General features: G+C 42.3%; 14 protein-coding genes, 1 non-coding gene and 3 pseudogenes across 19 annotated transcripts; 8 read left to right on the forward strand and 10 right to left on the reverse strand.

Moving 5' to 3' along the window:
- Positions 1-863: 863 nt before the first annotated feature.
- LOC138414651 (olfactory receptor 1A1-like) lies at positions 864-1,793 on the reverse strand. The gene has a single exon (XM_069542386.1). It carries the CDS (start codon positions 1,791-1,793, stop codon positions 864-866), a length of 930 nt encoding a protein of 309 aa, XP_069398487.1.
- A 24,539-nt stretch (positions 1,794-26,332) lies between these two features.
- LOC138415506 (U6 spliceosomal RNA) lies at positions 26,333-26,439 on the forward strand. Its single transcript, XR_011247264.1, has one exon. It is a non-coding gene; the product is annotated as a U6 spliceosomal RNA (small nuclear RNA).
- A 2,478-nt stretch (positions 26,440-28,917) lies between these two features.
- Positions 28,918-29,877, forward strand: LOC138414652 (olfactory receptor 1P1-like). The gene has a single exon (XM_069542387.1). It carries the CDS (start codon positions 28,924-28,926, stop codon positions 29,875-29,877), a length of 954 nt encoding a protein of 317 aa, XP_069398488.1. The 5' UTR covers positions 28,918-28,923.
- A 19,293-nt stretch (positions 29,878-49,170) lies between these two features.
- Positions 49,171-49,302, forward strand: LOC138415621 (U4 spliceosomal RNA; annotated as a pseudogene).
- Positions 49,303-50,591: 1,289 nt separating this feature from the next.
- On the forward strand, positions 50,592-51,523 carry LOC138414653 (olfactory receptor 1D2-like; annotated as a pseudogene).
- Positions 51,524-58,567: 7,044 nt separating this feature from the next.
- LOC138447365 (olfactory receptor 3A2) lies at positions 58,568-164,722 on the reverse strand. 5 transcript variants are annotated; one of them, XR_011259810.1, is made up of 3 exons: positions 164,386-164,712; positions 105,019-105,158; positions 103,015-103,771 (listed from the first exon to the last, which is right to left on the reverse strand). XR_011259810.1 is itself a non-coding variant. In XM_069603127.1 (2 exons), the coding sequence occupies exon 2, from the start codon at positions 60,730-60,732 to the stop codon at positions 59,785-59,787; it is 948 nt and encodes a 315-aa protein (XP_069459228.1). In that variant the 5' UTR covers positions 60,733-60,738; positions 164,386-164,698; the 3' UTR covers positions 58,568-59,784. The 5 variants fall into 5 exon arrangements, 2 of the variants coding, with proteins under 2 accessions (XP_069459228.1, XP_069459227.1); XM_069603127.1 differs by lacking the exons at positions 103,015-103,771; positions 105,019-105,158 and adding an exon at positions 58,568-60,738 and having other exon boundaries at positions 164,386-164,698; XR_011259811.1 differs by lacking the exon at positions 105,019-105,158 and having other exon boundaries at positions 103,012-103,768.
- LOC138414822 (olfactory receptor 3A1) lies at positions 69,240-70,817 on the reverse strand. Its single transcript, XM_069542573.1, has one exon. The coding sequence runs from the start codon at positions 70,185-70,187 to the stop codon at positions 69,240-69,242; it is 948 nt and encodes a 315-aa protein (XP_069398674.1). The 5' UTR covers positions 70,188-70,817.
- LOC138414655 (olfactory receptor 3A1-like) lies at positions 78,455-79,402 on the reverse strand. The gene has a single exon (XM_069542388.1). It carries the CDS (start codon positions 79,400-79,402, stop codon positions 78,455-78,457), a length of 948 nt encoding a protein of 315 aa, XP_069398489.1.
- On the forward strand, positions 92,515-93,446 carry LOC138414656 (putative olfactory receptor 3A4). The gene is given in 2 exon segments (XM_069542389.1): positions 92,515-93,109; positions 93,112-93,446. Coding segments are annotated over 2 exon segments (930 nt in total).
- LOC138414657 (olfactory receptor 3A10) lies at positions 98,588-102,214 on the forward strand. The gene is made up of 2 exons (XM_069542390.1): positions 98,588-98,645; positions 100,708-102,214. Exon 2 carries the CDS (start codon positions 100,714-100,716, stop codon positions 101,659-101,661), a length of 948 nt encoding a protein of 315 aa, XP_069398491.1. The 5' UTR covers positions 98,588-98,645; positions 100,708-100,713; the 3' UTR covers positions 101,662-102,214.
- Positions 136,439-137,416, forward strand: LOC138414823 (olfactory receptor family 1 subfamily R member 1 pseudogene). The gene has a single exon (XM_069542574.1). It carries the CDS (start codon positions 136,439-136,441, stop codon positions 137,414-137,416), a length of 978 nt encoding a protein of 325 aa, XP_069398675.1.
- LOC138414915 (actin-related protein 3 pseudogene) lies at positions 153,190-157,397 on the forward strand (annotated as a pseudogene).
- Positions 158,046-158,990, reverse strand: LOC138414658 (olfactory receptor-like protein DTMT). Its single transcript, XM_069542392.1, has one exon. The coding sequence runs from the start codon at positions 158,988-158,990 to the stop codon at positions 158,046-158,048; it is 945 nt and encodes a 314-aa protein (XP_069398493.1).
- An 807-nt stretch (positions 164,723-165,529) lies between the features above and the next one.
- Positions 165,530-171,772, reverse strand: LOC138414659 (olfactory receptor 1E2-like). The gene is made up of 2 exons (XM_069542393.1): positions 171,452-171,772; positions 165,530-166,855 (listed from the first exon to the last, which is right to left on the reverse strand). The coding sequence occupies exon 2, from the start codon at positions 166,837-166,839 to the stop codon at positions 165,895-165,897; it is 945 nt and encodes a 314-aa protein (XP_069398494.1). The 5' UTR covers positions 166,840-166,855; positions 171,452-171,772; the 3' UTR covers positions 165,530-165,894.
- A 2,307-nt stretch (positions 171,773-174,079) lies between these two features.
- On the reverse strand, positions 174,080-175,015 carry LOC138414660 (olfactory receptor 1E2-like). Its single transcript, XM_069542394.1, has one exon. The coding sequence runs from the start codon at positions 175,013-175,015 to the stop codon at positions 174,080-174,082; it is 936 nt and encodes a 311-aa protein (XP_069398495.1).
- An 8,702-nt stretch (positions 175,016-183,717) lies between these two features.
- Positions 183,718-184,662, reverse strand: LOC138414661 (olfactory receptor 1E2-like). The gene has a single exon (XM_069542395.1). The coding sequence runs from the start codon at positions 184,660-184,662 to the stop codon at positions 183,718-183,720; it is 945 nt and encodes a 314-aa protein (XP_069398496.1).
- A 5,435-nt stretch (positions 184,663-190,097) lies between these two features.
- On the reverse strand, positions 190,098-191,042 carry LOC138414662 (olfactory receptor-like protein DTMT). The gene has a single exon (XM_069542396.1). The coding sequence runs from the start codon at positions 191,040-191,042 to the stop codon at positions 190,098-190,100; it is 945 nt and encodes a 314-aa protein (XP_069398497.1).
- Positions 191,043-196,547: 5,505 nt separating this feature from the next.
- Positions 196,548-197,492, reverse strand: LOC138414663 (olfactory receptor-like protein DTMT). The gene has a single exon (XM_069542397.1). The coding sequence runs from the start codon at positions 197,490-197,492 to the stop codon at positions 196,548-196,550; it is 945 nt and encodes a 314-aa protein (XP_069398498.1).
- Positions 197,493-206,244: the final 8,752 nt, after the last annotated feature.

A 206,244-nucleotide genomic window follows, 5' to 3' on the forward strand; every position in this document is an offset into this window, starting at 1 on the left:
TCTGCTTCCTGAATGGTCCCAAAATTACTTTATAATGTACCCAGTATAGGATAGATGGTAAATAATGTCAAATATATTCATGTCTAATCATTATCAGATTAAATTTATTCACTTACATTCACCCATTCTACCTTCACAAACAATTATTGATTGCAATGACCAACATTTGTAGAAATAGAGCAAAGTGTTGAGACAACTCTTGTCCTCAAGGTTTTCAATCAAAGTAGGGGTGATATAACCTAGTCATTCTCCAAACTGATGTTTAAATAATAACTTGTAGACTCCAAAGCATGAAATACTGCAGTACTTACCTTCTAATACAGAGACAAGGCAGACCTTTTCTATTTATATTATGTACACCTTAAACCATGATTGAGACATTCTCAAGGCTTCCTAGGTGGCTCAGTGGTAAAGAATTCACCTGCCAAGCAAGAGATGCAGATTCAATCTCTGGGTCAGGAAGATCCCCTAGAGAAGGAAATGGCAACTTACTCCAGTATGCTTGCCTGGGAAATCCCATGGACAGAGGAGCCTAGAGGGCTGTGGTCCATGGGGTCCCAAAAGAGTTAAACAGGACTTAGCAATTAAAACAACAACAACAGACACTCTCAACTTTACTCTGCCAGTCAGTAGCCTCATTGGAACAGGATCTAATAACCTTCCTGCCACTCTGCCAAAAGGAGCAATAACATGTATACATGGATAATAGGATGTCTCATCAAACCATTACCAGATTTCTGAGAAAGGAAATTTAATGTCTGTACAAAATAAGGTGGCTTCTTGGAGGGGGAGTATATTAAGGCTGACTTTTCAAGTATATTCGTAATTGGTTTAGTGCAGTCTCTAACATTATCTCACATTGGTTATGAGAAGATTCTCCTGCTGAAGAGTTTCCCCAGGGCAGCCTTCATGTCCCGATTCCTCAGACTGTAGATGAAAGGATTTAACATTGGAGCCACTGCGATGTACATCACAGTTATCACAGAGTCCTTTAGGCTGTAACTAGTCAGAGGGCGGAAGTACATGCCCATGACTGTCCCATAATACAGAGAAACAACTGTGAGGTGGGAACCACAGGTGGAGAAGGCTTTGAGCACACCTTTGGTGGATGGAACCTGTAAGACTGTGGAAAAGACCTGAACATAAGAGATGATGATGCATAGTAATGGCACAGAGAAAACAGCAGCCCCCAGGTACATCATCTTCACATTAAAGTGGGTGTCAGAACAGGACAGCTTGAGCAAAGAGGCAATGTCACAGTAGAAGTTGGCTACTTCCTGGTTTCCACAGAAGGACAGGCTAGCTGTGAGCAGAGTGTGCGGGAAGGCATTGGCATTTCCAATCACCCAGGACCCAATGACTAGCAGGACACAAGTCCATGGGCTCATAATTGTTGTGTAATGAAGTGGGCGGGTGATGGCCACAGCTCGATCATAGGCCATAGCAGCCAGGATGTAACTGTCTGTGTTACCCAGAGCTAACATGAAACACATCTGTGTTAGGCATCCTCCAAAGGAGATGGCTCTGGTGCCCAGGAGATGGTTGGCCAATGCCTTAGGGATAGTCACAGAGGAGAAGAAGATATCAACGAAGGAGAGGCTGGCAAGGAGAAAATACATGGGGTTGTGGAGGCGAACATCGCAGCGAATGGCCAAGATGATGAACAGGTTTCCAATCAGTGTGATGGGGTAAATGAACAGAAAGAGGATGAAGAAGACATCTTCCTCTTCCTGCTGACCGCTAACTCCCAGGAGGATGAAATCAAGGGTAGAGGACTGGTTGTCTTCTCTCATGGATCCTTCAGCAGGAAAGGGGAGAGGAATCCAGAATTAATAGTGAAATGCTGTGTATAATGTTCTTTTTAAACCACTACTTTTGACTCCTGTGGTTGCTGTGTTCAATACCTGGGCTTACCAAATCCAGGAATGGGCAGTGCATTGCAGGTAAAACATCCCTGTTGGTCCGTGGGGCTAGCTGACAATTAGCCGTGGACACTCATTCTAAGAAGTAAGTCATCTATGAAGTGCCCATCCTCCCCAGTCCCAGCACCATTCCCAAACACCTAGGGTTTAATTATTTAACAGGCAATTAAGTTCATACATATTTGATGTGCTAGAAACTTTGTTAGTTCCTGAGGCAGAAGCATAAATATGGGAAAAGCACAACTTATCCATTTTTATTCATATATGGCAAAGTCTGCTTCAAGGGCTTTAAAACTTCATGGAGAAGCCAGAACCCTACGCTAATCTTCTCACACATGAAAAGCAAAGGATAATATTTTGGAGTCTTTGAGAAAGCATTCCAGTGCAAAGGATACCTAGTACATGAAGAACCCTGAATGACTGGAAAGTGTTCCAGTGACTAAACTGAGAATGAGCCCCAGAGTCCAGGACATCACAACTGCGTACACTGGCATCAGAAAATTGAAGATCATAAAGACCATCTGGGTTAGGTCATAGCAAAGTGAAATCAGTGAATTTACTTCTTGGGCATCTCATTTTTAAAGTAAACATTCACATTTGATATGTTTCTTCTATATTCCAAACTCTTAATATATGTGATCATAATGTTTTTCTCTTTGACCTTCCTTATCTTTTTATTATTATTATTATCTCCTTTGGTGACTCATCCAATTTCATGGTGACTTTCAACTACTACTTAGCAGAAATGGATAGAAAGGACAAAGTAGATAGAATTCAGAGTTGTTTTCAAGGAAAATTCAAGAGAAACTCTAGATATACTAAAAGATTTAGGCAAGTTAGTTGCACAATAATCAATATTAAAATACTGATATTGTCTTATGTTTCTGTTGTTAGTCATTCAGTCATGTCCCATTCTTTGCAATCCCATGGACTGTAGCCTGCCAGGCTCCTCCATCCATGGGATTCTCCAGGCAAGAATAGTGGAGTGGGTTGCCATTTCCTTCTCCAGGGGAACTTCCCGACCCAGGGACTGCTAGTCGATTCCCTTAGCAGCACTTACCCGGCCACTTGTCCTATACATTCAAAATTATAATTTTTTAAAATTATTCCCATTCATGATAGCAAGAGAAATTTTAAGAAATAGAGAAATAATTCTTTAAAAAAGAGGAGGTCCCGACTGGCTGGGAAAAGCTACAAAACTTTACCAAACAACAAGAAACAAATAATTTAAAAAATAGGGAGATAAATATTATTAACAGAAGTTTCAATATTGTATAATTGAAATGTCAGTTTACCTCTAATTAGTTTATGAGTTCATCACAATCCCAATCAAGATACCATAGGTTTCTTTAAAAGATGATATTTACTAAACTGATCCAAAAATTCATGTAGTCTGAGAATAAAGAGCCAAGAGAACTAAGAGAGTTTGAGGAATGAGAATAAGGAGAAAGAAACTGACCTGTCAGTTATTAAAATGATTTACTCTGGTAATTCAGACAGTGGAGTGGAACTGGCATAGGAATAGACAAACAGATCTATGTAATATGTTCAGTTCAGTTCAGTCGCTCAGTCGTGTCTGACTCTGCGACCCCATGAATCGCAGCACGCCAGGCCTCCCTGTCCATCACCAACTCCTGGAGTTCACTCAGACTCATGTCCATCGAGTCAGTGACGCCATCCAGCCATCTCATCCTCTGTTGTCTCCTTCTCCTCCTGCCCCCAGTTCCTCTCCCAGCATCAGAGTCTTTTCCAATGAGTCAACTCTTCTCATGAGGTGGCCAAAGTCCTGGGGTTTCAGCTTTAGCATCAGTCCTTCCAAAGAAATTCCAGGGCTGATCTCCTTTAGAATGGAGTGGTTGGATCTCCTTGCAGTCCAAGGGACTCTCAAGAGTCTTCTCCAACACCACAGTTCAAAAGCATGAATTCTTCAGCACTCAGCCCTCTTCATAATACAACTCTCACATCCATACATGACCACAGGAAAAACCATAGCCTTGACTAGATGGACCTTAGTCAGCAAAGTAATGTCTCTGCTTTTGAATATGCTATCTAGGTTGCTCATAACTTTTCTTCCAAGGAGTAAGCGTCTTTTAATTTCATGGGTGCAATCACCATCTGCAGTGATTTTGGAGCCCAGAAAAATAAAGTCTGACACTGTTTCCACTGTTTCCCCATCTATATCCCATGAAGTGATGGGACCAGATGCCACGATCTTCATTTTCTGAATGCTGATGAGATGGCTGGATGGCATCACTGACTCGATGGACATGAGGGAATCAAGAGGCTTTTTAGGTCCTCTTCACTTTCTGCCATAAGGGTGGTATCATCTGCATATCTGAGGTTATTGATATTTCTCCCGGCAGTCTTTATTCTAGCTTGTGTTTCTTCCAGTCCAGCGTTTCTCATGATGTACTCTGCATAGAAATTAAATAAGCAGGGTGACAATATACAACCTTGACACACTCCTTTTCCTATTTGGAACCAGTCTGTTGTTTCATGTCCAGTTCTAACTGTTGCTTCCTGACCTGCATACAGATTTCTCAAGAGGCAGGTTAGGTGGTCTGGTATTCCCATCTCTTTCAGAATTTTCCACAGTTTATTGTGATCCACACCGTCAAAGGCTTTGGCACAGTAGAGAGTTAGAAACAGATCCAACACTTATTAGAAACTGATACTAAACATAGTTGGTTTAGTACTAGGCAGGGAAAGGATAGAATGTACATTTGGTAAAGAGTTCTGGGACAGTTGGATATCTATAACACATGTATGCCTGCTATATTTAAAATGGATAACCAACAAGGACTTACTGTATAGCACAGGGAACTCTGCAATGTTATGTAACAACCTAAATGGGAAAAGAATTTGAAAAAGAATAGATAAATATGTATATGTATAACTGAATCACTTTGCTGTACATCTGAAACTAACACAACATTGTCAGTCACCTATGAAAGTGCAAGTCACTCAGTTGTGTCCAACTCTTTTTTGACCCCGTGTAATAGTCCATGGAGTTCCCCAGGCCAGAATACTGGAGTGGATACCTATTCCCTTCTCCAGGGTATCTTCCAACCCAGGGGTTGAACCCAGGTCTCCTGCTTTTGCAGGAGGATTCTTTACCAGCTGAGCCACCAAGGAAGCCCAGAATCAAGTATACTATAACATAAAAAAGTTGTTTCCTGAAAAAAGAAAATACAGAAAAATGATTTTTAAAGGATGAGTTCAAAAAAGCAAAGTTCAGGAAATTTAGAGAGAGATTCTGTTTATGAAATCCGGCTTCCTCCACACTATTTCTCCTTGTGCTGGCTGGATGGAAATGTCCAAGAGGCTGGATGGGACGATGGAATCAATGGGACATGGGACATGGTGGAATGAGCCTGTGTCCCTTGGAGAACCATCATCCACCAAGGACACCCACTGAGACTGTTACATAAGGGGAAAACCTTTATACTGTTTAAACCATTGCATTTGTTATGTATTTGTTACCATAGTCTGGAATATCCCAAGTAATTCACTAGTTTTTACAAAAGGACTTCTAATCAATGACTGCTTCAATCTGTAATAAATTTATGCACCTATTCTGAATGTCTCTTATAGTACACATCAAGTTTATAGTACACACATAGGCACAGGGAATGCAGATAAAATTATCTTTCCCCTGAACAGGATGTGCCTTTTCATTTCTGCACCTAAGTGAATTTGATTTTCTCTCTTGAATGCCTTTCCCTATATTTACATGAAATCATAATATCTCACAGTTGAGAGGGTTAGTAAAACTGGAAGGTTCAGAGACCACAGTTAGCTTATATGGCGAAGAAGGGTAATGCTTAGAGTTGAGGCTCTTGGCAACATGGCAGACTTAGCCAATGTCAGCAGGTCCCATTCCAATGAAAATACATAGAAATTATAAATAAGCTTACTAAGTAATTAGTGGTGTTTGAGGTGGGCCATGGGCTTCCTTGATGGCTAAATAGTAAAGAATCTACCTGCAATGCAGGAGATGAAGGAGATTCAATTTCGGTCCCTGGGTCAGGAAGATCCCCAGGAAGAGGGCAGCCCATGCCAGTATTCTTGCCTGGAAAATCTCATGGACAGAAGAGCCTGGTGGGCTAGTCCATACAGTTGCAAAACGACAGAGCACACATGCACAATAAGTAATTAAGAATGCATACCCAAAGCTAAAAGAAAGAAATGGGGACATGTAGCCATGAGAAGCAGAACAAGAGTTGTAAGCAAAGCTGATGCTGCGATGAACCCTTGAGGTTTCAACCAGGAGTTAGGTCTGAAGGCTGGGATCTGGGGTGTTAATGATCCTTATACAAGATGTGGTCACACACTTGCATGAAGCAGGAAATTTGATTTGAGTCTCTGTGTAAAACACTTAAGGATTTTCCTGTTGATGAAAAGAGCACTAGGAAAAAACAATTGCCATATAAGACTTGGAAAGGAAAAAACAAAATGGATAAAATTCATTGAAAATGTGATTGCTTCCCAAGAAAATCCAAGAGTTTCTAGATGAACTAATGGGTTTCAGCCTATGTTTGTGATGTATCAATATTATAAAATCAATAATGACAGCCTACCCAAACTTTTGCCGTTCTCCTCAAACCCACCATGCTCCCTACATCATTACTCTCCCAGTAACACAGGTGTCAGGCTTCCCAGGTGGCTCAGTGGTGAAGAATCCGCCTGCCAGTGCAGGAGATGCAGGAGATGTGGGTTCGATCTCTGGGTCAGGAAGATCCCCTGGAGTAGGAAATGGCAACCCACTGCAATATTCTTGCCTGGGAAATCCCATGGACAGAGGCGGCTGGTGGTCTATAGTCCATAGAGTCACAAAAGTGTTGGGCATGACTGAGTGGCTAAACAACAATAAAACATAGGTGTCACATCCCTCTTCACTGAGAAACTTAAACCCTTAAGGAAATATTCCCTCAATATTTGCCCCAGAACATCATTTCCGTACACATACTTCCATTCTGTTCTTTCTCTTCAAAAACTTAGAAGAAAAGTGTAAGTGCATATTCACACCTTTATTCTCTTTGGCTTCTTTAGCTATATAACTCCACCAGTCTTTCAGCTGTGGTATTTTCTTCCTCCAGTTTCTACCTTTATACCAGCTCTTTCGCATTGACTGGTAAATATCATATCCTCTTTCGTCATTCAACAAACGTTCCACACTCCTACAACTCTTTCTACCTACTATCCCATTTTAAACCTATGTTCTTCTTTTTTCAGACAGGCTTCTTTATAGAGATGTCTGCCTACTGGATCCAAAAGTATATTTTAACCTGCTTGTGATTGTGTCTGTCTCTTTAAATCACTCACTGTCTACTTACCACCTAACAGATGAAGTCCAGGTTTAATTTCATGGAGAAAACTCAAGGACAAAGAATTCATACAATGGGAAAATACGTTAGGCAGAAATGGATTGCGTATCTCTTTTTCGACTGTTCTGGGTGATCATTGCAGTGCCTGGGCTCTAGAGTGCACAGACTTAGTCGCCCCATGGCATGCGGCATCTTAGTTCCCCAACCAGAGATTGAACCCCTGCATTGGAAGGTCGATTCTTAACCTCTGGACCACCAGGGAAGTTCTAGATTATGTATCTTTAATAGGGGCACAGGATATAGTGGGAAAATCAGTCTGGAAAGGAGGTTTAGATTCTTCATTGTCTGAGCCATCAGGATTCCAGGCAATTCAGTTCACCATTTTTCCACGTGATAAAATGACAATAATTCTACTTACTGTTGGGACCAGCCTAACAACCTGAGGGAGCAGTGCAGCAGAAGAATAAAGAAAAAGAAGACTCAGAAATAAAGTGAGGATCAGGGGGCTGATGCCATTCTCAGGCAAAAGCCCAGATCCCAATCCTCGAATGCCTTTTATTGTTAACTTTTACTTCCTTATTTGTGCTCTAGAGATACCTGTTCTTTACAATCTCAGGTCGGGGATAAAGATATACAATGCACAGTCCTCAATGTCAAACCTTCAGGCCTTTCATGACTCTGTTTAGCCCTTCAGCTAGTGAAGACCTTTCTCAGCAACTCCCTCAAGGCTCTGGTCATGAGAACAGTCACTGATGGTTTTCCATCAATCACATCAGTACTTCAACATCTTGTTTTCAAGATGTCTTTCTATGATGTACTTTTTACTGCTCCCAGCCCTTCGCCTGGGGGTGATGAGAAAGTCATTCTTATTTTTCAAAGAAGCCCCGGTAATTATAGTACAAGCCTGTGCATAGCATATTCCCTCCACTTACCTCTTGGAAGTTTAGCAAGAGTCAAAAGAGATAATGCATGCAGTGCAGTTGCTGGCTATCTATCCCTTGCTGTGTCTATCATAGAGTCCCTTGTCCAATATCTGCTGCTCCTACTGGGCAGTCAGCTCAGATGCTGCCAAAAAGGCTCCTGGTCCCGTGGCCTTCCCTTCTCTCTCATGAATGGGAAGCTTGCAGTAGCTGGTTTAGCACTGTTAGCATTCCTTCTGGGGGGCAGGCACACTGGAAAAAATGCTAGTCAGTCATAAGCCTAGAGATCAGTTTTTTAGCTCCCTGTCCCTGATGAAAAGGAGATAGGACTAGGGTGGTTTGGAAAGAAGAGACTCAGGTTTCCCAACCTTAGAGCAGAAAAGACAGATGAATCTGTCCTGAATGGAGCCTCCAGATGAAAACTCTGGCTTCATGGAAGCAGAGTGTGTTATAGCATAGAGAAAATCGTGACTTATTCACCACGTTATAAAGTCCCGAAACAGGACTCCTGTGGGTCCTCTTCAGGCCAAATGAAGTCAGACCATTGGTGAGATCTGTTGATGTACTCCTATAGCTATGCCCTGAGGGGATAGAGAGGCCCATAAGAGTAATTATTCTAGAGTTCTCCATGAAGGAAGGTTGAGCGAGATGGCTTCCCAGTGAGTGTGTCTCTAGCGTCCGAGCATTGGGCTGACCTATTCTATCCTATTCAGCTTAAACTTGGAGCTACCGCTTGGGAGCAACAAGGACTGTGATACAACTGAGCTCTTGGTTTTACTTCCAGCCTACACTGAAGCCTTTCTAGTGTGAAGTGTGGCAAAGAAGAATGATCCTATTTTCTTTCCTCTACCATTTGATTGGGGGGGGGGTGATTAGTCATGGTGGGAATTATACTTTATCTAGCATGCTGATGGTGGGTCTCCTACTTCTTCAGATTCTTAAACCTGGAAAGGGCCTGATGTTATCTAGTCCATTTCATGTATGTGTTATCTTTATAACAACCTTTGATTAATGGTTGTTATCCTGTGACCAAGTGTCTGTGGCAGAGAGAGCACTGAGTTTCTATAGGGGAGCATGGCGAAGACAGTGAGCTCTGGCTGGGTTTCATTCCTAGCTCTGCCTCTTACTGGAGCTTCCCAGGTGGTATTAGTGGTAAAGAACCCACCTGCCAATGCAGCAGACATAAGAGATGCAGATTTGATTCCTGAGTCAGGAAGATCCCCTGGAGAAGGAAATGGCAACCCACTCCAGTATTCTTACCTGAAAAATCTCATGGACAGAGGAGCCTGGCAGACTGCATTCCATAGATTCACAAAGATTCAGACAGGGCTGAAGTGACTGAACATGCAACATGCCTCTTCCTGGCTGTGACTGACTTTGGATAGTTATTTAATGTACTGACTCATTTCTATAACTGGAATAACAACGCAGCAGCAACAACAACTATATCCTCATAAAGTTGTTATAAGGATCAAATGGATTAATATCTGAAAAGTCTTTAATAAAACAAAGCCTAGCACAGAGTTGTTGTTTAGTCACTAAGTCTTGTCCATCACTTGCTACCCCATGGACTGTAGCCTGCCAGATTCCTCTGTCCATAGGATTTCCCAGACAAGAATACTGGAGTAGGTTGCCATTTCCTTCTCCAGGGGATCCTCCCAACCCAGGGTTCAAACCCACATCACTTGCATTGCAGGTGGATTCTTTATTGCTGAGCCAGCTGGAAAGCACATAGTTAGCAGTTAGTAAAGATTAACTGTTATTTTACTATTTATTTTTCTGCTTTCTTCATGTAATTGTATAACTCTCCAAAATCTTTCATTAGAGGCTGCACATGGTAGTCATTGGAAACTTTTTAAAATTACATTTTCTTGTAGACAAGGTTCAGGTTATGCTTCCTGTTGCTCTGTTGTTACTTGCTGTGGGTTCAGATCACATTTCAAGGTGCATACCATGACATCCCATGGTATACTTTCTTCTTAGGAATAACATTCTGCTCTTGGTGTCATTCTCAGAATCTCTTGTGATTTCAAACTTTATTTACTGGGGTACCCATTAGGGTCAAGGAACTATATTGGAATAATATAGTTATAGAATAATATATAAAAGGACTATGAAGGAAATAATGCTTTAACACTCAAATATTTGCAGATATTATCTGTGGGCAGTGATTACAGCTTCATTAACATATCAAGAATACCTGACCATTCCTTTCCTCCCAAAGAGAAATGAATCTCTGAAGAGAAAAAGAGGCTAAACTGAATTGTTTCTTGGGCAAATTCCAGGCTTGATTAAATCACTTCTCCTTTAAAGATGTCTTTTAAAAGTAGAAATGATATATGGGAGGTGGTCCTAAGGTGGCGGAGGAATAGTACGGGGAGACCATTTTCTCCCCCACAAATTTATAAAAAGAACATTTAAACGCTGAGTAAACTCCACAAAACAACTTCTGAATGCCAGCAGAGGACAGCAGGCACCCAGAAAAGCAGCCCATTGTCTTTGAAAAGAGGTAGGAAAAAATATAAAAGACCAAAAAAAAAAAAAGAGACAAAAGAGGAGCTCCATCCTGGGAAGGGAGTCTTAAAAACAGAGAAGTTTCCAAACACCAGGAAACACTCTCACTGCTGAGTCTGTGGCGAGCCTTGGAAGCACAGAGGGCAACATAACAGGGAGGAAAAATAAATAAATAATTTAAACCCACAGATTACGAGCCCAAAGGTAACTCCCCCAGCAAAGAAGCAGTGCAGATGCCTGCATCCACCACTAGCAAGCAGGGGCTGGGCAGGGAGGCGTGGGCTGCATTGCTTAGAGTAAGGATCAGGCCTGAAAGCCCAGAGGGTAATCAGAGCGAACTAACTTGGGCTAGCAAACCAGACTGTGGGATAGCTACCATGAAAAAGCTCTAACATAAGACACTGCCAAGACCACGCACAGAACAAAGGATGGAACAGAATTAGCTGGCTGCAGACCATCCCCCTCCAGTGATAGGCAGCCAGACCCGGAAGCGGGCAATCGCAGCCCCAGAGAGACATTATCTACCAAACTGCAAGCAGGCTTCTTTGCTAACTAAGACTTCTTGGGGTTCTGGACAGTCATCATCTGCCTGAGAAGGTGCGTCAGTTGTACATCCAGAAAACTGAGCAGCAGGGACAGGAGAGGCGATAAGTCGCAGTGACCACTCTCGCCAAACACCTCATCACCTGAGCTGCTTGGACCTGGGAAGGGATCAAAACGCAGGCCCAATGGAGTCTGTGCCTCTGAGGACTACCCCAGTGCCTGAACCTGAGCGCTTAGACCTGGGAGGTGCATGCAGCCCAGGGCCGGCCTTGGACGGTTCCCGGGGGAGCAACCTAGAGCCTGAGCTGTGTGGGCAGGGAGGGCACATGTGCTGTGAATGAGGGAAGGCCCAGTGTGGTTGAGACACTGCAAGCACACGCCAGTGTTATTTGTTTGCACCGTCCCTCCCTCCCCACAGTGCGACTGAACAAGTGAGCCTAAAAAAGGTGTCCACTAGCGCCCCCCCTTGTGTCAGGGCGGAAATCAGACACTGAAGAGACCAGCAAACAGAAGAAGCTAAAACAGAGGGAACCACCTTGGAAGTGACAGGTGCAACAGAGTAAAACCCTGTAGTTAGTACCAACTACATAGGAAGGGGCCTATAGATCTTGAGAAATATAAGCTGGACCAAGGAACTATCCAAAAATGAACTGACCCCACACTGCCCACAACAACACCAGAGAAAGTCCTAGATATATTTTTACTATTTTTATGATCATTTTTTTTCCTTTTTTTAAAACTTTTTTAAAATTTTAAGTCCTCTATTACTCCTTTAATTTTCATTATAACCTACTATTACTTTTCAAAAAAAGACCCTATTTTTTAAAGCAAACTTAATATACATATATATTTTAAAATAATTTTTGTGACTTTGTGTTTTTTTTTCTTCTTCTTTTCTTTAATATTGTATTTTTGAAAATCCAACCTCTACTCTAGATTTTTAATCTTTGCTCTTTGGTATTTGTTTTCAATTTTGTACCTTTAAAAACCCAGTCTTCAGTACCCATTTTTACTTGGGAGTGAGATTACTGGCTTGACTGCTCTCTCCTCCTTTGGACTCTCCTTTTTCTCCATCAGGTCGCCTCTGTCTCCTCCCTCCCCCTTCTCTTCTCTACACAACTCTGTGAATCTCTGTGTGTTCCAGATGGTGGAGAACACTTAGGGAACAGATCACCGGCTGGATCTGTCTCTCTCCTTTCCATTCCTCCCGTTTATCCTCCTGGCCACCTCTGTCTCCTTCCTCCCTCTTCTCTTCTCTGTATAACTCCATGAACATTTCTGAGTGGTCCAGACTGTGGAGCACACATAAGGAAGTGATTACTGGCTAGCTTGCTCTCTCTTCTTTTGATCCCACCTCATCTCATTTGGATCACCTCTAACTCCCTCCTCCCTCTTCTCTTCTCCATGTAACTCTGTGAACCTCTCTGGGTGTCCCTCACTGTGGAGAAACTTCTCATCTTTAACCTAGATGGTTTATCAACAGTGCTGTATAGAAGGAGAAGTCTTGAGACTACTGTAAAAATAAGACTGAAAACCAGAAGCAGGAGGCTTAAGTCCAAATCCTGAGAACCTCAGAGAACTCTTGACTCCAGGGAACATTCATCGATAGGAGCCGATCAAATGCCTCCATCCCTACACTGAAACCAAGCACCAGCCAAGGGCCAACAAGTTCCAGAGCAAGACATACCACGCAAATTCTCCAGCAACATGGGAACACAGCCCTGAGCTTCAATATACAGGCAGCTCAAAGTTACTCCAAAACCATGGACATCTCATAAGTTATTACTGGACACTTCATTGCACTCCAGAGAGAAGAAATCCAGCTCCACCCACCAGAACACCGACACAAGCTTCCCTAACCAAGAAACCTTGACAAGCCACCTGAACAACCCCACCCACACAACCCCACCCACAGTGAGGAAACTCCACAATAAAGAGAACTCCACAAACTGCCAGAATACAGAAAGGCCACCCCAAATGCAGCAATATAAACAAGATGAAGAGACAGAGGAATACCCAGCAGGTAAAGGAACAGGATAAATGCCCACCAAACCAAACCAAAGAGGAAGAGATAGGGAATCTATCTGATAAAGAATTCCAAATAATGATAGTGAAAATGATCCAAAATCTTGAAATAAAAATGGAATCACAGATAAATACCCTGGAGACAAGGATTGACAAGATGCAAGAAAGGTTTAACAAGGACCTAGAAGAAATAAAGAAGAGTTCAATATATGATGAATAATGCAATAAATGAGATCAAAAACACTCTGGAGGCAACAAATAGTAGAATAATGGAGGCAGAAGATAGGATTAGTGAAGTAGAAGATAGAATGGTAGAAATAAATGAATCAGAGAGGAAAAAAGAAAAACGAATAAAAAGAGATGAGGACAATCTCAGAGACCTCCAGGACAATATGAAACGCTCCAACATTCGAATTATAGGAGTTGCAGAAGAAGAAGACAAAAAGAAAGACCATGAGAGAATACTTGAGGAGATAACAGTTGAAAACTTCCCTAAAATGGGGAAGGAAATAATCACCCAAGTCCAAGAAACCCAGAGAGTCCCAAATAGGATAAACCCAAGGCGAAACACCTCAAGACACATATGAATCAAATTAACAAAGATCAAACACAAATAACAAATATTACAAGCAGCAAGGGAAAAACAACAAATAACACACAAGGGGATTCCCATAAGGATAACAGCTGATCTTTCAATAGAAACTCTTCAGGCCAGGAGGGAATGGCAAGACATACTTAAAGTGATGAAAGAAAATAACCTACAGCCCAGATTACTGTACCCAGCAAGGATCTCATTCAAATATGAAGGAGAAACCAAAAGCTTTACAGACAAGCAAAAGCTGAAAGAATTCAGCACCACCAAACCAGCTCTCCAACAAATGCGAAAGGATATTCTCTAGACAGGAAACACAAAAAGGGTGTATAAACCATGCCCCAAAACAATAAAGTAAATGGCAACGGGATCATACTTATCAATAATTACCTTAAGTGTAAATGGGTTGAATGCCCCAACCAAAAGGCAAAGATTGGCTGAATGGATACAAAAACAAGACCCCTATATATGTTGTCTACAAGAGACCCACCTCAAAACAAGGGACACATACAGACTGAAAGTGAAAGGCTGGAAAAAGATATTCCATGCAAATAGAGACCAAAAGAAAGCAGGAGTAGCAAAACTCATATCAGATAAAATAGACTTTAAAACAAAGGCTGTGAAAAGAGACCAAGAAAGACACTAAGTAATGATCAAAGGATCAATCCAAGAAGATATAACAATTATAAATATATATGCACCCCAAATAGGAGCACCACAGTATGTAAGACAAATGCTAACAAGTATGAAAGGGGAAATTAGCAATAACACAATAATAGTGGGAGACTTTAATACCCCACTCACACCTATGGATAGATCAACTAAACAGAAAATTAACAAAGAAACACAAACTTTAAATGATACAACAGACCAGTTAGACCTAGTTGATATCTATAGGACATTTCACCCCAAAACAATGAATTTCACCTTTTTCTCATGTGCTCATGGAACCTACTCCAGGGTAGATCACATCCTGGGCCATAAATCTAGCCTTGGTAAATTCAAACAAATTGAAATTATTCCAAGAATCTTTTTTGACCATAATGCAGTAAGATTAGATCACAATTACAGGAGAAAAACTATTAAAAATGCCAACATATAGAGGCTGAACAACACGCTTCTGAATAACCAACAAATCACAGAAGAAATCAAAAAAGAAATCAAAATATGCATAGAAACGAATGAAAAGGCAAACACAACAACCCCAAACCTGTGGGACACTGTAAAAGCAGTGCTAAGGGGAAAGTTCATAGCAATACAGGCATACCTCAAGAAACAAGAAAAAGTCAAGTAAATAACCTAATTCTACACCAAAGCAACTAGAAAAGGAAGAAATGGAGAACCCCAGGGTTAGTAGAAGGAAGAAAATATTAAAAATTAGGGCAGAAATAAATGCAAAAGAAACAAAAGAGACCATAGCAAAAATCAACAAAGCCAAAAGCTGGTTTTTTGAGAGGATAAAAAAATTGACAAACCATTAGCCAGACTCATCAAGAAACAAAGGGAGAAAAATCAAATCAATAAAATTAGAAATGAAAATGGAGAGATCACAACAGACAACACAGAAATACAAAGGATCATAAGAGACTACTATCAGCAGTTGTATGCCAATAAAATGGACAACGTGAAAGAAATGGACAAATTCTTAGAAAAGTACAACTTTGCAAAACCAAACCAGGAAGAAATAGAAAATCTTAACAGACCCATCACAAGCACGGAAATTGAAACTGTAATCAGAAATCTTCCAGCAATCAAAAGCCCAGGTCCAGATGGCTTCACAGCTGAATTATACCAAAAATTTAAAGAAGAGCTAACACCTATCCTACTCAAACTCTTCCAGAAAATTGCAGAGGAAGGTAAACTTCCAAACTCACTCTATGAGGCCACCATCACCCTAATACCAAAACCTGACAAAGATACCACACAAAAAGAAAACTACAGGTCAATATCACTGATGAACATAGATGCAAAAATCCTTAACAAAATTCTAGCAATCAGAATCCAACAACATGTTAAAAAGATCATACACCACGACCAAGTGGGCTTTATCCCAGGGATGCAAGGATTCTTCAATATCCACAAATCAATCAATGTAATTCACCACATTAACAAATTGAAAATAAAAGCCACATGATCATCTCAATAGATGCAGAGAAAGCCTTTGACAAAATTCAACATCCATTTATGATAAAAACTCTCCGGAAAGCAGGAATAGAAGGAACATACCTCAACATAATAAAAGCTATATATGACAAACCCACAGCAAACATTATTCTCAATGGTGAAAAATTGAAAGCATTTCCCCTAAAGTCAGGAACAAGACAAGGGTGACCACTTTCACCACTACTATTCAACATAGTTCTGGAAGTTTTAGCCACAGCAATCAGAGCAGAAAAAGAAATAAAAGGAATCCAAATTGGAAAAGAAGAATTAAAACTCTCACTGTTTGCAGATGACATGATCCTCTACATGGAAAACCCTAAAGACTCCACCAGAAAATTACTAGAGCTAATCAGTGAATATAGTAAAGCTGCAGGATATAAAATCAACACACAGAAATCCCTTGCATTGTTATACACTAATAATGAGAAAATAGAAAGAGAAATTAAGAAAACAATTCCATTCACCATTGCAACGAAAAGAATAAAATACTTAGGAATATATCTACCTAAAGAAACTAACGACCTATATATAGAAAATTATAAAACACTGGTGAAAGAAATTTAAGAAGACACTAATAGATAGAGAAATATACCATGCTTATGCATTGGAAGAATCAGTATAGTGAAAATGAGTATACTACCCAAAGCAATCTATATATTCAATGCAATCCCTATCAAGCTACCAGCAGTATTTTTCACAGAGCTAGAACAAATAATTTCACAATTTGTATGGAAATACAAAAAACCTCAAATAGCCAAAGCAATCTTGAGAAAGAAGAATGGAACTGGAGGAATCAACCTGCCTGACTTCAGGCTCTACTACAAAGCCACAGTCATCAAGACAGTATGGTACAGTCACAGAGACAGAAATATAGATCAATGGAACAAAATAGAAAGCCCAGAGATAAATCCACACACCTATGGACAAATTAACTTCGACAAAGGAGGCAAGAATATACAATGGATTAAAGACAATCTCTTTAACAAGTGGTGCCGGGAAAACTGGCCAACCACTTGTAAAAGAATGAAACTAGAACACTTTCTAACACCATACACAAAAATGAACTCAAAATGGGTTAAAGATCTAAATGTAAGATGAGAAACTATAAAAATCCTAGAGGAGAACATAGGCAAAACACTTTCTGACATACATCACAGCAGGATCCTCTATGACCCACCTCCCAGAATACTGGAAGTAAAAGTAAAAGTAAACAAATGGGACCTAATTAAAATTAAAAGCTTCTGCACAACAAAGGAAACTATAAGCAAGGTGAAAAGACAGCCTTCGGAATGGGAGAAAATAATAGCAAATGAACCGATGGACAAACAACTAATCTCAAAAATATACAAGCAACTTAAGCAGCTCAATTCCAGAAAAATAAATGACCCAATCAAAAAATGGGCCAAAGAACTAAATAGGCATTTCTCCACAGAAGACATACAGATGGCTAACAAACACATGAAAAGATGCTCAACATCACTCATTATCAGAGAAATGCAAATCAAAACCACAATGAGGTACCATTTCATGCCAGTCAGAATGGCTGCTATCCAAAGGTCTACAAGCAATAAATGCTGGAGAGGGTGTGGAGAAAAGGGAACCCTCTTACACTGCTGGTGGGAATGCAAACTAGACAGCCACTATGGAGAACAGTGTGGAGATTCCTTAAAAAACTGGAAATAGAACTGCCTTATGACCCAGCAATCCCGCTTTTGGGTATACACACCGAGGAAATAGGAATTGAAAGAGACTCATGTACCCCAATGTTCACTGCAGCACTGTTTATAATAGCCAGGACATGGAAGCAACCTAGATGTCCATCAGCAGATGAAAGGATAAGAAAGCCGTGGTACATATACACAAAGGAGTATTACTCAGCCATGAAAAAGAATACATTTGAATTTGTTCTAATGAGGTGGATGAAACTGGAGCCGATTATACAGAGTGAAGTAAGCCAGAAAGAAAAACACCAATACAGTATACTAACGCATATATATGGAATTTAGAAAGATGGTAACGATAACCCTGTATGCGAGACAGCAAAAGAGACACAGATGTATAAAACAGTCTTTTGGACTCTGTGGGAGAGGGAGAGGGTGGGAAGATTTGGGAGAATGGCATTGAAACATGTATAATGTCATATAAGAAATGAATCGCCAGTCTAGGTTCGATGTAGGATACAGCATGCTTGGGGCTGGTATACTTGGATGACCCAGAGGGATGGTTACAGGGAGGGAGGTGGGAGGGGGGTTCAGGATTGGGAACATGTGTACACCTGTGGTAGATTCATGTTGATGTATGGCAAAATCAATACAGTATTTTAAACTAATTAGCCTCCAATTAAAATAATTTAAGTGAAAAAAGATAACAGTAGAAATGACATATGAAATATATAAGAGAAAGGAAATATATAAGAGAAAGGAAGTAACACCTTACATGCTTGGAAGAAAAAACTATCCTTGCAAACAGTTTAAGAAAGTGAAGAGAATAATTTTTTATATAAATTATTTTTTCATGAACTTAAGATATTTTAAAAAGATAGAGCATAAGTCAGACAAAAATTTAGAAGACAATGAGACTGCTCTGCTGACAGCAGACAGAAATGAAAAAGACCCAAAACAGAGATTTTCACTGACATTTTAGGCAAAATTAACATCAGAAAAATAAATCTGTAAGAAAAGTAAGAGGGAAAAAAATCTTGTAAAAGAGAGCTCCTATAAGGCTATCAGAAGATTTCTCAGCAGAGATCTTGCAGATCAGCAGAAGTAGGATGATATATTCAAGGCCTGAATGAAAAAAACTGCAAACCAAGAATAATTTACTCAGAAAAGTTGTTCTTCAGAAACAAATGTGAGAGAAAGTCTTTTTCTAACCAACAGAAGCTGAGACATTCCATCATCTTCAGACTTGCTTTACAAGAAATGCTGAAAGGAGTGCTTCAACCTGAAATGAAAGGTCATGAATTAGTAACATGAAAACATATGAAAATATCCAACGCACTGGTAAAGATAAACCGCGAGTCAGATTCAGATTCTATAATGGAGTGGTGTGGTGACCATTTAACACTAGTTGGAAACAGTGTCAGACTTAATTTTGGGGGGCTCAAAAATCACTGCAGATCGTGATTGCAGCCATGAAATTAAAAGACGCTTACTCCTTGGAAGAAAAGTTATGACCAACGTAGATAGCATATTCAAAAGCAGAGACATTACTTTGCCGACTAAGGTCCGTCTAGTCAAGGCTTTGGTTTTCCCTGTGGTCATGTATGGATGTGAGAGTTGTATTATGAAGAAGGCTGAGCACCAAATAATTGATGCTTTTGAACTGTGGTGTTGGAGAAGACTCTTGAGAGTCCCTTGGACTGCAAGAAGATCCAATCAGTCCATTTAAAGACTCTGAAGCTGGGAGGGATTGGGGGCAGTAGGAGAAGGGGATGACAGAGGATGAGATGGCTGGATGGCATCACTGACTCAATGGACGTGAGTTTGAGTGATCTCTGGGAGTTGGTGATGGACAGGGAGGCCTGGCGTGCTGCAATTCATGGGGTCACAAAGAGTCAGACATGATTGAGCGACTGAACTGAACTAACTTTATAGGTGAGTGACCCACTAGCTTTATTCTGTGTTTGCCTTTAATGGTGAGATTCTTTCTTTCGTAATTTTCTTGTTTCTAGTTACAGCCTTTTCTTTGCAATTTAAAGCATCTCCTTTAACATTTCATGTAAGGCTTGTTTATTGGTACATAAATGAGCTCCTTTAATTTTGCTTCTCTGGGAAGTCTTTATCAACTCCGAAATTTAAATTTGCCAGGTAGAATATTCCACATTGTAAGTTTTTTCCTTTTAGTACTATACTAAGTCCCCTACATATGAGTGAGTTTCATTCCAAGAGTGCTTTTATATGTTCAGTTTGTTCTTAAGTCCAGCAAAGTTAGCCTAGGTACCCAACTAACACAATCCAATATATAGTTGGAGCCTCCTGCATGCATGCTAAGTCTCTTCAGTCATATCTGACTCTTCATGATCCCATGGACTGGAGCCTGACAGGCTCCTCTGTCCATGGGATTATCCAGGCAAGAATGCTGGAGTGGGTTGCCATGCTCTCCTCCAGGGGATCATCTCAACCCAGGGATCAAACTCACATCTCTTACAACTGCTTCGTTGGCAGATGAGTTCTTTACCATTAGTGCCACCTGGGAAGCTCACATAGTACTGTACTGTGAAAGGTTTCTAATACCTTTCACACAAATAATACATAAAAAACAAACATAAAAAATAAAACATTTTTAATCTTATGGTACCATACCTTGAAAAGTACAGTAGTACAGTATAACAGCTGGCATACAGGGGCTGGCATTAAGTGAGCAGGCAGGACGAGTTAGTGACTGGAAGAGGGAGAAGGGGTGGGAGATGAAAGCTAAAGGATATTCAGCAATAGCAGACGGAAGGCAAGCTGCATTTTCACTCACACCTGATGTTGATGACGCAGCTTCTGGTTCCTTGCTGGATTCAATTCTATCTGCTAACTTATGTGATTGGACATGAAAATGCTCATTCTCATGTTTGAAAGTTCGAAACGTAAAGGTTTGTATGTAGGGGACATACTGTATCATGCTAATCCCTTCTGGCCTATAAAGTTTCTGATGAAAAATCAGCTGATAGTCTTATGGGTGTTCCCTCGTACATAACTAGCTGTTTCTTACTGCATTGAAGACTCTCTATATCTTTAACTTCTGGCATTTCAGTTGTAATGTGCCATCATGTGGGTCTCTTTGGTCATCCTGTTTGGGACTTTCTGTGTTTCTTGGCCTTGGATGTCAATTTCCTTCACCAGGTGAGGGAAGTTTTACATTTATTTTTGGCTGTACTTGGTCTTTGTTGCTACATGCAGGCTTTCTCTCGTTGTGGTGAGCAGGAGCTACTCTCCAGTTGCAAGGCGAGGGCTCATTGTGGTGGCTTCTCTTGTGGTGGCGTGGGGCTCAAGAGCTTGCAGGATTCAGCAGTTGTGGCCCGGGGCCTTAGTTGCTCCGCAGCATGTGGAATCTTTCCAGACCAGGGATTGAACCTGTGTTCCCTGCGTTGGCAGGCAGATTCATATCCACTGGACCAGCAGGCAAGTTCCTAGGGAAGGTTTTAGTCAGCCCAAGAGACAGACAGTTAGTAACTTTTCTGAAAGGAAATCCCAGTGCTGCTGGACCACATCCTTCCCCCTTTTCAGCAATGCTCCTGAGGGGATGTAAAGGGCATGGGGCAATTACTAAGCTTCAAACTCTCACAGGACCCCTGAGAGGGCTCTCCCTGAGGCTACCTGGGAAATACATAAATAGCACAATTGCCCTTATAGCCCAGAGCTGGGAACCCTAGGGTTACTCTGGAGGTCCTGGTGTTAGTGAACAGAAACACTCCCATCTGCACCCTGCCCCAGAAGCAGGCAACCTGGACATGAGCCTGTTTTTACGTTCGTTGCTCCACATGGGAACAGCCTCTGAGTCCTCAAGCAGATTTTTCATGTTAATTTCCAATGACGTAGACCTTTGAAGAAGAAGCAGTAGGTCGTCCTTGATGAACATGGGCAGGAAGGTAAGCTCCACAGCTGGAGTGGAACACAAGCCCCAGTACAGCCCCCATGCACAACAGCAAACACTGCCCAAGCTGTCCTGGTGCAGTGAGGACTGTGAAGGTAGATAAAGCTTTCTCTCAATCTCTGAAATGTCAGGTCAAGAAGGGAGGAAAAGACCTAAGTATTTGTTAAGAAAAGCATAATGAAATCTTGACACTTGCATAGTTTGGGAGGAAGGATGATGTAAACCTAAAAGTCTTTTCACCAGAAGACGAGAGATTTCCCAGGCAGTTTATGGGAGCTGCCTAAAACGAGGGCACAGTCAATAGGTGATGGGGAAAACCAGGCAAAGTAGTTTCTCTGCAGGCTGGTATGCCCAGAAGGGCTCCACAGAGACAACAGGGTGGGGGGGGGGTGTATTATTTATTGATTTACTTATGGCTGTCCTGGGTCTTTGTTTTCCCGAGTTGCGGCGAACGGGGGCTACCCGCTAGTTGCGGTGCTCAGGCTTCTCACTGCAGGGGGTTCTCTGGTTGCAGAGTGCAGGCTCTGGGGCACGCAGGCTTCAGTAGTCACTGCACGTGTTCTTGTAGTTGGAGCTCCTGAGTTCTAGAGCACAAGCTCAGTAGTTGTGGTGCACAGGCTTAGTGCCTCTGCCATGCGTGTAATCTTCCTGGATCTGGGATAGAACCCATGCCTCCTACACTGGCAGGCAGATTCTTAACCACTGAGCTGCAACAGGGAAGCCTAGCAGGGGATTTTAGAACCAGCCCTCCTCTGCCCCCTGGACAGTGTGAAGGACAGTTTCTTTCATACACAGAAAAGTCCAAGGCGAATTTTCTAGGATGGCTGAGGATTTCATATTTTGTTAATAGCCCCTTCAGGGAAACTCAGAAAGCCAGGCACTCTGAAAAGGGGAGTCTGTGTTTTGACTGGGAAATTCCTTCCCTTGAGACTGATTCTTGGTATTGGGTGGCCCAAGCTTGGATGGGAATTGGGAATGTGCACCCTCGGTCAAGGCAAGGCTGAAGCTGGTCTATGTCAGTACAAGGTTCTGGACTCCTTGAATGTAGGGCCCATGGGTATAGCACCCATCCTTCCATCCACACAGGAATTCAGGGCAGCTGCCTCTTTGCTTCTCTTGTGTTTGTGGAACTCAGTTTTCTGAAGGTAAAATGGAGGCATTGAATTCTGCCTCCTCCAGTGTTCATGCCTTCATACACTCAGACATGGTCGATTTCTTGAACATTTCTTTGGTGCCTGGCATTATCTTATACACCGAGGAAGCACGTGGTGAACAGAACACACAGAGACCCTCAGTTCCCAAAGGTTTCATTCTGGTGTTGAAGCCTGGACTTAAAGAAGTAGATATTGTAAATTATCTAGGTGTTGGAAGAGGGGTGTGAAGGTTGACATCAGAACACCCAGCAAGATGCAGGGAGCTGGAGAAATCCTCCTAGGGATGTTTGTGCTGGAATCCCAGGGATGAGCAGGACCCGAAGCAGAAACAGGTGGGTGGGAAGTGGTGCTGGAGAGTGTTCCAGGCAGAAGGAAGGATAACTGAGAACATCCAGTGATGAGGATTGGGGGGAGGGTGATATTGAGAGGATCTTGTGTGTTTAAGAAGCTGATAAATATCGTATTTGGTGCTAACAGAGCAGGCAGTGTCAGATGGTAGTGTTGAATGGACAGGTCACAGGGAGATAATCAGGATCAAGCAGGCACCAATGGAGGGAACTCAGGGTACCCAGGATGGCATCTGTTGGCCATCAGTAGAAGAGCATCGGCATGAACAGCTAGTTGGCCAGTAGGATGCTATCCAAGCCCAACTGTCAGCTCTTCTGGCCTTTCTCTCTTCTAAAGTATGGTATACCAGTGGCAGTAGAAGTCACAAGAGTAAAGAGCAGATCCAGATTCTGCTAGTGATCAGAGTATGACCTTGGGGCACATCATTCAGCATCTTTGAACCTCAGTTTCGTCTTAGCAAAGGATGACAGCAGTGTCTGCTTCCAGTGGCCCTGGAAATTAGGATGTTCTTGGGTCAGGGCTTCAGCTCAGTTGCTTAGCCATGTCCAATGCTTTGTGACCCCATGGACTGCAGCACACCAGGCTTCCTGTCCATCACCAACTCCCGGAGTTGCTCAAACTCATGTCCATCGAGTTGGTGATGCCATCCAACCATCTCATCTTCTGTTGTCCCCTTCTCGTCCCCCCTTCAGTCTTTCCCAGCATCAGGGTTTCTTCCAATGAGTCAGTTCTTCACATCAGGTGCTCAAAGGATTGGGCTTCTGGTAGGATGCATTGAATGGAAGTTCTGTTCCTTTAACACTGTCCTCCCCCTGCCCCCCTTCTCTGGTATCCTTCCCTTCCTCTGCAGGGAGGCTCTGGCAGGAACCTGCTCTGCTGTTTGACTTTTAAAATTGCAGGATAATTGCTTTACAATGTTGTGTTAGTTTCTGCTGTACAACAACATGAATCAGCTATCTTGCTGTTTGACTTTATGGATGCTCTTTTCTTGGGAGGGTCTTGCTCTGAGCCTGTGGAGTTAGACATGCAGCCTGGCGTGCTGCGTCCTGCCCTGTCCAGGTGAGCCCCTCCCCTTTCTGGCCTCTCTAGACATCACTTACCTTCCTCCCCTCTCCCCGCTTCTGCGTGTTGCTCTTGGGAACACATTGCTGACGGACATGCTAGATTGTACTTTTGATGTCAGTTTATTTCTCCTTTCTTCCTTTTTGGGGGAAGGTAGGGAAAAAGCTCCCCTTGTTCTTTGCGTTACTTGCACTGCCTCCCTGTGGGAAGTTGAGGTTGTGCATCCGTCTGCTGTGTTTTTACTGATGAAGTTGAATGACTGTGATGTGCTCCAGTTCCAAGCAAAAACTTTGAGAATGGCTGTGCTGGGACTTCCCTGGTGGTTCAGTGGCTAGGAATCCATGCTCACAGTTCAGGGGGCCTGGGTCTGATCCCCGGTCAGGGAACCAGATTCCACATGCCACAACCGAAGATCCTACATGCCACAGCAAAGACCCAGTGCTGCCAAGTAACTACATATTAAAAAAAAAGAATCACTGTGCACTTCCATAAGCTCCCTTGCTCTTCCCTTTTTTTCTTTATGAATGGCATGTCCCAACGATGGGCTGCTTCTTTGGCCTGGATCTCCACATGGAGAAGATACATGAAGCAATGCTAGTTAACTTGCAGCTGACTTGTAACATGTGTGCAAGCTCAGCAGTGTCTGACTCTTTTGAGATCCCATGGACTGTAGCCCACCAGGCTCCTCTGTCAGTGGAATTTCCCAGCAAGAAGACTGGAGTGGGTTGCCATTTCCTACTCCAGGAGATCTTCCCAACCCAGGGGTTAAACCTGCATCTCCTGTGTCTCCTGCATTGGCAGGTGGATTCGTTACCACTGAGCCACACGGGAAACCCCAACATCCATCATAAGTGAGGAAATAACTCTTTGTTTTTGTAAGCCACTGAGATTTGAAGGCAGTTCCTATCGTGGTATTACCACGAGAAAAATGATTGCCATAGCATTTTTTTTTTCTTTCGGGAATGTTGCTGGCTTAGACGTTCCATCTCTACCAGGGTAATTTTTGGTACATTTCATTCTCCAAAGGAAAATGTGAGTTTACAATGGAGGAATCATTTCATTTAGAATTACACATTTGTTTGCATGGCCTCTTGCTAAATAGTGCAGTGACTTTAAATAATTTGCTTTTTCAGTTTATATCCCCCTTGTCATTTCTTGTTTGTGTTTTTTCTCCCTGCCTCTCATTTTTTCTTGAGTAAGTTAGAAAATGGCTTATCTTTATTAAGTGTTTTCAAAGAAGTTAAAAAGTTTAAGAGCTTTATTGATATGCAATTCAATATATAATGTAAATATATATAATGCAATTCACCCATTTGAAATATACATTTCAATGACTTTTTATGTTCATATCCACTGAACCATGCAGTAATAACTACAACCAATTTTATGTCTTCATCACCCCTGAAATGAAGCCATACATTCCTTAGCCACCCTGCTCCAACTCGCCCATCCCTCCCAGCCTTACGCAACCACTAATCTGCTTTCTGTCTCTACAGATTTGCCTGTTAGGATATTTCATATAAACTGAATCACACAATGCATTGTTCTGTGTCTGGCTCCTTGCACTTAGGGTAATGTTTCCAAGATCAATCCATGTTGTTAGCATGTATGAGTGATTCACTTCTTATTATTGACAAACACTGATTGATTGTATGGATATGCCACATTTTATTAATCCATTCTCCAGTTCATGATCCTTTTCAGTTTTGGTCTATTATGAAGAATGCTGCAATGAACATTTGTGTACATGTTTTTGTGTGGACATATGTTTTTCATTTCTCTTGGGTATATCCCTGAGAGTGATATTGCTGGGTCATATGAAAATTCTTTGTTTAGCCTTTTGAGAAACTTCCAGACTGTTTTCCCAAGGGACAGAACTATTTTACATTCCCATGAACAGTTTTTAAGGATCCCAATTTCTCCATATTTTTGACAACACTTGTTATCTGATTGATTCTAGTCATCCTAGAGGACCTGATGTGCTATCTTGTGATTTTGATGTGTATTACCTTGAAGCCCAATGGTATTGAACAGTTTTTGTATGCTTATTGCTCATTTGTATACCTTCTTAGAGAAATGTCTATTAAGATCCTTTACTCATTTTAAATTTGGGTTAATTTTCTTTCTATTATTGAACTGTAATTGTTCTTTTTATATTCTAGATAAAAGTCTCTGATCAGTGCTCGCTTTGGCAGCACATTTACTAAAATTGGAATCATACAGAGAAGATTATCATGACCCCTGTGCAAGGATGACACACAAATTTGTGAAGTGTTTCATATTTTTTAAAAAGGTATCTATCCAGTATGGCAAAATAAATGGAAAATTGGCATAGTATATCTTTAGAAAATGAAATATTATAAAGTATTTTATTTACTCACTTATTCTTTAATTCCTAGATGACATATTAAGCACCTGCTGTTTATTCATTAATCCAATAAATGTTTATTAAGCCCCCACACAAAAATCTCTGATCAGATATATGATTGGCAAGAATTGTCTCCCATTCTGTGATTGTCTTCTCACATTTGTAATGGTGGACAAATGCTTTAAAAATTGATGTATATTTACATATGGAAGGAAATATCCTAAAGGCAATCAGTCCTGAATATTCATTGGAAGGACTGATGCTGAAACTGAAACTCCAGTATTTTGGCCACCTGATTCGAAGAACTGACTCATTTGAAAAGACCCTGATGCTGGGAAAGATTGAAGGCAGGAGGAGAAGGGGATGACAGAGGATGAGATGGTTGGATGGCATCACCAACTCAATGGACATGAGTTTGAGTAAACTCCAGGAATTGGTGATGGACAGGGAGGCCTGGTGTGCTGCAGTCCATGGTGTCACAAAGAGTTGGACCCGACTGAGCGACTGACCTGAACTGAACTGAACATACGGAAGAGCCCCATGATTGTCCAGCTGAGCCTGTGAAAGGGGAAATAGATTTAATTTTGGAAGTATATTAAAAATGTCACTTAGTGAACACAGCTAAGATAAAATCTGCAACCTCGTCTTTTTCAGCAACAAAGGTGATGTTTTCCCTCCATCTGACTGACCGACTCCTTGTCTGACCTTCAGTTGGTTTCACACATGGGACAGGAACAGGGTTTTCATGTACTGGACCTGCTCAGGTACTGACATCACTTCCTCCTCAAGTAGCTTTGTGTGCGTGCTTAGTTGCTCAGTCATGTCTGACTCTTTGTGACCCCATGGACTGTAGCCCACCAGGCTTCTCTGTCCATGGGATTCTCCAGGCAAGAATGCTGGAGTGGGTTGTCATGCCCTCCTCCAGGAAATCTTCCTGACCCAGGGATTGAACCCAGGTCTCCTGCATTGCAAGCAGATTCTTTACTGGCTGAGCCTTCTGAACATACAGAATTAAGTTCTAAATCCTTTACTTTCCATTCCAGATATTTCCAAATTTGGCTCTTAGTTCCCTTTCCAGCTTTAACCTCAGCCTGCAATCCCTCCTCCACCTTATACTCAAATCTCCAGCTCCCTAGCCTGCTGACAAGATCTGCAAGTACATTTATAGCCCAGAAAGCCTTTCTTTTCTGCCTCAGTCTGCTTTGTAGTAGAGGGGTGTGTGTGTGTGTGTGTGTGTGAGTGTATGTGTGTGTGCACATCCATCCAGATTTTGAGATTTCAGAAACTAGGGATTATGATTTCTTCTTTGTTGTTATAATAACTTGAGTTATCTTACATATATTTACTAAATAGCTGTTTGATTATTAAATTGGTTTCTGGTGGAATAGATAATAGGGCTTCCCTGGTACTCGAGTAGTAAAGAACTCACCTGCCAATGCAAGAGATGTGGGTTTGATCCCTGGGTTGGGAAGATCTCCTGGAGGAAGAAATAGCAACCCACTCTAGAGGAAATGTCAACCCACTCCAGTGTTCTTGCCTGGAGAATCCCAGGGACAGGGGACCCTGGTGGGCTGCTGTCTATGGAGTCGCACAGAGTCTGACATGACTGAAGTGACTTAGCAGCAGCAGCAGCTAGTGTTCTTGTATGGAAAATTCTATGGATAGACTTAGCAGCAGCAGCAGCTAGTGTTCTTGTCTGGAAAATTCTATGGACAGAAGAGCCTTGCAGGATACAATCCATAGCATCACAAAGAGTTGGCCACAACTGGGCGACTGAACATGGACACACTAGAACAGAGAATAGATTGTGTCTTCAGAATGTTGACTTTTGGACATGATAGACCAGGCCAGGTGAAGTCTGCTGTCTGAGAGTGATTTGAAGGCAGCTGAATGGGAGGGTGGGGGAAAAACCTTGAATCAAAATTTTACAGAATTTTAAAATAGGCAGTTATGTCTCTCCCATTAAATTGAAATTTTTCTGAATTTAAGGATTATCATATTCTTATTTATCTAGCACTCTACCAGGTCCAGAGTTAGTACCTCATATGTGTGGAATGAATGAATGAATGAAGGGGTCTAGACTTTCCTGTGAATACAGCTGAAGAAGAAACTACAACTAAAGAAATTTGGGACAGAAAAGAATATAGAGAAATAAACCAAGAAATCTAGTTTAATTTCCTTAAACTGTTTCCTACACTTCCTAGAATATTGTATCTAGTAGATTTCAGTAAAAATGTTTAATGTACATAGTATGTGATCAATACAAGTAAATTAAGATCATTCTTGTTTTTTTCTTCTCTAGACCTAAGAGACTGGCACCCTTAGGGATCGTGTAGAGTGAAATATGCTTAGAGAAGGTTAGTGGGTCTCATCCAAAGTTCCTTTCTCTGACTTCTGGGCTCATGGCAGGAGGGAACCAGAGCAGCGTCTTTGAGTTCCTCCTCTGGGGACTCTCTGAGCAGCCAGAGCAGCAGCACAGGCTCTTCCTGGTATTCTTGTGGATGTACTTGGTCACGGTGGCTGGGAACCTCCTCATCATCCTGGCCATTGGCACTGACACGCGTCTTCACACACCCATGTACTTCTTCCTCGCCAACCTGTCTTGTGCAGACATCCTTTTCACCTCCACCACTGTCCCCAAGGCCCTGGTGAACATCCAGACCCAGAACAGGTCCATTTCTTATGTAGAATGCCTGACTCAGCTCTACTTTTTCTTGACATTTGGGGACATGGACATATTTCTCCTGACTACAATGGCCTATGACCGCTATGTGGCCATCTGCCACCCTCTCCACTACGCCATGGTCATGAGCCGCCGGTGTTGTTTCATCCTGGTTACTGCCTGCTGGACCCTTACAAATCTTGTTGCCATGACGCACACGTTCCTCATATTCCGACTTTCCTTCTGCTCTAAGAAGATCATTCCCGACTTCTTCTGTGATCTGGGACCCCTGATGAAGGTGTCTTGCTCTGACACTCAGGTCAATGAGCTTGTGCTCCTCTTCGTGGGGGGAGCAGTCATTTTAATCCCCTTCGGGCTCATTCTGGTCTCTTATATCCACATTGTTTCAGCCATCCTCAGGGTCCCCTCTGCCCAAGGAAGGTACAAGGCCTTCTCTACCTGTGGATCCCACCTTGCTGTTGTTGCCTTGTTCTTTGGGACTGTGATCAGGGCTTATCTGTTTCCCTCATCTTCTTCCTCCAATTCAATAGCAGAGGATACGGCAGCTGCCGTAATGTACACAGTGGTGACTCCTCTGCTAAACCCCTTCATTTACAGCCTGCGGAACAAGGACATGCAAGGGGCCCTGGGGAGACTTCTCAGGGGCAAAGTGTCCTTCTCCTGTGGTCAGTGACTTGACAGAGAAACTGCAGGTGTCCTTTGTCCCCTCAGTGAGGAACATCACAGAAATTTCTACCTCAAGTGTCTCATTTCTAAATCCCACATACATACCTTATTGCCACTCTCTTCCCTTGCCTCTCCACCATGAGTTTGATATTACTAAAGAAAATCAAGACTTTGCATCTTTCTTTACTCTGTTAAGAGTTGCTTTTTTTCACTTGTTTTGCTTATTTTTCACATGAGTGAATGTCTTTTGCAATGATCATAATTCTAAAAGTTTGCATAACCTCTTATAGTAATTTATCAAAAGTTGACCATTCACTTTGCTGTACAAACTAACACAGCATTGTAAAGCAGCTATACTCTAAGTAAAAGAAAAGTTGATCAGTGGAGTCATGGAAAGTGGTTCATAATCAAAATATTAGCAAGTCAATATTGGATGGCAAAGAGTTTACAACTTTCAGTGAACAAGTATATTTTTTCCTATAAGAAGAGGAAATTACATAAATAGTACATGAAGGTTATGAATCAAAAATCCTTGCAACCATTAAAGCAAAGCTCTCAGCAGTGCAGGAATTATCTGTTATTTTCAGTAAATAGGCTTATGAACAGTTTATAATGAGAAGATAAAGGAATCTTGCGTCCTCTCAAAGTTCTTTCTGTTGAAATGTGTGCCCTCTAGTCTCAGCCAAGACTGAATGAAAGACAGTTGGAACTTATGATTTTTATTTCTACAGCATAAAATTCACAAGTCCAGATGGAGACCAAGAGTGAATGCAGAGACATTGTCTAAAGTCAAGAACATGGAACAAATTCATCACAGTTTCAAAAGGAAAGTGAGTCCTGAGTGGTTCCCAGGAGACCTGGATTCTAACATAAGTACCTCCTTTTACTTTGTATAAGTCTAGTCTTCTCATCTGTGGAATGAAATTATTGATAGTTTCCTGCCTACTTAACCAGGATTTTGTAGGGAAAATGATAGTGGTTAGGCTATTATAAGAGAGAAGCTCTAAATAATTGTAGCTTTAAGAAAATTGAGCATTTATTTTTCTCTCCTGTACAAATAAACAGTCTCATAATAGGTTGACTACATAATCATCAAAGAGCCAGGCTGCCTCTCTCTTGGTTCTCTGCCAACCTTAAAAAATGGTTCCAGGGATATCCATGGTGGTCCAGTGGCTAAGACTCTGCACTCCCAATGCCGGGAGCCTAGGTTGGATCCCTGGTCAGGGAACCAGGTCCCACATGCCACATATAAAAGGTTCCACAAGTCGAAACTGAGACCCAGTGCAGCCAAATAAGTAAATTTTTTTTTTTAAAGAATGATTCCATATTATGATCCAAGGTGACTGTTAAACTTCTGCCAATAAGTCTTTATTTCATCCAATAGAAAAGAGGAAAGGTCATCTGGAGAACGCATACACCTCTTTCCTTTATATCTTATTGGCCAGAACTTGATCACTTGGCCTCAACTGCCTGCAGTTGAGCCTGGGAAATGTATTCATTATACTTGGTGCCCGTATGCCCTGCTAACATTATATTAGTATGGAAGAAGCAGAAACCTGTATCAGGGGAAAATCAGCTGCCTCTGCTACAATGGGGTGCCATGATGGCAGTTAAAAACCCTGCTAGCTCTGTGGGAGAAGGCAAGGGTGGGATGATTCAAGAGAATAGCATTGAAACATGTATCTTATCATATGTGAAACAGATCACCAGCCAGATTCGATGCATGAGACAGGGTGCTCAGGGCTGGTGCACTGGGATTACCCTGAGGCATGGATGGGATAGGGAGGGAGGTGGGAGGGGGATTCAGGATGGGGAACACATGTACACCCATGGCTGATTCATGTCAATGTATGGCAAAAACCACTACAATATTGTAAAGTAATTAGCCTCCAATTAAAATTAATTAATTAATTCCAAAAAAATCCCTGCTAGCATGAAGAGCTGATGAAAACAGGTGAGCACTCACTTGGTTACCCTCTAAATCTTTTAAGACTTTTGAAATACAAACGAAGATACTTTCTTCCTAGTGATCATAGAAGTTTTCCCATGGAGTGGCAGAAATGAGAATGGCTGCTAATTGTGTGGTGTCTGAGACATCCTTCTCTTATCAAGAAAGAACTACAGTTGAAAACAAATGACCTAAGGATCCAGAATAATAAGTTGGAGACAAAGCAATAAGAGGAATCCTAAAGAAACAAGGAAGAGAAAAAAAGATAGTGAAAGAAATCAATAAAATAAAGAATTGCAAAACTGTGTTCAACAAACTAAAAAGCTGTCACTGGAAAGATTGATAAATGGATTTTTAGCAAGACTGACCAAGAAAAAATAGGATAATACTGTGCACATTATTGCAATAAGTTACATAAAATAGGTCCATTCCCTGAAAGAAACAAACTACAAAAGCTTACTCAGATGAATGATATGGCCTGAACTTCAGTGCTATTAAAGAATTATGTAAATTTAAATTAAAAAAAAGAAATTGTGTTTGTAGTTAAAACATTCTAATGAAGAATATCCAGGCTCAGGTGCTTTTGTTGGAGAATTAAAATGTTTAAAGAATAAATAATACAAATTCTATTCCAACTTCTAGAAACAGAAAAGGAGAGGCCATTTTACAGCTAAATTAATAAGGCAAACATTACATTGAAACCAAAACCAGACAAAACTATTATTTTTTTAAAAAGAATACTGGAAATAAATATCTCATGATCACAAACACAAAAATCCTAAGCAAAATATTACAAAGTAGAACGTGGCAAATTTACAGTTTTACTTAAACTGACCAAGTAGAGTTTATCCTCAGAATGTAAGGCACATTGAAAATTAAAAATTCAGTAATTTAATTCACAACATTGTAAGCTTTAAGAAGAGAAAATCCCATAGAATTATCTCAATAGAGGCAGAAAAATCTTTGACAAAATTTGTCATTCATTCATGATAATAATTCTAGAAATAGGAGGGGATTTCCTGAACCCGATGAAGAGCATCTTTTAAAATCTAAAGTAATATATTTAATAGTGAAAGACCAAATGCTTTATCTCTAAGACTGGAAACAGACAACAATGTCATCAATCATAGTCTCTATCCAAAGTACTGGAAATTCTAGGCAGTGCAATAAGGCAAGAGACAAGAAGTCATACAATTGGAAAGGAAAAGTAAAGCAAATTTGTCTCTATTGGCAAATAATATGATTGTCCATGTAGAAAATCCCAGGGAAACTGTAAACAGCAGATCTTAAGACAGTTATTAAAATGCTGACACTTTGTTTAGTAGGCATAAACCTTAATCAGGATGGTGAGGAAAAAAGGGAAGAAAGGCAAGAAAAATGTGAAGAACTGTAGTGTGTGATCCATTAATGTACTGATTGTTGCTTCACAACAAGCTGCAAAGAGAAATAGTAAGTCAATCAACTTATAAGTGAGTTTGGCACAGAGAATTCATTTAGAGGGTTTTCAAGGGGAGACTGCACCTCAGAGTAATCCACAGAAGGGAGAAAGGAGTGGGAATTTTTCTGTCCAGAGCCCTCCTAGCTTCTGTTTTCCATTGAAATTTCACCTGCATGATGCTCTCTTCCTCAAAGTATAGAGCATGTCATTTGACCCCTCAGCACTTGAAGCTGGATTCTATGTCTGATTCTTGACATTTCATCCAAGTCTCTAAGTTGATCTTAAAATAGTTTGGCTGAACTCAGACTAGTTTGGCTTCATACAAAGCCTTTCAAAAAGTTGAGGGAAGAGCTTCCCGGCAGGAGGAAAGCAAAGGCAAAAGCTCTGAGATGACAGAATTCTGTGAATCTGAGAACGGAAAGAAAGCCAAGGTGGCAGATGTTTGGGGAGTCAAAGAAAGCAAATGACGCTGGTTGAGGTTGCCAATTACATCTAGGAGCAAGGCCAGATAAGCATCTAGGCTGTGTTTCATTTTGCTAATTTTAATAACACATTTTTGAAATGATTTAAGCCAGAAAGTGATCAGGTTTAACTTAAACATTAAGAGAAATACTCTGGTGAGTTAAGAAATGGTTAGAAAGGGACAAGAGAAGCAGGGGGTGTCCATAGAGCAAGGAGAAGGAATCATAACAGTACTGCTAATGCAAAAGTTAAGAAACCTAATGGGCTTTCCTGGTCCAGTGGTTGAGAATCCACCTGCCAATGCAGGGGACATGGGGTCAGTTCCTGGTCCTGGAAGATTCCAGGCAACTCAGCCCACAGGCCACAACTCCTGAGTCTGTGCTCTAGGCCTGTGCTCCACAACAAGAGGAGCCACCACAATGAGAAGCCTGTGCTCCACAACAAAGAGTAGCCACCACTCGCTGCAACTAGAGAAGGCCTGTGCACAGCAATGAAGACCCAGCACAGCCAAAAATAAATAAAGCTTTAGAAAAAGAGAGAGAGACAATGAGATCGACTGCAGAGTATTATTCATATATATAAACATTTGTTGTTGTTATTTTACTAAGTTGTGTCCGATTCTTTTGAGACCCCATGGACTGCAGCCCGCCAGGCTCCACTGCCCATGGGATTCTCCAGGCCAGAATACTGGAGTGGCTTTCCATTTCCTTCTCCAGGGGATCTTCCCGACCCAGGGATGAAACCCATGTCTCCTGTGTTGTCAGGCTGATTCTTTACCACTGAAACACCAGGAAAGCCCTGAATATAAATATACAGACATGCAACATACAAATGAATAAAACATGTATTCTTTGAGGATATATACACCCTTGAATGAGGATACATATGTGGGGGAAGAGTAAGGGAGTAGAAATTGGAAGTAATGAAAGACAGTAAAGCCAGAGAGATGCTTTCCAAGGCCTGGTGGGGATAATATTCATTAACTGAGGTATATGATTTACTCAACTGTGCACCCACAAAAACAAAAATGAAAACAACAGAGGCCACCCACTTCCCTACCCACTCTCCTCATGGTGACCCATGTCTGGGAGAGGAAAGAGCAGAGATGGGGCCCCACTTTGCTTCAGAGGGTAATGATAACTTGCTGCTCTAAGGGCTTCTGGGACCAGGTTCTCTGAGAGACCTTTGCAATAATCCAAAATTTTACTCACTAAGTGGGCTGAACGCAACTGCAGAGATCTTCCCTAGTAATTAATTCAGCATCTAAGTCAGGGAACATGAAGGCTAGAGGAAGCAGAACCTCCTGAGAGCCTCATTAGTTAGGAAACAGTTGGGAGTATCAAGGCAGTCTCATAACTGATTCTGCTGGGATGCGCCTGATGCAGTGTCTCAGCCTAATTTCTCATTTCCCGGGAGGGCTTCATGGAGCCAGGTCCTGTCTCTGGGCTCCAAGAGAATCCAGGCTGAGAGGTCTTGCTATTTCCCCTTCGCATAAGTTCATGTCTTGATCCCAGGAAAGTTAGATACTGAACTTCTACCATGTCTGATACAGCTCTGTGCCCTCAGCTACCAGGGCAGGGGTGAACACCCATTAGGTATCAATAAATGTCTATGGACTAACAGTGACTAACAGTGATTGACAGCAAGGACCTTGAGATTGTCCTTAATATTTTTTAAATTGCTCAGAGAAGCATGTGGCATATTCTGCAAATGCACTTGAAAAATTAATGTTCATAGAGTTCGGTAAGGTGACTCTTGTTTCTCTGTCTAGCCTCGAGAGACTTTTAAAGTCCTGGTGGTCAGAAAGTATGTTTTAGGATCTGTGTATGTCAGATTTATCCAAAGGTATGATGCTCTGAGGAGCTCCAATGGCACCTTCTCAGACACTGTCAAAGAAACTTCCCAATCCTAAATTTACTTACTGAGCAAGCTATTGGGGGCCATTGTTGTTGCTTTTGTTGTTGTTCATTTGTCTAGTCATGCCTGACTCTTTGCTACCCCATGGACTGCAGCACGCCAGTCATATCTTTTTGGCCTTTTATACAGTTCATGAGGTTCTCATGGCAAGTATACTAGAGTGGCTTACCATTCCCTCCTCCAGTGGATTACGTTTTGTCAGAACTCTCTGCTAAGACCCATCCATCTTGGGTAACCCTGCACAGCATGGCTCATAGCTTCACTGAGTTATGCACACTGCTTCACCAAGACAAGGCAGAGATCCATGAAGGGGTTTGGGGGCCATAGTAGTTTCTTAATGATTAATATCTGAGCTGAGAGCATGGAGAAAGCCAAATCTTGAAAAGTGAAATTGTTAATCGCTCAGTTATGTCCGCCTCTTTGCAACCCTGTGGTTTGTTGCTCTCTAGGCTCCTCTGTCCATGGAATTCTCCAGGCAAGAATACTTGAGTGGGTAGCCACTAATATGGCATCTGGGAATCATCTTAAGGGAATCTTCCTGACCCAGGGATTGAACCTGGATCTCCTGCCTTGCAGGCAGATTCTTTACCATCTGAGCCACCTGGGAAGCCAAACCTTACTGGAGCCTTAATCAAATAATCTCCCAATTGTTGTTACTGTTTATTTGCTAAGTCATGTCCATCTCTTTGAAACCCTATGGACTGCAGCACACCAGGCTTCCCTATCCTTCATTATCTCCTGGAATTTGCTCAAACTCATTTTAAGCTGGTGATCCCATCCAACCATTTCATCCTCTGTTGCCCTCTTTTTCTCCTCCCTTTAATCTTTCCCAGCATCGGGGTCTTTTCCAATGAGTCAGCTCTTCACATGAGGGGGTCAAAGGGTTGGAGCTTCAGCATCAGCCCTTCCAATAATATTCAGGGTTGATTTCCGTTAGGACTGACTGGTTTGATCTCCTTGCAGACCAAGGGACGCTCAAGAACCTCCTAGTAAGCAAACTTACTAATGTCTTCAAGGCATGTCTAGATGTGCTAAAGTCTTGTACTGGGCCCTGGGGACATTGAGAGGAGTGTGCGGTGCCAACCCAGGTGGAGCTCTAGAACTCAGTCCAGTGGGAAACAGGGAAATAGACAAAAATCACCCCCAATCTCTGTCACCCAGAGACACTTGCATGCAACATATTGGTATATTTACATCTAATATTTTTCTGTTTTCCTTCTTGTTGTCATTATAAGGAATTTTTCATGCCATAAACATGCTGCACAATATTCCACCTGTTATAGGTACTATCATATTTCCTAATTGATAGGCATTTAGGCTCTTTTGATTTGATTATTATTTTTTAAATTAAAAAATTTGTGATAACCACATGGCATAAAATTTACACTCTTGACCATTTATCTTTTTTTTAAATTTAATTTTTACTTTATTTTACTTTACAATACTGTATTGATTTTGCCATACATTGACACGGATCTGCCATGGGTGTATACAAGCTCCCAATCCTGAATCCCCCTCCCACCTACCACCCCATATCATCTCTCTGGATCATCCCCGTGCACCAGCCCCAAGCATCCTGTATCCTGTATCAAACATAGACTGGCGCTCCGTTTCTACATGATAGTACACATGTTTCAATGCCATTCTCCCAAATCATCCCACCCTCTCCCTCTCCCTCAGAGTCCAAAAGTCCGTTCTATACATCTGTGTCTCTTTTGCTGTCTCACATACAGGGTCATCATTACCATCTTTCTAAATTCCGTATATATGTGTCAGTATATTGTATTGGTGTTTTTCTTTCTGGCTTACTTCACTCTGTATAATTGGCTCCAGTTTCATCCATCTCATTAGAACTGATTCAAATGTATTCTTTTTCATGGCTGAGTAATACTCCATTGTGTATATGTACCACAGCTTTCTTATCCATTCATCTGCTGATGGACATCTAGGTTGTTTCCATGTCCTGGCTATTATAAACAGTGCTGTGATGAACACTGGGGTACATGTGTCTCTTTCAATTCTGGTTTCCTCAGTGTGTATGCCCAACAGTAGGATTGCCGGGTCATAAGGCAGTTCTATTTGCAATTTTTTAAGGAATCTCCACACTGTTCTCCATAATGGCTGTACTAGTTTGCATTCCCACCAACAGTGTAAGAGGGTTCCCTTTTCTCCACATCCTCTCCAGCATTTTTGCTTGCAGACTTTTGGATTGCAGCCATTCTGACTGGTGTGAAATGGTACCTCATTGTGGTCTTAATTTACATTTCTCTGATAATGAGTGATGTTGAGCATCTTTTCATGTGTTTGTTAGCCATCTGTATGTCTTCTTTGGAGAAATGTCTATTTAGTTCTTTGGCCCATTTTTTGATTGGGTAGTTTATTTTTCTGGAATTGAGCTGCATAAGTTGCTTGTATATTTTTGAGATTAGTTGTTTGTCAGTTGCTTCATTTGCTATTGTTTTCTCCTATTCAGAAGGCTGTCTTTTCACCTTACTTATAGTTTCCTTTGTTGTGCAGAAGCTTTTAATTTTAATTAGATCTCATTTGTTTATTTTTGCTTTTATTTCCAGTATTCTGGGAAGTGGATCATAGAGGATCCTGCTGTGATTTATGTCGGAGAGTGTTTTGCCTATATTCTTCTCTAGGAGTTTTATAGTTTCTGGTCTTACGTTTAGATCTTTAATCCATTTCGAGTTTATTTTTGTGTGTGGTGTTAGAAAGTGATCTAGTTTCATTCTTTTACAAGTGGTTGACCAGTTTTTCCAGCACCACTTGTTAAAGATATTGTCTTTACTCCATTGTATATTCTTGCCTCTTTGTCGAAGATAAGGTGTCCATAGGTGTGTGGATTTATCTCTGGGCTTTCTATTTTGTTCCATTGATCTATATTTCTGTCTTTGTGCCAGTACCATATTGTCTTGGTGATGGAATTTTTGTGTTTTAATTACTTTTTTTAATTGAAGGATATATAGTTCATGTACAATGTTCTGTAAGTTACAGGTGTATGACAGTGATTCACAATTTCTAAAGGTTATAGTCCATTTATAGTTACTATAGAATATTGGCTATATCCCCTAGACTGTATATGCTCCTTTTATTTTAAAAAATTATAAATAATATCATGACAAGTATATTTTTTAAAGCTGATACCATTTTGGATGGTTTATTAGGATGTAAATCTTTAGAAGCGGAATTATAGGATCAAATTATATGAACAGTAAGATTGTTTAATATCTTACTTTTAATTAATTATTTTTATTTTTGACTGCCTTGGGTCTTCGTGGCAACACGTTGGTTTCCTCTAGCTTCTGTGCGCTACCCTTCATTGCCGTGCTTGGGTTTCTCATTGTGGTGGCTTCTCTTGTTGCAGAGCACAGGCTCTAGGACATGTGGGCTCAGTAGTCGTGGAGTGTGGGCTTAGTCACCTCGAGGCATGTGGGATCTTCCCAGACCAGGGATCAAACCCGTGCCCCCTGCGTGGGCAGGTGAATTCTTAACCACTGGACCACCAGGGAAGTCCTAATATCTTATTTTTAAAATAATATTTATAAAATTAATAATGTATTGAATAAAATTAAGGCCTGATCTTAATAATTTGATACATACACCTACAGGGTTCTCTGTTACTATACAAACCTCTTGGATTTAGCAGAGCGTCAAAGACAGGGAGGGAAGTGGAAAAACTTTATAGTGAAAAAAAAAGGGGGATAGTTTCAGGTGTGCCCTAGACTGGAGGTTGGTGGCAGAGGAAAGATGAAGGAAAGGAGTAAGGTAGTTTTTTTCCTGTTTCCATATAGTGCTATCCAGAATCTCCCAATATTATGTTAAGCAGTGGTGGTGTGAGTAAGCCTTTTCTCAGTCCTGTTTTCAGAGAGAAGATGACAGAGAGGACTTCATATCCCATCTTAAATCTACAAAAATGTCCTTCCTGTTGTGACTGCAAATGGCCCTGGTTTTTCTCTCTGTTCTCTGGGCACTCTGAATTTCCTCTGCCAATTCTTCCTCTTACACTGGACTGCCATGTTGGTATTTCTGGTCTTCCTTTGACCTTGATTCTGTATCATCGTTCCTTCCTCTCTCCCTGTTCTGTAGATGATCTCCTCTGTCTCCACAGCTCTAGATATTTTATATGCCCTGATGTCTTCCAAATTTAAACCACTATCCACTATCTTTTATATATCCACATACCCTTTTGTCATTCATCTCCCCTGCTCATCTATCAGGGAAGGCAATGGCACCCCACTCCAGTACTCTTGCCTGGAAAATCCCATGGATGGAGGAGCCTGGTAGGCTGCAGTCCATGGGGTCTCGAAGAGTCAGACACGACTGAGCGACTTCACTTTCACTTTTCACTTTCATGCTTTGGAGAAGGAAATGGCAACCCACTCCAGTGTTCTTGCCTGGAGAATCCCAGGGACAGGGGACCCTGGTGGGCTGCTGTCTATGGGGTCGCACAGAGTCGGACACAACTGAAGCAACTTAGCAGCAGCAGCTCATCTATCAAGAGTTCAAACTCTTCCCCATATTAATCCATTGTTCACCCTTCCCCAAGTCAGAAATGGAGGGTCATCCTTTATTTTATTCTTTCTTGTATTTCCAGGATCCAGCCCACCGCTGAAGCGTCATGATTTCACCGCCAAAAGTAGCTAGATCATTTCTTTTTCTCTCTTTCCTGCTTCCATCCTAGCTCAGGTCGTGTTCCCCACATGCCTGGGCCACTACTTTGTTTGCGTCTCTTTCTGTCTGTCTTCAGCCCATTCTCCTCATGGCCACTAGAGAGATCCATTCAACCTAAATTAAATCATCCCACTCCACTTGCTTACAATACTCAAATGAACTCTCATTGAACTTATAATTTTAAGAAAAAACAGATTAAGCCAGACTTACTGGCTTCATCTGCACATACGTAGCTCCCAGCCTCAACTTGTGTCACTCACAGCATGAGTAACACCAGCACCGACTCTCTGTCAGTCCTTGAATATACACTTTTGTGCTGCGTCTTCTCTCTGGAAAGCTCTTTTTTCAACTCCCTGAGCAGCTGACACCCTCTTAGCCGTCTGGTCTCAGCTTACGTGTCTTTCAGAGAGACTCTGTGACCAACAAAACTAAGTATTGGATTGGCTGAAAAGTTCATTCAAGTTTTTTGTAAGATGGTGTGAAAAAACCGTAAATTTTTTTTTTTTTTTTTGCCAATCCAGTAGTTGCTTGCTCCTCCCTCATTATTCTTTATTTCAGATTATAGCTTCCTTGGGGCATGCATCAGTTTGTGATTATTTTCCTTATCTCTTTACTGATCTTCAGGCTCCATGAAAGAAGGCAATTATGTCCATTTTATTCATGGTGATTTCCCAGTATCTAGCTCAATGCCTGCGTCAATAAATAATACAACATAAATCAAGAAGAGAAGTAAGGAAGATAGACTCCCAAGCACAACAAGCATAAATGAGGTTGGTTTTCGTTGAGAGGCTTTGGGAGTCTGGGCTCTTCCCAGAAGGGGGTTTGGGTGGTAATGACCAAATGACCTCAGGTTGTAAGGACTTCAGCAGCAGGACAGAGGCCAACTATACAAACTGACTCCATGGGATGGCTGGGTGGTGGCGCTACGACAGCTGTGACCACATCATACTTTGACAAGTGGAAGGTGTGTTATTGTTAGATTTGAAAAGTAGGAGGTGGCAGGAGGAGGGTAGCTAGAGCAATTCCATAAATCAATCATGGCCCATCAGTGGAACCGGGAACATGCCTGAAATCATTCATATTCTCCTCCAGCAGCGTGTCTTTGGCATAACTCTACTCTAAATGATGACTCCAAACTGAGATGCTGTTTTGTAACTACCAACTGTGGTGCAGTGGTAAAGAATCCGCCTGCCAATGCAGGAGATGCTGGAGACACAGGTTCTATCCCTGGGTTGGGAAGATCCCCTGGAGAAAAAAATGGCAACCCATTCCAGTATTATTGCCTTGAAAATTCCATGAATAGAGGAGGGAGCCTGGCAGGTTGCAGAATATGGGGTCGCAAAGAGTCAGACACAACTAGGCACGTGTACATTTGAGACTGGAGACATTTTTCTTGAAATCTGTTTGAAGATAGCTCCCCATCAAAGTGGAGATGCAAAGACAGGACAAGGTGTTGTCTGGACAGAGATGTTAAAAATCCAGTTCCTCTATGGAGGGGGTATGGAGGCAATACATAGACTTGTTTGAATCTAAAAATCCTTTCAGTTCTGAGTCAGTGGTGCTGAGTTTGGTCATATAGGGGATAGACTGAGGGGTCTATGGTTTGTGAGATTCAAGCTCATCTTGTCACCTAAAATAGGGAGAGGGAAGGAGGGAGGAAGGAGTATATAGGGGAGGAGACAAAGTGAGATAAGAGAGGGAATAAGAGTCTGGCTTATTCCTTGTAAATGAGGCTCATTTCCCAAGACCCTGGCTCATTGGGAGAATTCCTCATGCTCATCTGAAGAAACTGTCTTGGGATTGCTTCCTTGGAGGCTCCCCCAAACTGACAAATAGACCTGACACAGCCTGACTTAGGCCCTTCCTTCCTGATGCGCAGGCATCAGCCCTGTTTCCCCAGCCTCATTGGAGCACCTACAGCCTTATATTCTGTCTCCTGTATTAGAGGACCAAAGTTTCAGGTACGAGTTCCCTTGCTTTTCACTTTACCCAGTTCCAGCCCCAAGTCCTACAGTTTTACTTAAGATCCTTTATGTCCCGACTGTGAGTTTTTGTAGCAGAAACATTGGCAGCACGACCCGTGAACTCCGAGACCAGCACAGAGCAGGGGATAAGGACGACCCCCTCATTCTCTCTCTCCCTCTCTTTCCCTCCCGGTTTAAAATCTTCTTCCTTTTCCACTTGCTGTCTCCTACAAGCATGGACACTTTGGAAAGTCTTCATATACACTAATCCCTTCATGTTTGTTGATATTTTATCACAAAGTCATGTCTGACTCTTTTGTGACCCTATGAACTGTAGCCTGTCAGGCTCCTCGGTCCAGGGGATTTCCCAAGCAAGAATACTAGTGTGAGTTGCCATTTCTTTCTCCAGGGGATCCTCCTGCCCCAGGGATCAAACATGTGTCTTCTGCATTAGCAGACAGATTCTTTACTGCTGGGCCACCTGGGAAGCCCTTAATCCCTTTATATTTAAAAGTAATTAACAATCCTTTCAATCTCAATGCTCTATAGTTTTCAACATTCTATCTCATGCTCTGTTGCATGTCATTCTTCAATCTGCAAGAAAGGGTTTATGAGTGAGGTGAAAAGGCTCAGAGACATTGTGTGCTCTCCTCTAGGTCACACAACACAAGCGGTACTAACAGCCAGGTTTTCAAAACTCAGTTTGGAGCCCTTTTCCAAATCACGTCTACATTCTTTCTGCTGAGTCACACTGCAGAGGGATTTGTGTGTTTAAGGTCATCTCAGTTCCGTTCAGTTCAGTTCAGTTCAGTTGCTCAGTCGTGTCCGACTCTTTGCGACCCCATGAATCGCAGCACGCCAGGCCTCCCTGTCCATCACCATCTCCTGGAGTTCACTCAGACTCACGTCCATCGAGTCGGTGATGCCATCCAGCCATCTCATCCTCTGTTGTCCCCTCTTCCTCCTGCCCCCAATCCCTCCCAGCATCACAGTCTTTTCCAATGAGTCAACTCTTCACATGAGGTGGCCAAAGTATTGGAGTTTCAGCTTTAGCATCATTCTTTCCAAAGAACACCCAGGGCTGATCTCCTTTAGAATGGACTGGTTGAATCTCCTTGCAGTCCAAGGGACTCTCAAGAGTCTTCTCCAACACCACAGTTCAAAAGCATCAGTTCTTCGATGCTCAGCTTTCTTCACAGTCATGTTCAACTCTTTGTGACCCCATGGACTGCAGCACTCCAGCCTTTCCTGTCCATCACCAACTCCCGGAGCTTGCTCAAACTCATGTCCATCCAGTTGGTGATGCCATCCAAACATCTTATCCTTGGTCGTCCCCTTCTCCTCCCACCTTTAATCTTTCCCAGCATCAGGGTCTTTTCAAATGAGTCAGTTCTTCTCATCAGGTGGCCGCAGTATTGGAGCTTCAGCTTCAACATCAGCCCTTCCAATGAATATTCAGGACTGATTTCCTTTAGGATGGACTGATTTCCTTTAGGATGGACTGATTTGATCTCCTTATAGTCCAAGGGACTCTCAAGAGTCTTCTCCAACACCACAGTTTAAAAGCATCAATTTTTGGCACTCAGCTTTCTTTACAGTCCAACTCTCACGTCCATACATAACTACTGGAAAAATAATATTTTTGACTGTACAGACTTTTGTCAGCAAAGTAATGTCTCTCCTTAGTATGCTGTCTAGGTTAGCCATAGCTTTTCTTTCAAGGAGTAAGCGTCTTTTAATTTCATGGCTGCCGTCACCATCTGCAGTGATTTTGGAGCCCAAACAAATAAAGTTTGTCATTTTCTGTTGTCTCCCCATCTATTTCCCATGAAGTGATGGGACCAGATGCCATGATCTTAGTTTTTTGAATATTGAGTTTTAAGCCAACTTTTTCACTCTTCCTCTTTCCCTTTCATCAAGAGGCTCTTCAGTTCCTCTTTGCTTCCATCTGGCCGCTGACTTTTACAGACTCAGAGCAGTTTTTTTCCAAAATGTGGAATTAAAATCACAGGGTGATTGCTGAAAAGAACTTGATTCTCAGAACAGATCTACTGAATCATCTCAAGAAAGGGCATGTGAACTTCCTTTATAATTTATGTTTTAAAAAATTTTTGGTCACACTGCGGAGGCATGTGGAATCTTAGTTCCCCAACCAGGGATCGAACCCACACCCTCTATATTAGAAGCACGAAGTCTTTAACCCCTGGACTGCCAGGGAAGTCCCTGAACCTGTTTTTTTTTTTGTTGTTGTTGTTTTGCTTTTTCTAAAAAATTAATTTATTTCAATTGGAGGATAATTACTTTACAACGTCGTGGTGCTTTTTGCCATACATCGACGTGAATCAGCGATGGGTACACATGGTGTCCCCACCCTGAAACCCCTCCCACCTCCCTCCCCACTCCATCCCTCTGGGTTGTCCCAGAGCACCAGCTTTCAGTGCCCTGCTTCATGCACTGAACTTGCCCTGGTCCTCTATTTCACATATAGTAATATACATGTTTCAATGCTATTCCCTCAACTCATCCCACCCTTATCTTCTCCCACAGAGTCCAAAGGTCTGTTATTTATCTCTGTGTCTCTTTTGCTGCCTTGCATATAGGATCATCATTAACATCTTTCTAAATTCCATATATATGCATTAATCTATTGTATTGGTGTTTCTCTTTCTGACTTACTTCACTCTGTATAATCGACTCCAGTTTCATTCACCTCATTAGAATTAACTCAAATGTGTTCCTTTTCTTCGCTGAGTAATATTCTGTTGTGTATACGTAACACAACTTCCTTATCCATTCGTCTGCCAATGGTCATCTAGGTTGCTTCCATGTCCTAGCTATTGTAAACAGTGCTGCAATGAACACTGAGGTACATGTGTCTCTTTCAATTCTGGTTTCTTTTGTTGAAAGCACTCATTTTCTTAGCTTCTTTCCCTGTTCTACCCTGCCTCTCTCACTTTCCTGCAGGTTTCTTTTGAGAGCACTTGCTCTCAAAAAGAGAATCCTAGGGTCAAACTCTGCTCCTGGGAGACCTATTTTCTTCCTTAGAGTGTGATTTAACTTTTACTTTGATTTCTTAAATACCTACAAATGGAAATACCTTCTAGAAGCCAAATTAGAGCCATGTTCAACTCTTTATAGCAAGATAACCTCATCAGAAGTCTGGTCAGCATATTAGAACCTGGAGGCATAGGGAATCAATGAGTTCTTTCTGATCCCTCCACTGTGAAGTTACCCATCAATCTCTCAACCAACTGCTTCATCCGTCAGTTATTCCCTTACTCAGTTACTGCAGTAAGGGTGGCAAGGAGGTTACTTTTCTTTTCTTTTGTTTTGTTTTTTTTTGTTTTTGTTTTTGTTTTTTTAAATGAGAATCGCAGGTGATTCTGATGCATGTCAAAGTGTGGGGGACACTTGCCTTGAGGACAAGAAAGTAGATGGGCCAGTGTCCTGCAGTGTCCTCTGGCTTTTCCCAGCCTGTTACCTACCTCCCACCCATTCTTCTGTCAGGAGAGCTCTGAGCGCCAGGACCCAGCTGGTTAGGGAAGGGGCTCAGCCAGTGCTGAGCGCTTGATTTATTTCCTTGTTTCTCTTCCTCATAACAGCAACACTGAGCAGGTATCGCTAGTGTCAAGTAGGGGTAAACTGCAGATTTTCTATTTTATTGTGTAAGAGCAAACTGAAATTTTAATTTATCAGTTGTTACAAACTTTCCAAATATAAATGAAAAAATTTAAACATCATTATTTATGATAGATTCAGAGTTTTCCACTGATTTAGTGGGTTATATACTTTAAAAAATAACTTTTTGAGATATAAACCAATACCCCTAAAATTCACCCATTTATTTACCATATGTAAAATAGATGGCAAGTGGGAATTTGCTGTGTGACACAGACAACTCAGCCTAGTGCTCTGTGACAACCTCGAGGGGTGAGATGGGGTGGGAGATGGGAGGGGAGTTCAAGAGGTGGAGGGGAATATATGTATGCCTGTGGCTGATTAATGTTGATGATGTATTTTTTAATTTTTTTATTGTGGTAAAACTCACATAGTATAAAACATACTATACTAATCATATTTAACTGTACAGTTCAGTGGCACTAAGTACATTCACATTGCTGTGCAACTCTCACTACCATTTATCTCCCGAATTTTTCACCTTCCTAACCTGAAACTCTGTCCCCTGTAAGCACTCACTTCCCAGTCCCAATCTCCACCTCCCCAACCCCCCAGCCCCTGGCATCTACCAGTGTACTTTCTGACACTATGAATTTGACTTTTCTAAGTGTCTCGTGTAAGTAGAATCAGTGTTTGTCTGCACTTAATGTATATTGGAAAGCATCAAATTCACCCATTTAAAGCACACAGTTGAATGGTTTTAATATATTTACAGAACTGTACAACTGTCATCACAATCTAACTTTAGAACATTTTCATCACTCCCCATACCCGTTCAGTCACTCCTATTTCTCCCTTGCTAGAAACCACAAGTCTCTTTCTGTTCCTGTGTACTTAGTCCCTTAGTCATGTCCTACTATCTGTCACCCCATGGACTGCAGACCACCAGGCTCCTCTGTTCATGAAATTTTCCAGGCAAGAATACTGGAGTGGGTTGCCATTTCCTAAGTATTCTGTAATTTTTAAGGAAAACCTCTAATGTTGAATGCTTATGTTGTTTCTACATTTTTACTCTTGTTAATAAGGCTCAGATGAACCTCTAAGATAGCACAGTTTTTTACATTTTGTCTGATTATATTCTTAAGATGAATTTCTAGAACTAGAATTTTCTTAATAAAAAGCATGTCCTTTCTGTTTATTTCCAAAGTTACAAAATGACAGAGTTGAGCATGTATTTTTCTCTTGTTTGGTATGCATGAAGAAATACTCAGTTATATGGAGAAAATATTTTTCAAGAACAACCCTGTGTGTGTGTGAATATGGATTTTTATAGCATATGTCTATGATCTTCAAGAGATATAAAATTAAATTTATAAAAAGTAGAAGACCAAGGACAAGCAGTCTGACATTTGCTTCAATGTTCAGCACTATTATAATAATTTCTAGCATAAAAATCATGTTGATGTACGGCAAAACCAATACAGTATTGTAAAGTAAAATAAAGTAAAATAAAAATAAATAAATAAACTGAATACAGGAGTTTAAAGGCCACTAAAAAAAAAAACAGAAGTTCTTGGCTCTCAAGTATCTTCAATAACTGTCAGTATAATTTCTGACTATTACCCTTGCTTTCCTGAGGCCTTCTTGGCTCTGCTTCCCAAGTTCTGTCTAGCTCCACTGGTCTGTTCACTCTGGCACCAGCACCACACTGCTTTTGTGTTTGACAGAAAAAATGTTCCCTTTCTAGCACTCTTCTCAACATTGTCCAAAATAATTTAAAAAATCTTTTTATTTATTTCTTTGGCTGCACTGGGACTTAGTTGTGGAATGTGGGATCTAGTTTCCTGAACAGGGATCCAACTGCATTGGGCACTCAGAGTCTTAGGTCCATCTCGGAGCTGGACCACCAGGGACGTCCCTCATGTTTATTTTTAGATGAAACTTCAAATAGTCATTGTTTCCAGGAAGTCCTGTTATGATTTTGACTTGGATAGGTTAAATAAATCTTAGATTAATTCAGGAGAATACACACATGTGCAATACTTCATCTTTATGTCTAGAAATTAGTGAGTTTACCCATTTATTATTTAAATAGAGAAATGGAGAATTGGAAAGTGAAAGTCGTGTCTGACTCTTTTTGACCCCATGAACTGCCCATAGAATTCTCCAGGCAAGAATGCTGGAGTGGGTTGCCATTCCCTTCTCCAGAGGGAGAATTGGAAGGTCTTGCTCAATTCTTGTTAACATTTTAAAGCTTAGATTATTTTGCTGATAATATTGTTCACATTGTATTTTCACCAGATATCTGTTTACCTATGAATGAATGAAATGAAGTCGCTCAGTTGTGTCCGACTCTTTGCGACCCCATAGACTGTAGCCTACAAGGTTCCTCTGTCCATGGGATTTTCCAGGCAATAGAACTGGAGTGGATTGCCATTTCCTTCTCCAGGGGATCATCCCAACCCAGGGCTCGAACCCAGGTCTCCTGCATTGTAGACAGACGCTTTACCATCTGAGCCACTGCTTAGCCATATATAATGTAATATATATATATAATATATTTACCTATATATAATATTTATTGTCTGTCCACTACATGCTAATACTTTGTGTTCAGCACTTTATTCCGTAATTTTACCCTTATCACAGCTCACTGTTTACAAGGGGAATGCTAGTGTGAAAGAGCTCAGGTAACTGGCCTGAGGTTTTACAGTGAGTGACAGAGCTCAGATAATGAGTTCCAGCATCTGAAATATTTGTCTCAAGTCTTAAGCACTGCACTCTAGGTGGACTTACTGGGCCCACTGTTAGTTTTGAGGTCTATTCATTCATCGCGTGATTGGCCACTTTACTGATGCTGATTTTTATATCCAATGACATTTCAGTTGATTGTCTTAGATTTCCCTAATACATCATCCTATCAATGAAAATGATAATTTTTCCTTCTCCTTTCCAATATTTTTACTCTCTCCTTTTGTCCAGTTGTATAATAATCGTTTCTTATAGTGCATAAGAAAGAAAGAAAGTGAAGTCACTCAGTAGTGTCCGCCTCTTTGTGACCCCATGAACTGTAGCCTACCAGGCTATTCTGTCTATGGGATTTTCCAGGCAAAAGTACTGGAGTGGGTTGCCATTTCCTTCTCCAGGGGATCTTCCCAACTGAGGGACTGAACCCAGGTCTCCTGCATTGCAGGCAGAGGCTTTACTGTCTGAGCCACTAGGGAAGTCCTTTTTATAGTGCATAACCTGTTTTAAATATTATTTAAAAATCTGTTCATCTTTGCACAGTGGCAATATCATTGCCAATGAGGTTTATTTGAGGTGCAATTATTGCTAACTAAACATCTACTCAGTATCATGATGTACTAATCTTTAAGCACTTCAAGAATATGGTAAGATGGTAGAATTTAAAATAAGACATAGACATTATTCCTGTAATATTGAGTATGGCAGATAAGAAGTATGGCGGACCATACGACCCAGCAATCCCATTGCTGGGCATACACACCGAGGAAACCAGAATTGAAAGAGACACATGTACCCCAATGTTCATCGCAGCACTGTTTACAATAGCTAGGACATGGAAGCAACCTAGATGTCCATCGGCAGATGAATGGAAAAGAAAGCTGTGGTACACATACACAATGGAATATTATTCAGCTATTAAAAAGAATGCATTTGAATCAGCTCTGATGAGGTGGATGAAACTGGAGCCTATTATACAGAGTGAAGTAAGTCAGAAAGAAAAACACCAATACACTATGTTAATGCCCATGTATATGGAATTTAGGAAGATGGTAACGATGACCCTATATATGAGATAGCAAGAGAGACACAGAGATACAGAACAGACTTTTGCACTCTGTGGGAGAGGTGAGGGTGGGATGATTTGAGAGAATAGCATTGAAACATGTATATTACCATATGTAAAACGAATCGCCAGTCCAGGTTTGATGCACAAGACAGGGCATGTAGAGCCGGTTTACTGGGATGACCCTGAGGGATGAAATGGGGAAGGAGGTGGGAGGGGGATTCAGGATGGGGAACACACGTACACCCATGGCTGATTTATGTCAATGTGTGGCAAAACCGCTACAATATTGTAAAGCAATTAGCCTCCAATTAAAGTAAATAAATTAATTTTTTTTAAAGTATGGCAGAGAAGAAGTCAGTCCTAAAGGAAATCAGTCCTGAATATTCACTGGAAGGACTGATGCTGAAGCTGAAGCTCCAATACTTTGGCCACCTGATGCGAAGAACCGACTCACTGAAAAAGACCCTGATGCTGGGAAAGATTGAAGGTGGGAGGAGAAGGGGACAACAGAGGATGAGATGGTTGGATGGCATCACCAACTGGATGGACATGAGTTTGAGTAAGCTCTGGGAGTTGGTGATGGACAGGGAAGCCTGGCGTGCTGCAGTCCATGGGCTCACAAAGAGTCAGACACGACTGAGTGACTGAACTGAACTGAACTGAGAAGTTGCTGAAATGACTAGAAGTTGCACATTGTCCATGTTATATGTTTATGCCTGTTATTACTTTGTTGATAATCTGTATTAAAATATTATAAAATTTAGTCCAAGATATTTTAATGCCAAGAGAATAGTTGATTTTGTGTATGTGAATGTCCTTGTTTAATAGAAGTAACTTAGTAAACAAACGTTTGTTGGTGCTGATGTTGCAGACAGTCGGAGAAATGCATGGAGGCAACCAGAGTGGAGTCTCAGAGTTCTTCCTCCTGGGGATCTCAGAGAATCCTGAGCAGCAGCGGGTCCTGTTTTGGATGTTCTTGCTTATGTACCTGGTCACAGTGGTGGGAAATGTGCTCATCATTCTGGCCATTGGCTCTGACTCCCGCCTGCACACTCCCATGTACTTCTTCCTGGCCAGCCTCTCCTTCACCAACCTCTTCTTCATCACCAACACAATCCTCAAGATGCTGGTAAACCTTCAGTCTCAGAACAAAGCCATCTCATACGGAGGGTGGTGACTCAACTCTATTTCCTGGTCTCCATGGTGACTCTGGACAACCTCATCCTGGCCACGATGGCATATGGCCGCTGTGTGGCCATCTGCCGCCCCCTCTGTTACATCATGGCCGTGAGCCCTTGGCTCTGCATTTTACTCCTCACCTTGGGTTGGGCACTCTCTGTCCTCTGTGGCCTCATCCACACCCTCCTCATGACCTCATCTGTGGGTCCTGGAAGATCCACTACATCTTCTGTGAGATGTATGTCCTACTGAGGCTTGCTGTTCTAACATTCACATCAGTCACACAGTGTTGATTGTCACAGGCTGCCTCATCTTCTTCACCCCTTTAGGGTTCATGATCATGTCCTATGTCCATATTGTCAGAGCCATCCTCCAGATACCTTCAGTGTCTGGGAAAGACAAAGCTTTCTCCACCCATGCCTCCCACTTGGCTGTGTCTCCCTCTTCTATGGGACACTTGGTATGGTATATCTGCAGCCCTTCAAAACCTACTCCATGAAGGACTCAGTAGCCCCAGTGATGTATGCTGTGGTGACCCCCATGATGAACACTTTCATCTACAGCCTGAGGATGAAGGCCATGCATGGGGCACTGGGAAGACTCCTCTTAGGGAAAGCCTTCCAGAGGTTGACATGAGGTAATCTGGGCACTGAAGTGGAGATTGCTTCAATTTGTGTACGAGGCGTTATCCTATGCAGGATACAGGAGTGATGAGGACACACTCATTGTTTAGTCACTAAGTCGTGTCTGACCCTTTTACGACCCCATGGACTGTAGCCTGCCATGCTCCTCTCTCCATGGGATTTGCCAGGCAAGAATACTACAGCGGGTTGCCATTTCCTTCTCCAGGGAATCTTCCCTACCCAGGGACTGAACCTGAGTTTCCTGCACTGGCAGGTGGATTCTTTATCACTGAGCCACCAGGAAGCCCCATGAGAGCATAGATCCAGCTCAAAATGAGCTCATACCTCTGTGATGAGGAAAAGACACCGAAGTGTAACCAGTGTCCCCAGAGACCTCATCAACCTTGGCAATAAATAAGGTCATTCTAACAGTAATACTAAAATTTTGCAGGATCAAAGTCTTCAACTTATCTGACCATAGGAACACAGCGCCACCATCCCAGTCTTTCATAATATACTCAGTTGTGGCCTGGAGAGGGGCCTCTCTCACACACTCTTGGTCCTGAGCTCTGACATGCTCTAGGGGACCTGCTGCCTGTGAGCCATTTGGAGACACCTGCATTACCCCCACTGCTGGTGCCCTGGGTGAGGCTACCCATTCCCTAGGCCCTGCGTTTCACTCCTCATCTTGTGTTGGGCTCTCTCTGTCCTCTATGGCCTCATCCACACCCTCCTCATCCACATCAGTGTTGCTCTCTCAGCCCTCAAAGCAATACTGACTGTGGCTTTCTCCTATTTTCCTTTTCCCTGTGGAGAGACCTCATCCCTGAACAGCCCACCCTATCCTATGCTGTGTCTGATCCTCACTCTATGGTCCCACCTCTCCTTGCAACCACTCTACCCTGCACTCAAAGCAAAATGTTCAGGCGTGATCAGCACATGCTCATGGACAGGATTGGTGGTGGAAGCAGAAGCGGGGGAGGTAATTGTGAGACCCTATCTCTACTTAGGTCCCACCAGCTTCATGTCAAGTGCAATGGATAGAAAAGAAGTTACTGATGAGAAGATGAGTCCCTGGGCTCTGGCAGTGTGAAAGAGGGAGCAGTCCTTTACAGATGAATCAGCAGAGCCAGCACTGACCTAGACTTTGAGAGACAGGGAGAGTTGAATTGACCTGAGGTTCAGTTCGCTCCACTGATAATGACTGAATGCCTATTAGTGGCTTAGACTGTTTTACAAACATGAATCAGGACCTCATTAAGGACCAAGGAGGGAGGCTACCTTATTTCTGTGTTTGAAGGCAGTGGTTATGCTCTGAGCAATGTGGGTTGGGGAGGAGGAGGAAGACACACCTGGCTTGTTAGTGATGGGGAATTCAGGGAGGGCTTCCTTGAGATGGTAAAAGCTGAGCCAAGAATTAAGGCATGCTGATGAGTCAAAAAGTGAGTAGAGTAAGGCAAGGTAAGATCACTGGGTGAATGGTATGGGGGAGTATTCATATTTGCAGTAGATAGCCAAGTTCTCACACCCTGTGACTGTAGCAGAGCCAGTCTGGAGGAAGAAAGACTCCTCTTCTTTCCTGGCAAGGACTCACCCAATGAAAAGCCATAGATCCTTTGTTGACCACAGCCCTCTTAACTTCCCTTTCCCTCTGTGAAAGTGCGAGGTCTTTTCTCTAGTTACAGCAAGTGAGAGCGACTCTTTGTTTCAGTGCCCGGGCTTCTCACTGTGGTGGCTTCACTTGTGGGCACAGGCTCTAGGGCATGTGGACTTCAGTAGTTGGGGCACATGGGCTCAGTAGTGGCAGTTCCTGGGCTTAGTTGCTCCACGGCATATGGGATCTTCCCGGACCAGGGATCAAACTAGTGTTTCCTGCATTGGCAGGCAGGTTCTTTAGCACTGAGCCACCAAGGAAGCCCCGCTCCTTGGTCGTGAGCTCCACCAAGTTTCCAGTCTTCTACCTGGATCCCAAATCCCCACAAAGTCACTTTGTCTGCATATGTGTGTGTGTGTGTGTGTGTGCGCTCACTCAACAAGTCCAACTGTTTGTAGCCCCATAGACTGTAACCCGCCAGGCTCTTCTGTCCATGGAATTCTCCAAGCAAGAATGCTACAGTGGGTTGACATTTCCTCCTCCAGGGGATCTTCCCGACCCAGGGATTGAATCCACATCTCTTGTGTCTCTTGCATTGGCAGGTGGATTTTTCACCACTAGTGCCACCTGGGAAGCCCACTTTTGTCTGCATAAAGTGAAGTGAAGTGAAAGTTGCTCAGCTGTGTCCAACTCTTTGCTACCCCATGGACTAAACAGTCTATGGAATTCTCTAAGAAAGAATACTAGAGTGGGTAGCCAATCCCATCTCCAGGGGATCTTCCCAACCCAGGGATTGAACACAGGTCTCCCGCATTGTTCAGTTCAGTTCAGTCACTCAGTCGTGTCCAACTCTTTTCGACCCCATGAATCGCAGCACTCCAGGCCTCCCTATCCATCACCAACTCCCGGAGTTCACTCAGACTCACATCCATCGAGTCAGTGATGCCATCCAGCCATCTCATCCTCGGTCGTCCCCTTCTTCTCCTGCCCCCAATCCCTCCCAGCATCAGAGTCTTTTCCAATGAGTCAACTCTTTCCATCAGGTGGCCAAAGTACTGGAGTTTCAGCTTTAGCATCATTCCTTCCAAAGAAATCCCAGGGTTGATCTCCTTCAGAATGGACTGGTTGGATCTCCTTGCAGTCCAAGGGACTCTCAAGAGTATTCTCCAACACCAGTTCAAAAGCATCAATTCTTCAGTGCTCAGCCTTCTTCACAGTCCAACTCTCACATCCATACATGACCAGTGGAAAAACCATAGCCTTGACTAGACAGACCTTAGTCGGCAAAGTAATGTCTCTGCTTTTGAATATGCTATCTAGGTTGGTCATAACTTTCCTTCCAAGGAGTAAACATCTTTTCATTTCATGGCTGCAGTCACCATCTGCAGTGATTTTGGAGCCAAAAAAAATAAAGTCTGACACTGTTTCCACTGTTTCCCCATCTATTTGTCACGAAGTGATGGGACCAGATGCCATGATCTTCGTTTTCTGAATGTTGAGCTTTAAGCCAACTTTTTCACTCTCCTCTTTTACTTTCATCAAGAGGCTCTTTAGCTCCTCTTCACTTCCTGCCATAAGGATGGTGTCATCTGCATATCTGAGGTGATTGATATTTCTCCCGTCAATCTTGATTCCAGCTTGTGTTTCTTCCAGTCCAGCGTTTCTCATGATGTACTCTGCATATAAGTTAAATAAGCAGGGTGACAATATACAGCCTTGACATACTCCTTTTCCTCTTTGGAGCCAGTCTGTTGTTCCATGTCCAGTTCTAACTGTTGATTCCTGGCCTGCATACAGATTTCTCAAGAGGCAGATCAGGTGGTCTGGTATTCCCATCTCTTTCAGAATTTTCCACAGTTTATTGTGATCCACACAGTCAAAGGGTTTGGCATAGTCAATAAATCAGAAGTAGATGTTTTTCTAGAACTCTCTTGCTTTTTCCATGATCCAGTGGATGTTGGCAATTTGATCTCTGGTTCCTCTGCCTTTCCTAAAACCAGCTTGAACATCAGGGAGTTCATAGTTCATGTATTGCTGAAGCCTGGCTTGGAGAATTTTGAGCATTACTTTACTAGCATGTGAGATGAGTGCAATTGTGCAGTAGTTTGAGCATTCTTTGACATTGCCTTTCTTTGGAATTGGAATGAAAACTGACTTTTCCAGTCCTGTGGCCACTGCTGAGTTTTCCAAATTTGTTGCCATATTGAGTGCAGCACTTTCACAGCATCATCTTTCAGAATTTGAAATAGCTCTACTGGAATTCCATCACCTCCACTAGCTTTGTTCATAGTGATGCTTTCTAAGGCCCACTTGACTTCACATTCCAAGATGTCTGGCTTTAGATGAGTGATCACACCATCGTGATTATCTGGGTCATGAAGATCTTTTTTATACAGTTCTTCTGTGTATTCTTGCCATCTCTTCTTAATATCTTCTGCTTCTGTTAGGTCCATACCATTTCTGTCCTTTATTGAGCCCATCTTTGCATGAAATGTTCCCATGGTATCTCTAATTTTCTTGAAGAGATATCTAGTCTTTCCCATTCTGTTTTTTTCCTCTATTTCTTTGCATTGATCACTGAAGAAGGCTTTCTTATCTCTTCTTGCTATTCTTTGGAACTCTGCATTCAGATGCTTCTATCTTTCCTTTTCTCCTTGGCTTTTCACTTTTCTTTTCACAGCTATTTGTAAGGCTTCCCCAGACAGCCATTTTGCTTTTTTGCATTTCTTTTTCATGGGGATGGTCTTAATCCCTGTCTCCTGTACAATGTCACGAACCTCATTCCATAGTTCATCAGGCACTCTATCTATCAGATCTAGGCCCTTAAATCTATTTCTCACTTCCACTGTATAGTCATAAGGGATTTGATTTAGGTCATACCTGAATGGTCTAGCGGTTTTCCCTGCTTTCTTCAATTTGAGTCTGAATTTGGTAATAAGGAGTTCATGATCTGAGCCACAGTCAGCTCCTGGTCTTGTTTTTGTTAACTGTGTAGAGTTTCTCCATCTTTGCTGCAGAGAATATAATCAATCTGATTTCGGTATTGACCATCTGGTGATGTCCATGTGTAGAGTCTGACAAGTGCATTTTCTTGGCAAAACTCTATTAGTCTTTGCCCTGCTTCATTCCGCATTCCAAGGCCCAATTTGCCTGTTACTCCAGGTGTTTCTTGACTTCCTACTTTTGCATTCCAGTCCCCTATAATGAAAAGGACATCTTTTGGGGTGTTAGTTCTAAAAGGTCTTGTAGGTCTTCATAGAACCATTCAACTTCAGCTTCTTTAGCATTACTGGTTGGGGCATAGACTTGGATTACTGTGATATTGAATGGTTTGCCTTGGAGTCGAACAGAGATCATTCTGTCGTTTTTGAGATTGCATCTAAGTACTGCATTTCGGACTCTTGTTGACCATGCTGGCTACTCCATTTCTTCTGAGGGACTCCTGCCCGCAGTAGTAGATATAATGGTCATCTGAATTAAATTCACCCATTCCAGTCCATTTTAGTTTGCTGATTCCTAGCATGTCGACGTTCACCCTTGCCATCTCCTGTTTGACCACTTCCAATTTGCCTTGATTCATGGACCTTACATTCCAGATTCCTATGCAATATTGCTCTTTACAGCACCGGACCTTGCTTCTATCACCTGTCACATCCACAGCTGGGTATTGTTTTTGCTTTGGCTCCATCCCTTCATTCTTCCTGGAGTTATTTCTCCACTGACCTCCAGTAGCATATTGGGCACCTACTGACTTGGGGAGTACCTCTTTCAGTATCCCACCATTTTGCCTTTTCATACTGTTCATGGGATTCTCAAGGCAAGAATACTGAAGTGGTTTGCCATTCCCTTCTCCAGTGGACCACATTCTGTCAGACCTCTCCACCATGACCCGCCCGTCTTGGGTTGCCCCGCGGGCATGGCTTGGTTTCATTGAGTTAGACAAGGCTGTGGTCCTAGTGTGATTAGACTGACTAGTTTTCTGTGAGTATGGTTTCAGTGTGTCTGCCCTCTAATGCCCTCTTGCAACACCTACCATCTTACTTGGGTTTCTCTTACCTTGGGCGTGGGGTATCTCTTCATGGCTGCTCCAGCAAAGCACAGCCGCTGCTCCTTACCTTGGATGAGGGGTGTCTCCTCCCGCTGCCCTTCCTGACTCTTTACCAGCCGAGCCACAAGGGAAGCCCAAGAATCCTGGAGTGGGTAGCCTCTCCCTTCTCCAGTGGATCTTCCTGACCCAGGAATTGAACCAGAGCTTCCTGCATTGCAGACGGACTTGTTACCAACTAAGCTATCAGGGAAGCAGTATGTTTGTCTGCATATGGCTGCTAAGTGGTTGTTGCTGTGGGCACACAAGCAGAGGACCTCCTATGTGCTTTCTTTCTCAATCTTTCTTTATGGTTCTTTTCTAGCTCTGAGGAAGGAAGGCACCACATTTTAAGATGCTCTAGGGTCAAGGAACTGAGGCAGCCTCCAACCTCAGGCCAGTGAGGTCCTGAGGCCCTCAGTCCCCTAACCTACAAGGAACTGAGTCCTGCCAGTGATCGTAGCCTTGCAAGAGGACTAGGTCAAGTATTTTTGATGAGATTTAGCATCCATATTGAGAGGTTCTGAAGTTTAAAATATATATGATTCTAAGGACAGTATGAAAAATAAGAATGTAAAATATCTCACTTATTTCATAATATTGATTATATGTTGAGATGATAATGTTTTAGATATACGAATAAAAGAAAATGAATCATTTAAATTAATTTCACTTGTTTACTTTAGCTTTAAAATGGTCCTTGCTACAAACTCAGGAACAGTCTTGTCCCCATGAGGCTTCTAAAAAATTTTAAATTATGTATATGGCTCAGATTAAGTTTCTATTGCGTGGCTCTGGATGATATCTTCTTCTCCAAAAATTATTTAATTTTGCATCTATTAGGCACTAAGATTAGATCACTTTTGTTCAATCTGGACCTGAGCTGATTCAAAGCTGAGTTTCATTGTTTGTGAAGGTTGGCCAGTTACCATTTCCTAATAAACAATCCAGCCCTCCAAAAGAGGGCTGCTGCTGCTGCTGCTAAGTCGCTTCAGTCGTGTCCAACTCTGTGCGACTCCATAGACGGCAGCCCACCAGGCTCCCCCGTCCATGGGATTCTCCAGGCAAGAATATTGGAGTGGGTTGCCATTTCCTTCTCCAATGCATGAAAGTGAAAAGTGAAAGTGAAGTCTCTCAGTCACGTCCGACTCTCAGTGACCCCATGGACTGCAGCCCACCAGGCTCCTCCATCCATGGGATTTTCCAGGCAAGAGTACTGGAGTGGGTCACCATTGCCTTCTCCGGAAAAGGGAGAAAAGCTGTCAAAATCCACTTCTTAAAGAAGAAATACAACTGGCCAGTTAATATGTGAAAAGATATCCAACTTCAGTTTTAACTGGAATTGAAAATCCAAATAAAAATACTGCCATTTCTCAACCTTCAGTTTGTAAAAATTAAAGGTATTTATTTATTTATAACAACTCTTTATGAAAGGGACGTGGTAAACAGACACTGTCATAACTTAGTGGATGTACAAATTAGTGCTAAGTGTCATGGGGTAGATAGAGTGGTGGAAGTGGTGGTGTAAAGTTCTCAAAATGTTTTCTGGGTTCATCCTCACAAAAAAGTTCACCTAGAAAATTATATCAAAGGTCATTTAATGTGAAGAACCCTGGAGAGATGATCGCGTCCCAGTTCTTTATGGAACAAGTCCAGCCATAGAGAAGCACTTTCTAAGGTCATAGAGTGGTGGTTACAGCCCACACTCATGGTTGTCATTCTCAAGAATTTTTCCCGTTGAGAGAAGCTCATTCTCTTTAACCCCAAAGTGTCTGGAGACCCAAGAGTATCAGGAAAGAGACCAATTTCATCTGTGTTCTTTAGACTGTCACCAGGTGCTGCACCCAGAGGCAAGGAGGCTGTTGATTTTGACGGCCCAGTGTGGTTATGGAGGATGAAGCCTCAGCACACACATCTTCCCACGCTCTTCTCCATCTGTCAGTCCTGCCCTCTGTCTTTCTAGGATCATCTCCTAGCCAGAGGAAGCAGAAGAGGAATACCTAAACTGCTTTCTATCATTACACCTTCATCAAAACTTAAACTTTTCTTTTCCTGGTTGGAGGGGTGGGGCCCAACAGTAACATCAAAGGTGCTAGTTATTCCATGGCCATATGCTAATAGGAAGTGATTCTATAGATGAATTCTTATCCCCCCTCCTATTCATTCTTCCTTTTCTCTACACCCATCCTTGACCTCATCAGCATTCCTTAGGCATCTAGTTTGATACCCTTAATTCTCTCATCCTTTCTCATCTCCCATCCTCTCATGTCCTTTTCCTAATTTCCATTTTTCCTGCTTATTTCTTTTGCTCACCATCCTGTCCCATCCCTCCACATATCCTCATTTTCATCTTCAGTCCTCCACTCCCAAGTCTTTCCTACTTCTCACTCTTATACCTTTTCTTCCTATCTTTATCTCAGCCTATCCTTCCAGTTTCTCAACTCCAAGAAGAGATTACAAAGAAGACAAGTCCCAGGCGTAGCCATGGACAGTTTTGGGAATGACAGAGTAGAGAAACTATTTTTCCAGGTTACTGCCCTCGTGGGAAATTTCCTTCAACTCAGAAAAGGCAGAAAAGGAGGGACCCTATCACCCCTCATGTCAGTGATTGCCTCCCTACAAGTACCCGCCACAGGACACCCCGAACATCAGAGTTTCTAAGACTGTAGATAAGTGGGTTCAGCATGGGATTGATAATTGTGTTGAAAACTCCAACTCCCTTATCCTTGTCTGAAGCCTCCTCTGAACCCAGGCGCATGTAGTTGAACATACCAGTCCCATAGAAGAGGCAGACCACAGTGAGGTGGGAGCCACACGTGGAGAAGGCTTTCTTCCTGCCCTCCGCTGAGCGGATTTGTAGAACTGCAGCAGCCACATGGATGTAGGAGATGATGATGAGAACCACAGGTGTTCCTGCCATTATGAAACTCATGCCAAAGAGCAGCAGCTGGTTGAGCTGGGTGCTGGAGCAGGAGAGCTGGAAGAGCTGCGGGAGGTCACAGTAGAAGTGGTTGACCTCGTTGGGACCACAGAAGTTAAGGGTGCTTAGGGCAATAGTGTGAATCAGTGCATTGGTGATGGCACAAGCCCAGGACACAACCACTAGTATCCTCTGGACTGTCTGGCTCATGCGAGTGCTGTAGGTGAGAGGTCGGCAGATGGCCAAGAATCGATCATAGGCCATGGCTGTCAACAGGAAGCAGTCCATCCCAGCCAGAAGGTGGAAGAAGAAGAGCTGGGAGAGGCAGGCTGCATAGGGAACTGTGCGCTTGTGGGACAGGGGACGACTCAACATGGCAGGAACAGTGACGGTGATGCACCCAATGTCCAGCACCGATAGATTCCCCAGGAAGAAGTACATGGGAGTGTGGAGTTTGGGTTCCACCAAGATGGCTGCCAGGATGCTGAGGTTCCCCCCAACAGTGACCATGTAGGCAAAGAGGAAGAGTACGAAGACCATAGGCTGTAGGTTTTCTGTTTCCACTAAGCCCAGTAAAATAAATTCAGTTACAGCTGTCCTGTTGGTTCTAGCTTCTGGCTGCATGAGTCTCTGTAAGGAAATGTCACAAGTATGGAAGTTTCAATCTACTTAATGTACTTTTTCAACATAAATATTTTAAACCACATATGTTCAGAGCCCCATGGTGAGTTCCTAGCTGTCCGAGTAATGTTTATCCCACTCCCCAGGGTCACTTACACCTCACTCACTGACTACCTTCATCCCTCCATGTTTTCACCCTACTCATGGCTGAGATGCCCCAAACCACCAGAACTTTGTCCCTCCCATCTTCTCCCAGTTGAAAAATGTTAGAATACTTGGGAAAATAAATTCAGATAAAAGCAAACTTCCTCTTTGAATACAGTGAGACTAAAATGTAAATCCCCCAATTTACTCTGAGGGATCAGCCCAAACCAACAAACAGATTTCAAAATAGAAAAATTAATGGTATTTGGAGAGAAATATCTAGAAAGCATTTGAAAACACAACCTAGGTTCCAAGACTCCTAGAAGTAATGATGATCAAGCTAACGTATGGCAAGAGTCAGAAAGAAGATACCCGTGACTGTGGCTATGAGGAACTCCAGCCCTTTCTCCAAGGTGGGGGACATAGTCTGAAGAATAAAATAAAAAAATCTTTATGTCAATAAATTGCTAGTATTATTTGCTAGTCTTGTTGCTAATTATTCCCTTACATGAGACTTGGAATAATGGCTTATTTTAAACTAATTTCTTTTCATAGTATCGTCTACTTGCTTCTGGAATCAAAATTTTAAGCATGACCTGCGGATTGGTTGCTACTAGATGTAGTTAGTTTTCTGCACAGCAAGTTGCATCTTCCACTTGCCCTTGTTTCAGGCATGGTAGACTGACCAGTAGCTCTAACGGCATGTGTGCAGGCTCTGTAGTGGCCAACTCTTTGTGACCTCTTGAACTGTACCCCGCCAGGCTCCTCTGTCCATGGGATTTCCCAAGTAAGAATACTGTACCTATTACGCACGTGCATAATAAAGAACCAGACTGAGCTAAGTCTTTCAGATCTTACAATAAATTCTTGATTTAAAAAAAATCCACGACTCTCTATTGCCCATGGAATAAGCAGAGCCAGGGCTTCACTGAGAGTAACATTGTTTCCCTGCATAGAATGCACTGGATCAGAGGCTGGGAAGTCAGAACAGCAGGGACAGGGTGATGAGAGCCTGAGCTTGGGTGAAAATTGGATATGGTGATCTCTAAGGTGCTGGATGGCATCACTGACTCGATGGATGTGAATCTGAGTGAACTCTGGGAGCTGGTGATGGACAGGGAGGCCTGGCACGCTGCGATTCATGGGGTCGCAAAGAGTCGGACATGACTTGAGCGACTGAACTGAACTGAAGATATCCTTAAAATTCTGAGATCACATGATTGGTGAGATATGAGGATCATCTTCAGGCCTGATCATCATTGATGAAATTGATAATTGATAAATACAGATAGGCAAATCCCTGGATGGAAAGTAGTTCTTTTCATATATTATATTAAGGAGCAATGACCTGCTCTCTGTTTTTGCTTTGGAGTCCATTTTGACCCAAACATTGATTGTAACCCTGTGGTTTTCTAACCTCCTTTCTCATGCTGTTTTCTGTACTGGTGATGACTTCCTTCCAACTCCACATGCCCAGGTATTTCAAGAGTTGACTCCAATGCTCACTTCTGAACGAATCCTCCCTGGAAACTTCTCCATCTCAAAAGGAGCTCTGTCTCTTCTAAACTTCCACTACACATTATTTTATTGAACTTATTACAGTTTCCCTTCTAGCTAAGTTATTTTCCTATAAAGTATATCTCCCCTACTTCTCTGTAAGCTAATTGAGGACAAAAATATTAATACATGTTTGACTCAGTTTTGCAGTAACAGTACTTAGCACAATACTTCCCTTATAGTATATGCTTAATATTTTTAAATAAAAGAATGGATCAGTCAAATGTTCATAGGATTTCAGAGAAAGAAAACATCAGTATGAGCTAGAGTTGTCATGGAAGAGTCTCTGGTTATATTGGACTCTGGGATAGAATTTTATGTGTGTGCATGCTTAGTTGCTCAATTGTATCCGATTCTTTGCAACCCCATGGACTGCAGCCCTCCAGGCTCCTTCTCCATGGGGTTCTCCAGGTAAGAATTTTATGGATTAGTATAGTTTAAGGAAGTAACAGGGGCAGGTGCATGTGCAAGGTTGTTGCAAGGACTACTGATTTCTTTGGTTTTGATGGGACAAACAGATAGAAATCTATGATGACATGTTCCTTGTCATGTAAACCACTCATAATAATAAGGCCCTTAGGAGAGGTATACCTTACAGACAAGCAAGTTATGGCCAGGGATAGAAGAGCAACAAAACAGCTGCTGACAACCCTCAGTTGGCTGGAGATGCAGGTTGTTTGAAATCAGTGAGATTCTGGGACGAACTCAGATCTTCCAGAGACATCTAGAGTGCCTGATGGTTATCATGCCCATCACTGAGGATTACCGCTCTCAGGGCTTCATAATGAGCCCCGGTTTCTCCCTACTAAGCCATGACTAACTCCTACTCTGGAATTCCACCCAACTCCTCCGAGATTCCAGTGATGAAACAGTTCAGCAAGGCCTCTGACTGGAGTCAAGTTTCTAACTACCTGATGGAGTGGGTCCTGGGCAGCAAACTGGACTCAGTGAATCCCCTTAATAAACTCCTAAGAGGGGTAGGTGTTAAGCAGGGGCTTCCATGGTAGCTCAGCTGGGAAAGAATCTGCCTGCAATGCAAGAGATCCCAATTGGATTCCTGGATTGGGAAGATCCCGTAGAGAAGGGATAGCCTACTTATTCCAGTATGCTTGGGCTTCCCTGGTGGCTCAGATAGTAAAGAATCTGCCTGCAATGCGAGAGACCTGGGTTTAATCCCTGGGTTGGGAAGACCCCCTGGAGGGGGGAACGGCAACCCACTCCAGTATTCTTGCCTGGAGACTCCCCATGGACAGAGGAGCCTGGCAGGCTATAGTCTATGGGGTCACAAAGAGCAGGACGAGCGACTAAGCACAGCACAAGCATTGCAGAGAGCAGGCTTCATCCAAAAGAAGGAGACATGGACAAAAGGGCCCAGAAAAGGAGCCAAGATCTTTGGGTTACAGTTCCAGATCTTCTAAAAAGGCTCCCTACTTCAGGGACATCAGTTGCACCAAGTATAAAATCAGTTTGAGCTGATGGCAGCAGAAGCTCCTTTCTGTTTTGTATGAGCAGAGGAAAAACCTGCTCTTACAAAGTGAGGACTCTTACAGAATGAGTACTCACCCTGGCACAGGCATAGACACCAGAGAGTATTTTCAGGAGAAGATGAGGAGCTCTGCAGACCTATCCACCCAGAAATCCAGGAAGGGGCTTTGTACAAGAAAATTAAAGAAATTATAGGACTGTCTTCTCAATGGTATCTCCCAGCGGCCTCAGAAATTAGCCCTCCCAGGAAAGCAGAGACAAATGGGGGAGGGAGACAAGTTGTTTCATAAACAACTCAAGCTTTTCATAAATATAGCAACAATGCCTCATACCTTCTCGTATTTAGACTTTCCTTGAGGAAAAAAAAAGTTATCTCTAGCCTTGGCTTTATGGCAGGTCATTAGGTTAAGTGATACATAGTCCACTAATGGTGGGGTTGCTGAGGTCTGCAGGACTTGTCCATATTCTCCAAGTCACCCAGGAAGTTAGAGGTGTAATTGAGACTAGATATGGGTTTCCTGAGAGAACAGTTTTCTTTCTCAGATGTCAGCCCCAAGCAGGGCCTATGAGCAGAGAGCAGCTAATTTCCAGACTTGCTGTGGACCTGGGGATGTGGAGGAAGCCCCAGCAGAGAGGAAGAGGGAGAAGCTTTCTTCAAATCCAGTTTCCTAATGAGTCCTCAAGAATGTGGAGCTTCCTCCCTCAGAGCCTCATTAGTGGGGCCTCTGGGACTGTGTCTTGGGGATCCTGTAATGATTCTGGAAGTGCTGGTAAAAGAGGTATGTTGAGGGACTTCCCTGGTAGTTCAGAGGTAAAGAATCTGCTCGCCAATGCAGGGGACATGGGTTCAGTCCCTGGTTGGGGAAGATCCCACATGGCGAGGAGCAACTGAGCCTGTGTGCTGCAACTACTGCACCTGTGCTCTAGAGCCCGGAAGCCACAACTACTGAGCCCATGCATTGCAGCTACTGAAGACTTCACACCCTAGAGCCGCTGCTCCATAAGATAAGCCAGAGCAAGGAGAAGCCCGCTTTGCAGTAAGAGAGCAGCTCCCATTCACCGCAACTAGAAAAAGCCTGTGCACAGTAATGAAGACCCAGCACAGTCAAAAATAAATAAATAAATTTATGTTTTTAAAGTTTGACTCACTTAAAAAAAAAAAAAAGACATATGTTGAGCTTGAAGGACTCCTGGTTAGGTCTCAGCATACTCTGAGAAAGGAAATACCATTCATGTCCAAAAAGAAATAACTTATTCATTAACAATAATTCCCATACCTGGCTGTGGTAGGGCCCCCAAAGATATGCAGGTACTAATCGCTGAAATCGACTTTAAATCATGTAAAAGGGACTTTGTAAATGTGATTGTTAAGGGTCTTCATCTGGGGAGATTATCATGGATTATCCAAGTGGGCCCTATGTGATGTGTAATCATAAGAGTCCTTTTAAGAGAGAGGTGGAGAGATATTTGACTACAGAAATGAAAAAGGCAATGTGGGGACTTCCCTGGCAGTCCAGTGGTTAAGATGCCGAGATTCCATTGCAGGGGGTGCAGGTTTGAATCCTGGTCAGGGAACTAAGAGCCCACATGCCACAGACCGTGGCCAAAAAAAGAAAAAGACAATGTGATGATAGGCATGGAGACTGGAGTGATGTGGCCACAAGCCAAGGAATGCCGGAAGCCACCTGAAACTGGAGAAGACATGGAATAGATTTCCCCTGGAGCCTCCCAAGAGAACTCTTCCTGCTGACATCGTGAAATTAACCCTGTAGGACTCATTTTTGACTTTTGGTCTCCAGGACCCTGAGAAGATACATTTCTGTTATTTTAAGTCACTAGATTTGTGGCACTTTGTTACAGCAGCAACAGGGAATGAATATACTGGCCAATATATCCTGGTAGGAACTGGAATTTCCTCCAGTTTATAGAAGAGCAGTGTGGGAGTGGATCATGAGGGCCCAAGGAGTGGGGTAGAGCATAAGGCTGAACAGGGAGAGTTCATTGACATGGGATCACTTGTCATGATTCAGGACTTAACATCCAGGCAAGGGTGCCTGAGGCTGCTTGTAATAGACTGCCAAGGTGTTGGTTACAGGGCCTCTTCAATGTCTGGCAGATGGGGATTTCCCTGATGGTCCAGTAGGTAAGGCTCCACGCACCCAGTGCAGGGGGGCTGGGTTTGGTCCTTGGTCAGGGAATGATCTCACATGCTTCATTTAAGTGTCTGCATGCCACGACTAAAGATCCTGAATGCCACTAAGATCTGGGGAAGCCAAATAAATAAATAACTAGCAAAAATAAATATTATTATTTTTTTTTTAAAAAAAGATCCATCAGACCAAGTTTGGCTGGACTACATCTGGGAAGGTGTCTTCCTCCAGGTCCCTGGGTTAGCGGAAGTGTTTCCAGCCTGTGGTTTCAAGGAGTAGAAGCTGGGTTATGGAGTCACTTCAAGATCTGCAGTCAGACAGAAGTCAGTGGGCCTGCCTCTGAGGGCACAGAAGACTGTGTTTTCTGATGGGTCCCTGGACAAGCAGGTGTGTTCTTGACCTATGCCTACAAGGTGCTGGGCCAAGTTACAAGACTGTGTCAGCATCTGCAGCTGGACCAAGATTGGACAGTGTGTCTTAGAGGCATGGATGGGCATCACCTGCCTTGTCCCTGGGTGAGCAGAACTGGCAGCTAAGAGGGCCTGGGAATGGACCATGGGCCAGTTCAGCATCCACAGCCAGGGCTGAGGTTGATGCCCTCATTATCTAGGGCACAAGTGGCCCTGACTAATGCTAGGTTTCTTGACAGATGTTGTTGGTGACAGAATCAAGGCCAAGAGGGGGCTGTAGCTGAATCCACAGGGCTGTTTCCAGGCCTGTATCCAGGACTCCTGTCTGCAAGTCTGCCAGCTGGGCACAGTCTCGTCTTCTCAAAATAGCCCTCTTTGGACTTGACTCCACTGGGATCTCATAATCTCTTACCTAGATCTCAAAGCTCCCACAAAGGCACTTTTTATCCTAATTATTGTTTCTAAGGGAGGAATATGAGTGAGGGAAACTCTTCTTCTTTTCTGCTATTATATATCTGTAACATCAGGCTTCCCTGGTGGCATAGTGGTAAAGAATCCGCCTGCCAGTGCAGGAGATGTGAGTTCAATCCTTGGGTCGATGACATCCCCTGGAAAAGCAAATGGCAACCCACTCCAGTATTCTGGCCTAGGAAATCCCATGGACAGAGGAGCCCAGACCAGGGATCAAACCTGTGTCTCCTGCAGTGGCAGGTGAATTCTTTACTTCTGAGACACCAGGGAAGCCCTGTTCCTTTTAAAGAATAGGGTTGTTGTGGGCATGATGTCAAAGAGAGATAATGACATCCTGTATTGTTTAAACCTTTACAACACAATATATTGGGTTGGTCAAAATGTTCATTTGAGTTTTTCCTTAACAGCATATGGAAGCAAACAAACTTTTTGGCCAACCCACTGTGATACATTTTTAAGTAGCAAAGAGATTCCCAGGTTGGAATAAAAAAGACAAGGCAAATTCCAAAGGAAAGGAAATCTCCCAATTGTTAAAGAAACCTTATGTTCCTGAGTGCTGGGAACCTGTGTCCTTGGTCATCCTTTATGATGCTGAACCAGCTGATGCGTTGGGGATGACGTCACACAAAATTATCCCTCAGAATTATCCCTTGATGTGACTTAAGATGAGTGTTCAGATGGGACAAGGCCAGAGGCACAGGAATTCCGGGGAGTAAACAACTAGCTCTGTTTTACGACTAGCTCTGTTATTTGCTATAGGTAGAAGAAGTGATGGTGGAATTTGTTGTGTTTCTTCAGGGTCAACAGTGAGACAGTCTTTCTGTTCATTCCAAATCAGAGAACATTAGAGGTGAAAGAATATGACCATTATCTTGGGCCTCTGTCAAGTTCAGGCCCAGGGAAAGTAAAGGACCCGATCAAAGTTAGGAACACTGCAGATGAGAGGAGCCTGTTGGGCTACAGTCCATGGGGTCACAGAGAGACAGACACGACTGAGCATACATGTGATACCTCTATCTTTGCTTCTCAAATCCTTTTGCTTGCAATTATGTTTCTCCCTGTTCCTCATTTTTCATCTTCATTTCCCACAAGCCCTCTGCCTCCATCCAATCTTGTTTTGCTTCCTTCCCTCCTGTCCTTTCAGTCCCTTCATCCCTAGAAAGTATCATGAGAAACCAATCCTGCAGGTGCAAGTCAAGGGGAAGTTTTAGGGAAATTAGTCAGAAAACACCAGTGGCACAGTAGAAATGCCAGGAATGGGCAATTAATCTAAAAGAGACCCTAGCAGACTTCTCTGGTGGTCCAGTGGTTAAGACTCCAAACTTCAAATGCAGGGGGTGTGGGTTCCATCCCTGGTCAGGGAATTAAGATCCCCCATGCCACGTGGTGTGGTCAGAAAATAAAAGGGGCTCTAGAAGGAAAATATAGCTAGATAATGACAGGACTAAAGGCTAGTAGCACATATCACCATGTGACTTGTATTTACAGAAACAGATTGTCTTAGCTAGGAGCTTTGGGGACTGAGAGGGAGAATTCAGAGGAGAATTTCATGTTGATTATTCTGTTTTTTTAAATATTTAAATAATATTTAGGGTATAATCTTTTCAAAAGATTTGAAACATGTGGATACATGAGGAAATTTCATTCTTGTATTTTGAGAGTGATCATATTTGTTAAAGTTTTGAAATTAAAAAAAAAATTTTAAGTTGTAAAAATCTTCACAGAGGTGTCATGCTTTCCCGAGTTACTCAAGAATACATGACCATACAGTTTCCCATCCGTTCCCTCCGTATCCTGTGGTATTGATATCTTGTGTGATGGGTGAGGAATGAGCTGCTTTTTTTGGCTTGTAGAAGCCTGATGGGCGAAATAGAGTCATCCTGATCTCTAGGCCTATGTTTTGTAAAAGGGTAACCATTCCTGAACTTGAAGAAGTCATATGACCACCTGGGAAGTTACTGGGATATTCTTGGTATAAGCAACGGAAGAGTCATTCCCTATGACACATGCACCTGAAGGCATTGAAGGCTTCCTGGGTTTCACTTCCACCCAGAAAAGGAGCGTACAGTGACTTAAGTTGTAATTTGTCAAGGAGACTGACCTGGCAGAATCTACCTGTCCATTGCCTATATTGGGTAGGGCTCCTATGCATATTATCCCCTACAAAAAAAAAAAAAATCCAAAAGCTCAGGGAGATAGAGAAGGTTCCAGACCATTTGTCCCAATTACTGCCCCCCAAAGAATTTTTCCTTTAGTCCAAAAAGAGAAAGGGAGAAATTGACACAAGACCTCATCACACCAGTGACCACCTCCCCTTGATCACCCGCCAGAGGGCACCCTGAACATCAGGGTTCCTGAGGCTGTAGATGATTGGATTCAGCATGGGGTTGGCTACAGTGTTAAAAATTCCAACAGCTTTATCCTTATCTGAAAGCTTGGCTGAACCTAGTCGCATGTAGTTAAAGATACCTGAACCATAGAATATGGCAACCACCGTGAGATGGGAGCCACACGTGGAGAAGGCTTTCTTCCTGCCCTCTGCTGAGCGAATTCGTAGAACCGCAGCTGCCACATGAATGTAGGAGGTGACAACAAGAGCCAGGGGGGTACCTGCCATTATGAAACCCACGCCAAAGAGCAGCAGCTCGTTGAGCTGGGTGCTGGAGCAGGAGAGCTGGAAGAGCTGCGGGAGGTCACAGTAGAAGTGGTTGATCACACTGGGACCACAGAAGTTGAGTGTGGATATGGCTACAGTGTGGGTCAATGCATTTGAGAAGGCACAAGCCCAGGACACAGCCACCAGTATCCTCTGGACTGTTGGGCTCATGCGGGTGCTGTAAGTGAGGGGTCGGCAGATGGCCAGGAATCGGTCATAGGCCATGGCTGTCAACAAGAAGCAGTCCACCCCAACCAGGAGGTGGAAGAAGAAAAGCTGTGAGAGGCAGACTGCATAGGGAACTGTGCGCTTGTGGGACAAGAGACGACCTAGCATCGAGGGAACGGTGACGGTGATGCACCCAATGTCCAGCACTGATAGGTTCCCCAGGAAGAAGTACATGGGGGTGTGGAGTTTGGGTTCCACCAAGATGGCTGCCAGGATGCTGAGATTGCCCCCGACAGTGACAAGGTAGGCAAGAAGGAAGAGTACAAAGACAGCTGGCCGCAGCCCTGGCGTCTCCACCAACCCCAGCAGGATGAATTCAGTAACAGCTGTTCCATTGGCCCCAGGTTTTGGCTGCATTAGTTTCTGCAAGGAAATATCCAAGAAGATAAGGAATAATTCCTCTCAATATATTCAAAAAGAAGAAATAGACTTCTTTCTATGTCCTGAGCCCTCTACTAAGTCCCCCCTTTCCGAGTAAGGACTTTCCCACCATCCAGTCCACACCACACTTGTTAACTCACTACATTTGCTACAACATTCTCAGCTACATGGGAATCCTTTCACCATGTAAACATATATCAAATGATCATGTTATACTTTGACAGTTTTACTTGTTGATTATACCTGTATTAGGTTTAAAAAAGTAGCATTTTATAAGCTTTAAAAAACTGAAAAGTCAAGAAATAGACCTAAAGTAATATAGGAATTTAGAATATAATAAAAGCAGCATCTTAAAGGAATGGGAACAAGTATTATTCAATAAGTGCTTATGAGGGAAATAATATAGCTATGTTGGAAAACTATAAGTCATAACTATATACTTCATATATTTTGCAAAAATAAATTCTAAATGGACAAAAGTTTTAAATGAAGTATTAAACCACAAAGTTATTGGGGAAATGGAGAATTTAATAGTAGTAGTGCAAGTATAACTCAAAATATAGACAAATTTTAATAATCAAAAGTAACATTTTAATTATTTTAAAATTCTGGCCAACTGGCTAAATGGACCCACTTCTTCCCAAAGCCCATTCTCTGCATGCTTCTAGATTAGGGTCGGCCACAGGGGAATTTGCATAATATCTGTAAGGCAGAAGTGAAAAGGAGAAAGGACGATTTGGCAACATCTTTCAAATTATAAATGTATTTTTCTTTTTACCTGACAATTCCATGTCTGGAAATTTACCCAACAGATATATGGTCACAGAAATGATGGTCACACAGAGATGATGTCTGTGTGAGCTTATTTGTGGCAGCATTGTTTGTAATAGCAAATAATTAGAAATAATCTCCATAGTGGCTGTACTAGTTTGCATTCCCACCAACAGTGTAGGAGGGTTCCCTTTTCTCCACACCCTCTCCAGCATTTATTGCTTGCAGATTTTTGGATCACAGACATTCTGACTGGTGTGAAGTGGTACCTCATTGTGGTTTTGATTTACATTTCTCTAATAATGAGTGATGTTGAGCATCTTTTCATGTGTTTGTTAGCCATCCGTATGTCTTCTTTGGAGAAATGTCTATTTAGTTCTTTGGCCCATTTTTTGATTGGGTCGTTTATTTTTCTGGAATTGAGCTGCATAAGTTGCTTGTATATTTTTGAGATTAGTTGTTTGTCAGTTGCTTCATTTGCTATTATTTTCTCCCATTCAGAAGGCTGTCTTTTCACCTTGCTTATATTTTCCTTTGTTGTGCAGAAGCTTTTAATTTTAATTAGATCCCATTTGTTTATTTTTGCTTTTATTTCCAGAATTCTGGGAGGTGGATCATAGAGGATTCTGCTGTGATTTATGTCTGAGAGTGTTTTGCCTATGTTCTCCTCTAGGAGTTTTATAGTGTCTGGTCTTACATTTAGATCTTTAATCCATTTTGAGTACAGCCACTATGGAGAACAGTGTGGAGATTCCTTAAAAAATTGCAAATAGAACTACCTTATGACCCAGCAATCCCACTGCTGGGCATACACACCGAGGAAACCAGAATTGAAAGAGACACATGTACCCCAATGTTCATCGCAGCACTGTTTATAATAGCCAGGACATGGAAACAACCTAGATGTCCATCAGCAGATGAATGGATAAGAAAGCTGTGGTACATATACACAATGGAGTATTACTCAGCCGTTAAAAAGAATTCATTTGAATCAGTTCTGATGAGATGGATGAAACTGGAGCCGATTATACAGAGTGAAGTAAGCCAGAAAGAAAAACACCAATACAGTATACTAACACATATATATGGAATTTAGGAAGATGGCAATGACGACCCTGTATGCAAGACAGGGAAAGAGACACAGATGTGTATAATGGACTTTTGGACTCAGAGGGAGAGGGAGAGGGTGGGATGATTTGGGAGAATGACATTCTAACATGTATACTATCATGTGAATTGAATCGCCAGTCTGTGTCTGACGCGGGATGCAGCATGCTTGGGGCTGGTGCATGGGGATGACCCAGAAAGATGTTATGGGGAGGGAGGTGGGAGGGGGGTTCGTGTTTGGGAATGCATGTAAGAATTAAAGATTTTAAAATTTAAAAAATAAAAAACTAAAATTAAAAAAAAAAGAAATAATCTATCTGTTCATTATTAAAGGGCTTACTAAGTTAATTATGGAATATTTTTCCAAAGGAATATTATGCAGCTGTAGGAAAGAGCTCTATCTGTGCAGATTTGAAAGATATCAAAGCAGTATTATTAAATGCAAAGCACAGCTTGTAGAATACATATACCATATACTATGCTTTGTTTGTTGTGCGGCAGAAAGCAACACAATATTTAAAGCAATTATCCTTCAAATAAAAATAAAAATTTAAAAAACCCCACAAGTCTGTGAATATGAATTGAACTGTATGCTTTAACTGAGCGAAGTGTGTGCTCAATCACTCAGTCGTGCCCGACTCTGCGGTCTCATGGACTGTAGCCTGCCAGGGTTCTCAGTTCATGGAATTTTCCAGGCAAGAATACTGGAGTAGGTTGCCATTTTCTTCTCCAGGGTATTTTCCCAACCCAAGGATTGAACTGACAGAATTCCCTTGGAAGCATTCTGTGCTAATGATTACAAGGAGACTTACCCCGGGCTACAACAGTGCATAGTTTTAAGTGCTTTGCGTGTGGTTAGCTCATTTATTCCTCACAACCTCCCTATGAAACAGACACCATTTTAATCTGCATTTTACAGAAGGAACATGAGTCACATATAGCAAGTGGCTGAAGGCAAGGTCTTAACTAGGATATGCTGACTTTTAACCTGTTCTTAAGATTTACACATACCATCAGGACACCTCAAGGATCATAAAGCCATGTCCTTCTCATTCAACTCTCTCTCAATGTATTTCTTTTTTTCTCTCTCTCTCAATGTATTTCTGACCCATTCTTATGACTCAAAGACTTACTCTCATACTCATGATAGCTGTGCCCTTGTAAATCCCAGTCTTGCCTTGTAGGCTGTAGTAGCTCAACTCCAAATCAGTGCCTTGGATGAATCATGGCCATGGTCAGAAGCTGCCACCTGATTTCCCTTTTTATTTTAAACCATGTCTTAAGACTGTAAACTCTGTGAGTTCCTAGATTCCCACCTTTGCTTATGCTATTTTCTCTGTATTGAATGTCTTTCTTCCAGTGTCATATGTTCAAAATCTTCATGACTCAGCTCAAATGCTGTCTTCCTCCAGAAACGCTGCCCTGATCTGTGCCCATTTTAAAGTGATACTTACATCTTCGACATTCCCGTTACACTTTAATTGTATTCTACGTGGCACTAAGCACTGTGCCTTCAGCACAGTCATTTAGTGATTTAATCATTTAGTAATTTAAGGATGAGATTCATTGCTGACTCAACCTTAGGAACTACATGCATAAACTCATTGTAATTGTGCATCATTTTGTAAATAAATGAATAGCCGCACTGGTTGACAGAGAGGTTTTCTGGCCAAAGGGGCCTCATTGTGGGCTAAGGTGGTGAGGAAAGGATTTGTGGACAAGTGTGAATTGTGCTAGACACGATTTGGAGGAAGTCGAGTCTAGCGAAAGGCACAGGATGACTGCTGTAGGGACAGGGTTGATTCCTCCATTTGTCTCGATAGGCATGCAGGGGTCGTGGCATCCATGCATTTACAGATAGCTCTTTGTATGAACTTCCCACACATTTTCTACAATCAGAAGAGGGACTTTTCAAAAGCAAGTAAGTCATGAGCCAGAATACTATGCTCTTCTAGTAGCTTCTGTCCAGCCCTCAATTAACGAGGAACGAAACTTTCAGTCTCCTAAATTCTGGTTGTTCACCAGACTAGCTGTCCAGGGCTTCAGTGGCTGATGAAATCACAGATGTAATCCATTAATGACGTGACCCTTCTAGATCACCATTCTTGGGGATCCGTATTAGTCCTGGGCTTCCCTCATTATGCTGTGACCACTCCCTGCTCTGAAATTCCGGTAGGTCCTTCATGCTATAGGGTTGGTCTCAGGGATCTGGTCAAGTTGCCCAGTAAGGATTGAGTTCTGGGCAGGGACTTGAACACTGAATAAAATCAGAAAACAAGCTTTATCTTAAAAAGAAGGAAGAATTGGTAATGGTGCCTGGAAATGAAACCTCAAGCTTTGGATCATAGTCCCAGCTTTTCCACTCACCTGATTTGTCATCCTGTGAAAGTCTCTTTATTTTTGCTTTTGAGACCTTGGTTCCTGCATCTGTAAAACCAGGAAGCTTGACTTAGTGACCACTGAAGTCCCTTCTCTGTTACATGGGAGCAGACGGAGGGTCATGTAAGAAGTCACTTTGCTGTGGCACAGAGGCCAGCGAGGTTTCATGGGAAGGGCTGTAAAAAGGGGATGAGAATCTGTACAAACTCAGTCCTCCGCTACTCTGGGGGAAAGAAAGGGGCCATATATACAGAAATGAGACAAAGAGAGGCTGAGGCCATCTCTGTCATGGGACTTCTCCACCATGGTGTTGTCCCCTTGAGACCTCAAAATTGGCCCAGGAAGGCGAAGGAGGCAATGTGGAGAGCTAAGGACAGGAACACAATACAAGCCCTAATAAATACTGCAGTGGCAAATCAGTGGTGCCTCATGACTCTGTTGACTTAGAATTTTTTCAAACATCTTCATCACCATCCCTCATATTAATTTATGGAGCTGGTTAGGGCAGCTGTCCTGGTAACTCTGTTTAACAGACGGGGACGTAGGGAGCTATCGGCTTTCCCAAAGTCATGAGGGAACTAGAGGCAGAGCCAGGATTGAATCTGGGGTCCCAGGTTGGAAGTTTTGCTTTCCCAGATGTCTGGTCCAAACAGAACCTTGGAGGTATAGACCAGCCAACTCCTGAACCCCTCAATGAGGAATAAACCCAAGAAAGAAGCCAAAGGCTCCTTTTCCAACTTCAAATTTGTAACAAATCTTCAGAAAGAAAATACATTCCCACCTGGGGCTTATTAACAAGGGACACACACTCTTGGGGATCCTATAATGATCCTGAGGGTGGTAGAAGCTGAGGATCCCCCTAGGAGGTTGCCCCCCACCATAATTTTATGGGCCAAGTCTTTCAAAAATGAGAGTCTACTGTTAGAGATGACAGAGATTGAAAGTTGGAGAGGCTGTGTAATGCAACCCCTGGATTCTCATGTCCTTCTCAATTACACCACAGCCCCTATGACAGCACACTCTCTGTAGGTGCCTGCTGGACTTTGTAAAGGAATAGACCTGCTCATCCAGTTATGAACAGCTACTGAACCCCATTGAACCCCAGTTTCCCTATTTGGAAAATGGGTAATATTCTCTCAAGGTTTCTGGGAAAATTAAATAAAGTAACACACATAAAGTTCTTATTAGGAGACCACTGATGATGTTAGTAGCATAATAACAACATTTAATACACTGTGTACATGACACTACACCATGAGCTTTATATACACGGAATCTCAACCAACTCTTACAACAATCCTATGAGATAACAATTGCAAAATTTTTTGTTCTGGTTCTGTGAAAAGTGCCATTGGTAATTTGATAGGGATTGCATTGAATCTGTAGACTGCCTTGGGTAGTACAGTCACTTTTACAATATCGCTTCTTCCAATCCAAGAACAACAAGTGCACCTTACCCCAGGGCCCCGGCTTCTCTCCCACTCTGAGTGTCAGCCCACCAGACCTGGCACCAAGAGGGATCCCCTCAGCTACAGCTTCCCCCTATGGGCAAAATGGAACCAGAGGATACTTGCAGCCTTTGCACCCAGGACCCCAGTAGGCTACTATGGTCACCTACAGGGCCCCCGCAGTTTTGGCTACCAAAGACCTCCACGGTTTTTGCCAACATTGACTTCAGTAGGACAAGCTACGCCAACTAATGTGCTTCTGCACAGCAAAGGAAGTAATTAATCAAAGGCAACCTACAGAATGGGAGAAAACGTTTGCAAACCCATATTTGGTGGCTTTCCAGATGGCTCTGTGGATAAAGAATCCATCTGCAATGCAGGAGACACAGAAGACGAGGGCTCGCTTCTTGGGTCAGAAAGATCCCCTGGAAACGGAAATGGCAACCCACTCCAGTATTATTGCCTGAAGAATTCCACGGACAGAGGAGCTTGGTGGGCTATAGTCCATGAGGGTGACAAAGAGTCAGACACAACTGAGCAACTAAGCCCATGTATCTGATAAAAGGTTAATACCCCAAATCTATAAAGATCACATACAACACAATACCAAGTAAAAGCAAAAAGTCCAATTTTGAAAATGGGCAACAGACCTCAATAGAAACATTTTTCCAGAGAAGACATCCAGATGATCAACAAGTACATGGAAAGGTGTTCAACATCACTAGTCATCAGGGAACTGCAAGCCAAAACCACAGTGGTATCACTTCATACCTGTTAGTATGGCTACTGTCAAAAAGAAGAAATAACAAATGTTGGTGAGGATGTGAAGAGAAGGGAGCCCTCACACACTGTTGGTGAGAATATAAATTGGTATAGCCATATGGAAAACAGTATGGAGTTTCCTCAAAAAATTAAAAGTAGAACTGCCATATGGTCTAGATCTAGGTCCATGGGATTCTCCAGGCAAGAATACTGGAGAGGGTTGCCATTTCCTTCTTCAGGGGGTCTTCCCCAGCCCACCTCCAGGAGTGGGTCACCATTCCCTTCTCCAGGAGATCTTCAGGGGATCTTCCCAACCTGCATCTACTGCATTGGCAGCCAGATTCTTTACCACTAGCACTACCTGGGAAGTCCTAATTAACCTTATTTAACCTTAATTACTTTTTAAAGACCTTATCACCAGATACAGTCACATTGGGAGTTTTAGGGCTTCAACAGATGAATTTTGGTGAGACATAATTCAGTCCACATCATGGATATTAAACATTTGAAAATATATTCAATTTAATGTGAACATCAAAGAGATGAATATTGAAACACTCATTGGTAATTTTCAACTTTTATATTGTGAAAAATTAGAAGCATTTATTTATAGCAGTGGACAAAGTTATGAGGATGAAGTGATTTCACTCACTATTGGAATAACAGAAGAGTGCAAATATTTTGTAGAAGAAGAGTGAAATACATAGAAAAAATCTAAAATTTTATTTTACTCAACTCAGGAATTTTATTAATTAGAACTTATGGAAATGTTAGAGGATAATAGAAACTCATCTCTAAAGAATAGTTTTTACATCATTGGTTGTAACTGCAGTAAATCTAGAAACAATCTAAACTGCATCAAAAGGAATATGGTTAAGCAAATTATGATTAGCTCATAAATTAACATTAGGCAATCATTAAAATAGATTAAGTAAGTTTTCAGATATTTAACATGTAGAAAAGTCTACCGTGTAAACATAAAACATGGCATATATGCCTCTACTGATATGAATATACATAACTATGTTTATGTTGATATAAAAATACATAAATATATTTATGAATGTATAAAAAAACTAAAAAGGTAAGTACCAAATTCTTAACAGTAGTTTCTTCTGGAAAACTGCATTATGAAGAGTGAGGACAGAGAGGATAAAGGTTCTGATTTTACACTCATAAAATTTTGTTTTTGTTTCTATAAACATGAGTTCTAAGAAAAAATTTAAATCAATGGATATTTCTATTTTAGAAAAATCGAAAGAAATGCCAAAGGAAATATAAATTCTCCACTGTTAAAAACCCTAGAATCTTGAAGTATAGGCAGGGTACTGGGAATCAGGGTCTCAAATTATACTGTACTAGGTCTGGATCCTTGTGTAAAAGCAGGTTGGGAATGCTGCTTTCAGAGCAAGCCTGACAGGAGGATGTGCTAATACTTGGCACCAGGCTGTGACTTTCCATATTCCAGTCTAGATAGAATCTCCGCTGGAGTATTTTGGGGAACCCCAGCAGGAAAAAACTAAAGGTTCTTCCTATAAGGTCATGAGCCTTCCAGAATATAGAACTACCTGGGTTCCATGTCCATCTGTAGTGTGAAGGGTAGCTAGGACCAAATGGCAACTAGTCAAGGGCTCTGGTCTACAGAACCTACACATCTATTATCAGCTCGAACCTCCTTGAGGAACAAGAAGCCTCATTTCCTAACAAAAGTCAACTTGCTCAAGATGTAGGAAGGACAAGGACATTTGCTATGGTTTCACCCTCTTGAGACATCCCTCATGCAAAGGCTCGCTTCCCCGTGAGCACCCTCCTTAGGGCCCCCTGCACATCAGGGTTCCGGAGGCTGTAGATGAGTGGGTTCAGCATGGGACTGATGATGGTGTTGAGGATGCCAACCCCCTTGTCCTTGTCGGAAGCCTCCACTGAGCCTAGCCGCATGTAGCTGAAGACGCCTGTGCCGTAGAAGATGCCCACCACAGTGAGGTGGGAGCCACATGTGGAGAAGGCTTTCTTCCTGCCCTCTGCTGAGTGGATCCGCAGGACTGCAGCTGCCACATGGATGTAGGAGGTGACAATGAGAATCACAGGTGCACCTGCCATGAGGACACCCAGACCAAAGAGCAGCAGCTCGTTGAGCTGGGTGCTGGAGCAGGAGAGCTGGAAGAGCTGCGGGAGGTCACAGTAGAAGTGGTTGATCACACTGGGACCACAGAAGTTGAGTGTGGATATGGCTACAGTGTGGGTCAATGCATTTGAGAAGGCACAAGCCCAGGACACAGCCACCAGTATCCTCTGGACTGTCAGGCTCATGCGGGTGCTGTAAGTGAGAGGTCGGCAAATGGCCAGGAATCGGTCATAGGCCATGGCTGTCAACAAGAAGCAGTCCACCCCAGCCAGGAGGTGGAAGAAGAAAAGCTGTGAGAGGCAGGCTGCATAGGGAACTGTGCGCTTGTGGGACAAGAGACGACCCAGCATCGAGGGAATGGTGACGGTGATGCACCCAATGTCCAGCACTGATAGGTTCCCCAGGAAGAAGTACATGGGGGTGTGGAGTTTGGGTTCCACCAAGATGGCTGCCAGGATGCTGAGGTTGCCCCCGACAGTGACAAGGTAGGCAAGAAGGAAGAGTACAAAGACAGCTGGCCGCAGCCCTGGCGTCTCCACCAACCCCAGCAGGATGAATTCAGTAACAGCTGTTCCATTGGCCCCAGATGCTGGCTCCATGGGTCCCTATAGGAAGATATTCCATAGGGGAAGGTATCAGTCTTTCCAAGTTAGTTGATCAGTAGAAATATATTGACTCGCTTTCAGATGTCAAGCCTCAGAGTAAATTCCCAAGTGTCCTAGTGGGTATTTTTTCTTTCAGGCCACACCTAACTCATTAACTTTCTCTGTCTTCATCTCAGTGTCCTTACCCAGTGTCCAGGTGAGTTATCTGCTGCCATAACTACATTGGACTTCCCCCCTTCCTCGTGAAAGATAAAAATCCCTTTCTTCCTTGGATTCCTAGAACCAAGGAAGGAGGCCCTCCCACCAACAACAACCCATATGAGAAGATTTGGGGAAAACAATGCTGAAGTAAAATTGAGAAGATAGTAAAATAGAAGGGGATAGAACTGATCGTGTTGTTGTTGTTTAGTTGCTAAGTCACATCTGACTCTTTTGCAACCCCATGGACTGTGGCCCGCCAGCCTCCTCTGTCTGTGGGATTTCCCAGGCAAGAATACTGGAGTGGGTTGACATTTCCTTCTCTAGAGGATTTTCCCAACCCAGGGACTGAACCGTCTTCCCTGGGGGGATCTCTACCACTGAGTCACCAGGGAAGCCAGAATTGACTATATTTATAAGGACTTTATAATTTATAATTGTCCTTATAAATATATTACAAAGAAATAAATATCTGGCCAACATCTAAGTGAGAAAAATATAAAGGCACACAAAATTAGGAGTTAAAAGGCCCCAAAATAAATAAAATAGAAAAACACACTTGTAGTTACTTGAAATGGAAATATATCACTTTATGTTATAGAGCATATCTATTGCAAATCTGAATCATTCATAATGGCAGAGTAGTAGTGACATTTGTATTAAAGTCAGGAGCAAGTAAAGCTATGGCCTTTGCTACTTCAAATATTTCTCATTCTAAAAGTTTTGGGCAAAGGAAAATAAAATGCTTAGGTAATAAAAACAAGAAAGAAAAGAGTAAGTTGAGAACAATAATATCGCCTCAATAGAAGAAAGAAAAAACTTGGAAACTTGTGGATTTATTAAGATATTAGCAAGTTAAATAAAAAATAATTATACACAAGTCAATAGATTCGTTACACACCAACAAAAGTCAGTCAGGGTTAGTTGCTCAGTCATGTTTGACTCCTTGTGACCCTATAGACTGCAGCCTGTCAGGCTCCTCTGTCCATGGAATTCTCCTGTCAAGAATACTGGGATGGGTTGCCATTCCCTTCTCCAGGGGATCTTCCTGACCCCAAGGATTGAACCCGGGTCTCCTGCACTGCAGGCAGATTCTTTACCACCTGAGCCAACAGAGAAGCCCACATGCCAACAATAGTCAGCTATAAAGCTCAAAAGTTTAATTGTAGGGTGAAATCTTACAAAATGAATCAGATTACTTTCATAATAATATATCTTTCAATGTTCTATTTATCTAAATTCCAGAGATCTTTGAAGGCCAGCAGTAGTAGCTCAGTAGTTCCTCCCATATTTCCACCAGGTTCAAGGTGCTCAAGTCCCTTATATAAAATGACTTAGCACAGTCAGCCCTCTGTGTCCATGGGTTCTGCATCCATGGATACTAAGAGCCAACTGTTTACAACTTTTTAAACTGTACCAAGGTAATCTTACCAGGAGGAAATTTTTAGTTAAAAGGGCCAGCTTCTCTTTGTCAAAGGAAAATATATAGCTATAATGCAACAGAAGCAGAAGAAGAGGTTAAGAAGAGGTGGCAAGAACACACAGGAGAACTATACAAAAAAGATCTTCATGACCCACGTAATCACGATGGTGTGATCATTTACCTAGAGCCAGACATCCTGGAATGTGACATCAAGTGGGCCTTAGGAAACATCATTGTGAACAAAGTTAGTGGATGTGATGGAATTCCAGGTGAGCTATTTGAAATCCTAAAAGGTGATGCTGTGAAAGTGCTGCACTCAATATGCCAACAAATTTGGAAAACTCAGCAGTGGCCACAGGACTGGAAAAGGTCAGTTTTCATTTCAATCCCAAAGAAAGGCAATGCCAAAGAATGTTCAAACTACCACACAATTGCACTCATCTCACATGCTAGCAAAGTAATGCTCAAAATTCTGCAAGCCAGGCTTCAACAGAAGGTGAGCTGTGAATTACCAGATGTTCAAATTGGATTTAGAAAAGACAGAGGAACAAGAGATCAAATTGCCAACATCCGTTGAATCATGGAGAAAGCAAAAGAGTTCCAGAAAAACATCTACTTCTGCTTTGTTGACTATGCCAAAGCCTTTGACTGTGTGGGTCACAACAAACTGTGGAAAATTCTTAGAGATGGGAATACCAGGCCACCTTACCTGCCTCTTGAGAAACCTGTATGCAGGTCAAGAAGCAACAGTTAGAACTGGACATGGAACAACAGACTGGTTCCAAATCGAGAAAGGAGTACATCAAGGCTGTATATTGCTTATTTAACTTATATGCAAAATGCCTGGTGGATGAAGCACAACCTGGAATCAAGAATGCCAGGAGAAATATCAATAACCTCAGATGTGCAGATGACACCACCCTGATGGCAGAAAGTGAAGAAGAACTAAAGTGCCTCTTGATGAAAGTGAAAGAGGAGAGTGAAAAAGTTGGCTTAAAACTCAACAGAAAACTAAGGTCATGGCATCCAGTCCCATCACTTCACGGCAAATAGATGGGGAAACAGTGGAAACAGTGACAGATTTTATTTTTCTGGGTTTCTGCAGATGGTGACTGCAGCCATGAAATTAAAAGATGATTTCTCCTTGGAAGAAAAGCTATGAAAAGCTACACAGCATATTAAAAAGCAGAGACATTGCTTTTCCAACAAAGATCTGTCTAGTCAAAGCTATGGTTTTTCCAGTAGTCGTTTATAGATGTGAGAGTTGGAATATAAAGCAAGCTGAGTGCCAAAAAATTGATGCTTCTGAACTGTAGTGTTGGAGGTTAACTCTGTTATCCTCCTGCGTGGTCATTTCTCTACAGAGCGTTCCACTATTCTATTCACTATAAATGGCTTCAGGACAGATTTAGGCCTGACTCAGCTTTGTATTCTCAGTGCCTATCATCACACTTTGCATTCAGTAGATGCTTAACATTTCTGAAATAAGTAAATAAATGAATTTGGCAACCAACACCAAGGAGTTGGGAAAGGATTTCTGAATGAGCTGGAATTTATGCAAGAAAATGAAAGGTTGATATGATTTGAAAGAGATATGGATTTTAGTGAAAGGCAGAGCAATACTACTGTGGGAATCGCCAATTCTTTAGCTAGATTGGACATCAGGAACAATTAAAGTGAAAGTGAAGTCGCTCAGTCGCGTCAGACCTTCTCCAGAGGATCTTCCCAACCCAGGGATCAAATATGGGTCTCCCGCATTGTAGGCAGACGCTTTACCATCTGAACCACCAGGGAAGTCAGTTAAGCAGTAGTTAAAACAATCCTGGTCACTGACACATATCTTTTCTTGAAATAGCCCCAAAATCAGGAGGGTCAGACCCGGTGAATAAATAAGGCTAGACAAAAAGCGTGCTTCCCAGGTGGTGCTAGTGATAAAGAACCTGCCTGCCAGTGCAGGAGATGTAAGATACGTAAGTTTAATCCCTGGGTCAGGAAGATCCCCTGGAGGAGGAGTAGAGTATACCTCACAGAGATGCCATGGAATCCTCACTCTTAGTGGTGAAGCTTACTTACTGCTACCAAGATTCCAGGATGATCACTGGGCTGTTCATCTAAGGAGTCCATCTTAAACAAGATCACCATGATGACCTTAACTGAAGAGGTTCTCCTAGATTATGACTCTCAGGTCTTCAAAGTGAGCCCCAGTCTGTCCATACTGAGTGTTTATGGCTCCCTGCTATGATGTTCCAACTAAACCCTTTATGCATTTGATAAGGAAGGCTCAATCAGGCCCTGTGATGGAGGGGTCTGGTCCATGGTTGCCTGATGAATGGGTCCAGCAGGAAAACTGGATTTGATGAATGCCCTCCTGCTCACTCCAATGAAAACAGAAAGCTGGCTTCATCCAAGAATGACAAGCATTGGCAAAGTGGCCTGGAATGGGAAGTGTCAGCTCTTCCCCTCACCTGATGTGTTACCCAGAGTTAAGACTCTTTCTCTACTGAATCCTCTGTGAAAGAGATCTGACTTGCTTAATAACAACTCAAGTGGCTTCTCCATTACTAGGGAGCAGAGGGGAACCCTGGAGAATACTTACCTTGTTACAGGTACAGAAGCCAGGGAGGTTCCTGGTGAAGAGGGGGCAGCACTGTGCAGGCCCTGGCCCCGGAGAGCAAGGAAAGGGCCATATATAAGAAAATGGGTGAAGGAGAGATGAGATCACCCATGTTGTGAGGTGCTACCCACTGCATGTCACCCCTGGGGCCCTCAGAAATTAGCCCTCCCAGGAAGGTTTGGGGTTTGGGGTTTGGGGAGCCACAGACCAATAAGCAACCCAAGTCTCTGCTGAGCCTAGTAATGATGCTTTACAACTTTGTGATGCTTCTGATTTCCTCTAAATGATCTCCCATCTGACTCCTTGCTCCACCTCTCATGTGGCTTCCATGGGGTGACTGGGGGATGTTATTGATCCTATTTATCACTCAAGGACAATGGAGTCCAAAGAGGTTTCCAAAGTCACCCGTGGAGCTAATGGTAGAGCTGGGATGAAACCAGAGTCCAGACTGAGAGATTTGCTCTCCCAGAAGGAGAGCTTTGAGCAGAGTGCAGCCGACTTCCCAGGCTTGCCTTGACTTGGGGATGAGAAGAAGCACAAGAAAGGAGGCAAAGGAGAGAAGCCTTCTGCAAACTCAGTTTCCTAAAGAGTCCTCAGGAATGCACTGCCTTTTCCCTCGAGACTTGTTAGTGGAGGCCACTAGGATTGCATCTTGGAGGGTCCCATAATGATTCTGGAAGTAGCAATAGAAAAACTGAGTTGTATTATGCCCACCCTTGACTCAGACGGTAAAGAATCTCTCTGCAATGTGGGAGACCCAGGCTTGATCCCTGGGCTGGGAAGATACATCGGAGAAGGGAAATCCCATGGACAGAGGAGCCTGGTGGGCTACAGTCTATGGGGTTACAAAGAGTCAGACATGACTGAGCAACTAACACTTTCACTTTTCTTTCTTCATGCCCACCATAATGGAGAACTTGCACTGGTTTAACTGTAGAACCCCTGGTCCTCATGCTTTCCCAGGGCAACCTGATGCAGCATGAAAAGCAAGGATGTGGTCTATGGACTCACTTCTCCAGTTCTTAACGGTATGACTTAGGACTAGCTGCTGAAGAACTCTGAAGTTTCCTCATCTGTAAAATGAGGACAATATCTTGACCACTGAGGGAGGGCTAGTCTGAGAATTAAATGAAATTAATGTAATTAAATTCCCTGGGGAACCTGGGGATCAAGTAATAATAATAATAATAATAGCAATCACTAATATTTTCTACATTTTAATGTGTTATCTTCCTTAATCCTCCCAATAACTCTGGTGTAACTTTGCTGTTTGCCTCACAAAGCAGAGGAGGAGACTTAGGCTCAGTGAGGTTTAGTAATTTGCTTGATGCTATACACAACTAGATGTAACAGAGCTGGATCTCAAACCCCATAATATGGTTTTAACAACTTTCTAGAAAACTTTCCATCCTTACTGGAGTGGGTTGCCATTTCCTTCTTCAGAGGATCTTCCTGATCCAGGGGTTGAACCCATGTCTCTGCATTGCCTGCACTGGCAGGCAGGTTCTTTACCAGCTGAGCTACCAGGGAAGCCCTCTCTTCTCCCAACTTCTTCAAAAATCACCTACTGCCGTGTCATATGCCCCGTTGACGCTGTCTCTGCTGCCGAGAGGGACCCTTATGTTGGTGCCAACCTTTTTCAGCTCCTTCATGGTCAACTGTACATGATGCCTCTGCTTACAGGATATTAGCCATTTGCAAGTGTTCGTGGGCATATTTCATTTTCCGATGCTTGCTGCCCATCTCACAATTGCCTGGTACCTGTCACGCCATGGATGAGCTTGAGGCTTTCTGTCCAAGCTGTGCTCTTTTTGCCCAACCCCTGTTCTCAACTCTGGCCCCTAATTCTAGCTAAAAGCTGCTGCCAGCCATGGTATGACTCTCTTACTGTCACACTAAACTGCTCCTGCCTGCCCTACAAGGCATCTCAACATGTTTTTTAAGGTACAATAATGAAGATTGTGCCGTATCTGAGCAAAACAAGAGAACTGGCTTCCCTGATGGCTCAGTAGGTAAAAAATCTGCCTACAAGGCAGTAGATGAACACAGATTCAATCCTTGGGTCAGGAAGATCTCCTGGAGAAGGAAATGGTAACCCACTCCAGTATTCTTGTTTGGGAAATCCCATGGACAGAGGAGCCTGGCGGGCTATGGTCCAAAGAATCACAGAAGAGTCAAACATGACTGAGCCAACCAAGCACATCAGAGAAATGAAGCAAAAGAACAAATTAGAGAGTCTGAAAATAATATGTGGGGGTTTGGTATGTGACGTGGGCAGCCAACAGAGCAGCAGGAAGAGGACATGCCTTTCAATAAATGATGCTGGGGTAATCAGATAGCCACAGGAAAAATGACATTACTGTCTTTCTGTCTTTACTCCTTAGTTTCAGGAGGATGAGATTCTTATATTGAAGATTAAAGATGTTCAAATTGTAAAAATAGTCAATGGAATACATTCCTGCTCTTCTAGGAGTTCAGTCATTCTTAAAGAAGTTCAAAAGGGCCTTCCATGGCAGTCTAGTGGTTAAGACTCCACACTTCTAATGCAGGGGATGCAGGTTCAGTCCCTGGTCTGGGAACTAAGATACCAAATGCTGCATGGTATGGCCAAAAAATAATTTTAAAAAAGAAGATTTTAAAGAAAGAATTCCAAAAAACTTTCAGTTCAGTTCACTTCAGTTGCTTAGTTGTGTCCAACTCTTTGCAACTCCATGAATCGCAGCATGCCAGGCCTCCCTGTCCGTCACCAACTCCCGGAGTTCACTCAGATTCACATCTATTGAGTCAGTGATGCAATCCAGCCATCTTATCCTGGATCGTCCCCTTCTCCTCCTGCCCCCAATCCCTCCTAGCATCAGAGTCTTTTCCAATGAGTCAACTCTTCGCATGAGGTGTCCAGAGTACTGGAGCTTCAGCTTCAGCATCATTCCTCCCAAAGAAATCCCAGTGTTGATCTCCTTCAGAATGGACTGGTTGGATCTCCTTGCAGTCCAAGGGACTCTCAAGAGTCTTCTCCAACACCACAGTTCAAAAGGATCAATTCTTTGGTGCTCAGCTTCCTTTATAGTCCAACTCTCACATCCATACATGACTACTGGAAAAACCATAGCCTTGACTAGACGGACCTTAATCGGCAAAGTAATGTCTCTGCTTTTGAATATGCTATCTAGGTTGGTCATAACTTTTCTTCCAAGGAGTAAGTGTCTTTTAATTTTATGGCAGCAATTACCATCTGCAGTGATTTTGGAGCCCCCAAAAATAAAGTCTGACACCATTTCCACTGTTTCTCCATCTATTTCCCATGGAGTGATGGGACCAGATGCCATGATCTTCGTTTTCTGAATGTTGAGCTTTAAGTCAACTTTTTCACTCTCCTCTTTCACTTTCATCAAGAGGCTCTTTAGTTCCTCTTCACTTTCTGCCATAAGGGTGGTGTCATCTGCATATCTGAGGTGATTGATATTTCTCCTGGCAATCTTGATTCCAGCTTGTGCTTCTTCCAGTCCAGCATTTCTCATGATGTACTCTGCATAGAAGTTAAATAAGCAGGATGACAATATACAGCCTTGACGTACTCCTTTTCCTATTTAGAACCAGTCTGTTGTTCCATATCCAGTTCTAACTCTTGCTTCCTGGCCTGCATACAGATTTCTCAAGAGGCAGGTTAGGTGGTCTGGTATTCCCATCTCTTGCAGAATTTTCCACAGTTTATTGTGACCCACACAGTCAAAGGCTTTGGCATAGTCAATAAAGCAGAAATAGATGTTTTTCTGGAACTCTCTTGCTTTTTCCATGATCCAGTGGATGTTGGCAATTTGATCTCTGGTTCCTCTGCCTTTTCTAAAACCAGCTTGAACATCAGGAAGTTCACAGTTCACGTATTGCTGAAGCCTGGCTTGGAGAATTCTGAGCATTACTTTACTAGCATGTGAGATGAGTGCAACTGTGTGGTAGTTTGAGCATTCTTTGGCATTGCCTTTCTTTGGGATAAAGATTGAAAGATTTGCCTGCATTAAAATGTAAAAATCCCTACACATCACAGGATAACTTTTTTAAAGTAAAAATATAGTTACAAATTAAAAGAGACTTGTGGACTTCCCTGGTGGTCCAGAGGTTAAGAATTCGCCTGCCAATTCAGGGGACATGGGTTCGATCCCTGGTCTGGGAAGATTCCACATGCCTCAGGGCAACTAAACCCATATACACCAACTACTAAAGCCCAGGTGCCCTAGAGCCCATGCTCTGCAGCAAGAGAAGCCACCACAATGAGCAGCTACTGCCAGTAGCCCCAGCTAGTGGCAACCAAATAAAAGCCCACACAGCAACAAAGACCCAGCACAGCCAAAAATAAATACATACATAAAAATGTTTTAAAAAGTAAAAGAGACTTGCAATACGTATATAACTCTCCTAGAGTATCCAAAATATTTCCAGACTTCTGCACTCAATAAAAAAATACAACGGATCTGATAGAAAACAAAGGATAGGAACAAAAGAGGAAACACAAATAGCCAGGGAAAGGAAGTTCAGCCTTATTTGTGATCTACCAAAAGCAGATTAAAATCACAGTTGAGACACCATTTCATACTGTATCAGTCTAAATAAAGAAATGAAATAACGGCAAGTTTTAATGAGAATATAGAATTTAAAAAAATCTTATATACAACTGCTAAGACCCTAAAGTGGTATAAGTCCTTTGGGAAACAATTTGAATTTATCCTTTAAATCTGAAGATGCACAAACTCTATTTCTAATTAACAATCATAGAGAAGTTCTTGCATGTATGCACCAAGAAATATACACAACAGTGTTCACAGAAGCAAATACCTTGAAACAGGAAAGAAATTATAACCTTTGGTGTATTAATAGCCTACAATGCTATACAGCCTTAAAAAAATAAATGAGCAATAGTTGTAGACACTAACATGAGAATCATACAAACATAATAGTGAAATAAACAAGTCAAAGAAGAATAACTATTGAAGGACCCCATTTATATAAAGACCAAATATAATGGTAAAGTCTAGATGATATTGGTGTTCACTGTATAATTTTTAAACTTTACAATGTGCTCTAAAATGTTTATAATAAAATATTAGGGGAAAACAGTCATTTTTTTAAAGATCTTTTTTTTTAATGTGGACCATTTTCAAAGTCTTAATTGAATTTGTTACAAAATGGCTTCTGTTTTTGTTCTGGCTTTTGGCCGAAAGGCATGTGGGCTCTCTGCTCCCCAGTCAGGGACTGAACCCTCACCCCCTGCACTAGAAGGTGGAGTCTTAACCCCTGGACCACCAGGGATGTCCCAGTCTGTCATTAAAGAGAAGATCTGGCTAAATATCTTGCTATCAAATATACAAATTTTTATTACTTTTCAAACTACTTCTAGGAATCTGTTCTAAGTGTACAAAAGCCATAATAAGGGGAAATTTTAACTTATCTAACCATAAGGGAATAATCAAGAAAATTTTATATTCACCATCCCTTTATTGATTGAAATGCTCTTCCTTGACCCAGTGTGCGTCTGGAGGTGACGCTAGGGAGGAAATGGCATCAGGAGATGAGGTTCCTTCTGATATTCTAAGGGGCTTCCCAGGTGGCACAGTGATAAAGAATCTGCCTGCCAAAGCAATAGACATAGGAGATGAGGGTTCAGTCCTAGTCAGGAAGATGGCCTGGAGTAAGAAATGACTACTCACTGCAGCATTTTTGCCTGGAAACTTCTAGGCACAGAAGAGCCTGGTGGGCTACAGTGCATGGGGTTGCAGAGTTGGACACAACTGAGCCTGCACACACTTCCACTGATATCCTACCTGTTATGCTTAGACTTGGACATGTCAATGCCCTGCACCCTCTTCTGGGAGGCTCTTCCATCCCTCATGCAAGCTGACCTCAGTAAGACCTTCCGTCATTGCCATATTTGTCTAACTTCTAAGGTGAAATAACTCATTCTCAAACTGAGAATACCACTGCTTATGCAACATTGTTATATAAGCATTTTATTTATGAAACATGTTAAAAATAAAAATGAATGCCCAAAGCATTATTAATGAAGTAAAAAAATAATCAGAAAGAGAGACATTATAGCATTTTTTATCTAGTTGGGAGCTGAAGTCTAGACTTGTAGCAAGATAGTAATGGGCAGTAAAAGGTTCAGTTTGGGTCCTGGAATCTTGAAGTTCCCTTCTGTTGTCAGCTGTCAGCAGAGATGTCAACTCATTCTAATTCCCTGTCAATGTCTCCTTGGCCTCTGGCAGTCCTGAGTCACTGCGAGGCTCTTCCGTTGATCCTGCAAAGAACTTCTCTCAAACTCGCTAATGAGAGCCAGTGGGAAAGCATTCTCTCTCTCTTTTTTTTTTCTTTCTTTCTTTCTTTTCTTTTTTTTTTTCTGAGTCAAAATTGAGATCCAGATCACTTTATTTCATCACCAAAGTGGCCTAATGAAGTCAGACTCAACAGCCAGCTGGCATTAGAAGTAACTGAAGTGAAAATGATGTCCTAAACTGCTGAGACATAGCAAGAAGAGGGCTGGTCCACCACACCAGAGTGCTCCTTGGGAAGTTAAATATCTCCAATAGCTCACCGAGAAAGAAGTGACTCTGACATTAATCAGGAATCATTAATATTTTTTAAATGCCTCAAGCCACTTTAGGAGCAAAAGTAGAGTGGTCCTGGTCTAGAAGATACTCCAAACCTTTATCTTCACTCATGAGGTTGAGGGCGCAAAGCTAGAAAATTTTTAGGGTCAGCACAGTGGAGGGTCTGGAGTAAGGTACAGGAGTGGAGGAAGGGCAAGATATTTGTTTGAGACTAGAGGAAGAGCCGGGTTTGAGGATGGCAGTAGTGACAGGATGTGTGAGGCAACCTTTGAAATGATGGAGGGGATGAGATAGGAGCAAATCCTGCTCCAACTACCCCAGCCCCCAGCCCCACGTGGCAGGCAAGGCTAGGATGTCACAAGTCACTGCTCTCCCTCTCCCAAGATGATAGGCTGGACTAAATCAGAAATCCAAAGTCCCAACTCCACCTCCAGTGCAGTGTAAGCTTAACTGCCTTTTAAGACTCTCTGAGATTTATTTTAACTCCATGAAGTACTGAGATGGTTACGAGGGGGAGAAGGATGGGGGGAAGGGATAAGCAGAAGTTTGGGATCAACACATACCCACTACTATATTTAAAATGGTAACAAAACAAGGGCCTACTATATAGTACAGGGAACTCCGCTCAACGTCATGTGGCAAGCTGGATGGGAGGGAAGTTTTGGGGGAGAATGGATATGGCTGGGTCACTTTGCTGTGAACCTAAGACTATGACAACATTGTCAGTTGGCTGTATTCCAATATAAAATAAAAAGTTTAAAATTTTCCAAAAAAAGGGGAGACTTAAAAAGAATGTCAGTTCACAGTAATTGCTCAAAAATATTTTTGTTAAACGAATGAGTGTTGCCACGTCCATGAAGGTCATACTTGGAAACATTTTCAGAAAAGTTCAAAACGTTTTAAAGATACTAGAGATCATTATGTCTGTTTATCCAGCTTTGGCTCCCCCTGGAGAGTCTAATTTCTGACGCCTCCAGAGTAACAATTGGGAGGAGAAAAATCCCACTGTGAGGGTGATGTCACGTGAGTTGTTTACCTCCTTGTCTCTGTGTCCTTCATAAGCTATCCCCACTTGGAGGTCTTTGGGCCAGCATGACTGTCCCCTGCTGTTTGTCCCGGATGTGTTCATCCCCTTGACTGGGTGGGTGCCAAGACCCCTCACTGCATGCTGCCAACTTGGATTTCATACAGGCCAAATAATAGCTTCTCCCTTCTCCTGAAAAAAACCAGTGGGACTCAGTCCCTAGAATGTAAAGGTTAGAGACAGGGAGAAGTCAGTTTTAACCAAGGTTTAAAGCCTCACTAACTTGGAGGGGAGCAAGGCTGTTACCAGATAGTTAAGTCCAGAGCAGATTTAGAATGAAAACCAGTTCCTTTCTGGAGAGATGGAGCTGATGGTCAGAACACGTCCATGCAGAAAAGGTCAGATCATTAGATGGAGGTTGATCCGTTGTGGACTTGACTTTATTCTCAACATTAATCATTAGAAAACATTTTCCTCTGCTCATGCCTTATGCCTTTGGCCCACCTCCCACCCCCATCTTACCCCCCACCCCTGGCTCAGGAAGCTCCAACTCCAGCCTCTTCCCATTTGAAGTAGACTCCATGTGAGTGACTTCAGTATCCATCCTTGAGCCAGAGGTTGTGGTGGATCACTGTGTGTTATTAGTGTGACCACCCAGGGGTGGGGAAAGGAAGACATTATGTCAGTGATCAAGCATGTGGGCAGGGCACAGCACCATAAGTCTTTAGCCTCATGTGGCCACCAGGTCCACGACAGTGTGTGTGTTGGATGATATGCAGTTAGAACCAGGAGACAGAAGAGCAAGAAGCCAAGTGGCAGTGGAGTTGGAGAAGAGAATTTGGAGTCTTGGTGTCTGCTTCTCTGGCCTGAGAGCTCAACTGGGCCTCCAGGGAGGCGGCTGAGTTGGGTATCCACTCACCCGACCTGGATCTGAAGCCTGGAAACTTATGCTGCTCAAAGGCTGCTTTTACATTTTTCTTATTCCGTAGAAGGTCAATACTTTGGAGCCCAAACTTGGTGCTCTGTGATGACCTAGAGGGGTGGGTGGGGGATGGAGTGGGAGGGAGACTCCAGAGAGAGGGGATATGTGTGTATACATACAGCTGATTCACTTCATTGTGCAGCAGAAACTAACACCACATTGTAAAGCAATTATACTCCAGTTAAAAAAAAAAAAGTCTGATTCTCCATTTGTCACCATCGGCACCCTCTAGCTTTACTTGGTTCTACTGCCGGTAGGAGAGAGTCATGGATCCGGAAACCTCAGGAAATGATTCCGTTGTCACTGAGTTTGTCCTGCTGGGCCTCACGACGACCCCAGCTCTACGGCCCATCCTCTTCGTCATCTTCCTTCTCGCTTATGTAGCTACTGTGGGGGGCAATTTCAGCATCCTGGCTGCCATCCTCGCTGAACCCAAACTTCACACCCCCATGTACTTCTTCCTGGGGAACTTGTCCCTGCTGGATGTCGGGTGCATCAGTGTCACTGTCCCTGCCATGCTGGGGCATTTCTTGTCCAATAACAGAAGCATTCTCTATCGGTCCTGCCTCTCCCAGCTCTTCTTCTTCCACCTCCTGGCCGGAGTGGACTGCTTCCTGCTGACCGTCATGGCCTACGACCGCTACCTGGCCATCTGCCAGCCCCTCACCTACAGCACCCGCATGAGCTGGGGAATCCAGCGAGCCCTGGCCGGCATGTCCTGTGTCTTTTCCTTCACCAACGCGCTGACTCAAACTGTTGCTGTATCTACTCTCAACTTCTGCGGTCCCAATGTGATCAACCACTTCTACTGTGACCTCCCGCAGCTCTTCCGGCTCTCCTGCTCCAGCATCCAGCTCAACGAGCAGGATGCTTCATGGGTGTGGCCCCCTTGGTCCTCATCACTGTGTCCTATGGACACGTGGCAGCTGCAGTCCTGCGGATCCGCTCCGCGGAGGGCAGGAAGAAAGCCTTCTCCACGTGTGGCTCCCACCTCACCGTGGTGGGCATCTTCTATGGCACAGGCGTCTTCAGCTACATGCGGCTGGGCTCGGGGGAGGCTTCAGACAAGGACAAGGGCATTGGCATCCTCAACACGGTCATCAGCCCCATGCTGAACCCCGTCATCTACAGCCTCCGAAACCCCGACGTGCAGGGCGCCCTGAGACGGGTGTTCACAGGGAGACAGCCCCCCACTTGAGATTTCCTGCTCTGGCTTTAAAGAATATCATGGCTCCACTAACTGCTTCCAAGAGGTACTGCAATTAGTGCAAATGGAATGTGAACATGGTCAAATCAAATCAGAAACTGGCTTAGGAAGGAAAGTACAATAAAAACAACAGTAGCTGTTACTTACATCATGATTACCATGTGCCAGGCCACTCTTCTAAGTGACTGACAGCTATTAAGTCATTTAACCCTCAGAACAACCCTATGAAGCAGGCACAGATTTACAAATTACAGATTAGGAAACCGAACCTCAGAGAGGTTAAGTACCTTGCCCAAAGTCACACAGCTAAAGAATGTCAGAGCTGTGATTTAAATCTAGGTGGGCACTGCCTCTACTGCCTCTTAAAAGTAATACATCATTCCAAAGAAGAAGGGTATCTGTAAAGTGGGATGGATGGGACAGACAAGAAAGAAGGGATAAAAGAAAAGGAAGGTCAGTGTTATAGGAAAAATATTAAAAAAAAATAAAAACATGGAGTAAGAAGTTTTGTTTCTTTAATAAATTTACAGTTTGTTCCACAGCAGCTGGAAGAGGCTGGTAGAGGAATTGCTGGAGATTGGCTTTAGCAAATAAACCAACACAAAGAGAACAAAGTTTAAAACCAAAATCCAAGGGGCAAGGCATTGTTTAGAAAAACCATAGAGATGAGGTAGAATATTGGGCTGACAATAACAAAAATATGTGTAATAACACTAATTAAAGAGTTTCAGCTCACCTGAAAAAGTCTCCCTGACTGACTGACTGCAGACCTTTGCTTTCTTGGACATAAACCGGAACCAAACTCTCCTTCTGCATTGCTAAAAGGAGAAAACCACTTCATTTATTCCATTTATAGCTTTAAATATCTTTTTATATAATGCAATAAAAATGCATGCTTAATAAAAAATTAGGAAGTATGAAAAGAATAAAATTACTCATAAGTTCATTTCAGAGATAATCATTTTGATATTTAGTCTATAATTGTTTTAAAAGCTTGTACCTAATCTATATTTGTAAAAATAGAATAACCTGCTTTTTTCACTTAATAACATAGTGATAACATATTAATAAAAGAATAACATAGATGGATATCTTTCCATGACATTCAATAGAGATCTTACTCATTTTTTTCTAGATTGCATAGCATTCCTTTGAATGGATAGAATAAAATGGACTTTACAACTTTCTCTTAGTGAATGTGCTTTGGTTGAAATAATCTTGTTGGATGGAGTGCTGCAATGAACCTAGAAAGAACCTTTATTTAATATTCAAAGGAATAAATTCATTGATTCTTTCCCCGCTGATATAAAATCACCCTTTCACTATCGACCTAATATCCTTCTAGTTTGGGGTCTGTTGTTAGACTCTCTTTTGCTTTTCTTAATCATTATGGTATTAAAACACAAGTTAATATGTAGTTGTTAAGGTATTTCTTATTACTTTCATTCTGGCGTCGGTCTGTCTTTGCCATACTCATTCTTGCAACTACTTATAATCATTCTTCCAATTAATTTTGAAAATCTGTAAATTTCTACTAACAGAGTGTCAATGTATAAATTTAGGAAGAACTGACACCTTTGTATTGCTGATTTTCCTAATCTGGAACAAGGTATATTGCTTTAATTACTAAAGTCTTATTTTATAGCTTAAGAGCGTTTTGTTTTTTTTTTTTAATAATAGAATTGTGTGAAACAGAAAGCTAAATTTCCCTTGCCAGGAGGCAGATTTGTCCAGAGTGCTTCAGGAGGCCAAAGAGGCATGTCCCACAGATAGGGGTTAGTGAGTGCATGCTCAAATTACTGCAGCTGGCTCTGGAGAGTCGCTGATACTTACACACACCACTTGGAACCTTGGGAAAAAGGTTCTATGTGAATTTATTATTCTGATAGTCAGGAATATTTACACTTAGAAAAGTAATGGAAAGGAAACATTTTTGTGTGCTGTATTGAGTTCGCCAGTTTTTAGACTCCCAGCTGTACCTGAAGCACAGACATGTAGTTTATAAGACTTGAAAGTAATCAGGAGGCTTCCCTGGGGGCTCAGGTAGTAAAGAAGCCGCCTGCAATAAGGGAGACCTGGATTCAGTCCCTGGGTTCGGAAGATCCCCTGGAGGAGGGCATGGCACCCCACTCCATATTCTTGCCTGGAGAATCCCCAGGGACAGAGGAGCCTGGCAGGCTACAGCCCATGGGGTCACACAGAGTCAGACATGACTGAGCAACTAAGAACACATGCTTTTCAGCTCTTACAGAATGAAATTTGTCAACAGTGGACCCACATCGTTCTTTGTCAGCAATCATCTAGGGCTAAATTTCTATACACCTCATTAGAGAGGGCCAGTACCCTCCAATTTGCCAGGCTTCCAACTCACCACACCCTTTGTCTTGCCCTTGTAGGCACAGCAGTTTGTTATCCCTGATCCAGACATTTGATGTTCTGCTTTCGTCACTGCTGAAAAAAGCTTTGATCTGCAATGTATGTGTGTTTCCTAGAATTTTCTGATTCTTTCTGAACCCTCAACTTATAGGAAATTCTACTAGCACATAAGGCACTCAAGTATTATCAATAGGATGAATCACTGTCTAATCTGGGGGGTTCCCCAGGTGGCTCAGTGGTAAAGAATCTGCCTGCCAATGCAGGAGACACAAGAGAAGTGGATTTGATCCCAGGGTTGGGAAAAAAAACCCTGAAGAAGGAAATGCAACCCACTCCAGTATTCCTGCCTGGAAAATCCCATGGACAGGGGAGCCTGATGGGCTACACTACAGTCCATGGGGTCACAAAGAGCTAGGCATAACTGAGCGACTGAGTACACACGCGCGCGCTCGCACAGACACACACACATTGTCTTATTTTAGGGAAGATGGTCTCAACAGTTAGGCACTATCTAGGGAGAAGAAAAGAGGCACAGACTTGTCACTAAATTGGACCTGACACTAAACAAAACCTGACCTATGTCCATAAAAGTACAATTTTGTTAAAGTGTTAATTGATTCCAAAAACTTTCATAGAGTACCTAAAATGTAGCAGGAAAAACACTACCTGCCAATCTGGAGTGGTCTGCCTCTTTCTCTGGTCTCTCCTTGCCTTCTCTGTGTGGCGCCAGTTTGCAAACCAACACAAAAATTTCGTAGATAAGATACAAAAGTCATGAATCATAAAAGAAAAAATTGATGAATTGGATATCATCAAAAATTTAAATGTCCATTATTCAAAGGATACTGTTTATGAAAATATAAGTCACAGACTGGGGAACTATTTGCAAAACATGGATTAAAGGCTAGTATCCTTTATATTTAATAAAATATATTTTTTAAAATAAGAAGTAGAAAAACAACTAATTTTTATTGAGGGGGAGCAAATTATTTAAATACTTGATCAATGACATACAGATGGTAAATAAGCACATGAAAAGATGCTCAATATCATTAAGGAAATACAAAGTTAAACCACAATGAGATACTATTGCACACCTAATAGAGAGGTTTAATATTAAAAAGACTGATGATATTAAGTGTTGATGAACAACTGGCAATCTCATTCATTGCTGGGAGGAATTCAAAATGGTACAGCCACTTTGGAAAACAGTTTGACAGTTTCATTTAAAATTAAACATCCACTTAAATAGGTTTCAGCAGTTATTGGAGAAGGCAATGGCACCCCACTCCAGTACTCTTGCATGGAAAATCCCATGGATGGAGGAGCCTGGTGGGCTGCAGTCCATGGGGTAGCTAAGAGTCGGACATGACTGAGCAACTTCACTTTCACTTTTCATTTTCATGCACTGGAGAAGGAAATGGCAACTCACTCGTGTTCTTGCCTGGAGAATCCCAGGGACTGGGGAGCCTGGTGGGCTGCCATCTACGGGGTTGCACAGAGTCAGACACGACTGAAGCGACTTAGCAGCAGCAGCAGCAGTTATACTCCAAGGCATATTCCAAGGAGAAATGAAAACATGTCTCCACACAAAGAATTGTCTGAACATAGTTGTATTTTTATTTGTAATGGCTAAAATCTGGAAACAATCCAAATATTCATTAACTGATAAATACCTTAGCAAATTGCAATACGTGGAATATGACTTGCTGAAATGTACTACTACTATAACCAACAGGCATGAATCTCCGAAGGATCATGCTAATAGAATGAATTCAATTATTTAAAAAGTCTACATAATGTGTGATTTCATTTATGTGACACTATGTAAAAACCAAAACCATAGGGAAAGAAATCAGATCAGAGGTTGCCATTGCTATGATGTGGAGAGGGGATTGCCCGCAAAGGTGCAGAAGGGAAGTTTTTGGAGCAGTTGAAGTGTTCCATATATTGATGGAGGTGGTAGATACATGACTATATATTTTATCAAAGCTCATCAGACTTCACAATTAAAACTATACTTTAGTTAACTTTTTTTTCAGCTCTTTAATTTTGTGATTGCTTCTTTATGTTTGCATGATTTTGTTAACTTTTTATTTTATATTGGAATATAGCCGATTAAAAATGTTGTGATAGTTTCCGGTGCATGGCAAAGTGGCCCAGCCATGTATCCATTCTCCCCTCAAACTCCCCTCCCATCTAGCCTGCCACACGACATTGGCCAGAGTTCCTTGTGTTGTACAGTAGGTCCTTGTTGGTTATCTATTTTAAATAAGCAGTGTGTACATATTGACCCTAAACTTTTAAAAGCCGTACCTTAAAAAACCCAGCGTAGAAAATAAATGAGAGAAACAGTACCAGAATCAGTGAATCTGGAAACCAGCCTGAGCTCCACTAGGGACACCCTCTCTGGCTTTGCCAAGTCAACTGAGCCCTCTAGTTCTTATTTTTCCCATCACTAATATGGAACCTGTATCCTTTCTCAGGAGCATTAGGAGCCTGGAATGAAGTTGTGACTCTAATGTTCCTTTAATAAAGTCTAAAATGCTAGGCAGATGAGAGAAACCCTTAAGGACTGAAGGACTGAGATTGTTTGTCTGCCTCTGGCTTCTGGTGCAATCCCTGGGGAGTGTGTCATTTTTAGGGCCCCTACGGGCTTGTTAGCTCCCAAATACAGAGAGAACACCAAGACACACTCTGCCATTCCGGGCGCCGCTTCCTCTATAAGGCTTCTGGAGACGGGCCACTTTGGGTCAGCTTGGCACTCACTCCCCTCTCTACAAGAACCGCCATCTGGGAACTCGGAGTAGAAAGGTAAGTGCCTCTGCACCAGGACTGCTAATTTCCATCCTTCATGAGTAAGTGTGGATGAAGAGCCCACATGATCTTCAGGTAGCTTTTCCCTTGGTGCTAGAGAATAAAGGACTGAGCCATCATCGGATTCAGGGGGTGGCAGTGAAATGCAATGGTGGCATTCTCTACTCTTAGTGACAAGAAGGACGAAGGTCAGAGCTGGCAAGTAGAGGAAGTTAGAGGGAAGAGATTAGGGTCAAGAATGGGGAAATGAAAAGTCTGGGGAGAGGCAAGGGTGGGTATTTAGGTTGATCAGGGCATAGAAATCAATATTTATAGTGTCTTACAGCATATTAAAAAACAGAGACATCACTTTGCCAGCAAAAGTCTGTCTGGTCAAAGTATGGTTTTTCCAGTATTTGTATGAATGTGAGAGCTGGACCATTAAGAAGGCTGTGTGTCAAAGAATTGATGGTTTCAAATTGTGATGCTTGAGAGGACTCTTGAGAGTCCTTTGGACAGCAAGGAGATCAAACCAGTCAATCCTAACAGAAATCAATCCTGAATATTCATTGGAGGGACTGAAGCTAAAGCTGAAGCTCCAATACTTTGGCGATGAGCAGACTCATTGGAAAAGACCTTGATGCTGGGAAAGATTGAAGGCAGGAGGAGAAGGGAGCAATAGAAGATGAAGTGGTTGCATGGCATCACTGATTCAATGGTCATGAGTTTGACCAAACTCTGGGAGATAGTGAAAGACAGAGAAGCCTGGTGTACTGCAGTTCATGAGGTCACAAAGAGTTGGACACGACTTAGTGACTGAACAATAAATACCTCTAAGTAAACCTAGAGATAATACAATATAGCCTTTCATATTACAGAAGGGAAAATGGATGGACATATAGATAGATGATAGATACTGAGATATTGGCAAAGGGGTTGGCAAAAATAAAAGCACAAAATACAAGTTCTCCAGAACAAACTCTTACACATGTGAACTTAAAACAGGATATCTTTTTTTGAGCTTTCCTTTTCTCATTTTAAAATGATTAGCTATCTTCAAGAATTTCTGTGAAATTTAAATGGAGTAAAATATTTCACAAAAAGTTTATATTCAAGTAAATGTTGGCTTCCTATTTTTTCCTCCTTTCTTTGTCTCCTTCCTCCCTTCCTTTTATCTTCTTTTCCCCTTCTGTTATCCTTTTTCCAATGTCCTGATGCTAGTAGTAGAAGCTTGTTTATAACACAAGCATCTAGACTCTTAACTACACAGCTCTTTCCACTGTGCTGAGTTGTCCTTATATACCAGGAGAAAGAAAGGGAGAGAGAGAGACAGAAGGAAGGAGAGGAGGGGGGAGGAAGGGAGGGAAGGAGAAAGAAAGAGAGAGAGACTGTGAACATCTTTGTGTAGAGAAAGAACTACTTAAGGCAAATTGGACCACAGGACCCGAGGCACACTGCAGCTTGCATGGACAGGCAGGGTGGGGATGACTGGAGAAGTGGGAGTAGACAGATGCATTCAGGAGAGAGATGAACCTCTGCTCAGAGCAAGGCTAAACTCTTATCACTGTGTCATGAGACACTGTACTGTGTCACTGCTGTTGATTCATACCCAGATTGGGCGTGCCTTAATGTTAACTTAGGAAAATCTGCCTATGATGACATTTCCTAAGGTCAGTCACTCTACACTGATACAACCTTCATAGCTGTCAAAATAGTGAAACCCTTCCATCTTATTTTGATCGACAGCCACTGTCCTGGGTACCCAGAGCAGTTTCCTCTGTTCCAGCCCCTTTCTTGGGATCCTCTGGATCTCAACCTGAGCTGGAAATTCAAGAGTTAATGTCTAGCATTGTAAGGGCCATGGGGATCCTGCTCAAGCTCTAATCAGTATCCATTCCATCAATAAATGTACATGCCCCATTATCCCTAGCATCCAGCAGACACAGATTAAGTAGTGGGCTGCCGTCTATGGGGTCGCACAGAGTTGGACACTACTGAAGTGACTTAGCAGCTTAGCAGCATCAGCAGCAGCTTCCCCTTTAAGCAGGCCCACATTTTCTCACTCTACGTCTCTCAGCAGTGGCCTATGGAGCCAGGTGCCTGGGGCAACAAGACTGTGGTCACTGAATTCATCCTTCTTGGCCTAACAGAGAACATCGAACTGCAACCCATCCTTTTCGCCATCTTCCTCTTTGCCTATGTGATCACAGTTGGGGGCAACTTGAGTATCCTGGCCGCCATCTTTGTGGAGCCCAAACTCCACACCCCCATGTACTACTTCCTGGGGAACCTTTCTCTGCTGGACATTGGGTGCATCACTGTCACCGTTCCTCCCATGCTGGTCTGTCTCCTAACCCACCAATGCCGAGTTCCCTATGCAGCCTGCATCTCACAGCTCTTCTTTTTCCACCTCCTGGCTGGAGTGGACTGTCACCTCCTGACAGCCATGGCCTACGACCGCTACCTAGCCATTTGCCAGCCCCTCACCTATAGCATCCGCATGAGCCATGACGTCCAGGGAGCCCTGGTGGCCGTCTGCTGCTCCATCTCCTTCATCAACGCTCTGACCCACACAGTGGCTGTGTCTGTGCTGGACTTCTGCGGCCCTAACGTGGTCAACCACTTCTATTGTGACCTCCCGCCCCTTTTCCAGCTCTCTTGCTCCAGCATCCACCTGAATGGGCAGCTTCTTTTTGTGGGGGCCACCTTCATGGGGGTGGTCCCCCTGATCTTCATCTCGGTGTCCTATGCCCACGTGGCAGCCGCAGTCCTGCGGATCCACTCGGCGGAGGGCAGGAAGAAAGCCTTCTCCACGTGTGGCTCCCACCTCACCGTGGTCTGCATCTTTTATGGAACCGGCTTCTTCAGCTACATGCGCCTGGGCTCCGTGTCTGCCTCAGACAAGGACAAGGGCATTGGCATCCTCAACACTGTCGTCAGCCCCATGCTGAATCCACTCATCTACAGCCTCCGGAACCCGGATGTGCAGGGTGCCCTGAAGAGGTTGCTGACGGGGAAGCAGCCCCCCGAGTGAGAAGGCAGGGGTGTCAAGATGCCTCTCCCTCCTTGGGCAACGCCCTGCTTTCTTGTGCTGAAGGCTTAGTTGTGGGCAGGAGGATATTCAAGGGTGGACTAAGAAGGAAAGTAGGTAACTCAGGCCATGGTAGAATGTGGTTTGCCATGAACTGGGGAGAAAGGCTAAAGCTTAGAGAAGAGAGTATCTAAATAACTGATGAAAGATGGATTAGAGACAGATGGGAGAAGGGACTTTCCTGGTGGCCCAGTGGCTAAGACTTCATGTTGCCAGTGCAAGAGGCCTGGGTTCAATCCCTGGTCAGAGAACTAGATCCCACATGCTGCAAATAAGAGTTCACAAGTCCCAACTAAAGGTCCTGCCTGCTGCAATGAAGATCAAAGATCCTGCAAGTAAGAGCCAGCACATCCAAATAAATATGTCAATATGTTTTTAAAGGATAAATGGGAGAAAATTATACTATGGGTCAGGAAGTGGGACACAAATAAATTATGTTGTATTTTTAAAATTCAATGAATGTTCAGTTGAAATACATTAAAAATATTAATTAAAATGTTTGCCCTCACCTTTTTAAGATAAGATATGTTTGTATCTTTGGGCTTCCCTAGTGGCTCAGGTGGTAAAGTGGCTCAGATGGTGGGTCTGGCTGCAATGCAGGAGACCCAGGTTCCATTCCTGGGTTGGGAAGATCCCCTGGAGAAGGAATGGCAACCCACTCCAGTATTCTTGCCTGGAAGATCCCATGGACAGAGGAGCCTGGTAGGCTACAGTCCATGGGCTCTCAAAGAGCCAGACACAATTGAGCAACTAGCATATCTGTATCAGAGTATTGGGTCTGGGGACTTCCCTTATGGCTCAATGGTAAAGAATCCACCTGCAATGCAGGAGATGGAGAAGACCTGGGTTTGATCCCTGGGTTGGGAAGATCCTCTGGAGGAGGGCATGGCAACCCACTCCAGTATTCTTGCCTGGAGAATCTCATGGACAGAGGAACCTGGAGGGCTACAGTCCATGGGCTCACAAAGAGTTGGACACAAACTAAAGCAACTGAGTATGCACTCATGCATCGAGTCTGTTTTTTAAAAAGATTCTTCTTCAGGAAATAAACCCATGATTGTGGAATTAAGGTTTGGCATAGCCTGGGAGCAGGATGTGGAGACCTGTCAGAGTACCTTCCAGCATCTTCTTTAGAGCAACACTATCAAATACCTCTTCCTAAAACCAGGGTCCCCATCCTGACTAACCATGAGTGGGAAAAACACATTTTCACGTCACTGTGTGAACTCTCTCCCCCAGCCTCTCTACTGAAAACTCAAGAGTGGGTCATCATTAATCTCCTGAGAAGCAGCATTCAGAATAGTTACTTTAGTGTTTATTTTTCCTGGCAAAGTACACCGATTTATAAGAGGGCATTCTATCTAATATGTATAGAAAATCAGTAAAGGTGAAAAACGAAGGGAAATAGAAGTTTGCAAGTTACCACTGAATGAGTACTGGAAACCAAGATTTTACCAAAAGAACGAAAGTAAGGAAACCCATGGAAGAACAGTGACTAGAATGAGAGTTGATTTCACATGCAGTTGTGACTGTTTCTAGAATTTTTTTTCCGTGAATCTTTCAGACACTTCCTGGTCCACACGTTGGAAGTCTGAGAAGAGGGACCTTACCTAACACGCTTATTAATTGATGAGGAGGGCAGCTTGGCCCCTCAAGGTGTCTGAGAATATTCCCCAGTCAAATGAAGGTTCCCACCGTCACTCTCTCTATTTTTCCTGAAGACAGCTGTCTCCCACATCAGGTCCGGTTCCCCTGCCAGTGGTTGGTGGCGGGCCCCTCCGCACTCAGGCCACCCACGATGCCTGATTAAGCCCCTGGCGCAGTGTCTATCCCGCTCCACGTCATCCGATTTCTTTCTGATGACCACTGTATCACATGCAGACCTTCGCTGGGGATGTCATGTCTCTCTGTCACTTATTTCTTCCCGGCCTCTCCCCTCAGTCTTTCTCAGCCACAGCCTCTAGCTCAGTGAGGATTTTTCTTTGTCAGGAGACTCATGCCTCTCTTCACTTTTATTGCACGTGCGTTATCTCCTCCGAAAGGGTGTGCCCTGCTAAGCAAGAAAGACATCATCATCATTTCTGTATTCCTTGCAGCTATTTTTTGGCTCTCCCTGACTAGACTGTAAGCTCCTTAATGACAAGGACCATGTTTTCTATTATACATGTCTTCAAATTCACAGCACAGTGCTGAGTGCATAAAGCCATCTCATGGATCAATCAACTGCTACTAGGAACTGATAACCATCAACTGGTATTCCTCACCTGTGATAGGAAATGTGTGTTCTACATGGGAGGTCAGTGAACTGGCCAGATGTTTTCTAAATGCCCGAAACCCAAGATCTTAAGATATGAAGGGAAAAGAAAAAAAGAAAGAGAAGCTTTCTTCTGAGGATATAGTCAGTCATTGAGCTAGCCCTAACAGGAAGAAACTTTCTGGATTTTATGTGTGAACTGCAATGTCATTTCTCCCCCAGAACTAAGAGAAACTGCCTGAAGTTAGAACCAGAAGTGTCTCCCTCTTGCAAAGGAATGGAAGAGAACTTTTAATTAGCAAAAGCTGCTTGGAGCTTGGAGCCCCAGGGTTCTGAAAGCCTGCAACATCCAAAAGTGGGATCCATTCAACTTGGAACACATTAAGAGGGTGGGTTGACAATAATAAATGAGTGCTAATCAGTATGACAAAGTGTCTTTCTTTAAGTGATGTCCTGAAGTGAATAATGTTTAACTCTGCTCTGCAAATATGAGCAATTCATATGTGGTATAAATAATTTTAATGAAAAGCGTATTTTTGTTTAAAAAGAAGAATGAATATATTGACATGAAAAGATGTACAGCACATATTGCTGAATTTACAAAGTGGTAATGATGTGACATGTACTGTGTATCGAGCAAAAAAGGGCTGGGGAACAACCCCCGAGTCTTAGGTGGTGATTTCCACTGCAGAGGAGAATTGGACTGGGCAGAGGGGTGGGAAATGCACAAGGACTTTCACTTTCTACTCCATTTACTCTTTTTTTTTCATATTGTTTGTTATTTTACTTGCAATCCTATAGAATGACCTACTGGGACGAATGAGGATTTTTATTTTGGTGAGGGGAGTGTTCCAGGGATTGAACAATGCCCCCAGACGTAGAAGCATAGAGTCTTAACCACTGGACCACCAGGGAAGTCCCTCCGTTTACTCTTATTTGAAGTTTCTCACTGAATTCTGTGGCTTGCCAGGTGGCTCAGTGGTAAAGAATCCACTTGCCAATGGAATCGCCGCAGGAGACGGGTTTCATCCCAGGGTCAAGACTACCTCCTGGAGGACGAAATGGCAACCCACTCCAGTATCCTTGCCAGGAAAATCCCACGCACAGAGGAGTCTGGTGGGCTGCAGTCCACAGGGTCGCAAAGAGTCAGACACGACTGAGAGATGGAGCACACAGTCACTGAATTCTGTAATATAGAAAATTTTTAAATAAATTCTATTGGTGGATACGGGAGTGGGAGGAGTAAAATGAATCGACTGCAGTATTTTCTCTCCAGCCTTCAAAGTGTCCTCTGTCATCCTCATCTTTGAGGAAAAAAAAAAAGTAAGTTGCTTATCCATCCAATATAAGGCCACTGGCTTCACTTGATTTAGATTCACAGGCTCCAGAGAGACATAAAGTAGCCATTGGTCATCTTATCCATGCTGCCTCTTCTGAGATGAAAGCCAAACCCAAGCATCTCTAGCGTTAGAAAATACTCCCAGGGGACCTTTCCCCTTGTCCCATCTCCTGGCCCTGAAAATTCAATTTTCACCCTCCATTCCACACGAATGCCTACCTTACACCGGCACCAGCACACCTCCTCCCCCGAAAACCCTTGCACTGCTGCCTAGTTTTGAATCTTTTTTATGTAATTCCAGTCAAAGGTAGTGACTCATTTTGGTGGGGACTCATGTAGATTTTCATGATTCCTTATGATGCAGATATAGGGTCATGGCCTCTAGGAGCTTAAAGAAACCTCTGGAGATATTTTGGTCCAGCCACCCTGACTTCAGAAAACTCACATCCAAAGAAACTTGTTCCAAATGTTCTTGGCCTTCAACACAAATGTGAGCTTATTGAGGACAGCCAGGATCCATCTGCTAAGCTCAGCTAATGTCATTTTATAAACCATAAGCATCTATAACACATATGCCTCCTTGGACAAGTTCTCAGAAACATTTTCACATTGCTTCTTTCTCCCACACCCATGTCACTATCTAGAGGCCCACCATATGTGTCACAGAGGCAAAGGCACTGTTAGAACCCAAGAAAATTATGAAAGTAGTATGATTCCTTGTTATACTACTGGCACATAACAATATTCACAGAGCACTTTGAAATCTGTGTTCTCATTTGAATCTTGCATCTGCACAGAGGAGTATCATCCACAACAAGGACCAGAATTAGAAAATATCAATAAGAAGGCCAGCTTTTATTATCTTCACTTTGCAAATTAAAAAAAAAAAAACAGAAGCTAAGTGATTTTCCAAAGGCCATGGGGTTAGTAGGGCTTCCTAGGTGGTCCAGTGGTAAAGAATCTTCCTGTCAGTGCAGGAGACGCAAGAGACATCAGTTCGATCCCTGGGTGGAGAAGATCCCCTGGAGAAGGAAATGGCAACCCACTCCAGTATTCTTGCCTAGGAAATACCATGGGCAGAGGAACCTGGCAGGCTACAGTCCATGGGGGTCACAAAGAATCAGATCGACTGAGTTACTGAGCTTGGATGCATATAGGGTTAGTTAGTAGGGCAGCCTGCAAGTGCTGACTCACAGCCCAGTATTTTTGCTTTCCTCCATGACTGCCTCTAAGAAATCACCAAAGACTTCTGAACTAAACAGAGTGATGCTGACTCTCAGCGTAATGAGTCTTGGAAATGGGAAAGGCACGACAGCTTAGAGAAGAGAACCTTAGGGTATCCAGGGACTTGCTTTCTAACCCAGCCTCTTCTACTTAAGGCCACATGAGCTTTCGAAGCCATTCCTTCCTTCCACATATCTTGCACCTTTTTTCATTCATCTATTATATGATAAATACTCAGACCCCCTCCTCCCACAGGATACCGAAGGCTATGGGGAAAAAGGGGGCCTTAGGTAATTCAATTAAATGGACAGGTGATACGATTGAGAGCAGGAGGTTATGTCCAGGAATAACTCATGCATAGTGAAGCTCTGATGAATAAAGGCTGGTTCTTGGGCTGTGGCAACTGGAGAGATGCCCAGACGGGAGGCAGTAGCAGTGGTCGAGGCAGAGATGTGACAGCCCGAGAGGCAGAGGTCACTGAAACGGAAAGAAGTGAACTTGGGAAGGAATCTTGGAACATCAGCCAGAAAACATCTACACTTGTTTTCAGAGTTTATGTTTGTAGGATCTGAAGAGATTAGGATATTAAGGCCCTAAAAGACTTCAGACCTTTGTTTGGTATTTACTAATAGTTGCCCAGGCCAGGATATATGGAAAAGCAAATATGAATCAAGCTTCCTCCACGTGCCGGGCAGCAAGCTGAGCAACCCATGCTCCTTGTTGCATTAAACTAGTGGTGGTCAAGCGAGGTCAGCAGTGGACCCAGAAGTTGGGAGGCCTGGCTTCTGGGCAGACACTGCTATTTATTAGCTATGTGACACTGGACAGATCAGTTACCCTCCATGGGCCCCAGTTTCTCATTTATGAAACGGGAATCATAGCACACAATTCAAATGATTATTCTGAGAATTAAATAAATTGAAATACAGAATTAGTGTGTTGATAAGTATAATGTTCCTCGGTGGCCCTTCTCTGGTGGCTTACTGGGTAAAGAATCTACTTGCAGTGCAGGAGACCCAGGTTCAATCCTTGGGTTGGGAAGATCCCCTGGAGAAGGAAATGGCAACCCACTCCAGTTTTGTTGCCTGGAGAATCCCATGGACAGAGGAGCCTGGTGGGCTACAGTCCATGGGGTCACAAGAGTTGGATGTGACTTAGAGACTAAACCAGCACCACAAGTATAAGGTAGAAGGTGTTAAAAATCCATGGGGTTTTGAGTTGCATCTTTCTAGAGTTTGTGACCTCATGCTAGAAAGCACCAGAACAGGAACTTACTGCCCCAAACTCCAGCCTTGCCCGGTCAGTGTTAATGTCCTTTGTATCACCGTGGCCCTCACTTCCCTTGAATGAACTAGTGAAAGACTCAGAACAATGGAAGCTTCTGCCCTGCCGTGGACACCTGGAAGAGGGCCTGATTAATTCCCTGGGTCCCAAAACACTTTGCTAACTTCTCGAGCTCAGCGGAGCCTCAGGAGGTTCAGCCATCTTCATGGATGTTCACCCACCCATCCATCTTTCTCACAAAGTTTCCCACCGAGACAGCGGTGACGGGGATGGGAATTGAAGTCCTCGAATGTTCCACAAACAGAATCCTCTAATTAGCTCCCAAATGAGAGCTCAGGACAACTTGGCTGAGAGGTGGCTGGGGATTTGCTGATTGTCTTCTCCATCTCTGCTAACAAGGCCAGAGGGAAGGGACACCCAGCAAAGATTTTGCTTTCCTTTAGAAAGAAATCAGACCTTAGAGAGGAGGCTGGAGGAGGCCAATTAGTGATAGATGGTTTCAGTAGTGTCATTAACAAGATTCATTAACAAAGGTGCCAATAGAGGGAAGATGTGTTCAAAACAAGGTTGCCTGGGTGTGAGTCTCAGCCTCTCTGCACACACTTGCCGCCATTTCTTCACTTTTTTCTGACTTTTGGCATTGTGTGCTTCCATCCTCGTCACACCCCAAAACTCTCCTGTCCACCCACCCCTCCTCCATCACGGCCTGGTTTTCTTCAATCCCATATTAAATAAATGTGCCTACTCTGTTGTATGTATTGGCTGTATCATTTTATATCTGCATCAGGATTTCCTTAATCAACTCTATCCTAACCCTTTAGACTGCTTTCAGTTTTCCATTATTAAATGCAAAGTTTTATATGTCTCTGCACAGCTGTTTCCTTGATTGGACCGTAGGCATGTATATATCTTCAACTCTTATGAATATTGACAAATTATCAACTAGATGCATTGTAACATTTGAATGTTCTGCCAATTCAATGCAAGAAGGCCCCTTTCCAGACCTTAAGCAACTTCAGGTATTATCATTTAAACCAGGGATCCCCCAACCCCCAGGAACTGGGCCACAGAACAGGGGGTGAGTGGTGGGCAGGTAAGTGAGTGAAGCTTCATCTAGCACTCCCCATCACTTCCACTGCGACCTGAACCATCCCCACCATTGCTTGCATTGCCACCTGAACACGGCACACTCCTGTTTTTTGTGGAAAAAAACTGTCTTCATGAAATTGGTCTCTGGTGCCAAAAAGGCTGGGGACTGAAATCTTTACAATGTGATAATCCCTGTTTCCCATTACTGTTCTACTTTGCATTTTATTGTAAAGGTTCTTTTTCTTCTTCTTTGAGTGCAAGTATTAACTCTTAGCTGCAACTGTTTTCCTTATTTATATTTGCCTCACATTAATGCGAATTGTGTTTTTGACACACAAACTTTTATCTTCTGTAGTCAAGTATATAAATATTTTACTTTATGACATCTTTCTTTGCTGCCATACTTGAAATTATTTTCCTCATCTCAAGTTTATATAAATAGTCATCTATTTTTCTACTATGTATTTTATAATTTTATTTTTTATGTTTCCCATTTTTCCATCCAAAATTTTAGTACATGATTTGATATAGGGATACAATGCCCCGTTTCCCCCTCCTCCGCTGAAGATGAGGGTTCCTTTCCCTGTTTCGTCGGGAAAGGATTCCCGGCGTTCCCGTCGCATCTCAAGAGGAGGCGCTCTCAACAGGAAAGTCGAGAGGAACTCCAGGGATCGTGCCACCATTCCAAAAGACCCCCAAATGTCTCAGTCCACTCCAGAGGAACCTGATTTCCCTGCACTGCCTCGTTTTTTAACTCTATAGCCTGTGCTCCCAAGACAGTTCCCAATAACTTGAAGAATGCTTTTGTCAAATATTAAATGTTCGCGTACACTGATCTCTGCTTCTGAACAACTTTATATTCTGTTACACCATTCTGTGCTTGTGCCACAGTGTTTCAGCCACTGTAGCTGTGGAGCGGACCCACAGGTCTGATACCTCATATTCACATTGCATTCTCATTACTCTTTCCTCCCAAATTATTAATAGTTGGTAAGTATCACATGTTCTCTCTTCCAGTTTAGCTATAGAATCATTTTTCTCACTGGAATCTTCTACCATTGGGGTTTTACTTAGAATTTGTTGAATTTCTAATTTGGGGTTGGAAGCTTTACAGTATAGGATCTTTCCATGATATGGTCTATCCATTCATTCAAGTGTTATTTCTAAAGAAAAGTTTTGAAGGTTTCTTAAAAAATGAGTTTCCCTGTTTTTATTAAATTTATTTCAAGATATATAATATTTTACTCTCATAAAGTGGATATTTAATGAGATATGAATATTTTAAGACTCTTAATCTGTGTTGTTAAACTATCTCATAACAGAAAGGTGATGCCTTAATCTCCATTTAGAAGTTGTCCATATCCATTTTACCACATCGTCACAAATATTAATTATTTTTAATCATTTCAAATTTGAGAGGCAAAAATATATTAAAATTTTACTTTGCATTTTCTGTTTCATAGTGAAGCTGAGTATTTCCTTCTACTAAACATGGTATTTTTCTCTTTTGTAAATTGTCTTTTATGTTCTTGGCTTATTCAGTGAGATGTCAGCATTTTCACTTCAATATTTTTATTTTTTAGTTTGTTTCAGATTTCTATTAGATCTTTACAGGTTAAATATATTAACATTTTCATATTTTCTGCAAATATTTCCCCAAATTTGTTGCTTGTCTTTTAATTTCGGTAATTTTTACATATATTTTTAAAATGTTTATGTAGTCAGATCTATTGATCTTTTCCTTCATGCCTTCTTCCATTGCTTACATGCCTAGAATGCCTGCTATAGTTGACAATTATATAAATAGTCACTTATTTGTTCTCTTGGGTTTTTAAAATTTGGAGCTTTGTATTTAACTCTTAAATCTATCCTGCATTTATTTTGGCACATCGTGTAATGTAATATATACATCCAGGAGGTCTTTATTTTTCAAATGAGAAATCAATAGCCTCAACAGGAGAGAATAATCCATTCCCTGCTCCACCCTCACTGATTTATAATGCTTAATTTATGATGAGAATGCAAGTTGTTGCAACATCTTTGAAGATCATTTTGCCAGTATCTAATAAAGATGAAAATGTACATACCCTATAACCCAGCAGCGTCACTCTTAGGTTTATGCTCAAGACAAGAGCATCCATGGGCACACACATAAAAAATGTCCACAGAAGCATTATTCATAATGGTCCATTGAAAACCCAAATGTCCATCATCAATATAATAGAAAAATATTCTGTTGTACATTAATACAATAGGGTGTAATACAGTCATGAACATGAAGTTGTTAAAAATTTATAAACAGAAAACTCATCTATTGATAGAGTTGGGAGACCAGAAGGGGGAGCTCTCCAGCCCTGTGTGGATCCAGAGCCCAACAGAAAGAAAGACTCCTGTTCTAGCAGGGACTCAGCCAATGAAAAGCAATGAATTCTTTGTTTGCTACAGCCCTCCCAACTTCCTTTAGCCCCCATGATATTATTCTCCTTCCGTTGCCGTAGGGGGACTTGCACTTGGCTCTCCATGGTTGCAAACTCTGAACTGCAGTTCTCTGCTGATCCTGAATTAACCCATCTTTGCTGGAGAAATGTCTGGCAGTCTATTTGTTTTAGGTCAACAAACCAAACCCATACCTGAATACTTGGAAGAATCTTGGAAGCATAGTAAGGAAAAGAGAATACGTATTATATGAATTCTATGTATATATATATATATATATAGGCTTCCTAGGTGGTGCTAGTGGTAAAGAACCCGCTTGCCAATGTAGGAGACATGAGGTGCAAGTTCTATCCCTGGGAAGATCCCCTGGAAGAGGGCAGGGAAACCCACTCCACTATTCTTGCCTGGAGAATCCCAGGGACAAAGGAGCCTCGGTGGGCTACAGTCCATAGGGTCACAAAGAGTCAGATACAACTGAAGTTACATCCACATGGAAGAAAGAATAATGACACTACAGGAAACAGGGCATGTAATTAAGAGAGAATGAATGCTATTAGAAAAATAAATATCTATTATAGCTTTTTCCTTATCTTTTAATTCATCATCTCTAATTTTTTTCTCTTCCTTTTTCTGCAACCTTTTCTGTAAATCCTCTAGACCTTTCTACTCAAAGTGTGGTCTGCTACCCGGCAGCATCTGTGTTATGTGAAAGTTTGTTGGAAATTCACAATCACAGGCCTTCCTCAAACCTTCTACATCAAAACCTGCATTTAAACAAGATATCCACATAATATATATGCATAGTGTGGAAGGAAAATCAAAATGGAGTTATATAGCTAAGAGAGCTCTCTCAAATGGAGCCAGGAGGCCGTTGAAGAAGTGTGACGATGAATGTCGCAACCCAGATGGAGTCTGAACTTTGACCATTTACAGTAAGTTCCCTACATACACACCTTCAAGCTTTGAACTTTCAAAGATGCGAACGTGTGCTCCATCCCATCGGGCGTGAGTGAAACTGCATCCTGCCTTCTGTCTCCTGTTACTGATGATCCTTCAACTCTACCATCTCCCACCTCCCCTCCCTCCTCCAACCAGTAACTCTTCCTGCCTGTTCACTCGATTCCAGGCCCTGAAGCCAGCTGCTGTACCGTACTACCATACTTTTCAAGGTATTGTAAGATTAAAAAGGTTTTCTTTATTATAAACCTATTACAGTACAGTCTATACAGCCTATTGTGTTAGTTGGGTAACACAACTAACTTTGTTGGGCTTACGAACAAATTGGACTTACAAACACACTCTCAGAATGGATCTCAGACATACTCTTTTGTCTTACTGCAGACAACCAGAAGATTTGCCCAATATTTCAGAAACTCAAAGTACTTATTGGACCTGTGCCCTAAATAACTCCTAACAAACTCTCTCTTACAGACAAATACTTTCTTGCATCGGTGAGTGCTTAGTTACTTCAGTCGTGTCCACCTCTTGGACTGTAGCCCGCCAGGCTCCTCTGTCCGTAGGATTCTCCAGGCAAGAATACTGGAGTGGGTTGCCATTTCCTTCTCCTGGGGATCTTCCCTACCCAGGGATCGAACTTGGGTGTCCCGCATTGTGGGAAGATTCTTTATCAATTGAACTACATCCAAGTTAATTCTGATTCTTGCCAGACAACTTTAACAACATTGTGGCTTTTGCCTTTCTAATTCCCCTGCCCCTTTCTCTTCCCTGAAACCTCATTTTACCCAAATCTGTGTCTCCACGACTGCAGCTCCTAAGACCTCAAATAAACTCTTTCTTATTTACAGCCTTCTCTATTTCTTGGTCAACAATGGCAAAGTTGGTAAAGTTAAAAATGGTAAAGTTCTTGAAGTTGGTTCTAGAGTCTTAATTCAGTTTTCTGCAGTGATAACCCTAATTCTTTATTTTAAAAATTGAGGAGGATGGGACTTCCATGGTGGTCCAGTGGTTAAAAATCTGTTTTCCAATGCAGGAGACATGGGTTCAATTCCTGGTCGGGGAACTAAGATCCCACATGCCATGGTGCAACTAAGCCCATGCTCAACTAGAGAGCCTGCCCGCCGTAAATACTGAGCCCGCATGCTCTAGAGTCCATGCTCTACAAAAAGAGAAGCCATGAGCTGCCACAAAACAAAGCCCACAGACTGTAACAAAGATCCAGCATGACCCCCCAAATTTTTTTTTGAGGAGATGATTTTCCAAAGAACTTTTCTGCTGAACCCCTTTGCAAGCTTTTATTGGTTTAACAAGATCTTTCAGGATCACTGAGAACATGCTTTAGAGCTTTTAAGCATTCTCCTGTGTCCTCCATTAAGTCTGCCCCAATGAGAACCATGTATTCAGAATATTCAGCTTGGCTCTCCCTGCTGTCTACTGACCTTCCTTTGTTGACCCTTGCCTGCAGGAGTCCAGATTTAGAGCACTGGGAGCAAATATGAATTCCTTAAGCTTCTGTGCTGGTCCAGCTTCATAGAGTCCTGGGTGGAGTGGGGTGGTGGTAAGATGTCAGCTAATGGGCTGACAGTGCCTCCAAAGAGCAATGTGGGAAAGCCCGCTGTGTTCTCTGGGTTAACATCAGGTCCAAAGCTCAACTCTGGGCTTCCCAGGTGCTGCTAGTGATGAAGAACCTGTCTGCCAATGCAGGAGACCAAAGAGATGAGGGTTCAATCCCTGGGTCAGGAAGATCCCCTGGAGAAGGGCATGGCAACCCATTCCAGTATTCTTACCTGGAGAATCCCATGAACAGAGGAGTCTGGTGGGCTACAGTCCATAGGGTTGCAAAGAGTTGGACACTACTGAAGTGACTCAGCACACACAGCACAAACTTAAACTCTATCTGTGGGCTTTGCATAACCCTGGGGAGGGGAGCATGGCTCTTGGGAAAGTATGAGAATGGGAGGACCTGCTCTATCATAGCGTCTCTCTCTCTCCCCCTGCCTCTCTCCCTCTCTCTCTCTCTCTCTCTCTCTCTCTCTTTGTCTTTCAAGCTGTTATCTAAGGGCACTGAGTCACAATGGATTTTGAATCTTGTTGAACGCAGCCATGACCATAGACTGCACATTTTCATCAAAAGCAGTGATCTTCTCCAGTGTATCTGTTCCAACTTCATCATCTTCAACTACACACTGTATTTGAAGTTTTTTAATTCCATACCTCACTGGATCTAGTTTAGAAGATGCCCAGACTAAGCCTTCTGCTTGAATACTTCTGACACGCTTCTCCAGTTTTTCCATACTTTTCTCATCATCCCAAGGGTTCATGTCTGGTAAGACAGAAGACTTGGCAACAAGTGATGGTTGTTTGGCTTTCTTTGACTCATTCCGTGCAAGTTCTTCTCTTAGCCTCTTGGCTTCTTCACTTTCCTCCTCCTCCTCAGATCCAGAGGGATCAATGTCCTCATCATCTTCATTATCTGTAGCTCCACTTTCTGTGGTGCCTTCCACATTAGCAGGGCCATACTTGTCCAAAGCTTTCTTCACCCCTGGCAGGCTGGTCTTTTTGTAAGATTGGATGTGATTGTACCTTGGGCTCCCCTGCTGGCTCAGACAGTAAAGAGTCCACCTGCCAGTGCAGGAGACCCAGGTTCAGTCCCTGGATTGGGAAGATCCCTTGGAGAAGGGAATGGCAATCCACTTCAGTATTCCTGCCTGGAGAATTCCATGGACAGAGGAGTCTGTTGGGCTTCACTCCGTGGGGTCGTGATTGAGTGACTTTCACTTCATATACCAACATATGGCATGACACAAGTCAGGAGGTGGTGGGCTCAAGACGGCTTCAAATTCTGCCATGTTTGCTTCTGATGACATAGACCCCCAGATGTAGCTCTTGTCCGCCAAGGAGTCATTCAGTGCCCAGAGGTGGGCAGGGCTTTTCAGGTTTTCAAAACCCATGATGACAACTGCTGGAGAACTGGGTGGCAGTGGAGGAAAAGAGAAGCGCAGGCAGTTGCCGCCGAGCACTAAGAGGGGAAAAACGGAGTGATAGCATCTTTGTTCGACACTTCACGTGCATTTACACCCACCTCGCATCTCTTTTGTGACCCTCTTTTGTAAACCCTATGAGATAGAGTTAGTCTTTCAGAGCCTCTTTATTTTCCCTGTCACATGATTTTAAAACTTTGATCTTGACATCATAGAGGCAGGAACTTCTGGGTCTAGTACAAGTCTCTTGTGGGTGAGTCCATTTTGTGGGTGGATATCACTGAGTTCTGCCAACCAGGTTTAAATCCCCATTAGTGAATTTTGTCACACTAACTGTAAATCTTTTATTGGTTCTACTGGTAATCAACCACTTGATAATAGGAACACATACAGTGTTCCAAAGTTTCTGCCCTCATCTCATTAAATGTCCATGTGAGTGAAAGTTAATCAGTCATGTCCGACTCTTTGCGACCCCATGGAATATACAGTGAATAGAATTCTCTAGGCCAGAATACTGGAGTGGGTAGCCTTTCCATTCTCCAAGGGATCTTCCCAGCTCAGGGACTGAACCCAGGTCTCCCACATTCCAGGAAGATTCCTTACCAGCTGAGCCACAAGAGAAGCCCAAGAATACTGGAGTGGGTAGCCTCTCCACTCTCCAGCGGATCTTCCCAACGCAGGAATCAAACCAGGGTCTCCTGCATTGCAGGTGGATTCTTGACCAACTGAGCTATCAGGGAAGCCCAAATGTCCACAGATTATTTTACCTATTTTTATATATAATAGTTAAATATATAATAAGAGATTATTATATAATATATTATAATTATATTATTAAATTATATTATTAATATATTTATTATAATTGTAATAATTATAATCACTATAATATTAATATATAATATATTATAATATATAATTAATTAAATATCAAAGTTGTATATTGTCACCCTACTTATTTAACTTATATGCACAGTACATTATGAGAAACGCTGGACTAGAAGAAACACAAGCTGGAATCAAGATTTCCAGGAGAAATATCAATAACCTCAGATATGCAGATGACACCACCCTTACGGCAGAAAGTGAAGAGGAACTAAAAAGCCTCTTGATGAAAGTGAAAGAGGAGAGTGAAAAAGTCGGCTTAAAGCTCAACATTCAGAAAACGAAGATCGTGGCATCCGGTCCCATCACTCCATGGGAAATAGATGGGGAAACAGTGGAAACAGTGTCAGACTTTATTTTTTTTTGGCTCCAAAATCACTGCAGATGGTGATTGCAGCCACGAAATTAAAAGACGCTTACTCCTTGGAAGAAAAGTTATGACCAACCTAGATAGCATATTCAAAAGCAGAGACATTACTTTGCCAACTAAGGTCCGTCTAGTCAAGGCCATGGTTTTTCCTGTGGTCATGTATGGATGTGAGAGGTGGACTGTGAAGAAGGCTGAGTGCTGAAGAATGGATGCTTTTGAACTGTGGTGTTGGAGAAGACTCTTGAGAGTCCCTTGGACTGCAAGGAGATCCAACCAGTCCATTCTGAAGGAGATCAGCCCTGGGATTTCTTTGGAAGGAATGATGCTAAGGCTGAAACTCCAGTATTTTTGCCACCTCATGCGAAGAGTTGACTCATTGGAAAAGACTCTGATGCTGGGAGGGATTGGGGGCAGGAGGAGAAGGGGACGACCAAGGATGAGATGGCTGGATGGCATCAGTGACTCGATGGACTCGAGTCTGAGTGAACTCATGGAGGCCTGGTGTGCTGCAATTCATGGGGTTGCTGAGAGTCGGACACAACTGAGGACTGAACTGAACTGATATTATAATTATATATTAGTTATATAATATTATATACCTTATATAATATATTCATAATAACATATAATATAATATATAACTTTATTATATATTATAATATATTATAAATATACAATATAATTTTATTATTATATTATTAGATAATATTAATATAGTATATATTAATTAATATATGAAAATTATATAATAAAATAATTATTTAATTATAAATGATATGTTAATATATTATACATATGTTATATAGCTATAGTTATATATAATATAATATTATTTATAATAATTATATAATAATCTATATAACGCATATTATATATAATAGAAGACTTCTGAGGCTTCCTGGAAAACTTTACTATATATATAATAGTATAATATAATATTATATTATTATATATAATATATTATTATAATGTTATTATATATAATAGTTACATAATTATTATACATAATATATAAATATATAATAACATATTATAATCTATAATAATAACATTGTTATATTTATAATATACAATATATATTATTAATACATATACTTTGTGTATAAATATATTAATATATTGTTATATAATTAATACATTATGATATAATATATTATGATATTATGTATATTATAATAATATAAGAATTTAAAATGTCCATAGATGATTTTAATTCTTTAGGTAAAAACCATTGGAGGAAATAAGGGCTATTATTTTTAGAAGAAATTGTTCCATCTGAAGCTGTAGGTTCAGTGTGTCTGTGGGAGGAGAGTTCAGGATTTTCCTTCATTACCATCTTGAACCAGCTATTATTTTTAAAATACAAAGAAGAAAATACTCATAATCCTATTACTGTCATTTTACTACACTATCTTCCATTCTTTCTCCCCAGTTTTCAGTTCAGTTCAGTTGAGTCACTCAGTCGTGTCCAACTCTTTGCGACCCCATGAATCGCAGCACGCCAGGCCTCCCTGTCCATCACCAACTCCCGGAATTCACTCAAACTCACTTCCATTGAGTCGATGATGCCATCCAGCCATCTCATTCCAAGGGACTCTCAAGAATCTTCTCCAAGACCACAGTTCAAAAGCATCAATTCTTCGGTGCTCAGCTTTCTTCACAGTCCAGCTCTTACATCCATACATGACTACTGGAAAAACCATAGCCTTGACTAGACAGACGTTTGTTGGCAAAGTAATGTCTCTGCTTTTGAATAAGCTATCTAGGTTGGTCATAGCTTTCATTCCAAGGAGTAAGCGTCTTTTAATCCCCAATGTTATTGAGATACAATTGACCTATACATTCTTTTGTTATATAATAATTTTAAAAAATTGCTTGACAGATGTCAACTGGGGCCCTCCTGATTTAGAGATCCAGGTAAAACTGCCTTGGACTTTCAAACTTTCAAAGATCACACCCGGGGAAAATTCCAAGTCTGCCACAAGACTTCTGAGGCTTCCTGGAAGCCTTTACAAAATCTTGACTTCCGCTGAGGTTCTGCTCACAGAGAGGCAGACTTCCTGCTGCATCCCTTCAACCCAGACCTGAAATAGACACCTCCTTTGAATTCCACGTTCTCAACTCAGTCACTGCAAAAGTATTTCAAATTATGCAGATTCAGATGTTTCATCATTTCTGCAGTTGATGTTCTTATTTTTCCTTTTTCTTATTTTTCTTATATTTTTTCCTGATCTCCTATTCTTTCTTCTCTCTTCTCCCAAGTGTGAGGAAGATCTCATTCCAAGAACGTATGGTGGTACAGAGCCTAAGAGCCTCTATAAGTCAAGTCTCAGGGGCGCTAGAATGCGGTGTGTGTGATCACACGCAGAGAGGTGGATGAGGAACCAAGCTGGTTTCTCAGACAGTTCCCAGAGGCAGAACTCAACCCGACTTCTCTGTCTTGCTAAGTCACATCAGTCGTGTCCGACTCTGTGCGACCCCATAGACAGCAGCCCACCAGGCTCCCCCATCCCTGGGATTCTCCAGGCAAGAACACTGGAGTGGGTTGCCATTTCCTTCTCCAATGCATGAAAAGTGAAAGTGAAGTCGCTCAGTCATATCCGACTCTTCGTGACCCCATGGACTGCAGCCTACCAGGCTCCTCTGTCCATGGGATTTTCCAGGCAAGAGTACTGGAGTGGGCTGCCATTGCCTTCTCTGTTCTCTGTCTTAGGGTGTCTTTAATCATCTAGTAAACTTTTTTCATTGTACTTAACTACTTAAGTTATATATTTGAGGATTCAGTTTTTCACATCCGCTGCTTGTCAACTCCTTTGGGTTGAATGCCACTTTCTTTTAGATATATTCTTTCTGAAGTAATGTGTTTTCCTTCTCTATTTTATGCCTTTCATGACTGTGGTTTCAAACACATGCTTCTCTATCAGTTCTATATAAAAGAGCATGCCAAAGAGTCCCCCATCCCAAGTATGTTTATGAAGTCCTAACATTGTTCAGATGTGTGATTTTAAAGTATTCTAGTTCCCATGTTGCCTTCTCCTTCAAATTTTAAATTGTAAAGCAATGTGAATCTTAAAACCAAGTTTAATCCTACCTGTTTCTTAATATGTCTTTTCCAGGTGACCTGTCATTTTATCCTTTTCTGTGGGATTATATTTTCGAATGTTTTGATTGAAAACAAAAATCAACAAGTTGGAGGAAGAGTAAAGATGGCGGAGGAATAGGACAGGAAGACCACTTTCTCCCTCACAAATTCCTCAAAAGAACATTTCAACACCGAGCAAACTCCACAAAACAACTTCCGTAGGCTGGCAGAGGACATCAGGCAACCAGAAAAGCAGACCATTGTCTTCAAAACAGGACTGAGCACAGAACAAAGGACGGAACAGAAAAAGCCGGCTGCAGACCATCCCCCGCTGGGGACAGGCAGCCAGAGCCATAAGGACCGGAAAGGGGCAAGTGCAGACCCGGAGAGACTTTACTTGCCTAACTGCAAGCAGGCTCCTTTGCTAAGACTTCTGGGGGTGCTGGACAGTCACCATCGGCCTCACGGGGGGCGCCAGCGGTCCACCCAGAAAGCTGAGCAGCAGTGGCAGAAAAGGTGAAAAGCCGCGGCAATCGCGCTCCCCAAACTCCTGAGCTACTCGGACCTGGGAAGGGCACAGAGCGCAGTCCCAACCGAATCTGTACCTCTGAGGGCTGCCTGAGCGCCGAACCTGAGCGGCTTGGACCAGGGAAGTGCACGCAGCCTAGGGCCGGCCCCAGACGGTTCCCAGCTGAGCATCATAGAGCCGGAGCGGTTTGTGTGCCGCGAGAAGGGACAGGTCAAGCGGGGCTGAGACACTGTGTGCACACGACAGTGCTATTTGTTTACAGCATCCCCCCTTCCCACAGCGCGACTGAACTAGTGAGCCTAAAAAACCAGCATAAAGAAGAAGTTAAACAGAGGGAACCACCTTGGAAGTGATCCCACATGGCCCACAACATCGGAGAAGGGCTAGATATATTTTTACTATTTTTAAAATCATTCCTTTTTTTTTGTTTTGTTTTGTTTCTTTTTTCTTTTTTTTCTAACTTTTTTTTCATTGTTAAGTCTTCTATTTCTCCTCTAATTTTTATTTCTATAACCTACTATTACTATTTTTAAAAAAAAAGACTTTTTTTTTTTTAAAGCAAACACCATATATAGTCTTTGGACGGTTGTTGGTGGTTTTTTGTGTGTGTTTTTTTTTTAAATAATTCTTATTGTTTTTCTTTTTTCCTTTCTTCCTTTTTCCTTCTGCTTCTTTTCTTTAATATTGTATTTTTGAAAATCCAACCTCTACTCTAGATTTTTAATCTTTGCTCTTAGGTTTTTGTTGTCAATTTTGTACATTTAAAAACCCAAACTTCACTACCCAAGTTTACCTGAGAGCGAGATTACTGGCTTGACCACTCTCTCCTCCTTTGGACTCTCCTTTTTCTCCACCAGGTGGCCTCTGTCTCTTTTCTCCCCCATCTCTTCTCTATCCAACTCTGTGAATCTCTGTGTGTTCCAGACGGTGGAGAACACCTAAGGAACTGGTTACTGGCAGGATTTGTCTCTCTCCTTCTCATTCCTCTCTCTTATCCTCCTGGTCACCTCTGTCTACTTCCACCCTCTCCTCTTCCCCATATAACTCCGTAAATACCTGTGAGAGGTCCAGACTATAGAGCACACATAAGGAAGTGACTACTGGCTAGCTTGCTCTCTCCTCTTTTGATCTCACCGCATCTCATTCCAGTTACCTCTAACTACCCCCTCCATCTTCTCTTCTCCTTGTAACTCAGTGAGCCTCTCTGAGTGTCCCTCAATGTGGAGAAACTTTTCATCTTTAACCTAGATGTTTTATCATCGGTGCTGTATAGATGGAGAAGTCTAGAGACTACTGTAAAAATAAAACTGAAAACCAGAAGCAGGAGGCTTAAATCCAAAGCCTGAAAACATTAGAGAACTCTTGAATTCAGGGAACATTAAGCAATAGGAGCTCATCAAATGCCTTCATACCTACACCAAAACCAAGCTCCACCCAAGGGCCAACAAGTTCCAAAACAAGACATACCACTCAAATTCTCCAGCAACACAGGAACACTCCCCTGAGCTTCAATATACAGGCAGCTCAAAATTATTCCAAAACCTTTGATGTCTCATAACCCATTACTGGTCACTTCACTGCACTCCAGAGAGAAGAAACCCAGCTCCACCCACCAGAACTCCAACACAAGCCTCCCTAACCAGGAAACCTTGACAAGCCACTGATAGAACCCCACCCACAGTGAGGAAGCTCCATAATAAAGAGAACTCCACAAATTACCAGAATATAAAAAGGCCACCCCAAACGCAGCAATATAACCAAGATGAAGAGACAGAGGAATACTCAGCAGGTAAAGGAACAGGAGAGTTGCCCACCAAACCAAACAAAAGAGGAAGAAGTAGGGAATCTACCTGAGAAGGAATTCCGAATATTGATAGTGAAAATGATCCAAAATCTTGAAATCAAAATGGAATCACAGATAAATAGCCTAGAGACAAGGATTGAGAAGATGCAAGAAAGGTTTAACAAGGACCTAGAAGAAATAAAAAAGAGTCAGAATATAATGAATAACGCAATAAATGAGATCAGAAACACTCTGGAGGCAACGAATAGTAGAATAACGGAGGCAGAAGATAGGATTAGTGAAATAGAAGATAGAATGGTAGAAATAAATGAATCAGAGAGGAAAAAAGAAAAACGAATTAAAAGAAACGAGGACAATCTCAGAGACCTCCAGGACAATATGAAATGCTCCAACATTCGAATTATAGGAGTCCCAGAAGAAGAAGACAGAATGAAAGATCATGAGAAAATCCTTGAGGAGATAATAGTTGAAAACTTCCCTAAAATGGGGAAGGAAATAATCACCCAAGTCCAAGAAACACAGAGTTCCAAATAGGATAAACTCAAGGTGAAACACCTCAAGACACATATGAATCAAATTAACAAAGATCAAACACAAAGAACAAATATTAAAAGCAGCAAGGGAAAAACAACAAATAACACACAAGGGGATTCCCATAAGGATAACAGCTGATCTTTCAATAGAAACTCTTCAGGCCAGGAGGGAATGGCAAGACATACTTAAAGTGATGAAAGACAATAACCTTCAGCCCAGATTACTGTACCCAGCAAGGATCTCATTCAAACACGAAGGAGAAATCAAAAGCTTTACAGACAAGCAAAAGCTGAGAGAATTCAGCACCACCAAACCAGCTCTCCAACAAATTCTAAAGGATATTCTCTAGACAGGAAACACGAAAAGGGTATTTAAACCCGAACTCAAAACAATAAAGTAAATGGTAACGGGATCATACTTATCAATAATTACCTTAAATGTAAATGGGTTGAATGCCCCAACCAAAAGGCAAAGACCGGCCGAATGGATACAAAAACAAGACCCCTCTATATGCTGCTTACAAGAGACCCACCTCAAAACAAGGGACACATACAGACTGAAAGTGAAGGGCTGGAAAAAGATATACCACGCAAATAGAGACCAAAAGAAAGCAGGTGTGGCAATACTCATATCCGATAAAATAGACTTTAAAACAAAGGCTGTGAAAAGAGACAAAGAAGGCCACTACATAATGATCAAAGGATCAATCCAAGAAGAAGATATAACAATTATAAATATATATGCACCCAATATAGGAGCACCGCAATATGTAAGACAAATGCTAACAAGTATGAAAGGGGAAATCAACAATAACACAATAATAGTGGGAGACTTTGATACCCCACTCACACCTATGGACAGATCAACTAAACAGAAAATTAACAAAGAAACGCAAACTTTAAATGATACATTAGATCGGTTAGACCTAATTGATATCTATAGGACATTTCACCCCAAAACAATGAATTTCACCTTTTTTTCAAGTGCTCATGGAACCTTCTCCAGGATAGACCACATCCTGGGCCATAAATCTAAACTTGATAAATTCAAAAAATCGAAATCATTCCAAGCATCTTTTCTGACCATAATGCATTAAGATTAGATCTCAATTACAGGAGAAAAACTATTAAAAATTCCAACATATGGAGGTTGAACAACACACTTCTGAATAACCAACAAATCACAGAAGAAATCAAAAAAGAAATCAAAATATGCATAGAAACTAATGAAAATGAAAACACAACAACCCAAAACCTGTGGGACACTATAAAAGCAGTGCTAAGAGGAAAGTTCATAGCAATACAGGCATACCTCAAGAAACAAGAAAAAAGTCAAATAAATAACCTAACTCTACACCTAAAGCAACTAGAAAAGGAAGAATTGGAGAACCCCAGGGTTAGTAGAAGGAAGAAAATCTTAAAAATTAGGGCAGAAATAAATGCAAAAGAAACAAAAGAGACCATAGCAAAAATCAACAAAGCCAAAAGCTGGTTCTTTGAAAGGATAAATAAAATTGACAAACCATTAGCCAGACTCATCAAGAAGCAAAGAGAGAAAAATCAAATCAATAAAATTAGAAATGAAAATGGAGAGATCACAACAGACAACACAGAAATACAAAGGATCATAAGAGACTACTATCAGCAGTTGTATGCCAATAAAATGGACAACGTGGAAGAAATGGACAAATTCTTAGAAAAGTACAATTTTCCAAAACTGAACCAGGAAGAAATAGAAAATCTTAACAGACCCATCACAAGCACAGAAATTGAAACTGTAATCAGAAATCTTCCAGCAAACAAAAGCCCAGGTCCAGACGGCTTCACAGCTGACTTCTACCAAAAATTTCGAGAAGAGCTAACACTTATCCTACTCAAACTCTTCCAGAAAATTGCAGAGGAAGGTAAACTTCCAAACTCACTCTATGAGGCCACCATCACCCTAATACCAAAACCTGACAAAGATACCACACAAAAAGAAAACTACAGGTCAATATCACTGATGAACATAGATGCAAAAATCCTCAACAAAATTCTAGCAATCAGAATCCAACAACACATTAAAAAGGTCATACACCATGACCAAGTGGGCTTTATCACAGGGATGCAAGGATTCTTCAATATCTGCAAATCAATCAATGTAATTCACCCATTAACAAATTGAAAAATAAAAACCATATGATTATCTCAATAGATGCAGAGAAGGCCTTTGACAAAATTCAACATCCATTTATGATAAAAACTCTCCAGAAAGCAGAAATAGAAGGGACATACCTCAACATAATAAAAGCTATATATGACAAACCCATAGCAAACATTATCCTCAATGGTGAAAAATTGAAAGCATTTCCCCTAAAGTCAGGAACAAGACAAGGGTGTCCACTTTCACCGCTACTATTCAACATAGTTCTGGAAGTTTTGGCCAAAGCAATCAGAGCAGAAAAAGAAATAAAAGGAATCCAAATTGGAAAAGAAGAAGTAAAACTCTCACTGTTTGCAGCTGACATGATCCTCTACATGGAAAACCCTAAAGACTCCACCAGAAAATTACTAGAGCTCATCAATGAATATAGTAAAGTTGCAGGATATAAAATCAACACACAGAAATCCCTTGCATTCCTATACACGAATAATGAGAAAGTAGAAAAAGAAATTAAGGAAACAATTCCATTCACCATTGCAACAAAAAGAATAAAATACCTAGGAATATATCTACCTAAAGAAACTAAAGACCTGTATATAGAAAACTATAAAACACTGATGAAAGAAATCAAAGAGGACACTAATAGATGGAGAAATATACCATGTTCATGGATCGGAAGAATCAATATAGTGAAAATGAGTATACTACCCAAAGCAATTTACAAATTCAATGCAATCCCTATCAAGCTACCAGCCATATTTTTCCCAGAACTAGAACAAATAATTTCAAGATTTGTATGGAAATACAAAAAACCTCGAATAGCCAAAGCAATCTTGAGAAATCAGAATGGAACCGGAGGAATCAACTTGCCTGACTTCAGGCTCTATTACAAAGCCACAGTCATCAAAACAGTATGGTACTGGCACAAAGACAGACATATAGATCAATGGAACAAAATAGAAAGCCCAGAGATAAATCCACACACATATGGACACCTTATCTTTGACAAAGGAGGCAAGAATATACAATGGAGTAAAGACAATCTCTTTAACAAGTGGTGCTGGGAAAACTGGTCAACCACTTGTAAAAGAATGAAACTAGATCACTTTATAACACTGCACACAAAAATAAACTCAAAATAGATTAAAGATCTAAATGTAAGACCAGAAACTATAAAACTCCTAGAGGAGAACATAGGCAAAACACTCTCCGACATAAATCACAGCAGGATCCTCTATGATCCACCCCCCAGAATTCTGGAAATAAAAGCAAAAATAAACAAATGGGATCTAATTAAAATTAAAAGCTTCTGCACAACAAATGAAAGTATAAGCAAGGTGAAAAGACAGCCTCCGGAATGGGAGAAAATAATAGCAAATGAAGCAACTGACAAACAACTAATCTCAAAAATATACAAGCAACTTGTGCAGCTCAACTCCAGAAAAATAAACGACCCAATCAAAAAATGGGCCAAAGAACTAAATAGACATTTCTCCAAAGAAGACATACAGATGGCTAACAAACACATGAAAAGATGCTCAACATCACTCATTATTAGAGAAATGCAAATCAAAACCACAATGAGGTACCACTTCACACCAGTCAGAATGGCTTCGATCCAAAAATCTGCAAGCAGTAAATGCTGGAGAGGGTGTGGAGAAAAGGGAACCCTCCTACACTGTTGGTGGGAATGCAAACTAGTACAGCCACTATGGAGAACAGTGTGGAGATTCCTTAAAAAATTGCAAATAGAACTACCTTATGACCTAGCAATCCCACTGCTGGGCATACACACCGAGGAAACCAGAACTGAAAGAGACACATGTACCCCAATGTTCATTGTAGCACTGTTTATAATAGCCAGGACATGGAAACAACCTAGATGTCCATCAGCAGATGAATGGATAAGAAAGTTGTGGTACATATACACAATGGAATATTACTCAGCCATTAAAAAGAATTCATTTGAATCAGTTCTGATGAGGTGGATGAAACTGGAGCCGATTATACAGAGTGAAGTAAGCCAGAAAGAAAAACACCAATACAGTATACTAACACATATATATGGAATTTAGAAAGATGGCAAAGACGACCCTGTATGCAAGACAGGAAAAAAGACACAGCTGTGTATAACGGACTTTTGGACTCAGAAGGAGAGGGAGAGGGTGGGATGATTAGGGAGAATGGCTTCTAACATGTATACTATCATGTAAGAATTGAATCGCCAGTCTATGTCTGACACAGGATACAGCATGCTTGGGGCTGGTGCATGGGGATGACCCAGAGAGATGTTATGGGGAGGGCGGTGGGAGGGGGGTTCATGTTTGGGAATGCATGTAAGAATTAAAGATTTTAAAATTAAAAAAATAAAAAAATTTAAAAAAAATCAACAAGTTGTTTCTGTTAGGAAGACCCTCAGAATTTTGGGGAAACTGGTATTATTTCTGTAGGGTCTGCCTTCCAAGCAGTCTTGATTTCTGTATTGCAAATTTTCTACATCTGATAGTACACTCTGTGTATGTGTTTCAGAGATACTAATACATGTTCTTTACTCTACTGTTATGGGTGACTCAACTCTTAAACTTAAAACAGCAGTTTTGGAAGCAGGTCTACATAGTCTAAAATGTCGGATTTAACTTATTTAGAATGATGTGAGCTAGAAGATGCTAATAAAGTAATGCTCAAAATTCTCCAAGCCAGGTTTCAGCAATACGTGAACTGTGAACTTCCAGATGTTCAAGCTGGTTTTAGAAAAGGCAGAGGAACCAGAGATCAAATTGCCAACATCCGCTGGATCATGGAAAAAGCAAGAGAGTTCCAGAAAAACATCTATTTCTGCTTTATTGACTATGCCAAAGCCTTTGACTGTGTGGGTCACAATAAACTGTGGAAAATTCTGAAAGAGATGGGAATACCAGACCGCCTGACCTGCCTCTTGGGAAACCTGTATGCAGGTCAGGAAGCAACAGTTAGAACTGGACATGGAACAACAGACTGGTTCCAAACAGGAAAAGGAGTACGTCAAGGCTGTATATTGTCACCCTGCTTATTTAACTTATATGCAGAGTACATCATGAGAAACGTTGGGCTGGCAGAAGCACAAGCTGGAATCAAGATTGCCAGGAGAAATATCAATCACCTCAGATATGCAGATGACACCACCCTTATGGCAGAAAGTGAAGAGGAACTAAAAAGTCTCTTGATGAAAGTGAAAGAGGAGAGTGAAAAAGTTGGCTTAAAGCTCAACATTCAGAAAAGGAAGATCATGGCACCTGGTCCCATCACTTCATGGCAAATAGATGGGGAAACAGTGGAAACAGTGTCAGACTTTATTTTTTTGGCTCCAAAATCACTGCAGATGGTGATGGCAGCCATGAAGTTAAAAGACGCTTACTCCTTGGAAGAGAAGTTATGAGCAACCTAGATAGTATATTCAAAAGCAGAGACATTACTTTGCCAACAAAGGTCCATCTAGTCAAGGCTATGGTTTTTCCAGTGGTCATGTATGGATGTGAGAGTTGGACTATAAAGAAAGCTGAGCGCCGAAGAATTGATGCTTTTGACCTGTGGTGTTGGAGAAGTCTCTTGAGAGTCCCTTGGACTGCAAGGAGATTCAACCAGTCCATTCTAAAGGAGATCAGTCCTGGGTGTTCTTTGGAAGGAATGATGCTAAAGCTGAAACTCCAGTACTTTGGCTACCTGATGCGAAGAGTTGACTCATTGGAAAAGACTCTGATGCTGGGAGGGATTGGGGGCAGGAGGAGAAGGGGACAACAGAGGATGAGATGGCTGAATGGCATCACTGACTCGATGGACATGAGTTTGAGTGAACTCCGGGTGTTGGTGATGGACAGGGAGGCCTGGCATGCTGCGATTCATGGGGTCACAAAGAGTTGGACATGACTGAGTGACTGAACTGAACTGAACTGAGCTAGAAGACATAAAGATTGCCCTCAGAAGGCAGTTCAACACTGATGCAAAATTTTTGCCCAGGGCACATTTACAAACTATAGCATTCTTATAGCTCAGAACCATAATACATATTATATTATTTAACAAAGTCTTCTAGGTTTATTCATAATAAACTATGTTCTTAATTTAGCAATATATTACAATATCCAACCAACACTACTAATTCCATTTTCACTAAAGCACATTCTAAGACAAGAAAATATTCAATAAAAATTATTGCCCTGAAGCATTTACAGTTTCATGTAAACTTCTCAGAACATGAAAGGTCTTTAAAAAGAATCCACAGAGAAAATTCAACAACCTAAGTCCATGACTCTTGGAAGGCAACTCTGACATACTTCACAAGTTGGAATCAAAGGTCCAGTTGTATGGAAAGTCATGACCTGGCATCTGAGGTTTTTCCTCTAGATTCTGAATTTATACTCTTTCTAAACACAATTAAGTTCAGTTTGTTCTCTGATCCTTAATAAAGATCATTTACAATTTCAGCTTTCTATTTACCCAAATAAGATTAACACAAATTAATGTGATATCCTCTTTACAAAATAATAACAATATTAATAGTTGTTAATAGAGTATAATTTCTCACTTGGGTGAGAAAGTAGAAGGAAATATGAAAAAATATTTATTTTTATAAAATATAAATATAATATTATATTTATATTATTATTATAACATAAAAACTAGTATATATTTTAAACAAAACATTTACATACATTTAGATTGTTAATTTTACATTAATATTTATTTATTTAATAAATTATTTTCTTACATAAATTAATATAAATATTTTAAATATTATATACATATTTCTTTCTGTGTTCATGTAGCATGGTATATATTTGGAAATCAGTACACAAGTCAATTCTAACCAATACAAAACTTAATGATATTCATCTTGTATTTATTCATTTGTCTGAGAATTATAACTATGCTAATATAAAGTAAAACTTGTTTTAAATGGTTTACACTAAAGAAAAATGCAAATATTAGATATCTTTTTAAACTTTTTATTTTGTATTGGAGTTTAACAGATTAACAATGTGGTGATAGTTTCAAGTGCATAGCAAAGGAACTCGGCAATACATACACGTTTCTAAACTCCCCTCCTGGCCTAGATGTATTGTTGTGCAGCTTATTGCTTTTCAGATGCAAAGCCCAAGAGAGGCCAAGACCCTGATTCAGAGTTGGCTACACTCTACCAGAAACAGGTAGAGCCATGATTATGGCTCATGGATTTAACAGCCAAAGGAAATGAAAACAAAGTTCTGTTTTCCACAGAAGCTAAAATCAAGACTAGAAAAACTAATACTAAAAATCATAATAGCATTTCACAGTGAGGAGAAGGCAAACTCAGCCATTGGTGATGGCTTGTGTAATTAGTGAAAAAGCTTGCTTGATGAATTTCTTCTCCACATTTGTCAGCAGCCACAGAAATATTCACCTTTTTGACCCTGGATTTTTTTCTCTGGGATCTTAGGAAAGCTTCGTGGAAGAAAGTAGCACTTAAGTTGACATACCTCCCTTACTTTTTGTTCAAAATTACCATAGTGATTAAATAACTTGTGGCATGTCCTCTGCATGAAACATGCAGTCATTAGAGTGAAAGTGAAAATGTTAGTCGTTCAGTGTCTGACTCTTTGCAACCCCTTGGACTGTGGCCCAGCAGGCTCCTCTGTCCGTGGGATTCTCCAGGCAAGAATATGAGAGTAGGAGCCATTCCCTTCTCCAGGGGATCTTCTGGAGCCAAGAATCGAACGTGCATCCCTTGCATCTCTGGCATTGGCAGGCACGTTCTTTACCCCATGCCTAAATCTCTCTCCGACCTGCCTGTTAACCACTCGGTGCAATCTCAGAATGTCCCACCCTCCAACATGAAAGGGAAAGTCAGACTCTACCAGTTCATCTCTCTCCATTTGCCACAGAGGAAACAGATGCAGAGAGAAGAGACTCACTGGGGGCTCCTCACTCACTCCAAGACTTCTCTGACTCTCTTCAGAGCCCAACAGGGCCGGCACCCTATGGTCCCCAAGCAACATTTTCAAATGAATGAACCGTCAAGCTAAAGATGCTCATCCCCTGAGATGCGGCCATCAGTCCCCAAGTGTTGAAAGGTACACCAGGTGGAGGAAGGGCAGGTGAGACAGAGATAAAGATAGAGACTGTCCTTGACAGAAATTGATGAGCCTGGGAATTAGTCTGGGCCCTCCAGATGCAGGAGGGCTGCTTTGTCAGGCCAGTGAAAAGGACAAGACAGTCAAAGGGCTTTGGAACAAGCAGTAGGAATCATCTTGCCCCAGCACCAGCTGGTCAGGGCTGAGATCCTGGCATCTCTGACCTGGGCTGTGGGATTAGAGAGCAGCATCCTTGAAGTCCATCAGGAGCAGCGCCACACGTGTCCCAAGATCTGCTTTCCTGGGGTGAATCTGCCATCACCTCCAGCCCTTCCTGCCTCCCTGGGCTTCCAGGTTAAATGGGACTTTTAGGGCTGTTCCCTGGGGCTTGGGGAAGAGGTTCTGGGGTCCATGCTGGGACACTGGGCATCAGAGTCCTCAGCTCCACTTCACCACTCTCCTCACAATGGCATCAGAAGAAAGAACTCTTTTCTGAGCAGAGGAATCGCAGTGAGGTGGCAGGTTTAGGGGTGATGGACGCACATCCACATAGGTACCTCCAGAGAGAAGAGACTAGGGTCTCCTGGTTGTGTGGTTGCCAACAAGCCCTGCCCCTCTCAGGGCCCCCTCAGAAGGAGGCAGAGAAGCGATAACATCCTTTAGGGACATGGGGCCAACACAGGTGTTACCACATGGAGGGGTGTCTTCCCAGTTCTGGGCTCTCAGACCCTCGCATCCCCTCTCTCCCATTCAGTCTCTCTAGAAGGACAGGAGAGAAGGCACCATGCTGGCTGAGAACAGAGGGTCCTCCTGGGGCCTGTGAGTGCAGAGGCCATAGCTCTCCGTGGCGTTGCCTGGTTAACTACTTAGTGACCCCTCTGCTTCCAGGCTGCATGGCCTTAGGCTGTTGAGGTAGCTCTTCCTCTCCAGGGCATACCTGCCTTAACTCCCTGACTGGAAGCCGAGCAGCATCTGGTATATGGTGTGAAGGGCAGAGCCCACTTGTGTTCACAGGTGAGCGGTCAGGCAGGAGATTTGCTGGCAGAAAGTGGAATAATCAAAGGCAGGCAGGCAAAGTGGGTAAACTGAATGCCTGAGTGACAGGGAAATGAGATATAGCCTCCAATGCATGGCAGACAGGATGGGAAAGTGCATGAAAACTTGGGTAGTCCAAACCCCAGATTCACATCCTGGCTTTGTCACCAAATTGCTGAATGAAGTCAGTGTTTTCTGGGTCCTGGTTCCCATTTGTGACATGGGTGTTGGGGGAGACAATATCTTAGAATCACTGCCAGTTGGCTGACACAGAGGTAGGAAGGAAGGTGCACTCTTAAAAAATATATATTCATTTATTTAGCTGCCTTGGGTTTTAGTTGTAGCTCACAGAATCTTCATTGCATCATGCAGGGTCTTTCATTGTGGTACATGGACTCTCTAGCTGTGGTGTGTGGACTCAGTATTTGTGGCGATCAGGCTCCAGAGAGAACAGGCTTCAGTAGTTGCAGCAAGCAAGTTTAGTTTCCCCACAGCATGTGGGACCTTAGTTCCCCAGCCAGGGATTGAACCCATGTCCCCTGCATCTGCAAGGCAGATTCCTAACCACTGGACCATCAGGGAAATCCCTGAGCTCTTTAAGAATGTCTTAGCTCTCAATACTCACTGCCCAGTGTAGAGTAGATACAACAGGTAAGACTGTCATGTAAATTATTAAAGAAGAATGAATGAGAAGTTGGCGGAGGAAAGCAAAGGAGGAGAGGAAGCCCTTGGAATAGAAAGGGTTCGTGTTGTTGTGCTTGGCTGTGTCCAACTCTTTGCAACCCTGTGGACTATAGCCCACTAGGCTCCTCTGTCCATTAGATTCTCCAGACAAGAATACTGGAGTGGGTTGCCATTTCCTCCTCTAGGGGATCTTCCTGACACAGGGATGGAACCTGCATCTCCTATAGCCCCTGAATTAGCAGGCAGGTTCTTTACTCCTGAGCCACCTGGGAAGCCCTAGAAAGAGCTCATTTTGGGTTAAAACAGGAGTTGCAGAGAAAACTATTTGGGACGCCATCAAAAGAAGAATCTGGGTTGACCAGCAAGAGACCAGGGTCAAGGAATTAGATAGACACTCCCCAGACTGAGAGACCTGGGGCCCAGTGGCCACTCCACACTCTGTTAAGGCAGATGGAAACCTGAGACAAGAGAAAGGAAGAAGCTGCTGGTTTTGTGTGCAGATTCCTGCATGGGTCTCAGTGTGCCCAGGAAGATCCATGGAGGTCTGACATTTGTTCCCCTGGCACTGGTGGGAGGTGGAGGAGGTATGTATCTGGGTCTGAGTCTTCAGGTGTATGTGGCATATACACCTATGGATGGGTCTGTGTGCATCTGTGTGTGTCTGTCCTATCTGTAAACACATGTATGTGAGTGTTCACATGTCCTAGTGGGGGTGAGTGTGTCTCTGGCATGTCTGTGGGTCTGGATTTATCAGACTCACATCCCCTTGTGCTTCTGTGTCTTGGTGCATCTGAGTATTTCCTACAAAGGTGACCTTTTCCATATAAGATTTAGGGCTGCAAGCTGCCTGGGAGCTGGCATTCCCGATCTTAGATCTTCACTATCTCTGCCTCTCTTGATGAACACTTGTCTGTCCTACTCAAATGCCAACTCCTCACTGTAGCCTTCCCTGGCTCCCAGGACAGTTCAAACAAGTTTTCTGAGGGCAGATATTTAGTTGTCCGTTCCTATACGGCCTAGCAGACAACTAAACATCTGTCCTCAGAGAACTTGTCATCTAGTGGGAAGACAAGGATCACAGCAGCAAAAGTCACTGTAATACCAGCAAATGAGGGCTGCGTTCCAAATGAGGGTTACAAGAGATGGAGGAGAGAGAAATTCATGTGGGCTGAATAAGTCAAGAAAGGAAGTGGGAGCTGAGAGAGGAGCACTGGCATATACACACCCACACGTGTGAAATAGACAGCTAAAGGGAAGCTTCTCTATAGCACAGGGAGCTCAGCTTGGTGCTCTGTGATGGCCTTGAGGGGTGGGATGGGGGTGGTGGGAGGCAGGCCCAAGAAGGAGGAGATATATGTATATATATAGCTGATTCACATTGTTGTACAGCAGAAATTAAAACATAGTAAAGCAATCATACTTCAGAAAGAAATAAATACATATTTTTTTAAAAAAAAGGAAAGAAGCAGGGCTTCCTGGAGGAGGTGAAGCTGGGGCTGGGTATTGGGCTGGGGTAGGAAGAGCACCGCAGGTAGGGAGCCACGTGCAGGAAAGGCACGTGAGAAGGTGTAAGCAAGAGGCAGCGACGAGGGCTCCCCTGGTGGCTCGGTGGTAAAGAATCCGCCTGCCCATGCAGGAGCCACGGGTTCGATCCCTAATTGGGGAAGATCCCACGTGCTGTGGGGCAACTAACCACTGGGCCACAACTATTGAGCCTGTGCTCCACAACCAGAGAAGCCACCACAATGAGAAGCCCGTGCACCGCCACAACCAGAGAAAAATCCATGCAGCTACAAAGACTCAACACAGCCAAAAATAAATAATTTTTTTAAATGATGGAAGTGGCAAATAAATTTTGTAAAAAAAAAAAAAAAGAGAGAGAGAGAGAGAGAGAGAGTGAGACGATCATCCTGGCTGGGGTTGGGAAGAGAGAGACAGTGAGAAGATCATCCTGGCTGGGGTTGGGAAAGGGAGTAATGTGGAAGCAGCTGGAGCTGAGGTTGGAGAGGAATCCTGGGAGCCACGCTGGAAGGCTTTGGGTGCCAGGCTGAGTGGTTCACACCGTATCCAGTGGGCAATGGGGAGACTGGCAGGGCAGCAGAGCTGGGTGGAAACAGCATGCCCAGGAATTCCTGGGGCCCTTACAGGTCTGGCTTTCTCTCTCTTTCTCTCTCTTTAAGGCTGCTGTTCCAGCCCACAGGAAACACGCTGAAGTCTCTGGGCAGAGATGGGTAATGGTGTATCTGTCTCTAAGACCAGGGACCTCTGGCCAGGAGGCGGACCAGCCCACAGACTCTGCAGACAGCCCTGAGACCTGGCACACTGCCCTCCAGGTGACAAACCCAGCACCCCTCTGCTGTCTTCTCACCATGGTTCTATTTTCCTCCCAACTCCACTCTGCCTTCCAGGGAAGAAGCCACATGTTCACTCTCCCCCTTACCTGAAATTCTCTTCCTATTCCCAAGTCTCTGTCTGATGATCTCCTACTCATTCTCTCAACCCCAGTTCAACCCTTCACTTTGGAATCTTCCTTGAATCGGCCAAGCAGAGGAAATCATTCCCACTTTGTTCATAGTTAGTACTGCTTATTACATTGTGCATGGCTGGAGGTCAAGGACAAAGACTGGCCTGCCTTCATAGTCCGAGAGACCAACACAACACCTGACCCAAAGCAAGCACTTGATAAACTCACGTGAGGTGGACTGTTGAACTGTTTAGTGCCACACAGCCCAACTCCGGCTACAGCAGTGTTCAAAAACACTGACAACACAGAGGGTAACCAGAATGGAAAAAGACCTGGCAAGAGTCCTGTAAGGAAGGATCTAGGGCACCATGGGGGTTTGGACTGGAGAAAAGAGGACTCAGTGGACCTTGAACAGATTTCTTCGAACATGATGTGAAAAGCTGCAGACAAAGCAGATTTGGTGTGTGGCCCCCAGCAGCCAAAACTGGGGCCGCTTGTGGAAGTTACAGGGAAGCTGGTTTCAGATGAGATTAAGAAAAACATACTTAAATAACTAAAGCCTCCATGAGCTGCCAAATAATATGTGGTGAATTCATGAAAGGCAAATATAGTAAGATGTCTTGTGAGAAAACTTCAATTGGTATTCAGATGGACTGGGTCTCAATTCTGCCCCTAACTACTGGTTTGACTAAGCAAATGATGAGGATGTCGTTGAAGATATAGATAGATAGATTGTGGTTGTTGTTGTGTTGTTGTTTAGTCACTAATTCATGTGACGCCATGGACTATATGTAGTCCACCAGGCCCCTCTGTCCAAGGGATTTCCCAGGCAAGAATACTAGAGTGGTTTGCCAATTTCCTTCTCCAAGGGATCTTCCTGACCCAGGGACAGAATCCACATCTTCTGCATTTGCGGGCAGGTTCTTTACCACTGAGCCACGAGGCCTGGATAGATAGATGGTAGATAGATAGATACTTGATAGACACATGATAGATGACAGTCTTTAATGCCTATTATGTGCTGGGCACTGTGCCACGTATTTTAGATTTATTATCCACCCTGTCCTCACAACTGTGGAGAAGGAAATGGCAAGCCACTTCAGTATTCTTGCCTGGAAAATTCCTTGGACAGAGGAGGCTGGCAGGCTACAGTCCATGGGGCTGACAAAAAGTGGGACATGACTGAGTGATTAAGCACATCCTCACAACTGTAGGAGTAGCAACTAGTATTTTTTCTCACTTAAAGGAGAAGAAACTGAGGCTCAGAGAGCCGCAAATGATGGAGCCAGGACTCAAAATCAGGTCAGATCTACTCCCAAGCTTGAGACACCCCAGTGCCCAGAACACCCTTCTGAGACTAAGTTTCTTAATAAAACTAGGATTATTGGATGAGCAGTGTGGTCCCTACCCCATTTTAGCAAGCAGAAGTTTTAAAAAATATTCATATTTTAAAACATGCAGAAATCTACCTAGAGGTGCCAGAATTTACGGTGGGCCGTCTCCTCTCTCCCCTCAGTGCCCCCCACCGTGGCGGCCACTCCATGGCTCTGGCCAACCTCACCTCCCGCCCAGCGTTCCTCCTCCTCGGCCTGATGGACGGCACAGACATCCACCCGCTGCTGTTCCTCCTCTTCCTTGGCGTCTACCTGGTCAATGCCCTGGGCAACCTGAGCATGGTGGTGCTGGTGAGGTCCGACGCGGCCCTCCGCTCCCCCATGTATTACTTCTTGGGTCACCTGAGCCTCGTGGACTTCTGTTTCACCACCGTCACGGTCCCCAGGCTGCTGGCCGGCCTGCTCCACCCGGGCCAGGCCGTGTCCTTCCCGGGCTGCTTTGCCCAGATGTACTTCTTCGTGGCTCTGGGCATCACCGAGAGCTACCTGCTGGCGGCCATGTCCTACGACCGCGCGGCGGCCGTGTGCCGGCCCCTGCACTACGCGGCGGTCATGAGCCCCGGGCGCTGCGCGGCGCTGGTGGCGGCGTCCTGGGCCGTGGCGCACCTGCACTCGCTGCTGCACACGCTGCTCATCTCCAGGCTCTCCTACCCGCGCGCCGCCCCCGTGCGCCACTTCTTCTGCGACATGACGGTGATGCTGAGCTTGGCCACCTCGGACACGTCGGCCGCGGAGACGGCCATCTTCTCCGAGGGCCTGGCTGTGGTGCTGACCCCGCTGCTCCTGGTGGTCCTGTCCTACGCGCGCATCCTCGTCGCGGTGCTGGGGGTGCGGTCGGCAGGGGGCCGGCGCCGCGCCTTCTCCACCTGCGGGGCCCACCTGGTGGTGGTGTCGCTTTTCTTCGGCTCCATCCTCTCCGTCTACTTCCGGCCGTCGTCTGCCTACTCGGCCCGCTACGACCGCCTGGCCAGCATGGTCTATGCGGTGGTTACCCCGACCCTGAACCCTTTCATCTACAGCCTGCGCAATAAAGAAGTCAAGGGCGCCCTAAAAAGGGGGCTCCGGTGGAGGGCTGCACCCCCAAGAGGTGTGATGGCAGGTCTGGACTCACTGGCATCTCAATAATAATGATTACAGAAGAATGCCACTCTACCCTCCCCCTCTTTTTTTTATTTTTTTATGTTATTTAATCATCTTCTCTTTAATTAATTTTGGTTATATTAATCTCCTGTTATTTTTTTTTAGTTTCTTATTTTTAAAATTTTAAAATCTTTAATTCTTACATGCGTTCCCAAACATGAACCCCCCTCCCACCTCCCTCCCCACAACATCTCTCTGGGTCATCCCCATGCACCAGCCCCAAGCATGCTGCACCCTGCGTCAGACATATACTGGCGATTCAATTCTTACATGATAGTATACATGTTAGAATTCCCATTCTCCCAAATCATCCCACCCGCTCCCTCTCCCTCTGAGTCCAAAAGTCCGTTATACACATCTGTGTCTTTTTTCCTGTCTTGCATACAGGGTCGTCATTGCCATCTTCCTAAATTCCATATATATGTGTTAGTATACTGTATTGGTGTTTTTCTTTCTGGCTTACTTCACTCTGTATAATTGGCTCCAGTTTCATCCATCTCATCAGAACGGATTCAAATGAATTCTTTTTAACGGCTGAGTAATACTCCATTGTGTATATGTACCACAGCTTTCTTATCCATTCATCTGCTGATGGACATCTAGGTTGTTTCCATGTCCTGGCTATTATAAACAGTGCTGCGATGAACATTGGGGTACATGTGTCTCTTTCAGTTCTGGTTTCCTCGGTGTGTATGCCCAGCAGTGGGATTGCTGGGTCATAAGGTAGTTCTATTTGCAATTTTTTAAGGAATCTCCACACTGTTCTCCATAGTGGCTGTACTAGTCTGCATTCCCACCAACAGTGTAGGAGGGTTCCCCTTTCTCCACACCCTCTCCAGCATTTATTGCTTGCAGATTTTTGGATCGCAGCCATTCTGACTGGTGTGAAGTGGTACCTCATTGTGGTTTTGATTTGCATTTCTCTAATAATGAGTGATGTTGAGCATCTTTTCATGTGTTTGTTAGCCATCCGTATGTCTTCTTTGGAGAAATGTCTATTTAGTTCTTTGGCCCATTTTTTGATTGGGTCGTTTATTTTTCTGGAGTTGAGCTGCATAAGTTGCTTGTATATTTTTGAGATTAGTTGTTTGTCAGTTGCTTCATTTGCTATTATCTTCTCCCATTCAGAAGGCTGTCTTTTCACCTTGCTTATAGTTTCCTTTGTTGTGCAGAAGCTTTTAATTTTAATTAGATCCCATTTGTTTATTTTTGCTTTTATTTCCAGAATTCTGGGAGGTGGATCATAGAGGATCCTGCTGTGATTTATGTCGGAGAGTGTTTTGCCTATGTTCTCCTCTAGGAGTTTTATAGTTTCTGATCTTACATTTAGATCTTTAACCTATTTTGAGTTTATTTTTGTGTGCAGTGTTAGAAAGTGATCTAGTTTCATTCTTTTACAAGTGGTTGACCAGTTTTCCCAGCACCACTTGTTAAAGAGATTGTCTTTACTCCATTGTATATTCTTGCCTCCTTTGTCAAAGATAAGGTGTCCATATGTGTGTGGATTTATCTCTGGGCTTTCTATTTTGTTCCATTGATCTATATGTCTGTCTTTGTGCCAGTACCATACTGTCTTGATGACTGTGGCTTTGTAGTAGAGCCTGAAGTCCGGCAAGTTGATTCCTCCAGTTCCATTCTGATTTCTCAAGATTGCTTTGGCTATTCGAGGTTTTTTGTATTTCCATACAAATCTTGAAATTATTTGTTCTAGTTCTGTGAAAAATGTGGCTGGTAGCTTGTTAGGGATTGCATTGAATTTGTAAATTGCTTTGGGTAGTATACTCATTTTCACTATATTGATTCTTCCGATCCATGAACATGGTATATTTCTCCATCTATTAGTGTCCTCTTTGATTTCTTTCATCAGTGTTTTATAGTTTTCTATATACAGGTCTTTAGTTTCTTTAGGTAGATATATTCCTAGGTATTTTATTCTTTTTGTTGCAATGGTGAATGGAATTGTTTCCTTAATTTCTTTTTCTACTTTCTCATTATTCATGTATAGGAATGCAAGGGATTTCTGTGTGTTGATTTTATATCCTGCAACTTTACTATATTCATTGATGAGCTCTAGTAATTTTCTGGTGGAGTCTTTAGGGTTTTCCATGTAGAGGATCATGTCATCTGCAAACAGTGAGAGTTTTACTTCTTCTTTTCCAATTTGGATTCCTTTTATTTCTTTTTCTGCTCTGATTGCTGTGGCCAAAACTTCCAGAACTATGTTGAATAGTAGCGGTGAAAGTGGACACCCTTGTCTTGTTCCTGACTTTAGGGGAAATGCTTTCAATTTTTCACCATTGAGGATAATGTTTGCTATGGGTTTGTCATAGATAGCTTTTATTATGTTGAGGTATGTTCCTTCTATTCCTGCTTTCTGGAGAGTTTTTATCATAAATGGATGTTGAATTTTGTCAAAGGCCTTCTCTGCATCTATTGAGATAATCATATGGTTTTTATTTTTCAGTTTGTTAATGTGGTGGATTACATTGATTGATTTGCGGATATTGAAGAATCCTGGCATCCCTGGGATAAAGCCCACTTGGTCATGGTGTATGATCTTTTTAATGTGTTGTTGGATTCTGATTGCTAGAATTTTGTTGAGGATTTTTGCATCTATGTTCATCAGTGATATTGGCCTGTGGTTTTCTTTTTTTGTGACATCTTTTTCAGGTTTTGGTACTAGGGTGATGGTGGCCTCATAGAATGAGTTTGGAAGTTTACCTTCCTCTGCAATTTTCTGGAAGAGTTTGAGGAGGATAGGTATTAGCTCTTCTCGAAATTTTTGGTAGAATTCAGCTGTGAAGCCGTCTGGACCTGGGCTTTTGGTTGCTGGAAGAATTCTGATTACAGTTTCAATTTCTGTGCTTGTGATGGGTCTGTTAAGATTTTCTATTTCTTCCTGGTTCAGTTTTGGAAAATTGTACTTTTCTAAGAATTTGTCCATTTCTTCCACGTTGTCCATTTTATTGGCATACAACTGCTGATAGTAGTCTCTTATGATCCTTTGTATTTCTGTGTTGTCTGTTGTGATCTCTCCATTTTCATTTCTAATTTTATTGATTTGATTTTTCTCTCTTTGCTTCTTGATGAGTCTGGCTAATGGTTTGTCAATTTTATTTATCCTTTCAAAGAACCAGCTTTTGGCTTTGTTGATTTTTGCTATGGTCTCTTTTGTTTCTTTTGCATTTATTTCTGCCCTAATTTTTAAGATTTTCTTCCTTCTACTAACCCTGGGGTTCTCCAATTCTTCCTTTTCTAGTTGCTTTAGGTGTAGAGTTAGGTTATTTATTTGACTTTTTTCTTGTTTCTTGAGGTATGCCTGTATTGCTATGAACTTTCCTCTTAGCACTGCTTTTATAGTGTCCCACAGGTTTTGGGTTGTTGTGTTTTCATTTTCATTAGTTTCTATGCATATTTTGATTTCTTTTTTGATTTCTTCTGTGATTTGTTGGTTATTCAGAAGTGTGTTGTTCAACCTCCATATGTTGGAATTTTTAATAGTTTTTCTCCTGTAATTGAGATCTAATCTTAATGCATTATGGTCAGAAAAGATGCTTGGAATGATTTCGATTTTTTGAATTTATCAAGTTTAGATTTATGGCCCAGGATGTGGTCTATCCTGGAGAAGGTTCCATGAGCACTTGAAAAAAAGGTGAAATTCATTGTTTTGGGGTGAAATGTCCTATAGATATCAATTAGGTCTAACCGATCTAATGTATCATTTAAAGTTTGCGTTTCTTTGTTAATTTTCTGTTTAGTTGATCTGTCCATAGGTGTGAGTGGGGTATCAAAGTCTCCCACTATTATTGTGTTATTGTTGATTTCCCCTTTCATACTTGTTAGCATTTGTCTTACATATTGCGGTGCTCCTATATTGGGTGCATATATATTTATAATTGTTATATCTTCTTCTTGGATTGTTCCTTTGATCATTATGTAGTGGCCTTCTTTGTCTCTTTTCACAGCCTTTGTTTTAAAGTCTATTTTATCAGATATGAGTATTGCCACTCCTGCTTTCTTTTGGTCTCTATTTGCGTGGTATATCTTTTTCCAGCCCTTCACTTTCAGTCTGTATGTGTCCCTTGTTTTGAGGTGGGTCTCTTGTAAGCAGCATATAGTCCCTCCCCCTCCTTTTTATAGCTTTCCAAAACCCAAACAACTTTTAATCCCGCAATGTCTCATTTCTTGTTAAATTAAAAATTAGATCTGAAGCCAACAGGACAAGGTGTTTATTCAAGGGGATGGGGACAGAGCAATAAGCCAAATTCGTTTCTGTATTGCTTGAATGTCTGAAACAGAATCTACTTCTAAATTTTGGAAAAATGGAAGGGGAACAAGCAGGTGAGGAGGAAATGAATCTTGTGGGGAGAGAGAGAGGGGGGAGAGTATGACAAGCAGCAACCCCGTGGGTGGAGAAGAAATTAGAGAAACAGAGCAGGTCTAAGGTTTTTTAAGTGGTTTCTTAAAGATGCCTTGCAATGTAGTTCACGTTCCTACAGACTCCTTTTCTAGAAACTTTGGGAAAGATCTAGTTATTTAATGATATAAATATTCTGATGGGCTCCCCTTGTGGCTCGGCTGGTAAAGAATCTGCCTGCAATGTGGGAGGCCTGGGTTCGATCCCTGGGTTGGGAAGATCCCTTGGAGAAGGGAAAGGCTACCCACTCCAGTATTCTGGCCTGAAGAATTCCATGGACTGTTAAGTCCAAGGGGTCGCAAAGAGTCAGAGCGATGGAACAACAACAACAAATATTCTGAAGGCAAAATGCTCAGCATTGAGAATACTGTAAAGAAATGACCACTCTCATTTAATTTTGGAAGGTGTTTCAGTTCAGTTCAGTTCAGTCGCTCAGTCATGTCCAACTCTTTGCAACCCCATGAATCGCAGCATGCCAGGCCTCCCTGTCCATCACCAACTCCCAGAGTTCACTCAGATTCATGTCCGTCGAGTCAGTGATGCCATCTAGCCATCCCATCCTTTGTCGTCCCCTTCTCCTCCTGCCCCCAATCCCTCCCAGCATCAGAGTTTTTCCTATGAGTCAACTCTTCACATGAGGTGGCCAAAGTACTGGAGTTTCAGCTTTAGCATCATTCCTTCTAAAGAAACCCCAGAGCTGATCTCCTTCAGAATGGACTGGTTGGATCTCCTTGCAGTCCAAAGGATTCTCAAGAGTCTTCTCCAAGACCACAGTTCAAAAGGATCAATTCTTTGGCACTCAGCTCTCTTTATAGTCCAACTCTCACATCCATACATGACTACTGAAAAAACCATAGCCTTGACTAGACAGACCTTTGTTGGCAAAGTAATGTTTCTGCTTTTGAATATGCTCTTAGGTTGGTCATAACTTTCCTTCCAAGGAGTAAGCGTCTTTTAATTTCATGGCTGCAATCACCATCTGCAGTGATTTTGGAGCCCCCCAAAATAAAGTCTGACACCATTTCCACTGTTTCCCCATCTATTTCCCATGAAGTGATGGGACCGAATGCCACGATCTTCGTTTTCTGAATGTTGAGCTTTAAGCCAAATTTTTCACTCTCCTCTTTCACTTTCATCAAGAGGCTTTACTTGAGAAGAATTCCTTGGAGGCGATTTGACAGTTTCTATCCAATTAAAAATGTCCATATCCTGTGACTGAGTATACCATTTCTGAAAATTGAATTTATTATTCAAAATAATAAAAAACTGAAAACAACCCAAATGTCCACCAAGAATAGATTATTTAAATAAATTATGGTAAATAACATCCATTTAACAAAACATTACATAGCTTCTAGAAGAGTTACATGTCCTTGCATGAAATGATGAATTCAGAACATACTTTAAGTGATAATGAGAAAATGGCAGCTACAATTTAGTTCTATTTATTTATAATATATTAATACAGAAAATAACTAGAAAAGTATGCCCCAGCTTTTAACTGCAATCATGGAGAGGGTGAAGAACAGTGGAGGACCCACATATTCCACTTTATTACTTATTTCTTTGTTGTTTTGCTATTTCTTGGTGAGAATGTATTATTTTCAAGATCAATAAAAATTTTTAAGAAGAAATGAAGTAAAAGTTGGCATTATTAGGAAGACTTTTTAAAGGTGAGATCTTTTAAGACAAATTCTTTTCAAGAAACATATCAATGCATTCAAATCAAATCAATAGATATTTATTCTCTATATCTAGCAGATTCAAGGCACTGAGTTAGGAACCATAGAGAGTAGAGGGTACCTGTCTTCGAGATCAAGACACTTGTAATATACTTGATAAGAAAAGAAGTAAACAAAGAAAGCACCAGGTAATTTCAGCCATAATATTCCAGAGGAAAAAATTTACCTCAGAGTCATAAATAGACTTTAGTCTTCAACCTCTATTTGTGTTACCTTGAGCAATAGGTGAGACACCATTTTAATGTCTATAAATTAAATAATTCATAACAGAACTCTGTGATTCTATCCATATAATTTTAATTCAAAAGACGAATTCTCATCAAAAATATAGATACTACCTTGGACTTCCCTGACAGTCCAATGGTTAAGACTTTGCCTTCCAATGCAGGGAGTATGGGTTCAATTCCTGGTCAGGGAGCTAACATCCCACATGACTCATGGACAGAAAAAAAAAATCATAAAAAAAGAAGTAACATTGAAACAAATTCAACAAAGACTCTAAAATTTTTTAATTAAAAATAAAATAAAAAATTTAGATAGTACCAAAAGAAGTAGGTCTTTCCAGGTGGCACTAGTGGTAAAGAACCCGCCTGCCAATGCAGGAGACTCGAGAGACTCAGGTTTGGTCCCTGGGTTGGGAAGATCCCCTGGAGAAGGGCATGGTTGCAAGATCCACTCCAGTATTTTTGCCCCAAGAATCCTTTGGACAGAGAAGCCTAGAGGGCTACAGTCCCTGGCATTGCAAAGTGTAGGACACAGCTGAAGTGAGTTAGCACAGCACACGTCAGAAATAATTAACTTGCCATTAACTGACAAATGATTGGTACAGTTAAAGGAAACAGAATAACTTTAGGATGTGGTCATTAAATGGATGAATCAATCAACACCTGAAAATAAAATTAAAAACTGAATAGCTTAGCAAGGGGAAAAATGATGCTCCTGGAGAATAAAGTTACAAGAGTAATACATAATAAACTGGAAGATATTCTTCATGGAGTAGACATGTTTGGCAGAAGCAACGTACAGAAGTGTTTGAGAAATTTGGATTTGTTTCTTAGAGAATTAGGAACTACTATACTGGACAGATGGAGAAGGCAATGGCACCCCACTCCAGTACTCTTGCCTGGTAAATCCCAGGGATGGGGGAGCCTGGTGGGCTGCCGTCTATGGGGTCGCACAGAGTCAGACACGACTGAAGCAACTTAGCAGCAGCAGCAGCAGCAGCATACTGGACAGAGGAGCCTGGTGGGCTACAGTCCACAGGCTTGCAAAGAGTTGGACACAGCTTAACAACTAAACAACAACAATACCTTCCTTGAGTGCAATAAACACCAAAATACAGTGGTGTTTATTCAAAATTGAATAATAGGCATTGAGTGTCCACTACACATCGTGGTGCATCACAATCAAGATTCAGTGATAAACCCAAGAGACACAATGTAACCTGCCTCTAATGACATTTGAGGGAAACTCTTCTTGGGGGTGCTATGCAGCCTGCACCAGCAGCACCAAGCTTGGGTGCTACCTAGGCTGTTTGGAATACTACTTACTGTCAGTATTACACCTACTGTTTGAAAACATCCCTTAATCTTTAAAGTCACTGGTTGGAAAAAAAGCTAACTGTCCATTTTGAAAAGACTCTTCTCAGGGCTCCCTTTATGTCTTGATTCCTCAGGCTGTAGATGAAGGGGTTCAGCATGGGGGTCACCACAGTGTACATCACAGCCATGACAGTCTCTTTAACAGTAGAGTTGTTAGATGAAGGGCAAAGATAGAGGCCAGTGATTGTCCCATAGAAGAGAGACACCACGGAGAGGTGGGAGCCACAGGTGGAGAAAGCTTTGCGGATACCCCTGGCAGAGCGGGCCTTGAGGATGGAGGACACGATTCGCGCATAGGATGAAAATATCAACAGGAATGGAACAATAATGACAAGCCCTCCCAAGATAAAAATCACCGTTTCATTTATCTGAATGTCAGAGCAGGCCAACTTTAGCAGAGCTGACATGTCACAGAAGAAGTGGGGGATCACGTTATCAGCACAGAAAGACAGCCGAGCCATGAGCAGGGTGTGCAACAAAGAAACGCAGATGGTCAGCACCCAGGACAGCACCAGCAGGGAGAGACAGAGCCTGGGGCTCAGGATGGTGGTGTAGCGCAGGGGGAAGCAGATGGCCACGTAGCGGTCATAGGCCATGGCCACAAGGAGGAAGCTCTCCAGGTCTGCAAAAAGCAGGAAGAAGTACATTTGTGTCAGGCAGCCAGCATAGGGGATGGACGAGATGTGGCTCTGCATGTCCTGTAGCAATTTGGGCATTGTGACAGAGGAGAAGCAGAGGTCAGAGAAAGACAGGTTACTGAGAAGCAAATACATGGGTGTGTGGAGGTGGGGGTCCAGGCAAATGAGGACGAGGATGAGAAGGTTCCCCAGGATGGTGGTAACGTACATGGCCAGGAACAGAGTGTAGAACAGGTCTTGCTGATCAGGTCTAATGGGCAGGCCCAGGAGGAGGAATTCTGAGACGACTGTTTGGTTTCCCATTTTCCTGCTGCTTTTGTTTTACCTTTTGAAAATTAAGAAAAATCTGTATGAAAGTATAAGCCTATATATATATATATATATATATAGCAGAACTTTCAAAAATATTTTCATTAAATGCCCATAAGTCATAGCAGATGTTTACTACTTTATTTGAAATCTCCCAAGTATGTAAATAAATATTTATGTAAAGGAAACAACAAACGCATATGAAATTATGGGTCAAATTCAATCAAATTCCAAAATTCTCTATGAATGTTCCATAACAGAACCGTGGATGGGGTCAGAGCAGCATGATCTGAAAGTAGACAGGAAGTAGTCTAAATCTGTATGCCTCTCACTTAGGGATACAAACAGTATAATATCAAGCAGAAAATTAGTCACCATCCTTACCACTCAGGAATGATGCTAATGGTGAGTAAGATGATGGTGCTTGTGGTAGTGATGACGATGGTGATGATGATGGTGATGATGACTGATGACAGTGGTAACAAGAGCATGGAAACATTTGTCAGTGCTTGCTCTTGCTAAACACTGGGATAAAAGCATAATATGCACTGACTCATTTACTCTCCACAGCAACCATATGAGGAGATAGGTACTGTGTGTGTGTGTGTGTGTGTGTGTGTGTGTGTGTGTGTGTGTGTGTGTGTGTTAGTAGCTCGGTCATGTCCAACTCTTTGCAACTCCATGGTAGCCCACCAGGCTCCTCTGTTCATGTAATTCTCCAGGCAAGAATACTGTAGTGGTTGCCATTCCCTTCTCCAGGGAATCTTCCTGACCAGGGTTCAAACCTGGGTCTCCTGCATTGAAAGCAGATTCTTTACCATCTGAGCTACGAAGGAAGCCCATGAGATAGGTACTACTATCTTCATTTTTTAGATAGAAAATAAATAACTTGCCCAAGGTCACATACCTATTAAGCAACAGATCTGGGACTTAAATCCAACAGTCTAACTTCAGAGCTTAACTTTTAGCCAGGAGGGTTTCCAGAACTGGTTATGTGTTGCAGATGAATATATATTATTGAGAAAAAGTCTTACGGAAGAGAGCACAGGAAGAATGAGTTCTGAGAGTACATTATTCTGCAAGAGGGAGTGGGAAATGTGTGGGGTTTTGTTGTAGTTGCATTTTGGCAGTGCTGGGCAGCTTGTGGGATCTTAGTTCCCTGGCCAGGAATCAAACCCTGGCCCTAGGCAGTGAAAGCATAGAGTCCTAACCACTAGACAGCCAGGGAATTTGGGAAATGTTTTTATTCATACATCTGAACATTAAAGAGAGATACTTGCAGTCAACTTCAGAGTACCCATAAACACAACCACCTTTTCCTTTTGGTCAGAGAACAGAGCAGGAGGGCAAACAAAAGACTCACCTTGGTGGACATGAACAAAAGCAGCAGAACCAGAGAAAATGAGAGGCAAATGAACCAATTCAAGGAGGGGGTAATTAAATGATCCTTGAACTCTCTCAGGCTGCGAATATCTCAAAAATTGGGTCTGGAATAATTGTGAGACATTGATCTTTGAAAGATTTATTTCCTTGCATCTCACATTCACTTCCCCCCATTCAGGTAGGTAGTCAGGTCTGTATTCATTGCCTCAGGATAGAGATATGGGAGGAAAGCAGAAAGAGTCCACACCTTTTCCTGGCTTTTATTTCCAAAAGCCTGAGCCCCAGAATGAGAACGGAATTTTCTGGTAAAGAAAAAATGATTTGGCCAGAATTAGGAGATGAAGTAAAGTTTTGTCCCAGCAAATCAGAAAGAGATTGCCTTGGGTTTGGGACAGAGGAAGAGTGGGAGGATGCTCAGTGGACCCAAAGAACAGGGCACATCTGTAGCCCAGATAGTGCGGATTTCCTCTCAGCTTAGGAACTGAATTTATCCCGAGCTAAAGATATTAATATCAGGGCAGTTTGATGGAGGATGAGGAAGACTGGCTTCACAGAAAGGGGCTACCAAGACAGTCTCTTCCTGTTTAGCTCACCCACAAGCAAAATATTTCAGAGCCCAGAGGAGTCGGATTCCATCATTTAATGACCCAGGTGGCTCAGTGGTAAAGAATCCTCCTGCCAAGCAAGAGATGAAGGTTTGATCTCTGGGTCAGGAAGATCCCCTGGAGAAGGAAATGGCAACCCACTTCAGTATTCTTGCCTGGTAAATCCCATGGACAGAGGAGCCTACAGTTCATGGGGTCGCAAAAGAGTCAGACACAACTTAGAGACTAAACAGTGAAAAACATCAGCAGTCGATCTTGGCAAATTGCTGAACTTTTCCAACCTTATGCTCCACCGTCGGTGAGTCTTATACACCTTGAAGAATTGTGGGTGTAGAGTGACGGTTATATGCAAAGTATAACATACTCTCCAAATATATAGCTTATTAGTTCCCAATAACAGCTTTGGTGATTCTCAACTACATTTGGAGATGGGAATCACTATTGAGGATGGAAAACAATGAGAATGATGACTTCTGAATCATCCAGCAGGAGCTGTACTATAGAATTAGGGTGTCCTGTTACCTGTTAAAGGAGATTTTAGAATCACTTCCAGCTTATCCAGCTTGTCTGAGTGTGGCGCCTGAGCCTGCTTCCTGTCTGCTACTTCTGTGTCGTACATTTCCAGCCAGAGGCTCTGCCATTGTCTTCTGAGTCCTCTCTCCTATGATGCCCTGACCCCTGGGATCCCTGGGTCCCAAAGAAACTCATTAATAACAAACCTAGTACTTGATCCCCCTTACTGAGCCATAGTTCTGAGCCACATTGCTGAGTAAGTCATGCCTAGGGACAGAATTTTGCGTTCACCCCAAGTCTGAGCTTCTCAAGGAAGCATTCCTTGATCATCACAGCCCACGATAATATCTACCTTCTCTATCTTCTGGGCTCCTACAACAGGTATCAGAGTCAAGTACTGTAGCATTTCATCACCATTATTTTATGTCATCCAAAGATTGCTTCCAAATATACCAATCTTCTCTCCTCCAGACTTTAAGCTCCATGATGGCAAGTCATGTGTAGACAGATTCAACCAAGAAATAATCTATTAAATCATTAATGCATTCCTTCAAGAAATATTTACTGGGTAACTGCCATCCACCAAACACTGAGCCATGTGATACAGGGAAGACAGTGGCCAAGGAAGACATGGTCCCTGCCCTCTGGAAGCTTATTATCTAACTGGCAGACATCACAACAAAACAAGCCACTATTGAGTGTTCCAAATGTTATCATGGGGGGATACAGGATGTGACAAGGGTATATAGCAAGGCACCTAACCTTAACCGTGGGTCAGAGAAGACATTTTTTTTTTAATGAAGTTTAAGTGGTAGCTGACGAGTCTTCCAGGAAAAGGAGATGAAAGTATCCAGAGAGAGAAAATGGTAAATGGAAAAACCCAGGGATGAGAGAACATGGAGCTTCTGACAAAGTGAAAGAGTTTCATTGTGGCTGAAATACAGTGGGTGGGTTTGAAAGAGAGCAGAGGATGGGGGTCACTGGGAGAGGATAAATGTGAGTGGTATAATTTGGAAATTCCTCAAAAAGCCATATATAGAATTACTGAATGACCCAGACATTCCACTCCACGGTATATACCTGAAAAATATTGAAATACAAATATACGTATATGAATGGTCATACTGGCACTATTCACAATAGCCCCCACGTGGAAACAAGCATTCATTGATAGCTAGGTAAATAAATGTAGTGTATCCATACAATGGGATATTATTCAGCAATAAAAAATAAATGAAGTACTGATACACACTACAAGATGGATGAATCTTGGAAACATTATGCCAGTCACAAAAGTCACATTGTATAACTCTATTCACATGAAATATCAGAATAGGCAAATCCATAGAGAAATAAAGGAGATTGGCAATTGCTAAGGGAAAATGGGTAGTGATTGTCAGCGGGCATGGGATTTCTTTTGGGATTTCTAAAAATTTCTAAAATTGTGGTGATAGTTGCACAACTCTGAATATACAAAAAATATTTAATTTTATACTTTAAATGAGTGGATGTTATGGTATTTAAGTGGGCTTTTCCAGTGGCTCAGCGGTAAAGTGTCTGCCTGCAGGATGGGAGACATGGATTTGATCCCTGGGTTGGGAAGATGCTCTGGAGAAGGGAATGGAAACCCTTTGCAGTATTCTTGCCTGGGAAATTCCATGGACAAAGGAGCCTGGGGGTCCTTCCATGGGGTTACAAAAGAGTTGGACATGACTTTGGGACTAAAACAAAAAATGGTATATAATTAATACAATGAATTATGTTAACAAATCTCAAAGAACAAGCCTTTATCATTGGCAGAATTTGTATACAGATTCTATATTAAATATATATGTATTAATGTTAAATTTCTTAGACGTAATAATAGTATTACAGTCATATATGAGACTGTTCTTGTTTCTAGGAGCTCCTGAATGCTGAATTCTGTGGTTAAATGTCTTGATGCTTGAAAATTATTTCAAGCACTATAATATATGAAAAATGAGAAAGGAAAGAAGAAAGAAATAGAGAATAATCAATACAGGGAGGAAAGGAAGAGAGATTGGCATGTGATATAAATATAAACAAATGACATTGTGTTTCATTTTTTAAACCCATGAGTTCAACAATATATCCTGCTTCTGTCATGATAATATTTATAGAACCACAATATTGCAAATTGGTTTTTTCATAATTTGTAGAAAATAAAAGTCACCATTTCTGCCTACATTGTATGCGTTTCAATTCTGTTGCCACCAAAAAAAAAAAGATTGATCTTACCAAAGTAGAGGCGGAGAAAAGGAACAACAATAATGTTCCGAGATGCAATAGTAAAAGACTCTTGAAATGAAGAAAGAGGCAGACTTACAAATCAAAAGGGACTTGTTGTGTTATGAAAAAAAACTGTAGCAAAAGTCATCTAATACAAAAAAAATCTGATGAAATTTAAGTTTAGAGAAATAATCCCATGAGCTTCAACGGGGAAGAAGATGGTCATATGAGGGGTGGAGAGAAAAGTAGTAGTCAGCCTTACCTCAGATTTCTTGAGGTAAGAAATTTTGAAAAATGGGAAAACAAATGTCCCCCAAATTCTATACCTAACCAATTTGTCCTTCAGATATAAGCATACATACAAAAGGAAAATCTGAAATACGTGAAAATTCAATAAAATAGCATTCATGTACCATTTTTAAACTTGGAGGCAGACGGTTTAACCTCTGAGCCACCAGGGAAGCCCTTTAAAATAACTAGAGTATGTAATCCAACCAATCAAGGAATTAACTAAAATAAACAGCTCAAAAATTAAAAAGCCATAGTATTGAAATAGTATTATGGGAAGAATTCTGTTTAACTTTACTGCCAATAAAATAAGAAAAGTATGTTATGATAATAAATGCAAACAGTATGGTTTATCTTTTAACAGCAAAGTTGAATTTAAGGCAAATGACATTAAACAGACCAAAATGCATTGCTATAATAAAGAAGATGAAAAGTTCCATTTGGAATCAGTTCAGGTTAGAAGAGATGCTATAGATAGGAGAATACATTATGAAAAATGAGGTAAGAGATAAAATGATGTGAATATGTGAGTAAAGACAGATAAGTAAAAGGTACATAGATCAATGGAAGAGAAGAGAGTCCAGAAATAGATTAACCCATACAAAGTCAATTCACTTCATACACAGGTGACCTGGTAATTCAGTGGGGAAAGGGACAGTGTCCTTCAACAATTCAAAAACTGGGTACAATGAAAATGTCCATCAAAAGGTGAATGAATGAACAAACTGTGCCATATTTAAACAATGGAATACTATTCCATAATAAAAGGAAACTACCGAGGCATGGAATTATATAGCTAAATCTACAAAACATTGTGTAGTGCTAAATATACCAGATACAAAAGAGTACATATAAATGATTCCATTTGTATGAACTTCAAAATCAGGCAAGCCTAATCTATAACTACAGAGGTCAAATAAATAGAAATCAGATTGGTGGTCAGGGATGGGACTTTGATTTCAAAGGGTCACAGCAAATTTTGAAGTAGTGGAATTATTACAGCTTTGAATTGGGATAGAAGCTATATGAATGCTTATCATTATCAAAGTTCATTGAGCTGTACATTTTACATGGGTATATTGTCCTGTATGTAAACTATACATCAAGAAAATTGGAATATACATATGTGTGTGCTCTTATTCCTGTATCCTTGTTCTTATCATAGAAGGTTAATCATTTATAAATTTGTCAATTATCAGTTCAGTTCAGTGGCTCAGTTGTATTCTACTCTTTGCGACCCCGTGGACTGCAGCACGCCAGACTTCCCTGTCCAACACCAACTCCTGGAGTTTACTCAAACTCATGTCCATTGAGTCGGTGATGCCATCCAACCATCTCATCCTGTCACCCTTGTCTCCTCCTGCCTTCAATCTTTCCCAGCATCGGGGTCTTTTCAAATGAGTCTGTTCTTCCCATCAGGTGGCCAAAGTATTGGAGTTTCAGCTTCATCATTAGTCCTTCCAATGAATATTCAGGACTGATTTCCTTTAGGATGGATTGGTTGGATCTCCTTGCTATCGAAGGGACTCTCAAGAGTCTTCTCCAATACCACAGTTCAAAAGCATCAATTTTTCAGTGCTCAGCTTTCTTTATAGTCCAGCTCTCACATCCATACATGACTACCAGAAAAACCAAAGCTTTGACTAGATGGAGCTTTGTTGGCAAAGTAATGTCCCTGCTTTTTAATATGCTGTCTAGGTTGATTATAGCTTTTCTTCCAAGAAGCAAGCATCTTTTAATTTCATGGCTGCAGTCACCATCTGCAGAGATTTTGGAGCCCCCCAAAATAAAATCTGACACTGTTTCCACTGTTTCCTCATCCATTTGCTAAGAAGTGATGGGACCAGATGCCATGATCTTAGTTTTCTGAATGTTAAGTTTTAAGCCAACTTTTTCACTCTCTTCTTTCACTTTCATCAAGAGGCTCTTTAGTTCTTCTTCACTTTCTGCCATTAAATGTGGTGTCATCTGCATATCTGAAGTTATTGCTACTTCTCCCAGCAATCTTTTTTTTAATTTTTTTTATTTTTTAAATTTTAATATCTTTAATTCTTACATGCGTTCCCAAACATGAACCCCCCTCCCACCTCCCTCCCCATAACATCTCTCTGGGTCCCAGCAATCTTGATTCCAGCTTGTGCTTCATCCAGTCCAGCATTTCTCATGATGTACTCTGCATATAAGTTAAATAAGCATGGTGACAATCTATAACCTTGATGTACTCCTTTCCCGATTGAGAACCAGTCTGTTGTTCCATGCCCAGTTCTAACTGTTGCTTCTTGACCTGCATCCAGGTTTCTCAGGAGTCAGGTCAGGTGGTCTGGTATTCCCATCTCTAAGAATTTTCCACAGTTTGTTGTGATCCACACAGTCAAAGACTTTGGCATAGTCAATAAAGCAGAAGTAGATGTTTTTCTGGAACTGTCTTGCTTTTTCCATGATCCAGCAGATGTTGGCAATTTGATCTCTGGTTCCTCTGCCTTTTCTAAAACCATCTTGAACATCAGGAATTTCACGGTTCATGTATTGCTGAAGCCTGGCTTGGAGAATTTTGAGCACTACTTTACTAGTGTGTGAGATGAGTGCAATTGTGCGGTAGTTTGAGCATTCTTTGGCATTGCCTTTCTTTGGGATTGGAATGAAAACTGACCTTTTCCAGTCCTGTGACCACTGGTGAGTTTTCCAAATTTTCCTAAATTGTCAATTATGTGGTCATTCAATTACCACTTCATGTTTTTTCCATTTGCTTTTCCCTGGTTAACATTGACTTGAGCATCTTTTCATATTGTTTATTCTTGATGAATTTTCTCATAATGTTCTTTATACATTTATTTTGTTCAGCTGTCATTTTACTCTAATGTATTTGTAGGAGCTCTCTGGATATTTTGAATTTTAATCTTGTGTCTGTTAGACATGTTATAGTCTGTCATTTCTCTTTCTTATTTTTTCTTATTATTTTCATGTTTGTGCAGTGAAATATGTCAAACTTCTCTATATAAAAATAAGTTTGTCAAAAAATAAGTTTCCAAATAATAATTCCATGAGAATTTGATTTGATTGCATTGAATGTATCTGAGGAAAATCAATGTTAAAATTTGAGATTTCAAAGCTTGTCAAAATGAACTGTCAAAATGAACTTGTCAAATGGATTGATTTCACTATACAAAATTGACTCTTCAAATGTAAATCAAAACTACAATAAGGTATCATCTCACTGCAGTTAGAATGGCCATCATCAAAAAGTCTATAAATAAAAAATGCTGGAGAGGGTGTGGAGAAACAGGAGCCCCTCCTACACTCTTGGTGGGAATGTAAATTGGTGCAGCACTATGGAAAACAGTATGGAGTTTCCTTAAAAGACTAAAAATAGAGTTACCATATAACCCTGAAGTCCCATTCCTGGGCATATACCTAGAAAAAATGAAAACTATAATTTTAAAAGACACATACTCCACAATGCTCACAGCAGCACTATTTACAATAGCCAAGACATGGTAATAACCTAAATGTCCATCAGTAGATGGATAGATAAGAAGATGTGATACAAACACACACACACACACACACACACACACACACACAATAGACTATTACTTGGCCATGAAAAGGAATGAAATACATGGATGAACCTAGAGATTTTCATTCTAAGTGAAATAAGTCAGACAGAGAAAGACAAATATCATATGATATCACTTATATGTAGAGTCTAAAAATATGATAAAAATGAACTTATTTACAAAACAGAAACAGACTCGTAGACACAGAAAACAAACTGATGGTTACCAAAGGGGTCAGAAAGAGAGGGATGCCTTAGGAATTTGGAATTAACAGATATGATGACCCCAGATGGGTTGGAACCAGATGGTTGATGATATTGACTCTTGGTTATCTCATCACCAACAAATCAGAAAACTGTCCATGAGAGATCATGGACCCCATAACCCTGTCCCCAGCAAGTAATACCTTCTTCTTTTCCCAATATAATCTCTGAGCAAGACTTGGCAAGTTGGAGTTGGTTCTTTGGGACATGATTTCACATTCTTCTCAGGATTGCCAACTTCCTCAATAAAGGAAGCTTTCCTTTTACCCAACACATGTCTAGCAGCATTGGATTCTTGAGCAATGAGGAGCTGAACTTGAGTTTGGTAACAAGGTCAAAAAAACATAAGGTAGATACAAAAATAAATCAGAGGGAGAAAAAAAGCTAAGATATAAAATGATGTAAAAAATGTGCCTGGAAAAGTGAATAGGACACATTTAGGGGAGGCTGGGAAGTTGTGAAGTGTGGATCTTATTTCACTGATCTAAGAGTATAATTATTTTAAAATAATACCAGAATCAGGCCTGCCTGCCCGGGTTGCGGAAGTGGTAGCCGCTGACCGAGCCTGCTTCTCTCTCGCTACTGCTTCGGCTTCCCGGCTCCCCCCCAGACGGAGAGGGTGGCCCGGCCGTGGATGGTCAGATAGCTTCTACCTCCCGCCGCCCATCCCTGGCCCCAAACGGCACGGAGCAGACGGCGGCAGCAGCAGCAGCAGGCGAGGAGGAAGATGGCGGGACGGCTGCCGGCCTGTGTGGTGGACTGTGGCACGGGGTATACAAAATTAGGATATGCTGGAAATACAGAACCACAGTTTATCATCCCTTCCTGTATTGCTATTAAGGAGTCAGCAAAAGTGGGAGATCAAGCTCAAAGGAGGGTGATGAAAGGTGTTGATGACCTAGACTTCTTCATTGGTGATGAAGCAATAGAAAAACCTACATATGCAACAAAGTGGCCAATCCGCCATGGTATAGTTGAAGATTGGGACTTGATGGAAAGGTTTATGGAGCAAGTGATCTTTAAATATTTAAGGGCAGAACCTGAAGATCATTATTTTCTTTTGACTGAACCTCCACTGAATACTCCAGAAAACAGGGAATATACTGCTGAAATAATGTTTGAGTCCTTCAATGTTCCTGGCTTGTACATTGCTGTACAGGCTGTTCTTGCCTTAGCTGCATCTTGGACCTCCAGACAAGTAGGAGAACGGACGTTGACTGGTACGGTAATAGACAGTGGAGACGGTGTCACTCATGTCATCCCTGTGGCTGAAGGGTATGTGATTGGCAGCTGTATTAAGCACATTCCAATCGCAGGACGAGATATAACATATTTTATTCAGCAATTGTTGAGAGACCGAGAAGTAGGAATTCCTCCAGAGCAATCCTTGGAAACTGCTAAGGCAGTGAAGGAGCGCTATAGTTATGTCTGCCCAGACTTAGTAAAAGAATTTAACAAGTATGATACAGATGGATCAAAGTGGATTAAACAGTATACTGGAATCAATGCTATTTCAAAGAAAGAGTTTTCCATTGATGTTGGATATGAGAGATTCTTGGGACCTGAAATCTTTTTTCATCCAGAGTTTGCTAACCCAGACTTTACCCAGCCTATCTCAGAAGTTGTAGATGAAGTAATTCAGAATTGTCCTATTGATGTCAGACGTCCTCTCTACAAGAATATTGTCCTCTCTGGAGGTTCAACCATGTTCAGGGACTTTGGACGTCGTTTGCAAAGAGATTTGAAAAGAACTGTAGATGCCAGGCTGAAATTAAGTGAGGAGTTGACTGGTGGTAGATTGAAGCCGAAACCTATTGATGTACAAGTCATTACACATCACATGCAACGATACGCAGTTTGGTTTGGAGGATCTATGCTGGCTTCCACACCTGAGTTCTACCAAGTATGCCACACCAAAAAGGATTATGAAGAAATTGGACCTAGCATTTGTCGTCACAATCCAGTGTTTGGAGTCATGTCGTAAAATTGGCTTCATAGTTATTGGGGTTAGGGAGGTGGGGAAGAAATAGTCTTTCTGATTACCTGTTTTGTCTGGATGGCTGGTTTTAAACCTGACTTGAAATAATAAGACCAAACATTAATTATACAGGAATATTTTAATAAGTATATCAACATGCGAATGTAGAGGAGAGCCAAAATGATTAAGTGTTTTTCTTTAGATTGAATATTTGAATCTTACGTGTATCAAAAAGAAGTGGGTTTTAGTTCTTTCTGTGCCCTGGTATTTTGTATATTATTGAATTATCCGAGATTTGATGGGATTTATCAGTATGTAGATAGCTCTATAATGCTTGAATTGTACACTTTGAAGTGTGCAATGCAAGAGCTTGTTTATATTTCATACTTTTTATACTTTGAGGAAAAAAAGTCAAAGAAAAACTAGTATTTGAGGGTAAAAAAAAAAAGTGACCAAGTAAAGGATAAATACAAAAAATAGCCTGTGAGACTTGGCGTACACACACACTCATGGGATTCCAGTTATTATGAAGTGCTTCCACCCTCCTGTGCCCCCCAATGGTTTTCTTTGCAAGTGCTTTTGGAACTAAGAAGCTAGTGTCTTGGATTAACTGATGCCTGCTAGTGCTTTCTGATTACTCGCATTCTGTTTTCTCGCTTTAAAGGAAAAGTAAAGACAAGACTGTTGGACCAGTAAAAAAAATAAAAATAAAAAAATAAAAAATAAATAAAATAATACCAGAATCAAAACAAAGTTATAACTAAAAAAAAAAAAATAACACTCCTGCATTAAATTAGCATAAGCATGCAAAGTGTGAAGATCATTAAAACAGCTGATCTTAAAATGTGCTTTTAGAGGGTCGCATAGGGAAGAAAAAGAGGAAGACCTTGCTACAAGATCATCAAGACCTCCTTCCCTAGTTCAATTATGCAACTACACTTTACCTATAGAATGATTATGTCCTATGTCATTTTAACAAAAGTTTACATGGTGACAAAAAATTTTTGAAATAATATTTCAATATTAATATATCTACTAGATAAAATTGTATAGAAATACCAACCTTACCATCAAAGAGAGAAGTGAATTTTCTTTCTACAAAAGACTCTTCTGAGAGCTCCCTTCATGTCTCTGTTCCTCAGGCTGTAGATGAAGGGGTTCAGCATGGGGGTCACCACTGTGTACATCATAGACATGACAGTCTCCTTAACGGTGGAATTATTAGCTGATGGGCATAAATAGAGACCAATAATTGTCCCATAGAAGAGAGACACCACAGTGAGGTGGGAGCCACAGGTGGAAAAGGCCTTGCAGATGCCTTTGGCAGAAGGGACCTTGAGGATGGAGGACACGATTCGTGCATAAGACATGATGATGAGTAGGAATGGGATGACGATAATGAGCCCTCCGACGAAAAATATCACCAGCTCATTCACTCGAGTGTCAGAGCAGGACAGCTTCAGCAAAGCAGACAAATCACAGAAAAAGTGGGGGATCACATTGTCTTCACAGAAATGCAGCCTGGCCATGAGCAGGGTGTGTAACATGGCATGGAACATGGTCGGTATCCAGGGCAGCACCACCAGGAAGAGACAGAGCCTGGGGCCCATGATGGTGGTATAGTGCAGGGGGAAGCAGATGGCCACGTAGCGGTCATAGGCCATGGCCACAAGGAGGAAGTCCTCCAGGTCTCCAAAGAACAGGAAGAAGTACATTTGTGTCAGACAGCCAGCATAGGGGATGGACGGGTCTTGGCTCTGCATATTCTGCAGCAGTTTGGGCATTGTGACAGAGGAGAAGCAGAGGTCAGAGAAAGACAGGTTACTGAGAAACAAATACATGGGTGTGTGGAGGTGGGGGTCCAGGCAAATGAGGACGAGGATGAGAAGGTTCCCCAGGACAGTGGTAACATACATGGCCAGGAACAGGACATAGAACAGGTTTTGATGTTCTGACTCAATGGGCAGTCCCAGCAGGAGGAACTCTGAGATAGTAGTTTGATTCCTTCCCATCATGCTCTGTCTCCAGTATCTTTAGGAAGAAATAATAGTGTCACAAAAACCTGAATTTCAGGATGAACTTATTTCTCTGATAAACTGGTTCTTAGGTGCTTTGCAAAACTATTTTATATTTTTCTCATCATAATAATTACAATCTTTACAGGACCCCAATTCTCTATAATCAGAATCTCTATCATTGGAAATGACTTATTTTCTTCATTTCTCTTTAACATGAAACAATATTCCAACTTTCCTAAAACATTCTTATCCCTTAGCTTCTGAGACACATAATATAAGGCCAGACCCCAGGGGCCATGATGGGCCGCCCTTCCTCTCCCTCCCACCGGCGGGGGAAGTCCCTAATGGAAGGAGCCTCCCGGGGACCAATGACAACACACTTCACCGGCTAAAGCCGCCCCGCCCCAGCCACGTAGAAGGACCTATCAGCCTGCGACGCCTCGGCCTGGCGACCTATCGGAACCCCTGTCCATCTAGCCTGAGCAGCCGTCGCAAGGAACGTATAAAACCACCCCCAACACTGTCTGGTCCCTGACTTCCTTGACCTGCCTCGTTCGGGTCCAGGAACCCCGCCTGGGAGCACTTCCCCATTAAAAGCCTGTTAGACACTCTTTTGGTGTCCTGGTCGTCTTTACCTAACACATAATACATTGGTTTTTCCCATACTTGCCTGGTCAGACACCCTCAATACTCTACTGGCTTTTGTTTTGTCTCAATCTTCAACTTGATTGATGTTCCAGGGTTTTTTCCTAAACACTGTTCTCTTATAATTGTATATTCCATAAGAAAAGGGCTTCCCAGGTGGTGCTAGTGGTCAAGAACCTGCCTGCCATGCAGAGACAGTGCAGCCTCGCAGGTTACACTCCATGGGGTTGCAGATTTGGACAAGATTGAAGCGCCTTGGCACACATGCACCAGAGAAACTCATCTACTTCAATGGCTTGATTACCATTTAGACTTCAGTTGTAGAAGTCTCTCTAAACCATAGAATAATATACTCAATTGCCTGAGTAATATCTCTACTTGGATAGTACATCTACATCTTCAGTTAAACACATTCCAAAAGAAACACAAGATCTCCCTTTGTGTCTCTCCCAATTCCCTCCTCCTCTAAACTTCCATATCTCAGAAGAAGACTTCCAGGTTATCCAGATAAAGCACGAAAGTCTTCTTTCATTTCCTTCTTCTGTTATCAATACCCAACATCTGTCAAGAAGATCCAGAAATTCTTTCTCCTTCACCCACTCCTTATCCACACTGTCACCACCTTAGATCAGCCTGACATCACATGTTGTTTGTACTACTGGAAAAATCTTTTTGTGAAAAAAAATGCTATTGAGATATAGTTGATTTACAATGTTGAATTAGTTTCAGGTGTACAGCAAAGTGAGTCAGGTGTGTGATGTTTGTTTGTGTGTGTGTGTGTGTGTGTGTGTGTGCACATACAGGCATGCTCAGTCATGTCCAACTCTGCAACTCAATGCACTGTAGCCCAGAAGGCTTCTCTGTCCATGGAATTTCCTAAGCAAGAATACTGGAGTGGGTTGCCATTTCTTACTTCTGGGGATCTTCCTGACCCAGGAATCAAACCCTTGTCTCTGGATATATATATATATATCTCCACTCTTTTTTAGATTCTTCTCCCATATAGGCCATGACAGTGTTGAGTATACTTCCCTGTGCTATAGGTTAGGTTCTTATTAGTTATTTATTATATATGAATATACATTATATATATAATAGGTTATTATTCAGTTCTTATTAGCTATCTATTATATATATATATGTTATATATATGTAGTTATATGTAGAAGGGTGTATATATCAATCTCAATCTTTGGAACAACCTCTTAATTTATCTCCCTGCTTCCATACTTGAAACCCTCTACATCAGTATCTTTCATCATAGTAAGCATTCTAAGATGAGAAATGGATGACCATTCTCCATAAAGTCTTTGTGGATTCCCATTGCTGTTAACATAAAGGCAAATTCCCTTCAAAGGGTGACTCATGACCTCACCCTTGCCTAACTGAAACTTCATCTGGCCCCGCAAATGTACTCACATTTCCCTCTGCAGCAAAGCTGGACTTAAACACAACACTCTTGCTCCAGCACTTTGCACTCACTGTTCCTTTTCCCTAGAGTTCTCTCCCTGCTGCTCCCTCTTCCCATGGCTTCCCATATTTGTCCTTCACATACATTTCATGTCATCTGCCCTGCAAGCCTTCCCTAGCTCCCCTAGATCAGAGGAGAATGCACTGCTATGTTTCCAAGCGTCCTCTTGTCCCCAGGCACTCCATGACAATGGGGTCATTTCTCTATAGCTACCTTCTTCACCGGATTATACACTCCACGTAGGAAAGGCTCATGTCTGCCTTCACAGCTGCCGCAGAGCCAGCACCCGGCCCAGTGCCTGCATACAAGTGGTGTTTCATAAACATCCACTGGTTGTGCTTCAGGTTGCGATGTGCATTCCTCCAACTTTAAAGCCAGCAAAACTCCTTTTAAGTTAGAATCACTACTCTTACTAACCCTTCTCAGGACAGAAACTCACCACCTTCGACCATTTAGCGCTAAATTTGACCCTGTATTACAACATGTGTGGAACAATGTTGTCCCTGTGGTATTGCTTCTTGTACCTCAGACACACTGGGTGTAGCTCAGTCTCTTGTTCATGTCCAACTCTTTGCGATCCCATGGACTATAGCTCATCAGACGCCTCTGCTTGTGGGATTTCCCTGGCAAGAATACTGGAGCGGGTTGCCATTTCCTTCTCCAGGAGAATCTTCCCAGCCCAGGATCAAGGCCATATCTCCTGAATCCCCTGCGCTGGCAGGCAGATTCTTTACCGCTGAGCTACCTGAGAAGACCTTTCAAACACACTCCTATTACACTGATACGGATGATATAGAAAATAGAGACATAAGCACATATGTGGATAGATAGAGATAAAATTCTCCATTGGATCTGTTTCTCTGGAGAAACCTAACACTCCATAGTGCACCTCAAAGTGGACAAAAAAGCACTCTTTGTGCTTTGTGGAAACTCTTTGTGGAAAATCTTTCATTACAGACATAACTGAATCCAACAGCTGGGATTTCACCCCTTGATGCTGGCTGATCCAGCTACGTCAGTAGGTTTTCACATGGATATTACATAGAGGCAAAACACTGGGGAGAGACCCTGGCAAACGAGCAGGACCCCATTTGTGTGACTGGGGATCACATCTGTATTAAGAGTGTGACTAGCGATCACAAACCAGAAACAGGACTAGGGGATATTGTCACTGACAGTGCCATGAGCCTCTCACCTTCTTCACCTGTTAAGTCAGTAGTTTTCAGGCAGAACTGCACTTAAGGAAATCTAGGGTGATGCTTCTTAAATTTAATATCCCTGAAAAATCTCCTAGGAGTGCTTATAAACACTGATTTTTATATAGTAGGCTTGCTTCTGCATTCTAATCAGCACCCAGGCAATGCCCCTCCTCCGTCCATGGGCTTCACCATGAGTAGCAAGAATACATGACACTGTTAAAAATAAAGATCACTGGAGCCCTGAGATAAATATAATCACAATCTTTGAGAGGAAGCCCATACACAGTTCTTAAAGCTCCAAGGTAATTCTAAAATAAAACAAGGGTTCAGAAGTACGCCGTTAATACTTACCTCAAGAGTTGTGAGTAATAAAAATAGATTATAACTTGTGAACCTTAACAAAACTTCTCAAATGTAGTGAAGTTTTGGGAAGCAAAGAGGTGGAAAAGGAAAGCATTACCAAACTTGAAAAACTCTCCTGGAGAATACCGCACAACCTGAAAAATCAAGACTCTCAGGTCGGAAAAACCCTAATGGACCAGCTTATTTACTCTCTGCCCAGCTTAGCCACTGTGAGAGGACTGTGACCCAAGATCCTGCTCCCTTCTTTTCACTAAGGCATGTGAGATAACAGCCTCTAAAGTCATGTCTGGCTTCTGGAAAATCCTATCCACATCTCCCATTCTGCACATCCTTGGGCCCAATGGGCCTTGCATCCCAGAGGAGTCTGGGTTCTCATTAAAGACAAAGTAATTACTCAAGGCCTCTCTAGGACATCACCTCCCATGGTGGTTCAGATGGTAAAAATCAGCTTGCAATGCAGGAGACCCAGGTTCGATCCCTAGGTCAGGAAGATCCCTTGGAGAAGGGAATGGCAACACACTCCAGTATTCTTGCCTGGAAAATCCTATGGACAGAGGAACCTGATGGGCTACAGTCCATGAGGTCACAAGAATCAGGCACGACTGGGCGGTTAACACTTTCACTTTCTCTAGGACAAATGGTCTCAGGGTCCTGGAGCAAGGACTGATTACAATCACTGATCACACCTGACTACTTTGGGGGAAGGTGGGGATGGAGAGAAGCTCATATATGAAAGCTTAATCACTGACTGTTTAGGGAATGGACAGTAGACATTTGTGGTTGGAGCCTACATTTCCAGAGGTAAAAAAGGATGGTTTGTGAAGTCATAAAACAAGCAGGAACCATATGGTAGTCCCCTAAAAATTCTGAGGAGTGTAACAGGCTGTTTTCTATGCACAACAAGAAAGCTTCAGTTGTTTGAGTAAAGTGCCAAGAAAGACACTGGTTTTTTGGGTTTTCTGTTTTTGTTTTCTTTTTTTTCCTTATTATTTAGAATTTTTATTTTCTATTTTTAGACTCATTTTGATGCTTGCTTTTATCAAATACCAAACTTGAGCACATGTAAAACAAATAAAATGGCTCAGTGGTAAAGAATCTACCTGCCAGTGCAGGAGATACAAGAGGCTTGAGTTCAATCTCTGCATTGGGAAGAATCCCTGACGCAGAAATACCCACTCCAATATCCCTACCTGGAAAACTCCATGGACAGAGGAGCCTGGCAAGCTATAGTCCAAGGGTTCACAAAGAGTCATACACTATTGAAGGAGTGAGCACACAAACACACACATAAGTGAAATAAGGTTAAAGCATTCCAAAAATATCTTCTTATTCAGAGTTTGATATTACTGAATCACATTAAGTTTCCATTCTGGGCAGCATGTGAGACCTTAGTTCCCTGGCCAGGGATCAATCCAGCACTCCCTGAAGTGAAGACTCAGTGTCTTAACCGCTGGACTGCCAGGGAAGTCCCAAGACACATATTTTGGAAAGATTCTCAAGGTGGAAGAATCTCTCAGTAAAACACCATTTCCCATAAATGACCTGTAACTAGCACGGAGTAGTTACCTACATGACAAAACCATATGCTAATATATAGGAAGTACTAGAATAAGAGACAAGAGAAAGACTCCCTGATCATATTCAATTCTTCCTCAAGTCAAGATAGAAAAGAAAACCCAGTGTGAATCCCACTGAAGTACTTCTGCCTTCTTACCTCTGTGGGAAAATATTCTGGCGCCTGCCACTTCCATCGTCTCTAATACTCCCCAGATGTGTCAGAATACTTCCTAGTTTCCAGTTCTTCCTGCTGCTGCAGTTAACTATGGCCACAAAGCCATAACTAAATTTCTTTGGCTGTGCTGGGTCTTCCTCGCTGTGTCTGGGCTTTTCTGCAGTTGCCGCGAACAGGGGCTACTCTCGAGTCGTGGGGTGTGGGCTTCTCATGGCGGTGGCCTCTCTTGTTGCAGAGCATGGGCTCTTGGCGCACAGGCCTAAGTAGCTGTGGCACACGGGCTTAGTTGCCCTACGGCGTGACAGAGGAGCCTGGTGAGCTAAAGTCCACGGGGTCAAAAAGAGCACACACGACTTAACGACTAATCAACAACAAAGATGAACTGAACTACCAAGGAGACGGTAAAGTAGCAAAGGAGATAGAACGCTCACCTGAGGTTCAGGGCAGGTCAAGAGGACACTGGAGACATGAAATCAGAGGAGAGACGGTTAAGAGATAGGATAATGCAAACCCTTGCTCAAGAAGAGATAAGTAAATATCTATATTTAACAATTAAAAGTCCAGCTTACAGGAGGTAAGCAGGGAAGAACCTTGAATTTTAAATAGTATTGACCTTGAGGACACAGTATTATATAATGCATGTTTTTTGTTACTTTTCAAAAAACATGATAAATTAATTGTTTAAAAAAAGGGACAAGACACTGAAGAAAAGGCTCTCCTCTCCACCTTTAGTGTGGCAGACCTGGGTTCTCAGTGGCCTTCCTAGGAGCATGGCATGGCCCAGATGGCGGCCTCACACATCCAAAAGGGCCAGGTTTAGGACAAGACCACTGGCCCAAGAATTTACTGCCATAGCGGCCCACAGTGGGCAAGGAGGCAGCACATCCCAAATTAATGCTATTTTACAAGCTATCGCAGCTGTGCTGTTTCTTTTAGTTGCCTCCATGTTTTCAAATGGGATGATAAAAGTAACTACATTGGGAGTTGTGTGGTTCAGTAAATATGAGTATCCTACTGTGGGCCCAGGTTCTGCAGTTTCAGTCTCTTCATTCATGAAACGTCTGTCCAAGGCGGTGTGTCAAGGGCAGAGGGGAGAGGGTGTGTCAACAAGTAAATGAGTAAACGCTCAGTAAACAATAGTGTTTATTTCAGCAGTAAATCAAACATTGAAAACAGTAATGAAAAAAAAAGGTGGAGGGAGGGCACAAAGATTAATTGGAAATTTAAAAATGAAGCTTCTTTGAGTTACCTGGAGAGAAAAATGAGAAAGATCCAGCTAGGAGGTCACTGACATCCCCTTTCCAAGTCCTACTACCTACCTCCACTGTATCTCTTTACCCTATTGGACAATATCCTACTAAGTCATTGTAAAAAAAAAAAAAAGATCACTTAAAACAGAAATCAGGGTTAATATCCCAATATTGATATCAATATACCTACTAAATAAAATTGTGTAGAAATCCCAACTTTATCATCATCCTAACTTTACAGTCATAGAGAGAAGGCATTTTTCTTTTTGCAAAAGACTCTTCTGAGAGCTCCCTTCATGTCTCTGTTCCTCAGGCTGTAGATGAAGGGGTTCAGCATGGGGGCCACCACAGTGTACATCATAGACATGACAGTCTCCTTAACGGTGGAATTATTAGCTGATGGGCATAAATAGAGACCAATAATTGTCCCATAGAAGAGAGACACCACAGTGAGGTGGGAGCCACAGGTGGAGAAGGCCTTGCAGATGCCCTTGGCAGAAGAGACCTTGAGGATGGAGGACACGATTCGTGCATAGGACATGACAATGAGTAGGAATGGGATGACGATAATGAGCCCTCCGACGAAAAATATCACCAGCTCATTCACTCGAGTGTCAGAGCAGGACAGCTTCAGCAAAGCAGACAAATCACAGAAAAAGTGGGGGATCACATTGTCTTCACAGAAATGCAGCCTGGCCATGAGCAGGGTGTGTAACATGGCATGGAATGTGGTCAGTATCCAGGGCAGCACCACCAGGGAGAGACAGAGCCTGGGGCCCATGATGGCGGTGTAGTGCAGGGGGAAGCAGATGGCCACGTAGCGGTCATAGGCCATGGCCACAAGGAGGAGGTCCTCCAGGTCTCCAAAGAACAGGAAGAAGTACATTTGTGTCAGGCAGCCAGCATAGGGGATGGATGGGTCTTGGCTCTGCATGTTCTTCAGCAGTTTGGGCATTGTGACAGAGGAGAAGCAGAGGTCAGAGAAAGACAGGTTACTGAGAAACAAATACATGGGTGTGTGGAGGTGGGGGTCCAGGCAAATGAGGACGAGGATGAGAAAGTTCCCCAGGACAGTGGTAACATACATGGCCAGGAACAGGGCGTAGAACAGGTTCTGATGCTCTGACTTGATGGGCAGTCCCAGCAGGAGGAACTCTGAAACAGTAGTTTGATTCCTTCCTGTCATGCTCTGTCTCCAGTATCTTTAGGAAGAAGTAATAGTGTCACAAAAACCTGAATTTCAGAATGAACTTATTTCTCTGATAAACTGGCTCTTAGGTGCTTTGCAAAACTATTTTATATTTTTCTCATTACAATAATTACAATTTTTACAGGACCCCAATTCTCTATAATCAGAATCTCTATCATTGGAAATGACTTATTTTCTTCATTTCTCTTCAACACAAAAGAATAATCCAACTTTCCTAAAACATGCTTACCCCTTGGCTCCTGAGACACATAATACGTTGGTTTTTCCCACACGTGCCTGGTCAGACATCCTCAGTACTCTACTGGCTTCTCTTTTCTCTCTATCTTCAACTTGATGGATGTTCCAGAGTTTTTCCTAAACACTGTTCTCTTATAATTGTATATTCCATAAGGAAAGGGCTTCCCAGGTGGTGCTAGTGGTCAAGAACCTGCCTGCCAATGCAGAGACAGTGCAGCCTCGCAGGTTACACTCCATGGGGTTGCAGATTTGGACAAGATTGAAGCGACTTGGCACACATGCACCAAGAAAGACTCATCTACTTCAATGGCTTGATTACCATTTGGACTTCAGTTGTAGATGTCTCTCTAAACCATAAATAATATACTCAATTGCCTGAGTAATATCTCTACTTGGATAGTACATCTACATCTTCAGTTAAACAGATTCCAAAAGAAACACAAGATCTCCCTTTGTGACTCTCCCAATTCCCTCCTCCTCTAAACTTCCATACCTCAGAAGAAGACTTCCAGGTTATCCAGATAAAGCATGAAAGTCTTCTTTCATTTCTTCCTCTTGTTATCAATACCCAACATCTGTCAACAAGATCCAGAAATTCTTTCTCCTTCACCGACTCCTTATCCACACTGTCACCACCTTAGATCACCCTGACATCACATGTTGTTTGTACTATTGGAATGATCTTTTTGTGAAGAAAAAAAATGCTATTGGAATATAGTTGATTTACAATGTTGAATTAGTTTCAGGTGTACAGCAAAGTGAATCAGGTGTGTGTGTTTGTGTGTGTGTGTGTGTGTATGTTGTGTGCCTGCACATACATGCTCAGTCATGTCCAACTCTACAACTCCATGCACTGTAGCCCAGAAGGCTTCTCTGTCCATGGAATTTCCTAAGCAAGAATATTGGAGTGGGTTGCCTTTCCTACTCCTTGGGAACTTCCTGACCCTGGGATCAAACCCTTGTCTCTGGATATATATATATCTCTCTACTCTTTTTAGATTCTTCTCCCATATAGGCCATGACAGAGAATTGAGTGTACTTCCCTGTGCTATACATTAGGTTCTTATTAGTTATTTATTATATATATTATATATAATAGGTTATTATTCGGTTCTTATTAGTTATCTATTATATATGCATGTTATATGTAGTAGGGTGTATATATCAATCTCAATCTTTGGAACAACCTCTTAATTTATCTCCCTGCTTCCATACTTGAAACCCTCTACATCGGTATCTTTCATCATAGTAAGCATTCTAAGATGAAAAATGGATGACCATTCTCCATAAAGTCTTCATGGATTCTCATTGCTCCTAACATAAGGCAAATTCCCTTCAAAGGGTGACTCATGACCTCACCCTTGCCTAACTGAAACTTCATCTGGCCCCGCAAATGTACTCACATTTCCCTCTGCAGCAAAGCTGGACTTAAACACAACAGTCTTGCTCCAGCACTTTGCACTCACTGTTCCTCTTCCCTAGAGTTTTCTCCCTTCTGCTCCCTCTTCCCATGGCTTCCCGTATTTGTCCTTCACATACATTTCATGTCATCTGCCCTGCAAACCTTCCCTAGCACTCCCAGGCCAGAGGAGAATGCACTGCTGTTTCCAAGCATCCTTCTTGTCCCCACAGCACTCCATGACAACGGGGTCATTTCTCTATAGCTACCTTCTTCACCGGATTATACACTCCACGTAGGAAAGGCTCATGTCTGCCTTCACAGCTGCCGCAGAGCCAGCACCCGGCCCAGTGCCTGCATACAAGTGGTGTTTCATAAACATCCACTGGTTGTGCTTCAGGTTGCGATGTGCATTCCTCCAACTTTAAAGCCAGCAAAACTCCTTTTAAGTTAGAATCACTACTCTTACTAACCCTTCTCAGGACAGAAACTCACCACCTTCGACCATTTAGCGCTAAATTTGACCCTGTATTACAAAATGTGTGGAACAATGTTGTCCCCGTGGTATTGATTCTTGTACCTCAAACACACTGGGTATAGCTCAGTCTCTTGTTCGTGTCCAACTCTTTGCGATCCCATCGACTGTAGCTCATCAGACACCTCTGCCCGTGGGATTTCCCAGGCAAGAATACTGGAGCGGGTTGCCATTTCCTTCCCCAGGATAATCTTCCCAGCCCAGGATCAAAGCCATACCTCCTGCATCCCCTGTGCTGGCAGGCAGATTTTTACCACTGAGCTACCTGAGAAGCCCTTTCAAACACACTCCTATTACACTGATACAGATGATATAGATAATAGAGACATAAGCACATATGTGGATAGACAGAGATAAAATTCTCCATTGGATCTGTTTCTCTGGAGAAACCTAACACTCCATAGTGCACCTCAAAGTGGACAAAAAAGCAGAGAAGCATCATTAGATGTGGGAAGCTCTTTCATTATAGACATAACTGAATCCAACAGCTGGGATTTCACCCCTTGATGCTGGCTGATCCAGCTACGTCAGTAGGTTTTCACATGGATATTACATAGAGGCAAAACACTGGGAAGAGACCCTGGCAAACGAGCAAGACCCCATTTGTGTGACTGGGGATCACATCTGTATTAAGGGTGTGACTAGTGATCACAAACCAGAGACAGGACTAGGGGATGTTGTCACTGACGGTGCCATGAGCCTCTCACCTTCTTCACCTGTTAAGTCAGTAGTTTTCAGGCAGAACTGCACTTGAGGAAATCTAGGGTAGTGCTTCTTAAATTTAATATCCCTGAAAAATCTCCTAGGATTGCTTGTAAACACTGATTTTTATATAGTAGGCTTGCTTCTGCATTCTAATCAGCACCCAGGTAATGCCCCTCCTCCGTCCATGGGCTTCACCATGAGTAGCAAGAATACATGACACTGTTAAAAATAAAGATCACTGGACCCCTGAGATATATAATCACAGTCTTTGAGAGGAAGCCCATACACAGTTCTTAAAGCTCCAAGGTAATTCTGAAATAAAACAAGGATTCAGAAGTACGGCATTAATACTTACCTCAAGAGTTGTGAGTAATAAAAATAGATTATAACATGTGAACCTTAATAAAAATTTCTCAAATGTAATGAAGTTTTGGGAAGCAGAGAGGTAGAAAAGCAAAGCATTACCAAACTTGAAAAACTCTCCTGGAGAATACCACACAACCTGAAAAATCAAGACTCTCATGTCGGAAAAACCCTAATGGACCAGCTTATGTACTCTCTGCCCAGCTTAGCCACTGTGAGAGGACTGTGACCCAAGATCCTGCTCTCCTTTATTCACTAAGGCATGTGAGATAACAGCCTCTAAAGTCATCTCTGACACCTGGAAAATCCTATTCACATCTCCCATTCTGCACATCCTTGGGCCAAACGGGCCCTGCATCCCAGAGGAGTCTGTGTCCTGGAGGAGCTCATTAAAAACAAAGTAATTACTTGAGGCCTCTCTAGGACACCACCTCCCATGGTGGCTCAGATGGTAAAAATCGGCTTGCAATGCAGAAGACCCAGGTTCGATCCCTAGGTCAGGAAGATCCCTTGGAGAAGGGAACGGAAACACACTCCAGTATTCTTGCCTGGAAAATCCCATGGACAGAGGAACCTGGTGGGCTACAGTCCATGGGGTCACAAGAATCAGGCACGACTGAGCAGTTAACACTTTCACTTTCTCTAGGACAAATGATTTCAGGGTCCTGGAGCAATGACTGATTACAATCACTGATCACACCTGACTATACTTTGGGGAAGGTGGGGATGGAGAGAAGCTCATATATGAAAGCTTAATCACTGACTGTTTAGGGAATGGACAGTAGACACTTGTGGTTGGAGCCTACATTTCCAGAGGTAAAAGAGGATGGAAGTCACTTTTTGTGAAGTCATAAAACAAGCAGGAACCATACGGTAGTACCCTAAAATTTCTGAGGAGTGTAACAGGCTGTTTTCTGTGGGCAACAAGAGAGCTTCAGTGATTTGAGTAAAGTGCCAAGAAAGACATTGGTTTTTTTTGGTTTTCTGTTTTTGTTTTCTGACCATTCTGGGCAGCATGTGAGACTTTAGTTCCCTGACCAGGGATCAATCCAGCACTCCCTGAAGTGAAGACTCAGTGTCTTAACCGCTGGACTGCCAGGGAAGTCCCAAGACATACTTTGGAAAGATTCTCAAGGTGGAAGAATCTCTCAGTAAAACACCATTTCCCATAAATGACCTGTAACTAGCATGGAGTAGTTACCTACATGACAAAACCATATGCAAATATATAGGAAGTACTAGAATAAGAGACAAGAGAAAGACTCCCTGATCATATTCAATTCTTCCTCAAGTCAAGATAGAAAAGAAAACCCAGTGTGAATCCCACTGAAGTACTTCTGCCTTCTTACCTCTGTGGGAAAACATACTGGCGCCTGCTACTTCCATCGTCTCTAATACTCCCCAGATGTGTCAGAATGCCTCCTAGTTTCCAGCTCTTCCTGCTGCTGCAGTTATCTATGGCCACAAAGCCATAATTAACTGTTTTTGGCTGTGCTGGGTCTTCCTCGCTGTGTCTGGGCTTTTCTGCAGTTGCCGCGAACAGGGGCTACTCTCGAGTCGTGGGGCGTGGGCTTCTCGTGGCAGTGGCCTCTCTTGTTGCAGAGCATGGGCTCTTGGCGCACAGGCCTAAGTAGCTGTGGCACACGGGCTTAGTTGCCCTACGGAGTGACAGAGGAGCCTGGTGAGCTAAAGTCCACGGGGTCAAAAAAGAGTACACACTTTCTAACACCATACACAAAAATAAACTCAAAATGGATTAAAGATCTAAATGTAAGACCAGAAACTATAAAACTCCTAGAAGAGAACATAGGCAAAGCACTCTCCAACATAAATCACAGCAGGATCCTCTATGACCCACCTCCCAGAATACTGGAAGTAAAAGCAAAAATAAACAAATGGGATCTAATTAAAATTAAAAGCTTCTAAAAAAATTAAATTAAAAGCTTCTGCACAACAAAGGAAACTATAAGCAAGGTGAAAAGACAGCCTTTGGAATGGGAGACAATAATAGCAAATGAAGCAACTGACAAACAACTAATCTCAAAAATAGACAAGCAACTTATGCAGCTCAATTCCAGAAAAATAAACAATCCAATCAAAAAATGGGCCAAAGAACTAAATAGACATTTCTCCAAAGAAGACATACAGATGGCTAACAAACACATGAAAATATGCTCAACATCACTCGTTATCAGAGAAATGCAAATCAAGACCACAATGAGGTACCATTTCACACCAGTCAGAATGGCTGTGATCCAAAAGTCTACAAGCAATAAATGCTGGAGAGGGTGTGGAGAAAAGGGAACCCTCTTACACTGTTGGTGGGAATGCAAACTAGTACAGCCACTATGGAGAACAGTGTGGCGATTCCTTAAAAAACTGGAAATAGAGCTGCTTTATGACCCAGCAATCCCACTACTGGGCATACACACCAAGGAAACCAGAATTGAAAGAGACACATGTACCCCAATGTTCATCACAGCACTGTTTATAATAGCCAGGACATGGAAGCAACCTAGATGTCCATCAGCAGATGAATGGATAAGAAAGCTGTGGTACATATACACAATGGAGTATTACTCAGTCACCAAAAAGAATACATTTGAATCAGTTCTAATGAGGTGGATGAAAATGGAGCCAATTATACAGAGTGAAGTAAGCCAGAAAGAAAAACACCAATACAGTACACTAACACATATATATGAAATTTAGAAAGACGGTAATGATAACCCTGTATGCGAGACAGCAAAAGACACGCAGATGTACAGAACAGACTTTTTGACTCTGTGGAAGAGGGAGAGAGTGGGATGGTTTGGGAGAATGGCACTGAAACGTATACTATCATATAAGAAATGAATCGCCAGTTTAGGTTCGATGCAGGATACAGGATGCTTGGGGTTGGTGCACTGGGATAACCCAGAGGGATGGTATGGGGAGGGAGGTGGAAGGGGGGTTCAGGGGTTGGAACTTATGTACACCCATGGTGGATTCATGTTGATGTATGGCAAAACCAATACAGTATTGCAAAGCAAAAAAAATAAAAAGAAAAGTCCAGTTTCAGGAGGCAAGCACGGGAGAATTTTGAATTTTAAATAGTATTGATCTTGAGGACACAGTATTATATAATGCATGTTTTTTTGTTACTTTTTCAAAAAACATGATAAATTAATTGTTTAAAAAAGGGACACAGACGCTGAAGAAAAGGCTCTCCTCTCCACCTTTAGTGTGGCAGACCTGGGTTCTCAGTGGCCTTCCTAGGAGCACAGCATGGCCCGGATGGTGGCCTCATATATCCAAAAGGGCCAGGTTTAGGAAGGGATCACTGGCCCAAGAATTTGCTACCACAGCGGCACACAGTGGGCAAGGAGGCAGCACATCCCAAATTAATGCTATTTTACAAGCTATCGCAGCTGTGCTGTTTCTTTTAGTTGCCTCCATGTTTTCAAATGGGAGGATGATAAAAGTAACTACATTGGGAGTTGTCTGGTTCAGTAAATATGAGTATCCTACTGTGGGCCCAGGTTCTGCAGTTTCAGTCTCTTCATTCATGAAACGTCTGTCCAAGGTGGTGGTGGGTCAAGGGCAGAAGGGATAGGGTGTGTCAACAAGTAAGTGAGTAAACGCTTGGTAAATAGTGTTTATTTCAACAGTAAATCAAACATTGAAAACAGTAATAAAAAAAAAAAGGTGGAGGGAAGGCACAAAGATTAATTGGAAATTTAAAAATGAACCTTCTTTGAGTTACCTGGAGAGAAAAATGAGAAAGATCCAGCTAGGAGGTCACTGACATCCCCTTTCCAAGTCCTACTACATACCTCCACTGTATCTCTTTTACTTATTGGACAATATCCTACTAAGTCATTAAAAAAATCAATTTAAAACAGAAATGTGGGTTAATATCATAATATTGATATCAATATACCTACTAAATAAAATTGTGTAGAAATCCCAACTTTATCATCATCCTAACTTTACAGTCATAGAGAGAAGGCATTTTTCTTTTTGCAAAAGACTCTTCTGAGAGCTCCCTTCATGTCTCTGTTCCTCAGGCTGTAGATGAAGGGGTTCAGCATGGGGGCCACCACAGTGTACATCATAGACATGACAGTCTCCTTAATGGTGGAATTATTAGCTGATGGGCATAAATAGAGACCAATAATTGTCCCATAGAAGAGAGACACCACAGTGAGGTGGGAGCCACAGGTGGAGAAAGCCTTGCAGATGCCCTTGGCAGAAGGGACCTTGAGGATGGAGGACACGATTCGTGCATAAGACATGATGATGAGTAGGAATGGGATGACGATAATGAGCCCTCCGACGAAAAATATCACCAGCTCATTCACTCGAGTGTCAGAGCAGGACAGCTTCAGAAGAGCAGACGAATCACAGAAAAAGTGGGGGATCACATTGTCTTCACAGAAATGCAGCCTGGCCATGAGCAGGGTGTGTAACATGGCATGGAATGTGGTCAGTATCCAGGGCAGCACCACCAGGGAGAGACAGAGCCTGGGGCCCATGATGGCGGTGTAGTGCAGGGGGAAGCAGATGGCCACGTAGCGGTCATAGGCCATGGCCACAAGGAGGAAGTCCTCCAGGTCTGCAAAGAACAGGAAGAAGTACATTTGTGTCAGGCAGCCAGCATAGGGGATGGACAGGTCTTGGCTCTGCATATTCTGCAGCAGTTTGGGCATTGTGACAGAGGAGAAGCAGAGGTCAGAGAAAGACAGGTTACTGAGAAACAAATACATGGGTGAGTGGAGGTGGGGGTCCAGGCAAATGAGGACGAGGATGAGAAGGTTTCCCAGGACGGTGGTAACATACATGGCCAGGAACAGGGCGTAGAACAGGTTCTGATGCTCTGACTTGATGGGCAGGAGAAACTCTGAGACAGTAGTTTGATTCCTTCCTGTCATGTTCTGTTTCCAGTATCTTTAAGAAGAAATAATAGTGCCCTTGAAAACCTGAATTTCAGAATGAACTTATTGCTATGATAAACTGGTTCTTAGGTGCTTTGTAAAGCTTTTTTATATTTTTCTCATCACCATCATTACAATTTTTACAGGACCCCAATTCTCTATAATCAGAATCTCTATCTTTGGAAATGACTTATTTTCTTCATTTCTCTTTAACATGAAACAATATTCCAACTTTCCTAAAACATTCTTACCCCTTGGCTTCTGAAACACATAATACATTGGTTTTTCCCACACGTGCCTGGTCAGACATCCTCAGTACTCTACTGGCTTCTCTTTTGTCTCTATCTTCAACTTGATTGATGTTCCAGGGTTTTTCCTAAACACTGTTCTCTTATAATTGTATATACCATAAGAAAAGGGCTTCCCAGGTGGTGCTAGTGGTCAAGAACCTACCTGCCAATGCAGAGACAGTGGAGCCTCGCAGGTTATAGTCCATGGGCTTTCAATGTTGGAGCAGATTGCAGAGAATTAGCACGCTTGCACCAAGAAAACCTCATCTACTTCAATGGTTTGATTATCTTAGACTTCTGTTGTAGAAGTCTTTCTAACTCGTAGAAGAAGATAGTCAATTGCTTGAATATTATCTCTCCTTGGATGTATTACAGGCATCTTCAGTTAAACAGATTCCAAAAGAAACACACAATATTCTTTTGTGCCTCTCCCGATTCCCTCCTCCTCAGGTCTTCCATATCCCAGAAAAAGACTTCCAGGTTATCCAGATTAAAACATGAAAGTCTTCTTTCATTTCCTCCTTTCCATTATCAATACCCAACATCTGTCAACAAGATCTAGAGATTCTTTCTCCTTCATTCAGTCCTTATCCAAACTGTCACCACCTTAGATCAGTTTGACATCACGTCTTATTTATACTATTGGAACCATGTTTTAAAAAATGTCATTGGAATATAGTTGATTTACAACATTGTGCCAGTTTCAGGTGTACAGCAAAGTGAATCAGGTGCGTGTGTGTGTGTGTTTCCAACTCTTCGAAGCCCCATGGACTGCAGCCTGGCAGACTCCTCTGACCATGGAATTTTCCAAGCAAGAATACTGGAGTGGGTTGCCATTTCCTACTGCTGGGGATCTTCCTGACTCAGGCATCAAACCCACATATCTTGTGTCCCCTGCACTGGCAGGCAGAATCAGTTATATCTATACATACATCCACTCTTCTTAAAATTATTTTCCCATATAGGCCATTACAGAGTATTGAGTATAGTTCCCTGGGTTTTACAGTAGGTTCTTATTAGTTATCCATTTTATATATAGTAGGGTGTATATGTCAATCTTAATCTTTGGAACAGCCTCTTAATTCATCTCCCTACTTCCATACTTGAAATCCATCAGTATCCTTCATCACAGTAGGCATTTGAAGATGAAGAACGGGTAACCGTTCTCCATAAAGTCTTTGTGGATTCCCATTGCTCTTCACATAAAGGCAAATTCCTTTCAAAAGGTGACTCATGACCTCACCCTTGCCTAAGTCTGAAACTTCATCTGGCCCTGCAAATGTGCTCACATTTCCCTCTGCAGCAAAGCTGGACTTAAACACAACACTCTTGCTCCAGCACTTTGCACTCACTGTTCCTCTTCCCTAGAGTTCTCTCCCTGCTGCTCCCTCTTCCCATGGCTTCCCGTATTTCTCCTTCACATACATTTCATGTCATCTGCCCTGCAAACCTTCCCTAGCTCCCCCAGACCAGAGGAGAATGCACTGCTATGTTTCCAAGCGTCCCCACAGCACTGCATGACAATGGGATCATTTCTCTATAGCTGCCTTCTTCACTGGATTATAAACTCCACGCAGGAAAGGCTCATGTCTGCCTTCACAGCTGCTGCAGAGTCAGCACATGGCCCAGTGCCTGGATACAGGTGGTGTTTCATAAATATCCACTGGTTGTGCTTCAGGTTGCGATGTGCATTCCTCCAACTTTAAAGCCAGCAAAACTCCTTTTAAGTTAGAATCACTAGTCTTACTAACCCCTCTCAGGACAGAAACTCACTACTCTCAACCATTTAGCACTAAATTTGACCCTGTATTACAACATGTGTGGAGCAATGTTGTCCCTGTAGTATTTGTTCTCGAACCTCAAACACACTATGTGCTCAGTCCCTTAGTTGTATCCAGTTCTTTGTGATCCCATGGACTGTAGCCCACAAGGCTCCTCTGTCTGTGGGATTTCTTTCCCAGGCAAGAATACTGGAGCGGGTTGCCATTTCCTGCTCCAGGGGAATGTTCCCGACCCACGGATTGAACCCGTGTCTCCTGCATCTCTTGCACTGGCAGGCAGATTCTTTACCACTGAACTACCTGAGAAGCCCTTTCAAACACACTACTATTATACTAATACAGATGATATAGGTAATAGAGATACATGCACATATATGGATAGATGTAGATAAAATTCTCTATTGGATCTGTTTCTCTGGAGAAGCCTAACACTCCTCAGTGCACCTCAAGGTATAAAAACTGGCACCCATTAGACGTGGGAAGCTCCTTTATTAAAGACATAACTGAATCCAACAGCTGGGATTTCACCCCTTGATGCTGGCTCATCTGGCCACGTCAATAGGTTTTATACATGGATATTACATAAAGACACAACACTAGGAAGAAACACTTGTTCCTCAGAATTTTGTTCCCTGGCAAATGAGCAGGACTTCATTTGTGTGACTGGGGATTACATTTGTATTAAGAGTGTGACTAGCGATCACTAACCAGAGACAGGACTTGGGGATGTTGTCATTGATGGTGCCATGAGCCTCTCACCTTCTTCAGTAAGTAGTTCTCAGCCAGAATTGCACTTAAGTAAATCTAGGGCAATGCTTCTAAAATTTAATATCCCTGAAAAATCCCCCAGGAGTGCTAGTAAAACACTGATTTTGATATAGTAGGCCTGCTTCTTCACTCTAATCAGCACCCAGGTAATGCCCATGCTGTAGTCCATGGGCTTCACAGTGAGTAGGAAGAATACATGATGCTTTTAAAAACAAAGATCACTGGACCCCTCAGATAAATATAATCACAATCTTTGAGAGGAAGTCCATACAGAGTTTTTTGAAGCTCCAAGGTGATTCTAAAATAAAACAAGGGTTCAGAAGTATGGCATTAGTGCCTACCTTAAAAGTTATTAGTATACTGAAACTACACAATGCTGTAGGAATAAATGATATGGTAAGTAATACATAAGAATGCTATTATTAATAAAAAATAGATTAAATGAGTGAACATTAGTAAAAACTTCTCCAGTGTAGTGAAATTTGGGGAAGTAGAGAGGTGGAAAAGAAAAGCATCACTGTACTTGAAAAACTCTCCTACTGAACACCATTCAACCTGGGAAATCAAGACCCCCAGGTTGGAAGAACCCTAAATGACCAGCTCATTCGCCTTCTGCCCAACTTACCCAGTGTGTGAGGGTGACTCCAGGATCCTGACCTGAGATCCTGCTCTACTTTATCCACTAAAGCATGTGAGATATCAGTCTCTGTAGACATCACCTGTGTCTGAAACTTCCTTTGCCACATCTCCCATTCTGTACATCCTCGGGCCTAAGGGGCCCTGGATCCCAGAGGAGTCTGGATCCTGGAGGAACTCATTAAAGTCAAAGTAATTAGCCAAGGCCTCCCTAGGACACCACCTCCCATGGTGGCTCAGATGGTAAAGAATCTGCCTTCAGTGCAGGAGACGCAGGTTCAATCCCTGGAGAACGGAATGGCAATGCACTCCAGTACTCTTACCTGGAAAAATCCCATGGACAGAGGAACCTGGTGGGCTATCATCCATAGGGTCACAAAGAGTCAGACATGACTTAGCAACTAACACTTTCACTTTCTCTAGGACAAATGCTCTCAGGGTCGTGGAGCAGCGACTGATTACAATCACTGATCACCCCTGACTATTCTTTGGGGGAAGGTGAAGATGGAGAGAAGCTCATACATGAAAGCTTAATCACTGCCTGTTTAGGGAATGGACATGGGACACTTGTGGAGGGAGCCTACACTTTGGGAGGTAAGAGAGGATGGTTCGTGAAGTCATAAAACAAGCAGGAACCCTACTGTGAGTATCCTAAAATATCTGAGGAGTGTAGCAGATGGTTTTCTGTGGGCAACAAGAAGCCATCAGTGGTTAGGGCAAAGTGTCAAAAAAGACGCATATTTTGGAAAGAGTCTCAAGGTGGCAGCATCTCTCAATACAACACCATTTTCCAAGAATCACCTGCAGCTAACAATAAGTAGATATCTCTGACACACCTATATGCAGATAAATAGAAAGTGCTAGAATAAGAAAAAAGATAAACTCTCCCTGGCCATGTTCAATTCTTTCTCAAGCCAAGACATTAAAGAAAATCCAGTTTGAATCCTGTTGAGATACTTCTGCCTTCTTGCCTCTGTGAGAAAACATGAATAGCACCTGCAACCACCATCATCTCTGCATGTGTGTACATGGTCAGTCGCTCAGTCATGTCTGACACTTTGTGACGCCATGGACCATAGTCCCGGAAAAGGCAATGGCACTCCTCTCCAATACTCTTGCCTGGAAACTCCCATGGACAGAGGAGCCTGGTAGGCTGCAGTCCATGGGGTCACAAAGAGTCGGCCACAACTGAGCAACTTCACTTTCACTTTTCACTTTCATGCATTGGAGAAGGAAATGGCAACCCACTCCAGTGTTCTTGCCTGGAGAACCCCAGGGATGGGGGAGCCTGTTGGGCTGCCGTCTATGGGGTCGCACAGAGTCGGACACGACTGAAGAGACTTAGCAGCAGCAGCAGCAGCAGCAAGACCATAGTCTACCAGCCTCCTCTGTCTAAGGAATCTTTCAGGCAAGAATACTGGAGTGAGTTGCCATTTCCTACTCTAGGGGGTCTTCCTGACCCAGGGATTGAACCCACATCTCCTACAATGGCAGGTGGTTTGTTTATCATTGCACCACCTGTATAGCCCAACATCATCTCTAATACTCCCCAAATGTGTCAGAATATCTCTTAGTTTCCAGCTCTTCCTTATGCACCATTAACTATGGCCACGAAGCCATAACACCTTCTTTCACCACCCGTTCTGTGCTCTCCTCGGCCACCATCTCAGCTGTATGGCGTTCTCACATGATCACATAATGCAAATCTTCATTCCTAGTGAATCAGCATCTTCACTGGTCTTGCCTTATCAACTTGTTTTAGTTTTATTGATATTTATTTTTAAATAGAAAATACTAAGTGGCACTCAGAGAATTCCCTAGAATTGCAGACATGGTCCTTTCTGACCCAGTTGTATGGAGAAACCCAGTTGTGAATGTCTTTGCACATTCGTTTTTGCACATTCTAATTTATAGCACCAACCCAGGCTCAGGTAATGTTAATCTTTGCATATGGGTTCTCATAAGCGACTTCCCTGGTGGCTCAGATGGTAAAGCGTCTGCCTACAATGTGGGAGACCCGGGTTCAATCCTTGGGTCAGGAAGATCCCCTGGAGAAGGCAATGGCAGCCCACTCTAGTACTTTTGCCTGGAAAATCCCATGGACAGAGGAGCCTGGTAGGCTGCAGTCCATGGGGTCGCTAGGAGTCGGACATGACTGAGCAACTTCACTTTGACTTTTCACTTTCATGCATTGGAGAAGGAAATGGCAACCCACTCCAGTGTTCTTGCCTGGAGAATCCCAGGGATGGGGGAGCCTGGTGGGCTGCCGTCTATGGGGTTGCACAGAGTTGGACATGACTGAGCAACTTCATCTTTCTTTCACATAAGGACCACAAAATGTCCAGGTGATTTGTTCAACTTCCAGTTTATGAAACCACTGTTACATCCCTCGGTAGAAGCAGTCCTCCCTTGAGACCTACATGAGACACTTCTTGCACATCTTCAATTCTCTCAGCTTCATCTCCTCTCCCAGACATGGCTTAGTAACCAGCTCTGCACTGGCTTCAGCAAGCTTTAGTAGTGCAACCTGATGGCACCTCGCCTCCATTCTGTTCCACATGGTTCAAGCTTCCTGCTGTGGGATTTCTCTGACTCCATGAAACGCAGTGTCATGGGAAACCATCTCAGTATTTATACTAGTATTTAAGCAAATGATCCATCAAGAATGAACTGGTTTTGTTAACATGAGGTGTGGATTGAAGTTTGTTTTTTCACATGGAAATCCAAGTTCTCTAGCATCATTGGCTGACAAGACTGTTTTCTACTGAATTGTCTTTGCACATTTGTCAGTGATCAATGAATGGTGCATGATTGAGTCTAGTTTTTGGATTCTATAAGGTATTCTATACTCTCTATATTGATCCGTATTTCTCTAATGCCACCATTTTTAATCTTTTAGCCATAGTAAATTTACTTTTTTGGTTTCTTTGCCTTTACATGTGTATTTTGTAACCTTATTGTCCATTTATACCACAAAAAATCCTCTGGAATTTAACTGAAATGTGTTGAATCTCTAGATCGGTTTCAGGAGAACATCTTAACAACGTCGAGTCTTTCATTCCATGAACATGTTGTATCTATCAGTTTCTTCAGTTCTCAATGAGTTTTTAATCAGAGTTTTGTGATTTCAAGATATAGACCTTGTATATATTGTGTATGATTTATATCCGAGCATTTAAAGTTCTGGTGCTATTATATCAATAAGATGTACTTTAAAAATACAATGAGGAAGGACAGTCTCTTCAATAAATGGCACTGGGGAACTGAAAATGCAATAGAATTTAACTCAAATGTGTTAATGCTTGAACTAAGACCTAAAACTAAAAAAACTCCTAGAAGAAACATAGGCAGTAAAGTTTTGACATAGGTCTTGGTGACTATTCTTTGAATATGACACCAAAGACATAAGCAACAAAAACAGAAATAAATGGGAATGACCTCAAACTAAAAAACTTCTGCATAGCAAAAAAAAAAAAAAAACCACCAGCAAAATGCAAAGGCAACACACCTAATGGGAGCAAATATTTGCAAATCATATACCTGATAAAGGGTTAATATACAAAATATATTTTTATAAAACTCTTATAACTCAAAGTAAAAAAACAAAAATCTCATTAAAAATGTTCGGAGGATAGGGACAGTTTTGCAAAGAAGACATACAGATGGCCAACAGGCACATGAAAAGATGTTCAACATTGCTAATTATTAGTGATAAGCAAGTCAAACTGCAATGAGATATCCCCTCATACCTATCAGATTGGGCTGTCATCAAAAAGAACACAAATAAAAATGTTGGAGAAGATGTGGAGAAAGGGAACCCTTTTACACTGTTGGTAGAATGTAAATTGGTGCAGCCACTGTGGAAAACAGTATGGAGGTTCATAAAAAAAATAAAAATAGAACTGCCATATGACCCAGCAATTCCACTCCTGGATATATATCTGGAAAAAAAAAACAAAAATACTAATTCAAAAAGATACATGCACCCAGGTTCATAGCAGCACTGTTTACAATAGCCATGATGTGGAAGAAACACAAATGTCCATCAACAGATAAACGGATAAAGAAGCTATGATGTATACATGCAATGGAACATCATTCAGCATTAAAAAGCACACAATTCTGCCATTTGCAGCAATGTGGATGGACCTAAAGAATATTATGCCTATTGAAATAAGTCAGACAAAGACCAATACTATATAATGTCACTTACATGTGAAATTCAATATATATACAAAACAGAAACAGACTCACAGATATAGACAACAAACTAGTGGGATATTGATCTGCACTTTTCGTATAATGTATAATCATAATCAGGGCCACTGTGACAGTTCTCAAAAAAAAAAAAAAAGAACTACCACATGACCCAGCAATCCCAATTCTGGGTATATACCCAAAGGAAATGACATGAGGAATATGATGTGATACCCACTCTTCATCATTCACGTCAACAATATTCACAATAGCCAAGATATGGAGAAAATTCATATGTCTATTAACCAAGAAATGGATAGAGAGAATGTGGTATATGCATATAATGGAATATCACTCAGTCTTTAAAAAAAAATATTCGAATTGGCTGACTATGTGGATGAGCCTACAGGACATGGCACTAAGTGAAATAACCCACTAACAGAAGGACAAGGACTGAATGATTCCGTTTTAGATGTGAGTTATCACAATAGTTATATTCATAGAAGAGAGAACAGAATGGTGGTTGTCAGGAGCTGGGATGAAGAGAAAATAGAAAGCTGATTTTTTTATGGGCATGAAATTTCTGTTATATAAAATGAGTAAGCAGTAAAATATAAGATAGTACCTATAGTTAACAATATGGTGTTGTACATGCTTAAACACATGCAGAGGAGAGAAGTCATGCTCAAAAAAAGTGATATTTATTTTATCAGTAAATTAAACATTGGAAGCAGTTTTTTAAAGGGGGGTGACACAATGATTAACTGGAAGTTTAAAAATAATTCTTCTTAGGGTCACCTGAAGAGAAAAAAAGAGGAAGACTTGTAGGTCATGGACATCCCCTTTCCAAGTCCAACTACAAACCTCCACTTTATCTCTTTTACTTATTGGACAATATCTTATTATGAAATTGTAACAAAAAGATTATTGAAAAAAGTTATGGTTAATATCCCAACATTAATATCAACACATCTACTGGATAAAATTATGTAGACATTTACCATTATAAATTTTACCAACTTTACCATCATAGAAAGAAATGAAATTTCTTTTTACAAAAGACTCTTCCCAGAGCTCCCTTCATGTCTCTGTTCCTCAGGCTATAGATGAAGGGGTTCAGCATGGGGGTCACCACAGTGTACATCATAGCCATCACAGTCTCCTTAACAGTAGAATTATTAGCTGATGGACATAAGTAGAGACCAATAATTGTCCCATAAAACAGGGACACCACAGTGAGGTGGGAGCCACAGGTGGAGAAGGCTTTGCAGATGCCCTTAACAGAGGGGACCTTAAGGATAGAGAAAATAATTCGTGCATAAGACATGATGATGAGTAGGAATGGCAGGACAATAATGAGCCCTCCAACGACAAATATCACCAGCTCATTCACTCGAGTGTCAGAGCAGGACAGCTTCAGAAGAGCAGACATGTCACAGAAAAAGTGGGGGATCACATTGTCTGCACAAAAACACAGTCTGGCCATGAGCAGGGTGTATAACATGGCAGGGACCGTGGTCAGCACCCAGGACAGCACCACCAGGAAGGAACAGAGCCTGGGGCCCATGATGGCGGTGTAGTGCAGGGGGAAGCAGATGGCCACATAGCGGTCATAGGCCATGGCCACAAGGAGGAAGTCCTCCAGGTCTGCAAAGAACAGGAAGAAGTACATTTGTGTCAGGCAGCCAGCATAAGAGATGGACGGGTCTTGGCTCTGCATGTCCTGTAGCAATTTGGGCATTGTGACAGAGGAGAAGCAGAGGTCAGAGAAAGACAGGTTACTGAGAAACAAATACATGGGTGTGTGGAGGTGGGGGTCCAGGCAAATGAGGATGATGATGAGAAGGTTCCCCAGGATGGTGGTAACGTACATGGCCAGGAACAGGACATAGAACAGGTTTTGATGTTCTGACTCAATGGGCAGTCCCAGTAGAAGGAACTCTGAGACAACATTTTGATTCCATCCTGTCATGCTCTGTCTCCAGTACCTTTAGGAAGGAATAACAACGCCCATGAAAACTTGAATTTCAAAATGAACATATTTCTATGATATATGGGCCACTAGATGCTTTGCAAAAATACTTTATATCATTCTCGTCACAATAATTACAATCTTTACAGGACTCCAAATCTCTGTAATCAGAATCTCCATGATTGGAAATGATTTATTGTCTTCACATTGCTTTAAAATGTAGCAATATTCCAGATTTTTTAAAGCACACTCTTATCCTCTAGGTCCTGAGACACATGATGTACAGGTTTTTCTTCTTACCCTCCACTAACTGTAATTGGCTTCTGTTTTGTCAATGTTTTCAAGATGATTGATGCTCCAAGGCTTTTCCTTTTTACCTTTTCCTTTGGAAAAGATAAACTACCTGTAATAATTCTATATATACCATGAAGGAAAACTCATCTACTCCAATGGGTTTGATGATTATTTGAGCTTTAGTTGCAAATGTCTCTTTAACCTATGAAAGAAGATATTCAGTTGCCTAACTGCTATCTTCCCTTGGACATTACACCCTAATTTTCAGCAAAGAAACTCATGATATCTCCTTAAGTCGCCCAGTCCAACTCTTTGCGACCCCATGGACTGCAATCTACTAGGCTCCTTCGTCCATGGGATTTTCTAGGCAAGAGTACTGCACTGGGCTGCCATTTCCTTCTCCAGAGGATCTTCCCAACCCAGGGATCAAACCCAGTTCTCCTGCACTGCAGACAGAAGCTTTACCGCCTGAGCCGCCAGGGAAGCCCTTGCCCATGCTCCAATGTCTCCTTGCCACTTCCTCAATTCCCTTCTCCTTTAGCTTCTCATATTTCAGTAAAAGGGAATCCAGGTACTCCACAACCCGAAAGTTTTCTTTCATTCCGTCCTTTGGTCATTATCAGCTTCCTGTGGGTATGTCCTACAGATCCACCACTTGATTCTCCTACCCGTTCAGATACTCCCATTAGCCACTCTCAATACCCTTGATCTGGTGACATCATGTCCTCTCTCTACCGTTGGGATGGCCTCTTAACTCGTCTGCTTGCTTCCAAGATTGAACCCTTCTTTGGTATCCTTTGATCACACTGTTAATAGAATGGTAGACTACCCATAGGAAAGGCCATGTCTGCCGATACGACTGCAGCAGTGCTTGCAGCTGGCAGAGTGTCTGGACGTGGTTGATGTATCATAACACTCATTGGTTGTGCTTCCAGCTGAAACATGCATTCTTCCAACTTGAAAGACCACAAACTCCTTCTAAATTAGGACTTTGCTGTCTATTCCTACTAAATCCTCCCAGAACCAGAAGTACTAGATTCAACTCCTAGTGCCAGCCCTTTGGCACTGAATTTGACACTGCATTACTGAATTTATGGATGTAATTTGTCCCCTTGGAACATGTCTCCACACAAGATACACTATTTTTTTCACCATTACAGAGGATATAAATAGAGGTATTTATCTATATAGATAAAATAAACATAGGTATAGATGTACTTTCCAAATGGTTCATTTTCTTTCAAGAATCCTGATTAATCCATCTCAGCATGCCAAAAGCTGGCAAAATGAAAAAAAAAAGCAAAGGAGAAACATCATTAGATGTGGGAAGCTCCTTCATGAAAGACGTAACTGAATCCAACATCTGGGATTTCACTCCCTGATGCAGGTTGATCCAGCCATGTCAACAGGTTTTACACATGGATATAGATACCGGCATCACAGTGGGATGTTGTCACTGGTGATGCCATGAGCCTCTCACTTTCTTCACTCGTTAAGTCAGTAGTTCTCAGACTGGACTTCATTTAAGGCAACATAATGCAGTGATTCTAAAATTTGATAACCCATTAAAATTCCCTGGGAGTTCTGATAAACCCTGATTTTGATATAGTAACTCTGTGCCTGCATTTTTTTTTTGGTAAATAATAATAACTTTATTATGGCCTAATGCTTCTGCAATTTAATCAGCATCCAGCTAATGCCCATACCGCAGTCCATGGACTACACAGTGAGTAGCAAGGATATCTGATACATTTTAAAAATAAAGATTACTGAAGCCCTCAGATAAATTTAACCACGATTTTTTACTGGAATATAATTGCTTCAGTCCATGCCATTGTGAGGAGTCAGACACGACTTGGAGACTGAAAAACAATATAATTGCTTCACAATATTGTGTCAGTTTCTGCTGTGCAACATCCATACAAAATTTTCTAAAGCTCCAAAGTGATTCTAATATAAAATAGGGGTTCAGAACTATGATATTAATGTCTAGAATGAGCCATCAGTATGCTGAAATTATTCAATATCGTGGGAATAAATAATATGGTGAGTAATACACAAGAACATTGTCAGTAATGAAAGCAGATTATAACTGGTGGAATATCAATAAACATTTCTCAAACGTAGTGAAATTTTAGGAGGGAGAGAGGTGGAAAAGAGGAGCATTACCATACCTGCAAAATTCTCCTGCAGAACATCACACAACCTGGGAAACCAAGACCCTCAAGTTGGAAGGTTTCTAAGGGGATTAGCTCATTCACCCTCTGCCCAACTTACCTAGTGTTTGAGGGTGACTCCAGGACCATGACCTGAGATTCTGCTCCCCTTTATTCACTAAACCATGTAAAATATCATCCTCTGCAGTCATCACCTGTGTCTGAAACCTCCCTTCTCACATCTCCCATTCTGCACATCCTCGGGCCTAAGGGGCCATGGATCCCAGAGGAGTCTGGATCCTGGAGGGATTTATTAAAGACAAAGCAATTACCCAGGACCTCTCTAGGACCAATGCTCTCAGGATCCAGGAGCAGTGACTGATTACAATCACTGATCACACCTGACAATGCCTTGAGGGAAATTGAGGATGCAGAGCTCTGCAGGAAAGCCTAACCACTGCCTCTTTAGGGAATGGACAGCAGACCTTTGTGGTTGGAGCCCACGGGTGGAAAGTAAAAGAGGATGGTTGGTGAAGCCATACTGCTGCTGCTGCTGCTAAGTCGCTTCAGTCGTATCTGACTCTGTGCGACCCCATAGACGGCAGCCCAACCAGGCTCCCCCGTCCCTGGGATTCTCCAGGCAAGAACACTGGAGTGGGTTGCCATTTCCTTCTCCAATGCGTGAAAGTGAAAAGTGAAAGGGAAGTCGCTCAGTCGTGTCCAACTCTTAGCGACCCTGTGGACTGTAGCCCACCAGGCTCCTCTGTCCATGGGATTTTCCAGGCAAGAGTACTGGAGTGGGGTGCCATTGCCTTCTCCAGAAGCCATACTAGGAATATCCTAAAAATCTGCAGTGTGTAATAGGATGTTTTTGGTGGGCAACAAGAAGCCTTCAGTGGTTTGAGTAAAGTGTCAAGAAAGATGCACATTTTGTTTTGGTTTGGGGGCCATGTTGGGCAGCATGTGGGATCTTAGTCCCTTGACCAGCGATCAAACCCATGCCCTGTGATGTGGAAGCACAGAGTCTTAACCACAGGAACACCTGGAAGTCCCCAAGACACATATTTTGGAAAGATTCTCAGGATGGCAAAATCTCTCAGTAAAACGCCATTTCCCATAAACCACCTGACGCTAACTAGGAGTAGCTATCTATGACACAACTATATGCAGATATATAGAAAGTACTAGAATTAGAGACAAGAGAAACTCTCCTTGATCATATTCCACTCTTCCTCAAGCCAAGATGAAGAAGAAAACCCAGTTTGAATCGCACTGAAGTACTTCAGCCTTCTTACCTCTGTGGGAAAACATTACTGACACCCGCCACTTCCATTGTCTCTGATACTCCCCAAATGTGTCAGAACAGCTCCTGGTCTCCAGCTCTTCCTGCTGCTGCAGCTCTCTATGGCCACAAAGCCATAATGAGCTATTTTCTGGCTGTGCTCTGTCTTCGTTGCTGTGTGTCGCCTTCTCTATGGTTGCGGAGAATGGGGGCCACTCTGTAGTGGTGGTGCATTCTCTTCTCATTGCGGTGGCCTCTCTTCTTGCAGAGCACAGGCTCTTGGCACACAAGCTTAAGTAATCGTGGCACATGGGCATGAAGAGGTGCCTGGTGAGCTAAAGTCCATGGGGTCCCAGGAGAGTCAGACATAACTTAGCAACTGAACAACAAAGACTAAACTATTGCAGCAAAGGAGACAGAAAGCGCACTTGAGGTTCAGGGCAGGTCAAGAAGGCACTGGAGACATGAAAATAAATCAGAGGAGACAAGGTGAATGACAGAATAATGGAACCCTTTTCTCATGAAGAGATAAGTAAATATCTATATTCAGCAGTGAAAAGTCTAGTTTAGCAGAGGTAAGCAGGGGAGTGAGAATTTTGAATTTTACAGTACTGACTTCGAGGACAGAGTATTATTTAAAGATGGTTTTGGTTATTTTTTACGAAACAAAACAAAATAAAACAAAAGATAAATTGTTTAAAAAAGGGACACAGATGCTGAAGAAAAGGCTCCACTCTCCACCTCTTTATGTGGCAGATCTGGGTTCTCAGTGGCCTTTCTAGGAGCATAGCATGGCCTGGAGGGTGGCCTCACACATCCGGAAGGGCCAGCTTTAGGAAGGGACCACTGGCCCAAGAATTTGGTGCCATAGCAGCATGCAGTCAGCCAAGGACGCGGCGCAACCCAAATTAAAGTTATTTTACAAGCTATCATGGCTATGCTGTTTCTTAGTCTCCTCCATATTTTCAGGGCTTCCCTGGTGGCTCAGATGGTAAAGAATCCCCCTGCAATGCAGGAGACACAAGAGATCCAGGTTCGATCCCTGGGTCAAAAAGACCTCTTGAGGAAGAAATGGCAGCAGCCCACTCCAGTATCCTTGCTGGAGAATCCTACGGGCAGAGGAGCCTGGTGACTACAGTCCATGGGGTTGCAAAGACTTGGACATGACTGAGCAACTAGCACTTTCTTCACTTCTGTATTTTCAAATGGGACCTCGGGGTTTTGTCTGGCTCAGTAAATATTCGTAGGCTGCTGCGGGCCCAGGTTCTGCAGTTTCAGTCTCTTCATTCATGGAAGGTCTGTCCAAGGTGGTGGGGTCAAGGGCAGAGGGGAGAAGGTGTATCCACAGTAAATGAGTAAAAGCTCAGTAAACAGTAGAGTCTATTTTATCAGTAAATAAAACATTGGAAACAGTAAAGAAAAAAAATGGGGGGGGGGGTAGAAAAATTAATTGGAAGTTTAAAAATGAGGTTTCTTAGAGTAACCTGGAGAGAAAATTGAGCAAGATTCTTCTAGTAAATCACTGACATCCCCTTTCCAAGTCCTACTACATACCTACACCATATCTCTGTTACTTATTGGACAATATCTTACTATGGAATTTTAACAAAAAGGTCATTGAAAAGAGAAGTCTGGGTTAATATACCCATATTAATACCAATATACCAATGACATAAAATTATGCAAAAGCCCAAACTTGACCATCACAGAGAAAAGGGAGTTTTCTTTCTCCAAAAGACTCTTCCCAGGGCTCCCTTCATGTCTCTGTTCCTCAGGCTGTAGATGAAGGGGTTCAGCATGGGGGTCACCACATTGTACATCATAGCCATCACAGTCTCCTTAACAGTAGAATTATTAGCTGGTGGGCATAAATAGAGACCAATAACTGTCCCGTAAAACAGGGACACCACAGTGAGGTGGGAGCCACAGGTGGAGAAGGCCTTGCGGATACCCCTCGCAGAAGGGACCTTGAGGGTGGAGGACACGATTCGAGCATAGGACGTGATGATGAGTAGAAAGGGGATCACAAGAATGAGCCCTCCCGTGATAAATATCACCAGCTCATTCACTCGAGTGTCAGAGCAGGACAGCTTCAGCAGAGCAGACATGTCACAGAAAAAGTGGGCGATCACGTTGTCTTCACAAAAATGCAAGCTGGCCATGAGCAGGGTGTGCAACATGGCATGGAATGTGGTGAGCACCCAGGACAGCACCAGCAGGGAGAGGCAGAGCCTGGGGCTCATGATGGTGGTGTAGTGCAGGGGGAAGCAGATGGCCACGTAGCGGTCATAGGCCATGGCCACAAGGAGGAAGCTCTCCAGGTCTCCAAAGAACAGAAGAAAGTACATTTGTGTCAAGCAGCCAGCATAGGGGATGGACGGGTCTTGGCTGTTCATGTCCTGTAGCAATTTGGGCATTGTGACAGAGGAGAAGCAGAGGTCAGAGAAAGACAGGTTACCGAGAAACAAATACATGGGTGTGTGGAGGTGGGGGTCCAGGCAAATGAGAACGAGGATGAGAAGGTTCCCCAGGACGGTGGTAACATACATGGCCAGGAACAGGGCGTAGAACAAGTTTTGATGTTCTGACTGAATGGGCAGTCCCAGCAGGAGGAACTCTGAGACAATAGTTTGATTCCGTCCTGTCATGCTCTGTCTCCAGTATCTTTAGGAAGGAATAACATCGCCCATGAAAACTTGAATTTTAAAATGAACATATTTCTATGATATATGGGCCACTAGATGCTTTGCAAAAATACTTTATATCATTCTCATCACAATAATTACAATCTTTACAGGACTCCAAATCTCTATAATCAGAATCTCCATGATTGGAAATCATTTATTTTCTTCATTTTGCTTTAAAATGTAGCAATATTTCAGATTTTTTACAGTACACTCTTATCCACCAAGTCCTGAGACACAGGATGTCTTGGTTTTTCCTCACACCCCCCACTAACTGTAATTGACTTATGTTTTGTCAATATCTTCAAGTTGATTGGTGCTCTGGGGCTTTTCCCTAAACATGGTTCCCTTGTAATTCTATATATACCACAGAAAAACATCTACTCCAATGGCTTTGATGATTCTTTAAACTTTAGCTGTCAATGTCTCTTTAACTCAGTTGCCTAATTGTTATCTTCCCTTGGACATTACACCCTCATTTGCAGCAAAGAAACTCACGATGTCTCTTTCCTGCCCTTCCGCCAATTCCCTCCTCCTCTAATTTCTCATATTTCTCAGTAAAAGGGAATCCAGGTGCTCCACAACCTGAAGGTTTTCTTTCATTCCCTTCTTTGGTCATTATCAGCTTCCTATCCGTGGGCAAGCCCTACAGAGTCTCCTACCCTTTCAGACACTCCCATTAGCCACTCTCAATACCCTTGATCTGGTGACATCATGTCCTCTCTCTACCGTTGGGGTGGCCGCTTAACTCGTCTCCCTGCTTCCATGATTGAACCCTTCTCCTTTGATATCCTTTGATCACACTGTTTATAGCTGTCTTCCCTACAGAATGGTAGGCTACCTGTAGGAAAGGCCATGCCTGCCGATATGACTGCAGCAGTGCTTGCAGCTGGCAGTGTGTCTGGACATAGTTGACATATCACAACACTAATTGGTAGCGCTTCCAGCTGAAACTTGCATTTTTCCAACTTCAAAGTCCACACATTCCTTCTAAATTAGGAGTTTGCTGTCTGTCCCTACTAAATCCTCCCAGAAGAAAAAGTGCTGGACTCAACTCCTAGTGCTAGCCCTTTGGCACTGAATTTGACTCTGTATTACTGAATTTATGGATGTAATTTGTCCCCTTGGAAAATGTCCCCACACCAGATACACTATTCTTTTCACCATCACAGAGCATATAAATAGAGATATTTATCTATATAGATAAAATAAATATAGGTATAGATGTACTCTCCAACTGATTCATTTTCTTTCAAGAATCCTGATTTATCCACCTCAGCATGCCAAAAGCTGACAAAAAAAAAAAAAAAGCAAAGTCAGAAGCATCATTAGATGTGGGACGCTCCTTCGTGAAAGACGTAACGGAATCCAACATCTGGGATTTCACTCCTCGATGCACGTTGAGCCAGCCATGTCAACAGGTTTTACACATGGACAAAGGTACTGATGTCACAGTGAGAAGAATCAGTAAAGAAAATCATAATTTTCTCAGAAACTTTTTCCCTGGCAAGTGAGCAGGCCCCAAGTCTTGGGCCAAGAGTGTGACTGCAACATAATGCAGTGGTTCCAAAATTTAATGAAAATCCATGAAAATCCCCTGGGGTTCTGGAAAACCCTGATTTTGACACAGTAGGTCTGCTCCTGCATTTTTTGCTAAGTAGTGGTAACTTCATTATGGCATAATGCCTCTGTACTTCAGTTAGCACCCAGTTAATGCCCACGCCACGGTCCATGGACTACACAATGAGTAGCAAGGATACGTGATACATTTTAAAGATAAAAATTACTGAAGCCCTCAGATATATTTCACCACAGTTTCTTATTGGAATATCGTTGCTTCAGTCCATGGCATCGCGAGGAGTCAGACACGACTTGGTGGCTGAACAACATTGCGTCACAATATTGTGTCAGTTTCTGCTGAGCAACATCCATACAAAATTTTCTAAAGCTCCAAAGTGATTCTCGCATAACATAAGAGTTCAGAACTATGACATTAATGCTTACATTGAGCTGTCAGTATGCTGAAATGATTCAATATCATGGGAATAAATAATACATTGAGTAATACACAAAAATGCAGGCATTAATAAAAATAGATTACAACTGGTGGAATATTAATAAACATTTCTCAAACGTAGTGAAATTTTAGGAGGGAGAGAGGTGGAAAAGAGGAGCATTCAGTTCAGTTCCGTTCAGTCGCTCGGTCGTGTCCGACTCTTTGCGACCCCATGAATTGCAGCACGCCAGGCCTCCCTGTCCATCACCAACTCCCGGAGTTCACTCAGACTCACGTCCATTGAGTGGGTGATGCCATCCAGCCATCTCATCCTGTGTCGTCCCCTTCTCCTCCTGCCCACAACCCCTCCCAGCATCAGAGTCTTTTCCACTTATGAATCCACTCTTTGCATGAGGTGGCCAAAGCACTGGAGTTTCAGCTTCAGCATCATTCCTTCCAAAGAACACCCAGGACTGATCTCCTTCAGAATGGACTGGTTGGATCTCCTTGCAGTCCATGGGACTCTCAAGAGTCTTCTTCAACACCACAGTTCAAAAGCATCAATTCTTCATTACCATACCTGAAAAACTCCTGCAGAACATCACACAACCTGGGAAATCAAGACCCTCAGGTTGGAAGGACCCCAGTGGCCAGCTCATTCACCCTCTGCCCAACTTACCTAGTGTTTGAGGGTGACTCCAGGACCATGACCTGAGATTCTGCTCCCCTTTATTCACTAAACCATGTAAAATATCACCCTCTGCAGTCATCACCTGAGTCTGAAACCTCCCTTCTCCATCTCCCATTCTGCACATCCTTGGGCCTAAGGGGCCCTGGATCCCAGAGGAGTCTGGATCCTACAGGGATTTATTAAAGACAAAGAAATTACCCAGGACCTCTCTAGGACCAATGCTCTCAGGATCCAGGAGCAGTGACTGTTTACAATCACACCTGACTATACCTTGAGAGAAACTGAGGATGCAGAGCTCTGCAGGAAAGCCTAACCACTGCCTCTTTAGGGAATGGACAGCAGACCTTTATGGTTGGAACCGCAGGTGGAAAGTAAAAGAGGATGGTTGGTGAGGCCGTACTGTGAATATCTTAAAATATCTTAGCACGGCAGGCTGCTTTCTGTGGCCACAAGAAGCCTTCAGTGAGTTTAGTAAAGTGCCAAGAAAGACATTTTGGTTTTTGGCCGTGCTGGGCAGCATGTGGGATCTTAGTTCCTGCACCAGGGGTCTAGCCTGCACCCCTTTCAGTGGAAACTCAGACTCTTAACCACTGAACTGCCAGGGAAGTCCCAAGACACATATTTTGGAAAGATTCTCAAGGTGGAAGAATCTCTCAGTGAAACACCGTTTCCCATGAATGACCTGTGGCTAACCAGGAGTCGGTACCTGTATGACACAACCATATGGACATATATAGAAAGTACTAGAGTAAGAGACAAAAGAAACACTCCCTGATCATATTCAGTTCTTCCTCAAGTCAAGATAGAAGCGAAAACCCAGTTTGAACTCCACTGAAGTACTTCTGCCTTCTTACTTCTGCTGGAAAACGATACTGGCACCTGGCACCTGCATCGTCTCTAATACTCCCCAGATGTGTCAGAATACCTCCTAGATTCCAGCTCTTTCTTATGCTGCAGTTATCTATGGCCACAAAGCAATGACTAACTTTCCTTGGCTGTGCTGGGTCTTCCTCGCTGTGTCTGGGCTTTTCTGCAGTTGCCGTGAACAGGGGCTACTCTAGTTGTGGGGTGGGGGCTTCTCGTGGCTGTGGCCTCTCTTGTTGCAGAGCATGGGCTCTTGGCGCACAGGCCTAAGTAGCTGTGGCACACGGGCTTAGTTACCCTACGGCGTGACAGAGGAGCCTGGTGAGCTAAAGTCCACGGGGTAGCCAAAGAGCTGGACACGACTTAGCAACTAAACAAGAACAACAAAGACAAACTAAACTATTGTAGCAAAGGAGATAGAGAGCGCACTTCAGTTCAGGGCAGGTCAAGAAGACACTGGAGACATGAAAATATATCAGAGGAGAGAAGGGTAAAGACAAGATAATGCAAACCCTTGCTCAGGAAGAGATAAGTAAATATCTATATTCAACAATTAAAAGTCCAGTTTAGCAGAGGTAACCAGAGGAGTGAGAATTTTGGATTTTAAGTAGTATTGAGCTTGAGTATAGGATTAGTATTAGTCACTCACTCGTGTCTGACTTTTTGCAACCCCATGGACTGTAGCCAGCCAAGGCTCTTCTCTCCATGGGATTCTCTAGGCAAAAATACTGGAGTGGGTTGCCATTTCCTCCTCGATAAAGAAATCTGTAACTGGCTGTGATCACTTAATTGTAAGCACCACTGCACTTGGACCAGCCTGACCTCGAGGACAGAGTATTATGTAATGCATGGTTTTGGTTAGGTTTTAGAAAAAAACAAAACAAAAAAAACATGATAAATTAACTGTTACAGAAAGGGACACAGATACTGAAGAAAGGACTCCCCTCTCCACCTCCTTACGTGGCAGACTTGGGTTCTAAGTGGCCTTTCTGGTAGCACGGCATGGTCTGGATAGCGGCCTCCCACAACCGGAAGGGCCAGCTTTAGGAAAGGACCACTGGGCCAAGAATTTGCTGCTATAGCGGCACGCATTTGACCAAGGAGGCAGCGCATCCCAAATTAAAGTTCTTTTACAAGCTATCATGGCTATGCTATTTCTTTTAGTCTCCTCCATATTTTCAGGGCTTCCCTGGTGGCTCAGATGGTAAAGAATCCCCCTGCAATGCAGGAGACACAAGAGATCCAGGTTCAATCCCTGGGTCAAAAAGATCCCTTGGAGGAAGAAGTGGCAGCAGCCCACTCCAGTATTCTTGCCTGGAGAATTCCATGGACAGAGAAGCCTGGTGGTTATAGTCCATGGAGTTACAAAGAGCTGGACACAACTAAGCTACTAGCACTTTCTTCACTTCTGTATTTTCAAATGGGACCTCGGGGTTTTGTCTGGCTCAGTAAATATTCGTAGGCTGCTGCGGGCCCAGGTTCTGCAGTTTCAGTCTCTTCATTCATGGAAGGTCTGTCCAAGGTGGTGGGTCAAGGGCAGAGGGGAGAGGGTGTCTCTACAGTAAATGAGTAAATGCTCAGTAAACAGTAGAGTTTATTTCATCAGTAAATGAAACACTGGATACAGTAAAGAAAAAAAGTGGGGTGCAGATACAAAGATTAGTTGGAAGTTTAAAAATAATGCTTCTTAGAGTAACCTGGAGGAAAAAAAACAAGCAGGATTCTGCTAGTATGTCACTGACATCCCCTCTCCAAGTCCTACTACATACCTCCAGCATATCTCTGTTACTTATTGAACAATATCTTACTATGGAATTTTTACAAAAAGATCATTGAAAAAGGATGTCTGGGTTAATACCCCAAGATTAATATCAATATACCTGCTGCATAAAGTTGTGTAGAAATCCCACGTTTAGCATCACAGAGAGAAGGGAGTTTTCTTTCTCCAGAAGACTCTTCTGAGAGCTCCCTTCATGTCTCTGTTCCTCAGGCTGTAGATGAAAGGGTTCAGCATGGGGGTCACTACAGTGTACATCATAGCCATCACAGTCTCCTTAACAGTAGAATTATTAGCTGATGGGCATAAATAGAGACCAATAATTGTTCCATAAAACAGGGACACCACAGTGAGGTGGGAGCCACAGGTGGAGAAGGCCTTGCGGATACCCCTCGCAGAAGGGACCTTGAGGGTGGAGGACACGATTCGAGCATAGGACGTGATGATGAGTAGAAAGGGGATCACAAGAATGAGCCCTCCCGTGATAAATATCACCAGCTCATTCACTCGAGTGTCAGAGCAGGACAGCTTCAGCAGAGCAGACATGTCACAGAAAAAGTGGGCGATCACGTTGTCTTCACAAAAATGCAGGCTGGCCATGAGCAGGGTGTGCAACATGGCATGGAATGTGGTGAGCACCCAGGACAGCACCAGCAAGAAGAGACAGAGCCTGGGGCTCATGATGGCGGTGTAGTGCAGGGGGAAGCAGATGGCCACGTAGCGGTCATAGGCCATGGCCACAAGGAGGAAGCTCTCCAGGTCTCCAAAGAACAAGAAGAAGTACATTTGTGTCAAGCAGCCAGCATAGGGGATGGACGGGTCTTGGCTCTGCATGTTCTTCAGCAACTTGGGCATTGTGACAGAGGAGAAGCAGAGGTCAGAGAAAGACAGGTTACTGAGAAACAAATACATGGGTGTGTGGAGGTGGGGGTCCAGGCAAATGAGGACGAGGATGAGAAGGTTCCCCAGGATGGTGGTAACGTACATGGCCAGGAACAGGACGTAGAACAAGTTTTGATGTTCTGACTGAATGGGCAGTCCCAGCAGGAGGAACTCTGAGACAATAGTTTGATTCCTTCCTGTCATGCTCTGTCTCCGGTATATTTAGGAAGGAATAACAGTGTCCACAAAAACCTGAATTTCAAAATAAACATATTTCTATGACAGAAATATGTGTTAGGCATTCTGCAAAAAAATATTTTATATCATTCTCATCATAGTCATAATAATCTCTACATTACTGCAAATCTCTATGATCAGAATCTATGATCAGAAGTGACTTTCATTACTTCTTTTTAATGTGCAACAATATTTCAAATTTTCTAATATACTCTTGTTCATTAATTTCTGAGACAGAAAGTGTGGTGGTTTTCATCATACCTGCCTAGCTGGACATCCTCTCAGTGTCTTACACGTCGATGTTCTGGGACTTTTTTCTGAATGCTCTTCTCTTATAACGGTGGTACATATACCACCAAGAAAAATTCATCTACTGAATGGCTTTGCTTACCATTTAAGACTCGCGTGTAGATTTCTCAGGGCTTCCCAGGTGGCTCAGTGGTAAAGAATCTGCCTGCCAATACAGGAGACTCAAGAGACACAGGTTCAATCCCTGGGTCAGGAAGATCCCCTGGAGGAGGAAATGGCAATCCACTCCAGCATTCTTGCCAGGTAAATCCCGTGGACAGTGGATTCTGGCAGTCTACAGTCCATGGAGTCACAAAAGAGTCAAACACAACTTAGCAGCTAAACAACAGCAACAACAAATATATACATTTTCAGATCAACATATCACTGAAGAAATTCATGACCAGCCCCCTACCCCACTCCAAATTCCTTCCACCTCTGGTCTCCCATATCCCCAGAAAAGAGTTTCAGGAGCTCCAGATGGAAACATGAGAGTTTCCTCTTATTCCCTCCTTTCTTTTATCCTGAACATCCAATCTGTCAACACATCCTACATATTAATTTCCTTTCTCACTCATCCATTCTTTATCCCCCTGGGGCTGCTTGATCTAGCCATGTCAACAGGTTTTTACACCAGGACATTGGTACTGGCAAACTTTCCTGGTGGCTCAGTGGTAAAGAGATCTCTAGTCTTCCCCAGGCTATTGTTTTCCTCTATTTTTTGCATTGATCATTGAGAAAGGCTTTCTTTTCTCTCCTTGCTCTTCTTTGGAACTCTGCATTCAAATGGGTATATCTTTCCTTTTCTCCTTTGTCTTTCGCTTCTCTTCTTTTCACAGATATTTTTAAGGCCTCCTCGGACAACAATTTTGCCTTTTTCCATTTCTTTAGCATTTTTTTTTTTGTTAGTCCATCTTAAAGGAGATCAATCCTGAGTATTCTTTGGAAGGACTGACGCTGAAGCTGAAACTCCAATACTTTGGCCACCTGATGCGAAGAACTGATTCATTTGAAAAGACCCTGATGCTGGGAAAGATTGAAGGCAGGAGGAGAAGAGGACAACAGATGATGAGATGGTTGGATGACATCACTGACTCTATGGACATGAGTATGAGCAAGCTCTGGGAGTTGATGATGGACAGGGAGGCCTGGCGTGGTACAGTCCATGTGGTCACAAAGAGTTGGACACGACTGAGTGACTGAACTGAACAGTGGTAAAGAACCTGCCTGCCAATGCAGGGGAAGCAAGTTTGATCCCTGGGTCAGGAAGATCCCCTGGAGAAGGAAATGGCAACCCACTCCAGTATTCTTGCCTGGAGAATCCTATGGTCAGAGGACCCTGGGGGCTAGAGTCCATGGGGTTCCAAAGAGTTGGATACAACTTAGTGATTAAATAGCAACAACATAGCTACTGGCCTTACAGTGAGAAGAAACACTGAGGGAAAATCATACCTGGTTTCTCAGAATTTTGTTTCCCGGGTAAATGAGCAGGACCTTACGCTTGTATCAAGAGTGTGACTGGCAATCACAAACCAGAGACAGGACTTGGGGATGTTGCCACTAATGGTGCCATGAGCCTCTCACGTTCTACACTCGTTAAGTCAGTAGTTTGCAGCCTGGACTGCACATAAGGAAATCTAAGGCAGTACTTCTAAAATTAATATGCATGAAAACCCCTTGAGAGTGCTGGTAAAACACTGATTTAGAAATAGTTGACCTGTTTCTGTATTTTAAATTAGCACCCAGGTAATGAAACTCCAATACTCTGGCCACCTCATGGGAAGAGGTGACTCATTGGAAAAGACCCTGATGCTAGGAGGTACTGGGGGTAGGAGGAGAAGGAGACGACAGAGGATGAGATGGCTGGATGGCATCACTGACTCGATGGACATGAGTTTGGGTAAACTTCGGGAGTTAGTGATGGACAGGGAGCCCTGGCGTGCAGTGATTCATGGGGTCACAAACAGTCTGACACGACTGAGTGACTGAACTGAACTGAACTGAGTGCACATTTCACAGTTCATGGACTACATAGTAAGTAGCAAGAATACATGATGCTTTAAAAATTAAGATTACTAGATGCTTCAGAAAAATGTAACCACAATCTTTGATAGGAAGCACATACAAACTTTTTAAAGCTCCAAGGTGATTCTAAAATAAAGCAAGGGTTCAGAAGTATGGCATCAATGCCTACCTGAAGAGTTGTTCAGTTCAGTTCCGTTCAGTTGCTTAGTTGTGTCTGACTCTTTGCAACCCCATGAACCGCAGCACGCCAGGCCTCCCTGTCCATCATCAACTCCCACAGTCCACCCAAACCCATGTCCATCGAGTCAGTGACGCCATCCAACCATCTTATCCTCTGTTGTCCCCTTCTCCTCCTGTCCTCAATCTTTCCCAGCACCAGGGTGTTCTCCAATGAGTCAGCTCTTCGCATCAGCTGGCCAAAGTATTGGAGTTTCAGCTTCAACATCAGTCCTTCCAATGAACACCCAGGACTGATCTCCTTTAGGATGGACTGGTCGGACCTTCTTGCAGTCCAAGGGACTCTCAAGAGTCTTCTCCAACACCACAGTTTAAAAGCATCAATTCTTCAGTGCTCAGCTTTCTTTACAGTCCAACTCTCACATCCATACATGACCACTGGAAAAACCATAGCCTTGACTAGATGGACCTTTGTTGGCAAAGTAACGTTTCTGCTTTTTAATATGCTGCCTAGGTTGGTCATAACTTTCCTTCCAAGGAGTAAGCATCTTTTAATTTCATGGCTGCAATCACCATCTGCAGTGATTTTGGAGCCCCCCAAAAATAAAGTCTGACACTGTTTCCACTGTTTCCCCATCTATTTGCCATGAAGTGATGGGACCAGATGCCATGATCTTCATTTTTTGAATGTTGAGCTTTAAGCCAACTTTTTCACCCTCCTCTTTCACTTTCACCAAGAGGCTCTTTAGTTCCTCTTCACTTTCTGCCATAAGGGTGGTGTCATCTGCATATCTGAGGTTATTGATATTTCTCCTGGCAATCTTGATTCCAGCTTGTGCTTCTTCCAGCCCAGCGTGTTTCATGATGTTCTCTGCATATAAGTTAAATAAGCAGGGTGACAATATACAGCCTTGACGTACTCCTTTTCCTATTTAGAACGAGTCTGTTGTTCCATGTCCAGTTTTAACTGTTGCTTCCTGACCTGCATACAGCTTTCTCAAGAGGCAGGTCAGGTGGTCTGGTATTCCCATCTCTTTCAGAATTTTCCACAGTTTATTGTGACCCACACAGTCAAAGGCTTTGGCATAGTCAATAAAGCAGAAATAGATGTTTTTCTGGAACTGTCTCGCTTTTTTGATGATCTAGCGGATGTTAGCAGTTTGATCTCTGGTTCCTCTGCCTTTTCTAAAACCAGTTTGAACACCTAGAAGTTCACAGTTCACATATTGCTGAAGCTTGGCTTGGAGAATTTTAAGCATTACTTTACTAGTGTGTGAGATGAGTGCAATTATGCAGTAGTTTGAGCACAATTGTTGTTACAAAAGTTGTCTTGTTGTTAACAAGAGTTGTTAGTGTGCTGAAATTACACAATATTGTGGGAATCAATGATATGGTAATACATAAGAATGTTATCATTAATGAAAACAATCAAATGGGTAAACATTAATAAAAAATTCTCAAATTCTCACAGTTTGGTGGAGGGGGTGGGGGATGCAGAGAGGGGGAAAAGAGGAGTGTTACCATACTTGAAGGTGGCTCAGATGGTAAAGAATCTGCCTGCAATGTGGGAAACCTGGTTTCAGTCCCTGGATTGAGAGGATCCCCTGGAGGAGGACATGACGAGCCACTCTGGTATTCCTGCCTGGAGAATCCCTGTGGACAGAGAAGCCTGGCAGGCTACAGTCCATGGGGTTACAAAGAGCTGGACACAACTGAGTGACTAAGCACACCATACTTGAAAAACTCTCCTCTGCAACACCACACAACCTGGGAAGCCCTGATCTGATTCTGTAGACATTTCTACATTTTTAGTTAGCAGATAATGCCCATGCTGTGGTCCATGGACTACACAATGAGTAATTAGAATACATGAAGCTTTAATAAATAAGGTTACTAGGCAGTCTCAGAAAAATTTAATTACAACTTCTGAGAGCAAGCCTGTGCAGTTTTTTAAAGCTCCCAGGTGATTCTAAAATAAAACAAGGGGATATCTCTGGCTGTCCAGTGGTTAAGACTCCAAGCTTCCACTTCAAGGGGCCTGGATTCAGTGTCTGGTCGGAACTAGGATCTCACATGCCTTGCGACATGGCCAAAAAAAGTAAATAAAAATAAATTTTTAGGAAATAAAATAAGATGCTCAGAACTTTTGTATCAACGCCTACCTCCAGAGCTATTATTATGTTGAAATTGTGCAATCTTGTGAAAGTACATTACACAGTAAGTAATATTTATAAATGCTATCATTAATGAAAAACTAGATTCTAACTGGTGCATGTGTGCTAAGTCGCTTTAGCCATGTCCGACTCTTTGCGACCCTATGGACTGTAGCCCACCAGGCTCCTCTGTCCATGGGATTCTTCAAGCAGGAATACTAAAGTGGCTTGCCAAGACCTCCTCCAAGGGATCTTCCTGACCCAGGGATTGAACTCAGATCTCATACATCTCCTGCATTGGCAGTGGGATCTTTACCACTAGCACCACCTGGGAAGCCCTCTAACTGGTAAATATTAATAAAAATATTTCTAGGATGTGGAATAGTTTGAGGAGGGAGAGAGGTGGAAAAGAGGAGGATTATCATACCTAAAAAACTCTCCTGCAGAACGTCACACAACCTGGGAAATCAAGACCCTCAGGTTGGAAAGACCCTAAGGGATTAGTTCATTCACCCTCTGCCCTACTTACCCAGTGTGTGAGGGTGACTCCAGGACCCTGACCTGAGATCCTGCTCCCCTCTATTCACTAAGGCATGTAAGATATCAGCTCTGTAGTCATGACCTGTGTCTTAAACCTCCCTTCTCACATCTCCCATTCTTTATCCTTGGGCCTGAGGGACCCTGGATCCCAGAGGAGCCTGGATCCTGGAGGAACTCATTAAAGGCAAAGTAATTACCCAGGACCTCTTTGGGACAAAGGGCTTCCTTTGTGGCTCAGCTGGTAAAGAATCCGCCTGCAATGTGGGAGACCTGGGTGCATTCCCTTGGTTGAGAAGATCCCCAGGAGAAGGGAAAGGCTATACACTCCAGTATCCTGGCCTGGAGAATTCCATGGACTGTATAGTCCATGGGGTCGCAAAGAGTCGGACACAACTGAGCGACTTTCATACTTTGGGACAAAAGTTCTCAGGGTCCAGGAGTAGTGGCTGATTACAATCACTGAGCACACCTGTCTATACTTCAGGGAATGTAGAGATGGTGAGAAGCTCACATATGGATGCTTAATGGGAACAGACAGTAGTATGTGGGGTTGGAGCTTACATTTTGAAGATGAGGAAGAATGATTGGAGAAACCATTAAAATAGGCAGGAACTAGACTGTGAATATCCTAAAATAGCTTAGGAATTTAGGAGGCTTATTCCATGGCAAAAAGAAGTATTTGGTGGTCTTTGAGCAATGTGATGCATATCTTTGGAAAGATTTTCAGGGTAGTAAATCTCTCACTACCATCCACTTCCGTATAAACACACCACAGAGGAGAGTTAAGAAAGATTAGACTTCTATGAGCCAAACATATGCAGATATATATATACATAGTGAAGTGAAGTCGCTCAGTCATGTCCGACTCTTTGCAACCCCCTGGACTGCAGCCCACCAGGCTCCTCTGTCCATGGGGTTCTCCAGGCAAGAATCCTGGAGTGGGTTGCCATTTCCTTCTCCAATCTATATATATAAAGTACAAGAATAAGAGAAAAGTTAAACTCTCCCAGAATATGTTTAATTCTTCTTCTCTTTGAAATAGAAAATAAACCTAGTTTTCATTCCACTGAGTTATGTCTAGCTCCTCACCTCCCTAGGGAAAACTTAATAGCACCCTGCCCACCATTGTCTCTGGTAATCCCCATATGTGTCTGATTATCTCTGGGTCTCTAGCACTTCCTTACCCCGAAATTGACTACGAGGCCATAAAACATTTATAACTCCTTTTTTTTTTTTTTTTTTACTACTGATTCCATTTTCTCCTCAGCCATCATCTCAGCTGTACGGAGTCTTTAGATGTTGTTTGGTTGCTGAGTTGTGTCCGACTCTTTGCAACCCCCTCCAGGCTCGTCTGTCCATGGGATTTCCCAGACAAGAATACTGGATTGGGTAGCCAATTCCTTCTCCAGGGAATCTTCCTGACCCAGGGGTCAAACCCACATCTCCTGCATTGGCAGGCAGTTTCTTTACCGCTGAGCCAGCACTGAAGCCTTATGGGGCCCTTTATGAGCTGGTATAACGCAAACCTTCATTCCTAGGGAACCTGCCTCTTCGTTGGTCTTGCTTTATTGGGTTGTTATAGTTTCATTAACATTTATTATGGTACATGAAAATACAAAGTGGTTCTCAAAGAATTTTCCAGAATTTCAAACACGGGCCTGTCTGCTGCTATTGTGTAGAGCAGCCTAGTTTTCCCTTGGTAATTAATAATGCCACCCCAAGCAGAATGGCAACCCTGTCAGTTCATGTAACAACCACAGTTGTTATATACTAGAAACTAATACAATAGTATGTTAATTGCACCTCAATTTTTAAAAAAGAAACAAAAATAATCATTTTTTTAAATGTCCAGGTGGTTGGCTGAATTTCCAATTCAATGAGAAACCACTGTTGCATCACCTGGTAGAAGGACTCTTCCCTAGAGACCTACAAGAGACACTTCTCTTTTAGTTCTCTCAGCCTCCTCCCCTATTCCAGCCACAGCTACAGTGACCAACTCTGCACCGGCTTCAGCTAACTTAGTAGATGCAACATGATGGCTCTTCACCTTCTCCTCCAAGCTCCCTGCTCTGGGACTTCTCTGACGTCACGAAACACTGTCATGGGAATTTTCTCAGTACTCATACAAGATATTTAGACGGATGATCTGTCTGGAGTGATTTGTTGTTGAGAATGTGAGGTATAGATTGAGGCATTTTATTTTTTATATGGAAATCCAACTTTTTCAGCATCGTTGGTTGAAAAGACTATTTTCCACTGAATTGTCTATACATCTTTGTCAAAAATCAATGGATGATTGAAAATTGCAAATCAATATATTGTACACCTGAAACTTGAATAATATTGTACAACAACTGTACCTCGATTTTAAAAAATCAGTGGATGATACATGAGTGGATCTCTTTTTGGACTCTATATGCTATTCTGCATGCTCTATACTGATCCATATTCTACATTTTCACTAATACCACACTTTCCTCATGGTTTATCTTAATAGTAAGTCTAGAAATCAGACAACGGGATTCCTTGATTTGTTCTTTGTTTCCAAAGTCAGATTTGCTTTTTAATTACTTTGTCTTTATACATACATTTTACAACAAGATTGTCAGTTTGTACCCCCAAGATCCTGTTGGTGTGTTGATTTGAATTGTGTCTAAACTTGGCTGAGTTTTGAAACAGTCAATTTCTTAAGAATATTAAGCCATCAAATTCACGAACACGTTCTATTTACTTCTTTACTTTTTTATTATTTCTTCAATCAATGTTTTGTGATTTTCCACATAGGTCTTGTCTATATTGTGTAAGATTCATACCTAAGTATCTAACCACTGGAGGAGGAAATGGCAACCCAGTCCAGTATTCTTGCATGGAAAATTCCATGGACAGAGGAGCTTGGCAGGCTATAGTTCATGGGGTCACGAAGAGTCAGACACAACTGAGTGACTGAGCACAAATATTTAATAGTTGGATACTATCATAAAGGGTACTTTAAAGGCTTTTTTAACTTTATACATGTTCATTGCTAGTTAATATAATTATAAATATGTTAATACTATTTTATATGCACCCAGGCAACTGCATATCCTACACTGGTAGGCAGATACTTTACCTTTGAGCCACCAGGGAAGCCTCATATACTAATATGCAAAAATATAATTTCTAAATATATTGGCCTTGTACCTATGATATTATTAAACTCACTTAGTTTAATAATTTAAACTAGTTTAATAAGTTAAATTCGTTACTGGAAACTTTTATTGCATTCTTTCGGATTTTCTACATACATAATCATGCTGTCTACAAAAAGAGATGGTTTCTTTTCTTACTTTCCAATCTGCATACTTTTTACTTCTTTTTCTTGCCCTTTCTCACTTCCTAGGACTTCCAGTAAAATACTGAATAAGAGTAGTGAGAGCAAACATTTTTACTTTGCTCCTGATCTTAAGGAGAAAAGGAGTCAATGTTTTACCTTAACTATGATGTTAGCTATAGCTTTTTTAGAAGCTGCTCTTCCATCAACTTGAGGACATTTTCTT

This window comes from Ovis canadensis, chromosome 11 (genome assembly GCF_042477335.2).
Source record: "Ovis canadensis isolate MfBH-ARS-UI-01 breed Bighorn chromosome 11, ARS-UI_OviCan_v2, whole genome shotgun sequence".
Lineage (NCBI taxonomy): Eukaryota > Metazoa > Chordata > Mammalia > Artiodactyla > Bovidae > Ovis > Ovis canadensis.

What these genes read in the sequence shown, in the direction of transcription:
- LOC138414659 (XM_069542393.1), bottom strand. Translation starts at nt 166,839, where the DNA reads ATGACAGGAAGGAATCAAACTACTGTTTCAGAGTTCCTCCTGCTGGGA.
- LOC138414658 (XM_069542392.1), bottom strand. Translation starts at nt 158,990, where the DNA reads ATGATGGGAAGGAATCAAACTACTATCTCAGAGTTCCTCCTGCTGGGA.
- LOC138414652 (XM_069542387.1), top strand. Translation starts at nt 28,924, where the DNA reads ATGGCAGGAGGGAACCAGAGCAGCGTCTTTGAGTTCCTCCTCTGGGGA.
- LOC138414661 (XM_069542395.1), bottom strand. Translation starts at nt 184,662, where the DNA reads ATGACAGGATGGAATCAAAATGTTGTCTCAGAGTTCCTTCTACTGGGA.
- LOC138414655 (XM_069542388.1), bottom strand. Translation starts at nt 79,402, where the DNA reads ATGGAGCCAGCATCTGGGGCCAATGGAACAGCTGTTACTGAATTCATC.
- LOC138414651 (XM_069542386.1), bottom strand. Translation starts at nt 1,793, where the DNA reads ATGAGAGAAGACAACCAGTCCTCTACCCTTGATTTCATCCTCCTGGGA.
- LOC138414657 (XM_069542390.1), top strand. Translation starts at nt 100,714, where the DNA reads ATGGAGCCAGGTGCCTGGGGCAACAAGACTGTGGTCACTGAATTCATC.
- LOC138414663 (XM_069542397.1), bottom strand. Translation starts at nt 197,492, where the DNA reads ATGACAGGAAGGAATCAAACTATTGTCTCAGAGTTCCTCCTGCTGGGA.
- LOC138414823 (XM_069542574.1), top strand. Translation starts at nt 136,439, where the DNA reads ATGGCTCTGGCCAACCTCACCTCCCGCCCAGCGTTCCTCCTCCTCGGC.
- LOC138447365 (XM_069603127.1), bottom strand. Translation starts at nt 60,732, where the DNA reads ATGCAGCCAGAAGCTAGAACCAACAGGACAGCTGTAACTGAATTTATT.
- LOC138414822 (XM_069542573.1), bottom strand. Translation starts at nt 70,187, where the DNA reads ATGCAGCCAAAACCTGGGGCCAATGGAACAGCTGTTACTGAATTCATC.
- LOC138414662 (XM_069542396.1), bottom strand. Translation starts at nt 191,042, where the DNA reads ATGACAGGACGGAATCAAACTATTGTCTCAGAGTTCCTCCTGCTGGGA.
- LOC138414660 (XM_069542394.1), bottom strand. Translation starts at nt 175,015, where the DNA reads ATGACAGGAAGGAATCAAACTACTGTCTCAGAGTTTCTCCTGCCCATC.